We start from the raw sequence: 288,358 nt of genomic DNA on the forward strand, positions 1-288,358 counted from the left end.
TTATTATAGCAAGCAGAACGTGTTTCAAGCAGCCTATGTTATGTTTTATATCTCTAAATCCTATTTCATCAAATTCCGCTGGCTTTGTTATAGACATACTGTCTACTATGTATTCTAGATCTGATTTTGTCATTTGGGGCAAGTACGCCGAAATAGCTTAATTCCCTAATAGCTTAGCTGTTCCTACAGTGTTGTTTACTTGGTTACGCAAGTCTTGTATCTTTGCGATGAAGGTGTTATTAAACTCATTGCTAAGCTTATCAAAGTCAGTTGCACCGAAAGTTTTTTGTATACATGTATACATATTATCTTTAGGGGGTCTGCCGATTATTTGATTTACGATATTCCATGTTTCTCTTAAGTTCGTTCCGCATTGCTGAAGTTGCGTCATATGAAATCTCTTTTTAGCAAGTCTAATTTTCGCAGTGAGGTTGTTTCGTAGTCGTCTAAATTCTTCTTTTAATTTTATGTCATGCGGATTCTGCTTACATCTATTCCATAATCTGTTTTTTTTTCAACACTCATTTCTAGTATTTCTTTGTCTATCCAATTATTTCCAGGTTTTCTCGGCTTTAGCATTATTGTTCTAGTACAAGCTTTATTGTTCTAGTACAATGTTTGTATATATTTTTAAATGTTTCAACTAACGTATCATAGAGGCACAGGACCGAGTCGGCAGTTCTTCAAATAGTAGATCAGCGCCCTTTGAAATAGAACGCCGTCTTAAAATCCTTTATGATGAATATGCCAGTGAGATAACAGCAGTTAAGGACTTAGTGCGGGCTGTCGGAAATACGACTCAATGCTAATCTGTCTGCATGTACTGAGAATGTTCACGTCAGTGTGTCTCCTTGCTTCTCAATGCATCTCAGTGCTCCCCACCAGCTTCTTTTCATTACATACAGAATTACAGCACATCAAGCCAGACTGCAATTACTGTGATTAGAACATTTGCGAGGTCTTCTCCCGTTTTAAGATGGGTTAAATGAGGAAAACTTGTTTCCTTACCCATTGGGAACTATTTTTTTTCCTATTTGACACTTAGGATTATTCTTTTTACGGCTTTATTTTCCGGTGCCCTTTCTTTCCATGCCGTTTATACCGCAGCCGCTTATTCCGGGGCAATTTTTTTATACTTCAGATGTTTACCACATAAAGTCACAGCAAAAAAAAAAAAAAAAGAAGAACAATTCAGCAGCCATTTACGTTATTCAAAATATTAACTGACATATCTCATTTTACCTCAACGTATCGTAATACCCATTATAGAGTTCCATCGCATTCGTTGTAGCGTGTCACTAAATAGGTTACGCTTAGGGTGGCGTCACTTCATTTCCCCGACTTCCTTGTTAGGCGCCATTTTCGTGCTTAGTGCAGACTGGGCACCGTTGGAAATCGTCATGATTTGAGAACACGACTATCGGAGCTTTAGATACGCAGTCAGCATAGACGTACACGGGGGGGGGGGGGGGGGGGGGCACAGTGGCCATGACTCCCCCTCAATTCCGAGGAAAAGGGCAACATTTTTTTATCTATTTTTTTTAATTGTCAAATACATTTAGTTATGTCGTTTGCAGCAACTGGCTTACATTGTCGGCTGACAGGACTACAGCTGAGCATTCTCAGGTCCGTTGTTGCATATCAAAAGAACACCAACTGGTTTCTGAGACACATCTAAAAGCACTCTGACTGACGTGTCCGAGTAACCTGAAAGGACTCAAAGTCCTTTGACATTGTGAGTCAACTGACCGCTGGAGCGTTTCGAATATCCCACATGCATCGTCTGTGTGCCGAATCAAATAATGGTTGCATTAAAAACGGTCGGTTTTTTTGGGTTTTTTTTTTTTCTTGGTGCACGGCGCTTTTTAGGAAATCGTAGGCGTCCTCTACACGAACTCATTCCGTTATTCAGAAGAGAAAGTGGTTCCCAGAATACCGCCCGTGTCAAGACATACACGTAGCATGCAATTAGACCTTTTTAAAATATAACAAGAGCTGATTGTTTATTTCAGCATTAAAAAAACGTAAATGTATGGAGCTTGAGAAACTTTATGAAACCCACATAAGTTTATTCAAACATGGAGTTGAAGACACTGGCTATGTGGGCTCTGCTGCGATAGGGCAATCTTTCAAATCGGTGAGATGAATAAACCCAAATGCATCCCTTTTAACAATTAAACTGGTCGGGTTGGTGCCGACTGTAAACCACATAATCGGACGTAATTACGAAGAAAAAGTTGTAATTGGTATCCTTGCGTTTAAGTTTGAGACCTCGCAGAGCCATTTTCTCGTTAGTCGTCTACGTCAGAAGGTATGCTTTAAATAGCAAATTAATTTATTATTTCTGCTGTGTTCAAAGCCGCGGTGGAATGGGTGGTAACGAGGAAGCCGACCGAGCTACAAATACCTGCGTAGATAGTGTAAAGTGTGGTTCACACACTTACGTGAGTTCTATCGAGTGGGACTGCAACGGCTCGCGACTTTGATCCTTTTACTGGTTGCTATGGCAACGGGATTTTAAGCCGCTTACAAAATTGCTTAAACCTCCCTTGTCTTAGCAACCCGTAACAAGAATAACATTGCACGCCGTTGCAGTCTCACTCTGTCGGACTCGCGCAAGTGTGTGAACACACCTTGAGAGTCGTCAATGGCATCTCAGTCACAAACTGCAGAGCGTTTCTATAGGAACAGACGAAAAACTCCTGTGAATCGGACTTTGATCCCTGCTATGAGCTCCGCCTCGAATAATTTCTAAAGCTCTTGAAAGCCGAAGCCGTTTTCATTACGCGACCAACGCCTCCTGCCCTCGAGTCACGATCGCAACGCACAATATTATAATCAGGATGTCAAATTTCACCGTCTGTCACTGCAGTATGCAGCCACGTACCCGTTATGGCCTCAAAGTAGGGGTCATGCTGAACTAATACCTGTTCAAAGTTGGTTACCTTAACGCCCAACTACCCAGAGCAGAATTTTCGGCTCGAGATTCAGTTTCGTTCCGCCCGAAAACCGCCAGTAGAAAACTGGCCGGTTTCGGTCGCGCTCACTCTCTTTTCCGTGGTCACGGGCCGTTTTCTAAGGTTTTGACACAACCATCAAATTTAATCAAAGTCATGGGTCATTGAAAGCACACACGCAATATCAAAAAAGAAAAAAAAAATACAAAACCCATTTTTTGTGGCATCTAAAAAGCTGTAAATACGTTGGTTGACAAAAAAAAAAAAAAGGTGCACAGAGAACCGGAAACATCCTGTGCGTTCACTGCGTAATTCTCAACATGGCGTCGTATCACGTATCGTGGGTTTCGCGGGCTGGACGGCCATGGCAGCCGACGACGGACATGGGACCTCTACTTCAGAACTGTCGTTCGCGGTATCGGCAAATCTGTTTTCCTTCGAAAGAGAAATTTTGGACCGATGAAAAGGATTGGGATTCATCCCGTTCGACAAACCCGATTACCAAGCCGATTTGCATGCAGACGTAACCGAGCCGTTGCCCCTTCTCGTGGCAGAAGACATCGCTCATCCAAACGTCAAGCACGAAGGGCGTCCTTCGAGTTGAATATGCACGCGTACGATTTCTTTACTAGGTAAGAATGTGCCAATGCGTGGTGCTACCCGACGTCGAGCCGGGAGTGCCTTTACTGGAGGGAAATCGGCAGCAAGCTTTTCCGACCTACAGCAGACCGGTTGCATTATCCCGAAGAGTTCCCCCAGCCTCTATTTGGAAATGTGTCTTTCGGACTTCTGCAGTGTTTCGGGAGCTCGACTGAACGAAAGTAAATCAACCGGCGTGTGGTTGGGAGCTTGGGACGCTCGCCCTGGAGAGTTTCCTGGGCATCTCATGGAGTTTCGCAGTGACAAACTATTTAGGCATAAGCTTGGCCCCCCGAGTGCCTCAGGACTGGTGACGCAGGTATCGATTTGAAAAGTTTGCATGACAAAGCACAGGACTGGTATGGGAGATATTTCTTTTCTTTAACCGTAGTAGGGTCTGTAATTCTGTATTTTTCCCTACCTTGTGGTACGCGGCTCAAGCGATGCCTTGTAAGATGATTGATGTTCAGAAAGTGAACCGGTTCTGTGCTGCGTACATATGCGACTCTAAGTTCGAGCGCATGCGGCGTAGCAATTTGTTCCTTTGTCGGGAAAAAGGCAGTATCGGTCTAGTGAATTTAAAATTGAAGATTCAAGTGCAAAGATCTATATGATTTCGCGGTCAACGCAAGGAGAACTTGCGGAAAGCAATTCAAAAGCATGGCGGAAAATGCACAGCTCAGTGAATGCCAGTACCTCATGAATGGTCCGAGGGAGTTTGCACGCTCAGATTCTACAAAGAAATTGAGCGAGCATTGAAAACCTTTCACGGGATGTTTTCGGACGAGTGCCTGGCAAAGGTGAAACATCGCAGATTGTACTAGAATGCCCTGGAGCTCCTAACTCCCTTGCCCATGTACCACGCGAACCTTCGCGACACATCGTCCAGTGTTTTCAAAAGGCTTTCGTTCTAGCTCCTTTAGACCGGCATAAAGAACTTTTTCTTTAAGTTCCATACTGAGGCTTTACCCTGAAAACCTGGCTGGACAAGAAGGGACTTTTAGTGCCATGGTCAACGAATTGTGCACTATGCCCCCACGGAGAAGACCTGAGGTATGCGTTTTTTGATTGCACAAATACTCAATTGTTCTGGACCCGGCTAAGACAAAAGTTTCAGGTCCAGCTCTACGCAGAATGGGAAAGCTTTAAATGTTTAGGGTTTGGTGACGGCACAGACAGAAGCTGTCTCGAGACGCTAGCCCTCCTTGGTCTCCATGCTATCTGGCGCTCAAGGACAGTTCACCTACAGGTGGTAGTAGGTGGGAAACCTGCTTGGCGCCATTTTGTTGGTGGCTTCCAGTATGTTTCTTCAGTCCTCAATGCGAGAGAGTGGGCAGGACATGACGACTCTTTTTAAGAGGCTTTCAATCTACCCCGTTCAGACCGGCACAAAGGACTTTTTCTTTAAGTTCCATACTGAGGTTTTACCCGTAAAATCCGGGCTGGACAAGAAGGGCTTCTTTGTGTCATGGTCAACGAATTGTGCACTATGCCCCTACGGGGAAGACCTGAGACATATGTTCTTTGATTGCACGAATGCTCAATTGTTCTGGACGCGGCTAAGAGAAACGTTTCAGGTCCAGCTCTACCCAGAATGGGAAAGCTGTAAATTTTTGGAGTTGGTGACGGCATAGACAGAAGCTGTCTGAAGACGCTAGCCCTCCTTGTTCTCCATGCTATCTCGCGCTCAAGGACAGTTCATCTCCTTGTGGTAGTAGGTGGGAAACCTGCTTGGTGCCATTCTGTTGATGGCTTCCAGCACGTTTCTTCAGTCCTCAGTGCGAGAGAGTGGGCAGGCTATGACGACTTGAAGGCGTCCCAAAAGCGTTTGTCTTGGCTGAGTTTCTGAGACTTTTCATAATGCCCACATGGGCCGCTTCTGTATGTGGATCGATGTAACCGCGTTTCGTGGTCCCGATTCTCTCCGAGGACAGACTGAACCTCAAGTGTGCTCTGCCTCCGCCACATGAGTTGGGGCTTTTAACATGTATATAGCACCAAAACGTTTTAAATAGAAGTTAAAAAAAGCTCAGTGGAACGATGTCCAGTTCACACGCAGCGAGCCTAGGTTCGATTTCTAGTGTGGGCGTACCTTTTTTTTCTTTTCTTTTCAAACATGTTGCGATATTTACATATCTTTCTTTACTATTATTACTAAAAAATGTTGTGCACGATACGTTGCTGAAGTAAATGGTATATTCCCTTTTTGACACCTGCGAACTCAATGTAGTCACTTTCCGCAAAATGCAAGGAGCATATGAATATGGTAGCGTCCGCTTTCCGAGGTGCCCGTAACTGTTCTACAGGAATCGCACCCAGCCATTGGCCCCGATCCCGTTAATTTTTCGAAAACTTCTGCAAACTCTGCCGCACAATGTCACTTTTAGATGCAGGAGTTGTGAGGCAGATTTTCACGCAACATCTTGGGGGTACACTTTTCGTAGCCGATCACGGGAACTCACCACGGTCACTCACTACTCATTTCCAACTTATCAATGTTCAAAACAACTCATCTTGAAGTACACAACAGCGAGCGGAACAAACATAACTGGAAAGGAACTGCACGACAAACGGTTCCCGCAGCGCACTTTGTCTGCTGCGCGTAGAAAAAAAAAGAAAAAAAAAAAAGGAGCGCGGTTGCGTGTAGTCACGTGACTTCCATATCTCTCATCCTCTATATTTCTCCAACCGCCGTGCGGAGGTTCCGGTTTTGTTTTCGAGCAGTTGCGTTTTTTTGGTTTTATTAAAAATATACGTGACTCCGTTGCAAAACAAATTAATTGGGTAGTCTTCCGACACCATAATGAATCGCCTGGCATAAAAATATAAAACATTTTTGGAGGTATTAGTGTCCCTTAATACCAAGATTTCGAGCATCTAAAATAAGTTGTCATCGCGTCATGGTGCAGGCATGTCATTGGATAGCCTTTGTTGAAGAGATACAACGGTTGGCGCCTGACCAGGATTTAGAGTTGATGGCAACACACACACATTCTTGGCATAAACATTAACACCAACTTGTAGCTTATCATGGACGAGGAACGCTTTTAGGCCCCGTGACTTATCACCCGTACCACTGTTCCACGGCATCTTTGTTTGAAGACCGTGGTTTGCGAATAATCATTCATAAGAAATATAATGGATCCTTTTAGCTGTTTTTTTTTGCGTTACGAAGTACGTTATTTTCTTCGATGCAGCCTTGGAAAAAACAATATCACGGGGCGCTTTCATTTATTTTCTCCGAGCCGAAGGATTCTAGCCAGAGATAAGTAAGGGACTCCAAGCTTTACGCGAAATAAATCGTCGATCACTTGTGTTCTTAATTGAACCTCCGTTTCACTAGGTGATTCAGAAATGTCGAAAGCAACCGCATTTGAGCGACGACTTCTATCTTCAAAATCAATTAGTTTGTCACTATCTTTCCATACGACTTCTTGCAGTGAGGCAACTCCCGCTTGAAGGACATCTATCTGGACAGTCTTGGTCTTAAGATCGTCCAAAAGTGAATCAATTTCTGCAAACCTTGTATTTTGTTGTGTTTTCAAATCGATGAGGTCATCTGTAATCGTGTTTTGACCCTCCATTTGTGTTAGGAACATTTCCCCTACAGTTGGGCCAGAATTGGATTAAAAAATCATTGTAGATTAGAAGTTCGCAAACATCAAAACACTAAAGTGCAATATAGCAAAGGGTACGTGGGCACGGTACAATCACAATGAACCGATTACTAATTCAGGAAACATGTCTTATGGGTGCTAACCTGTACAGAAAACGTGTATTTGGTTCGATGCAGGCTCTTGACGATGCCACAGTGCCCACTGAACTAGAACTATTGGGGACGCTCCTTTGTAGGCTTTTCTGTGTGTGACATAACAAAACCACTCCGCGATGGTATGTCGACGTGTGCCACGGCTTCCACAGATAGCAGATGCTGAGCAGGATTCAATACCAGAGCATGGCACAAAGCGAAATTCATTGAAGGTTGATCCGAGCACTTGACCGCCGTCTAGGGGAACTAAGTGGAAGGGCAACCTGTTCCTAAAACCAGTATTTGGTGAGATGCGCAAGTTTTTGATGGTGTCGCCGTGCCATTTGTTTTAGAGTTACTTCAGAAAATTTACGGTTGCAGACGCCAGCATTCTTGTAGCATAATTACGCTCCTTGGTGCTTAAGTAATTTAGCAAAATGTCAATAGACCATTCTAGAAATGCGTTTTTCTGGTCGGTGCCATTTCCAGCGTGCGTGCGTGTGGCGCGAACATTGCTCGCCTTACAAGGTTGCGAACGTGCGCGTGCTGGGCTGTGACTTAACGCATGTAGGCTAATTATCGTAAATATTAAAATGTATATAGGGGAATGAATGGCATTTGTGTACGCCAGATGGCAGGTTACTGTTCATGATGATCGTGCTAAAATGAAAATTAAAAGAACTCCGCAACCACCAAGCCAAATATCAAGGTGCAATGAAAGGCGTATAAAAGACACAAACGCACTACCCATCTTAATCAAAATATTTGTTTGAAAATACAGTAGTCCGTAGTGCACAGAAATGCATCAAAATGTTTATTCAAAATAACTTAACAAAAGTTAAACAAAAACATTTTTTATCCATATTCTTCTTTCTTTTTATTGTTAAAGCAGAATGCAACGCGCCCAAGCACTCATTCACGAATGCCCAAGGGAAGAGGGCTGTTCTATATAAAATTCTTTTAAATTTAAGTTTTCCTTGTGCACGACCTCCATCAGCAGTAAATTTACATTTCTCCCCTCAATGACTTTAATATTTTGTATGGTTTAGAATATTTTTAGCCTATATAACATGTTTCCGCGATATATTAAAATAAAGACGTTTTCTCCACCTTTTCTGAGAGCGAATATTGCACGCCAACCATTTGACAAACCAGTCAGCGGCTCTCGTATAATAAGGGAGATCAACACCTGCTCCCTAAACCCCTGTTATGTCGAAACTAAATTCAGACTTGAACTTTGTTTAGACGTTTCACTTCTCATCTTCAGCAGATTGGCCCCGTGAGTGGAACTCCGTGAGCCGCCAGAGCTACATTCCATGTCCGAGACGGATATAGTGTTTATGTAAAAAACAAAAAAAATCACTGAAGCATTTGTGAACAACAATAGCGACTGCGCCAAATGTGAACTAGGGTGCTATTCCATGGTTCTTATTAGGGCTTATCTATGGACGGATGTCTGCGCTTGCCACTTTTGAAGCTAGGCTGAAGGATACTCAACTCGCAGCAAGCGACTGTAAAGCATTCTGAGCATAACTGAGAATGTTTCACTGGACACTAGTTTTCTCAGAATACGGCTCGCGCAAAAGCACCTTGACGTGGCTCACCCCCACTGCTGCCGGGGAGCGTATTTTCCCCCCGCAAAAACAAAGGGTAAGTAAGAAGTTTTTCCCGGCACCGTTTTTACAGTCCCCCGCGGAGCACAGTTTGTTTGCCCGTTGCGAAAAAACTTTGAACCTTGAAGCTGTGAAAAAAATTATCACGATCACTAACGCCCGAAGAGCTGCTTAAGGAATTCTGTTGTCTGTATGTTTACACAGCCTTAAAGGAGCTGTGCAACAATTTCAGGGCTTTGCTTAAATAATTGTGGAAGTTGATGCCTGACACTTCTGCAGTGAACTACAGAAAACAGATTTTGCCTGGATACCCTAGTTTTTACTTAAAAAAATGAAAAAGATCCAGGTTTTTGCCGCCTCTCAACTCGTGCATCGTCTTCCGGGTCACGTGCACAGTGACGTCACTAGAGTAGGCGCGGAGTTCCGGAAAAGTTCTCTCTTTAGAGCCATCAGCGAGCAGCGAGAACTCATCCGCTGCCGACCGCGTGACCACCCGTCCTTGCCAGTGTGGCGCTGTCCCCCTCCCCCTCCGGCTTCTGGCGGCTGTTCGCGGTTTTGTGGACCTAGGATAGATGGCGCCACTAAAACTCCGTATAATAAAAGTTTTGTCGATGATACCAGGGTGTTGACGCATTTATATATATGTTGGAACGACAAGATTTGTAAAAAGAGTTACCTTTTATCGAGCAGGTATTCGCACAACTTGCTATCTTTCTTACAACGACCCAAGTGACGTCACGCCGCTTGTTTCTCATGGCCGCCGCTCGTGGCTGCAGGTCGGGAAATATTCCAAGTTTTGCCTCGCTATTACGCGGCGGAATCGCAACATTGCGATGAAAAGAGGTGTGTTTTCTGCCATTTGTGACACAGTGAACAATATCAAAAGCAGAAAATGCCAATTCCTTCAACGTTAAAATCGTTGCACAGCTCCTTTAATGCTAGTACGCTTCAACGGGTGACCTGTCTCTTAGCTGAAGAGGATAAATTTAGCCAATGCTGGTACAACCGCAAACTAGTGTTCTTTAACGTGCATCACGCGGTAATGATTGAACGTGTGCCGGTACGAAACTCATCCAGATCGAAACAAGAAGGGATCGGGGATCGAATCCTGGAGGTTCTGCAGCGCAAGCTTTCGCTCCACGCTCCGAGCTGAGACGCGTTAACTCACTGAACCACCGAGTGGACTTTTTTTTTTATTGTTTTGTCACCGAGTAGGCTAACACTTAATATAATCATTGCTGGTTTCAAAATAGAGCATAATGTAATAAATTTTTGAATTTCAGCGTTTTGAGTTGGGCCAAAAAGAATATGTTCATACATGATCACGCAAATACAAAGTTTAAACGCCTTAACTGCAAGGAACACATGCAACCTGCAACCCTACTAGGGTACCCGCAAGGTTATTGCAGCGCATTTATGATTATAGAAGCTTGGCGCCATATGCATCCTGGAGGTGCAAGCAGCGAAATTGAGTGTGTGCACTTTCCTCCATGAGAGGGCACCACATTTTGGGCCACATTGTGGTTTCTGAAGATATAGTCAATTTCCCTAAGCTTTTAGACGCGTGAATAACACACATCTAGTTTGAAAAAAATGTAATAATAGTAAATGAAGTTTGATATGACTTTAAATTTTATTAGAAACTTGAATGAACAATGGTTTGCGGTGTCCCTAGTTTTTTTTCTTTTTTTTTTTTACTTTGTTGCTTTTTGTTTGTTCTATTTTTTGCGAAACTTTATTTATAAACATATATACTGTCTCAATCATATCTTGTCCACCTCACAGTTGACCAAGATGTTTATTTTATGGACACGGAATTTGAAACATATTGCTCGTTATTATCAACATCTCATCCTACGTCTGCGCTACTTCTATTTTTCTTAATTACGAGTGATACGATACTTGCGTGTGTTTTGTGATTTCAGAGTCATCTGAACTTCACGATGGCCAGTTTTTGTTCATGACTCAAGCTTCAGTGAAATGTTATCCTTTCTGTAAAGGGAAAAGTTGTTCAATTTACATTGATGCCTAGTCCACTCAAAGGCTTCCGCGTTCGAATGTGGTTGTTTATGCCGCGTCTATATCATATACAACACGCGTGCATGTTTAATCACGGCATTTCTCTGTTCGATATTTATTGAAGATCGCGCGACTTCAATTTATCATCGCGACACTGGCAATCGTTGTATATACTAATAAAAACAAAATCGAAACTACAAGCCTCCGGCGTTTGGACGGAAAAGAAAAGTTAAGTGTCGGTTTTACTACGTAGCTTTTCCGAGCACTGCACAACTACTTGTCATTGTTTATGATCCTGGGAAGGGAATAACGGTTTGTGTAGAATATCATTGTTTGGAAATAAATAAGACACTTAAAAATACTCTCACTCGTTATGAGTATTCCTTCAAGGAAAAGTTGAGCTCTAAAACGAGGAATTTGGGGAAACTGATTGCTGTCAGATCACAAAGTGTCAGCTTAATGTCGTCCACTTTACTGATTTTCATGAAACTTCGTCTAGGTTCTATGCTTGACGGCGTTATTTGAAATCAGGAAGGATAAAAACGTTCCTGCCCAATCCAAGTACGAGGCAGGGTTCACTGCAGAGCATTCAGTCGTTAGAAAATTGAGCCTGTAGTTTTTACACTATTGTTATACCGCTCTTATGTATTGGAACTGCATTTGCGAATTTCATATCATCAGGCAGACGTTCACTTTATAGCGACTTCATAAATATTATCAATAGGTACGAGGCTATAATATCGGCACAAGAGTTCAATGCAATATTTGGAATTACACCCGGTCCACGTGTTTTTCCCAATTCTATATTGCCTAGTAATTTTCTTTGCCGTTGTGATCGAAGGTAAGATTGTTCACTTTACTGCTATCTTTATGAACAGTCCAAGGTAGTGATGTAGGCGCTAAAGTTTAAAACACAGACTGGAAGTGTCTATGGAAATCGGTTGTCTTAACGTTATCCTCCGTCACAAGATTATAATCGACAAGAAGAGCGGGGACGCCAACCACATCCTTTCGTTGTAGTTCTACATACTTCGAGAGCTCTTTAGGAAAGTCCTTAAGTTCGTTATCAATGAAAAGAACATATTCCGATTCTGCATTTTTGTTTTTGCGAGATCTTTTTGAATATTTTTAAGCTGGTTTAAGTTAAGTGCATCGTGATCTTTTTTTTTTTTGTATCGTGCGAAAACAAGTTTTTTTCTTGCATTCTGGGAACCTGTAGGCCAGGAGCAGAGCGTGCACGGATTTTGCTTCCCACTAATTTCCACAATGCATAACGTGGCATTACGCCGCGATGCGGCATTTCGAGTTTTGGAATAAGTCGATACATAATAAAGCTGTTGTAATTTTTTTTTTTTTACCGCAAAGCGTTTTTTTTTTTTTTGTTAAGAACAATTAAGAACATTTTAGTTGTTTATTTTTAACTTGCCCGTTTTTCTTCTTTTTTTTTAATGATTCTAGCTTGGGAGCTTGTTTTCGACGAGTATCTGTGTGTACCGTAAGCACGGAACCTGAAATATATCGCGTTCTCTGCACATACTCGGTGCAACATGAAACGTGAGAATGCAGGGGGCTATGCTCGACAAATGTTTCATTTCTTCTAAAAAGAAACGGAAGTGACGGAAGGGACGATATCGCGTCTGATTGGTTAGAGGCTCAAATGACGAAAATGAAAACTTTCGCCATTTGAGCCTCTAACCAATCAGATTCAATATCGCCACTTCCGTCACTTCCGTTTCTTTTTAGGAAAAACGAAATATTTGTCGAACATAGCCCCCCAGGTCGTGCGATTTATTTCTCAGAGAGAAAGTCTCGGTGCCGTGTATATTTGCGCTATCGCAATGCTCGTGCTAAGGCGATATCATACACAGACGTAGGATAATATTGGACATTCGGTGAAGCGTATGGCGATGCCTTAAGTATTCGTCTTTTTTTAGGCACATATGCAAATAGGAGTTTTAAGGAGAAGCAACAAAAATTACAGTCATGCAATTACTGCTTCTAAATGAGATTTCCTCGCAAAAATGGTTCTCGCCAACCATTGCGGTAACGCACATACGATCTGATGATACCTTGGCTTGAACTCCACTGTAAGGTGTATCAGGTAACTGTGTTTTGGAGTGACGTATAGTCACACAAATACCAAATATCACCAGGCAGCCGGGCGTTCATTGCTTTTGTTTTGTTTCTTTTCTAGGAGTGCTTGATCGGTGGCTTACATTCGAACGTACACTGACGTCAGGACTCGTTCATGTGGTGCAGATAGGGAGGGGGGGGGGGGGGGGAGCCTATCAAAGCTAACTGCCGTTATTATCTGCCGTTTCGAGAGTACTCTCCCTCTTTCAATCAGACTTAGGTGACACAGCCGCAGACGATAACGGCAGTTCGCGTTGATAGCCCCCCCCCCCCCCCCTATCTGCTCCATATAGACGAGTCTTGACGTCAGCGCTAGTTCGAACGTAAGCCATCAGTCAAATGCTCCTCAGAAAAAAGTTCCTACATTTGCTGAGCTATTTAGCATCTGTATGACTACGTATTAGTGCTTGAGCAAACGGCAAAATAGCAGGAAGATAGTTACTTTATTTAAAATCATTACCGACTAAGTAATTTTTACTTTAGGGCGAACAAAGTATCTGGTGTACTAGTTTTACTTAATGTCATCACAGATTTAGGACAAAATACTCCAAAACTCATATAGCGACATAACGGCGTATTTACAAGGTATTCAGTAGAAACCATTATTTCATTACGTTTGGCCTTGTCCTTAAGTTAACAAGGCGTATCTCATTCACTTTAATTATTGTGGTGTTTTGCTTTCCGAATATTTGCTGACGCCTGTAGGAATCGAAACTCAGATATTGGAGCGTACTGAATATTTTCATGGCTAACAACGTTGCCTCGCAATTCAGCCAATAATTTGATAGCCTAAAGTCTATCTGTATCAAATAAACCCGAAATATAGGTGAAATACTCGAGTCATCGCAATGCTCTTTATAAAATGGCGTTCGCATTTCAGTCACTAACCCGTACGCGAAACTATGACTCAAGAAGGCTGCTATTGTTCCACTGTTTTCGTTTGTTGACGGCTACTATACCCTATTTATTTATCAGCAACGCCAGACGCCCGACGAGTAGCGTGTTATTTATTACACATGTATGGGGGGAAACATTAACACAAAATATAAACTGCTCGCTTTCTCTTTTTTACAACTCTATGCTGGAGGGTGGAGCGTTCCGGAAATTGAACAACCATCCATATACCAAAGTTTAGTTATTATTATTGTTGTTGTTGTCGTATCTTCCAGGTGGGTGGTGGTTGTTGAATGGATGAACCTGGATGTTGCAAATGGCTGCTGGGTGCCCGGCCTCAGAGCTTTTTTTTTTTTTAATATGGTTTCTTAACGCGAAAGAAATGCGAGAATACATCCTCTGACAGGCTTCTCTTTTTTTTTAACTCGATTCCTTTAAATGTGAAGCATAATGTGTATATAACAAATATATCAAAAATGTTGCCTCCCCCTATCTCCACGTAATGTCGTGATACAGAGTAGCTCACTTGCTTCAAATTGATCATTTTGTATTGAATAACATATTGATTGATCATTTATGTTTTTCATCGCGCCGCGACTTTGCCAAGTCCATTTGTGATATTTACTTATTGTGTGTTTTATTGTCTTATTACAAAAAGGCTTGCCTCATTAGATTTATTACCTATGTTCTAAAGCTAATGAGCCCCTAAACATAGAGCAACGCAGTAACTTCAAGCGATATCATTGTTGTGTTGTTGGTTTTCGAGAAGTTCTCTTTGCGTTATGTTTATCACACGTTTAAAGAACACTAGCAGTGACACGACTGACACACTCCTTGATGAAAAGCTAAGTGTAATTAGGTAGAAAAGGCCAAAAAGGGTAAAGTGCTGGTAGCTTGCACATTTTAACAGTACTTAAATTCGCGTTGTGAGGAAAATACCGGCAAATATTTCTTACCTTTCTTGTTTAATATTATGGTTCTCACAAATTTAAAAGATAACTTAAAAACATAAATTTTAGATTTACCTAGAAATATATATATAATAACAGTCTAGGTGTTGAGCATTTCGCAGATAATACTGCAACGTGCAGTATCCGTCATAGATCGAATTTTGGAAAAAAAATGTTCACATGACCAGAACACATGCGTGGCAGGAGGCAACTCAAGCTCATCTTTACAATAAATGGAGTTACGGTAGACACTAGGGACGCTCTATGGCATTGCGCCTAGCAGGAGCACTTTTGTTCAATTTACTTTTATACCTTCAGGGCCCCGGGGCATTATAGAGAGAGTGAACATGCAATATTGGTTCAGTAAAAAATTTAAACAAAAGAGGCAACTTGGTTATAAAAATAGTCCGGCATAAGCTTAGCAAAAGTGAGTTGTCAGTGCTTTTCTAAATAAAGCAATTCTTGGATAGCTACAGATAATGCGGTAAGGTGATTCCATTAATAAGAATTTCTAAGGATGAAAGAGTCGATGTAAGCTGGAATTTTACAATGAGCTGTTCCACCTTTATGACTGTGGTTGATGCGGAGATTAATTGAAAAGGGGCTGATGTTTGGAGAAGCGTAGAATGATATATTTTATGAAAGAGGCATAAACAAGATGTTTTACGGCGCGAGGATAGAAGAGGCAGGAACAGGGTTGTTTTTACAGATGAAACAATTGCCTTGCGATGATTATTTTTAGCTATGAAACGCGCGGTACGATTTTGCAGTGGTTAAATGTTTGTTACAAGCGTTGAGGGACCGGGCTCCCAGTTTGGTTCAGCATATTCCAGCTTTCAACGTACTAAATATGTTTTACTGTCATGCGGATTAAAGAAAACTTTATTTTTAAATATCCAAGTATCGTATTAGTTTTACTGATTATATGATCAGAATGAATTTTTCTCGATAGATTAGAAGTGGTGTCAACACCAAGATGCTTCAGTGAGGTTTCAGATATTAACTGAGATTTTACTAATTAAGTGTGCTGAAGGTGACATGTTACGACAAGACACCCTCATAGCTTTACATTTGGAAGTATCCAGTGTCATTTGCCATAAGTTACACATTCCGAAACCGCGCATAAGCCAGCCCAATGAAGTTTCGCATCGGATTCGTTAGTAATTTTATGATATATTACACAGTCATCTGCGAATATGTGAAATTGGAATGTAACACACATTAGTAAGTCATTATTATAGATTAGTAACACAGGGGTCTCAAAACTGGTGAACATCTGGGGTAACAAAATTGAGGCAAGAATTTTCTTCATTTGTTGTAACAAACTGTGATGGATTAGTAAGAAAACGTTTAATCCAGGACAAAATTTTAAAATCCATATGAAGATTATCTAGCTTCAAAAACTACAGTTTCTGAGATACTCTGTCAAGGGCTTTGCAAATGTCGAGAAAGACGCAATCACCCTGAGATCCACGGTCAAGGATGGAGAAAAGTTCATTCGTGAAAGTGAGAAGTTTAGTTTCGCAGGACGGCAACTTACGAGAACCATGTTGCGAGGGGAAAACAAAATGGAATAAAAAACTAACTAAATTAGAATAAATTATGTGCTTTAAAATTTTACAGAACGTGCTGGTTAAGGACAGTCGATAATTAAGAGGGCTATGTTTGTTCTCTGATTTATGAAGGTGAATCACCTTTTCTATTTTTCAATCCTATGATAAAAGGTCAAGTACAAGTGGTTGTTCAAAAAGTTGAAAAAGAAAAATTAAATGTAACTTTTTGTACTTATAAAAAATTCATAGCTTATGACATCAACAGCACACGACTATGACATTTTTAGACCATCGATTAGTTTAACAATCCCGTCATATTCAAAAACAAGCAGATTCATTGGAAAATTTGCAAACAGGATAAGTGGCGCAATCAGATTCAACATTACTAGAAAACGCCTTCACAAAAATGTAAGTTACTGCTTATGCACCGTGACCGCTCCGAATAACTACACCGTAATCCCCTGTCAGAGAGAGAACAGTATTTTTGGGGCCGCTCACAGCATTCCAACATTTCTTAGTGCTATTAGATAACATAGAACGTAAGGTTACATTAGGCAAATTGTTTTGGCCTCTTTCACATCGGTCTTATAAGTATCTCAAACTTCTTTCTAAGCATCCCCACGAGCAGCGAGGTTAGATGACTTCGCAGCGCGGGAAAAAAAAAACCTTTCTTTTTGCTAGAAGGACGCCTCTCGTTGACTCGTTGACCAGTGTGTGACTGTACAGGTTGCTAATGCCAGCTGTGGCACTTTCGCGTCCCAGTCCTTGTGGCACTCGGTGTAGGCCTTTAACATCAACTTAAGGTTCCGATTTATCCTTTCCGCGATGTTTGCTTGTTGGTGGTGTGGGGAAGTTCCTTTGTGTCTAAATCCCAGCAACACGCATGTGTCCACGAACACCTTACTCGTTAGGTAGGAGGCATTATCGCTTACAAGCAGCGCTGGAAAGTTGAACCTAGCGAATGTTTCAAGCAGGCCTTCCCGTATTTTTTGCGAATCTAGCTTTCGCAAAGGAAATAACTCAACCCACTTCGTGAAGTAGTTGGTTGCCACGAACAAGTACAGATTGCCGCAGGGACTACTTGGGAAGGGGCCCATAACGTCACAGCAACAAATCTGCCAAGGGCTCTGGCTCGCGATTGGTTGCGTGAGACCGGGGCGCGGACCACCACGTGTTACTTCCTTCTGGCACACCGAGCAGCTATGAGCGTATTTGAGTACATCCTGCCTCATGCCTGGCCAGGTAGCGATTTGGGATAACTTTTCGTAAGTTTTGCTCCCACTGCTGGGCCCTGCCAAGGCAGAGTCATGCATGTACCACAACCTATGCCTGACGCGAGAGCAAGCAAGGAACATTGAGAGGAATACGGGGCAGCAGGCAAGGAGCCTTACATGGCGCAAGCTACAGTTGACAGCCTCGATCGTGCATTAGTAGATCCTTCTTAAGGATAAAGTGGACTGACAACGCCCTGGATGCCTCATCGTCCTGAGGGACATCTCAACCAAGGCCCCTCAGGGGTGATGTGAGGTGTTCAGAATGCTGAAAATGTTGAATTCGCTCTATGTTGGTTAAGCTGCCTCTAATTCTTTGCTTCAGTATATGTTCAGGGTGAAAATTACTTATACAACCCAGTGCCAAGTCAGGCTTAAACCGTATGTTTCATGAAAAATAAATTATTTTTCGTACAATTTTGTTTACACCATTATCGCGAACCGAAACTTTGGCAAAGGCGTACAACATCATACCTTCGGCATCCCAAACATGTGCACCCACGTGATATACAAGGGGCCACAGGCTCTGCCGCACTGGACACGTGATGCACCAACATTGTCACGTCGTCTGCACAACACATGTCATTGCTGTATCCGACAGCTTCCGTGAGAAACAGAAACATACAAACAGGTGTTTTCCCAAAAGCCTATTTAGTAGGAATTCATACAAAGTGAAGTGTAGTAAATTGCCTGTAAGTACGCTGCGAAACTGGTATAGTGAGCAGCAAGTTACACAACACCGATAATTTTTGCTTTTGCGCATTTTCCCAGACATCAAACCTAAATATGAACCTAAACACGGGGCTTGGCGCAACGGGACCTTCCCGAGCCCACGGGGTTTAGGCCGAGCGCAAGGCGCCGCGTAAAAACCTTGACGATAGAAGACGTGGCGACGTCCGGATCTTTCGGCTTCTCCGCCTTGCACCGGTCACCACTTATATCAACCCTATTAGAACGATAAAACCTATAACACTTAAAACAATGAAAAATTACACAGTCGAGCACGACAATCGAAAGACATGTTCCAGTTAAAAAAACAACATGAGTAGATGACGCGTCAATAACTGAGGACACCTCAACGCGATACCGGATAACACGTCCCTAGTGATCTTCGGTTGCTAGGTGTTATGTTAGGGCGTCGCCCCCTATAACCAACCAGTCCAGTGCGGCCTTTGTTGCTCTACACCTTTTAATTTTAGTAGTTGCCTCACCGGCGGATAGAGGGCGCTGACGCACTCGGCGCCATTGCTTGCTAAGGCTACAAGCCTTAGCAAGAGGAAGATGAAGGTCATGGATCTTACACGGGAGCTAAAAGCAAGGGGACCTTTAACTGTTGGATCTAAGAGCGAACTGCTAGATCGACTACAAGCCGCTGCGGAAGTACCTTGCGATCTGCTGAGAACTGTACAGTGCGAAGAACCATCACTGGAAAGCGACGGGGAGCTGTGCGCCGATGTGTTGCTGCCGGAGTTGCACCTACGTTCTCTTACCAAAGACAAGGAGGGTGCCGTAAGAGTCAGTGACTTCGAGGGAAGCTTTCTGACACCCTCGTAGTCACTGCCCACCCCTGTTGAGAACCAGGACGGATCGCTTTTGTCTTCAGAACGGCGGACGGCCGCGAGGACCCAGTGCCGACCAGATGAAGAGATCAAGGTGCAGGCTCCACAGCATGTTATAAAATTGATCAACAGTCCAAGTGCTAAGCTGCAAGAACCCCTGACCAGTATCTCCTACAAAGGCTGCGCAATGCTAGAACAGCTGTGCCAGAGCAGCAGAAAACGCTGGAGGAACTAGGGGCGCGGATAAACGGCTTCCCCGAGCGTCTCCAGCAAACGGAAACGAATGGCAGCGCTCTAAACCAACTGCACCGAAGGATAACAACAATAGAAACACAGCTGAGGGAACTTAAGACACGAAATGGGACCTTTCGAGGCATGGCGGCTGATTCACAAGAAGCAATACCTTCCACTAGCAACGAGACACTGCCATCGATGTCGAAGGAGCAGTCGTGCGAATCACGTGTGTGTCTGGATGTCCAAGATGTCCATGGCCAGCTGGACAACAAGATTACATTTAATCGGACATCCCAGGAATATCTTGATATCCATGAAGGTGTCAACGAACCGCAAGCGTTGGATACTTCTTTAAAACCAGTCGCCGAAAGACGAGATGGCAGCAGCGGCATAGGGAATGACAAAGACGCGGATGAACCTCACGACGCAAAAGATCCAGATGGTATCAGAAATAGGGACGCAAGTGGAGGCGTGTCCAAGTGGTTTCGACCAGCAGGATGTTACGAGAATACTAAGGGAACGCCACCACCGAAGAGTCCTTCCCAAAGACCTCCCCAAGGTGTGACACGGGAAGTCCTGGTCGCTGGAGACAGTAATGTGGCGCGGATTGCTGACGCCTTCCACTCTGAGGTAAACAACAGGAGCTGTGTGGAGATACTGCTTCACAGAAAGGCAACACTTGAACGAGTTTATGCAGTGATCGACGAATACGAGGAACAAGCCAGTAGGATACCTCGCATGTACATCTTACATGTGGGGATTAACAATCTGCTTAGGGGAGACAAACCAGAGAATGTGGTTGAATGGCTCCAAAAAAGACGGAGTTCAAGTAAATCGGCACTCGCTATTTGTTCTGTCCCAGAAGTCATGACCAAAGGAAAGGAAGTGGATGCGGTGAAGACGCGACTCAACGCCAAACTCAAAAGTCTATGTACGATGATACGCCCACGATACGTGGATTTAGGACGAAATATAGATGATCAAAACACTATGGACACAGATGGCGTACACCACGGGAGGACGGGAGCCCAACGAGTGACCTAGCAACTAGCCTCAGTCGCAAGTCGTTTTTTAGAAAGAGGAGCCGGAAAAAGCGCTGGCGGAAAAGGAAGACAGAAAAGAAAGCTTTCGGACATGCGCAACAATCATTCGAGAACCGGTCAGAAGTGGAAGAAACCTCCTCCAGGCTTCAGCGATCATCTCTTAGAGGGACACCGGATAAAGGCTTCCCGCCTGATCAAGCCGTCACGCCATTTATATCACAGAGGCTCCGACGAACAGCCGCCCACAAAGAGCAATCCAGCGTTTCTCCCAGTCATGCTGCCTTCCAGGACAAAGGAAACGAATGCTTCATTGTCATATCTGGAACCGGCGCAGCTGGGACAACCGCTGCACTATTCTGTTACAGTGAACCTACCCCCGGTGTGTGGGCTCCCACAGCAATCGCACACCGTTGACCCAGAGATGCAACTGCGTTCGGCGACAGAAGCTCCAGGGGTGCAGCTGTGGCCAAACACACGTGCGTCACCATACGACCATGTATCACCGGAGTGGCCTCCCGAAACGAAGCCACCCCACCAGCACAAGATGCTGCCAAATGGAGGGCCCCCGACCCATTGCTTGCAATCTCCGTCATTCCCGACACCTGCGCGTGTTGCTCAACTGTGCCAGCCTCTTCTGCCTCACCCACAAGACCTGCGCAGTATGGTGGCAGATATTGTAAGGCAACAACTGAGCTACCTGGACCAATGGCACCGCCAGTGAGAAGGCTCACAGACAAGGTGGTGAAGACAAGCGGCGAACGGGGTAAAAAAAGACGGAGGCGACGTAGATGTAGTAGGAAAACCACAAAAGCGGTGGGATTTCTCAATCTCCACGGAGCGCGACGGGAGCAGAAATGGGAAGAACTCTACGGCGAGTTGGAGGGAGAAGACGTGACCCTCTCCGGAGTAGCTGAGACGCATCTTCGTGATCTCGAAGAACCACCGACTTCGGAAAGCTGTTACTGGTCTGGACGCAACCGACTGTAGGGGACGCGTCGAGGTAGAGGACTGGGAGTGGTGTGGGCGTAGCTCATCCGTATGGCACAAGGAGCCAGGAGAGTGCTGGGATCACATCTGGGTAACAGGAGCGATATTTGGTATTCCGGTCACCGTTTGCGTACTGTACCTGTCGGTGGGAGCTGCCCGCCGAGAGGAGAACCAAGTGTTAATAATATGCGTGATAAATGATGCTAGGGCCTTGGCTGATACAAAAGAACTACTCATCATGGGGGACTTCAATGGACATCTGCACGAACTGGATGGCTGGGAAGATGAAAATAGACGGCTTCTGCTGCAGATGAGTGAAGATCTCGCCTTGGAACTAGTTAATCTAAGAAGTGCATGTGAGGGTCAATTTACTTGGAATGCTCGCGCGAGCAAAAAATGTATTGATTACGCAGTAGTGTCACATAAACTTGCTAGCTATCTTGTTTAAGTCCACATAGACGAGGCTGGTGAACACAGCATCGGAAGCGACCATAACCAAATTAAGCTAATATTCTCGAAAGCAACGTGGATAACAACCAGACGAATGCTCCATACGACAAAATGTCTCACGCTATCTTCAAGTGCAGTTCAAAGAGTCGTGGAGGAACTTGAAAACAGCACCATTAGGAAAAGTGCTGCTGACTACATGGAATACGTAGAAGAACTGAAGCAAATCATCCAGCAACACTCCATGAAGGCCCGAAAAGGGCGAAGGCGCAGAAAGCGCTGGTGGGACGCGGAGGTTCAAGCCGCCATCCGAGTACGGAAACAACTGAACAGAGAACACCACATGGCCTCCACATGGGGACCAGAGACGAAGTCGAAGTAAAATGACAGATGTACCAGGCGCAAAAGCAAGCCGCAAAGCAACTCGTCCAGGAAAAAATGTCTCAGGCTGACTTGCACACAATGAGAGACATTAGCTCAAGCGGGAGAGATGCGCCTAGAAAGATTTGATTGATTGATTGATTGATTGATTGATTGAGTTTTATTGGCGCAAAAGCATCTAAGGCTACAGAGCGCCAAAGTCTACTATTTCATAAATGGTTTCTAGAGAGGAAAGGGGGCTCTAGTGGCCAGTGATAGAATAAAAGGATGCGTATGGATGTATATAAATAATGTGGATGAAAAATTTAAAATTTGCAAAGCAAGTTTAAAGTCGACGTAAAAGTCCAGTGCTTTCTAGGAATTTAAAAAACATTTGTATGATTTATAAAGGTTCATCTCCAAGCAAAAGAGCAAGGTGTAAAGGCATCTGTGCTGAATAAAACTGGGCAAAGTAGAATTGGCGGTATTTGTGATATGCGGGGCACTCAAGAAGGATATGAACTACAGTTAATGGTTCTGAGCAGTGTTCGCATGCAGGTGGATCCTCTCGGCGAAGCAGATACCCATGTGTTAGATGTGTGTGGCCAATTCTTAACCGACAAAGGATTACCTCGAAAAAACGGTCCCTATGACGGGCACTCGCCCACTCCTGTAGCATCGGCTTCACAACATGGATTTTGTTGTTGGTTTCGCGGGACCCTTCCTCTTGCCATTTACACTTGATACTTTTCTTTACGGTCGCTTTATAGTCTTGGTAGGGTATTTCGTGAATATCAACCTGCCTTGTAGCAAATGTGGAAGCGGCACGATCAGCAGCTTCATTGCCGGGAATACCCACGTGACTAGGCAACCAGCAAAAGACTGTCTGCAATTTGTTGTCCCTAGCCGCAGCAACCACTTTATGTTGTAGCTGAGTTATTAAAGGGTTTTTCGCTATCTCAAGGGATCTGAGTGCTCTCAGAGCACTTAGTGAATCAGTGTAAACTACAGAGTATGGATGCCTATTTTTGATAACATAGTCTGTGGCCAATAGTAAACCGTATAACTCGGCAGTCAAGGTAGTTGCACTGGAATCAATCCTCCGCACACATTTAAGTGATGGTCCAATCACGGAACAGCCGACACTGGAATCGGGGTTTTTTCGCCGTCAGTATAAAAGCTGGTGTAGTCTTTATATGTATTTTGTAGCTCAAAGAATTCCTGTTTTAAGACTTCTGGTGGGGTATTTTTCTTAGTGTACTCAGTAAGTGGCAAGTCTGTGACGAGCAGACCATGTTCCCATGGTGCCACTGATCCCAAAAGTTAAGCAACAGGTGGGCTTGTCTGAAGGCTAGCCGATACGGCCGCAGTCTTGTTCCGCAATGAAAAGGGAGGCTTAACAGCGGGCTTGCTTTGGACGGTTCGTTCAAAACGTGTTCCTTCGAATAGTTCCCGACACGGATGTTTTACTACCTACCGTATCCTAAGGGAATACATTAGACCTAGGACATCTAGCCTTTTCTCTAGAGACATTCCATTAGATTCAGCATAGAGGCTCAGCACAGGGGATGTACGAAACGCACCAGTGGCAAGTCTGATCCCTGCATGATGGATTGGATCCAACATTTCCAGTGTTGATGCACTCGCTGATCCATACACCAAACATCCATAATCTAGGCGTAACCGAACAATTGACCTATAGATTCTTAGAAGGCACAGTCGATCGGAGCCCCAAGTCACGTGGGAGAGAACTCTCTCAGAATATTAAAGGATTTATGGCATTTTTGTTTTAGAGTTCTGATATGGTGGCTGAAAGTGAGCTTGGAATCGAATATAAGCCCTAGAAACTTATACTCCGTTTTTATCTGAACTGGTGCACTGTATATGGTCAACGAAGGCGTCGGCATCACACCACGTTGTCGTGAAAAACAAACACAAGCAGTCTTCTCCGTGGAGAACTTAAATCCGTTATTGTCAGCACACCTTGTCACGTTATTAGTAGTCAGTTGAACACGCCGTTCACAGATTGCAAGGTTACATGAGGAAACAGCGATCTGGAGGTCATCTACATATAGCGAATAGTGGACTGATGGTGGTATGACACGCACGATAGAATTGATTTTTATAGCAAACAGAGCAACACTTAGGACACCGCCCTGTGGAACACCGTTTTCCTGTACAAACCGCCGTGAGTGTACAGACCCCAGCCTTACTTGGAAGGTGCGTCTACCTAAATAGCTCTCAATGGCATGGAACATGCGGCCCTGGATACAAATGTCCAATCAAGTCCCTCAAAATTCCATACCGCCAGGAAGTATCATATGCTTTCTCAAGATCGAAAAACACAGAGAGGCAGTACTGTCTATTGACAAAGGCCTCTCGAACAGTTGTTTTCAATCGAACCAATTGATCCTGCGTTGAGCAGGACGAGCGGAAACCGTACTGGTATTTATCCAGGATGCAATGTTTTTCCAGGTGCTGCATCAGTCGTCTATTAATCATTTTTTCGAGGGTTTTACACAAGCAGCTCGTCAATGCGATTGGCCTGTAACTAGTAGCAGCATCCGAGTTTTTTCCAGGTTTAAGTAGAGGGATAATTGTAGCCGTTCTCCAAGCTGATGGAAAACGTCCCTCCTCCCATATTCTGTTGAAAAGGTATAAAACCAGATCAAGTGCAAACGGGTGGAGATGATTCAACATGAAGTAGTGGATACCGTCAGGACCAGTTGCCGAGGGGTTGACGCTATGAAGGACGATCTTTAGTTCAATAAGGGTGAAGAATCTATTATACGGCTCCCGTGCACCACCCGGTGCCTTTATGGTCCTGACTTCTTTCTGTTGTTTTAGCCGAAGAAATGATATGATGGTGAATAGTGCGTGGAACTTGAAACAAGCTTGAAATTTTCCCCGAGAATATCAACTTGTTCCTTTAGACTTTCTGGACAGGTTCCGTTGCAGGATAACAGGGGGATGGTGAAAGCACTAAAAGATCCATTGATTTTGTTAATTCGGTCCCAGACCTCTTTCGGGGATGTGTGGCTATTTATTGATGTCGCATACCCTGGGAAACTTGTTCTTTTCGATTGCCGGCGAATGTACCATGCACGGGCCTTCATTTGCTTAAAGTGAAGACGATTGTTTGATGTCGGATTCCGTCGAATTATGCTCCATACCTTGTTTTGTTTTTTTAGTGATTCTGAGCATTCTTCATTCCACCAAGGCTTGGGACGGCGTGGGAGGCGTCCCGAGGTCATGGGGATCGCCATTATGGCTGCCTGAAGGATACAATTCGTTAAGTATTCGTTCACTTCATCAATTGAAAGCTTGTCAAGAGATGTGCATGTGAGCAGTGAGAATTCGCTGAATTGTGACCAGTTTGCCTTCTCAAATTTCCAGCGGGTAGTTCGGCTGGGGAGGGTCACACCTGTGTTATTTCCGCTTAAAACAAACGGCATGTGGTCACTACCTAAAGGATTATCTTTAACCTGCCATGAAAAGAGTGAAAATAAAATAGGTTCACTTATAGAGAGGTCAATTGATGTAAATGAGTTTTTGGGGTCACTAAAATATGTAGGTTTCTTTTCGTTAAACAGACACAAATTTGTAGATAAAATAAACCGTTCGACAATTGCTCCACGAGTATCGCGTCTAGTACTGTCCCATGAAGCATTGTGTGCATTAAAATCGCTAAGATAATGAATGGATGGGGGAATTGAGCAATGAGTGACTCAAGATCTTCACACCTTAAATGAGAGTTTGGAGGAATGTAAAGTGAGCAAAGGGTTATCAGGCGGTCTGACAGAATGCGAACAGCCACTGCTTCCAAGGCGGTCTGCACGGGAACCTCAACACATGCAGCTGATTTTTGCACTACTATGGCCACGCCGCCAGAAGAGTACGACGAGTGATCTCTATCCTTGCGGAAAAAATGAAAGTGCCTAAAGACACTTGACTGACTCCCCTTCAGGTGAGTTCCCTGGAGACACCCTGCCAGTGGACGATATTCCTTCAAAAGGGAGCAAACATCGTCATAATTATGTAGGAGACCTCGGCAGTTCCATTGAATAAGACTCATTGTCGGTTGCAAGTTTGAAACTCAGGACCTCGAATTCGTAGCCTTAGCGCATAAGCAGCTAAAGCTGTAATGCACCACTCACAAACTAGGGTTCTAAGAAAACATCTAAAAACTAATTTAATAAAAAAACGAAAGAGGACATGAATGGGTGTGGATGTCAACAGGAGGGAAGTTCCGACCATACATTCGGGGAAAAACAAATAGACGTAGTGCCCCAGGCGAGGGAGTCGCCAATAGTCCTCTGGCTGATCCTTGTGGAGCTGCCCCCTCTGACCTCCAAGGGAGTCGAGACTTTGGGCCAACGCCACTGGCGAGGGAGTCGCCATTATTCCTCTGTTCCAACTGATCCCTAAGAGTGAGTGAGGTAATGCAGGTGAGCGACAAAGAACAGCGATGCCGTGAAGTGTATGAAGTGTTAATGAAAATTTTTGGGAGTTGAAACAGCATCCACGACTAAGTACTTGCTATGTGCCAGCTTCTGGACCTGTCGCTTTAGTCTTTTTTTTTAAGTCCTCAACTTTCGACGGGATTTTACCACCCTTCGGGGCAGGTGGAGGCTCCGGCCGACTGCTGGTGACATCCATTGCCTCAGCCTCGCGATGCGAGGAACATGAAGTGCGCCCCTCAAGGCACTCTGACTCTGTCGTCACAGTTTTCTCTCGAGGACGTGCGGGCATACGGCGCGGGGCCGTCGCCTTTGAGGATGCGGTTTGAGTTGAATCCCTCTGTTCTTGAGGGATTCCAGGTTAGATTTTGGGGGCTTGAGGTTGGCGCGGGGCAGAAAGGTCTAAAAGGCAGACCTGTGTTTCCACGGAAGCCGTTGTCGGTGCAGCCCCCTTGCTGACCGCAGCAGCGTAGGTGCCTCTCTGTATGAATGAGAGGCGTTTTCGGGCTTCAAAGTAGGTCAGATTTTCTTTGGTTTTCAGTGTTAGTATTTTTTTTTTCCTCTTTAAACTTTGGGCATGAGTGGGGGTATGCAGGGTGAGCACCTGAACAGTTCACGCATTTGAAGAAATCACTTGCACAGTTGTCAGTAGGGTGATAATTGCTTGAACATTTCCCGCAGGTTGTCCGTCCCCTGCAAGTGGCTGCCCTATGTCCGAAACGCTTGCTGCTAAAGCAACGTCTCGGATTGGGGATAAACGGTCGAACCTCGCAGTTGAGATAGCCTGCCTTCACCGCCTGGGTGAGGGTCGTGGAGTTAAATGTAAGCACAAGGTGCTTCGAAGGCTTGTCTTGGTCATTTCGACGAAAGGTAATACGCCTCACTGCAATCACACCCTGATTGCTGAGTCCTTCAAGGATTTCATCCTCAGTACTTTCCAACAGATCATCTTCGGAGATCACGCCCCGAGTGGTATTGAGAGATCGGTGTGGCGTTACTGTGACTTTGTGATCAGCTATACTAGTAAGTCCAAGGGGCGCTTTACTTTGTTGCTTAGTTTCAACCTCGACAAGGAGGTCTCCAGAGTGAAGCTTCCTTGCTTTGTAAGATTTTCCAACACATGATTCTAGGGTTTTTGCCACAAGGAATGGGGAGAGCTTTCCAAGTTGTAGTTAGTATTCGCAGTGCATTACTAGAAACTTTGGGAAGGCTTGAGTGTTATCAGTAGTCTTTAGAGGAACGGTGGCTTCGGTGCGAACTCTTTTCAGAGATCGATCAGAAGAAAGTTTTGCTTTGGAACTCATATAAAAATAGGAGATCTTCGACATCTGCGGTGTGCCGCCCACCATGGAGCCCAACATGGGTCACAGTAACTGCACATAACAAAAATGGCTTTGCTGTGCACGTTACTCCAGTAGCACCTACCCAGATGTTATACCCAAGAATGGGTCTAGACTAGCGTCCTTCTCCACTCAAGGTTGGCCCTTGCCGCCAAGAAGGTGAAAAGGTAATGGAGAGAAAAGAGAGAGGAGAAGTATAAGTAAAGGTGGGAGTGAGGGATCGGAGGGAATAGTAGAAGAAAAGGCGACTAGACTGAATTATCCTGGCCGGGCCTTACCAGGACTCCCGTCTACGAGAAGCAGGGGCCGAAGTGGTGTATTGCCTCACTCGGGGGGGCGGGGGGCCGAAAGGTCCAACCCTACCCCAGGCTCGGCTCAAACACCAGGATGCCCTTTTCGCCGGACGCGGGAAAGCCACGCACAGCCAGACGTGGGCTGTGCGTGGCTTTTTTCGCCCCCGGGAGCAGCATCATCTCAGGACATATTTCCAAGTCAAAATCCGGATGGTACTCCGGTTGATGTCAACGGTGGGGAAATCGGCAGGGTGTCAATTATACGCGCTTTGACTCACCTAAAAAGTAACACCGCCCAAGGACTGGACGAGATTCCGGCAAGCGTCCTCAAAGCACTCGGGAAAGGTTCAAGGGATCAGCTGGCAGGAATTTTTAACAACGTTGCCTCTGGAATAGAAGAAGTTCCTAGAGACTGGAGGACAGGCAAAGCCGTTCTCGTTTCAAAAAAAGGTTGTGACCAGCGTTACCTCTGCAACTACGGATCACTGACTGTGACCATCACGATATATAGAACTTTCGTACATATTCTGAAGGAGCACATGACTGCATAGGCAGAGGAAGAAGGCTTGCTTACGGAACTTCAAGGAGGTTTTCGACGAGGTCGCCGGTTGGAAGATTATCTGTTTACGCTAACACAATTTATTGGGGTGGCCCCGCAAGGAGCAGAGGACCCTAATATGTTGTTTTCGGGACGTCGCCAAGGCCTACGACAGTGTGCCACATGCCCAGTTGATATGTCGACTACAACATCTTGACATGCGACCAGAGTGGGTCACCCTCATCCACCGCCTATAGAGTGGCAACACGGTTAGGACAAAGTTAGGTGAGGCTAAGTCTGAGGAAGTGCTGGTGACAAGAGGCTTACACCAGGGGTGCCCACTCTCTCCACTATTGTACATGCTTTACGTAACCGGGCTCGAAACGCAACTGATCCGATCTGGACTGGGCTTCTCGTTGACTCACTCAGAAGATGGTCTGACCGTCGAATGCGTTCTACCCGGACTACGTACGCAGACGATGTAGTACTTACCGCGGCATCAGTCTGCGACATGCAGAAACTCCAAGATATCTGTTCTGAGGTAGCAACAGAGCTTTGATTGGAATTCAACACTAACAAGTCAGCAGCGGTGCTGTTTGCCGGTCCACACGATCCAACATTTGGCAGTCTTCGACTCGGGGTGGACTGTGTACCTGTAATGAACTCGTACAGGTACTTGGGAATTACTCACGAATACAGAGGACTACTTGCAAGAGCACCACGCCCATCTCCGCCAAGCAGCCATCAGGGGAACCAGCATTCTCCGCTGATGGAATCTCTGGAGTTGCAATAGATTCGTTGTGACCCGGGAGCTGTGGAAGGCGGTGGCGGTACCAGGATTGACTTTTGCTAACGCTGTGGTGTGTCCCTGGAGATATCCGAGCTCACATAGAACGTAGGCAGAGGGAGGTCGGGCGCCAAGCGCTAGGCTGTCATGATACAGTAGCAAATGAGGCTGTCCAGGGTGATTTGGGATGGTCCTCTTTTGAAGCCCGCGAAGCTACCAGCAAAATCACCTACGACGGACGTCTCCGACATATGGACACCTGCCGGTGGGCCAAAAGGCTGTCCAGGTACACTCAACTGACTGGGCTGCAGACCCGCTGGCAGAAACGCCTGTACCAGCTCGAAAAGCAAGTACGGTTTTTTTGCCTACCCTGTCCAAGCGTCGTCGGCCAGAGAATGGGAGAGAGAGTTCCGGAAAAATGTTTGCGACCAGGAAACGCAGCAGTGGCTCAAAGATGTCTCATTGAAGACTACGCTCGATGTGTATGTGGCAAACAAGAGGACCATCGGCTCGGAGGCTAGGCTATACGATAATAGCCTGGGTAGTCGTTTGCTATTTGAGGCACGAGCTTGGGCACTAAGGACTCTGTCTTACAGACGACACTTCGATTCTACCGTGACCACGAGCGTGTACCGGGTGTGCGGGGCCCACGATGAAACAGTAGCACACATTGTACTGGAACGTGCAGGACTCCGGCCATCCCGGTCACGAGACAACGACCGAGACCTTCAAAGCCCTCTGGAGCTTGCCGAAGTATTGGGCTTCACTGTTGCTAGAGATGGACACCAAACCATTGAGGTTAAGCCAGCCGCACCAGCGGACAGGCCTGCCTCGAACGAGACTATGGCCTCCAGTGGCCCACATAGGCCGTCTGTCGAGGCAACAAGGAGACGATTAGAGGACTGGTGGAGAAAGATCTACCTTAGGGGGCAATAACACGCAAATGCCCCCAGGCTTGGGCATAAATATTGTTCGAGCCCGCCCGATCTAAAAGGAACAGCCGCATCATCATCATCATTATCATCACCATTGGGTTGCTTCAATTTGGTTAATTTCGGTTTCAGTGGAATTGAGTTCCTTGGAGGACTACGAGGTGTATTTTAGCCTAAATTGCGGGATTTTGTTTACCAAGACTGATGTACAAGGAAGATTACTATCGTCTACGGTTGTACCCGATAACACTAGTTTCAAGAAAAGCAAACTGATGACGAGACTAACATGGGAATGTAAAGAAGCATATCGGCAGCTTTATTAGCATTGTGCTGATTCGGTCAGAACAGATGAACTCACGAGTTTACTACTCACTGTTTGGTGTTCGAGGGCACCCAACCTTTAGTGAACTTTGCTGACTAAAAATGTATTGTGTAATATCGCAGATAATTAATATAAACAAGTAGTATCGTCTCGGCCTCTTTTTTTTTTAGTAGTCGAGCATGTTTTGACAGGCCGAGTAGTAAATTTCTTAAATTATCAACCCTGCTAAAGTACTCATAAGCAGCATTTGGCGATATTGGCCCAATGAAATACAATATTGTTATATGAGCATTTTCTTACTCAAGATATGATATCAAGATATGATATAATAACAGGCCCGTCAAATTAAATCTGGCATTTGTCTTCCGAAAAATTGGCCAAATAAAATTAAAGTGCGCAGGAGGAGAAATACCTCGGAAAGTTTTGCTGAATTCTAGCGCTAGGCAAAACTTCACAGACCTGTGTGAACAAATATTTATTTGTTTGAACAGATTCGCTTTCCAAATTTCGGCGTCGCTAGCCACCAAAAGTAAACCTATATTCGCCATCGACAATCCTAAACTCAAGTAATTGTTATGCAGACGGCTCTTTTTTTTTTTTTGTCGGCGCCAAATATTGCGGTTTTTAGATACTGGCGAAAAATAAAACAACGTACGCAAAAAAAGGCGTCGTCATTATTGCTTATGCGTCGAACCCAAACCGCGTTTTGAATTTGCGAATAGAAACAAACGACGTTATTTCTTATTGCAATTTTTCTAAAACTCGCTACTGTTAAGTGTCTGCGTCAATTTCTTACGCGGGGGGTCTGAACCTTTGTGTTAAAATAAATTAAGTGGATTGAACTGGTTATTTAAATATAATCAATAAATCACTTAAATTACTGTCGAAATGGGAGCGAGCACGGTATACAATTTCTTAAACTACATAAGTGCAAAAAAAAGATTGAGAGCCTACTACACATGTAGGTGTGATATTATGAACAAATAAATCGCATGATGTTGACGTACCATTACTGCTAGCCTCAGATAAAATACAAGCTGAACACTCCTTGTCTATGTCCTCCGCGAGTTTCCTCACATAATCAAAAGAAACGTTGCAAAGAACGATACTTTCAGGAAATACAGATAGTTCCCTTGCGATGACTATTCTGAACGCCTTCCGATCCTAAATGCGCAATATAAATATACGCGCTTCTTACTGAGAATGTTCCGCCACTATTAGTAAACAAACCTCAGTTGTCATAAGAACATCTGAGCCCCCGAGATGTCTTAGTCGTCAAGTAGACGTATCGAACTACAGTTTCCAAGTTAAGGCAAGAAAGAGCGGTGAAACGCGACAAAAACCACGAATACAAGGCACCCGCCAAGGCGCGGAGGGGAGAGCGGAGCAGATGGCAGCGCCCATGCCGAGGAGGGTGAAAAGGTCTATACGTCCTATCGCATAGCCTCTTAAAATATGCACTTTGCCGCCATCTGTCAGCGCTTGCAGAAAGAGTTCCCCAGCCATTTCCACACCCTGTGGCGACATCTCGGAGCGATGTTGCGAACTTTGATAACTACAACATGGCCTCCAAGGTAGCCAAGGTCCCGAAGAGTGCGCGCGAATGCTTCTCCGGCCGTCCCATTCGTCTCGCTCCCCAGCAGTACGACTGTAACTGCGTAAACTCCGTCGCTCGCCGCGAGGTGGCGATGTCCTCCCAGTCATAACAGAGCGGCGAGCCGTCTGCGTCGCAGGTAGAGATGTGCGCTGGTACGGGCCAGCCCGCGGGCAACGGGCCGGCCCGGCCCGGGAGCCGAGCTCGGACTTCACGGTTACACTCATAAAGGACCCGGGCCGGGTGCGGGCCTTGCATTCAAGTCTCAGGGCGGGTCATACCGGGCCAAGCCAAGCCGGCCATTACGTTTTGTTTTAAACAGTTTTGGGAAGCAGGCTCGGGGGGAGGGGGGGGGGGGGGGAGATGAACCACAGTGGGGGAGAAACAGGTACTAAAGCATGTGTGTGTACATGTATGTTTTTGCACGATTCGGTGTGTGTGCAGCGAATGCTCTTCCAGAAGACTAGCGGTGCGGCGTTCCTTTTCGCTCCCGGCGGCGCTGCTGTCACAAAATAGCCTCTCCCCATCAACACGCACACATACGCGCCAACACAATCCGTACCCTAGCCGGCGTAAACGATCTGCCCGTATGAGTGCATGCATCCCCAATATGGGTAAGGAGCTTCCTCTAATGGGTGTTTTCCCTGATCAGACAGGGTAGCCTATCGAAAGGAACTGTTCGAAGCCACTGCATCGCAAAGTACTTCGCGTCTAATCTCAAAATTCAAGTTTTAAGATGTGTATCTAAATCAGGTTTAAAGTTGGAATAACGAAAATGCAGGTCGGAACAAGGTTAAAATTTATAAATAAACCAGAACTACTTTTTTGAGATCTCATTTTCTATTTGCATAACGAGTTGCATCACAAAGTTCTAGCTACATAACAAAATGTTATTGTTTGTGCTATTTGTGCCCAAAACTAAACGGTTACTAGAATACCCTGCCTGTTGGATTAGTACCTACAAATCTCACAAAGTTTATTAAAAAGCTGCAAAATCATTCCGAGTCCTACCTTACCGCCTTCATATTTGCACTAAACAAGCTTATAGCACAAGCAAACATTATTATGACCTGAATAATTTAGGTAATAAATAATAGCAAAATATGACAAGAATGAAGACACAAGAACTGCATTTTTCTATGTAGTTTCAAACCTTGTGCTCAAGATAAAGAAGTTACGCAAAAAAACGTGGGGAGATTTTAAAAAAAAATACAGCATGGTGCTCATTGTTGGGGAAATATATATATATGGTGTTTCAGAGAACCCAGGCCCAATCGCTCCTGCGAAAACTACTCATCGCATAAAAAAAAGGCTTGTTTCGTTTTGGTCCTGGGCCAGGGGCTGATTTAGGAAAATTATTAAAGTCCGGGATAATTAAATTGTTAATTATTTTCGCGTAATTAACTTTTGAATATTCTGTTTAAGGGCATGGTTTCAACTAGAAAATTGCTGAGCATCATCGAAAAACACCAAATCAACAAATTGCAGAACGATAGAAGGCACGCGAAGCATTTTACGGCTTCCTGAAAAACCATACAAATTCGACTGGTTTTTAAGTTTCGGTTTGCTATCGGAGCGCATCTCGGCTCCGGGGGCACCGCGCCCCGTGGAGAGATAGGGCAACCAACCTCCGCTGCGCCGTCATCGCGCGACGCAGCAGAGGCTGGTTGCCCTATCTCAACACGGGGCGCGGTACCGCCGGAGAAAAAGCGCCCTGCAAAGCTCACTCGACACGGAGAGCAACGCGACCGTTCTTAGGCCTCGACACTTTCATGATTTCACTGTCTGAAACCGGACCAAAGACGACGGCGTATTTGTTGACATCAATGCATCCGATAGGTTAAGAATGTCTGGGACTGGGCAAAGCCTCAACCCAAGCTTTGTCAAGTGCACGCCGCTCGGTTGCACGATTCATCACTGCAATTACGCAATTGCAGCCATTATGAGAGCGGCTTGGCTTACCTTGACTCAGCCTGACCGCTTGACGCCAAGAAAAAATTGGCTAGGGGGCTGGACGCTATTCGAGACTCGAGGAGCCCAAAAATGGAGGTGCTTTCATTACGAGAGGGTAACAAAAAGTCCAAATATTGGTAACCGTTGTGGAGTGTGCGTTCCTCATCGCCCCAACCGCTATACTTCGTTTCAGCTTCGGTCCAGACGCAGCCGATGCTACAAGCGCGAGCATGTGGCCCAGAACAGTGCTTGCACTGCACGAGCGCGCGTGCTTGGCAGGGATGCTGAAAGCCCGGAGCTCGCGCTTGTAGCTTTGGCTGCGTCTGGACCGAAGCTGAAACAAAGAATAGCACGGTTGTTGAGTTGCGTCAAGGTCGGTTGAAACTCCTTGAGTCAGATAAAACTGGCGCTTTTGTTGTCTTGGAGGAGGGCTTCTACGCAGAAAAAAGTTGCAAAGGCCTTATAGAAGAATTTTGATTCGTCCAGAATAGACCTTCAAGTTCCATCCGCTCACAAGCAAAAAACCTGTGCCAGTTCCAGAATTTTCTTGCCCTTGAGAAGATGATTGGGGCTCCAGCCAAGCTGTACCTCAAGGTACTTTTACGGCGAAAACGCAAAAAGAGGGTGTCCCTCTAAGGAGCATCATCTCCGAGAAGGGTTGCCGGCAGAAAGCCCTGGCTAGCAACATTCGGCTCCTGAGTCAAACTCAATGTTTTCTCTAGATATTGAGGAACTTTATTATCGTTTGGATCCTTCCTTCCTTATGGAATCAGTCCCAATTACCATCCATGAGCATGGCACCTGCGACTTTCAAAACTCCTCTGGCCTCTCTGAGAAAGTTCTTTTAGATATATTCTGGCCCTTTACCTCTAATCAACGCTTGTCGAGCAGGAGGGGAAGTTTTCAGGCAAAAGAAAGGCGTTTGCATTAGGTCCTGTCTCTACGTTGATCGTGAGATCAAAGCACGCCTTGAGGAATTTACAATTGATTCCCATGCTTTCCGGTATTTGGGTGACTACCTAATTATCCACCCGAATTCGGTTTCTTCTAGTTGTATTGCCTTCATTTCCCCCTTGTCAGATCTGATATTTACAAGAGAAGACCCCACGCACGAAGGATTGCAGTACATAGATCTTCGTCTACACCTTCTACCTTCCGGTTCAAGCTCGGATTTCGAACAACGCTCTAAAGCCTATACTCCCTTTCTGGAGTTCCTACTGTAAAATGGTCAAGCATGGAATTGTACTGTCCCTCTTTCTCTCTTCCCGTACCGAGTCCTGAGTCCACCTTTATGAGTTCAGCTTATCAATACCGCAAGAACGCCTCCTCAAAGCTGGATACCCGAAAGATCTTCTTTCAGCCACCCTTATTCGTCTAATTTTCGCTTCCGCGGGCACTCGGCCTCCCAGAAGGAGGACTTCTCAGGTAGTTACAATACCCTACGTCCATAACACTTCTCACCGTTTGAAGTCCATACCAGCACGGTATGGTACTTTTGTTGTTTTCTCGTGCAAGACATGCCTAAAACAACTATGCCAAAGGGTCAATGACGACATTGGCCCCAAAGTCTGCTCCGTCCAGCATGTCAACCCGTTTGTCCCCTGCGACGAGAAGGTTGTGTACCGTATTCCCTCTAACTGTGGGGACAGGCACGTTGAACAGACCGGTAGATGCCTCAACACTCGCCTCCGGGAGCACTTCCTCGAAATAAACAATGCGTCTAGTGACTCCCTTCATCCCATTGTGGAGCACAACCGCATTTGTTCAAACTGTGAGCCGGACTTGCAAGTTACGTGAGTCATTGGGAGACACAAGGGTAGACCAGGACGAGAAATTATTGAGTCCTTTAAGGTAGCCAGGGATTACTTGAACAATGCCTCACCCTCCTTAGCTTAACCAAGGCGGAGGTAGATTTGAGAGAGGAGATGAAGCGGTGAGCTCATGTTGGTCCCGGGCTTTCTTTTGGAGGGGTGTCTTCTTCGTCTTTTTCTAGGGGAGAGAGGAATCTTTTTTAATATTTCTTTTAATATTAATTTGAGTATCTTGTTTCTTCTTTTTCCATCGGCGATATCTTTTTTTCTTGTCATAGCGGGGTTCGTTCCTCTTCGTTTTTTTTTTTTTTTTTTTTTTTTTTTTTTGAGGGTTGGGTTATTCGCGACTCTATCGAAACGGACGCAAAGCGGGAAAACCGGGAACCAGCCGGAACAGCTCGCTTGGCGCCCCTCAGGGCGTGTCCGACGGCTTTTACGAACACGTGTTGTCGGCGTGGTGGCGAACAATGTGATTTGACGAAGGTCTGAAAATTTCTTAAGTTGGCTTGAGTGTTCATTAGTGTGGTGAAGCTTCAGTAGATTGTTTCCTTCCATCACGTGTTTGAAAGCCCGTTTACTCCTCAACACACAGTCGCGTGATTTCGATTTCTTGGAAGGGCAGGAATCACGGAAAAATGTTTTGATTTCTTGTCTGTCTCGAATCACATTCAAAGTGACGACTACTTGGTAACTGACAAGTGGTTTCTTTATAAGGATGGTGGAACAGCAGACTGAGGACGACAGACTAGGTGTTTCACTGGAGGGAACACCAATGTTGCTGTCAAGTGAATGAGATGGTTCGATAGCTACTTTTCTTCAGTTTGGTTCTGTTCGATTAGCTTCAAGTTTAAGGCAGCCATGCCGGTCGGTTCGTTGGCTGTTCATCTTGGCTGCTCTTTGCCGAAAATGCCTCTGGACCACACCGGCTGATTTCACAATTACATGATTCCGGAAAACCTGCTCGCCGCGTACGATTAATGAGGGTAATTGCCTGCTTTCAAAAGGTGGGGGACCCGTCTCGCAAAGTTAGAAGCTCTCACGGAATTATGATCTATTGTGCCTCCAATATTTATATTATAACCCCGTTGAAGCCAGCGGCAATATACGTGTACATTGCTCAGGTCGACGGGCCACAAAAAAATACTCATTTTCTCCGTTCAGGATTCGAAGTCAAGTTCAGTTGAAAAGAGTCTTCGATGGAGACTCTTTTCAGTTTGTCCGCATTCGTCTCCGTGCTACCGGCTAGAACCATTTCGCTGAGTATAAGTAGTATCTCTCTGTCTGTCAAATATACTTTTATTCCGCAGTTCTCTTAATAGCTAGTAAACTAAGCTCATATTTCAATCCGAAGCATACACTGATACCGCTTTAGTGGGGCATAGTACGTCGTATAATACGTAACCCGCTCGTCAAAATGACTTGCCAATTGCTATTAAAACCTGAATTGTAATGGGAGTAGCAGCTTCTTAGTGCAGCGCCCGCGGGTTAACATGCTCCTTGGCTCAAGAAGCGCTTCCTTAATTTTCGTGATTTTCCTGCAGCCTGTGCTGTTGACCGAGCACACAACTCGAGCTGTTTTTAAACGCGGATACGTGCAAAAGCTCGATTTCGCGGACAGATACGTCGCATGGCCGAGGCATGCGAGTTAGCTGAAAATTATTCTCGGTGGAATAATTCTGTAGTCATCGCCGCTTTCATTGGCTGATTAAAACTGGTTAGAGCCTATTACCGCCTCTCTGGAGAGCATAGTTTCGGATTTGAACGAAGTCTCCGAAACAAAAGTTCGACATGAAAAGAACAAAAAAACGCCGGGAGAACAAAATTATGCTCTGCAAGTTTATCTGCATCGTCCACACGTAATCGTCGCAGTTCAAATACCTATAAAATTGGGCACTAAACAAGAGAAAATATGTTAAATTAAACGCGCCACCCGTTCAGGCGGCCCGGCCGAGCCGACGCGACCTCGACCCAGCCGCCATGTTTGTTTGGTAGTGGCGCCTCCTATAGGTCGCTGGAGTCGCGAATAGAAGCGCTGACCCACACAGGAGGCATGATAAACGTAGGTTGCTAATTGAAAGAAGTGTCCTGCCTGTGTGTATCCGTCCCTATGTGTTTTATTCTTTCGTGTTTCAAGTCAAGAATTAATCTGGTGAGGCGATTTTGTACGGCTTCAATTGCGTCACTAAGATAGACCTGATGTGGTCTCCAGATAGAAGATGTGGTTCCAGCTTTGATCTTACGAGTAATTTGTAGGCCAGTAGTTTTACACGTTGGGGTCGTACCGTAAGTGACGTCCAAGATATTCCAGTGTTCTGTTGATAGATGCGGAAAGGTAAATTATATGTGTGCGCCATGATAAATCACTACAAAGGGTGACACCAAGGTATGTATGCAATGATAAACTGAGGGGGAGGAGGAGACGAGAGCGAGCGGGAACGTCAGAATGCCGAGACCTGGTTGGAATGATTAGAGGAGCCCTAAATCTTGCTGCCTTTGTCTCACTTGCACTCGTCGAACACTACACAACGTGGAACGCCGGCGCCCGACGTTTGGCATTCATATTCGAACGCGTTCGGCGAGTGCTATGGAGGTAAACGCAACCTTTGTCTCAGTTGCACTGATCGAACGCTTTAGAACGCGAAACGCCGTTGTCCGGCTCGCGCATTACGAAGCTTTGTTTGGTTTAATCGCTTGGTGTCACGTGACTTCATTTGCTCACTTGGATACTTGGCTCAGGTGATCGGTGTGCTGGTGATAAGAAACCGAATTGCATTATGTTTTAGTGTCTTTGTGCACGATACTAAGGTGCGATTAATGCTCAACGAGTCAATCACGCATCATCGTGACTGCAGTGTGCAAGCTTTCGCAGACTTTCGCAGACGCATGGTGTGCGATCATTTTCGATGGATGAAGCATCGCCGCCACTCGAGATTGTGAAAAGTGATTACGAGTCGACGGAACGTGAAGGCGTGTTTTGTGTGAACCTTCAAGATGAAGCTGCTGTATGCGAATGGCTAGAAGCGTACAGCGTCGCGACCAACAAGTCCTGGATTGCCCAAACGTTCAGGACGGACAACGGTAGGATGATCACCGCACGTCAGCATTTGATTATGCTTGTAATATTGTACTTTAGACATTGCGTTACATTTCTCACGTCTGTGTTGGCGTGTCCGTAAGACCTAGGTGAGCTGAGGATGGTGGTGTTATCCCCGTCCAGCTCCCCACCCCCCGAGTGACACCACACCACTCTCGATATGAACATTTATTAACTCACATTGATAAGTCGCCCTGTCTTTGCCGGTCGCACCTCACAACACCAACACGTCCGTCAGGCATCCAGTCTCTCGCACGACTTTCCGTCCCAACGGACCCCGCAAGCATGCCGGTCTCCACTGACACCCCTTGTTAAGGGGTGTCCAAACAGGACACTACAAAACCCGCACATCCGACAAATCGTGAAAATTGAAGCGGACGCTTCTATTTTTACGATGTGTCGGATGTGCGGGTTTTGTAGTGTCCTGTTTGCAGGAGTCGTGAAAATTTTTACGCTCGCGACTGCTCTCCTCGCCTCCTCCACTTTTCTCTGACGTCGGTGCTCGTCAGATTTGACGTCACACGCCACCTGCGTCTGGCTGAGCTCGCCAACACCCTCGCGTACCGCCGTCGCCTCGGCTCGAAGGCCAAGGAGGTCCGGCTTCGGGTGGATTTGGGACATTCCTGCGTCGAAGGGTGCGTTTCGCCCGCCTCGGATCTGCTTTCTTTGTCGAGATTCACTTTCGTCGTGATGGCGTCCGATGCGGTTCCGTATTGTGAGCGGAGGCCTTGAGCGATTGACCGACAGCCAACAGAGCGTGTGAGTGGCTCTCCGGACCCACGTGATGAGCAGAGCAAGGCCGCCGTGGAGGTAGCGAGGGGGAGACTTGACGGAGGGAAGTTTCCCCCCGGGAAGAATTGACGGAGGGAAATTTCCCTCCGACGGCCGGAAGCGGATCGCGGCAGAGCGCGGCACGATTTGTCGGAGTGCGGGTTTTGTAGTGTCCTGTTTGGACACCCCTTTACTCGGCACCAGGCCGACGAGTGCCTTCATCCCGACGTGGGTGCCCTGCCGGTTCCTTATCCACCCCGTCCAGGCCCTCGGGGGTCGGGCTCTTTTGAAGAGGGTGGGAGGCGGACGTCCGCCGCCGCTACCAGCTGGCACGACAAGATCCGATCGGCCACCGAGGGTGCCGACGGCTCGCCCTTGAGCCGCCCTCGGGCGCCGGCGTCTGGTAACAATCAGGCGGCGGCACAGCGGGTCCCCACAGCATTGATTGTTCCAGCAGCAAGCGAACCACAGTCCGAGAGTTACTGTGTCAGTTTTTTGTTTTGTGTTTCGACGCCATTCACCATGTCGCGTTAAGTGGCCATGATCCATTCAGTGATGTTAATATACTGGCCATTCAAAACTCACCGCACCAAAGTGTAACGTTTCATCAAAATGTAAGAAATTTCGCTCGATTATAAATTGTTCGTATGACGCACAGTTTGGACTCGCGAGTTGGCTCCGTTGAGTGCGCTTGTCGGTGGGTCCCGGTACAATGCGGAGATCTGACATTTACGCACTAAGAGGAGAGGCGCACTCTCAAAACAGGACGCTGAAAGCGCGCGCGTCGGTAGTCACCCACAAAAACAAAGTCGTTGGGAATTAGGTTAACATTGACGTGACATCGGTACTTTAGATTAACGGTCTCGAAGAAACAAAAAAACGCAGATAATATGATAGAATATATACATGATGTTACGCAGTTATGTCCTTAGAAACTGGGTGCATTCTTCAATTGCGTTTTCGAATTTCGGATGTAAGGAAGTACTTTTGAATAGTAGGCAAGTTTATAAACTCACCGGATCGGGTTATTTTCTATAGAAACTTCCTATATTACTTATCACATGTAGGAAATGCCTCGTGATGTTCCAGGGACAGTCAATAAATAATGACTACAGTTAAATTAAATTAGCTTTATCGGTTGTAACTTTGCAAATTGACCTGGATTAGTCTAGCTGTATTTTGCATTTAGGAAAGCATATTGTCTCGATGAAAACAATTCGAGGAGTGTAAACTGAAAATGAAGGTATAATCGGCGAACGTTTGTCAGAAATAAAGAAAGAAATGAGCGCCGAAATATCAGCAGCGAACGTCGCGGCGTCAGCGTGACAAATGGTTGTAACGAGATGCTAGGTCGAATGATTCAGCAAGGTCACGTTTGGCTTCTTATCTACTACACTTGGTATCTGGAACATTCGAACCATGCTTCGTTTCAGCTAAGGTCCGAGCGCGGCCGATGTTATGAGCCGAAGGACCAATCAAAAAGCGAAAGAGGCACAACGTCATGGCGTGCTGTCTGCCGTTGATAGGACCCAGCCGGTATTCGCCGTCTTTTTGTGCGTGCTCCACCGCCGGCTTGTGGTATCAAACACAGAAAGCACGCCATGACGTTGCGCTTTTTGCGGTGTTTGATTGACCCTTCTGCTCAAAACATCGGCCACGCTCGGACCTAAGGTGAAACAAAGTATAGAATGTTAGCGGATGAGCTAGGGCGAGACAGACTTGCAAGGTCATGTTGACCTCCTTATCTATTATACTCGAAGTAAGGGTGAACTCGACCCTCTAGTAGTACGGAGAACACTTCCTTCTCGGTCATCTGCGCGTAATTACTCCCCCTTTAAGAGTGTATCGTCCCGATGTAACCTTTAACCAACCGGCAACGGCCAGTCGGAGCCAGTAGAGTAGGAGCCCAAGGTTGTAATACGCTGCCTCGTTGTAACTTGGCGATGGAGTGAACGATAAGCCCCACATTCCGTGCCAGACTGCTTCGATATTCGCTATGTATACGAGCGCAACGCAGGCATTTTGGAGCATGATACAGCGAAAAGCCTGATAATTTTTCGTAGTAAAAGCGCACTCGGGTGGTACGTAACAACGTTCCGATTGGCCCGCCAGGGCAGTAGCTTCCGCCGTACTGACATGTTATGCGATCACGGCTTCCTGATTTACCCAGTATTTCTTGCTTCAGACGCTAGGATAAGCGGCTTCATCAGAATAAAAGCTAACGTTTTAACGATGCACCCGCCACTCCAAGTCATATCGAATGTTTCTTTTTTCAGTCACTATATAGCGCCAAAAGAAACAGCATTGCAGGTTCTTTCCCGAATGCCTAGTTACTGGAGTGGGCGTTGACGACCCTCCACAAACGCCATATGCTGGAGAGAAGGACAAAGTGGAATCGAAAATTGTAAGGACCTGCTCTGCTGTGGTAATGATAAGTGAAGTAAACGTAATAAGCGAAAACAGAAACTGAGGGTCGATTACGGTGGCGCCCATGCACAGCTGCTTCAAAGCGTCTATATAAATTAGCACAAACCTAACCAAGCGACCTTTCAAAGAAAACTACAGGGTAGTCTGCACTATGGAAAGACTTGATCGCGGCGGTAGGTTCGCGTGGCCAGCGATGACCCGGACATCGCCTGACGTCGTTTCGAGATTGTCCGGCGTAAAATAGAGGTTGCCGGAGCGTCTAGTGTTTACTCGTAGGTCGATGACGGCACTGTATTCAGACAGACAGTTCATTCCAAGAATAACGTACCTCGCAGAGTCATTGTGGACAACACATTTTACTGGACACGTCTCACCTTGAACTCGACGAGAGCCGTGCAGATTCCTACTGCGTGATGAGCTGTCCTCCGACAGACCGAATTCATTGACCGTCCCACGGCGTCATCCCTATTCGAAGGCGACGAGAGAGATTCTCATTCAGAACGGAATAGTCTGCTCTGGTGTCGATGAGCGCTGTCGCGTCGTGTCCGTCGAAGACCACTCTGAGGTTATTTGACACCTTCACGGGAGCGTCGTTTCGATGCGTGTCGTTGGTATAAAGTGGGAGCCCTCCGACGTTCGTGGAGAATCGTTGCGTCGCTCATTCACAGCAATACCACTTCGCGGGAGTCTGTTATATTTCGACGACAAGCTTAGCAGACGCGGCATAGCGCAGCACACAGACATATTATTTGGTCGCAGATATTTAATGAAACCGAAACAGCACCAGCAAACGTCGGAGCGTGGGCGTGGCAGCGGCAAAGTCATGTTTGGCTTCTTATATACGAAATTCGGTATCTCTAATAATTTACCTAGAATGTTCGAGAGTTAGCTTGGACGAGACTGACTAGACAAGAACATGTTGGCCACTTTATATTTTACACTCAGAGTAAGCGTAAACTTGAATCTTCGAGAAGTACGGAGAAACGTTCCTTGTCGGTCATGCACGCAGCAATATATATTGTACGCATACTGATTTGGCATTGCTATACGATTCCCTGCTTGCGAATTGCTAAATTTTGTCGGCTGCCGTGGTGGAATAAGTTTAGAATATTGGCCAACAACACCCGGTGTGAGAGCCGATTTTCTCAACTGTTCAGTACAGCCATAAATACTAATTTATCTCTTGCGGTCATTGTTTGATACATTAGTGTCAGGGTGACGCTGAGCATGTTCGCAGAGGATGAAAGGGGTTGGAGTTATAATAAAGTCGCAAGCGGCAGTTTTGTCTGAATGTTTTACAGAGATAGTACTCCGATAGCTGTTAGTGGGACACTTCGCGGTTTCGCGCCATCCAGTGCGCTCCTTCTCGGTGCGGGCGATTTTCGCCACTCCGCCGAAACATTCCACGGGCCGCTGACAACAAGATAACATGCAAGAAAGATAGCATGCATGGTAAGTAAAGCATTTTCTTTTTCAGCTAATGTGGCAGCGACTGAGATAGGTGCCCCTGAGACCCAGATTTAGTAAAAAAAAAACAATTCTCGGGAGATACGCAGATAAAACGGCCTTATAATTTTACGATGTATTCTGTATTAGAAATCAAAGAGAAAGCAAGATGTGGTTGGTGGCACTCTAATACACCTGACTGATGCGGAGTCTTATTTTCTAAACGAATACCAGAACGGTGGTATTAATAGTGTGTGTTTATTTCAATCAACCTTCATTTTAGAGTGCACTTCGTCTTGTCCCTAGCAAAAAAAACCATTTGTATGAGAAATTTCTTGTGTCCAATTAACACATATGAATCACACAAGATATATAAGAACATGCAAGAACATATAAAAACCATATAAGAATTATATGAGAACTATATAAGAATTATATAAGATATATAAGAACCCCATAAGAAACTTATAAGAAAGTTCCCACTAGTTTTTTATATGGTGCTTGTATGTTCTCATATGTCTTATATAGTTTTTATATAGTTTTTATATGGTTATTATACGGTTCTTATATGTTGTTATATGTTCTTATATATCTTGTATGATTCATATCTGTTTATTGGACACAAGAAATTTCTCATACAAATGAGAATTTTCATTAGGGCTCTGCTTCCTTGTCCCTATTTATTCGGCGCATTTGTTTAGCACGTGTGATCATTTGTACAGAAGTGGCGTACAAAAACGCATTCCCCTCTCACGGAGAGAGCTGAAATGCTCTCCACCTAACACACTCACTGCTTCCAAAGCCTTATGGATTTTTTGTCCGATGTGTTACTCGATTTAATACGAAACGCCAATGCGAACTCTCTGGTGCGCGCTCGCAGCCTTAACGTTGATTCAGTCCATCTGCCCCTTCGGCTCCTTCGGCCCCCCCTGTGTACAACACTGTTACAACCAATGACATTTGAGCGGACAGCCAATCAGCGCGCGACACCCCGGGCGCAGCGCATTCCACGCGCGACAGATTGCGAGCTGATTCGCCGATCACACAAATTTCAATCGTTGTAAATGGCATTCGAGTTGCCCGTGTGGCACGGGTACACTCTAAGCCCTGTCCCACTTAGTAAGAGGGACATTTCTTCGATTTTTTCCCACTTAACTTTAAGGGGGGCGACAGACCTCTTAATATTGCATGGAGATTCTCCCTCTTAATTAAGTGAGACACCACCCCTCTTAAAGTAAGCGAGACGGCGTCTCCCTTAAATTTGAGGTCAGAGTCCCTTGCTAAGAGGGACATTTTTTAGATATTTTCTTCCTTAAATTTGGAGGGACGGTGGCCCGCTTAAAATGCAGGGGTATAGTCCCCCTTAAGTCGTGGTCACGCTGCTTATACATCATACAGAACACATTCTGCAGACATGTTCCGGAACGAGTCGCCGCGACATCCGTGCCTCGTACGCCACGAGGCAACCAACTCAAGAGGTTGCTTTGTCACGTGGCATACAAAGCACGGATGTCGCGGTGACTCGGTTTGGAACATGTCTGCAGAATGAATTTTGTATGATGTATAAGCAGCGTGACCCCGACTTTAGGTTATCTCTCTTATTGGATCGTAGAATTTCTGCTCCTTCGTGTTTGGACTGTCGGGTGACATGCTGCACTGCAGTGATGCAGTTCTCGCTCTTTCGCTGATATTGTTTAACCAAAGTTATTCTGTGCTGCGTAACAGAATTGAAATTTGATCTGTATATTATGTTTGAAAAACGGAATCAATGTGTTAAATAAAACAGTAACAATCTTTAAGGGTAAACACGTGTTTTATTTGCCATGACACAAGAAAATATTTTGAAATGTCTTTATCAAAATAGTAATTTTATACCGATGTTCTGGTAGCTTTTACGGATAAAAAAAAGGCGTTAGAACGACGCCAGAAATCGGAGTTTCTTGGAAACTATCACAAAAAAAATTCCGTGCTGCAAAGTGACTCTTTTTGCCTATCATAAACAGCAACCTAATAATCGTGTTGAATTTTTTTTTTTTTTTTTTTAGGGGGTAACGTGAAAAAATAAGTATACATTTTTTCCCCCACAACACTTGGAAAGAAAATCAGCATAACTCTCGGAGGCAGCTCGGCGAATGTAGATGCCGAAACATATGATATTATACAAAAAAGAAAAAAAAAATGAATTGCGACACTAAGCACCACAAGCGTGACGTTTTAAAATTTTTTGGTCTAATCTTATGTTTCGGCATCGTGATTCGCTGAGCTCCCTCCGTGAGTTAAGGTGATTGACTTTCCAAGTGCTGTTCCGGAAAGTAGATTCCTGTGCTTTTTTTAGAGCGTAGTTACCTACTTCATAGCATTAAAAACGGATTATTCGGCGTCTCTTGCCATCAGCAGAAGCTCAGAATTTATGTTGTTTTTGAACGGCCATGAGCAATTGTCTGAGTTTCTCTGACATAAACTGAATCGAAACACTTTATTTTCAACGAGCAGACCCTAGAGGAGTCCAAGGGTTTGTCCATATGCCATAGGGTAAAAGAGTCCCGTTATGTAATACACCCATAAGCACATGACTAGTGCCCCCTCCGTAGTCGTGCTAGCAGAGAGTTTCACTGACCGGTTCCCAGAAACGATCCGTTTCTCCGAACCGAAGAAAATCTTGGGTCCTGGAACTTTTTCGTCAGGGGTAAAATCGTCCTGCAAGCAGCAATTGTTAAAAAAAAGATTGCGTCAGCGTCAAACTTACATTTCTATTTTTGCATTCGCTTTTTCACATACCATCAGTGATGAGAGAACTTCTGGCCAATCGAGACCGGAGAATGGTCTTAACGTTCAAGAATGTTGTCGGGTTGTCTCCGCAAAAGGCCCGTTTTACCTCCTCCAGTTTTCCCAGCATGGTGACGATCGTGTTATGGAACCGAAGCTGTGCATCCACTTTTAGCTGAATGAAAGACCATATTGTTTTGCTTTAGATGCAGAGTGGGAATTAGAATGAAGGTAATGAAGCGCTTTCACCTGTTTTCAAGCAGTCGGTAGGAAACAAATGCGAAAATGAAGTGCAAACAGCTCAAAGATTCGGAACCCAATTTGTATACGATGAAATAGCGAGTGACATTAGCTTATGACGTAACTTCTGCTACTATTGATATTTGGTACGAGAATAGACTGCTGTTTTAAGTAATTTACGAGAATCGTTTTTGTGTTAGCAAGACAAAACGAAAACGGATTTAGTAGTAGATGAACATTAGAAGCCCCGCCCCATGTGCTTTGAAAAGCATGGATTGCATTTGCGGCTCGAAGCTGCAGAAGAGATCTAATGCATGTTTTAGAAAGCAACATAATCGAATAAAAAATTATATTTCTGTAGACATTTCGGCGCTAGCCATTCATTTATTCTTTTTTTCAGAAGCAACGCATATGCCAACAGAACGTGAATAGAGCCTACCTACATACCAGAATACAAAAAGTTCATAATTACCGAGTTCGTTGTGGGCCGTGTGCGGGTGGCCGCAGTAAGCTCACCACTCAGGGTGGTGCGTTCCACCGTGCAGAGGGTCCCGGTAGAGCTCTTTACACGAGCAATCCGAGCAGAACCTCCGTCTGATTCCCTTTATGTCAACATTCGCTGCCATTGCCTCACTCTGAAAACAAGATTTTTAACGGTCAGTCATTTAACGCCCATAGTCAACCTAGCCCTAAAGCGCCTAAGAAAAAAAAAAGAATAGAAAAAGAAGTTCTGTTTATATATTTTTCGCAGATGTACCACACAGAAAAAAAAATATTCAACCAGCTACAGAAAACAAAGAGCATAATAGACATCATGAATAAAACCTCCAAAAACAAAAGCATGGTCAACGCCGAAAAAAAAAACAAAGAAAAAAAAACGATAGGTTTGCCGGCGCGACCGTCAAAATATAACGAACAAAAAAGTACGCCAAGAAAAAAAAAAAAATGTACTCCCGGGCCACCGCTCCACCCTGCCCCTCTTTCCGCAGACGCCGCGACGCCGACGCAACGCGAACGCGCGAAGGAAAAAAACCTTTTTTTCTTCTTTTTTTTTTTGTGGGGTTTGAATTAAAAGCTCGTCCACCTCCCCCCCCCCCCCCCCCTTTCACATACATGCACACACATTATGGGTTTTTGCTCGCCTCCCACTTGAGAAAAAAGTTCATAATCACTGCAACGCTAACGATGTCTACAACATAACGTTGCAGTGTAAATTGCTGTATTGAATTCTGAAGGCGAACAAACGCAAAATCGCCTACATAGTTTCCGTCAATCAAACGCTCTCGAGCGGTCAACCTCAAGCATTTAGAGTGCACACCGAGAAACAAATCGGCGAGCCAAGCTTACAAACACTGACAGCCCCAGCTAGGGTGCCTTTATGTTGGCTATGCCTTAGGGAGGGCGATGCCATCCTTTGTAGTACTCGATGCCGACAGTGTGCGCTCACGGATAAAGTAAAGGGAAATTGCCGGTAATAAAATGCCGGCGTAGCAGTGCCAAAGCTAGCAGCTCGAGCTGGGAGAAGAACGAACGCGCGTTCAAAATTAAAAAGTAGACAAAAGCGTCGGACAGAAAATGGTCTGATATCACCAGCCTAGGACATACGCGTACACATTGGGACACCCTAGCCCGCTAAAAGTGTTTTGTAGGAAAGACAGCCCTGCGGCTCACGGCAGGGCAAACGATTAGCGACGCTTTGTCCTTAGCTGAACGAGCAGATCCAGGAAGCGACCGCGTCCGCGGACTACAGCTGAACACCCTCTCTCTACTTGCAAAGGTCGTGCATCTCACAGCCAGCGTGAAAATATTGATGGCTCGTTATTCCCACCCGCAATGCACCCAAAACAAAAGCGTCATTATGACAGGATTACTCACCCGAAGGAAGTCAAACGAGCAGCGTGACGCTTGCTGCTCTCCGCCAACGACCGTTTCCAGGTCTCCGCGAATTGGCGCGAAGCCTCAGCACCATCCGAACTCTTTGCCGTGGATTAGTGCGCCTGCTTCTCTCCTCCTGACCGAACTACATTGGTCCAGTTAAGAGGGACCAGTCCCCTCTTAATATGAAGGGAGACGTGTGAATCTTTCTGTCGGTCTTTCCTGTTCAGAGGGACCAACGAAACGGTTTCCTTGGTCTCTCTTAATATGTTGGTGTCCCTCTAGATGTTGCTATTTTATTTTTCAATTTCCCTCTTAAAAAGAGCTGTCCCCCTGAAAGCATTGTTGTCCCCTCTAAAATTAGAGGGACAACGTTTCTTATGAGAGACCGGTTTTAGAGTGTATGAAATCTGCAGCCCGTGGAAGCGACTGGCGGCGGAACATCCACCCGCGGCACGTGGCTTGCGCGTTCCCACAATGGTTGGCGATACCTGTAAGAACAACGCCTTTATCAAAAGGCTTTAGGTAGCTACAGTCAGAATCAACCTTAAAGGGCCGATGCAATAATTTTTGACCTGAGATCAAATGCCGCTGAATGAGGCCCTGTCATTAATGACCTTTAAAACACGCATACGTTATTCAACCCCCGCGATAGAGAGCGAAAAAACGAAAAAAAAACAAAAACGAGCAGGCTCATCTTTTTAAATCGCAGACAGAACAAGCAGCCAAGTGATCTAGAGTCGATTATATGCCGCCCATGTTTATCATAGCCATGCGCTGGGATTGGCAAAGCGCAGGAGACAGCTGAGTTACAGACTTTGTAATGGTTCCGCCATTGTCGTCATTTCAGCGATTGGACAGGGGTCACAACTCACAACCCGAATGCTTCTCTAGCTATCGATTATCACGAGCCCAAATCGAGTGCCAACGCAATGCTCGGGTTCAATCTATGAGCTGCCTTCCAGTATTGTCACGGAGGGATACTGTGACCCACAGGCTACGTCATCAAGTTTTGCGAAGAATAGATAGAAAGAAAACGCTTACTTTTGTCCTTGACATTACACCGCAACAAAGAAGTTTCTTGTTCAGAGGCGTTGCGTGCGAGTATACTTGGGTCACACTAGTGCCAGTAAGGTCTTGTAAAGTGAAAAATATTCCAAGCCAGTATCGTTCCACCGTCTCTTTAAGGGGCAACGGAATTATTTTTCAACTTTTTCCTTCTTAGCTTTCCTCCACAACTGAAAAGCCAAATGAGAAATCACACGGTCGAGGCGCGCTAGGGCACCGATACGATTACTCCAAGTTTCTACCGTCCTCACTGAGAAAAAAGAAACTGGGTTGTGTGTATGTTTATACAACCTAGAACTTGGTCTGCCTCGACAGGTGACAAGTCTCCCAACTGTAGATGAGAAATTTAGCTAGTGCTGTAAAACCACCACCCTGGGGTCTTTAACGTGCGTCACGCAGTAGTGAGTGATACACGACCGCACAGCGGTGCGATTTTCATCCAGATCAAAACGGGCGTGGGTAGAGATTGAACTCAGGATCCTGGGTTCTGCAGGGCGAGCTTTCGCTCCATGTGCTCCGAGCTGCTGTGCGCTAGCCCACTCGGCCACCGATCCCCCAGGAAAAAGCGCCATTCACAACTTTGTTTACTGACAGGAAAGAAAGAGAAAAAAAAAAGATAGAATGATCCACCGCGGACACGTGCATCTGCCAGCAGCCCAGTATATGATAGGGGTTCGTTCATATAGGTTTGTAAGCTGCCTTCATTGTCTGTTTGAAGGAAATTTTGCACTGTTTGACAGCGTCACGGGCTCTACACTAACACCATTCCTTTCCTCACAGGTACTGGTGTTCCTGTCCTCACAGGAACAACGATAAATTGACCTCGCCGGTTAATTTATTCTTCATTCCCATGCTGCTTGTCTAGCCGAAAAGTGGTCTGAATGTGCACTCTCTACAATGGATCGGAAGATGTCCGCCCAATGTAGCCTTCAAGGAGTAATCACGCTCACGGAATCAATCATTGAGGCATCTGACCCGTTGGCCTATGTAGGTTTTCCCACAGTAAAGTGGTATCTTATATACGACACTAGAAGCGCATCGAAGGAATTGCTGTGCATGCTTCTTGGTGCACTTGTGATTTGTGGCACCCTTATTAAGCGCATTTATGCTAGGGCAAATTTGAAACATTTTTTGCGGGGCTGAAAAAGCAACTCTCAGTCCATAACGGCTTGCAACGCTTTTTTCTTTTTTTTTTTAATTATGCGACATTCTGTGCAGGTACGATATTACCACTGGCCAAATTTTCTCGACACTGGTCTTGTTGGTCTGGAAGCCTTTCGCTTACTGTTGTTACTTTTTCTACTTTGTGCGCTAAATACCTTAATATGTTAGACTACCAACTAGCCCAAATGTCAACTTTAATACAGTTTATTTCTATTAATGGAAACCATGGAAACTCCTGTGAAAGTCTGAATCTCCCGTTGAGACATCCCTACTTGGGACGTCCCGATTCAACGCAATCGAGATCAGTTTCTAAACCTAACTTCACACTGATACACCATAAGAAAAGGCTCAAACACGTATTATTTTTTTATTCCTGGTGACGACCCACATCTACAAGCGAGTGTAATATTACTCAAATAAAAAGCGGTTAAACTAATGATTCGTCTCGGATGAGCCGGCGAATCAAACTAGTTTGTTCCCTTCACCTGTGATTTTTTTTTTTCGGAGAAGAAACGTCATCATGTATACAGCCCAAGTTCAAGATATAAGTTAAACACGCTACAATAAAAAATGCAATAATCGGAAGGGTTCTATTTTCTCATTTTGTTTTGGAAACGAGCAGTGTAATGCGGAGCACAGCACAAAGGCAGGTTAAAGCATAACAAAGCAATGATTTCGCAGAATATCATCTGAAGAGGTACATTGCTCCACCCCCCCCCCCCCCCTTTCCGCGCACTGCAATGGAACCAACGTCACCTGACGAATCAGTTGCGCGGATTACCGCTAGACTTAGCACCCCTAGGAAACGGCATACCCTAATTAAGGTTGATTCTAACTGTACATACGCTAGGGTTTGCGAATGCAAACCAGATTTCCGGCATGGGCAATTTTCTCTCTGGCGTGCTGTGATTGGCCCATCAGAAATTAACTTCAGCTACAGTGCTTAAGTAATCTCGCTTATTTTTCTTTTGCTCTTTTGCAATTCGCAGAACGGTGTTCCACAAGGTTTGGCGTTGCCAGCACCACAACCAGAACAAGGTGGCCGACCGCCACAACGCCGCATGCATGACCAAGCTCGACGTAAAGATTAAGGAGCTGAGCACAGACAAAAATAAAAACGTCGTCTATTTTCGCATCGATGTGCCCTTGGTTGCTGTGATTCGGTTTGACTCCATACACACACACAGCACGCAGTCAGCGGGTGCCCTTCGCCTCCTTCGCGGCTCCCGCACTACGAGAGATACATTCATGTGCTACTTCAGCGACGAAATGACGGTCGGTGAGGCTCGTAGGCTGCACGAGGGCAAGCTGTGCCAGGAGAGGGCGGCCCTGTGCTGCTAGCCAACGGTCCCCTGAACACTATGGCCAGAACTACACAGCACTGAAACAGCGTGTGTGTGTGTGCGTGTGGGGGGGGGGGGGGGGTGGGGGGGGGGGTGGGGCGTGTGGTTTGGCGGTGGCATCTTCGACCCGCTGTTCAAGCTGGAGGAGACAGCACCTCTCTATGCAGCTCAATGTATGTCACAAGTTACTGCGGTGCCATGGCCCATTCATGAGTCTTTTCACCTTTCCAAAATATATATTTTCTTAATATGTGAGCTTGGAGCCACGACACTAGGCATGCCCTCAAGCCCTACTTGAGCGGCAAGAGGCAACAACCATGCATTGACCAACCTCAAGCACCTGCAGCATACACGTGAAGGTAACTTTGGCAGGCTTTGAATCGACTTGTGCTAATAAACTAAGCACAAGTGATTGCAACTCTGCCAAAGATACTTTCACGTGCTTGAGGGTGGTCGATGTCTGTAGTTTCTGTTTGTCACTCAAGCGTGACTAATTCCCGCTTCAGCGACATTTCGCGTGCACCGAGAAACTGAAAGTCTGCAAAAGGTACAGTGGTGGAAAGAGAAAACGAAGCAAAAGGCTACCTCGTTTCACATATCATTTCACGTGCTGTCTCGTGCTACATGAGCGCGTCACGCTGGCGGCAAGAAGAACCACGCGAGCCGGGCACTCGCCGGATGCGAGATTAGCGGCTATCAACATCAGACTATCCGACCTTGCTTTTTATAGCGCAGACCTATGACGAATGATTTAAAATAGGCGCGCGCCATCAAACATAGCAAGGCCGGACAGCCGGATGATGATGCTGTTAAACATAACAGCATCTCGCGACTGGGAGAAAAGACCTGCGAGGAAAAGGAGGATCTCGTGCCATCAGAGGCCCGGGCACGCACAATTTTTTTTTTCTCTGGACTGATCGTGCAACCGCTAAGACGAGCTGCTCAGATTAAATCGCTTGTGAAACCAGAGGCTGTTGGAGGAAGTTTTTACAGGAACTTGATGGTGCCGAAACCCGGGAAGGCTACTTCAACGCTACAGAAAGCCAACTGAGACCTCAAGGAGCTTCTGAAGACAGCCACATGGAGCGAGTACGGACCAAGCGAACCTCTCGTCGGGCCCAGACCACTCGGCTCATCCACGAGGTCAGGGCAACTCTTGCAAATGAGGGTCACGATCTTAGTTCGCTCACAACACTGCTTCAGAGATTAACGACAAATATCGAAGAGCTGAAAATCTTAGATCGAGAGTTCGAATCCTTCGTAAGCGACGAACACATTGAGCAAGAGTATGAAGCGGTAATGACCTACCAGGACAACTCAACGCAGGCATTTGCAATGCTGAGTCATCGAATTGAGATTCTGAAGAATCAAGAAGCCCGTGTGGTAGAAGTAAACAGAACACCGGCGATTCTTCCGACCACCACCGAGAACGCCAGAACAAGACTTCCGAAATTGGAGATGTTGAAATTTGACGGCAGCACTTCTCAGTGGCAAGCGTTCTGGGATATGTTCCAAAACAGGATTGACCAGCATCCTCAACTGTGTCAGGCTGACAAGTTTCACTACCTCCGGTCCCTTCTCACCGGACCCGCATTTAGAGCCATCGCTGGCCTTCATGGGTCTAACTCCAGCTACACAGACGCGTTGGCTATACTCCGAGCGCGATTTGGAGACAAGAAACTCATCGAGCAAGACCATCTTTCAAAACTCCGAACGCTCCAGAAGGTCCCATCATCAAACGACGTTGGTGCCTTAAGAAGACTTCTCGACGCCGTTCAGCTACACATTCGTGGCTTAAAAGATCTCGGAGTTCACGCTATGTCCTACTCTGCAATGCTGAACGAGATACTAATGAAGGTTCTACCAACCGACGTCGTCATCGAATATCATCGACGAAAATCCTTCAGCGGAGCTACAGAGCCACTGACGTCAGAAGGAGATCTGGAGATGACCTTAAAATTTCTTCAGATTGAAGTGGAATGTCGAGAACGAAGTGGACTGACAACAGGGAGGACAAGTCAAGACAGTCGACCTGACACTAGGAAGTACGATTCCAGAAGAGAAGGTACAAGAAGCTCCGCAGCTGTTCTACACAGTCGGGCGAAAGAGTCAGCAGACTGCCTTTTCTGCTCTTCCAGAAAACACTCGTCGGAAGATTGCAACACGGATGCAACGATAGATGCGAAAAAGAAGAAACTCTCCGACGACATGAGATGTTTTAAATGTACCATGAAGGGGCACAGAGCGCGAGATTGCAGAAGGAGAATCGTCTGCAATACTTGCAAAGGCAGACATGCTACATCGATGTGCGACCCACGCTGGCAACGAACTAAGGAGACGGAACAAAATAGCAAAACGAAGGCACTCCATACTTACGCTCCATCAACAACACAAAAGGAGCCCCATATCCTACTTCAAACGTTTCGGGGCTGGATCGCTGGCAAAAGTGGGTACAGATACATAAGAGGAATGATAGACGGAGGAAGCCAGCGAACTTTCATCCGAGAAGATGTGTCCAAAAGGTACCAACTACGTATTCTCGGCGACATAAATATTTGCATCAACACCTTTGGATCCGAAGCTGCAAAAGAACAAAGACGAAAGCTTGTGGAGGTTAGACTAAAGAGCCAGTACCACCAAGGAGTGTACATCTTCGAAGCGGTAGAAGTCCCGAATATCTGCAGCCAAATGATGGAGCTTCCTTTGGACCACCCTTTCATAGGAGAGCTTCAAAGTCAAGGAAAGGATTTGGCTGACCTTTGCCTTTTCGATGAAACAAAAGGGGCACTCAGAATCAGCCTATTAATCGGTGCTGACCAAGTATGGAAAATTATGAAGGGTGACAACATCCGCAGTGAGAGTCAGCAGCTGACAGCGCTAAGCACTCGACTTGGTTGGACGGTGCAAGGACCAACGGACGAAAATTATTCATTGACAACACAAAACCATGTCATGGCCTGTATTCTTAATGCAGGAGTCACCACCGAAGACGAAACGAACAAATTGCCAGCGTTTTGGGACCTGGAACATCTTGGAATCACAGACAAGGAAGATAGGTCCCAGGAAACGGTGTTACAGACATTTGAAGATTCGATTTGTTGGACTGAAGGCAGGTATGAAGTCTCACTACCCTGGAAGCCCAACAAAAGAACCTAGCTCCAGGACAGCAAGGAGCTGGCGACAGCAAGGTTAAACGGGTTGATGCGAAAACTCCGTAGAGATGAAAACCTGCTGAACACTTACGACAGTGTGATCCGTCAATATTTGAAGGATGAGCATGCAGAGGTGGTTCCAGATGCGAAGAAAAATACAGGACGGCAGTACTACACGCCGCACCATGCGGTAGTACGCGAGGAGGCGCTCACAACGAAGATTAGAATTGTATTTGACGCCTCATCTCACCAGCAAGGAAGTGAGAGTCTCAACGGATTTCTTGAAACGGGACCAAAGGCATCTGACGACCTATTACAGGTTCTCCTGAGGTTCCGGGTCAATAAAATAGCGATGACAGCAGATGTTCAGAAGGCATTTCTGCAAATATCAGTAAAAGAAAGAGACCGAGATGCGCTACGCTTCTTGTGGTTTGAAGAGAGGCCCACAACAACCGGTCAGTTACCACCAATACAGGAGTGGAGGATGACCCGCGTTCCGTTTGGGACGACATCCAGTCCGTTCTTGCTGACAGCTACCCTACAGCATCATTTCCGAACAGTTCAAAACCACCCGGAGACAGCTCAGGTTCTAGCGAAATCGTTCTATGTCGACGATCTCTTGACTGGCGCCCAGAGTGAAGCAGCAGCAGTCAAGCTGTTTAAGGAAACACAAGACATCATGCAACAAGCTGGCATGAATCTTCAAAAATGGGCATCCAACAGCAAGACACTGCAAAGATTGTTCCAAAAAGGAGTCCCCCAACCAGCTGATATGGCGACAGACACCAAGGTGCTTGGAATGCATTGGAATACAGAAGAGGACACTTTGAAGTTGTCGTTGACCTCGACGTTGAACTTCTTGAAAACGAAATTAAGTACAAAGCGATATGTCCTTCAAGCTGCCAATAGAATCTACGACATCGTGGGATTGCTATCACCTTTCACCATCCGAGTCAAGATTATGTTCCAAAAACTGTGGGAATTAAAGATAAGCTGGGACAATAGTCTTCCTGAGAACATACAACAAGAGTGGAACACATGGTGCAACGAGATTCCACAGCTACAAGTCATATCCATATCTCGATTCTTGTTCGAGGAACTCCGACACACTACGCTGTTTTACGAACTACATGTCTTCACTGACGCCAGTCCGAAGGCTTACGGCGCAGTTGTCTACCTAAGAACATCTGACTCTGAGAGCACAGTAGAAATACATCTGCTACTTGCAAAGGCGCGAGTAGCACCTCTTAAAAAGCTGACACTCCCTCGCTTAGAGCTGATGGGAGCTCTCATCGGTTCTAGATTACTGCGCTATGTAGAAAAGACGTCGCTTCAAGACCACGAAGTATACTTGTGGACAGACTCTACCATAACGTGGAAGTGGATACAAGGTCAAAGTCACCGGTGGGAGACATTTGTTGCTAATAGAGTGACGGAAATCCAAAACACTACGCCTACAGCTCGCTGGAGATTCTGCCCGGGTAAAGAAAACCCGGCAGATTGCCTAACAAGAAGACTCTCCGCGTCGAACCTAGAATCAAACAACTTGTGGTGGACTGGCCCTTCTTGCCTCAAGAAACCGTCACCAGAATGGCAACAGGCGCATCCCGAACGAGACGACCTAGGCGACATGGAAGACAAGGACATCAAAACCAATGTACTACAAGTAACAACTGCCGTAGACGACCCTGTTCTTTACTTGCAGCGCTACAGCGAGCTCTCAAGGGTCCTACGCGTCACTGCTTGGATTTACCGTTTCAAAGAAAACACTGGCGCACTGAAGGAATTGTCTAACTACCTTTTAACGGCAGAACTCAAAAGAGCGGAACAATACTGGATAAAGGTCACACAAAAAAATGAATTCTCGGGAGAACTTCAGAGCATACGAAATGGAAGGCCGCTGAGCAAGTCATCGAAACTAAAAGATTTGACACCTTTCCTAGATGACATCGGAGTTTTACGCGTAGGCGGTCGTCTCCAACAACTAAATGCATCAGAAGACCCTAAACACCCCATCATACTCCCCAACGCACATCGCTTCACCGAGTTACTTATATGCAGCGCACATCAGCGGGTGCTTCACGGAGGAGTAGCAGATACTTTAACTGAATTGCGCGAACAGTATTGGATTGTACGCGGAAGACAAGCCGTAAAGAAGTCTCTGCGAAACTGCACCAAGTGTGCAAGGACACACTTGAGGGCCACATCAGCTCCAATGGCACCACTGCCAAAAGAACGCATTGAGGTGACGCACCCATTCAACGTCGTGGGTATTGATTTTGCTGGTCCACTTTAGACGAAGGAACAAAAGAACGAGAAGTCGTATATCGCCATCTTCACATGCGCAGTCATACGAGCAGTTCACCTCGAGCTCACAACGAGCACATCTGCTCAATCCTTCTTGATGGCTTTACGTCGGTTCGTTTCCAGAAGAGGACTGCCAAACATACTTTATTCAGACAACGCTTTGGCGTTTAAGACAATTGCAAGAAATATATCAGCTGTCTGGGAACTGCTCCGACATCAGGATGTACAAGACTATGTCGCCCACCATCACATCACATGGAAATTTAGCGCCGAAAGAGCCGCATGGTGGGGAGGTTTCTGGGAGAGAATGATACGGACAGTGAAGACCTCCCTCAGGAAGGTTCTAGCACGAAGCTATCTTAATTTTGAAGAGTTATCGACGGTGTTACAGGAAGTAGAAGCCGCCGTGAACTCGCGTTCTTTAACATTTCTTTACTCAAATCAACGGGAACCAACAATTTTAACACCTGCACATTTCCTAGTAGGAAAACGACTTCTGTCGTTGCCGACAATGAAGCAAATGAGCTCCAACCCGCAGACATCGCGTGAACTAAGACGGCGATGGAGCTACCGAGAACTAATTTGACAGCAGTTTTGGAAGAGGTGGATGAAGGAGTATCTTTTGCAACTTAGCTCTGCCCACCACATTCCGCCCAAGAACACAACGCCTATTGCTGTCGGGGACGTGGTAATTATTCACGATGCGAGACGACCAAGAGCAACGTGGAAGGTGGGACGAATAACAGAAGTGCACCCTGGACGAGACAATATCATTCGCTCGTGTGAAGTACGACTGCCGGACGGACGAACCTTTAGGAGACCAGTCCAACTTCTTTACCCACTGGAGGTCTGCAACAAGTCCGCGGTGGGAGCCTGTTAAACATAACAGCATCTCGCGACTGGGAGAAAAGACCTGCGAGGAAAAGGAGGATCTCGTGCCATCAGAGGCCCGGGCACGCACAATTTTTTTTTTCTCTGGACTGATCGTGCAACCGCTATGACGAGCTGCTCAGATTAAATCGCTTGTGAAACCAGAGGCTGTTGGAGGAAGTTTTTACAGATGCCTCTTATCTCGCAACCGGACGGCGCCCGGCTCGCGTGCTTCCTTCCCCGCCAGCATGACGCGCGCGCAGTGTTGTGCGGAACGGCGTTCCAAGGAACGGCGTTCCTGGAACGCGTTCCTTTTAGGAGTAACGAAGGAACGCCGCCGTTCCATTTTGCATCGCTGGAACTGAAACGGGAACGCGTTACGTTTTTACTGGAACGGAAAGAGTAACGGCGTTCCTTTTTTTGTCCATTGGGGTAATTTTTATTTTATTTCTAACAGGGAAAGTATAAAAGTACAAAAACAATATCTTTACGAAGTGTAGGATCTCTAACTTTTTGGCTACTAATCTTATGGATTATTTTGTGTGGTCCTCTATTGCTAACAGTTTCAGATGCAGGAGAGCTGGTGGGCATTGATACTTTTTGAGTGCCCGAAACTGCTATACAAAAAGCAAAAATTTTAGTCGTAGGAAAAGACAAAGAAAGAGGGTTGTTTGAAACTCAGCTACTTTGTTTGGTTTTACGAATCCTCATACACACAGAAATCTTATTCCGACTCCAGCCATTTTTGAACTTCAATAACGAGACCTACATTTACCACAAATCACAGATTTCCAGATATCGGACTCACCCTTGTATCCCGAACAATATTCCCTTAAAAGATACACAAAAAAATAACCTTCATTCCTTCTCTTCTCCTCCACCTTCACACTGAACAACAAACCCAACCTTCACAACGAAGTATTAGTGGGTTTCAAGACTGGCTTTCCAAAAGCCCCACCCTCCTGTTAACTTGCTTGTCTTGCGGACAGCAACATCGAGAAGCAACTGTTGTTAAGTTCTAACACGGGACTCTGTTAAATTGAAGCGTGTGAGGTTGTTGTAAAACGTTCGTGCAATCTGGGGTAAAAGTACATTTGGCTCGTCTGAATTGTCCACTACAAACATGGACATCGTTAATAGCTGAGATGTTTAACATGAATATATCAACAAATGAAACCCTGCTTCCGCGTGTTTTCTTCTCCTGGTGCCCTTCCATTACGACATACAAACTCGTATCCTGACTATTATTGGAATACATAAAAAAAACTCTGCTTGATTTTATTAAATATGGTAATTAGCAAAAAATACAAATGTAACGTATATGTAACGATACGTTCCATTTTTTAAACTATAACGGGAACGAGTTCCTTTCTCCCAGATGGAACTTGTAACGGGAACGCGTTCCAAAAATCAGAAGGAACGAGGAACGAGCTTTCGTTCCTTTTTTTGAGGAACGTGTACAACACTGCGCGCGCGTCTGGCTCGAGACCGCGCGCTCCTATGGCTTCGTTGACTCTTTCTACAATTGTACCTTCGCCTGCATGCCGCCCCTGCTTCAGGCTTGTCGTTGTCGGTTGTTTCTCTTTGTCGGTCTCTTGAAGCATGTGAAAATTCGCTGCCTACGTTCGACTTACACCAGTAGCCATGGTAGGTTGTGTTGTGGATAATACGTGCAACCTACCGCCGCTTTGTGTACACTGTTCGCAAGTCCCGTGTACTTGGTGAATATTTAGGGTGAAAAACACGCTATTTACACAAATTGCCATAAATATACACCTTGAGTAACGGATAATTCGTTCAAAAATCATGCGAGGTTGTAAAAATCGTGTTTTGGTTCGGTCATACACGCATGACCGTGTAGCCGACCTCGAAAACACGCATCACCGCTGGCGACGATCGCAGCATTGCCGGCTACCGAAGCACCGGAATGCTTGGAAACACACCTAGAAAGGACCGTCAAGACAAATGCCAAGGAAAGAAACATGTCTCGGAGACAGATATGCACGAAAAGCAATTACGCCATGTTGCGGGACGGGGCGAACAACGCGCTTACCATGGTTGCAGCCTTTGCTGCCGTTGATTCTGGCCGATGGCAATGCGGCTTTCCCCTCGTCGCCCATGTTTGTATTTATTTAGGGGTCTTGATAATAGTTTCTTACAGACCACAAATAAAGTTGTGGGTCTAATTACTTGTTCTAAACAGTTAAAATGGATATAAAAATCGTGTCCTCGATCTGAGCACGCGATATTGCAGTTGGTTTCGTTTTGTCTTCAACCCTTCAACTTCAAGTGAAGGTGCCGCCGCTTCTTATGCACGCTCCTCAGAATTTACGGCGCTCCGTGGTGGCCACTATATTAAAACTCTATACCAGTTGCTGCATCTGTAGGTCATCTTTAAGTTAGAGCTGACAAAGAAAAATGGCCACGGTGCAACGCCGGTGAACACTGGAAGCTAGAGCCGGTTTGCTTTCGTTGCTTTTGTTTCGCCAGAGAAAATCGAGGGACGACGCACGTTTAGCATGGCGCCGGTATTGTTTTGGTTTGTCGGGACGCTAGAGCTCGTAGGTTTGCAAGCACATGTTGCGAAGACGTCACCGGAGAAGTGCCCCTGTGATGTTCCCAGAAGACGGAAAGTATCAATCGAACTCGTCGTGTGTGCTTTGAAAGCGAAGGGAGTCATAGGGTCCACGAGTGCGCAACTACAAGCCAAGGTTCACGACAGCGCTGCGTTGACTTCGGGGGTCTCATTCTGTTTGGTGCAACACGGCGATGCGAAAAAGAGCTGAAACATTCGTAATGTGTGGTGCGGTGCTTGGAGGTAGAAGCCCACACTAACATGGAGCGCAAATTGGTTGTTGTGGAGTGGAGGTTCAACGGGTTGAGTCCCGTCGTTGTCAGCTAATCCGGTCTAGCTGGTCCGGGAGGACGCAGCGAGCGTTTTTAAAAGTAAATCTTCCTTCGTTCCATCTCAATCTGTGGAAGTATCCCGACACATACCGCGAGTAAGAAGCTGCGGGCGTTTTCAACAAATTTACGTCGTTTCATTTGAATAATCGGCTTCGGATTGTTGTCCTAAATCTGCCGTTTTTATGCTTCGTGTTGAACTGCGTTTGCACAGCGACGCACACCGCTCGAGTAGATGATTCGGTCCTGCAAACGACCAGTTATACAGAATTTCAGGGAAACTTAGTCACCACCGATATTTCCCTGTAAATCGCGTGCCAGTTTGTTGTGTTCATCATGCAGCGTGAATTAACTAGGGCGAGATTTCCTACCTGTCCACAGATGCATGTGCTGAGACCATTGTTTTTACGTAGTGAACATAGTGCTTTTTCTTTGTTTTTGGAAGAGGTTTTGGTGCATTTGTTGTGGTACAATCACTTGAGAGTTGAGAAATTAGAGCAAGCAAGCTTTCTCAACTTTTTCTCTGTCTCTCTGGCACTGCCCTGTTTCAGTTTCAATAGGCATATCTACTAGCAGGTACAAACTGCTCTAAAGCAGGTAAAAGACAGGGGAAGCTTAGGACGGTGCGGACTTCGTATTTCTGGCTTTTCGCAAGGTTACGGGGTAAATGCTTTTGCGAGGTATGCGGAATATGCAAGCGATTTTGTTATGCCCGTCGTTATCGTCTCTCCAGCAAAACGAATAAGATGATCTACAAAGGCGCAACCACAAGCCAAGATTCGCGATAGCAGTGCGTTTGCTTCGGTGGTCTGGGTAGTTGTATTTTACACTGCTCTCTACAGCACCGTGTCATGACGAAGAGCTCGAACGGTCACGGTTTGTGCTGGCCTCCCGGTTGACAGAAACACGCATCGCCCGCATCGGCACCGAGTGCGCTTGGGCTGTTGATTTTCAAGCCTTTCATCCGCGGCTTGTCGCCAGATGATCCTGCGGCTGAACGGTGAGGAAGCGGCGAGAGTGACCTTTGAAGTGAATGTAAATCCTCGTTCATTCGTTATCTGGCGTCGAAGTGTGGAAGATGTCCAAAGTATACTGAGGGCGGGAACTGCGAGCGTTTTGCCTTGTTTTTATAACCGAACTCGCCTACTTCAAAATGACGGAAACAATAAGTTTCAACAGGTCGAGTACGTCACCTTGGATGTCGGCGAGACGGTGCACACTGTTTAAACGCTTGCAGTACCCACGAGTGGTATCAAAAAGCGACGTCAAACGAGAAGGAGCTCGCGATTCAGCATAATGCAGTGCTACGGGCCGTGTATCTTCAAAGTTCGGGGTAGTGGCAGTATAAAAAAAGACGCATCAGCGCCCCACACCAGAGTTCAATAACACCGGTCACAAACTCCCAAGCCCCACCGCTCCACTCGACACCGACACGTCATACGACGACAAACTACATGGCAAAACGCCCCTAAAGCGAAGGCGTCTGCTCCCGTACTGCAACTAGCGGAAGAGAAGTGTTGGGTGGATGTCCTTCACAAAACTATATAAGAAATGCTTTGCGCAAGCATCATTTTCATGTAGTATTGTATACGTAATGACAAAATCCCAATAATTTGTTTTCCTATCTGATTCAAGCTAGTCGGACTGCTCATAACACTTGTCAAGCAAGAAAATAACAAAAATGTTAACTTTTTCATGACCGGTATAAGATTTACTGTTAATATATCGTTATGTGTCGCAACGGACTAACATTATAGATTTTGCCTCCAGACTTTTTAAGTGCAAACAGTTCTAACATACTGCTGTCGATAGCGCCGTGTTTTGTTTAGTGTCTTTTCATATAAATCTATAATGGTCAACGACCAAAGAGCTCACCCGCACATGCCAAGCTTATATGCGCCTCGGAGAGAAATGAATTTCGAATAGGAAGTGTCGGGCGTACCTTCGGTTGTTGTGTTTGTGTATATGTCGGTGCTGTGTAGTACGTGGTACTGGTGATGCCTGCCATGTATGTAGGGTTGCTGTCTAGTCTTCGGCGTTCACAGCGTATTAGCAGACTCGTTTATTTTATTTTTATTTTAATAGAGGCTGCTAGAAATCTCGCTAGGTGGCGCAAGTTACCACCCAATTTGAAAGAGTTTGCTCAAGTTATTTATCCATATAAGTTCGGCATTCGTTTTTTTTTTTTTTTTGTCTAGCCGCTCCGTTGAAGCTACCGACGCCGCCGACCGCCGACGACGCACGTGCGTACCTTTACACGTAGCTACGTCCGCCGCTTGGAGACTTTACTCTGTATAAAAGGCATCGAACGAAAACTAACGCGTCCAGTGTGCTTTCATTTCGGCACGCTGGGCTCGTCTCTCACTAGTTCTCGGCTGCTGGCCGCCATGTTTCATAAGGAACACGCTCGAAACGTGTTTTGCGGAAGGCAGACACGGCGTAGCGTGTTAAGTTTACACGGCACCTCGTGTGTAGAGGAATAACAGAGATGGCTGCGTGATAAACGAACACGTTTTGACGTGTCCGCTATGGGACAACGGTTTACACGTCCGGGCGTGTTATTTTTACTAACAGTGTGCTTCTTTTACGGGGGTTGTGGTTACATGAGAACGCCGAGCTCTGATTGGTTCTGAATGAAGAATAATGGGTAGACCTCAAGACAGCTTGCTTCGAGGTCTACCCACTATCCTTCAGTCGGAGCTAATCAGAACTCGGTGTCTTTCTGGCATCACCGCAACTCCTGCGCAAGAAGCAGACGACTTGTTCACCGATTAGGAAAAACAACAGCACCCCTAAACTTTTGACTTTGGTTTATAGTTAACCGAGTTTTTTAATATAATATTAACTGAAGGGGTGACATACTTAGAATGACTTGCCTGAACCCATTTGGCCCACAGCTTAGGCCTGCGAATTTTCACCCGAGTAAAACCTTTCGTCTGTGGCATTAAGAAGAAAAGTGTCCTTCTGTCCGGGTTTTCCGAACAATAGGGAATTGTAGTAGACCGTTTTTCTCCTCCACTACGGTATCCCCGAAAAAAACGCCGTAACTGCGCATGCGCGCCTCAAGCCTTGTCTGCATAGTTCATGGTTTTGTGGCGGATTATGGAGAGCTATCCGGGTGCTTAGCGGGCTGCGCAAACTGTCTACTACAATTCCCCAATGACTGAGCTTTTGTTCGGGTGCGCCGTAGAACGGGTGAACTTCCGCCCAGTGAGCTTTTGTCCGGGGATCCTCTTTCCGGTGAGCTTGTCTGGTGAGCTTCAGTCCGGTTACTATAAAAAAAAAAACATTTTATTGGTCTGCAATATGTCACGTGACACTTTCGCCAGATGAGAGCCGCTATATCACGTGACATTACGTCATTTTCTCTAGAACACCGAAACCAAAGATTTCATTGATTCGAAAAATGTCACGTGACATGACGTCACCTCCGCCAGCTATGCCCCGCTGTGGAAAGGCAAACATGGCACCCGGCGCCTGAATCCTTGAATGCCTTGAAACACTTCAAACGCTTGGGAATCTCTGTCTTTGTGGTACTCCTACTGCATTGCTTAAAACATGATACAGTTTTTGTTACACGTACACGGCCCTTGCGGAAAAAATACAATGGTGCTTTTTTGCTGCTGTCATAAAGGCAATAGATAATCATTGCGCACCACGATGAAAACACATGGCGAAGCTGCGTGTTCGAAGAAGCTCAAACAACTTATATATGTCCGAAATGTCTACGGTTGCCGGTATTGACGTTCTACTCTATAGCATTGGAGTCACACTTTATCTACAGCCGGCTACAGAGAATTTTAAGCTCGCGGGTTTATATATTTGTTGGTATACACTATTCCATAGCTGGCTACGGATAATTCGATGATCGCGCGTCTATGGCTTTCAACACATATATCCATCTATAACTAGTTATATAAAATTGAATGGTTCCCATATTTTCATGTTTAGGTACATACCCTTTCCTATAGCTTGTTAAACACTATTGAGGTGTCGCGCGCCCTATTGAAAATAACGCTTCAGCCCTGATGTGTTAAGGGACCCTTCCAGCGCTTTAAATCCTTTCAAACCACTACAACCCTTCAAACCCCTTCAGTCCTCCAGCCTTTCACACCCCGTCAATCCTTCAAACCTTTAGACTCCCAAATGACTGTGAACCATGAACCAAAAATACATTTTAAACGTATTGAAAACTCATTTCAGACATTGATTTTTGCAAGCATGTTTTAACTCAAAAAGGGGAAAAGAATTACCGTTCTTTTAGCCCAGGCGCAAGCAGCTATAGACAAAGGCCATCAGACCAAATAGGAACAACCGAGCATGTGCACCACATGCACACATACACACACTCCAAAGCACGTTTAGCGAAAACCACGGACGCGCAACCACACTCTTAGAAAAAAGGGTATGGATAGTCCTCCCTTAGGGGAGGAACGGTCTTGTAACCTATGTTCCTTTAGAAAGGGAGAAACGTTCGTCCCTGAAGCAGGGGAGCAACGTTCCTCCGTCGCTTGCATCTCAATATGGCGGCCCCGAATCGAGCAAATCGAGCTCAATAAGGCTTAACCAGGACGCTACGTCTCTTGTACGGGACGAGAGCAGCAGCAAATAAAACTGTAACACGAGCTTTCCGCAAACTGTGTTTATTTCCGAAGCCAGATTCCCCCCACGGGTACAGAAACTTGCGTTTCGAAAGCAGTTACTCAGTCTTCTCGTCGACAGCACTGCGATGTTAAACGGAGACAACCGATACCCAGTTACTTCGCGCACTTTGAGTCTTACCTTTCGTGTTCCTCGAGTCACGATTCCTTCGTCAACCGCACATCACAGAGAAGGGCAAACTCAATCCGCGAAACCAAAAGCCGCTCTCGAAAGAACAAACTCGAAGCCGCTGTTTATCGCGTAGCGTGAAAGGTTAAATCACTAGCCACCAGATGGCGGGGTCAAGCAGAGTAATTGCAAGCAGCTAGGCTAGGTGGCGCTTGGTACCGCCCAATTCATGTTCTACAAAAAATAATTTATTCTTTTTAGGCCACTACCGCTTCAGAGCCGCTCTCCTGCGCTTGGGGATCCTCTACTATACACACACATTACACTTATTACAAGCATTAGGTGAACATACATTGAGCACATACGCGGCACACACACAAACATCAATACAACGAAACACCACATTAACCCGAACACTACACCCGTGCTCTGCGTTTCCGTGTTTTATACTGGTCGTTTTGAACGTACGGAACTTTTCGGTGACCCCCTAAGCAATAAAAAATATTCCCAGCATGTTGATTTTTTCCCAGCAATGTCATACCTCTGAAAGTATTTTAAATGGCTCAAGGGATGAATCTCTTATTAAAAATAAACGCTCGATCAAGCCGTAATTATTTGAAAGCCAATAAATCAGGCCGCCCTAACGCGGTTCGAAGCCATGAGTTTGTTTCCCCACACGGCACGTCGTAGCCTGTATTTCTATTGGTTTTTCTATTTGTGCTGTTCGCGCAAAGCTGCAATTGCCGTCTTGAATTATTCTCTGTAGAGCGGATATTCACTCAGCTGGAAGTGATGCTTCACATGCTGAGAAATCGCTTTTCGATCAACTTGAATGCAGTCAAAGCCGCGACTTGCGGCAGGTGTTCAGTGTACGGAGCTACGCCGTGGCGAGCCCAAAAACGTCTAGCGCTCATCCCAGCGCGCCACTTGGAAGGCAGTTTCTCCAGGAACCGTAGTATATTTAGACAGCAAAATAAAGGGCAGCTTTTTTTTTTTCGATTTTACCTTCTATTCTTTTTTAATGCCGAAATTCCATACTGTAAATATACGTACTTTCCGTCACGATTTCGTACTGTTCAGTCCTTGCCCCAGAGCGCAATCGCTCTCGGGGACGAGACAATTCCGACAGTCATATTGGGCATTGTACGATAGCGATACGAGTTTCTACTGTTCAGACCAGCGTTCCAACATGACTATCCGCACGTTGATCGATTGCACGTAATCCCTCAAGTGGTATTAAACTTTTTAATGTAAAGCGGAATGTCAACCTGCGAAACCCTGCCCCCTCATCACGGCCCGACCAACGGCATCAATGCCCGACAGTTTACGATCTCATCTTGTTGTTACACCACTGATACGCGAACACACGGTCACATCGGCGATAATTCCAGTCTTCTCTTCACAACCCACAACACTGCCATCACGATGTTGCAGCTGTGTTGCTGACACACACAAATACAGAACCACGTTGAACGCCGGTTGCACTCGGCATCCGAAAACAGAACCGAACTCAGCGCGGAAGACACCCAGGCAGCCGGCAGCAAAACCTGCCTGTCTTGGACGCAGTTCCTGCGGTTTCCATAACGTCGAAAACGTCGACACAGTTCCGCGTGGTTTCGCTACTGTAGCGACTGTAGTTCCGTCGGTTCGCCGCGCGCGCGAGTCCCGCAATCCGGAGACGGCCATCTCCCAGTGTACGTGGCACTGCTGGCACTGCTCCGCAACTTCGCTGTTTCTAACGGCTTGGTTTGCTCGTTTGATAAAATTAACGATAAAAGCGTCAATGCAACCGAAATGTTCTGCACGTTTAGACTAGAAGACGGAATTACAGGCGGCCTTCACTGCCGCTGAAGCTCAATCAACTCAACAGCTATTTATTAAACAACGTGCGCGACCTGCTCGAAAAACGAAACCGAAAGAAGATGAGTCGGGAGGGCGAAAGCTTTCTCCCGTCTGCCTGGAGAAGGAGAAAAACGTTTCGTTCCTCCCCTTTTCTCGTGTCCGGTTGGGGGCGCGTCAGTAGACGGGAGGAAGACTTTTTTCTACTTTACTACTTTTTACTATTTTTTTACTACTTTACTACTTTTTTCCTCCATTTTTTCTTAGAGTGCAGCACTCATTGCCGTTGACAAATCCTAAGCACAGTCACGGTGTCGTCACTGGTGCTGCCGCGGATTCGTGTCCTGCGTCATTTTCGGTATCTGGTTGCTTCTGAAGCCGGACAGGCAAAGATGCACCAGAGAGCACTGATAGACCTCCTTCATAATCCGCACACCCTGCTGCTCTAGAAGATAGGTCCCATGCATAGGACGGGAAGCCGACGCTGAGCTTTCGCTCGTTGTGGTGCATTTCGTTGGCGCTCGTTAACGGAGAAAAAATAGAGCGACGAGCTTCTGACAAATGTTGTATTTTGACTTACTGAAAACCGATTATCTTCAAACAAATAGCAAAAAGGTTTCCCTCCCATTTGGTTTTTGTATGCACCGTCTCACCCTCGTGAGCGAGCACTTGGCGTCCTTGCGCGTCCCTAGTGCAGCCCACACTGGATTTGGGATGCATCGGGAAAGCCATCGGCTTTCCCGACATATATATGCCGAAGTGTCACGTGATCTCTCCCACATAACCGTTTAAACGATTTTGATGGGTGCCCTGGTTTGACGAAAATCATTGGAGAGGACACCCCACGCCTCTGAAGAACTATGACGGGTCTGTTACACAATTTAGAACGTCTTGAATGGTACGTCAGGCCCCTTAGAAAACCTCGACGAGCATCGAAAAGCCCTCAAACATTTCTGAAAGTTTCAGAGCGCGACAATGTTAGCGCGAAGAAGCGATCGCCGGTTTTCTTCAGTTTTTTTCTTTAAAACCATCGGATGTCATCCAAGCCATTATTGATACGGAAAGAGCTCATTTAGTTTGTTAATGTAAGCCATAAAATTTCGTACTCGCTAATACTCTTAGAAGTAAAATGTGAAAATGCGCCGATGTCGTGATCGCGCTGACTGTGTCGCGATGTGTACGTCAAGGCGTTTAAGTAAATCTGGTGGGCCCCATACACAGCTTTTTAATAGGGAGTTTGTAGCTTCGTGGACATATGCGTCTCCATAGTCGACTATAGAAAATTAAATGGTTGCATGTCTAAACCTTTAAACAAAAACAGATTTCTGTAGCCGGTTAAAGGAAATGTTATGGTGAGAGGTCTTTAGCCTAATTACAATATAATGTTGTATGGCTGACTATAGCTAGTTCTATAGGTTTCTATGGCCGACTATAGGAAGCATAGACGATAATAGCTATCCATAGGACTGTCTATAGACGCCCATAAGCCCTTTTTGTGTTGCATACCGCTGGGCCTACTCTCTCCTTAGTGGCTGGTTCTTCGGTCGGCACGCGACCAACTTCGAAACAGCGCGTTAGTCGACGATCGTGAATACGGCTGATTTTCTCCATTGTACATATTTGTGTTTAGCAACGTACTGAGTTTTTTTTTTCTTCGTATACTTTTGTTGTGAGCTTTTTGCTTTCAACGCATGGTTTTACCTTCAAATCCTATGAAGGTCGTTAATACGTAATGATGCACAGAGTTAAAAGAAGCACAGACAAGAAACTTACAGCACGTGCAGCAGCTAATATCTATTATGGGGGAACAGGAAATTGGTAAAAGGTATCAGTGATTGAGCGCCTAAACGCTTGAACACTTGAGTCAAAAATGGCAATGTTGTACTGAGCGTGTTATAAAAATGTTGGATGCGGTTCCTGGGACTGGAAAGGTTGATTTTTAAACTGAGAAAGTGAGACTTGCCCTCAAAAGCATTCGCGGTAAAATGTATTAATAGCTAATTTGAGAGTTGAAGAATCAATGGGACCATGAAGCCGTTCATACAAAAGCACTAGATCGCGCTGAAGTCTTCTCGAGCTTAGTGTATTACAGCCGCATCGTCGTAAAACACAGACTCACAATGAACACTGCGACCAACGTAGCGATTATAAAAAAAATACGAAAGAAACGCCTGCACGTTTTCGATTTCTGCTTGGTTTGCACTACTAATACATTTCCAAGCAAGAAAACGAAATTCAGCTTACTACGTACAAATGAAAAATACAAAACGAATATACAAGCTGACAAATGGAATTCCCGTGTCATTCTTGATATAAAACCTAGCGTCCGATTGACAGAATTCGTGATGTTGGAAACATGCTCCTTTGAATGGCATTTGTGAATTAATATATACTCCTAAATATTATGTATATTTAACCCTACGCAGAGGTAGGTTCACAAGATAGTAACAAAAATGTATGATTTCAGATTCCTTAAGAAAGAAACATAACTACAGTTTTTTGTTTGTTTTTTAGAATTCATTGTTAACAATTTGCGGCAACCCCAATGGTGCACAGCATTAACGCCCTTAAGCATCAATTCACAGTCACAGATAGATGACATCTACCTAAACAATTTGGTGTAGTCAGCACATTGCAAAATATGTGAATAGCCGAGACAAGAACCCAGATAATTTATAAAAACATTCAATAAAATCGGCCCTAATATGAGCCCCTGTGGTACACCAGAAAAAGACACGAGAAAAAGAAATGATGTCCTAATATTCGAACGGCGTCTTTTTTTCCATCAAATCGTTAAAAAAACAGCAAAGCTGGTTATTTATTTTATTGGTCCCCAATTTATGCGCAAGAATTGGATGATTTACCAAGTCAAACGCCTTCGACAGATCAAAGTATACGGCATCCACCCTCCCACGCTGAACGGAAATTCGCGAAACGAAGTTTAAAAATTATGCCAGATTAATTTCTACAGACCTGTCAGAGAAGAAAGCATGTTGTAAACTGCTAATCTTACGTATTAAAAACTGTGCAAGCGTTTTAACAAAAATGGATGCAAAGACTTTCGAAAAAAAACACAGTGCAAGGATAGCGGTTTGTAATTCTTTACGTCATCCGTCTTGCCACATTTGTGAGCAGGCACAATTACAAAATGTTTCCAAAGCTCGGTAAACATAAAACTTGATATGGACAAGTAAAACATGCGTTAATATTGACGCAACAATTGGGGAACAACTTTTAACAAGTAAGTAACGGCCGACATTAAAAGCCATCAGATGAATTCATTTTCTCGTGTTGAGAAAAGAGCATCAGTGTCCAATTGGAGAAATGTGGTCGAGGATGCGAAAACATCTTAGGTCGCAACGCGGTAGTAACTACATGGATCCGATGCGACAATAATGTGAAACGGAAGTGCTGCATTATCTCTTGCGAGCATAAGCAGAGATACCGCTGCGTACACCAGCGAGTTCCTTCTCGTCACCGGTGGAATAAGTCTGAGTGTTTGAAATATTCCGCACGTGAGCCGATTCTAAACCCTCGAGCATCAGCCGAAGAAGTACACGCCCAAGATTATCTCCTTTTTTCCAAAAACCCAACATACCAAATAGCCAATATGTTTTCATATAGACGCAGTTCAGAGTACTTAAGTGCATATCCGTGTTTTTGTGTGTTTTTCATAATAATTTTTGCTTTATTTAATTCAATAATTTATTTCAGTAACTATACACGTTAGTTGCGGCTACCCGGTTAATACGAGTGCTAAGCAAATGATCGATTAACCAAAACGTTATGTCATCCAAGCTCGTGCCAGCACGAGCATGGATGACATTACATTGACACCATAAGGAGTTGTAAACGTCATCGAACGTTTGCCTGCAAATTCGGCTTGCGGGGCTTGGCACTGGGACGATATCCAGCTCAGCTTCATGTTTTTCTGCAGATATGCCTTTTCACCGCGGAAGCGTGCTTTTTGCCTTCAGCTTCGGAAGCCATGCCGATATCTTTATCAGCTTCGACTGCGGACCGGGAAAGCAATTTCCCGGATATACATCGACTACGCTATCAGCACCTGGGCATCTGGTGACAAGGGACGACTGACGCAACAAGATGGCTACAAGAGCAACAACTGCCCTCGCATTACTCGGGGCTTGGCCATAGAGAAATATAGTACTACGTAAACAGTGGCTACTCGAGCCGTTTCGCGGCCCAGGAGTTAGGGCCCAGGGCCCGTTTGCTCGAAGCCGGTTAACTTAAAGCGCGGTTAAGCCCTTCCCTACTAGGTACCTACAAGTACCTAGAAAGTTCGACGAGGGCTGGATGAGCGATAGCTCCGTGTTTTATTATGGGGTGGTAGCTGGTGTCACCTACTGGCTGTAGCGAATATACGTGGCTTTCGTGGAAATGTTCCCGAAATAGGGGACGCTGCGCGCTGCCTGGTTTTCGCGACGCAGCGCGGCATACATTTGAGCTTCAGAAACAATTTTTATTGCTCGTGGTACAAATAATCGGCAAGGTAAAACTAAATTAACCCTTGTTTGGAAATTTTCTAAATATTTGACTGCATGAAGTGAAGAAAAGCCTCGTTAAAATTTCCTTGCAAGTTCGAAAGAGGACGACGAAGTTGAGTCCTAGAAACAATGAGAAAGAAGTGAGCAGTGAAAGGCGTGCGGTACACCGGCAGCATGGTTGGCCAGCATGTAGGAACCGTATATAACACCATTATAAATTGAAAAAACCTGTAACTCGGCTCCACTGAAAATTGACCTAGTAGTAAATTACCCGAACATCGAGAAGAACGCTGGAAGTGCAATTCTACGATCCGCGCGCGCTGGCCTTCCACTTATAAAAGATTTGAAGTAAACAATCATAATAAATCTTTGACGAACGCGTGTGCATGGCAAAATTTGTTTTAGGCGTTTTGCTTCAGAACAGTTATTACTGCAGACGCTAGCAGGTGCAGCGCGTGTAACTACACTCGTAGCATGCACCTCGGTGCTTTTTAAATTTAGCAAAAGGTCTATGGGAACGCTCTCTGCTTTTGTGTGCTATCAATACCCGGCCGATTGGGTCAAGGCAATCCACTTTCCAAAGACGTTGCCATGCCGACAACTATCGCGTTCATTTAGGCTTAGGAATGGCCAGAGTCAAAAGTCTATCTAAAAAAATGCGGCGAGGTCATTGCTCATGTTTTGCGTTTTAAGTGAGGTAAAGCAACGCCAAAACCTCCTGCACCATTCATTGGTGACTCACTCGCCCGCTACTGCAGCTACTACGACGTATTAGTTCCAAAGCGAGCGGCGCTCACTCACCGGGGCACCGCCATGTTTCCCCATCGTACTCACTCTGCCGGTCACGTGACCCAAAATTCCCCCTCGTAGGGAAATCCGGTTAACCGCGGTTAGTTAACCAGCTTCGAGCAAACGGGCCCAGGAGTTAGGGACGACCCGTTAGTAGGGGCAACAGGTCACTTATCCTAAACATGTGTCAGATATATAATATTAATAAATAACTTTGTTGTATAGAGTAAACTTTTAAAATTATTATGAACTCTGAAAGCTTTCAAACACGACTTCAACGGCTGTGCCTTGGCTGCGGCGCAACTGTTGGCTTCGGAGTCGTGTACTCGACGGAGGGCGCATACTTCGGCTGCTTCGGCTGCTTGGTCTGTCTCTCTTGCCTCGTTGTGTTTGAGATTGAGTTGGTTCCGCGGCATGTTGTCTCGCGCGGGTTTCTAGTCATTCTTCCGTTGCGGTCATGGTATACACTATATCAGGGGTGGCCAAACTGCGGCTCGCGAGCCGCATGCGGCTCTTTGCTGGTCCAAATGCGGCTCGCGGATCCCTCTTAAAAGACCCCCCCCCCCCCCCCCCCCCTTTCGCCCCTTTCCGCGTCTCCCCAGGAAAAAAAGAAAGAAAAGATTTCAGAAGAAAGCACACTCCAGCTTGCAGTTTGGCAGCCTTGTACTCCCATACGTACAGTGAGACGCAAAACAAAAGTCAGGTTTGCACCCCCCCCCCCCCCCCCACGGAACTTCCAAGAGCCGCGGAGGGGGGCTCCGCGGCTCTTGGAAGTTCTGTGGTTTTGTTTGCGGCTCTTAGGCCAGGCCAGCCTGGCCACCCCTGCAATATATGTAAGAATTATTGCGACCGTAGTTTCTTTGTTGACGGACATTTGCATTCGGTCACTGCATTTAGAAGCCACTGGGCCAGATTAGAGTGCCTACATGTTTCCGCTCCGCTTTAGGGTGGCGCCAACTTCTTTTTACCCTTTCCCAGATCCTCTCCCACCGCCATTTTGACCACTTCTTATTTGGCTAAACGTACACAACGTTGAGTTTTCGTAGTTTCGACACACCGGCAACACTGTGAGGCCACTTCCGTTTCCGTTCATAAGAGGAGTCGGACGAGTCGGAGGCTCAGCGGGACGGCGGTTGTCGTGGCTGTCGCTCTCTTTATTCGGGTGTTTCATACTTTGAAGTTGCGAGCAGGAAGTATGCGTTGCGTTTATCGAGACGCGAGTCCCCTCGACAAAATGGAACGCAACAGACCGGCATCGCACGCCGAAACCTCGCCGTCGGAACGAGAGCGGTGGGCGCTCCCTAGCCCTAACGAGGATTAGCGGAGTAGCGCGAGCGCACGACTGGCGAGTGTGACAAAATGATCGACGAAAACAGCGGAGGTTGCCATGGTAACGAGGTAGGCAACACTGGTTTGTAGGCAACAGGTATCACAAACGTTGTCGCCACCTTAAACAGCGGAGCGGCGGAAACATGTAGGCACCCTAGGCCAGATTGTTCTTCCATTGTTGCTGTATTAGTCACTTGGTCATATGTGCAAGCGCTTCTCATGGAACTTGGACGGTAATTTCTTTAAAATGCCTTCATCATATTGTATTTGTCGTTGTAAGTCTCGCTGTAATCCAGTACTTTTCTTCCAGTGTAGCGCTGTTGACGAGTTATTCATACATTTGTCATATGTATTCTTATTTTTGTAATGTATGATTAACATACATCACTCCTTGTCTTCGGAGTTGATGTTGGTTTTGCTTGTCATTGTTACAAAAATAAATACTTCTGTGTGTTTATCTCTGGTTTCGTCCCATGCCGTCCCTTCAAGGCAGCACAAATGTGAAAATATCCTTTTCGGTGTGCGGTCAGTTTGAATTATATATAGCGCTGGATGACATTTCTTCTGCCGTACAATTAAGGTATACTTATGAGACAGTTATATTTTAAACAAAAACCATGCTGATTACAATAACAATGACTCATTAAACTAGAGGGCGCATGCTACTGCCCATACAAAAATACTGCCCGAATTCGCTTTCAATCCATTCATTCATGTGGCCAGCGGTTACTGCGTGTATCCATCCATCTAACTCTCAACTAGGGAATATACGGGACGCTGCACTCTTAAAAAAAAAAAAAAAAAAAGCCGCTATGACTCTTTTTGGGGGGTATTGGCGCGCCGCAGAATCGACTCCAGTTTGTAGAGTCCCTCGACTCTTTTTAAAGAGAGTCGCCACAACTCCTTTGCGTGCAACAGATTTGACTCCTCAACGACTCCAGTTTGTAGAGTCACTTGACTCTTATTTAAAGAAGAGTCCTGCGACTCTCATCACACTGGAGTCACGGTAGTGTATGGGCGACTCCAGGTGACATAGTCAACTGCGACTCTTTAACGACTCTTATCCAACGGAGAAAAAGTCACACGACTCCTTCCTGGTAATCCCCGTGACTCTGTAACAAGAGTTGGGAGGACCCTCCTTTCATGAAGAGTCCCCCGACTCCTACCGCAAAAGATTCATGGGAGTGTAAGAGCGACTCCCCGGAAGATAGTCAGTGCTGACTCTCACTTTGTCTAGAGTATAGCAGCCCTAGTCAAGTATCAGTTTGTTGAACAAAGGGAGGCATTGTGATCGTTAGGAGACTTCTTGCCGCCCGCGAGGTTCAACTTGAATTTCTTTAAAACAAGGGTAGTAACATCAACTGTGTGAATGTATAAAAGTGGAAATGGAAACTTCGATTCCACCGAAAAGAAGCGGTAACATCAATTGTCTGCAAGTGTAAACGTCCAAATGCAGAACTGATATCTTACAATTTCCCGTAATGAAACATGGAAAAATGAACGATGATGGCCTTAACGATGCTGAACTGAATGCTGCTCTAAAATTTATCATGAAACACAACAGAAGCTTTCAGGACAGCATTGTTTTAACCATTCTGATGTTAGCCTGAGACTGAGGCAGGAAAAGAGGAAGTTTGAATGTAGAAGAAAAAGGAACAGTCGAAGATACGTCTCTAATACCCCAGTCAGACGGCAGCTAAAATGGCATTTACGCCAAATGACATTCAGGTTTTCAAATGACATTCAGGATGGGACCTGCCAGACGACAACTAAAATGACATTTAAGTGATGGCTATTACGATTACGATCACAAATTCCTCTCGTGCACATAGAACACGTTTTCGTCAATAAACAATTTTAACACGGCAAAACACTTGTTTTTGTGTGTTTTGTCTGCTGGGACAAGAAAATATAACAAAAAACTGGGATAGAAAGTTGCGCTCACTAGTTTCTGACGAAAAAATAAAGCGAAGCGTGGGGCGAAATCCATTAGTCAACCTAACGTCGTCATAAGCCGATCCGTAAGCCGGGCCTCCCGCGCTCCGCCACTACAGCTGACAGCTTGCTCGCACAGTTCTTTCGTTAATTTCGGTAGTGCTTGCTTGCTCTGGTTGTCCCTCACGCTCGATCTTCGGCTGCCGTGCTCACTTCTACGTCTGCGAGGGATCCTGGATGCCGTATTGCGCTTCCACCGTTACTATCACGGCGGTATGAATTGATCTTGGTTCGAGCGTCTCCCCTGTTGAGAAGGCCGTCCATCATCTTCGTCGTAGAAGCATTCCGCGAGCTTCGGTTTGAAGACAGGCTACCGTACCTACTAACGTACCACGTCTTCAAGCAGGCGTTTGGCTGATGCCGGCGATGTGAATGTGTGTCTGTGTTACATAGAGTGCTTGGTTGGCCAGGTGACTTGCGTGCACCTAACCACCCCAGTGACAAAGTGAGTCGGCGCTGCAAAGCCATACTCTCCTGCGGAGGACAGAACCATCGCCAACTTGCTCGTCGTGGGGCAAACCACTGCCAAGTGATCGCATCCCTCCGACGCGACTGGCCGAAGATCGTGAGCGCCGCCGCGACCGCTGAACGGTTAAACACACACGGGATAACCGAACTGCCCCAGGACTCCCTCAGGTCATAGAGAATCGCTGTAGGAATGCCACCTGGGACATCAAGTTTCAGCACCAGCGGCTACCAAAGCACAATAAAAATAGTAAGTACCCTTTTTGCAAAAAAATAAATAAATAATAAAATAAAAAAAGTTTGAACTAGTAGAAATAATATCCCTACATGTTTTTTTAGCTCTTAGAAAATGCAGGCTATCTTGTTTCAAACTCACAAAATTAAAACGAAAAAAAAAAATTCACTTGTCTTCCTTTTACTGAATGTCACTCAAAACTAACTGATATGGCTCCTGTCAGCATTCTAAAGTTATTCGTTAATTCGCTTTAATGTGAATAAAACAACTGGATTGATCATCTTCCCAATTGTGCATCCTTGATGAGGTGAAAATGACTGAATAACTGTTTCTAGATACGAGACAAGAGTGCCAGCTTCTAGCACTGTAAATACTGTGTTTAGAAGCTATAGAATGTTTGCCATTCTGTGAAGTTTCAAAGAAATGTTCCAAGCTAGCTGTGTGGTGAAATTTTAACTGCTCTGCATCTGCATTGAATCTCCAATTTTAAGAATAATATGACTAAGGTGTAAGATATTTTATGCCTAGAGGACTGATGCATCTGTTGCAATGTTTCTATCCAACTACAGTGATTCCTCTGGCTCTCCTAGACCACTGCTACCAGTTCCAGTATCTCAATGTTGGGATGCTGAGGCAGTGTCGTGACCATGTTCCAGAGGTTGGCACTGGCGAGCACTCGGGAAGCAGTGGCGCCCCAGGCACATATGACCAAAGCCAATGGGACCGCCGTGTCCCCATGGATCCTGTGTAACCACGTGTTCCTGATACCATCCAACATGCTCGAACCTTGCCCAATCCAGGACATCATCTTGTGCACGTCGATCGGTCAATTCCGTACATGCGACAACCCTCCCAGACTTCTCAGCATCACTCCCAACTTCTTATAGTGATGGATAAATTTCAGCCTACTGCTGACTTGGAGAATTAGAGTGGACACAGGGGCCATGGTTTCATTTACTTCATGCGTGAGTGAAGCTGAAGCTATGAGCATGAGCATGTTGCCCTGAACGATGCTACCACTACATGATCGTGCATGCTTGGTAGCGGCATTGAAAGCCTGGATCTTGCACTTAAAATGAAACGGAATCTTGCGTCGTGAGTGTTGTGTGTGTGCATCTGGCAACATCGGCGAGTCAGCAGAAGTCAAGCCAAGGCGAGTCAAGCTGGTTTTACCGAACCGTTTGTCATTCCGGGGACTCGTCGTAAACCATGTGCCTCTTGTGTAACTCCTCTTTTCTACACGGCCAAGTCGGCTGCCTGAATAAAGATTTGGGCAACGACAAGAATGAAGAAATTCAAACTCCGAGGCACGCAACCACACTTTTTTGAGCAACGACAGCTTCGTGGCAACTTGGCAACGACGAGAGCATATGGCGAAGAAGGATGAGCCTAACGTTGTCATCATGGGGCGGCTGAGACACCTCGACGAGCTCGACCCACAAAGATTGAAGCGTGGCCCCTGTACCAGGAGCGACTAAACTTTTTCTTCATTGTGCACAACATCGTCGAGGAGTCCCCAATATGCGCAGTCCTGTGTAGCGTTTGTGGACCGACAATCTACTCCGTCGTATGCTCGTTGTGTGTGCCAGTGGACTCCCTATGCGGTCATTGTGTTGGAGCTCACCGCCCACTTCACACCGTGCCTGTCAGTGATTGTTCAGTGCTTTGCGTTTCATAAGTGCAGCCAACAGCCTGGAGAAAGCATCGCGAATTTCGTACCCGCCCCGCGCCGCTCCTCCGAACACTGCAACTTTGGTGAGACCTTGTCAGCCATGCTATAGGACCGTCTACTGTGTGGTGTCTTGGACAAAAGGGTGCAGCGTCGTCCCCTGGGCAAACCAGTGTTGGAGTTCAAAAAGGCGTTTGAGGCTGCAGATCCTTTGCCTTTGTAGGATTTGCAGCAATGACATTGATTTCCGTCAACAGGTTAAAGGGATACTGAAGCGAAACTTGAAATAGACCTATTATGGTCAGAAATAGGTTCAATATGATCAATGATATTCATAAGTCATAATCGCGCGTTTGTATTTTGAACAGATGGCTATATTTTTCACCCTAATGGGCCCGATTGGGCGCGCGCTCAAAAATCGGCCATCGGAGAGCGCGATGCGTCTTGGAATATTGGGCGCATTCGTGACGTCACTTGTGCCAGACGGGAAAGGTTACGGCGTGAATGTTGTGGTTACGAGCGTTGCCACTTGGTGGCGCGTCGACGATTGACGACCTGTGACAACGTGGCCGTTTGAGATGTGCAAGGGCTGCACGCACGCTGCACCACAGCAAGTCGGCAACCACGGCAGCACTGACAAAACCAGCTCTGAGGCCGGATTCTCAAAGTGAACTCAGGACGAAAAAAGTGCGTACGACAAATTTGAGAGAAAACCCGTACTCTCAAAACGAAATTGTCGTAACCTTTGCGCAGGTTACGACAGAATCCTACGACAGCTCCGAAGCTGTCTTACGCACTTTTTACGATCAAATCAACAAGGCCGACAGCGTCGCTCAGTTACTTGGTATGGGCCACCAACGGACATTTATTTTTCTACGTGCTCTTCTCGTGCGTCCCGACTTCAACCAGCAAGAAAAAAGGAAGGAGTACTTAAAACAGACCACGACGATCAAGAACGCAGGATCCACAAACGCACGAGAAGAGCTACAACGGCCACGATTCTGCCGACCGAGCGAGCTCGGCAGAATATAGTAGGCCTAGCAGCAACATCGACTCGGCGCACCGTTGCTCCGGCGGTCCTTGGCCAAGACCGTCTGTCCATGACCGGCTGGCCTGCTGAATGGAATATGCCCGCGCGACCCTTGTGGACCCTTACCGGATGAGTAGTTTGATCCCTGAACTAAATTTCGGAGGTCAATATTTTCCCCCTGTCATCTCGATCTCCTTGTTTTCCGAGACAGCGGTGACGAACGCTGTCGTCGAAAAGGGACTCTCATTGATTCTATCTCCTTGTTTTGTGTGATATAGAGCTCAAATAAACGCCATACGGATTACCTTCGCAACTCAGTATGTACACTGTTATTAGTATGCCATTTTTATTCTCACTCGACGCTACGTCACTGTCGAGCTATAGCAGTTCGTGGGAGCTACGCGATGTCGGTCTAACCTTTCTTTGCCGAGTGTCATGTCAGTATCGAGTTGCAATCGTAAAAGATCGGTCCAGAAGCGCTTACCGAAACGCGGTCTAACAGAGCGAATCCAGCACTTCGATCAAACGCGCGTGTCCGCTCCGAGTGTGAACAGGTATTTGCGTGGCTCTTGCTGACACCCTCGTAGTTCAAACATATCCTTTTTAACGTCGGCTCGCAGCTCGCGACTCGCAGCATCTAATACCGGCCGTGCCAGAAGCATGCTCGGGTCGTGTCGTGCAAAGAGCCGCAACGAGAACGAACTCACTGTGGCCAACTACGCTTTGGCTTTCTCCGCCAAGGCTTTGCAAACGCGTTCAGGCCTAGGCTAATTCTGCCGGCACGCCGTTTGGCCGCAGAACGGCGCTGCTATTATGCCACAAGTGATGTCGCCAGAACTTCCCCCCATCCACCAGATGAGAATTTGAAATCGTTTAATTATGTTTAAAATTAGTTCTCCTGTGTTTTACAGCGCAATATTTATATTTCCGAGGTGGTGCCTGTCCCTAGCCCATATTTATGCAACAAGGTCGGCGCTAAAATTTCGTTTCACTACCCCTTTAAAGGGGCACTCAAGTGGATTCTGAGATTGTCTATTTATTGGCATAACTCAATCTATGGGCTTTAAGCATCCTGAAAAACCCAAGATAGCATTCAAGGGCCCAGCCGGTTTTCATATTAAAAATCCAATTAAAGATTGTGGCACGCCACCCTTTCTGTGCCGTAGCGCAGAACACCAGGGGGTGCCACCGGACGGGAAGGCAGCAGGGGAGGGCATGCGACAGACAGTCACGAGTGACGGCTTCGCGGCGGACTGATTTTTCAAAGGCGCACATGTTCGAAAATTTAGTGTGCTGGGAAGCCATTATTCGTAATTGGCTGTCACGTGCCCTCTCCTGCTGCCTTTCCGTCCGATGGCACCCTCTGGCGTTCTGCGCCACGGCACAGAAAGGAGGGCATGCCCCAATTTTTAATAGAATTTTAAATAGCGAGATTGGCCGCCCTTGTATGTAATTTCGGGTTTCTTAGGATGCTTAGAGTTCATAGACTGAGTTATGACAATAAATAGACAATCTCAGAATCCACCTGAGTGCCCCTTTAAGACGATGACCGCCTTCTTTATTGAAAGTAGCTACCCACTCGGCGTTCTGCGCAACGCGAGCAGTCGCGTCTCTAACATTTCGCGGCACGACGCCCTATTTCCCCAACCAAGATCTAAACCACCATGCAGCCCCCTCATCATCACGTTCCATCCCTCCATATCCAGGCTCAGCAAACTAATCATGGAGACCACTTTCCACCTCGTAAACTCTACAGTTATTTCTAAAGCATCCGCCCTAACTTCCTATCGAAACCCAACTTACGATCCCTTCTAGTATGCAGCAACCACTCCGAAACCCCCTCATCTTTACGTTCCATCCCTCCATACCCAGGCTCAGCAAACTAATCATGGAGACCACTTTCCACCTCGTAGACTCTACAGTAGTTTCTAAAGCACCCGCCCTAACTTACCGTCATCAGCCCAACTTACAATCCCTTCTAGTACACAGCAACCACTCCGAAACCCCCTCATCTCTACGTTCTGTCCCTCCATACCCAGGCTCGGCAAACTAATCATGGAGACCACTTCCCACCTCATAGACTCTACAGTAGTTTCTAAAGCACCCGCCCTAACTTACCGTCGTCAGCCCAACTTACAATCCCTTCTAGTACACAGCAACCACTTCGAAACCCCCTCATCTCTACGTTCTGTCCCTCCATACCCAGGCGCGGCAAGCTAATCATGGAAACCACTTCCCACTTCGTAGACTCTACAGTAGTTTCTAAAGCACCCGCCCTAACTTACCGTCGTCAGCCCAACTTACAATCCCTTCTAGTACATAGCAACCACTCCGAAACCCCCTCATCTTTATGTTCCATCCCTCCGTACCCAGGCTCGGCAAACTAATCATGGAGACCACTTCCCACCTCGTAGACTCTAAAGTTATTTTTAAAGCACCCACCCTAACTTACCGTCGTCAGCCCAACTTACAATCCCTTCTAGTACACAGCAACCACTCCGAAACCCCCTCATCTCTACGTTCTGTCCCTCCATACCCAGGCTCGGCAAACTAATCATGGAGACCACTTCCCACCTCGTAGACTCTACAGTAGTTTCTAAAGCACCCGCTCTAACTTACCGTCATCAGCCCAACTTACAATCCCTTCTAGTACACAGCAACCACTCCGAAACCCCCTCATCTCTACGTTCTGTCCCTCCATACCCAGGCTCGGCAAACTAATCATGGAGACCACTTCCCACCTCGTAGACTCTACAGTAGTTTCTAAAGCACCCGCCCTAACTTACCGTCGTCAGCCCAACTTACAATCCCTTCTAGTACACAGCAACCACTCCGAAACCCCCTCATCTCTACGTTCTGTCCCTCCATACCCAGGCTCGGCAAACTAATCATGGAAACCACTTCCCACTTCGTAGACTCTACAGTAGTTTCTAAGGCACCCGCCCTAACTTACCGTCGTCAGCCCAACTTACAATCCCTTCTAGTACATAGCAACCACTCCGAAACCCCCTCATCTTTATGTTCCATCCCTCCGTACCCAGGCTCGGCAAACTAATCATGGAGACCACTTCCCACCTCGTAGACTCTAAAGTTATTTTTAAAGTACCCACCTTAACTTCCTATCGACAGCCCAACTTACGATCCTTTCCAGTACGCAGCAACCAGTCCACAAAGCATCAGACTTTGCTCCCCGGTACCACGCCGTGCGGCACTCCGACATGTCTTGCGTGCAAACACACCGGCCCTCCTCTCAACCTGCCAATGAGAATTTCTCCGGCCCTTAAAAAGTGTCACAAATATTAGATAATGCTGCTCTCCACCTAGTGAAGACAGATCTGAGATATCATAATGACCACTGTGCCCAGTTACGCCAAAAGCTCACCGTCGCTAAAAGGCTCCTCAAGTCCCTTGACTCGTCTTTCCATTCTCACTCACGCAACCTTGTCGACAAAATTATTTAGTCAACTCGTATCTCTATGCCGATGGTCTCGCCTGTAAATCAAGGAAACTAGACACTTTCTTGCCCCGAAATCATGAGGCTGCCGTCCAACGCAATGATGGTGTTGCCATACTTGACGATTTACCCGTCACTGCCCCTGAACACGTTATTTTATCAAAAGGCCTGTCCTTCGTCCCTGCACTTCAAAGCCGATCTGACCCTTTTGATCTGTCGTCTCCCCTTTTAGTATACCTGAAGAAGACCGTTTGGTTGAAACGTCATTCCACTTCTTTCCTTAGGCACTTCTTTTTCCCTTCATACCTCTAATAATATACTAACAGTGCCCGGCAGAACCCCAGATCTTTATATGGAAGAGCTCTTGAACGGCCTTGAAGAAGTGTAGGCTATTTCGGATGACATTCTCATCGGAGGACAAACAGGAGCTGAACACGACGATAGGCTGCCGAGGGTGCTGCAGCGCATCCAGGACAACGGCCTGTGTCTGAACGCTAACAAGTGCGCTTTCCAAGTTGATGAAGTATAGTAGCTGTGGTACCGTACCAACAAGGACGACGTCAGTCCTTCGGCCGAAAAGGTGAAGGCCACCAAGGAAGCTTCAGAATTGACGAACAAGACAGAACTAAAGTCATTCTTGGGAGCTCTGAACCTCTATGGTTGTTTTTTGAAGCGGGCTGCCCATGAGTTGGAACCCTTTATCGCCCTCTGGATAAGGATAAGGTGTGGGCCTGGACGAAGATGGAAGGAGAGGTGTACAAGCGTGCCAAGGGTCTGCTAGAATCCTCAGATGTTCTAACACACTACGATGTGTCACGTCCCATAGTGCTGGCCTGCGATGCCTCTCCGTCCGGGCTGGAAGCTGTACTGAGCCAAGTGGGAAAAGATGGCATTAAAAGGCCTGCTTCGTCGGCCTGTTCTGGAACTTGTAGCATCATCACCGACATTGTCACTGGTATCTTAGGGTCACTACCAGTGGCAGCCCTGATGCTGGCTATTGCACTGTCCTTGTCAGCCCCACAACGTTCTTTCATTGTGGCTTTTCCAATGTTACCTCACACAGGTTGCGCTTTCTGAAGTGCTTTTGCATTGCACGTCTGAAAACAAGTGAGGAGAATGTCACATAAGTGGCCATGGCTGCAAGAAACTGCACTTGTTATTTAGAGGCAGTGATCCCAGGAACCTATAGATTTTTCTGTAATGTAGCCAGATCACTTTGCCTACTTCTATGGTGGCCCCCAGCAGTAGATATTTTCTGGAACATGTAGATATCTTAAGTAGCAACTGTGCAGCAACTGTATTCAATGTATATGTGCAATACCTTATCAAACGATTTTTGGGATGTTTTGGAATAAAAATGTGCACCTATCATGTAAACATACGTAGCTTATTTAGCTTTGAAACAGAATGGGATTCTCCAACATCAAAGAAAGCTAGAAATAGACACAATCAGAGACTGACTTTATGCAGCATTTCTTTTTATTTCATTTTGGAGCACGTCAATGGGAATGTAAAAGCCGGTAAAAGGTCACGGTGGCGAATACCTACACTACGTTTATTAGAACAACAGACCATAATTTACAAGATTTGTACTACTTAAAAAAGAAAAATAACCTCTTTTTGACGTGTTGCATTCTTCCCAGAATCTCTACACGGCGGTAGTACATTTGACAAGGCATGTCAGCCAACCTCGGGAGCTGTTGCTTGCGCAACAAACGCGAAATTTAAAGCTCTGCTAGGCGCAGACAGCTATAATAGTATGAACCACGACCAAGCCGGTCGTGCAATGAACTCGTTCAAGGTACGCAGTGCTGCGACGACCCACACACGCAAAACAAACACTAGGCGGCCGTCCGCTCCGCTAATTGTCTTACGCGTCGTGGTTTTGCGTGCTCACGTTGGTTACGCCCACCGTCAAAGTTATATGTTACCCAAACATGTTCCTCGAGGTTTCGGTGTTGTGATGGACTGCGACATCTGTCTTGAAAACCGAGGGCTTCTAAAAACGCCCGAATGCCGGTGCAGAACCCGCCGTTCCGCTTCTGCTACCAAAGGCATTCGAGGTGCTCGTCTCACGTAGCTGTGCCGACGTCTCGCGGGTGGTATAATTAACAGGTGGCGTTTTCTTGCCGGCAGGCGCTCCTTCCGACATCGTAAAAACGCGCAAATGCTGAGCGTAACTGGAAATGGAACCAACAAACCAACAGCCGACCGAGGCGAGCTCACGACAGTTACAGCGGTTCAGCGCAGGGTTCAGAGCCATTAGGACTACTAGATCGCTGGAGCCGTGAGTAGGTTAAACATTTAGGAACGTAAAGTGTGTGCGAAATATGCGTTGAACTAATTGTTTTCGTAATTAAAACGAAGTAAAAATTGTTTCCGCAATTAATGCCTTCTTTTTAAAAAAAAATCCCGTCACATGTGCCGAGCGCTGCCGACGAGAGTACGCTTTGCGAACTCAGTTTACCTGAAATGGCATTTCGGTTGAATGCCATTCGAGTTGCCGTGCGGCAGTGCCTAAATGACATTTACACTGAATGCCATTTGGCGTAAATGCCATTTTAGCTGCCGTCTGACAGGGGTTTAACACAGCTAAAGACAAGTTTATTCGGTCACCCTCTTATATACACTCCACAATCTTCACCACAGAACCTTCGCGACCTCCAAAGCCAAAAGATAACAAAGAACTCATCTCTTTCCACCACAGTAATCAAACGTCCTTGACAATCCTACAAAGCCCCCTCACCAACACAACCTAGCTCCTCTCTCCCGGAAGACGATCGACCTTCGCGTACATAGCACACCCTCCTCCTCACCTACCCGGCCCACAATCCCGAAACAACCCGGCAACAAAAGATACCAATCCACCTGATCCAAACCGAAGACACAAAGGAGGAAACCACTTACACCCTTTCACAATCAACAACCACTTAACAAAACTCTCAAATCCGCAAGAAGGTTTTTGCACTGCTGCTAAGCTGTAACGATACTTGACTAATGCAGTTGCCCATTGATTTCATTCTTATTGTTTCCTTTACACCCCTTTTGATGTCGTTTACTTCCCTGTGTATTATTTCTGTTTCGGACCAGCATGGTATACAATTATTACATTCTTGAACATGTTTCGCTATTTCCGAATCAGTCGCGTTGTTTTTGACATTTCTTTTGTGTTCAGTCAGTCTATCATTTATACACCTCGACGTTTGACCCACATACTTAAAACCACATTCCAGGGGAATTTCGTATACCACTCCATTATCACACGGAATAGACTTTTCTCGATGCATTTTTGTGCATTCCCTTACACTCTTGTGGAAGGGCGTGAGCTTACTCAACTTATAGTCGGAACTAAAAACCAGATCAACATCGAACTTTTTTGCACAAGCCTTCAAGTTGTGAGAAATTTTGTGATAGTACGGAATTACAGTAGTTCTATGTTTTGGCCTTTGCTTTGGTTCTCCTCTACATTTGTCTGCGAATTTTACGGATAACTGCTTCCCTACGAATTCATCCTGATAACCAGCACTGTTTAGCCTTCTCCACTGCCTTTTCACTGATTCAGCCAAGAAATGAGTACATGATCTGTCCGTTGCATTTGTGATTAAAGACTTGACAATACCTGCTTTGACTGTTTTTGAATGGCAACTGTTTTTTGATAGCAGCGGTTTTGCGTTTCCTTTCCATATTCCCAACATAGCCCTTTTTCATTGTGAATCATAAGCTCTAAAAACTGCAGTTTACCATTCATGGGTCGTTCGACTGTAAACCTCAGTTCCGGGGTGGTTGGTTAATTTCCACCAGCTCGCCTGCGCACTCACTACAATAGCATTGTTTTGTTACATTGGAATTTGCACACAACAAAAAATGCTAAAAGTTTTTTTTTTAATCGGCAGCTTGACTTTCTATTAGTTTGGTTATACTTAATTATTTACAATAGGTTGTATATAGCTTTTTTGTCACATGTCTATACTATTGGCAAGAGCTGGTGTGAACGAGCATGTTCTGTTGCTTTATGCCTGCTTTGAGTGGACAGGTGGGTGGCAATAAATTGCAGGAATCTTCAAATTTAACAATAAAGATAGCTGTTTTCTCTCAGCTCATATCACTGCCATTTGTGCAAATGCAACTTCATGAGTCCTACGATGCAGGCACTGCACAACAAGCCACAAGTATTTAGAACAATTACTTTATTAGAAACTAATGTGATACATATTGGCTCAAAAGCCTGCTTCGGCTTATCAAAGGGGGTTTTATCACAAACACTAAACAAATAACATCATAAGAAATAATACTAATACACAAAACTGGTATAACTATTAGACAAGAACGAAAATAAATTACAATGACAAGTTTTGTGAAGGCTTGCTTTGCCTGCTTGATGTTGAGGATTAAATTAGAATAAAAAAATTACAACAAGTTTCCTAAAAGCTTTGTTTGCCTACTTGCTGTTGTTTCAAAGCTTTGTTTTTCTTTTAGCAGTTTCTTCTTCTATGGTTTGAATCCTCATATCAACAGGTGCACAAAAAAAATCTAACGGAAGTTTAGATACACAATGGAACACACAAACCATTACATTATAGCTGGAATATTCACCAAATAAATATGGAAAACATAAAAACAGTAACCAATATTGGTAATTCTTTTTCCCTGTTCTAGGAATGTGCTCCGAGTGCAGTCACAACTTTCACAGCCCTTACTGAAATCTTTGTATTTTTTTTACCCATGAGGGTGCTCAAGCATAAAAAGTGTGCTTCGTCGATTCCCCCCCACATACTGACCTTTCTATGCTCAGTACATGGCTAATACCCGAGAGATTCTCGCTGAGAAGTCCAGCATGTCGATTCATAGGTCCTAGCAGACAACGCGCATGCTGCCAGATGTCCATGGGTGCTTTCCAGGGGCGGCGGAGAAAAGCTCACCGGAGAAAAGCTCACCGGAGAAAAGCTCACCGGAGATAAGCTCACCGGAGAAAAGCTCACCGTAAAACCGGCAGACGCGGAGAAAAGCTCACCGATATTTTTTTAGCTTAACTTGATTCTGAGTAAAACGTGGCGATTTAACACAATTCGCATTCGTCACTTCATTAAAAATATGTCCTCGTTTTTGTAATATTATTGAGGTTCATTGGGCATATTTACTAATTCCTCAGAAATTAGTAATCACCCATTTTGTAAATTAATGAAGGCGCAAGTATAAAATCAGAACATCGTACACCGGTAAAAAAGGCAACAATTTATTGACAGCTGAGGGTGCGCCGTCGGTAGCTCTGTCAGATAAGGAGGTTTGTTTTTTTGCGAGCTAATATGAATAGCGGTGTGTGAATCGCTTGAGGTCCAAATATTGTGTACTGCCTAATAGGTAAGTAGGTGTTTGTTGTTGTAATCAGTGTCCGCTGCGCTGTTTTTTTACTGTTCATTTCACTAACAAAACTTTAGTTGCGAGAACAGCTTCGTCCTGTCGTGTTTGTCGTCGTCACTCCGTCGTCGTCCTTTGAGCGGTTTTCATCATGTATAACGTTTACCAACTCGCCCAATTCGCTACCTACCTTACAAATAACTAGTTCTTATATAGCTCACGAACAACAACGGAGACAGTGTGCACCTCTGAAGGTCATGGGTGGCGCACCGTAGAAGGACACTATCACACAAAGGGAACGTGTGGAAACACCAGCACGAACGGTCAGAAAGCGTGCGCATGTCCGTGGAAGAAAGATGCCTCGATATCCTATTGACTGTTTTATCCTGTTTTCAAATGTTAACAAAAGCTTCAAAGAGAATTTCAGGCACCGCGGTGTTGCGCGTGCACTTTTGTATTTTCGGCATTTACACCTTTGATTTTTAGGTTTTAGGCAGTCATCATTACGTTTTTTTTACTTTTTCCTGTTCTTCAAGTTCATAAAGATTTTAGTTAGGCTTTCGTTGCCTAGAGAGTAAGCCGCAAAAAACACTGGCCCGCAATTATTAATTTGGGAGCAATATACCCATTAAGCATAACAAATATTACAAAAGAGGACATTTTATTTTTTACAAAGCTGACGAATTTTAATGATAAATTGATATATGTTACCGCACGATCCAACGTTCCTCCATATAAAAGGAAGAAAAAATATCGGTGAGCTTTTCTGCGCAGAACGCTCAATGGCCGGTGAGCTTTTCTCCGCCTTCGCCGGTTTTGCGGTGAGCTTTTCTCCGGTGAGCTTATCTCCGGTGAGCTTTTCTCCGGTAAGCTTTTCTCCGGGATTCGCTTTCCAGTGAAAAGTAACGCCGGGTTCCCGAAAGTCTTTACGGGGTCCTGGGAAAAAAGAAGCCAATGATAAGAAATAAGTTCTGGAAGTCAGACGAAGTTGTAGGTGAGCAAAGTAAAATTGTCGAGGACATGTTAAGTGCCCGCAGAGTCATAGATGGAAAGTCCATGCAGCAGAGTGAAGGCAAGTGAGGCAGACGCCCATTGCTGCCTTTCTATATTTCGCTTTCCCCAATTCTCGCTTGATTGTGAAGCGTTTCGTACGGTGGAACCAGTGCATCAGGGTGTCTACCAAATTACTGATTTCAAATTCCTTGACTTTTCTAGAATTTCCCTTGACTATTTTGATAAAAACTTCCTGACCACCTCTGAGTCAAAGGATCATAATTCGGAAACATTATTCAGCATAGTCGTGCCCATGCGCAACCATCAAGCTTTGTTTCGTATCGGCGTTCCACTTTCAGTGGTCATTTTCCCTGATGAAGCCAACTTTTTGACAATTTCCCTGAGAATTTCAGGTTGGTAGACACCCTGATGATGTATCAGGTTACAGATGGACACCATAAAAATGCAGACTATTGCATTCAAAATTATTTTAGCCATCAGGAGGAACCTAAAATATTCCCATGGAGAGAGATAGACAGTGGAGGGGCGGGGGAGGCTGCTGCTGCTATTGTCTGCTTTTTCTTTTAAAATAATATCAATTTAAGGTTCACATGGGACGTAAATAATGAATCAGTAAGTGCACTGAAAGCACTTGAAGCACAAGGGGCGCGGTCTCTACTGAGGAAAGAGGGGAGGATACCAAGTCTAGCTGAACCTGTTCTGCAGCACCCTGCATAAGCTAGGTGTGAGTGTCTAGTACAGTCAAAAAAAGCATTATAAAATTCTTTGCTGGGCAAGGTGCTTCGTGGCTGCAATGAAAGAAAAGAGTACATTAAGACAGGGACAAGAAAGGAAGGAAAGACTTTTTTTCTGAATAAACTAGCTGGTAGTGAGCGCTTGTTTCTTCCTTTTTCGTCGCCGTCTTATTGAGCTCCCTTTTTAGTTGTAACGAAAGCAAGCCACGATGAAATTTAGAGAGGGCTTAAAGCTTGCTTTAACATCTATGTGCATGTGAGAGAATGCTTCATGTACAAGGCCTACTACAAGGTAGTAATCATTACAATTTCCATCATCACTCATCTACAATAAAAAAAAAAGAGTACATAATGCATCTCTGCACTACAAAGTCTCCTATTACTTTTCGTGTGCTGTACCTATATAGGCATCTTTTGCATGCAGAAATGGCGGGACACTAAAACTAATAGTAATTTGTTTATCATCTTTGCTTCGATAAATGTTTCTGAAGTTTGGCAGGAAAGAACCGCCCTCCAACATGAGCCCGAATCTGGTCTTTGGTTTGTTTTGAAGTCATGGCCAAGTACTCCTAATAAAATATTGAAATAACCAGTTGAGAAGACAGCAGATGATACTTATCTCACTTGGTCTCCAGCTTTAAAAAAAAATATGTTTATAGATTGGCATAGTGAAGACACCCTTTCAAACACATTTCTCTTAAACAGCCATAGTTACATGTGATTTATCTTCAGCATGAGTAGTTACATCGACCAAGCAAACGGCACGGCTTTCCTTTGCTCTTGTCCCTTCCCCCATCTTGTTTTCTTTTGCGAAGGTCGGCATTGATAAGAATAGCGTAGGCCCTGACGACAGCAAACAGAGCTTGTTAGTGGTTGTCCGCACCAATTCAATCATAACAGTCTAACCCTCTTTTTTAAGAATGCAAGCAAAAAGATGCTCTCCCACTGAAAAAAAAAGGAGTAAAGTGGATTAGAGTATGACAATAGCACCTCTATACTCACAAAGCCCGCCAGTTCGACGACGGAGTCATAGAGTGCCTGGTCACAGATTTGGAACGTGAGGATTTGGTAGCACAGAGCATTAAAGAGCCATTTCTCGGGGAACCTGGACGTCAGCACACAGCTTTTGCAGTGGCGAGTACCCAAAACATATTTTTTTCGTGTTTCGCGTCCGCTGCGGCGAGACTCTTCTCCGTTGTATGCCACTCCACCTTTTCCATTTCGGCGACCGCTCCTCGTGGCAATCTGCCAGGTTTTGTCAGTATAAAGCAGGCTATGGTACGACATAAACTGGTGCTCTGTAGCGGGACGCCATCCTGCTGTGTAATCTTTGGGCAGGCCCTTTGTCCACAGAACTCTGAGAATGTAGAGATTATCTATCCTACCTGTGACATTATCTGCAACTCACAAATTTCAGTGCTGCATTGGATTGTTTACAGCAAGGCATGCAAGTGAGTCATGTTTTTTTCTATCCGCAAAATTTTCAAAAGGCCGAATTGTTTACCTCGGCAAAAACTGCACGGTTCGGGGCACAGCCACGCAGGCGGCAAGGCGTTGACACCAAGAGGTCCCGTTCTCTTTCCCTCGCTGGCTCTTGTGGTACCCTTTTCTCCGTCGACTGAAAGGAAAGCCCTTTCAGTGTCGTGCATACTTGAGCCTCCACTGAAGCAAAAATGATTCCATACGAACCTACTTGCCATTAAAGACCAAAGTTCACTTCTTCACTCTTATTTTCTGCCCACCTAATACAATGGTTTGTTAACAGGAACACCACCGTTGACTAGAAAACTCATTCGCAATGCAAGTCCTACGTAGTAAGGAATCACGTTCAAGGTCTAATAAACAACAAGCATCGGCACTAAAGACACCCTCCTACATGGGTGGGTATTAGTGGACCCGATTTGGCTAGAGGCCTAGCTTGACAACATAATAAATGACATTGTTTCTGGTCACATTATCTTTTTTAGATGCCTTGGCATTAGTTCTGACCTTGGACTGGTTTTGAGCGCACCAATATAATGTTTGCAACTTCGTCATGGGAACCACGAAGTTCTTTCAAAACTAAATAGCAAGCTTTAAAATAAAATAACAAAAAATCGTTGTACAGATGCACGAATATAATTACCATTGTCTATGCCAGTACCTGCTGGCACCTGTTTCCAGAAAAATCAACCAATACCAAAGTAATGCACAATTATACATCGTGAAGAGGCCTGCCGCCAGCCTGATGAAATGCCAAGAAGGCATTAACTGTTAAGTTTTCCGTTCACTGCATGGTTCGCTAAAGGCCCGTTCACACCCTTGCGACCTCTTAAAACTGGGTTCCTTAAAACCTCTTACGAGAGGACACACTGGCGCTATCTATTGGGTAGCAGTGTAAACTTGGCGGTCTACCATATTTACTATATCTCTTGCGCATTATCCTTTCTCTCTGGGCTCGAAAAACTTTTGTGAACGTTAGAAACAAGCCTTTCTTACAGGAATTACACACGTTTGACCTTGGAAATTTCGCGAGACCTTCGCTCTTGTAAAATGCAATTCCATGGTCACCGCATGGATGACGCCAGAATGCCAATGTGTACCCTCGTCCTAAGAACTTTTAAGAAGTTTTAACAGATCTCGTCTCTCTCGGTCGTACTCGGTTGCAAGAGTGTGAACGGGCCTTAAAGGGGAACTCCGCCGATTTTTTGGTAGACTTCGATCTGGCTGGAAATTTGCAGACCGCCTCAATAACCCTTTCTCAAATGATAACCAAAATATTTTAAGAAAACAAAAATTTTCCGTGAAGTTATTGAATTTTCAATTTACGCCGGCCGCAAGGGTTCCAGGAGGCGACTCTCTAGTGGCAACAATGAGAAATCCCTACTTTTCCCTACCCGCGTACGTCACGAATGTGCTGCCAGACGAGCGACTCGGGCAGCCGCAGCCCGCGAAGTGGCTTTCCCGACGCCAGCGATCGAGATAATTTTTCCGCAGCTTCAAGGTTGAAAGTTTCTTTGCAATGGGTGGCAATATGTGCTCCGCGGTAGATTGTAGAAACAGTGCCGGGAAAAAGCTTATTTTTTTACCCTTGTTTTCGTGGGAGAAAAAAAAAAAAAGCGTTCCCCGGCAGCAATGGAGGCCAGCCGCGTCAAGGTGCTTTTGCGCGAGCTGTGTGCCGAGAAAACTAGTGTCACGTGAAACATTTTCACTTTTGCTCGGAATACTTTATAGCCACGTGCTGAGAGTTGAGTTTCCCTCAGCAGCTGAAACAGCTTGAAGAGCGACAAGCGCAAACTCAAGCCCGCTGTGACCATTACGACACCCGTCTAAAGAAGGGCGCTAATAATATCGAGAAATATAGTACACGATCTAGCACTATAGTTGACATTTTGCACAGTCATATTTTTTATTCACAACTGGTTCAGTGATTTTTTTATTTTTTTTTTATTTGTTTTTTATAAACACTATATTTGTTTCGGACGTCGAATCTAGCTCGGGCTACTCTCGGAGTTCCACTCACGCGGCCGATATGTTGAAGACGAGGAGTGAAACGTCTAAACAAAGTTCAAGTCTGAATTTAGACATGACTTTCGACATATTGCTATTCCTGTCTGCTATTACAGAGGTTTATAGAGCAGGTGTTGAGCTCCATTAAAATACGATAGAACCTTGCCTGGTTTGTTTAATGGTTGGAGGGCAATATTCTTTGCAGAAAAAGTGGTGAAAACGTCTTTAATTTATTCTATTGCGGAGAAATTTTATATAGGGCTGAAAAGCTTTTTTTAACCATGAAAATATTAATGTTCTTGAAGGAAGGCATGTCAGATTTACAGCTGATGAAAACTGTGCTAAACCAACTTAATTAAAAAACATCTTACATAGAATTACCCATTTCCCAAGTGCTCTCGTGGATGGGTGCTTGAACGCCTTGCATTCAACTCAAAAAGTAAAGAGAAAGAAATACGGGTACATATTTTTAGCAACGTTTTTTAACTTATTTTTCATTAAAAGATTTATGATGTCCTTCTGCACCTCACGCAGTATTGTATCTTCAAGCAAATATTCTTTATTTTGAGATGAACAGTGTATTTGTGTATTTTATACGCATTCCAAACCAGTCTCATGAGCTGTATTCAAACCTTCTACAGTACCCTCGGGGGAGCAGATATTGATGTTTTTAACCCAAATTCCGTAGCTTTCAAGACTGTTGTAACTAACCTGTGAAAATTTTGTTGTGCATCATTACCAAAGTGTCAAGCTGTTCATGAGCACAGAAAATAAACAAAATATTGAATGAATGAATTCCATTGCACCTTGATGTTTGGCTTGGTGGTTGCGAAGTTCTTTTAATCGTCATTTTAACACGATCTTCATGACGTAACCTGCCATCTGATCTACACGAATGCAGTTCATTCTATTTTATACATTTCATTGTTTACGAGAATCTCAGTGTACATGTCTTAGGTCCCAGCCCAGCACGAACGTGTTCATCGCTTTGGAAGGCAAGCAATGTACGCGCCACACGCACGAACGCTGAAAATGGCATCGACCTGAAGCGCTTTTCAGAAATGGTCTACAGATCTTTTGCTAAATTACTTAAGCATCAAGGAGCATATTCATGCCACATGAGTAGTTACATGTGCTGACGCCTGCAACAGCAACTTTTCAAAAGGAGATATAAAACAAATGGCAGGTTCCTTCAGGTCATACGAGCGTGCGGGGCATCTGTACCCACAATCCGAGCATTTTCCGCGGTGCATTGGTAATTCGTCAAAAAATGTATTGCGTGACTCTTCGACCTTTCTTTGCCAGCTATCTTCTAATAAAAGGAGAACGGCTTTACTGGCGATATTACGAAACTAGCGAGCTGCGGCTTGAGCATAGCGAGTTGCAAAAACGGTTTTATGAAAATTCCAATTGCTTCCGTTTTTCCTTTTTTTTTTTACTTTTTATAGTTAGGCACGTAGGCCAAGGCCATACTTTGTGCAAATATAGATAGTTATCAGAGTTATCAGCTTCAAACAGCACGAACGGCCAGGTTCGTTTGCTGTTAGACGCGAAAAAGACGTGCGCCAGCGTACCCGATTGCCGGCCGCGCGTCTCGCTGCACATAAGTGACGTCACGCTTGGGCGGCGGGGAAAACTGGGGAAAAACTAGGGAGAACGATGTTTCGGTTCCGGCAGCAAACAAAATATCACTTTTTTAATTAACTAGAGCGAATCTGGGAGAACGACATAGCATTTCGGAATCAGGAAGCCATCCGCATTCAGATTATGCCTTTGGATTAGGTAGCTCAAAATGTCGGCGGAGTTCCCCTTTAAGACTCAAGTATTTGCCAACTGTGTTCATTTTCTTTAATCTTGGAAAGTGCTTCCAAGATAGCAGTGCCCATGTATCCTCCCGAAGTTGCTAGTGCATGCTTGGCACAGCCTCGGAAGCTTCTGCCGTTGACTTTGGAAACCTACGGACGCACACATACTGCGGTTCCATCCTCCAGCCAAGGCTACCCTCTTGCGCTTGCACAGCTTTTGCAGTTGGTTCATGCTGAGGCGAGATGAGGTATAGTGGCATTTGCACATTCAAGATATCAAAACCCACCACATGTCGCTCCGAGCGGCATGATGATGATACCCAAGAGCTATTTCGCATATGGTCTATAAAACCTACATACTGCACGATGCTGAAACCTGCCAATTTCTAAATAGTTTAGAGCCGGGAAGGCAGATATGCAGCAAGGCACGCACCTGCAATTCCATCCACTTTTACAGGTGTAATAGGCTTCCTTCCCACGGCGCCATACTTTGTCACGCCTGGAAGGTTGGCCCGTCACACTCCTATTGACCAGGCCCTCGCCCTTGTGGAGGCACCAGGACAACAGGATCAGCAGCGCCAGTCGAACTTGGCCTTGCCTATGGCCCAGTCAAATTTTTCTTCTGGTAGGGAAACCCCGCCTCGGAGGTAACGCTGCAAGAGTAAAGATAATCATAAATAAACAGGTGTTCAAGCAAGTTTTAGTATGTGATTGGCGTAAGCCGTTTTGGAGCACATTTTGGCACAGCCAAAACAGTGTTTGGAGCAGGAAAAGTGGCCTTTGGAGCAGGCAATACAGTGTTTTGGAGCAGCAGAAGTGGCTTTGGGAGCAGCCAAAACAGTGCTTCGGAGCTGCAAAAGAGGCTTTTGCAGCAGATATTCTTAGAAAAGTAAAAATATTCGTTTTAGGTGCTGGACGAACGAAGGACACTTCGGTCGCCGCAATAAACAAATTACGGTCAAGTTAGACCACCTGGGAGTCTCTCAACATGAAACTGAAAAGCCAAAGACATGACACATTTTGCAATGCTTCAGTTAAATTGTACATGTATATATACCCGTTATAGGTAAATAAGAACCAAATCGCACATATTAAAATTTATTTGAAAATAACCAGCATAGTAGCAAATATCACAGCATTAGGTTGACTACCGTAGTTATATAATATAATAAATGTAAGCATTCTCCGACTGATGAAAAACGTCACTACTGCAGTGTAATGTGAAATTGTGCACGAGACAAAGGTGCATTAAGACTAGCGAGTGCTCTTCTTTTTGCTTTTCGAAAATTTCTCAAAGGCTGCTGCAAGCCTCGCTTTGCCTTCGGCTATAGTAAGGAACGTCTACGTAAGGAACGTCTACTTTCAATGTCTCCAAAGAGACATTGAGACATCCCACAAGTGTACAGTGCTCTGGGCGTTACCGAGCAATTCCGAAAAACTGCTTGCCACCGTTTTACTGTTTCCCGACGAGCCAGATTTTCGTCAAAAGTAAGCAAACTTAAAACAATGGGTTGCAAGCGCTCCGGCTGGTGGCCTCTGTCGTGCAGTCATGTTGGCATCCAAATGAGGGCGACTTCGGCAGGCTTGCAATTGCACGTGCTTCGTCGGGAGAGTGGAGATGGCTGTTCGATCGAAACAGACACCATGCCAATCCGCTCCGTCTCCAACTGGTTCTCAAAATTGTATGCAAAGTGTAATTGTCCAGCATACGACAAAAAGCAGTCCAGCGGCACGTGCTTGCCAGGTGGGCAGGCGAGGTACAAGCTAAACACACAGAAAAAAAAAAAAGAACCCGAGCGCATCGATTCAAGACATCACGAGCCTGGGTCAAAAAGTACTTGGATCGCTCTGTGCAACGACTGAAGTGTCCACACACGCCCGCGTCTATCGTTGCATTTTTTTTTTTTTTTTACAGACGCGAGACGAGGCACATGCGACGACGAAAGCGTGAAACGAGAGACGGCGAGAGAAACTATGCAAGACCGGATGGAGGATTCATACAGGGTACTTTTTGTCGGGCGCGGCCGCTTGCGCCACCTAGCTCAAGCATGCTCAATTTCGGTACTCACTTTAGTATTGGTTTGCAAGACAAACAAAATTGGTCTTTTGGCGCAGGCTTGGCGCAGATTACCAATACTTTGGCAAAATGTAGCAGGATGTAGCAGGGTTTGCCCCTTGGCGCAGTTTGGCGCAATTGGCGCAGCAATCACATCACTGGTACAGGTATAGTGCCTGGACGTATTCCCCACTGGTGCAATTGCCATCTTATTCCTCCCATGTATTAAGAGTTGTCCCAAGGAAGCAACAATGATGTTACAGGCAAAAGTTTCATGCTGTCGAAAGTCTGCAGTTGGTCTTCAAACCTCTAGTGAATAAGACAAGCAGGCACAAGTGCCGCTGTCATCATGGCGTCCCAACTTGTTACTGTGAAGTGACTGTGGACTGTCGAGGCACCGTAAAGAATGGTGCGGCAAACACACCTGATGGCTAACCCCACCTAAAACCCCTTGAATAGTTTGTGCTAGTTTCGTAAGTGGCATCAAAGCGCCTGAGCAGGAGGCCCGTGCAGGACTTGGAAGCAAATGGCAGTGTAGCCCTGAAATGAGAGACACTTGGAAGTGAGTGGCAGCACGGCACTCACTCGTGGCACGTGTCTCTCGCTTTCAGACAATTAAGGCTGGACCGCACGTAAGCGATTTAATGAGCAATGAGTCGAGCATTGGCAAAAGCGACGGAGATTTCTCACTGTCGCTTGTAACGCTGCTCGGTTCTTGAATTACTAGAAAACGTCGCTCATCACATTGGTCGCTTGCTCCTGTCGCTTTCATGCATTGTGCCTCGTCGTGCGGCTGAGCGATAACAAAAAGGGTCACCCCCCCCCCTCCCCCCCCCCCCCAATCGCTTGTCCCGTCGCTCCCTTCATGGTTGTCAGCGCTTGCAAAAATGCGAAGAGTGAAATTTATGTAGGGCTTTGTCCATGCCGGCTCACAGACTGCTGGCAGAACTTTGGGTTTCAGTGAATTACGACCACATGGTTCCTCACTCTGCTTATGTACTGAGGAGGAAAGCTGACGAGGAAGTAGTTAAAAAATCAGTTCATGATCTCTTCAAGAAAATTGTTCGAAACACTTAGTTTTTTGTTGCACCCGCGCCTACAAGTGCACCCGCGCCTACAAGTGCCGCCCGAAAAAAAAGTCGAACAGCACGCGTACCCCTGCGGAACTCGTTAACCAACCCCCCGCATACATTCATGCCGCCTCGCGGCAACAGTATGCGGCTGCTAATTACAAAACTATTAACCTGCTTGGCCCCAATGAATATGACGCCTCGCAGCGTCCAGCCCCGCTGTCCCCCATGTACCTCCGGAAAGGGACGCCCAAACCATTTTGTTAAGAGGGCGCGGTACCTCTATTTATTCGTCCGTTTCAGCCACCAGATGGCGCGCGGCTCGAAACTTGGTTGAACGCGCAACTTCTAGATGGCGCCAGTATCGAGGTGTGAAAAGGCCCGCGTTATCCGCTGCGTGAAATAGATCCCGAAATGTGCCGTGTTCTCCCGGCGGAAGAAGTTTCTCCCTCCCTCGCGCGCGCTTGGTATGTACGCGCGGTGGCCGAGTCCGGCCTCTGCGCTGTGTGATGCAGTGGGTGGCCCTCGTTTCTGTTCGGAGGTAGGAATAAAAATGCCGGTCCCCTTTTTACGACGCTCGTTTCTATAGCTTGTTTTTCTTCTTTTTTTTTTTTATCTCAAGTGACCTACAGTACCGCCTGTTCGAAATCGTCCTTTGCGGTGAGCGATTGAGAGTCAGGTTAGCATTTTATTTGGGTCAGCACTTCACATTCAATGGAGACCTCGGGCGGCGATGTAAATATGCATTGCTCCCCAAAGTGTGTCCAAGGTGCGCAATGACAATTGGAAAGGGTCTTGAAGGCGCGCGACCGTCGGTTGGTAAAATACGTGCGTTAGATTCACTTATTCAGTCTAATCATTTTTGCCAACGTCTTTTATCTGTTTCGACAAATGACATGGTCGAGTCTATTGATAACCTTAGCTAGATTGGACGTACGGAGCGTCCGGGCTTTAAATAAATTTGCTTCGTTTATGTGAATGAATAACTGTTTTCTCTTTTCCGTGCTCGGTGCTATGCAAAAATCGCTGAGATGTTATGGTAGCTCAGTGTGGCGGCGTTTTGCACGCTGACTCGCTATTGCATTCGCTGTGCACAATATGTGTTCAGATGGAATGTGCCAAATCGTATTTCCGATTGATATGATAGATTTACTTTGCTACAGTGTTAATTATATTTTCCTGATTTAAACTGGTTCGTCCCTGAACTGAGCCTAAGTTCAGATTCGAAGGTGCAGACAGACTTATCGTCGTGACAGCCGTAATGCGCAGAAAGAAATTAGTACCATGAAAGAAAAACAAAAGGATACGAGGTGGCTCAGTGTTATAGAAGTAATGAGTGTGCAAAAGATGCCATCGTACGTGTTCTTTTTTTTTTGTTTTTTTTAACTCTCCGCATCGCTGGGAAACGCTCAAGGTACCAGCAAAGACAGCGAGCTGGCGTGAAATTTCCATCGAGCGGAAAACGAGTGTCATTTTTATTTCATCATGCGCTTTCATTTTGATATGGCTCAAAATGGGCGCGAAATAGTAACAGGTAAGGCAAGAAAATTTAGATGTTAGGTCTGGAGCACCGCCATACTCAGCCGTGTTGGGGGCATCTCTCGCGAGTCAATACGGCAAAGGTATTGCGCGTCGAACTGTACGTGAGAGTTATCCATTTCAGCGAAACCTTGATTTCGCAAAACTATTGTGGCTCGAGTCGTGGCTTCCAGTACTTGGAAGCCACGAGCGAGAAATAAATGACAGTTGATTTTGAAGGACAATCGCGACGTGGAAACCCATAAAAGAGAGTCCCAATAAGACGAGAGCTTCCCCTTCTCTTCAAGTGCGTGGATTACGCTCTCAATCCTGCACCTGTGGTAACACTGCAGGCTCCTAAAATCGCTTTGAAAACGTTCCTGATCGCAACAACTTTTTTTTTTTTTTTGTCGAGGCGCTATTTTATTTTTTTTTTTATTTTTGTCTACCTTGATACCCCATCAGCGAAAAAACTACCATAAAAAAAAAAACAAATAGTGGGCATACAACGACAACGCACCCACTGGGACCCGAGTCAAGGCAAGAACTAACTACTAAAAGGGGGAAAAAATCATGTTCGCATACACAGACAGAACGCCTCCATCGAAATAAATGAATCATGCGCTTGTTCTGCCAGTCTCGTTGTGCGTCTGTCAAAAGCCACAAAGGAGGAGCACAATCAGCGCCTACACCACACCCCTCCCCTCCTTCCCCCAACCCTAAAAAGAAGAAAATAAAAGGTTTCTTGGGCGCGCGCGCGGTCGCCCAAGCGATGACCTTGGAAGGGTATGCGATTGTAGCACGTTTGTCCCCCGGTTGTGCCCCTGTCCCAAATGCCACGGTCCGTTTCTCCCAAGTGCCCGTCTTATCTTCCCGAGTATCAACTCCGCAGTGATTCTGAATCATTCCGATGCTTTCCAACGTTGCAAAGCTGTTAGACGAATATTTGCACAGAAGTATACACTGTTCGCAGAACTATCTACGGCGCTAAAATTCAAAAGCGCCGTGTTGGATTCGGGAACTCGTGTAGGTTTAGCTCATTGTTGGAACATTCTTATTCGCTCGATGAACTCCACAAAACGTGTAAATATTAGAATGAACTTTCCAGAGAACGATAGTTGTTGTCGGGGTTCCAGGCGACCGGATAGGTCGCAATTATTGACTGATTAAAAATTTTATTTCATAATCACAATCGTATCATCAAGGGCACGCCATTTCCTCATCACTTCTTCTACGAAAAGAGTTGCTGTATTCGTAGCACACACAGACGGAAACGGTTGAGACTGTGCCCAAATAATATCTTCTTTTGGCAGGTACTGCGCAGCGATTACACACAATGCCTCTAACATAAACATGCTGCTCCACATGTCTATTCAGAAGATGCAATACATCGTTCTCCCAACTTTGTTGAAATGGGCATGAAAGCGCGTAACCGTCACTTTTTTGAAGTTCTACTTAGAGGTGAAGTGTTTACCGTAAAAAGTCGTTAATTATTTATTTTTTCCGTTCCACTACAAAGCTCGATTCACTTAAATTTTTGTTTTTATATTGTCTCTACAGCACTTTTACGTCGGTACTTTCGTGTTAGAGTACATCACATAATGTGCGAAAAAAAACAAAAAAACGGTAGGATCGATGCTGCATAGTCTTTTTTTTTTTTGTGGACATCAAGAAAAAAAAAAAGATAGTAGTTGTCTTCACTTCGCACTGCATGTTTTAGCACGGAAGTTCCTATTTGGTTATGATGTCTTTATTTTCTTAAAAATTGTATACAGTAATTTAAATTACCGAATTACAAATACGTCGAAATTGTATAATTGCTTTTCGTTGGGACGCCATGACGACAGCGACACTCGTGTTCCCTCGTGGTTTTCGCCAGCATTTCTACGATGAATTGCCAGGATCGCGAGATGCAGCAGCGTGACACTCCGTCTTCTGTGACGTCATCTGTTGCACCTCGGGACCACGTTTGATGTATGGCCAGCATAAGACGCTAAAAACACCAGTCGGAGACGCGCTGCAGGCGCCATAGTACTGCTCCTAAAAGTAGCTGTCACGTGCTTTGCTCCGCGACTGTGATTCCCTCACAGCAGCTCTGACTGAGGGTTGCCAAATTACGGTGAAACGGAATATAGACAAAACAGACCGGAAACGAGCTGCCAGCATACGATAGTCAAACTCCAACAAAAAGGATTAGTTTCTTCCCAAGCTGAACGACATTTACCGGGCATCTTTAGAGTTGCGAAGCTCAAAATCACGCGTACTCATAAGATTTTTTTTTCTCGCGTGTTTGTGATTTTTATGATGTCCTGCAAGCAAGAAAAAAATATATATGGTGAAGTCACTCCGAGGGGGTACCGATAACTGCGAGCCACGAACATGAAGGATTCGCTAACATCCGTCAGGAGTGTGAACGGTAAATCGTCACGCAAACATATTCTCAAAAGCTGCAAATATTTATTTGGCCCAGCAAGTAGAATACTAGTATACTAACTACATGTGATTATTGTACACAAGATACCATTTCTCGGTTCTTCAAAACCATTTCCCTAGTCTGAACGGTCGCGCCACGGGTCGCGGCTAGCCGTGCCCTCGATAGACTACGGAGCTGCGTTGTGTCGTCTGCTACTGTACCGCCAACAGGAGAGCGATAGCTCTGTGTGCTCCACAGATGCGTGTTGCGGTATAACTCTGTACGTCTGTCCTAGAGGAAGACAAAAAGATAGGCTCTGTGACCCCCTCCTAAGCTAACAAAAACAAACAGAAGTATGCTCGTTTGGACTGAAAGGTTTACAAAATAGTGACCAGACATTGGAAAAGCATATGTCACAGAACTTGGTTTATGAAATGGCATCATTGTTTCGAGCAAGAAATCACCTGCTCACCACTGGGACGATGAAATCGTCACTATTTATTGCGTCAGGTATATTTGCGCTCATAAAGAAAAATCTGAACACATCCTTCTCCCAAAGTCCTATGTCGAATAATAAACACTTTTTTAAACATCTATGCACAAATAACTCATTTTTTTCTACACTTGTATATACACATTAATTAAACGAAGTCAAACCGCATTTTTGATTAGATCTTGATGTCTACACCAACTACATTCATATTTTTTAGGGCTTTATTGAACGATAACTTCAACTATAGTTAATGGAACACGATGGCTCGATCTCAACAAAAACCTCAACGTGCGAAGCTTCCACAGACGGTCGCTTGCGAGTATTCTCAATGCGAGACTTCAGAAGCTTTCGCTTGCCATAGGGAGCTTGCTTTCGACTACAGCACTGCACGGGCCCGGAAAGCGCGGAGCGCGCTGCTGTGGGGAGAGGTTGACTTACAAGATGACGTGTTACGTGGTCACGTAAGATGGCGTCATTTCGTGCAGCGTGATCACGTAAGATGACGTCATTTCGTGTAACGAGATCATATAAGATGACGTGTTTGTGTCACGTCATCTTACGACAACGCCAACAACATTAGCGCCGTCCGGAACCATTGACCTTAGAAACGCCCCTCTTCGCTTGAAGAGCTGATATGCGTTGATTGTTATTTGTTTCTTTTGCCTACTACAGACCATTCAAAAACTCGCCTTCTGGGTGCCACCAACTTCGTCTACTGGGCTGTGAAGCGCGTTCGAGCGTGCGCAATACCTCTCTAGGCCGAAAGGTTGTACACTGAGTATGCGTTCACAGCTCAATGACTTAGGCATTTTTCGTCAGGATAGATGCTCCCACGAGAAGAGCGTAATGGATATGTGAATAGAATTGGAAATTTGAAATGTCATTGTCCAATCGCATTTTTCTTTGGTTATCAACGCTTTTTAGCGTGATCACAAGACGTTCAACCCATAAAACACTGGTGATTAAGAAATAAGCACCGAAGAACATGCACCGATTTTCGCTCAAAAATAAACACCGGAAAAAACATACCGTAATCATTACCCATGTCACCTTTTTGGGTGATATGTGAATTTCCAGAAGAACAGCGAGTTATCACCCTCCCCTAGGAATACCCTGACTACAGAGCAGGCGACCCGTTTTTCCCCGCGTTAGATTGCGGTGACCACGAACCGTACGGAGGTCACAGGACGTCCGTGAAAAATAAAAAGGAGGCAAACAACGATCTACTCTGTGCACGCTTCATCCCCGATTTCCACGACCCCAAGGCCGAAGGACGTTTGTGTGAAGGATAACAATAAAATAAAACTTTGCGTAAAAAAAAAAAAGCCCGTTTTTAAAAGAAGAAAAAAAAAGTAGAAACAAGCACAACGCGTTGACGGACCGAGAGGTTGTGGAACACCTCGCGGTCCGCTTGCCACAGGACGGTTGTCTTCGACCCATAGCTCCAAGGTGAATTTGCCACTTGCGAAAACACGGAGACCTACCCAGCGACAACCAGGAAAGCAAGACACGCACACTGACGCCTCGGCGTGCAGAATGAAACAGGATACGGGCGCGGAAGACGGCCGCGGAAGTACACCTCGCACAGTGCCGATCCGGCCGATCTCCGAACGGACGATTTCGCATTTCGTGGACAGCGAGCGCCACCGCACGGGAGAGAGAGGTACCTTAAAAACGACGAAAACAAGCACCGACACCTTGGTTCTTTATATTTGCTGTAGTTATGGAACAAATCGACTTACATGAATAATTTGAATATTATTCGATTCCGTAATAAATTTAGAAGACACCAAGCGCAATACTTCTTATGTTTGAATTTAGATAATTTTGTAAATTCGCTCCGAACGCAAGAGTGCCGAATTAGCCGATTTTGACCATTTTCATGATTTTCTAAAGAATATAACTAAACTTATGATGAAACATTTGTTGCGCTTAGTGTCTCGATAATGACTCAATGTCTTTAAAGCCGAAATTTTCAAGAAGATCCGCGCAGCCGTTAGTTATTATGTGAGAATTTTTTTAATTTGGTGAAAAACCTCATGTATTCTCTATGGGGCTCTGAGGTGCGCCCCCTCTTAAAGGGGCCCTCCAATCATATTTAAGCGCCTACCTTCTTTGCGGTTTCCACGTCTCTTGGGGTTCGGGCAAGCCAGCGGGCACGGAGAGAGTAACTAAATATCAGTGAGTCATATTTTAACCGGAAGACGCGGAAACCTCCTCCACCTACGAGGGCGACCTGCATTGCCGAAAGCGTGCAATATGTGACGTCTTTGGTCCTGGGCTTACCACTGGTCAAAGCCGCTAAAAGCTTTTTTTTTGTCGAAATACAAAATATAAGTGTCGCGAACCGTTTCGATTATGTATGAAAGTGGTTTTTGTTCGGTAATTTAGATCAGAAAAGAAACAAATGCAGTTTATAAAGTACGGAAACATGAAAAAACTCGCCAACAAACCCGCCACCAAGCGGCGGAAAAAACGGCGCATACTAGAAAAGGCTTGTGGGATGAGGCTCCGACGAACAGCGAGCGTAGAAAGGTCCCGGATTTACGCGGCAGCGCTGCAGTCGTATACCGGCTCGAGGATCTGACCGGTTCCGAGCGTTCCGAAGGCTTTCGGCGCGGGCTTGGCTGGTGATTTGGCCATTTGGCGGTGTGGCAGCGCGAAGTGGCTCCCGTTCTGAACTAATCTTTACACCGTGTTTGCTGTAGTTTGTGGCCAATGAAGTGTTATGCCAAATTAGTTCTTAATCGCGCAGCAAATGCAACGCAAGCCGCCCTGGCCACCCGCCTCATACAGCCTATCCAGAATATCCTTTAGTGGCGCCCTCTCAAGCCGTCGACACGGAGTGCGGCAGCCGTGAGCGCTCGATGAGCTCACTACTCCTCTAGTTCACGGCCACTTAAGCCAGGACCTACGACGTCATGCAGGAGGTTATTTTCTGTTTGTTTTTGTAATTCTGAATTGCCTATAACTTTTAAAATAAAGCGAAATTTGAGAAAAGATTAAGTTACTACGCTCAGTGCGCTGAAGTTCGGTGCAAATTAAAAACCAGTCAAAAAGCTGTTGCAGGGCCCCCTTTAAGCAAAGTTTCGTCGACAACATCCTTTTTTTTTTTCCCCAGTGTTAAAGGGGCCCTGCAATGTCTTTTTGACTGGTTTTTAATTTGCACTGAACCTGAGCGTACTGAACGTAGTAACTTAATCCAACTTTTCTTTTCTCAAATTTCGCTTTATTTTAAAAGTTATAGGCAAATTAGAATTACAAAAACAAGCAAAAAATAACCTCCTTCATGACGTTGTAGGTCCTGGCTTGAGTGGCCTTGAACTAGAGGAGGAGTAGTGAGCTGAGTGAGCTCATCGAGCGCACACGGCTGCCGCACTCCGTGTCGACGGCTCGAGAGGGCGCCACTAAAGCACGTGTTGGATACGCTGTATGAAGCGGGCGGCCAGGGCAGCTTGCATTGCATTTGTTGCGCGACTAATCACTAATTCGGCATAACACTTCATTGGCCACAAACGACAGCGAACACGGGGTAAAGATCAGTTCAGAACGGGAGCCACTTCGCGCTGATGCACCGCCAAATGGCCAAATCGCCAGCAGGGCCCGCGCCGAAGGCCTTCGGAACGCTCGGAACCGGTCGGATTCTTGAGCCGGTATACGACCACAGCGCCGCCGCGTACACCCGGGACCTTTCTACGCTCCTCGTTCGACGTAGCCTCATCCCACTAGCCTTTTCTAGTATGCGCCGTTTTTCTCCGCCGCTTGGTGGCGGGTATGTCGACGGGTCATTTCTCGTTTCCGTACTTTCTAAACTGCATTTGTTTCTTTTCTGATCTAAAATAGTGAACAAAAACTACTTTCATACATAATTGAAACGGTTCGCGACACTTTTATTTTGTATCTCGACTAAAAAAAAGCTCTTAGCGGCATTGACCCGTGGCAAGCCCAGGACCAAAGACGTCACATTTTGCGCGCTTTCGGTACCGTGGGTCGCCCTCGTCGGTGGAGGAGGTTTCCGCGTCGTCCGGTTAAAATATGACGCACTGATATTTAGTTACTCTCTCCGTGACCGCTGGCTTGCCCGAACCCCAAGAGACGTGGAAACCGCAAAAAAGATAGATGCTTAAATATGATTGCAGGGCCCCTTTAATGGTAAAAAAGAAATGACGTAAATATCGCCAAATGCCTCGACGAAACAAAATGTTCGAGAAAAAGGTTTTAAAAAGTAAGCCCACACTGTGGATCGAATCCGGCTCCGCTGCCTATGAGGCGTGCTACGCTACACATTCCACTAAGCTACGCTACAACTTCGCAAAACTCGTTTTGACAATTCGCTTTACATAAGACATTCGGACGGCACTCGACACTATATATATATATATATATATATATAATATATATATATATATATATATATATATATATATATATATATATATATATATATGTATATATTTTTTTTGCTGAAATTACTCAATGTGCGTTTTTTCCCACAACCTTCACAATAAACTACAGCCAGAGGGCTAGAAAATAAGTGCAACATATAGAGCATTTTGTATAAAAAGTTCGTGCCCTAGTCAAAAAAGAACTCCTCGCAAGCAACATCATCAATGCAAAGAATCGAACCTGAATTCGAACACCCGCAATGAAAGCAGACGGGTTGCAAATACGAGCACCAGCACCTAATGGATACCTTTAGCAGTCATGGGTTCCGCGAAACACACCGCCTAGTTAGGTGGTACCAAGGCGCCACCCAATTTGTAGAACTCGTCTTGTCCACCGATCCACGAGATAAAGCTCCCGATACATTTACAAAGTCCCGTCCCCCCCCCCCCCCCTCCCCCCCCCCTCTCCGGCTTCGGCGGTACCTTCGCCTCTGTGTGCGTTCCCGCAATCTGACTGCTCGCTCAGTGACAGGTCGGTTGCGGGACTTCCTTGGGAAAAGCTCGAAGGTCATCCCATGCGCAAAGCACGTGTGCGGCAAGGAGCCCCACACGTTCGCCGCGTTCGCCTTCACGCTTCCTGCACACACACACAAGGACACTTCACAAACGCCCCGAAAAGAAAGCACTGAAAAAGTCAAGCGAATAGGCGAGTACTCACCAAGTAGACCCAAACCCACAGCTGGTTCCATGGCCCCATGGGCACGGCGGCACCTGGGACACTTTTTGTTTTTCGGAGAACGTTTTTCGGTGTTTTTTTTTTAAAGCCTAAAGGCCTGAAGCTGAACCCGACCTAAAGTTTGAAGCTTGCTTTGTTTTTGATTTTGGTTACGGTGGCGATGGCGACGCGGCGACGTTCGCTGGTTACGACGAAACTCATTTGACGCAACATGAATGTTTCTGTTTTAGTCGACATACATTAAAACTTTTAAACGTAAAAAAAAATTGTTTTAACATTTGTCTAATTCTTTGTAATGAAGTTTGTTGTTTATGAAGTTGTTTACTAAACTGAACCTTGGCCTGGCTCAGCTTCGTTGTGGACTACACTAGGGGTGTCGCGAACTTTTGTCGAACCAGATTTTTAGGTCGAACCTTCGGGGTTCGACTGGGTCGAACCGGTTCGTCGAACTTTTCACCAGATTCGACCGGTTCGACTTTGTGGACACTGTGGCCAGACCTTGATACAAGCATGTCTAGGTTTGGAGAACTTTTTTTGTATGCAATGGGTTATTTTATTTTATGAACAGTTGCAATTAAAAGAAATCAATTTTTATCACTGAAGAAGTTAATAACTTAATTTTTTTGTACTGAATTAACTGAAAGAACCAATCAGCGCTGCCCTTGATTCATCACTTAGCCATCAACATCCAATCCGAAGCCAACTGGTCAGCCTGTCGCGCATGCGCACACGAGTCAAACCTCAATGCAAGGTTCGCCGAACTTTTCACTAAAAGTTCGAAAAAGTCGAACCTGGTCGAACTCGAACCGCAACCGGTTTGCGACACCCCTATACTACGCTGTAGCTTGGCCTATCTCAGCTTGGTTTTATTTCAACATGGCGGCGACAATCGTTGCGTGCTGTGTCGTGATCAACCTATTTTATGTGCATTGGTGTCCTATTAGCCACCTCCTGCAATCCACATCAGCCGCAAGCTTGCTGTCGGAGCATTGTGTGCCCGCCGGAAAGAATATACAGTCTTCTCGGAAGCAAGGCTGCTACCAGGGCTGCTCGGATCGTGGCTTGGACGTCGTCGGCTCCCACGAACCGAGTCCGCGAGCTTCACGTCGTTTGCTTGGTTCCTTTACGTTTCCGGCGATGAATCCCCCAGCCTTGGCCTTGGCCTCATCCCTACAGGGCATAGCTGGTAAAAAACAATCTACGACACCACGGCGTCTTTGAAATGCGATTGCTACGATCAGTGGCTCTTAAAAAGCTCTGTGTGTGTGTAGGCGTTGTAAAGAGAGCTCTTCGGTGTGAGCACTCTTACCTTCACAGTGTGCAAGCCCTTCGAATGGTTATTCAACAGGCGGCACTGCGAGACGTGAGCCTTCGGCGTTGCTTCAACTCGCAGTGAGGTGGTGTGGTTCTCAAAATGGGCACTTATAACCATTCTCATACATAGCGTGCCAAGCTGTCAAAGGTACTGAAGTGGTGCGCATGAAAATACAGCACTTACGACCCAAATTTCCAGATCTCAAGATGACCTTGAGAATGAAGTACGAAGAAATAATTCGCTCTTTTTTGGCTTCGCCGATAAGCCAACAGAAACGTGGCATGAGTCCGAGCTTGCGGTACTGAAGCTCATTTCTGAGTCACTGCAAGTGCCATTAGAGCCGAGTTTGATCGACAGGGAGCACCGTTTAGGTAAATTCCAAAATGGGAAGCAAAGGCCGATTATAGTGTGCTTCAACCAGTTCAAAGTAAAAGAGGCGATTCTTTTAAGTGCTTCAAAAATAAAAAAAAAACAGTTTCTATCAGTGAGAACTACTTCCCAAAAGTGGTCTACGCTCGAAAGCGCCTGATTGAGTATGCAAAAAAATACGAATGACACGTTCAGTCTGGGCTTCGATAAGATGTTTGTTGGGAACAAGTGTTTCATTTATAATGATGTCAGCAACAGTGTAATAGAGTATACGCGATGACAGACCAAACCTGCATCTCATCCATCTCGGCCTCCTGACTGTCATCGAAATGAAACGATATATCTTAATTCTACCTCTAACTTTTCGTTTTTCTATGTAATTTTCGTAGTATCTTGTCTAAACAAGATGACGTTTGTTCAATCATTGACACGTGTAGTCCGCATATAATCCTCGGAACCGAAACTTGGTTATCAGAGGACATAGATAAAAAAGAACTTGCTTTTTCTGGTGAATACAATATCTTCCGTAAAGACAGAATTCATTCGAGAGGCGGCGGGGACATGATCGCAGTAAAAAATGTCCTTTCATCTGACATCCTTAAAATCGCATTTGAACTTGTGATGATTTGGGTTCGTGTAAAATTAGTATGCACCTACATTATCATTGGAGTTTGTTACCGACCACCATCAATCTCTGGGCAGTTCAGTGATAAACTTAACGAGTACATAAACTACGTAGTCAGTATTTATCTCAGATGCCCAGTAGTGTTGGCCGGAGACTTTAACTATTCATGAGTCAACTGGAGTGACTGTTCGCTTCGCGCAGGCTGCCGTGATTCATCTGAGTGCCGAGAGTTTTTCGCAGTCACTCAGTCGTATAACCTTTATCAAATTGTTTTAAATACTACGCGAGGTGATTCTGTTCTTGATTTGCTTTTTTCATCACACCCTGAATGCATTTCTGCTTGCCACATATAAGAAACAATTAGTGACCATAACGCTGTTCCTATCAACTCTACAATCTCTCCGGCTAAGCGAAATATAATTAGAAAAACATTCCTAAACTTTTCCAAGGTGGACGCCAATAAACTGCAATGCTATTTTAACTCCTTCTCAAGCGAGTACCTAGAAGTCTTCGACACTCGTTCTGTATCTGAGAACTGGACGCTACTGAAGGATAAAATAACAGAAATTGTTAAGGAGTGTGTTCCGGTGGTTTTCATTAATAAGAATTTAAAAAATCCTTGGTTTAAGAACCACCATAAAGAACTTTTAAACAGGGAGAAACGATTTTCTTTAGCTAAGTCACGAGGCACTCCTGACTTGTGGTCTAAATCTAACGAAATCGCAAAAAAACTTACAAGTTAAAGATAAAGAAGAGTAGATTCAAATTTTTTAATCGCGAACCTGCTAGCGCGTTACTTACTAATGCAAAAAAGTTCTTGCAAGCGGTCTCGCCTAGGAAGCACAACCCCTCACTCACCCATTCTCCACGACAGTAGTGGAACCATTTTGTCACGTCATGACTGATCAACCATATTTAACACGTTCTTTAGTTCAGTGTGGAGGGACGAGTCATTTCCATTACCGTAGACGCTGAGGCGTGCTCGCACGAGCATGGATGACATAAAATTTACATCATACGGAGTTGTAAACGTCATCAAACGTTTGCGCGCAAATTCGGCTTGCGGGGACGATAACATCACCTCAAATTATCTCAAATCGCCAAAGAAAAAATATCAATTATTTTGTGCCGCCCTTTTTTAAGCTTCACTTGATGTTTTTTTTTTTTTTTTTAATTACCGCTCGAATGGAAAGTTGCAAAAGACATCCCTGTACACAAGCATGGAAACCGCAACGACCCTTCAAATTACAGACCCATCTCTCTGACAAGCATTCCATGTAAAATATTCGAACATGTTATCTACTCTCAGGTCATGGACTATCCTAACATCTTACATCTTTAGCTATCTTCACCCTCACCAACACGGCTTTCGCAAACATTTTTCTTGTGATAGTCAGTTATTTGAATTCGTAACAGATCTCCACAATAACTTTAACGATTTTTATGCTACGGACGGAATTTTAATTGATTTCGCTAAAGCCTTTGGTACTGTCCCTCATCAACGCTTTCTTCTAAAATTTTCTCAATTAAACATAAATGACGAAATAATCAGTTGGATCTCATCATTTCTCACTAATCGTAAGCAGTATGTATGTATAGATGACACGTCCTCGCCCGCCATTACAGTTAAATCCGGAGTCCCACAGGGACTCCGGATTTAACTGTCTTAGGTTCACTTTTGTTTCTCATCTACATAAACGGCTTACCTTCCCTAATCTCGTCATCAGTGAGGCTTTTTTGCTGATCACTGTGTACTTTACCGCCGAATTCCGCATCCTAGCGATTCGGAGCTCCTTCAATGCGACATCGACATCTTGGGTAAATGGTGCTTAACATAGCAAATGAACATCAATGTTACTAAAACCAAGCTCATTTCTTTTAATTCCTCAAAACAGCACACTCCCACGAACAAATTTTTTTTAGATCTATTTTATCCACTCAGTTATGCAAATACCTAATGATCACATTCACAGAAGATCTAACCTGGAATGCCCATATCGAAAACATCGTTAACGTATCGTTAAGAACTCTGGGTATTCTGAGAAGGTATTTATACCTTGCTCAACGGGACGTGAAGCTTACTGCATATAAAACCCTCGTTAGATCAAAACTTGAATTTGCTAGCACCATATGGGCTCCTCATCAACTTTACGTAATTAATATGCTAGAATCAGTCCAGAATAAGGCCGTCCAGTTCATTTATCGAAAATATAGTACGAAAACCAGTGTCTCCCAACAAAAGGTTCTTTCTAATTTAACTCCTCTTGAATCGCGTCGGACCAGTGGCTCGCCTTACTCTTTTTTATAAGTTTTATTACAACATGCCATCATTCATGCTCACCCACTGTAAGCCTGCCTCATACATTTCTTTGCGTCATGATCATTCTTTAAAAAACGCACCTATATTCGGCTGCACGAATACATACAAATACTCTCCTCTTGCTCTGTCCATTAAAAACTGGTATTCTATCCCAAACGGCAGAATCGCTGAAGAAAACGAAATAATATTCCGCGGAAAATAGTCGGCTTTGGTGCTATAATATGTTTTCAGCGCGAAGTCTGCTCGTGTTTGCTATAAATGGCGCACTGTGTCCCCAGTTCTGTTGTGCCCGGTTTTTGTAAACTTTGTTCTGAATTTTGTATAGTTCGTTATAGTTTTTGTTTGTTGTTAATTTTTAACTTTACTTAGTTCTTTGATTGCCATGGTATCATTGCATTTGTTTGTAATTTCTACCCCTCCCCCTCACCTCATGTAATACGTTCGAACGAACGTCTTTGAGGCGAATAAAACTTAAACTTGAACCTACCGATTAATGAACTAATGTTTTAATCGCGATTTGTTTTAAATAGTTAATGGGCATAAGTTTCGCGAACCCCAGTGAATTACAAATTAAAAGCTTTCACTACGTGCATGTGGACGGGCACACATGCAGGAAAGTAAAACGTTACGTGAAATTTTAACCTGAAGTAAACTCTAGGGGCGAGATTTGTAACGCCAGAGAACTGCAGAAGGTTACACGTGTCCTGGCCGCTTCAACGCCGAGCGAGTGCTCGTTTAGCTCTGAAGAGATTATTATTAAGAATAAAAGGAGCACTCTTTCCCGACAATACAAAGGACCCTTTTGCCTCATGCAGCTGAAGTAAGAATCTGAATGTGAATGTTCCTTTTTAAACTTTTTTCAAGTACACACTGAGGTTCTTAATAATTGAAATTGCATATTGCGCCATTTTTCACATATTCAGCAAAGGAAAAAAAGATAATAATTGGCGTTCTAAAAGTATTAAATATGGAAATAAATGAGACCGATTATTAAAATAACTATTCCATTAAAGGGTGGCGATTAGCCGGGTAATATTTTAATCGACGCCCAGCCCTCGTTGACACTATGAACTGTGAGGCCCTGTAACATCACAGCGTCCCTTGCTATTAAGTGAAGATAGTTATGTCTAAAACCACAGTACGCTGCTTAAAAAGAAGAACATATTTCTCGTAACGTCAGTAGTGCATATGGCTTGTCCTTGAATTTTATATAAACGATTACGCGCCCTAATAAAGTGTTTGCTTAATGAAACGTAACTTAGAGCGAAAGAGATTATCATGGCACTCATGTAGTCCAATTAGTACGCAGCGTGTAAAAATTCGTTACAACGACACCAATTCTACGCTCCATTCCTTCATTTAAAGTCGTCGAATGACCTCCAGTGTAATAATAATAAACCATATAATAGAGCCTACTTTCATCACCAGTTCCCCGCTAAACTTACGTTCGTTTTTCACTCCCATAGATAACGGAATAGAGCGGTAAGGGCATGTGTTCGATCAGGAAGTGCTGACATTCACGCACGTATTATAATTAAGCCTGAAGCTTAGTTAATAAACAGAATCGCAAGGCCGCCTTTACTGATCTGCCGATGACTAGCTGAAATGTCGATGCACTGAACCGCCAATGAAGGACCCATACACAAAACACGTTGCTAACGTTAATGCGATCAAAATAAAAGAGGGAAAAGTGAACATCAGTTACGGCTGATCAAAACCGTCTTATATAAAAAATGTATCAGGTAGCCCGGGAGTTTACTCGATGGCATGATCATGGAATTAGCAATATCCACAGCCTAGCTTTGATACCTTCGCAAGATATTGCGCAAGCTTCCACTTCGAGTGAGAGCATGATGACTGTATCAAACTATACCATTTGTCTCCGACGTATTTGAACAAGTCGGCCATTTAAGCAGCGCAACATTGAGAATGAAAAAAAAAAAAAAAAAGAAGTCTTACAGGCAGGATACGTCTTGTTTGCGTTCTAGATTAAATGTCAGTATATTCATTGTAATTTCTGACGAAAGTAGCATTCTCCGTCCATCCGGTGTACCACACGTTTTCCCTTCTTTTGGTGTTGAGTATTGTTGGTAATATTTTTGAAGAGCTCGACTCTCAATGGACGGAAGCTTCACTCGCATCCCGCTATACCTCCGCCCCTGACAAGCTCTAAATTCCGAAAGAGATTGTCGTCGCTGTCGTTTCCTAAAAAAAGCGCCGCGACACTTTCACCCTTGCTCTCTCCCTCCACCTTCTCTCCTCTTTTCAGCTCGCGAGGGGATGGTAGCGCGCACGCCTCTCCCAGTCACGCCAGTGCTCGGAGTGAATGCGGTGGCGGCTCCGCGAACTACGCGGCCCCGGGCACGCATCCTGCCCAGCGCAGGAGCAAGTCAGAAGGGAGCCGCGGAGTCACGCCAGCCGCGCAGGCGCACAGTGTGATATCGACGCTACGGAGCCGAAAGAAAGGACCGACGGGGTCGTCGGCTTTGCGCTCGCTGCCGGCGTGGAAGACGCACATTGCAGGCTGGGGCGCGAGCTGGAAGCCACAGTCGTCGCTTCGGATGCTGGAAGCCGAGGAGCCGATGGGGCCACTTTCTTCTCGGAGGTGTTGCGGTGCTCTTCCAGCCATAGGAGGTGTAGCTGATGTGTGGGAATCGCTTCGGAACTTGCGCGCATACGACGCCTTCGCCGAGACTGAAATTCGCGCCGCGGCTGTAAAGGTGAGCAAAACCTTCGCTTGACTACTATCCGCACTCGGTCGCCGAAATGACCTTTCGGAACGAACGCAATTGATTTCCTCGACCCGTTCTATGCTCTGTTTCATTTCCAAGTGCGAGCGAACTAACAAGCGCGAACACCGGGATTTTAGCGTCCCTGTTGTGCACGCGCACTCTCGTGGTGGGCAAGCATTGTTCGGGGCAACATGCTCGTGTTTTAAGCTTCGGCATCTTGGATGTTATGATTTTAGTGCTCTCGCGTACGGTGCGAGTTTTTCTCGCCTTTCGATGCGATAAAGATGCTGATGCTGAGCTTTACATCAAGCACGTATAGGCTGCAATTTGTTTTATGAACATTAGAATTGCGTATAGTAAGAAGTTATGTCTCTTCGCAGACATGCCAAATACCCCTTGCTTAACCCCTTTTTTCTACGCCAGTGCTTTGTAACCTTGTGAAACATGGTTCTGCGAGACAGGATCGTGCGTGTCGCTATAAAACTCACTGTGTTAGTTTGCCATGCATTATACGCGGCTCGCTCGCCTAATGACACCAGGACATAGTTCTTCACAACACGTCGTTTGTTGCCTTCTCTGTCTTCCCCAACCTTGCCGTCGTTGCGAAGGAGTAAAGCAATCTTACTCCGTCGCTTTGCGGGGTCATAAAAATAAACAGCCCTTTGATAGCAAATCAGATAATTAGAACGATAGACTTGCGGCTTCGCGAGAATGCGACGCTGTTCTAACGAAATTCGAAAAACGTTTCGTTGTAACGTCAAGTTATTCGTGTTCCGCAAATACACGCGAGTGATCGAGGAGTACAGCATGTTTTCAGTAGCTCTTAGATATGAATTTGGCAATAAAGTGCTAGCAGATTGTTACTGCGCCAACGACACAACTTCTTGGGTATACATGTGCCGGAAAGAATAACCATCTATGGCGTCAATGCAAAAGATAATATGGGTAAACTGTCTGAAACGATAACGCATTCCAAAAAGATGATGAAGTTATTTGTTGGATATTTCCGGGCGCAACCCCACAAAATTTTAGGCGATAACGACACTTCAGGGTAAACTGAGACGAACATAGCTATGATAAAACGCTGTCACTGTTCTGCGCTGTTTACACTGATAGGGCCATTTGTTCACGCCGTTTCATATACTTTTCAGTCTTGTGAGAATTACAGGCAGTGCTCGCCTGTTAACGTTATATGAGAAAATATACTTCGTCTTCAGTGTTCCACCGACTACAAACTGGTCTATATAAAATTATACACCTAATTGCAAGCAAATCATACTTTAGTAATAGGTGCTTCGAGCTCGTGACGGAGGTTCGTGCATAGGTCGGCTCGGCGATTCCTAAGAGACCTATGTTGCTCGCAACCTATGGCTGACCGTGTGACATAGTTGTGCTTGAGAGGTGAACTTCGGTCACCAGTGTACACCAAATATAGTAAGCTAGTTTTAAAACAGTACATCATAATACAATGTAGACAAATAGTCACTAGTGAAAAACTCGCTCAAAAGGTTAATGAAGTCGCCGTCTCTGCGTTATGCGTCTACGGCGTTATCAAGCTCGGAATTTTCGCTGAGCGTTATGTTTCAAGGCTATAGTTGAATATGAACTACCGTGGAACAACCATACCGGGTGTATTGTTGCACAATAACTCCAGTGCTGACATTTTAAAAGCGCCTCGAAGTAGGTTTTATTTTATAGTATCTCTTATCAAAAGGGAGTCAAATACTTTCGCGCAAGCCATGTTCACCAAAGTTAATTTCTCTGCTCATCCTGAGTTTATTGTTTTATTAAAGCAGACGAAAAAAATAACATAAGACTCTCGTACTAATTTAATGTAAAATAATTCCGCGTTTTTTTTTTCTTTTATTTATGTGCCGAGATATTTGTATTTATGAAAGGGACAGTGTGGTGTGGAGGGGCTGTCAGACGGCGTTTATGTGGCCTTGGGAGTCGCAAACTTAAAGGGGCCCTGCAATCACATTTAAGCGTCTACCTTTTTAGCGGTTTCTACGTCTCTTGGGGTTGGGGCAAGCCAGCGGGCACGGAGAGAGTAACTAAATATCAGTGCGTCATATTTTAACCGGACGACGCGGAAAACTCCTCCACCGACGAGGGCGACCCGCGGTACCGAAAGCGCGCAAAATGTGACGTCTTTGGTCCTGGGCTTGCCACTGGTCAAAGCCGTTAAGAGCTTTTTTTTAGTCGAGATACAAAATATAAGTGTCGCGAACCGTTTCAATTATGTATGAAAGTAGTTTTTGTTCACTATTTTAGATCAGAAAAGAAACAAATGCAGTTTAGGAAGTACGGAAACGAGAAATGACCCGTCGACATACCCGCCACCAAGCGGCGGAAAAAAACGGCGCATACTAGAAAAGGCTAGTGGGATGACGCTACGACAAACGAGGAGCGTAGAAAGGTCCCGGATGTACTCGGTGGCGCTGTGGTCGTATACCGGCTCGAGAATCCGACCGGTTCCGAGCGTTCCGAAGGCCTTCGGCGCTGGCCCTGTTGGCGATTTGGCCATTTGGCGGTGCGTCAGCGCGAAGTGGCTCCCGTTCTGAACTGATCTTTACCCCGTGTTTGCTGTCGTTTGTGGCCAATGAAATGTTATGCCGAATTAGTGTTTAGTCGCGCTGCAAATGCAATACGAGCTGCCCTGGCCGCCCGCTTCATACAGCCTATCGAACACGTGCTTTAGTGGCGCCCTCTCGAGCCGTCGACACGGAGTGCGGCAGCCGTGTGCGCTCGATGAGCTCACTACTCCTCCTCTAGTTCAAGGCCACTCAAGGCAGGACCTACGACGTCATTAGGAGGTTATTTTTTGCTTGTTTTGTAATTCTAATTTGCCTATAACTTTTAAAATAAAGCGAGATTTGAGAAAAGAAAAGTTGGATTAAGTTACTACGTTCAGTACGCTCAGGTTCAGTGCAAATTAAAAACCAGTCAAAAAATCATTGCAGGGCCCCTTTAAATATGCACACATCTTTTGCCTAAAACAGTTGTCGGGCTCGCAATCGAAGCCATGACTTGCAAGTTTGAAGAACAGTTTTGCGTTATCTGGGCGTACACAAGCGTTGGAACGTGAGTAAGCCGGTACGAGTGATACCATGCATGACTGGCCACTGTCCTGTATATCATTTGTGAGCGAACGTGGCGCTGTACTTTGCCTAAAAAGGATATGCGTAGTCAATGCTTTGTTTACAACTTGTGAGGGGCTGTGCGGCGCAGACTGAGCTGAAGGTGAATGCTGTATTGATATTATAAAGGTATTTTTTTCCTTCTCTTGAATTTATAATGCTCCAATATGTGAGTGCTTGTGCGATCACGGTTGTAGGTTTTTGTTTCCTTTTCATCTCAGAATAGGTTATCTTTATTCATCTAATTCATAAGCTAGGCGCAAATTAGCCTCGCTGTTATACATCGAGCCCGCGCCGGCAACAAAAACTAGTAAGCTGATTCGCAACTTGACATCTGGATTGTCCTATTTACATTTTCAAAGTTTCAGCACGTTATTTTTTGCCCCTCCTTCGTCCATTGCATGATTAAATCACACCCCGATGTTAGATATTGTCAGCGACAGATTATCTACCGGCCCTGGCCGAACAACTACACACGTGAAACTGAAGTCTCGAAAACGTAACCTTGTCCGATATGAAAGGCAGCGTACTAATTTCGATCGGTTGGACGTGGTTCCAACATGGCTGACGCCCGTACTACCCTGCCCAGGCAAGCCTGTGAGTAGGTCGGTAGCACGGTTGAAGAGGAGAGAGGTGTCAGAACAGGGCTAGAAAGAGGTTTGAAATTCCACCGGGGCTTCGCGCATCTCCCGGGCGGGCTCTGTCGGCTTGGGGTTTGGAGCGCAGGAACAGTCGCGCGCCGTGGGGCCTTCGGGCGGGCTCGACCACGCACCTCGCGGGCTTGAAAACGTGTGGGCAAATAGGCACGGTTTTTCCAGCTCCTTTCATGTTTCATGCTGTACCATCTCACGGCGTTTGCCAGAAATGGGAGCAAAGCTTCGACACCCTGGCTACTTTTCGGGGGTGGAATGTGGCCCGGAGGGGCGACGCTATGACGTCTCAAAGTATCGTGACACGTGACATCACTGCTTGTTTTAGTTGTTTTTGCTTCGGGACATGTGTCACGTGACATATGACGTCACTGGTAAGTCGCCCGGCGGCTGAACCAATCAGCGGCGCCGCGAAAGTGACGTGAGGTGCGCCTCGGGTTTGTTTACGTCCGGCAGGCCGAACTTCTGCGGGAGAAGCAACCAACGTTACATGTCCGTTCAACGCTTCGGTTCGCGGTAGCGGCCATGAATACAGAGCCACGGAGGTCTCCGGGGTGGCTCTGGTCAGCGCTATTAAAGAATATCCATTGCTTTATAAACCCAGCACCCCGATTTGAACGAGCGCCCAAAAAAGAACTCACCGTGCCAGCAAATCTGTGCCACCTCTTAAAGGGAAACTTCGCCGTCTTTTCGAGCTACCTAACCCAAACGCATAATCCGAATGCGAATGGCTTTCTGATTCTGAAATGCTATCTCGTTCTCCCAGATTCACTGTAGTTAACCTAAAAAAGTGATATATTTTTCTTTTGTTGCCGAAACCGAAACATTGTTCTCCCTAGTTTTCCCCCAGTTCTCCCCGCCGCCTAAACGTGGCGTCACTGGTGTGCAGCGAGGCGCGCGGCCGGCAATCGGGTACGCTCGCGCCCGCCTTTTCTCGCGTCTAACAGCGAGAAAACCTGGGCGTCCGTGCTGTTTGAAGTTGATAATTATATATAAATTTGCACAAAGTATGGCCTTGACTTACGTACATAACTATAAGAAAGCAAGAAAAAAAAAAAAAACAAACGGGAGCAATTCGAATTTTTATAAAATCGTTTTTGCAACTCGCTACGCTCAAGCCGCGGCTTGCTAGTTTCGTGATGTCGCTAGTAAATCCGTTCCCTTTTTATTAGAAGATGGCTGACAAAGAAAGGTCGAAGATTCACGCAATATATTTTTTTACGAATTGCCAAAGCACCGCGGAAGATGCCCCACACGTTCGTATGACCTGACGAAACGTGCCATTTGTTTTAGATTTTCTTTTGAAAAGTTACTGTTGCAGGCGTCAACACGTGTAACTACTCTTGTGGCATGAATATGCTCCTTGGTGCTTAAGTAATTTAGCAAAAGATCTGTAGACCATTTCTGAAAAGCGCTTCTGGTCAATGCCATTTTCAGCGTTCGTGCGTGTGGCGAGTACATTGCTCGCCTTCCAAAGCGATGAACACGTGCGTGCTGGGCTGGAACCTAAGACATGTAGGCTGTGATTCTCGTAAACAATGAGATGTATAAAATGGAAGTAACTGCATTCGTGCAGATCAGATGGCAGGTTACTGCTCATGAAGTTCGTGTTAAAACGACGATTAAACGAACTTCGAAAGGACCAAGCCAAACATCAAGGTGCAATGGAATGCGTATAAAATACACAAATACACTGTTCATCTCCAAATAAAGAATATTTGCTTGAAGATAAAATAGTGCGTGAGCTATCGAAGACATGATAAATCTTTTAATTCACAATAAGTTAACAAAAGTTAAAAAAAAATGTGTACCCGTATTTTTTCTTATTTCTTGTGGAGTAGAATGCAACGCGTTCAAACACCCATCCACGAGACCACATGGGAAGGGGGTAATTTTATGAGATTCCTTTTTTTCCCTTATAATTAAGTTGGTTTTGCACAGTTTCTACAAGCTGTAAATGTACATGCCTCCCCTCAACGACATTATTATTTTCATGTCTTCAAAAAAAAAAAACTTTTCAGTCCTATATAAAATAATTCCGCAACAGAATAAATTAAAGACGTCTTCATCACTTCTTCTGCAGAGACAAACCAGGCAAAGCTCTATCGTATATTAATGGAGCTTAACGCCTGCTCCATAAACCTCTGTAATAGCAGACAGGAATAGCAATATGTCGAAAGTCATGTCGAAATTCTGAGTTGAACTTTGTTTAGACGTCTCACTTCTCGTCTTCAGCATACCGGCCGCGTGAGTGGAACTTCGAAAGTAGCCCGAGCTAGAATCGACGTCCGAAGCAAATATAGTGTTTATACAAAAATAAAAAAAAAAAAAAATCAATGAAGCAATTGTGAATAACAAATGTGACAGTGCAAAATGTCGGCTATATTGCTAGATTGTGTACTACATTTCTCGATATTATTAGCGCTCTTCTTTGGACGGCTGTCGTAATGGTCAAAACCGGCTTGAGTTTGCGCTTGCCGCTCTTGAAGCAGCTCCAGCAGCTGAAGGATACTCATCTCGCAGCACGCGTCTATAAAGTATTCCGAGCATAAGTGAGTATGTTTCAAGTGACACTAGTTCTGTCGGCACACAGCTCGCGCTAAGGCACCTTGACGTGGCTGGCCTCCATTGCTGCCGGGGAACGCTTGTTTATTTGTTTTTGTTTCTCCCAAAAAAGAAGGGTAAAAAAAAGAAGCCTTTTCCCGGCACTGTTTCTACAATCTATCACGGAGCACAGATTGCTACTCATTGCAAAGGAAGTTTCAACCTTGAAGCTGAGAAAACAATTATCTCGATCTCTGGCTTCCGGAAAACCACTTCGCGGCTGCCCGAGTCGCTCCTCCGCCTGCACTTCCGTCACGTACGCGGGTTGGAGAAAGAAGGGGTTTTTCATTGTTGCTCGTCGAAAGTCGCCTCCTGGAATCCTCGCGGCCAGGCGTAATTTGAAACTTCAATAACTTAAGGGAAAAATTGTATTTTTATAACAATTTTTGGTTATCATTTGAGAAAGGGTTATTGATGCGGTCGCAAATTTCCAGCCAAATCGAAGTCTACCAAAAAATCGGCGGAGTTCCCATTTAACAGGTGTGTGCTGCGACTCGGTAGCTCGAACGAGTGCCCGCCCGTGTATAGTTGTTGTGCTTCTCTGTACGGTTCCGAGGGCCCATGTCAACATAATGATCCTTTTTCGTATAGGAACGACGACGCAAGTGTGATTGTGAGAAGACTAAAATTGTAAAGTCGCATGCAATTGCAAATTGCGTGTGACTTTCTGATGTTATGACTCCGCCCTCCGAGCCCCAATCAGTCGCCGAAAAGGTAGACCCCTCGCTACGTGGAGATTTGACGCCATTCAGACACCTTTCTTCTTCCACCATAGTCTGTAGCATTATGTGTGTGTAATCTTCTCGGAGGCTGCCGGCCTAGCCGGTTCACGGTCGCGTGTGTCATTTTATATTAAAGGACATTCTATAGTCCGCCTGCGTGATGATGCACGTTATTATCAAAAATGCGAAGATTACTTCCAAAAAGTAATGAATTAAATTACATTACTAATTAGTTCCCTCTGTAATATGCAAATGTAATTCAATTAAATTACATATTACTCCAGACTAAAAGTAATTTCTTTGCATGAGTTACTTTTACAAAATAATAAATAACTTCGAAGCCTTTTTTTAAATTCCATCAGGCAGTAATTTGTGCCCGTGATAACGGAAGTGTTGAACATAGTGTAGAGTTTTTTAAGATTTGACTAAAAGAGAGAGCTCACCGGTTTCACTGTTCACTCAACGGTGAAGTTGCTTGGTTAATGGCTGATGTGATTGCGTCCTCTTGATTTTGGAGAACTGGTCCCCCTGGGTTGGTCGGGCCATTGCAGCTCATTTTTACATGATTTCGTAACGACTCTTGTGAGATGTGCTAAACTGCCCTTTATATGGCTTTTGGCGAACAGGATCCATCGTTTCCGATTCGATTCCGGTCAAGGTTGAGGATATTCCTACAACTTCTATTTCTGACTCGGACGCCTTCCCGGACATTCTTCGCGAGGAGTATTGTTCCCACTGGTCTATATTGCAGCTGGCTGGACCGCGGATCTCTCGCCTCATTGAGCTGCACTACTTTTCTCGCCCAGCGGAGTCACTCTTGACCACGAAACATTTATTTATAAGAACTGCGAGAGCCGTCCCTTTTAATGTTTGTACGCAAGCTATTTGACGGGCTTATCGAAAAGCCGCCAAAAACTTTCAGTTCCGACAACAATTTGGAAATGGGGGAAGAGGCATTTTTTCTTGTTTTTTTCCCGAGAGTTCCATGCAATTGTTGATGTCATTCAATGACCGCCGGTGGCGACACTTGGCCCCAGCTGCCGAGGCCACGGTCTGCGATCCAGCCTACTACAATAGAGATCAGTGATTGTTCCATAACTCCAGAAGAGAGTGAATTATCGCGCGTTGTCATGCGAGACTGTCCGATGTTTGCTGGGGAGAAACACCAACAGAGAAGGAAAAGGGTGGCGGGCGCCTCCAGAGATGTCCTTCTCCAACGAACCAGCGGCTATTGGCGAAGAGATGTCTTGGTGGCGCTACTTTGCGGCAGCTCTGTTGTGACGGTTTAGGCGCTATGTAATAGCACGGAGTGGCTATGTTAGATCGCATGTATGTCGATTAAAACAATTTATTTATTAAAAAAAAGAAAACGTTTGTGATGCTTTGTGTGTTACCTTAGAATCAATAGCAGCACCTAGAAGTTGATTTTTTATATTAAAAAGTTTACAATGTGAAGAAAAGAAAGCAGGTCTGGAGCTTCATATTGCAGCTTGCGCGGAGTGCGTCAGAACTGTTCACAGACTCTGATTATTCTTTTTTTTTCCGATCTGCGAAGCCTCTTACAGAGAGAGAGGTTTTGCATTCACCAGAATAAATACGTGCTGTCTTCTTAGTTGTACACGCGCTCACAGTTTTGTTGCAAAGCGCTACACACTTGTTTTAGATACATTGAGCTTGCCAATACCGACCATTCTATCAAAGTGTAACTCCAAAGGTGCTGACGGACGGACAAATGATCGTCAGCAGCTGATGCTTAACTCTTCCCGCATCGAATAGGTGGCTAGAAGAGGAGAAACGTTCACAACTTCTTAAATTGTCGGCCGTGTCCCAGGATATTGAGGAGCTTTATTTGTTTGTTCTATTTTTACTAAGATTTGTTTACAAATTTAAAATCGCTCGGACGCATTATGCGCCATCCTTTGGGTTCGCAAAATTATACATTGAAACAGTAGTGATTTCTACTAGGGGTATACCTTATTTTTGGATACTGAAGTGCCTCCGACTTACAAAATTTGAAAGACCTCCACCGCGGGGCACCTCTCACGTTGCGCGTCGACCGGCTGAATAAGTAAGGATTTAGTTGATACGACTCAGGAAGCAAGCGACTGGCTCTTCCTGCCAGTTAGTTTGAAAAAAATCTTTGTTGAATGAGTTACGAAATTATAAAACAGCAATAAACTTGGAACTAATAGGGATACCAGCAGTCACAGAAAGAACCCTTTGGAACCAACAGGATACACAGAATACTTTTCACTTTTGTGTTTACTACACACGCGAGAGGTCCTCAAATTTCACTTAGCTTTATTCACTTTGATGATACATTTCGACATAAATTTCGTTCTCAGTTTTACTTTGCCCGAATCATAAAAGACTAACACTATTCGCCGTGGTAAATTTTGTATTGGGGTAAAGTGCTGGATACTCATTTTTCATTATCCAACTTTTTGTACGGTCGTAGAGATCTGCAAACCATCATCTGGGCGCTTCGACCCCTCAGCGCCAAAAAAAAAGTTCGTTAGCACGACTACACGTGCCATGTTTTGATGCTTTGGTACAATGTTCTACTGCAAATATCCCTTCACTAAATAATCACAACGTGTAAAACAGGCTTTGCTGCGCGTTACGCAAAGAGCGCATGAAGCGAGCTGACGACCCGAGGGACCCAGGATCTGCGCGGTCTGTCCTGCCCGCGACGTCACAAGCGATGATGATAATAGCTAGAGAAGCGCCCCCTGCACTTCGCGCACGCCGCCAATAGCGTTTGCGTTTCCCCGACTTAACTTCCCAAGGTGAGCCTGCCTTGCCCACTTTTTGCCGTTTCCAACTATATTCCGTTCGCCCCTAAGCTCATAGTGCGATGGTGTCTACGGGCTCGTCGGACCAGTCAACCGCCTTCCTTTCATCACTTCTTTGCGCGTGGGTATTGGGGGAGGGGGGCGTGATCAAGTGGCGAAAGATAGACGCACATCTGCCTCAACGAGCGCGCAGCTTCCACCGCACTGTCAGCTTGTTTTCACTCGAAAGTTTTAGAGCGCAGCTCTTAGGCGCCCGTTTCCGGCTTGAGCGGCGTCGGCGTCGCCGTCGGCGTCGCCGTCACCGTCGGCGTAACCGCGCGTAACCCTCGCAACTCTTGTGAGGGTTACGAGGGTTACTCACACGAGGGTTACTCACACGAGGGTTACTCACACGAGGGTTACTCTCAAGGGGTTACCCTCACGAGGATCACGAGGGTTACTCTCGAAACCCTCAGGAGGGTTGCGAGGGTTAGCTTCCCTCAAAAGGGTTACCCTCGCGAGGGCTACGAGGGTTATGAGAGTTACCCTCACGAGGGTCACAAGGGTTACCATCACGAGGGCCGCGAGGGTTATAAGAGTTACCTTCACGAGGGTCACGAGAGTTACCCTCACGAGGGTTACTAGGGTTACCCTCACGAGGGTCACGAGGGTTACCCTCACGAGGGTTACCCTCACGAGAGTCACGATGGTTACCCTCACGGCGGTCACGAGGGTTACCCTCACGAAGGTCATGAGGTTTACCCCCTGATGTCACTTGACCTCTGATGTCACTTGACGCCCTGGTCACGTGACACCCCTCATTTCATGTGACCTCCCTGATGTCACGTGACTCCTGATGACACGTGACCTCAGGGAGTCGCCTATCCCTCAGTACTCTTCTATCCTCCTCCTCCTCCTCAAGAGCTCCGCTCTAATCCGGCGTTACAGGGAGTTGTGACCGGCTTTTATTTTTTCTTCATCCAGTTTGTCTTTCGACCCCGTCTTTGCGTATATATCTCGCTCTCTACTCCCGCGTCGCGGATCTTATGTTCTCTCATGGGCCTCGAAACAATGTAATTCCGGAAGTATTGAGTAATCTCCTCAAGATTACTTCATGAAAGTAATTCATTACATTACTCAATTACCAGCGTAGAAATGAATTACATTACACATTACAGCAAAAAAGTAATTTAATTACAGTAATATCATTACAGCTAGTAATGTGATTACTGCCATATCTGGCTAGGATGCATTTTTCTTTTATATTATCATCCTTCTAGTGTGTTACGTTTTTTACCCTTTGGATTTGCAAAAACATTTTTTTAAACACGGTGAAGCCTTACTTAAAGGAAATTGAAACCATTTTTCGCTTTATTCTACATAAACTATAAAATTGTTGGCTGCTTCACATTGCCGGCTTTTCCTTCACACATGAGTAATTAGTCATCTTGCTATTTAAATGTGTGTCGGGTTCATATGGTGATTTTTTACAGAAGTATTAGTTATACGTTGAAGGAGAAATCACATATACATTGTGCAGCACAACCAATCCGGCTAAACTCGTATTACATTTGTTGATGTAGATGTGCTACCTAAAAACATATGGCAATCACTTTGAGTACAAGCTAGATACAAGTGAAATGTTCCGCTTGTGGATTAATTCACTTAGTGGGAAATAAACATTTATATATTCAAGTTACTTCGCTCGGAAGTATGCAGATTGTTTTGCAGTACTTCTGAAGTTGGTTTCTTTAGCTTTTCTACGGGAGCTGAACGACTTCAACGACTGTCCCTACATTGTGTGGAAGGAATGAAACACCTCCACATAAAATGAAATTGACCTGATATGTAATCCGGAAATAAGTCAAGAATGGCTCATGTAAGATTTTTATTAGGGCATTTCTGTCGGGCCTCATTTTTTTGTTTGTTTATCACAGTTAGTTTATATAATATTTATTTTCTCATATAGGTAGTCTCCGTTTCTCAGTTGTTAAAAACCAAAAGACGAAATCTGAAACCGACAGTATTTATGTTGCAGCTATCATTTCTGTTCTATGCTCGAGCCTTTTTGTATTCAAAGTTGCTTGTGTTCAGTTTTATTGACGGCTGTTGCTCTCAGTTTTGATCAAGTGTCCTTATGGCGGAAGACAAAAGTAATGATATACCCAAAATGAACTTTTTCGTTTTGTGAAAATGCACCCCGACCTGTATCTGCTGAGGTTAGCCTTGCCCCTCACAGCGCAGCTGCGATGAGCTACACCGTGCTTTGGCCAGAATAGTTTCACACGCATGTCTGAAAACTCTACGTGCTGTGCCAGTAAGTTGAGCTCAAGTTTGTGCCCTATTGTAGTTTCCACGTATGATGTACTCAGGTGCGCTAACGAAGGAATTATTGACGGCGAACAAAACTCGAGTCCACGGAAATTTTTGTCTGCGTAAAACAAAACAAAAAAAAAAGAAATCCCAGCAAATATGAGTTGAGAAAAATGTAAGACAAAGTAGAAGTCGCAATTACTTAAATTAAATTTAAAAGTTAATGGTTGCCGATTGAACAAAGCCAAACAGCTGAGACTTCCCAGCATATTGCTCCTTCTTCGCGTGTGGTGAGTTGCGGCTCAATGTGCCTCAAGAGTTTGTCAAGCCGCTGCTCAGTCGGAAGAAGTAGCATCTTCAGGTACTCACTCCTGTGAGCGTTACGGTAGTTTTCGATTAATTCTCGAAGCATCCAAATGCCTCCTGTGAAAATAGACACAACTGCAGACTTACTTAGGTGAGTGAATGTTTTACTTTTTTTTTCCTTACTGAGAAGGTTACAGCCTAGGTAAGAGAGTTCGCCACTCAGTGCTACACAAGAACGATCTTCATTGTATATACAATTCCAAACATGAAATATATGCCATTGAATTAATTAAGCATGGCAAAAGAATGTAATAGTCAGAATACATATGATAAAGAATCTTCAGGAGACCTTCGTCCGTGATGTTTCTAAGAGTCAAAACGGAAATTACGTCATTTTAGTGACTCCGTCTAAAATTAAGATTATCAACTTGAAACAAACAGTATGTGCCCACGTGGGAATTGCCAATTTCTGCATTCGCTCTTGAATTTGCTTGAGGATGAAATTGCAAAGCAAGACCTGATATCCAATCGCCTTTTACAAAGCTTACCGCCGAAGATCCATCTAGAGGTGTTTCATAAGGGGAAAACGTTCATTCTGATATACATATCTTCTTTTTATGTCAGCCAGCTCATGGAGACTTGACCAAATATGTGAACGTCAGTCATTGTTAAAACTGGACAGAAGTAAGTTTGAGCGTAAAAGGCTGGAGCAGCTAGCGGAGTGAAAGGCTAGCGACAACACCATGTCTACCATTTGTAAAGATCACCTGATTTTAACAACCACCAAGATTGAGTCGGTGCAGGCTTCGGGAGAAAAAGAACATGATAAACTTATGAACACAGACAAATGAGGGATAAAAAAATAGTATATATACTAAGCTGAGATAAACAACAATATGCTCACCGACTAAATTTTCCTGACTTCAATAATAATAACAATAACAATAATCATAATAATAATCATGATAGTAAATAAAAACAATGCGTTGCAAGTAACGTTAGAACAGCGGAAGGGTAGGGACCAACAGTCTTTTCCTGATGGGGGCACGTCCATATAGCCCCCCCCCCCCCCCTTCCACCACCATTTTCAAAATGATTGCAGACCGGGCACACTAGACGAATGGCCCCGACCCAAGGGATCATCAAAACGGGGGAAGGCCATCCTCAATTCATTGGTATATTGCATAAGAAGGTTTGGTACCAATCACGTGATCTACTCAGAACAACCCTGCCAAGGCAAGCCATACTTTGATGTAAATAAATACATGTTTAAGCTCATTCACTTCGTTGCTCCTTCAACTACCAGACACGCTCGACCGCCCTGCCCTCCGTACATTGGGGAGTAGAAACCTTGCAGTAAAGCCAACGTGCGACACTACCCTTTTGTCGATTCGGACGCACGTATGTGTGTTTGAGCTAGTGAGGCAAAAGTAACTTGACTAGCAATATTATTGATAGTGTTTTTTTTAATCAAAACTATCGATAGTGTCGAAAACTAGCAATAGTGGCCAATCGATAGTGCTATCGATAGTTGACTTTATGATACCATCGATAGTACTACTTTTGATAGTTGACTATGAAGAGTACTATCGATAGTGCTATCAATAGTCGGCTTTTGATTGACTGTGAAAACTGAACTCAGAAAAGTACCGTGCTAAGGAAATAAAAGCACGACCCAAAGAAGAGAGGACGTCGGATATGTACGGGCAGAGAGCGGGGTGCTCGGGGCAAAACATGGAATAGAAACGAAACAAAACATAGATCGGCTTTCTAATACAATGAGTTTGGGTATAAAACAAATATAGCGCCTTTCTACTTTTCCTGTGCACACGTTTTGTATATTCCTGAGGTTCAGATATCAGGCTTCGTACATTAATATGCCCACATTTGTGGAAATAAAGAGTACAGTCAGTATTTTTTTATATATATATATATATATATATATATATATATATATATATATATATATATATATATATATATATATTTATTTTGGAGTTGGGAAAACACTTGATAAAGACAGTTCTCATTTTCAAAAGTTTCACGCTTAGGTTTCGCTTGTTATTCAGCTGTTACATATTACTTTCTATAGTTTTGACAACTGACAGGTAAAATGGGCACTCTGCTGGGGATCATACTTTTGTTTTTCTGCTGATGATCATTGGCAGCTAATTTACGGAAATCGTGAATTAGCTGTTGACAGAAACAGTTAAGCTTGTTTGCCGTGATGTGCCGCCACATTTTATTCGGTTTTATTTTTGCAGGTTTTGATAACGGTGATTGATAAATTATTTACCTGTTATAAAATAGAACTTCTAACTGGAGGACCAGTTACATAATGCATAAATAAATACATCGGAGTCTATAGATATGCCAATGTCTGTTATGGACACTTCAAATTGAACATTAACAGACAAAACGTTACACCAAGCCAAGTAAAAGTTTCCACTTTGACTTAATAGTCAAAGTGGAAACAAATCGCGATTTTTAATAAAAATAAATCTGGTTTATTTATATCAGAATTATTTATTTTAAATCGGAATAATTTGATACGTAATCGCTGTAGCTGGAAATAGAGTATTTATAAGTAGATTATTGTTTAAACATGGAAGATTGCTTAGTCATTTCGTCCGATCACCAAAAATAGTACGAAAACAATTACTGTAAATTTGAAGAGCACTCTAATTAGCATTACTCCTGTAAGTCTCGTGATGCTCAAAAAGAACTGTATTTACTTTTTTTTCACTGTGGTTTGCATGCAATAACACATTACGTCGCTAAAAAAACAAAGTAAAAGGTAAAAAAGAAAAACAAAAACGTAACGTACTGATATGCTTAGAAAAGGACCTCCTTTTGATGGTGTTTATCAGATATAAATATGTATTTCTTGATTATGTTTTATTTATATATAAATGAAATTCGCACGGAAAGCTGGAAAATGACACACAAACTGTACGAAAAAAAAAAGTATTTCAAAAATGTTTTCGCGAAGAAGTTTCATTTAAATAATCATAGCCAAATATATGTGATTTAAATCGCGAATCATGTCATTATGTAAATCTTAATTAAAATGATAGGAATCGTGATGCTGGTGTTTGCTCTACACCCCGTTACTAATGCTTTTATTTTCATTTTCATTTTTATAATACATTAATTTAGGGAGCATAACGTTAACTGGGTAAAAATTAGAGATACAAACAAGCTTCACGTGATGCAAGTAAACAAATTATTGTCAGTGCGGCATTATTTCAGTGAAAAACTCGTGTGTATTAGAAAGACAATATTGTATAATTTCTATCACGCAACCAGTTTGGTTGAAAAACTGCACGCTTATCCTCTCGTTCGATTAAAGTCATTAGTCAACGTATTTTCGCTTTCGATTACCATTGACAGTAACATATTCATACAGAGTTTTAGTTTATTTAACCTGTAGATTCATTATCAAAAGCGACACATATATTTTAATTTTTCTGATCGAACTTTCTTCATAAAAATAACGAAGTGCAAACACCCGGAAACATTTTCAAAGCAGTAGAAAATCTTCAAAAGGCCATCAAGAAAAATATCTATATTTCAGTATCGATATATGTTATGCATATCCTTTCGATAGAATAGAATTTCTATTTTTTCGATAGTTGGTTCATTACTTCCAAAATGAATATTCACAGATTTTTGATACACTTCCAATATGTTTTAGATTATTGCTCGATCATTATGCGGAAGTCCCAAATTGCAGTTGAGGTTTTCTCCGAGCTTCACATTTCCCTGGTGGACTCTTGACTTTCTTCATCACCTAATAATGCTATCGTTAGGTTTACGATAGTTCGTTATCGATAGTTTCGCGTTAGTCGGCAATCGATAGTTTTGCAATAGTTGACAATGGATAGTATTCTATCGATAGTTTCTCGATTATCGACTATCGATAGAATACTATTCATAGTTTCACCATTGTCGACTACCGATAGTATATATGTATTCCTCGCAGGGGTTACCTGCGTCAGTAGGTGTTCGGTTAGTGGCTTCAGCACGGACCCCGAGCCATACCGGCACGTTCGTCCACGCCTGACTGTGCGTGGGTTCACCATGTCAGGGGACAAGGGCTTCCTGGTGGTTGAGCCGAGCCCGGGGTAGGTTTGGACCCTTCGGGGCCCCCCGGGTGAGGCAATACACCCCTTTGGCCTTGTTTCTCGTAGACGGGTGTCCTGGTAAGGACTGGCGAGGATGATTCACTCCGTCGCCGCCTCTTCTACTATCCCCTCCCTCCCTTCACTGCTCACCTTTACTTCTAATCTTCCTCTCTCGTTTCTCTCCATTTCCTTTTCACCTTCTTGGCGGCAAGGGCCAACCTTAAGTGGAGACGGAAGCTATTTTCGCCCCACCCCCAGCTTATTACATCTGGCTAGGTGCTACTTAAATTACGTGCACAGCAAAATCATTTTTGTTATGTGCCGTTACCCTTTCCCAGATTCGGCTCCATGTTGGGCGGCACAAAGCAGATTTCGAATATCTCACTTTCGAGCGCAGTTCTTAGGCGCCCGTTTCCGCGTTAAGTGGCGTCGCCGTCGGCATAACCGAGCGCGTTGCATGATGGGACGTCACAAACCTATACACCAATTCGATTCCCCGCTAAATTTAGCGAAAAAACTGAATTGGTATGTGGGTCAGTGACGTCCCGTAATGCCACACTGCGCACTCATTTTCGCCGCTAAAGTTTGCGGCAAACCTGACATCACATGATCTGAGCACCAATTCAGTTTCCCCGCTAAATTTAGCGGGGAAACTGAATTGGTTTCAGGTCATTTGCTATCAGTTTTCCCGCTAAATTTTGCGGGGGAAACGACTTTGTGTATAAGTCACGTGGCATGAAGTCTTGTTACATCATTTTTGCTGCTAAATTTCGAGGAGAAACCGAATTGGTGTTGTAGTCACGTGGCGTCAATTTTTCAGCTAAATTAAGCGGGGAAATTGTAATGTCATGTGACATCAAAGGCCACAGCTTCACGAGATGCGGCTTCACGAAATCCGGAGCAACTAGCCAAAATGTTTGACGTTGAAACAAACACAACACGCATTGCATAATGGGGCTCCCGCCATACCCTCCTCGTCCTCCCTGAACTAACCTCAAACAAAACAAAAAATCAAATATATATATATATATATATGTATATATATATATATAGCTGTATAGATATACAGGGTGTTTTTTTTTTTATTCTTACACATTTGTTTAAAAAAAAACGTGAAAGCTACACTAAGGCGGTTTGTGCAGGTTGGTTATACGGCCATGCGGACAGTATGTGGGCGGCTAATCTGTACGATAAGTCGGCTAATTAATTAAAATTCGGTAATTAACTTTTTAATTACTGAGAATAAACGTGTGGTTTTAATTAGAAACTTGCTGGGCTTACAATAACGCTCTTAAAGGGGCTGTCCAACATTATTAACGTTGAAAGAAATCGCAGCCGGTAATTTAATCCCATTTGCCTTGCCCTGAGTGACAGAAAACACCCAACCTTCCTCGGAAATGTTGCGATTTCACTAAGTAATTGGACATTTTAAAACTGCTTTTTTACACGGCCTGCAGCCGCACAGCGGTGGTCGTCGGAACCACAGGGCGTCACCGGCGAGACGTGGACGTGACGTGAGCGTGGCGTTAAATGGGGAACGTGTAAAGCATTGGCAAGTTGTGCAATTGTCTGCTAAACATAAGGCCTATTATTAGAAATCTGGTCGTATTGACATAAACAAATGCATCGAAAGTATCCTACCATTACGAAATATTATTATTCGTAGTTTTAGTGGCGCCATCTATCAGAGGTCAACAAAACCATTTCTGTTCTGTGCCGTTTAGCTCTCATGTTTTGAGCAGCGCTCCAGGTGAGAAAAATAGAATATTCGGATCGCGTTTCGAACCTGCGTCATTACGCTTCCCAACTACAATTTTTTTTATACTTCGCTTTGTTCTAAATGCCAGCGTAGCTGAGGCTACAAGAGCGAGCTGCGAGCTTTCAGCGTTCCTGCCGGGCCGAGCCAAAGCCGCCAGCGAATCGGGAAACCACGGAAACCTACCTCCCCATTAAACATCACAACCACGTGACAACCACTTTACCGGAAAGACACTGTGAGAGTTGAGAGTGGCCGCGGGGGGGGGCACATATTTCAAACTGTTTTTATTTCGTTCAAAAAAGCTAGGGTACGTATCGAAAAACGGTTTCCTGTTCCATATTGCACGGGTGGTAGGGATTAGTTCCCACACCTATCGACCTGAAGTCCGAGAATTGTTGCACAGCCCCTTTAAGTTCTCCACCGAGAAAACTGCTTGCGTTTGTTTTTCTCGAAAACGTGGTGTGATGTCGATGCTTTCGTTGATCATATACAATGCACCAGGTGAAATAAAAACGGAATATATATTTTAAGGCTTATGTTTTACTCCAAGCTCTCGTTCAGCTAACATGTCAAAACGTTAAAACTAAAATGCCATAAATTACATAATATTCTGAGTGTTCTCTCCGACAAAACTTGGGGTTCTGGTTGTTTGTGCCTGCTAAGAACTTATAGGTCGATTGTATGGTCATGCCTTGATTATGATTGGTTTGTGTATGGATCAGCGAGTGCATCAACACTGGAAATGGTTGATTCAATCCATCACGCAGGGATTTGACTTTCGACTGGTGCGTTTCGTTCATCCCCTGTGCTGAGTCTCTATTCTGGAGCTAATAAAACGTCCCTAGAGAAAAAGCGAGGTGACCTAGGTCTAATGCATTCCCTTAGGATACGGTCTGTATCACACATCCGTGTCGGGAACTAGCCGAGGTAACAATTATTGAAGGAACGTTTTAAGTAAACCCACCGCTAAGCACCCCTTTTGATTCCGGAACGACCGTGACTGTCTCGGCTAGCCTTCAGGCGAACCCACCTGTTGCTCAACTTTTCGGGAACAGTGGCACGTCGGAAGCATAGCCTGTTCATCACAGACTTCTCACTCCCTGAGCACACTAAGGAAAATACCCCACCAGAAGTCTTAGAACATAAATTCTATCAGCTACGAGATACACATAAAGACTATACCAGCTTTTATACTGACGGCACAAAAAAAACCTAATCTGTCTGCTGTTCCGTGATCCGATCATTCCTTAAATGTGTGCCGAGGATTAATTGCAGTGCAACTATCTTGACTGCCGAGTTGCATGGTTCAATATTGACAACATACCATATCAAAAATAGGCATCCTACTTTGTAGTCTACTGATTCACTAAGTACTCTGAGAGCGTTCGGATCCCTTCAGAAAGCGAAAACCCTCTAATCACTCATCTACAACATAGAGTGGTTGCTGCAGTTGTGTAAAACAAATTGCAGATAGTCTTTTGATGGGTGCCTAGTCAGGTGGGTATACTTGGCAATGAAGCTGCTGATCGTGCCGCCTCCACAAGTGCTGCAAGGACTGTTGGAAATCACGACATACTCTGCCAAGACTACAAAGCGATCATAAAGAAAAGCATCAGGTCTAATTAGAAAGAGGGGAATGGGCCTCGAGACCAAAAGCAAACCCCATGTTGTGAAGCCGATGCTAGAGGAGTGGGCGAGTGCCCTTCAGAGTGACCGTCTTTTCGAGGTCGTCGGTTAAGGATTGGCCACAAACATTTGACACATGGGTATCTTATTCACCGAGAGGATCCACTTGCATGCGAACACTGTTCAGGTACATTAGCTATGATGTATATCCTTGAGTGCGCCGCATATTAGAAATTCCACCAATTAAACTCCGCCCAGTTTTCCTCAGCACACATGCCTCTACGCCTTGCACTTCTGCTTTTGATGAGCATTTTATAAATCTTACATGTCTTTTTAAATTCTTAGAAAGAACTGAACATCTACGCAGACTTTGAACTACCTTTACAACTTAACAAAAACACCTACATTATTTATATACAGATTCATGTCCATCATTTTATTCCCCCACTCGCCACTAGAGCCCTCTTTCTTCTCTAAAAACCTTATTTTGAAAGAGTCCCAGAGTTTTGAGCTCTATAGCCTTAACGCTTTTGGGCCAATTAAACTCAATCGATCAATCAATCAGTACCGATAGTATACTATCCATAGTACACTCGATAGTCTTTGCGATACTTGACTAGCGGTAGTACTGGCGATAGTTTTTTTTTCTTCTTTTTTTGCTGTCTACAGTTATATGTGGCTTTCAGTATCGATAGTACTATCAATAGGTTCGTACCACTACATTGAGCACTTCTACAGAAAATAAAACAAAAGAAGGTGGAAATTTGTTCAAGTGCACAGAAAGTTAGGATCATTGGGAACAATAAAAAAAAAGTTTAAAAAAATCACTTTTTTTTAATAACACGGGTTCAAATAGATTCTTTACAAAAGTCCACCAAGCAGGATTGACGGTCGCCATTCCTCGAGCAAAAAGCGCGTGATTGAATCCAAGTCACCGTCGAACGCTGACGATGCCCTCGTGCCCAATAAATGCCCAGAGCACGTGATCAAGCTGTAGTGGAAAGGCAATGGCGCGGACTTTGGAAAAGGGTCTATTATGGCTAAATTTACTTTTTAATAAAATTAAAAAAAATATATATATATATATATAAATCTTTTCGTGATAATAAATTAAACTGAACTTGTTCCAGTCGACAACATGTGTATAGGCCTACATGCATATAACTTTTAATAAGCAAGATGCCTTATGAATTCTAAGATAAAGGCTTCAATTATGTCACCAAAACGTCAAAGATACGATGTTTCCATTTCTTCTTTAATTTCTGGTATAAATTATGCCAACGCAGTTTAGCTTTGAAAAATAGGGGTCGGTATACAGGGTGCTTCGCGAAAGGTGGACAAATTCGATATTTCAAAAAATTACATATCGCTCCCAATAAAGGATTGTGTTTTGATCCTATGTCAGAAACCTCCCTACTGAAAAAAAAAAAAAAAACATTTCGCGCCTTATATGAAAACAAACAGATCCATACAGGTAACAGTTTAACCATACCGGTAACCAGTTTGTCAAAGGGGTGGCCCGTGTGACTCAAAGGGGTCCCCCGTATGAGCCATAACTACACCTATTTGGACAAGCAGGTCACTTCTTTTGCAAACGGGTCGCTCGTCTGGGCAAATGAGTGACTCCTTTGGGCAAAGCTGTCGCACGTTTGCTCAAACCGGTGACCATGTTTCACAGACGGGTGACCGGTGGCCGGCAAATTGTACCGGTTTAATGAAACTGCTCTCCGGAGCCCGTTTGATATTGAAGTACAGATCGGCGGCATGGGCACGCCTGTTGCAGCCGTGGCAGCCAATGTTTCCGGAAGACTGGGAGCGCCGGTTCATCGGTTTCAGATCGTCCGCCTAATGCAAGGAATTATATTTATATTTTAATTGCGCTGATGCTTGCTTATACTGGAACTAAAACTAACTCATCTTTTTTTATGTGAATGCGCGACGTTGGTGAGCCGATATTTTTGACAGAACTGTGAAACTTTGTTCATCTTTGTTGCCTTAATTTGCTTATTCAGCTGAAATCTGTTTCTCAGAAGACGCGACCGTGTGAAAGAATCCACTTCTGGACTCCGTTTCATTTCAGTTCGAGACGCAGCGAAGGTAGCCCGCGAACACTCGGCTGCAAGGACATTGAGCACTGCGAGAGCACGCCCGCCGTTGCAGCAGTCAAACTACGAGCTCGCGCTGAGTACTTTCTTCACTCGGGCGCAAGCCGAGCTTCTGGCCGCCGCCATTTCCAGCGTTCGAGCGTGCTGAAATGCGTGCGCGCGCCTGCTTTCCGAGGCTACAAAAACCCGTCTTACTGCAAAGCTTGGAGAGAAGGTACGGTCTGTCCCGGTGTCCTGCGCCTTCACCGCGCCTCCTCCCTCCTCTCTGGTCACCTCTGTCGCATGACCCGCACCAGCGCGCGAGCTGCAGGCTGATAAGCATCGAGATCCGGAAGGTAGCGCCTGGCAGCCGCCTTCTTCTTTGTCTACTTGTTGTCAGTCGCAGTTCGTACTTCGCTCGTCCTACCTGCTTCGATTTGTCGCCTAAACCTGCGGTCTTGTTGGGATGTCCCTCGACAACGTATTGGATGTGCATTAAAGCTATCAGTGTTCGAGAAGTCCTACACGTATATCGGCAACAAGTGATTCTTCAAAGATGTCGGGAATTATTGCGGTTTGGTTGGGTTTGGCAAGTGACAGCTTGTGCGCCGCATCGTTTTGGAACTTGAAGGAGCCGTTCCCTCTCATTTATGTTTGTGTGGTTCTCCTGCTTTGACCGTATCAACAAATATCACGGATTACATCTTTCAAGTCTACTATTATTTTGGTAAGTGCACTGCAACCTACTTGTTGGCAACGATTGACCGTTCTTCTAAGCGTGCTCTTCCAGATTATCTATAGAATTATGCATCGTGTATTCTGGCGGCAGCCGGGAGAATAACTTCCCCGAAAGTCTACATTTATAGTCTAGAATTACCTCGGTTTTTGTTTGCTTTGCAATCTTCTCAGTTGTATAAAAGCTTAGAGTGCCTCTCAAATTTTACAGATCGCTTGCACGTTTGTACTTGTCTACAGAAGAGTGAATAAACTTCAAGAATTGAAAACAATCTTTTGTATCTGTTTTCCTGTCCATTTGAGAGCACCTACGCGAGGACATTTGTTCTACGTTTTTCCTCCATGTTATAAATAGGTTTACGAGTTTCGAGACGGCCTAAATAAGTTTAAGATAACCAACTTCCCAGACGATACCCATTTAGGGCTAGTGCATAATTTGCCAATTGGAATGGCACGTTCAAACGTGTGGTCACGTGCCGGGTCGAACGGGCACCCGTATCAAAGGGGCACCCGTATCAAAGGGGCACCCGTATCAAAGGGGCACCCGTATCAAAGGGGCACCCGTATCAAAGGGGCACCCGTATCAAAGGGGCACCCGTATCAAAGGGGCACCCGTATCAAAGGGGCACCCGTATCAAAGGGGCACCCGTATCAAAGGGGCACCCGTATCAAAGGGGCACCCGTATCAAAGGGGCACCCGTATCAAAGGGGCACCGTTTCGAACGGGTACCGTTTCAAAATCCCATAATTACGTTTGGTCCAAACGGATCGACAAGTTTGCCACCCGTTTGATTCCAACGGGTCGACTAGTTTTCCACCCGTTTAAATTTCAAATGTTCTTTTAGTAGGGTTATTGAAGACAATTATTAAAGTTCGGGACGATTGAGTTGTTAATTATGTTTGCGTTTTTTTTTTAAATATTGTTTAAGGGCATGGTTTTATTTCGAAACTTTCTGAGCACCCTTGAAAAACACCAAATAAAAAAGTGGAGTGCGATAGAAGGCACGCGCTGCATTTTACATCTTTTTGAAAAACCGCACGACTTCGACGGGTTTTTAAGTTTCGGCTTGCAATCAGGGCGATTTACGGCACCAACGGCACACGCCACATGGAAAAATAGTGCAACCTGTCTCTGCTGCGTTGCGCGAGGGCGGCAAAGCAGATGTTGGTTGCACTATTTCTCCACGGGGCGCGGTACCGTCGATGCCTAGAAGCGCTCCGATTGGTAACCAAAACTAAAAAAACCCATCGAAATTATGCCGTTTTTAACAAAGGTATTAAATGCAGCGCGCGCTTTCTATCGCACTTAAATTGTTTTTGTGTGTTTTTCGAGGATGCTCTTCAAGATTCCAGTTGAAACTATGCCCTTCAGCTCAAAATAAAAAAAGATAATTACGCGGAAATAATTAACTTAAATATCCCAAACTTCAATAATTTTCCTAAATAGGCCACTGGCCTAAGACCTAAACGACACACGCCTTTTTTGGTGCGATGCGTAGTTTTCGCTATATCAAATTTGTCCATCTTTCGTGAAACACCCTGTACATCTGCAAGAAAAATTACCACAAGTTATTTCTTTTTTACCAATATAAAACCGACAGAAAAAAAGGTGCGAAAATTAGGCAGCCAAAACATAGCATTTCCCCTTGCTCCACTTCAAAATATTTGGCAGAGGAAATTTGTTTTTAATGTGGCTGGTATTTGATTTGGAATTACGGCTATAATATATAATTTTGTTAGGCAGATCCAAATGCCCACCTCGACACGCGTGTTCGACTTCAAATGAAACCACTTTATAATAACAGAACTATAACCGTCCACATAAAATTGTTAGCAAGTTAAAATGAAATCTGCTAAGTTCCTGTGCCTGCAATCGAGCTGACGCAAAGAAAAACAAATTATCGATCACTATCCGGAGAGAATGGTCGGTCCTTTATCACGTCGCCGTCGGCTGTTGTAGTAACCCTCTTTGTTCCCGGGCTGTTATCGCTTCAAGCCATATCGCTAGACACAGTGCTTAAGGAGGAAGTCCTCTTGCTTCTTGTATTCGCAATCGTTGACCCCCTAGCTTGCACGTCTTGGATAAAAGAAACTCAAAACGTTTCAAAGAGTTGATAAAAATAACGATTTTCCCGGTTACGCTGTTATAATGGGTGTTGCCTTCGCTTCAATGTATTGGTGGCTAAAGCGCGATCCAAACCAACGCTTCTCTTTGCGCCTGTAGGTCGTGCGGCTGCGGATGTGACGTATTTTCGTGACGTCGCGCCGCTTCTTCGCTCCTTCCGGGCGCGCACAAGAAAGTTGGTTGATTTCAACTTCTTCTCAACGCGCACAAAAACGCGCGGTGACGTATAGGCATACTTGGGTAGTAATTCAATTACAGTAATTAAATTACTGTAATTTAATTACTTTTCCTAGTAATTTGTAATTGTAATAATTACTTTTGGCTAAAAGGAATTGTAATTGTAATTTAATTACTTTCTAGCGTCAGTAATTGCTAAATTTCAGGCACAATTACAATTACTTTTGCAAGATTTTGCGGCGGTGGCGCTTTTCCCCCCTGGCCACGGAGACGAGAGCACAACCGAAGCAATAAAGGAAGAGTCTCCCAACCTGCTCAAAAAAAGGGGAAAAGAGGGATGGGAAAGAGGGGCTGGGATAGAACGGAATGAAGGATTTTGTAGACTGTAAAACGATTTAATGAAGAATTTGAGAAATAATTTGATAAATGAGGGCATCATTCGCGTCCGTTTTCGTTCCTGTCGTAGTTGAATCTGACTCTTCGTTTCGTTCGCTTCCTGTTGCTCCTGTTTCTAGGGGTCTTTCTTACTTCTCATTCCCACACGGGGGCATGGGGGTCAAAGTCGAGCTGGTTGGCTCCGATCACATCATCCGGTCGAGGCGGGGAGGTTCGAGGTTCTCCTTACGCGTCTTCGCCGCTAGCATATTCGCTTACATATTTCAGTCAAGTTTGGGGACTTTTTTGTTCATGAAATTATTCTCTTTTCTTTATGAGTTTTTCACGTCTTTTTCCTCTATCTCGTATGTTGGTACCACTAACAGCGGGTCGTGCTACTCTAACATCGAGGCGAAGAAGCGCAGTGTAGCAACAACAGTTGGAAGTAAGGCAGGGTGAGTCGTGTTAATGAGACCTGCTGCTTCTTTGCTTCTTCGCCTGACATGACGATCCTAAATTTATTATATATCTCAGGAGCTTTTTTTTTGGGTGTTAAGGCCTGTTCACACATACAGCGGAGCGCTAAGTTAGCGCTACGTGAGCGCTCCGAGGAGCGCTCATGTGGCGCTTCCTGGCGCGTGACTTAGTTCTAACACAGCGCGCGATTAACGCTTCTGTAGCGCTTTGTTAGCGCTCCAATAGCGCCTTGTTAGCGCTCCAGTAGCGCCTTGTTAGAGCTCCAGCAGCGCCTTGTTAGCGCTTCAGTAGCGCCGTGTTAGCGCTTTAGTAGCGCTTCTTGTACCGCGGTGCTGCGGATTAGCGCGTGCACTGCGGTTCCGGTTCCTGTGCTTGGGTGTACGTGAATCAGCAGCACAATGGCGGACATGTGGGATGCTGAAATAGAAATGCGACCAATGCTCTTACATACGCGATTAGTGCATATGTGTGTGGACGGCTTAACGCCCAGAAGAGCCTTCTGGGTGCGCTACATCTTTCGCCACCGAGATACCGACAGGTATACCTAGTGAACCTTGTTCCTAGGCTGAGGGACCGAGACACAGAGCTCTTTCGAAGGCGATTATTTTTACCTGCATGTCTTTGAAACCAGGGTCACGCATATCGAATAGAAAGCGATGGGGTCGTACCCAATCAATTAGTCGCTCAAAGTCCGTGACTCTGGGTCGCCTGCCCGACCCTTTGCTTGAGGAGCGGCTGTTTTACTTCCTCTTCTTTCAATGCCAAAGGAAAAACAACAACAAAGGAATTGCCGTGCACGCGCTGTTCCCCAGCAGCAAGCATGTCACAAGGAGCGTGCAGAGCGCTAACAGAGCGCTTCTGTAGCGCTAACAGAGCGCTAACAAAGCGCTTCTGTAGCGCTAACAGAGCGCTAACAAAGCGCTTCTGAAGCGCTAACAGAGCGCTACTGAAGCGCTAAGCGAGCGCTACTGAAGCGCTAACCGAGCGCTACATCACGCGCTAGGAAGCGCCACATGAGCGCTCCTTGGAGCGCTCACGTAGCGCTAACTTAGCGCTCCGCTGCATGTGTGAACCGGCCTTTACCGTGCACTGAATTAACCCAGAATCCCTGGCAAGAGAGTTGCTGCTATTGTGACACTAGTTTTGTGGAAGCGACAGCAGTTCGGTTACCCACATCCGGCATGTTACAAGTCCACAGACAGGGAGAGGCAGCGAATCATCGAGTTTTATGATGCCAGTACTGTCGCATATTTGTTTCCTTGTATTTTTTTTAAGTTTATTTTTTGTTGGTTTGACTTGAATACCATTTGCACAAGCTCTAAGGAGATTCACCTCGCACCTGTGAATTTTGTCGCCATTTATTTTTATTTTTTGAGAATATAAGAAATCAGGAGTTCATTACTCCAAACTATTAAGTTCTATAATCCATTTAACAAATTTCATAAAAGGAAAGTACAATGCGTGACATTTATACAGCGGCCATATAACTCGTTTACAGTTATATGGCCCAAGGTGGGTAACTCTCAGAAATAAGTAATTGTAAAGTAATTGAAAAACTTTTAAAAAGTAATTTTTAATTGCAATGAACTACTTTCGCGTAGTAGTAATTGTAATTGTAGTTAAACTACTTTGGGAGCTAAGTAATTGTAATTAAATTACATTTTGAAAGTAATTTACCCATGTATGCGTATAGGGCGCTCCTGTGTCCCGGCCAATCGGTGGAGGGCAAGCTAGTTCCGGCTCCGCGTTTCTCGCCGTCTGGCTGCCCTCTCCTCCCCCCCCCCCCCCTTTTATTCTCTTCCAACATGACAACGCGATCTCTCTCTCTCTCTCTTTCTCTCGCCGTCTGGCCGGCCAGTCTGTCGCAGTTGCACTTTGCTTGTGCGCTCGTGCCTGCGTGCGCGCGTGCGCGCTCGCCCGAAGTTTCGCTCGTCCAAACCAAAGCGCACGGTTCTGACTCAGAAGGCGCGCCCGGAAACAGCAAAAACGCCACGAAATGCGTCACATCCGCAGCCGCACGACCTACAGGCGCAAAAAGAAGCGTTGGTTTGGATCGCGCTTTAAGTAGCATATCTAACTTCACAACCTCTTGGACGCCCGGTCCCGCAGACAAGCATACCCATGATTTTGCGGGCCGGTCTATGTACTGTGTTGAAAACGAGACAATAAAATATTTATTTATTAAAAAAACAGCTCTTAGCAAACGTCCTGTTCTGCAAAAAGAGCCAACTAATGGCCTTCATATGCCAGTTTTTTTTCAGACTACGATTGTAGATTTTCTTTCGAAAAGAAACACTGCTAAACACAATTACAGCCAATGAGACAATAGAAAAAATCGTGACGGTGCAGGCGAGCTGGTGAATATTAACCATGTTGAATTAACCTGAGACTGGGGTAGAGAAGAAACGCCAAACGTAGAAGGGACAGAAAATGTTCTGTCCCTTCTACGTTTTGGTGTTTCTTCTCTACCCCAGTCTCAGGTTAATTCAACATGGCATAGCCAATGAGAAATTAACTCTTTTTCAACTTTTACTATTCCACGCATTAAAAAATGAAGAATAATCCTGCGTGAATGGAGGCCCCGAAAGAGTGCTTTCTATCAAACCAATTATTTGCGTTTTTTTTAAAAAGGAAAAAATCAAGAACGTTTGTTACAATCGAAGGTCGATTATACCCGCTTGTAACCTGATAGAAGAAGCACTCGAACTGTTACGAATGACTTTCGTGACCTTTCCCATTGGTGCGCCGAGTGATTTCCCAGAACTGCCGTAATCACTCCCACGCAACCACGGATGTATGTCCAAATTTCTCAAGCTATAATCTCAGTGACCGTGCCCGACTGGCGTTGTGGACCGTGGTGTACACTGTTAGCAAGTCCCGTGTATTTGGTGCGTATTTGGGGTGGAAAACACGTTATTTACACAAATTAGTATAAATTTACACATTTTTAATGGATAATTCGTTCAAAAATCATGCGACGTTGTGAAAAACGTGTTTTGATTCGGTCTTACACGTAACCGTGTAGCCAACCCTGGCGACGACCGCAGCATTGCCGGCTATCGAAACAGCGGAGCGCTCGGGGACATACCTAGAAACGACCTTGGAGGCAAATGCAACGGAAAGAAAGATGTCTCGGAGACAGATATGCACCAAAGGCAAATACGCCATGTCGCGGGACGGGGCGAAGCCCGCGCTTCTCGCGCGCTGCCATTGATTATGGTCGATGGCAATGCGCCTTCCCTCATGTCGTCTATATTTGTATTTATTTGAGGGATCTTGATCATAATTTCTTATGCACCACAAATAAAATTATGGGTCTAATTACTCGTTCTAAACAGTTAAAATGGATATAAAAAAACGTGTCCTCGATCTGAACACGTGACATTCTAGTAGTTTCGTTTTGGCTTCAACCATTCAACTGCAAGCGAAACAGCCGTCTCAAATCGTTTGGTCAAACCACGGTTAGCGGCCGCTACCTGGCTTTTTCCTAACCACAGTTAAAACGGCCAGTGCAACTAAGAGATGAGATGAGACGCGGCGTCGATGGCTGGTTACCTCATGCGTATCGGGCTTGGCTCTCAGTACTGTGAGGCTTCTTCTTGCCGCTGTTATGATCGGCCACCCAGATCGCAGCGCAGCCAATGCGCCAGCAGCGACCAGACGATTAGGTTCGGCTCCTGGCATGGCCGAACCTTCGCAGAGGAGCACTCAGTCCGCTGCGCGACGACTCACCCACCGCCAGCCAGCGGCGACCAGACGGCTGGGTTCGGCTCCTGGCATAGCCGAATCGGGTCGACCTTCGCGGGGGTGTGCCCAGCCCACAGCGCGACCACCCGTGGAAACGCTGCCCAGAGAAAAAAGGAACGAAACTTAAGAAGAAAGGAACAGGTTGCGTTTCTGTGTTCGGTTGGCGCAGAGGTAGAACTTCGCACTACTGACGAAGTGCTTGAATGCACAATCCCTAGGAAAAGTAAAACTTTTTTTCTAGTTTTGTTTAATATTTTTTTAAACAAAAATAAATAAATACAGGCCGATGGAAGGAAAATGAAGTTCTTATTATCCACTGACGCCAAGGAATACTATACAAATAACATTACTACGAACTTCCTCAGCACGCTATTCGATAAACAGTTTTGGGCAACCAGGTTAAATTTAAATCTAGGCCGTTTACGCAGGGTCCAAGACGACGAGGTCGGTTCTTCAGCCGTTTCTTTTGCCATAGCATTTTGACATTTATAAAGAAAATAGAGTAAACACATCCGTCATAACCAGCTTAGCTTCGAAACGATACCGACTCTGCTACGTATACACGCGGCTTCGATGGCGTCTGCGATCAGCTCAGCTGTGATAGCGAAGGGCTTTGGGCCTCTGCTGCCTCGCCCACTTCGGCCACATATCGTGCCTCGACTGCCGGGCCCTGACCTTGGTTACGACCACTGCAGTCAACGGTGCAAAGATGTAGTCTTTGCACCGTTGGCTGCAGTGGTCGCAACCAAGGTCACGGCCCGGCAGTGACGCTACTCTGTGACGCTACGAGGACTGCGAACGAGTTCTGGCTCCTTGAGGTTCTTTGTTCTCGCAACCGCTGTGCAGCGACTGTGAAGTGTCTTCTGTGCGTCTTCTGTGAAACGTTCGGCGTTGTCACCCCTTAAACTTTGCCAACCGACCATCACGTTAATTCTGTGTTTCCGGAGCTGCAAATGGTCGTCCTGCTCTTTTGAACGAATACGCGAACGGTGGGCGACGTTCTCTGTGTGCATAGGCACCCGTTCGTTCTTGTTACCCCTTATCGTGTTAAGCGACCATCACATTAATTTTGAGTTTCTGGAGCTGCAGATGGCAGCGCTGCTGTTGTGAACGAAGGCGCGAACGGTCGGCGACATCCCATGCGTGTAAAGGCGCCCGGAGGTGGGGGTGTAAGAAGGGGTGGGAGGAAGTTGCAGCGTTCTTTTTCTGGGAAAGACGCAAGAAAACAAGCGATAAAAAAAAAAAAAAACAATTACAACCAAGGTGGCATGTGCACCATGCAAGCTGTATCAAGACACGCAGCCACACAATGTGTTGCTTACGCCGTTCCTCACGCTTCGTGGAAACAAAATGCCTGAAACGCGATCTGCAATACTTCCTGGGTAAACATTTAAAAGGAAACATTGAAGCAAAAATGTTTGGCAGGCTTCTGCTTGACGGCGTGACTTCCTCCCACTGGCTGCCCGAGGGGATCGTGTAAGAAGGTAGAGAAGTATTTTCCCCTAAACTTTCAAAGTAGGAAGTACTGACATCGCAACACAAACATTTCACACAATTCCAGAAAACTTAGTCGAGCTTCGGTCGTGCAAAATATAATACAAAATAGAAAAATCTCCCTTCTTTACGTATTTACCATTGCGTTCGAAGCATTTGCTGGTGTCAAGCAGTTGCCGCCGGTGGGGTTCCGTTCGACCCCAGCTAAACAAGCCGCGATCGTCGATCCAGGCTACTACAATAGACAGCAATAGTGCGCGTCCCCATCGGGTTGGTCGTCCTTTTTCTGCTCAAGCATATGCTGATGCAAAGGAACGCGAATGACAATAAAGCGCGTGAACAATGCGCCCATGTGGTTGTGCCTTTACGTGGTCTCTGGGAGGGGCTCTGCGAGGTGTGGAACATAAGTTTACAGTAGGGCTGGGCGCAGATTCAAAATTTTAGCCCGATTAATCGCCACCGTTTATCCAATTTCAGATTGGTTTCGTTTATTCCCGTGCCTGCCAGTTTTATAAAAATCAAGTTTACATTTTTTTTTCCATTGCGCTTGCTGAATATGAGATAAAAGGCGCAACGTACAATTTCGAATTTTAAATCAACCCTCGTTTTTAGTCAACACCAGTGAAAAGACACCCACACCCACAAATTATTACTTTCGCCGCAGAGACAAAAAGGTTTGTTAATATTCTCCTTCCATAACAAACTCCTTCGACTGTTTACAATAGTCTCTGCGGCGATGAACAGACGCTCGCACGGAAATGAAGTGACTGAGACACGTAGAACCTTCTTTACTTGTTTGGAGTTACAAATATCGCCTCTTAACAGTTTACTTTATGTCGAAATTTCACCGAAAATTTGCCTTTAAACAGGTGCACTTGTCCACGTCTGCGTGGTGAAAGCGATGCATTTTTGCGTTTTTTTTGTCAAAATCTGCTTTCAAACTTTGCCGACTAAGCGCTTAGAAAAGATGATCGCGATTAAAGCATTATCCGCTTAATCGGTATACGTTAATCGATCAAGTGCCCAGTTCTAGTTTAAAGCGCTGGAGTCTTTGATGACTGCGGTTATCGCAAGGTGGAACGGGGTATAGTTATAACCAGGCACCGATAAAAGATACTAGCTTGATTCGCGAGGCGATGAACACAGTCTTTTCTACGCGCACGTCGATCGACGGCGCCGTATGAAACCATCTCGGAAACACGCTTCTGATTACTGCAATCTGTCTGACCGAGGTATCAGTTTCTCCTTCTCCTACTCATCTTTATCAGTACTTCATATGCAACCCAGCTGTGTGTCAAAGTACCTTATTTTTGAGCGGGAAACGTGGTCAGAATCGCGGAGCACCGTTCTTATTTCAGAACCTCGGTGGCGCAAAATCAACGTGATGTCTAAACGGCAAGTAGTCGTTTTTATGCTTATTGCTTTATCTCTAAAATCGTTTGACTGGATTTTAGTTGGTGGACGCCTAATCCGTTTCCGTTCGTGGGGGCTACTTGACGGGCTGTAAAGATGATATATATTTAACCTACAGAAAAATTACTTTCACGCGTCGGACGCCCTATTTGGTGCAGCTTTACGTAAAGTCCAAATCTTGGGGAATTCGTTCATCCAACCCAGAAGTTGGGACACACCTCATGACGTGGGGTTAGTCAAGGAAATAACTTTGGGGATTGGGAGAAACAGAAAACAGCCGATTTCGGGGCTCCAGTGCGCTTGCGTGTTGAGCAGAGTAAGTGCGCGTCGCGACACTACGACGAGAATGGTGCTAAAATTGCGTTATTTTTGTATTGCTTAGAACCAGTTTTTTGGCTCAGGCGTGGTGCTGGAAACGTCACAAAGAGGGCGTCACGAACGGACCGTCATCCCGGGCATTACGTGACGTTGCGTCCCGCTTAATCTTGAAGACCTAATTATGGTACCACGAGGTGGGGCGTGAGAACTTGATGTCATGCTACGAGTTATTGAGCCCTCCCAAGACGAGTGTTTGTCTAAACGGATTCCACGCTCACGGTTTGGCGGAAGCCTAAACAATTTTCATTATGGCTTGTGACTGCGGGACATGACACGGCGTCTTCATATAGAAACTCCTACGCCGTTTTTTTTTAATTCTGTCAAGAGTTAATAAAAGAAAGGAACTCGCGTCTTGGGTTATTTTAGCTCATGACAAAGTTGGTGGCAATGGCAGCCTTTACAAGAAGAGTGGAAAGAGGTTTCATTAGTTTATTCATTACCTAAAATGGCCATTCACCTTTTATACATTTTCGTTCTGGCTGCACACTATGTTTGGAAAATTGACGCTCCACCTCAGTACGGTTTAGCTATGCTGTGAAACTTAGATTGAAAATAGAAGAGGATAAGGCAACCCAGGTAGCACCGAGTTCTGGGCCAAAACTTGGCTTTTGTCTGGGAGTTTAGGGCGATAAAAAGCCCGAAGAAGCCAAAGTAGAGCCAAACCTCAGCTCCCTTGGCAACAGTCTGGGTATTTTGGCCCTAATTCGCCCAACAAGTGCCAAACTTAGGCTTCACTGCCTGGTAGTTCGGCTGTCATCTGGCATCTTTGGGCCTAGATCGCCTAACAAATGCCAGAGTTAGGCTTACTGTCCGGTAGTTCGGTAGATATTTGGCATTTTTGGGCCAAAATCGCCAAGCTAACGCCGAAGTTAGGCTTCACTTTTTGATAGTTCGGCTGTCATCTGGCACCTTCGGGCCAAAATCGCCACAGATGTGCCAGAGTTAGGCTTACTACCTTGTAGTTCGGTTGACATTGGCATCTTTGGGCCCAAGTCGCCAAACAAGTGCCAAAGTTAGACTTCGCTTCCCGATAGCTCGGCTGTCATCTGGCAGCTACGGGCCAAAGTTGCCAAACAAGTGCGAAAGTTAGGCTTCGCTTCCCGATAGTTTGACTGTCATCTGGCAGCTACGGGCCAAAGTCGCCAAAAAAGTGCCAAAGTTAGGCTTCGCTTCCCGATAGTTCGGCTGTTATTTGGCACCTACGGGCCAAAGTTGCCAAGCAAGTGCCAGAACTAGGCATACTGCCTTGGAGTTCCGCTGATGAGGTATTTGATGTACGCGGGTGGTCTTCATCTTAATTAAATAGAAATCAAGTTTTATTTGGCTGGCCACTTTATCTTATTTTGCTGACCCGACTTTTTGCGATGCGATCTAGTCGCGGAGAGGCTGAGCCAATCAACGGCGTTCGGAGCGAGAGTTTTTGAGAAGCGTCTTGCCAACGAAGACGTTGGACTCGCTCATCGAGCACGCCAGAGTGACCATCTAATTATTATTTTTTTTTTTTTTTTTTGCGATGCGATTTAGTCGCACCGCGCGACTGCTTACATCCCCGGTGAGGATAAGCCTTTACAGAAAGTGCTGCCATTGAGCTAACACTGCGCGAGACTGATGTGCGCACGTCTCCTCAACAGATAATATTATTAGGTGGCACATTGCAAAAGCGAGCGTGGCTCTGTGCCTGTCTTGTATTGTGATTGAGCACTGTCTTAATCCTAGCGATAACAAAGAGTGGAAACGACCGGGGCTCCGTGGCGCCGCTTCCGCATCACACTTGGGGAATTAAAATGAAATTCCGGAACTTGTACTATTTTAGCGTGTTGGTACTTTTTAAAAATTTAGAAAGTGGAGACACACAAGGGACGATAGAGACAGGACAATCTTTCAACTTCGACATTTATTTTCGGCTTCAAGCTCCAAGCCCGCCCGCTCCGTGGGAGAACGGGAAAGTGAATTCTCGGGTAAAGGAGAGGAGGCGGAGGAAGTGTACACGATCCCCCTGTCCTGCGGGAATCCCGGAGAAAAGCTCACCAGAGAAAAGCTCACCGGAGAAAAGCTCACCTGAGAAAAGCTCATCGCAAAACCGGCGGATGCGGAGAAAAGGTCACCGGCCATTGAGCGTATGCGGAGAAAAGCTCACCAATTTTTCTTTTTATTTGTAGGCTGTTGGATTATGCCTGATATATATTCAATTTATTAACATTAAAATTCGTCAACTTTGTCAAAACGAAAATATCCTTTTTTGTAATATTTGTTAAGCTTATTAGGTATATTGCTTCCAAATTAATAAGTACGGGCGAGTGTTTTCTGTGGCCTACTCTGTAGGCAACGAAAGCCCAACTCAATACTTTATAAACTGGAAGAACAGGAAGAAGTTCGAAAACTTAATATAATGTCTGCCTAAAACCTAAAAATCAAAACTGTAAATGCCGAAAATCCGAAAGCGCATGCCCAGCAACACGGTGCCTGAAATTCTCTTCGAAGGTTTTGTTAACCTTTGAGAACAGGATAAAACAGTCCGAGAATATCAAGGTTATTTTTTTTTTCCTTTTTTTCCTTTAGAGAAGCACTTCTAGCCGTTCGTGCTGGTGGTTCCACACGTTCCCTTTGTGTGGTAGTGCCCTTCTACTGCGAGGTACCCGTGACCTTCAGAGCTGCCCACTGGCACCGTTGTTTATCGTGACCTATATAAGAACTAGTCTTCTGTAAGGTAGTGAATCGGGCGATTTGGTAAACGTTGTACATGATGAAAACCGATCAGACGACGACGACGGAGTGAAGACGACAAACACGACACGACGAAGCTGTTCTCGCAACTAAAGTTTTTCTTAGTGAAATTAACAGAAGGAAAACAGCGTAGCCGACACTGATTACATCAACAAACTCCTACTTATCTATTAGGCACTACACAATATTTGGACTGAAACGATTCACACACCGCTATTCATACTAGCTCCCAGAGAACAAACCTCTTTATTGATAGAGCTACAGACGGTACACTGCCAGTTGTCAATAAATTGTTGTCGTTTTTACAGGTGTAAGATGTTCTGACTTTATACCCATGCGAATTCATTAATATACAAAATGGGTGATTACTAATTTCTGATGAGTTAGTGAATATGCCCAATGAGCTTCAAGAATATTACAAAAAACTGGATATATTTTAATGAAGTGGCAAGTGCGAATTCTGTCAAATTCCAACGCTTGACGCAGAATCCGCTAAGTTAAAAAAATCGGTGAGTTTTTCTTCGCATCCGCTCAAAGGCCGGTGAGCTTTTCTCCGCATCTGCCGGTTTTGCGGTGAGCTTATCTTCGGTGAGCTTTTCTCCGGCGAGCTTTTCTCCGGTGAGCTTTTCTCCGCCGCCCGTCCTGCGGGGCCAGGTACATCGGGCAAACGAGGCGATGCCTCAACGACCGACTCCGAGAACATCAAATGGACGCCGAAAGAGCTGCTTCTCAGCACCCGATCGTTATTCACTGGAGAAAATGTCCCGGCTGCGCTCCTAATTTCACCGGCACAAAAGCCATGGGAGGCCACTGCCAGCGAGTCGGGAGAGAAATAATTAAGGCCTGTCGCAAAACATAAGCACCCTTTCCATTTCGGTCTCAAGAAAGGAGATTATATTTCTGAGGCCCACAATGGAAGCCGAACGCTGACAGACTAGGCAAGGCGACAAGGTCACCGGCATAGGTGGGCTTTCCTTTCATTCCGTTGCATTTCAGTCCACAGAAGGGCTGGGATTCCCCCGTCCCTTATTTCCCTACTGTTGAACATGTCGGGATACACTCTCTCCCCTGTAGCTTTAACTGTACAGCAGAGTGTTTTTTTTTTTTACGAGTTGTTTTTTTTTTGTTTTTTTTTTTGTTTTTGTTTACTTTAAAGCGTCGAAAATGCAGAGGGAGCTTAAGGCCCGTTCACACAGTTGCGTTCGGAGCGACCACTACGCTTACGAACGAATGCAACCGGTTGGAACGACAAGTTGCCATAGCAACGAAGCGCCAAACGGTCGTTTCGTTCGTGTTCGTTCGCAACGCAAGGAGTTGAGCCGGGCTGAACTTTTTCGTTACGTTCGGGAACGACGGGAGCGACAGACCAATCACAGGTCGAGGAGAGCTCGGTCGCGCGCGTTGCATGCCGGTCGTGCCAGGATCATTCTATTTGCAAACATGGCGTCGGTGATGATCGTCGACATGGACGGCATGGGGGGCGCTCGTCGTTCCCCGTAAAAGCGCTATCCTTGACTGTGAAGTTTCGTCGTATGTCGTTATGATAACCCAGCACGCACTAGAAGGGAAGACCCACCTACTCGTGCGGCGATCTTGTAGCGGCACTCTCAAGACAGCAGAAACGCCCGTGCCGTCGTGTTTGTTTACTTCGACTACAGTGGTGCTTTCTTAGCATTTGTGTCCTCGAACATCACCCGGATTTCTTTTTTGGCGCATTCCATGCGTGTGCTCAAGTTCAAGACATTACTGGTGCGTACCGTATAAAGGATGCGAATTTTCACGCGTTTTCATCCCCCGAAAAAGGTGATTAGTGTTAGCAATCCTGAACGCTCCCAACGTCTGTCAAATTATATTTTTACGTTGCTAAGACTACATCGTCTTTCATAATCGTAGAAACGGCGTGTGGTGAGATTTGTGCTGTTGGCAAAGTCGTGTATTAAAGTCGTGATCGTGCAAGACGGCGTACTGCATGTTTTTCTTTTTTAATGCACTACCCTGCAAGCGTATCCCGAAAAAAAGAGTAATAAAGCTTGAAGTCATAAAAGACGGTGTCTATTTACTGTTACGCGAGTGAGTAGCAGCGCGTCCCCCTTTTTTTAGAGGCACCGCTGAAACAGCTGACGGCAACGGAGAGGCGGTCGCAGTGCTGCCGACCCGCTGCGCTTGTGGCAGTGGTTGCAGGAGTACGCGCGGCGCAGAGCGGTCGTTCCGGTCACAATGGACGCAGTCGCGGATAACGGGTTCGTTTCTGATGTCTGAACCAGCATTTACAAAGCTATTGGAGGCGCACAGCAGATCTTCGTGACTGTACGCCGTAGCCGAAACCTCGAGCTGCTCGCTGCTCCGGTGAGGACCCCGCGTCGGCCACGAAACCGTCCGCCATGTTTGTAAGCGTAGCTGGGTTGCTTACTATTGGCTAGGAGCAAGAGCTGAAGCTCGCTTCTCATTGGCTGTTGATTCGTGTTGTTGCATGCGGTTGCAAGTGTGTGTACACGTCGCGCACAGTTGTCGTTGAAGTCGCAGCGGTTGCATTCGTTCGTAATCATAGTGGTCGCTCCGAACGCAACTGTGTGAACGGGCCTTTAGTTGCGTTCTTGATGCCCCTTCGACCTCGCCTTCCGCAAATCCTCCCCACCTGCTATTTTGTCTTCGTGTGGCTGTCAGCGAAAGCGACAACCGCTTGAAGCAAATCAAAAGGGTGGAGCGAAACGCGTGATCTCTTTATGTAGGACGCGTAGGACAAAAACGTTTGGAAGAAATGTTGTCCCGTGACTCCCTCTGTCACGCTGATGGGATCTCTGGGGCTGTTGTTTTCGCCGTTTGCCTAGTTATACAAATAGGCGGGTCACGTAGGTCCGGTTTTCGAACTGCGCTCTTCAGTGTTCTGTTGCTTTCGTGCGTTGCAGACGCGGCCGTGTTTTTTCGTCGTAAACGGCCGCAATACGTCCATGCCAAATTTTCGGTAACAGGCAATTTTTTCGCCGGAGTTCGTGGAATTTTAGCGATGTGTTTGTCGGACACGCTTCGACAAAAACTGCTCTTCGCCGACGACAAGACATCAGTTGAATGTGCGCAACCTTCTTTCTTGAGTGTGTTTGTGGGGTGCCTGAGTTGGATTATGCATCCTATCAAGGACTACATAATATCGCTCTTTTATTAGTAAGTACACTGCAAGCATGCTTCTGATAGTAGTCCTGCTTTCCTCTCAATCTCCGCGGTTTTTTTGTGTGATGAGTTTTGCTTGGCATGTGGACAGTGTTAATTCTGTTTTATAATTTGCTTTTCGTTTTACAGGGAAGCGTGACCTCTGTAAATATGTCGAGAATACACTGTGTGTAATGATAGTGGTTTAATAAACTTCTCGGAGCGGTCCAAAAAATTTGTTTGTCCGTATATGTGATTGGATATGCAACAAATGATATGCAACGGACACATACTTGCACGACGTTCGGCCAATACGGAGCAGACGCATCGTAGAATATTTGGACAATATGGCGCGAACGCTAGGCCGGGGTAAAACGGCTGTACGGCAATGTATGTCGGATATCAAAGGGTAGTTCAAAACTGGACGTTTGAGTGATATTGGAATCAAGTTTCGGCCGGTACTGTCACGATACTGCAAAGTATTGCCGTGCTGCTTGGGAACGGAGGTGATGGCATCTGACCATCATGTTTCCAACGCTTATTTAATTTAATTCTCGTCTGGGGCACGTGAAAGAGCACTTCTGTGATACACCGGAAATATTCCAAACTTGGGCAGGCCTCTTGGCTTTCTTTGCCACTTTTGGCACTTATTTGGCACTTCAGTGGGTAGCCAGAGAAGAGCCACACTTCGGCATGCCCCGAATCACCAAATTAAGATTTACTGCGGCAGTTATGGCTCAAGTATGGCACTACTTTGGCACTCCTGTGGCGGGCCAGAGAAAAGCCAATCTTTGGCACGTCCCAAATACCGAAATCAGGCGTTGCTCTGGCAGTTATGGCTGAAGTATGGCACTACTTTGGCACTCCTGTGGCGGACCAGAGAAAACACAAACTTTGGCACGTCCCAAATACCGAAATCAGGCGTTGCTCTGGCAGTTATGGCTGAAGTATGGCACCAACGTTGGCGCTCCTCTGGCGGACCAGAGAAACGCCAAACCTTGACATGCCCCGAATTCCCAGATTAGGATTTACTATGGCAGTTATGGCTCAAGTATGGCACCAACTTTGGCACTCGTCTGGCGTACCAGAGAAGTGCCAAACTGTGGCATGCCCTAGGATCGCCCAACTAAGGTTATAGTTAGGCACCGTACTTCGGCACTGATGAGTGCCATGGTGCATAAACCTTACTGCGCCAAAGTTGGGCCCTTATGTTTGCCAGACCTTTGCCCAAGTTGGGCATTCCTCTGGCGTGCTACCTGGGAAGTTTCCCTTTTTTTTTAATATTTAACCACCGTGTCCTGGATTGACTATATTGTCACGGATGGAAAACGGCTCAATAAATGCAAACTGAAAATAAAGATTTAAAAATTTAATCGTCGAACTTGTGCCAGAAAACAAAATAAAGATCGAGCGTCGAGACAGCAGAAAAGCAGGCGGCAATTTGGCGGCGTAACAGCAAGCGAGAGCGAGACTGACTGGGACATCGTCCCGCGCTGCTCCTCGTCTAGGGTGCGTCATCATCTGAAAAATTTGGCCTCGAAGGTTCGACAAGCAAGAGCGAGATTTCCTCGACAAGGGCCCGCGAAGCTCCGTATCTAGTATGTGACGTTATCTCGAAAATTAGGCCCAGATGGTTCGACCGTCGAGAGTTCGGAGTCACAATAAACGTGTACGGTCGAGAACAAGAAAGTAGGACGAAATGATAAGTGTTAGTCCCGAGTATTAATAAACACGAATATTCTACAAGCCCGTGACCGAGCGTGGCTTGCTCGGCCGTGCGGACGGCAATATCTATTGTGCCATGCCGATTCAATTCGAATTAAAATATAAATGTAGTCTCTTTCGATGATGCCTAACAAAACTGTACCCTTTTAGCCGATGTACCAGCTTGTATCGCGCTCATTTCCGATGTAAAATTAAAATGACATTTCGAGGTCAAGAATGATACTGACTTGATAGTGTTGTGCTCCCCTATAGTGACGTAGTTCGACAAACATAGACTTGGAAGGGAAGCAGAATATAGAAATCATGCCTGGTTGTAATCCAGGTGTGCGTGGCTCATGGATTGAAAGCGAACTCTTCATGGTGCTTGACTTCTGTTTGACCTTAAGGACACGTACGTTTGAGCTCGTTCATATTCGCTGCAGTGACAGAACTTGCGCTGGGCTCAAGTAATGTCTGGGGCAGAACAGGTGCCCTCCGCATTAGCCACCCAAGGGGCTCGAGACTCGTCAAACAAAAAATTGAAAGCCGGAAGTTCGCGGAGAGTGTTGTTTGGACTTGGGCTATAGATTTGCGTGGTCATCATCACGAGGGTCCAATCGGCGTCCTTTGTAAACTTTGGCACCAAGTTTGTGATTGATGCTTCTAGAACCGGCACCAGGTCACGCGGTCTCATTGTTCTATCATTTATTTCGTATTTGCGAGCGCATGAGAAGGAAAACGGCATGATGTTATTCTCTAACAGTGGAAAGAAAAATCTATCATTTTTTTAGCATTTTTAGCGGAACCAAGAAGGTAGTAGTATATTATCTCATTGGTTGGCCGCTGGTTGTCGATGCCCTAGCTTCGAAATGCACGCAAGTATATAGTTGTGAGAAAACGGAAGCGATCCAACAGTCTTCCGGGTTTCTGAAATAATGTAAAGGTTGGGTATCATTAAAACAATCGATCTCGAGGGTTCTTTCTGGCATGGAGTGCATTTCTAACTTAATGGAAAGTGTTCATTTCGAAAATGATGTTTCTGCGACCCATATGAGCCCGAACGTTTGTACGATCAATGCCTTATACCTTCGCTCATTGTTTATGTGCGTGATTGTTCACGGTGACTAGGCTGCACATGAAGGACACGGGCAGAAAGTGCTCGTAGACATATGCGCACGTTAGTATTTTTTTTTCTGCTGATAATGTCGGTTTCTAGTCTCAGGTTTTTAAACTGAAGAGATCGGGCATGGGCGAAAAAGGACAGTTATTGATCTGGTGTAGAAGTGCCTTCTCTTTCAGCAACCTCGAACTATATATATATATGGACAATTCCCCGATAGTTCGTTTGCATGCTCTGTTGATTTCATTTTCGATATGCTTTATGAACCATAAAAAAACACAAAATAGACTTTTACTATACGTATGTCGGAAACCTGGTTTATGTTAAAAGCTATGCGGAGGGCAAGTTCGTCTGCTTCTTGCGCAGGGGGTAGTGGTGACGTCAGAACGCCGAGCACTGATTGGCTGATTGCGACCCCATATCTGAGCGTCGTCTGCTCGTTTGCAACGTCGTCTGCTCGCAACGTCGTCTGCGTCTGTCTTAACTTTCCTGCGACTTTCGGAAGCGCAGAGGTCAGATTCAAGAAACGATCTTACACCAAAAATGTGCGTAAGACAAAACTTAAGAACAAATTCGTATTCACGAAACGAAATTTTCGTAAGTTTTGCGCAGGTTACGACGAAATCCTATGACAGCTCCGAAGCTGTATTACACACTTCTTACGATCAAATCAGCATGTCCGACAGCGTCGCGGTCGCGACGACCCTCGGTCGTTTATTTTTCTACGTGAGCTTCTTAGGCGTCCCGACTTCAAGCAGCAAGAAAAAAGTAAAAAGTACTTGAAACAGACCACGACGAACAAGAACGCTGGATCCACAAACACCTGGGAAAAGCTCCAACGGCCACGATTCCACCGAACGCGACCAGGCGAGCTTCGGCAGTTAGGCCTAGCAGGCACTCCGCTTCTCGGCGGCCGTCTGCCCACGACCGGCTGGCGTGCTGAATGGAATATGCCCGCGCGATCCTTGTGAACCCTTCCCGTATTATATTTCGATCGCTCACCTCACTTTTAGATTAAGAGGTCAATTTCTTCCTCTCGTTATCTCCTTGTTTCCCGAGGCAACGGTGACTCTCGCCGGTGAAAAAGCGGTGAATCTCCGACAGACGCAGGAAAGGTAAAGCAGCCATCGCTTTGACTTGCAGACGTATAGCAGACGACGTTAAAGAATGAGGGGTCTCGCTGCACACGAAAGGAGGGGAAAAGTATTTGGGAGGGAACTTGCGGACACTAACACGCTCACCTCTCGGTTCTTAGCAAACAAACCTCGGCGCCTCAGGACACCTCGCCAGTGACTGCTTTGACTTCCCTCCTTGATACGCGTCTGCTAGTTGTCAGTCAAAAACAACGTACCGCTCGAGTGATTTCGTCTGCCCTCTCTGAAATCCGAAGTCGAGCTCGCTCGTAAAGACTTGCACTTCCGAAAGTCCCAGGAAAGGTAAGACAGACGCAGACGACGTTGCGAGCAGACGACGTTGCAAAGGAGCAGACGACGCTGAGATAGGGGGTCGCGATCAGCCAATCAGGGCTCGGCGTTTTGACGTCACCGCTACTTCCTTTCTCATGCGCAGAAGACGAAAATGAGCCCACTTGCGAGGCGTATATGTAAGCGTAGATATGTGGTTGATATAAAATAAAATTTCACGCGTGGCTAATTCTTCTTAGAAAAGTGGCATTAGATCTGCTTTTCCGAGCTTTCATTTTTTGGAAGTTTTGTTTTATTTTATCAGCTAAATAGTTCAGCAGTTAAAAGCTGGGAAGCATGTGCAGTAAACCATTCGGAGTTCGCAGAAACTTCAGAACACGTGGACATTGTTCAATCCTATTAAAAAAACAAAAACAAAAAACTACGGTATTTCTCATATACCGCAAATGAGTTTTGTTTAAAATATATTTGCGGTCTTTGTAGAATTTTGCGAAAATGAACGCAGAGAAGGTTAATTTCTTAAAAAATGAGGAGGAACTATTTTTGAGCACGAAATTTTGTTTGGCTTTCGACTAGCTTTTGTGCATGTGTTTTCGCCTTCGCTTTTAGTTGTCTGCCTCTGTACTAAAACTCAGAATTTCACATTTAGAGCCTTAGTTAACTGAAGAATAGTATAGTTTGTTAGAGGTTGTGTGTGAACTGCTTCTCGTATGAGCTCATCTTTTGGTAGTATATGTTGGATTCCACCCATAATAATGTAGTCCGTTTACCGGCCCTCACGAATTTGGTCCACAAACTTGTATACCTGATAAGTTGACCGTAAACTTTTCGGTTTTACCCGGAAAATACTCATAAATATTCGTTGGTGCCAAAAATAGAACCAGCTAAACCCGAAAAACACCGACTTCTGGAAATTTGTGTTTCAATCGAAGGTATTATTATTTTATTACATTTTTTTTTAGTGATGAAGGAAAAAAATAAAACACGAAGATGTTGACACCGCAAATTTTGCTAGTCGGCTACTTCGTGAAAAAAAAACGAAATAAAAGAAACGTTAATAAAAAACACAACATTAAAAAAACATTGGATGTTCACATCTTATCAATAAATAAACTCACATTTACACACATATAAACACACGCCAGTTAACATGCCGTCCGGGTTGCACAGGAAATGGTGCCTTGGTCCAGTTGTGTCACATCTTGAGTAGCAGGCCTGTGTCTTCAAGAAAAATTAACAACGAATTTGTTGCTCTCTAACAGTCTTCGAGAGTTTTTTTCATAGGCCAAGAATGTCGTTGATGGTCAACACGGACGCTTCGAGTTTTCGTGTAGAACGCAAGAATGTTTCACGCTCGTGCATATAGGCTGTAGAGACTTGGGAAAGATGGTAGACGCTTTCTGGCTCTTGACAGGCTAGGCACAAGGGAGAGGCTGCCTTGCCAATTAGATGGAGGCGTGGCCCTGTTAAAGTCACGTTCAAGTGCAATCGATGTAAAACTGTTTCAGTTGATCGTAGCAGACTACGAGGTACGCGAAAATTCAGTAGATAATCTATAGGGTGGTTCAAGTCACCAGGCTCGATCTAAAATGAACCGTAAAAATCGACGCCTGCACGTAGCCATCTAAACTTTTCGTCAAAGGTGTATTTCACAGGTCGGCTTTTTCTTGTAAAATTACAAAGCGTAGTTCTCTTTTAGTGAAAAATAGGGGCAAGAAACTTGTCAGGGTCTACGGCGAGGGGCGAACCAGACGACCAAGTCCAGTAGCGGAGTGTGTTTGGCGTTTGTATTGATAGATGGCGTCAGGAGCAGCGTCGGAAGGTGCAGCTGACCAGCGAAAGATAGCAGACGACACGCAGACGAAATCCGCTAGCAGCAAAAGCGCCGCCGTTATGCAGACGCGTTTTTTTTTTGTTTTATTTTTTTTACTTTAAGCTTTGCATTTATTGTTCGCATTTATTTTTTAACCGAAGGTACATTTCAAAAAGGTTATGATCATTTTAATAAACCACGGTGGTCGCGAGCCGTCGCTGATATGGAGGCAGCGCCATCTATCAATACGAACTTTCAGCAGACCCCGCTACTGGACCCCGTCGTCTGCGTTGCTGCCCACCGTAGACCGTGGCAAGTTTCTGGGCCTTGTTTTTTAAAGAAACAGAGCTACGCTTTGTAATTTTACAAGAAGAAACAGACCTGTGAATTACACCTTTGACGAAAAATTTAGATGGCCACATGGAGGCGCCGATTTTTACGGTCCATTTTAGATCGAGCCTGGTGACTTCAACCACCCTATATATCATGAAGGTACCTATAATTATATCCTGTATTTCCCCAGAGTGATGTTGTAATTTCTCGGCCGACATTTCTGACTAAGCGCGCTCCGTCAGCCCTTGAAAATCATATCACGAGGTTTTTCAAATGGGGCTATGTGTTTCTTGCAAGAGCATCGGCATGCAAGAGCATGTTCTTTTATTATTTGTTTTTGCTCCTGACGCATTCTGCTCGAGTGTTCGGAGCGCGTAGCGTATATGATGTGGCTGCCGCGCCGGCGGGTTTGTGTTCTTTTATTATTTGTTTTTGCTCCCGACGCCTTCGGCCCGAGTGTTCGGAGCGCCTGTGTTCCACGATCCGGGCAGTCGGCGATCAGGCGCCAGCGAGGCGACGAACAATGGACGGGCCGATTGGACAAGGAATTCGGTTCTGGCGGTTGGAGAACTGACGGGGAATTATATTTACTGTCGGACGTTTATGGGACAGGTGTATACCACGTGATCTTCTTCTGTTTTAAAATTATTGGTCGGACCTGGCCAGAGGGAGAGAAGGACCTTTCCTACAAAGGCCCGTGTCGGGCGAGAGAAGGACGATTTTCGGCTTATGAGCTGGGCGCGCACGCAGACTTGGAGGCGCGCAGCAATGATGCCGGGTCCCTGACTTTTTGTAACGAACGTACCGAGTCAGTAATTATTCGGACTAATAAACACCTTGGAAAACGTCAACCATCTAACGGCTCCTGGACTTGGCGGCACCAACAGAAGACGCCGAGGACCATCATCATCGGAGAAGCACGAAGAACTAAAAAAGAAACTTCTACTCAGCCATTGGAGAATTACGCTATGTTCCTGAATAATTGCCTTTTGATGTATAGTGACTGTCTTTTGAATCGGTAAATATAGTCCATGTTTTTAATCTTTGTAACCTAAAAGTTGTAATGTGCTTCATGGCCTGTCGAGTTAACGCCAGCTCAGCAGCCGTTGCTGACGTTGCATGACTGATCGAACCGTGCATCTCGTAATCGATGTCTGGAATCCACAGTCCAAAGGATGATGAGTTTGGCATGCACGAACCATCTGTGCAAATATACGTACCCGAAGAGTGATGATCCTTAATGCAGGCTAGGGTCAATTGTTTTAGGATATGGGATGGCGTGTTAGATATTTTTTTTTTTTAATTCCTCAATTATACAAAACGGTTGGTATCCTAGAATTGAGCCATGGCGGGGACAAGCTGATTCCGAGAGGATCAAAGTTCTTTGGCGTATATTGATCGAGTAAGTTAAAAACCTGTGAATATCCTGCGGATGGTCGTGTGCTTCCAATTTAGAAAGGTGGTGTGCCTTGTGCCTTGTTAAGTGTCGCAGGTGAACACGAATGGTCTCTTGAGTTCCTATTACCACTGCAGATAAAGCTCAGCTTCTGCTATAGTACCAACATTCGAGATTTTGCTGCGCAATCCAAGACAAACTCACAAAGCTTGTGCTTGCACGCGCTCAAGGTCGACCATATTTGAACGTGAGATCCCATGTACTACAGGCATGCTATAGCGCAATAGGCCAACGAAGAGGGCATTATAGAGATGTTAGCAAAGATGATGCTGAAGTGCCCCATTTAGAGCTAGAGATATATTCGACGATATCTACGAAGACATATAACTTTTTTTTTTCAGCTGTCTGATGTGCGGCGTCCACGTTAAAGATCGTTTGAGTGTCATTCCCAGGAAAATATGCTGTTTTACATAAGGAATAGTAACCCCTTGTACACATATAGAATATTTCTGGACTTTGCTCTTTGTAAAAGCCAATACTGCTGATTTTTCTAGAGAAATAGTTGGGAATCATTTTACTAGCTATTTCGTGATTAACTCGGTACCCTTGTTGAGTCTGGTGGAAACGTAGCTTAGTGAAACTGACGATGTCCATATACAAATGTCATCAGCATAAAGCGAGATATTCACAGTTTTTGAAAGCAATCTTGAAAGGCCTATGAGTGTGATGTTAAAGACTCTAGGGCTTAGGACTCCTCGTTGGGGAACTCCTCTTTGGGGAACTCCTCTACTGATTGTGACTGGTTCGGTATTACCTCCAGATGTAGAAATGTAGATGCATCTGCCTTGAAAGTAACTCTCGATCCACCCTCGAGAGGCACCCACAAATTCCAATATCTGAGAGATTGGAGGAGCCGGGCTTGGGTAACAGTCTATTCAATTCCCATTTCCTGAAACGTTATCAGGCGCGTATCCTAACTTAGAATCAAGCATGTTGCCAGTCTGAAATTAGTGGAATAATTAACCATAAAGGAAAGTATGACAAAGCGAGGTCAGTCAGTCGGTCAACGAGAATGGTCACAATGTCTTTGATCTATTCCAGTCACAGCCGGATGAGTGTGTTCGAAACTGCACTGGCTGTCGTTATCGGTTGAACCTTCCCAAGAAGCGGGAACAACTGGGTTTTTTCGTGGTATAAACATTTTGTTTTTAAACGATTCAATTATTTTTTCTTATCCCACAGAGCAGAAGGGCTGCAGGATACACAAATACGAAAATTTCCGCATGAATGCCGGACATAAGCGGGTAAACTAGATTGGCCTCTAGGTCATGCGACGTAAATTGATGTCACGTGACCTGATCGTCACATGATATATGCTTATATTAGATTTCAAAGCTTAATTTGGCGGGAAAATTTATCACGTGTCCTACATCTTTGCACGGGGCCGGGCCTGAGCCGGTTAGCACGTAATGTTTCCGGGCCCGGACCGGGCCCGGGCCGGGTAACACGGAATGTTTCTGGGCCCGTGGCGGGCTCCGGCAATTGTGTAGCGCACTTTCTAAAAAGATAAGAGAAATGCTAACCCAAGGATTGTTTAGATTTGGAAGAAACAAAAAAGCCGATGCGTAAACTCGCTACGACACCACTAAACAATTTCAAAAGTAAAGAAAGCTGTCGAGCTCCAGAAAGCTAATGCGAGTTACAGCTCGAAGATTTTTCAAGGTAGCAACATCATTGTGCCCACAGTTTCGAAAGCTTCAAATGCTTCCTAAAGTGAGCGGAAATCGGTTTACGGCATAGTTAGAGAGAGGCTGGCAAGTCGGGCACTGAAGCTACCATCGATAAACGAAGACACAGATGTCCGAGACGAGGGATCGGCTCCAGCCAAGCACAGGAGTGTCGACGAGTTTCAAAAATGGTGCGGGGTAGAAGTTCTGCCAGAACGAAATGACGATGTAGAAAAACAGCTGAGGTGAGTACAACTAGCTGTGAAGGTGTAATTAATGACTCGATGTCATGGTGCAACTCTCACCAATGCATGTTCATGCAACTTGCGGTAATTGGGATAAAAAGTGTTATGCATCCCAGCCAGACGCGCCAGTAGTGAAAGAAGTTTCAGCGCAGCTGGATATGTCAAGAATGTACATAACACCTGCCTGAAGCAAGAGTCCCTGTACAATCTCTTGTTCATACATGAGAACACGATAATATTGAAAATTTTTAAGTAATCGTGACTTCAGTTCATACTAGGTGGACTGCGTAGAATTTGTGACTTGTATATATATATTCTACAATGTCTCGAAACTTTCCTTCCCCTTTTGAACGAGTGATATTAAAATCTGCATGTTGACATTCAAATTTTTATGCCAACACATATACCGTCTTAAGAGAATCTTTCATATCAAATCAGGCCAAATGAATCATATGCGCTAACAGCTTCCTCATCAGCTTCGAATTTGATAGATAAGGCACCCCAATTGGCCTTTCACCAGGCCTGGCATGCATCCCATCATGCCGGGTCCGGGTCGGGTAAAACTAAGAATCAGTGGGCTCGCGCCAGGCCGGGCCTCAAAAAGTACGCCCATGCAGTGCTCTACCGCGACCTATACACGAATTCAGCATCCATGCTAAATTTACCAGAGAAATTGATATCACAGGACCTGACATCGCGTGCCTTATACACCGATTTGGGATCCCCCCTAAATTTAGCGGGGAAAAAATATCGTGACCTGACGTCACGTGGCATATATACAAATTATTAAAATATGACAACCAATCAATTGCTAAATCAGGGGCCCAATGTTTCGAAACCGGTTCGGCTTCTTCTTCAGGGGCGACTATGGAGGAAAGGAGCCGGAACCTTCTTTTTCCTCTATGACGGGGGCAAATGTGCACGACCCCATCTTCTTCCTCTTTGATCGTTTCTTATACACAGGTGGCAGTGCGCCAAGAGACCTATTAAAGGAGCTGTGTAACGATATTCAGTTGGAATGTTTTTCACTATACACGAGCTTACTGGCACTAGTGGGACTCAAGGATACTCGCACGCAACGCACTGGCCAAGAAACTCCTTTGTTGCGGTGTAATTTCAAGGACAAAAGCGATCATTTCCATTCAATCTCTCCTTTGCAAAATTTGATGACGTAACGTGGGGATCGCAGTACACCCAAGTGACGATATTTGAATGCGGTTCATAGATTGGACCAGAGCCCTGCGTGGGCACTCGATTTGGGCTCGTGATAATTACTAGCTCGAGAAGCATGCGGGTAGTCGCCCGCGTCCAATCGCTGCAACGACGACAATAGCCGAGCCATAACAATGTCTGGAACTCAGCGCGTATCCTGTGCTTTGCCAACCCCAGCGCGTGGCTATGATCAACATTGGCGGCATTCAGTCGGCTCCAGATCGCGTGGCCGCTAGTTCTGGCTGCGAGTTGAGGGGGTGAACGCTGCTCGTTTTTCTATAATTTTTTTCTGGGACTTCTATTGCGTGAAGTGAAAAACGACCGCGTGTTTCATAGGTCATTAACGTCAGGGATCTGTCCTAAGCGGTATTTGCGCAAAGTACAAAAATTGTTGCATCGCCCCTTTAAGTTATTTGGCTGTGTATGTGAACGGGCTCCACCCTGTGTCTTCAAAAAACGATCGAAGAGGAAGAAGATAAGATCTTGCAGATTCGCCCCCGTCATAGGGGAAAAAGAAGATTGCGGCTCCATCCTCCATAGTCGCCCCTGAAGAAGAAGCCGAACCGGTTTCGAAACGTTGGGCCTCTGATTTAGTGATTGGATGATCGTCATATTTTAATAAGTATTTCCCCAGCCAGACAGACTCCTGTCTAATGCTTCCTTTTAAATTTATACTAATTCATGTTCCCCGCTATGTTCAGCACGGAAATTGCTGTCTCGTCAAATTTAAACTAAATCACTTTACGTTCCAAATTTAGTAGGAAATTTGTCGCATGATCTGACGTCACGAGACCTGTACAGAAATTTTCTTTCCCCGCTCAATGTAAAGGGGAATGGGAAAAAATACAGGTTAGGTCCCCCCCCCCCCCCTAAAAAAATGGTTTACTGTCTTCTAAACAATTTTAAATGATCGTACGTTAAATACCGAACTTTATGCATTATATGACTTTGGCAACAAAGGTTGCTGCCAGGTTTTTTTTTATTTGTAGAGACATGCAGATGCTAAATTTCTCCTCGTGAGTGAGCGGTTTTTTCTAAGGAGCGCTTGACTCGCGGCTTACGCTCGAACTAGCGCTGATTTCAGGATTCGTCCATGTCGAGCATATAGGAGGAGCCCATCAACGCGAACTGCTGTTATCATCTGCGCCTGTTTCACCGTGGTCTCATTGAAAGGGGGAGAAGACTCTAAACACCAGATGATAATGGCGGTTTGGGTTGATTCTCTCCCCCTATCTGCTTTATATGGAAGAGACCTGACGTCAACTCTAGTTCAAACGTAAGTCACCAGACAATCGCTCCTCGGAAAAAAACGCCTGCTCGCGTGGAGCTATTTAGTATTTGCATGACTGTACAAAGTAATTTGTTTGACAGCTCTGTGGCGTTGGGACTGCACCGGGTATCGTTCGATTTATTGTTCCCGTGCTGGGGTGCCTGCTGCGGAGTGGTCATGCATGCATGCATAAATACATCTCCGGAAGAACGCGTGTGATTCTCATCTACTGAAGGGTAGTTGTCTTCTCAAAGTCAGCATCTTCATCACGATGGCCTTGCTGGATCTAAGTCGAATATAGCTAGCTTCATGTACCAGCGTGTTATTCTTGGTGAAAGCGTGCGCCGAGAACACCAAGAAGCGTGTTATTTTTTGTTTTCTTTTCTTTGACCGGTATGGTCACTTTATGTCTAGTAATGCTTTCATAAAAATGAGTAACGGCATAAAATTCACAATCCTATTATTGGACTGTGGGTGAGTGCCTCTTTAAAGAATCGGTTCCAGGAGGTCTTATGTCGTCTTTGCTAGGCCATTCCTGTACCACCCAAAATACCACCCCTGTGGGGAAGATCCGCCACGCTGTACACAACCTTGACAGCGGCAGCGAACGGACGCTTCATAACGAGGCATTTCTGCATTTTACAGCCGGCCAATGATGATCTTTGGGCGTTTTCGAAGAGGACAAACTTCTTTGCACTGCCGCGTTTTCTGGATTTAAGATTTGTGGACCGTGCATCTTTTATCGTACGTCGAACCGGCTCCGCCAGGATCGCCATCCGTTCGAGTTGGCGGTAATCTTCAAACTTGTTATTGCTTGATTCGAGTCGGCGTGTCTGCGGTGCTTCGGTCACTCAGGCAGCGACGGTGGTTGCGAACGAACGCTTCATAACGAGGCTTTCTGCATTTTACAGTCGGCCGCTGATGATGTTCGCGCGTTTTCAAGGAGGACAAGCTGCGTTCCATAGCCACGTTTTCTGGATTCAAGATTCATGAACCCTGCATCTTTGATCGTACGTCCAACCGGCTGTGCCAGGATCGCGATCTGTTTTGAGTTGGCCATAATCTTCGAAATTGTTATCGTTTGATTCGGGTGGTTGTGCCTGCAGTGCTTTGGTTACTTTGGCAGCGGCGGGGCAGCGAACGAACACTTCATAACGAGGAATGTCTTAATTTTACAGGTTGGTGGCATATTTCGTTCCTAATTATTTCAAAATATGTACTCACGCACTGCTGCCACTGTTGCTGCCACAACAGTTAGTTGGAAGCGTTTTCATGTGCGGTTGCTATATCGTTGCCCGATAAAACGTTTCTGAAGTGTTCCTCTTTATCCGGAGTGACTTTGTCAAAGCTATCGGAGAGAAGCAACCAAATAGCATCAAGGAAATGGTAAACATTCTAACTTTAATGATAATTAAACTCGATACATGCTCTACAGATGTAAAAAATGTCAGAAAGGTATCAAGTTCGAACTAGGTAATTCATGCCGAGCTTATTTGCATACGGAACTACATGTCCAACACGGATGTTGAACAATTCAAGATGGAACTTCAGGGTTTAGGTCGAGAGATGTCCAACGTGAAACAACAAAGCTCACATCATTTCAAAGAGGATTAAACAGCTCGATAAAGAAAAAAAAATAAGCAGAACTTAACCAGTTGAGCAGAAATATGAACAATGGTATTAAACGGCTTACGGTTGTTGCTAATGAAGGCTTGAGGAAGGTTGTCGATGCAATAGCAATCCCTCGGCACAAAGGTTTCCGAGAGGGAAATATATGAAGTACATCGGGTGCAATCCAAAGGCAAGGGGAAGCCAAATATAGTGGCAAAATTTGCTAATATTTTTGCGCGAAACAAGATGCGCGTCGCGGCAAAGAGGACTAAATAAATACCCGTCTTCTAGTTTTTCAAAATAGCGAACCACCTAACGAAACTAAATATTACTGTTTTGAGAACAAGATACTATTCTGCAAAACTCGTCAGCTGAGATGAGCGAACAAATTCGAAAATTGTCTGGGTAGCGCAAGGCAAGCTCTTAATGCGAAAGTCTGAAAACTCGCATGTCCTACATGTCAAGTGCGAATGTCGCTTAATGAGAGTTGCATAGTTGGTGTAACAAGCACTCAGCATTGTGATCTCACGGTCATCATGCCTTACAATTATTATTAGTTAATTGATTAACACATAACGGTGATACTGTTTTAAAACTTCATAGCAACGTGCGTAGTTAGCAGAAAAAACTTAGTTTTAGTTGTGTATCTTTCATGGCATGAGTTTGATTTCGATCTGATAGCCGTAAGTAAAACATGACTGCAAAACAACTAAGTGACATTTATACACGGGTATCTGTCTTCGCTTCCGCACAGTTCGTGGAACCAAGTAGGAGGTGTAGCGCTTTTCGTAAAAGTGAACATAAATTAGCATGTTGAAGCCCTTTTTATAAGGCTTGATTGTATAACCATGTAACCTTCTGAATAAGTTACAAAATTATGGCTTTCGTAGAAAAGTATCCGAAATGTTCAACGGTTATTATTTCGATCGAATATAATCTGTGATAATTAATTAATTGAATAATTAATTTCTACCTCGCAAACTGTGTTATTAGTATGCCGCAGGGCATTGTTCTTGGGCCCATGTTTTTTTTTGTTGTTGTTTTCTTCCGTCAATAGCTTTAAGCTGTTATTAAAATACTCGGGCGTATTAATGTAGGCGGAGGACACCGCGCTGGTTTTTGTAGGAAATTCGGTAGTCGAACTACAATGTAAACCACACAAGGAGCTTTCCATAGTCCTAACATTGTTCACGAGTAATCAACTTAACCTTCATGTAAAAAAGCTTTGTGCACAGTGTTTCAATCAAGGAAAAGGATAGAAACCACGACGCTTTTTTTTTATCCGCTTAAATGATATTGTACTGAGTCATGTTTCTTCCGACATATATTAAGGATTCCTATTCGGATCGAATATGAATTGGAAAGTCAAATTAAAAACATGTGTTCAAATCTAGCATACGGATGTTACATACTATTGAAGGCTCGTTCAATTTACGAATACATTATTTTTCACTTGTGCACAGTCATCTAAGATATTGCCACGAGCGTCTGCAAGCACGCGAGTCCGTGGCCGAATGGTTATCGTCCTTGGCTCCTACGTAAAGGCCTCGAAGTTCGATGCCTGGGATCCGACGCGTGTTTTTGTTATTTCTGTGAATGTCGCGTTCTGGTGAATTCGAAAAAAAATTTTTGTTTACTCTAGGACCGAATGTTTTACGCGTCGAACCTTCTCCGCCGATAATTCCAGAAAATCTCCCATGTACATAAGGGGCTTCGCGTGGCGAGCCAAAGTCAGTCTCGCCCCAGCATTCAATCCTGCTGTTTCGACGCCATCGACGCCTGCGACGTTAGCCTTTCTCTATTTTGTTTTGGGCACAAGTTCGCCCCATGAAACGTTTCAGTTTCCTCAGTTATTCCTTGTTCCGTCAACTCGTCATTCGTGACAATATTGCATCGATTCTTGGGGCAATACGCATCCTACCTACCTAGATCCGGCTATTTGTCGGCTGAAAAGGGGGCGCTCCAAATAATCATAAGCTCAAAACCCACTGAGCCAAGTAGACCTTTATAGCAGTTAATCCGAGTCTTACCTGTATATTCCTTGTAGAAATTAACGCTCGCTCAAAGTATTTATCAAATTATAGCATCAAATGAATCATTCTCATCAAGTTTGCTTAACTTTCCGAGGAGGCAAACGAGGGCTGTTAACAATCCTGACTTCACTTTGCCTCCATGCCTAAATATATAACTTATAGAATATGGCGACGCAATGACTTGGAATGCAATAACCACCGATGTGAAACGAAAATCCCAAGTATTATTATGAAAAAAAAAATTATGTTTTATTTCGAATAAGATTTGCGCGAACTTTTTCAATGATATTGTAGTGAGTGCGCAGGCGAGCTGGTGTAAATTAACCATTCTGATATTAGCCTGAGACTGAGGCTAACATCAGAATGGTTAACTTTTTCAACACTTTATTAGGCAGGTAATGTTTGTTTGATTATTTGTTTGCTTGTTTTATGTGCTTGGGTGTTGCACCGTGAAATTTATTTTTATTTGGGCCCCGCACTAGACTGAAGGCTATTCGCGACTCCTGCAAAACGGACGGCACCCAGCGGGAAAACCGGGAACCAGCCGGAGCAGGTCGCATTCCGCTTCTCCGCGTCTCTGGCGGCTTTCGCGGACATCTGTTGTCGGCGCGGTGGCGAACAATGTGATTTGACGAAGGTCCGAATATTTCTGAAGGTTGCCTGAGTGTTCATTAGTGTGCTGAAGCCTCAGTAGATTGTTTCCTTCCATCACGTGTTCGAAAGCCCGTTCACACCCCAACACACGGTCGCGTGCTTTCGATTTCTTGAAAGGGGAGGAATCACGGAATAGCGTTTTGATTTCCTTTCTGTCTCGAATCACATTCAAACTGACGACTACTTGGTAACATATAAGTGGTTTCTTTATTAGGATGTAGAGCAGTAGACCGAGGACAACAGACGAGGTGTTTCATTGGAGGGAACACCACAGTTGCAACTAAGTGGATGGGAAAGTTCGATAGCTGCTTTTCTTGAGTTTGGTTGTGTTCGGTTAGCTTTAAGATGGAGCCACCCACGCCGGTCGGTTCGTTGGCTATTCATCTTGGTTGCTTTTCGCCAAAAAAAAAAAAAGCCTCTGGATCACACCGAAGGAGTTGGGTTGATATCGCAATTACTTCATCCTGGAAAACTTGCTCGCTGCATATGATTAACGGTGGAAATGGTCTGCTTTCAAAAGGTGGGAGACGCGTCTCGCAAAGTAAGAAGCTGTCACGACATTACGATCCATCGTGCCTTCAATATTTATAATACACCCCCGTCGAAGTCAGCAGCAATATACGTCTACATTGCTCAGGTTTTCCGGCCACAAGACAGACATAATTTCTTTTTTCAGGATTCGAAGTAAAGTTCAATGCAGAGGGGCTCTGCGTAAATCTCCGTTGAAGGCTCTCTTCAGTTTTTCCGCATCATCTCCGTGCTGAAGGCCAGAACCATTTGGCTGAGTTGAAGTAGTATCTCTTTGTCTGTCAAATATACTTTTATTCAGCAGTTCACCTAATAGCTAGTCAACTAAGCTCATATCTCGACACGAAGAATATACTCATATCGGTTTAGTGGCACATAGTACGTAATCTAATACATAACCCGCATATTCGACAAAACGACTTCTCGATTGCTACTAAAACCTGAATTAAAATACGAGTAAGGGGCGCCAGCGGATTAACATGCTCCTTGGCTCAAGAAGCCGCTTGCTTAATTTTCGTAATCTTCCTGCAGCCTGTGCTGTTGAAAGAGCAGACGACTGGAGCGGTTTCTTAAACGCGTATACTGACAAAAGCTCGGTTTCGCGGACAGATAAGTCACAATATAGAGGCATGCGAGTTAGCTGAAGATCACTCTCGGTGGAACTATTCTGTAGTCATCGCGCTTTTCTTAGCTGATCAAAACTGATTAGAGTCTATTTACGTCTCTCCGGAGCCCACAGTTCTGGTTGTGGACAAAATCTCCGAAACAAAAGTTTGTCAAGAAAAGAACAAAACGCACCAGGAAAACAAAACTAAGCTCAGCAAGTTTATGTGCACCGGCTACACTTAACCGTCGCAGTTCAAATACCTATAAAATAGGGCACTAAACAAAAAAATCTGTTAAATTGAATGCGTCAATTGTTTAGGTGACCCGGCCGAGCCGACCCGACTGTTCCCAGCCGCCATGTTTATTTGATGGTGGCACCCCCTATAGGTCGCTGGAATCGCGAATATGTCCAATAAATGTTTGTGTATCTGTTAAAACAATTGAAAATAAAGAAAGTCCTTTGTTTTGAAATGTTTTATCCGTCCTACACATACTACCGGTTTGCTTTGGTCTTGAATAAAATAGACTACATCATTTCCTTTAGGTTTTTAGATATCAAACACAGTTTTACCCTCTTCGTTTAGTGCCTATCTTATTTTATCGCGTGTTCAGTTTTATTTTAGGGCTGGCCTTTACACCAGTTTTAAAACCACATAGATCTGTCAGGTTTCATATCCTATCAATCGAATGTGATGCATGGCGTAGTTTGACGCACGTTCGTCCATGTAACACTTTGCGCCATAAATTCCTTAATATTAGTATTGTTATTAGCTGCATAGACAATCGCCTATCGTTTCTTATTGGACTGTTAGGCGTTTTTCTCATAGGTGCACAGTGAGTTTTGACGCTAACACATATGGCGCCTTTTGATTTTCTTCCTTTTCATAGCGCTGACACAGACGGAGGTGTTGTGTTTCGTTTCGCGGTTCGCAGTTGTTTCAATTCGCGCTTCTGGAGCAGCGACCTATTGAACAACGACAAACTACATTTTTGCAGAGTGACAGATACTCCTCACATGACGTTCACGTAGGCAAAACTTTGACGTCCTGTCCAGAATCGGACGCACTGGAGCACTTCATCTATTTATTTGCAATATCAAAACTAATAAGCATGTTATCTCACCATTGTCAGTCCCAGGACTGACTAAAAACTATAAATGGGTTATTATCGCTAAGTAATAAATTATGCAGATCTAACATGTTTCGTATATTGCTACGCAATACATCAGCATCAGCCAGCATGTCCTGCATACACGTAGCATCAGGGGCAGTCACCTTTGCTGGCGGCTACGGAAGCCGGAATAAGCTCATAAATCGACTGCATAGCATTTTTATACATATATTGTCAGATAACGGGACTGTATATGCATGCATGCTGCCTCACAACAAAGTAGTTGGAAATAATAGAATGTACACATTGTGCAACAGAACGCCATAACCATGGCCCAACCCAATTCACCAACAGTGCAGGTTTCGGGCGCGTCTTTTGCGGGAGGGCATCCGCTTAGCCGTCATTATGTTCTATTTCCACGTCGAGGTCCGCCGGTAATTGAATGGTCGTTGGAATGATTTACGCCCCCGTCATCCCCATCCGACGGCGCCAAGTACAGGCAGCCGTAAACGTAATCGACGAGCGAGTGTCCCCGCAATCATCATCCGTTGACGGAGTTCCCCCGGGGCGTAATCAGCGAGATGTATCTCAGACAGATGACAAACGGCTGGGCAGTTTATCATCCCCGTGCACCACGCCACAAGCGTGTGCTCCGCGAACTGCGTGTTGTTCTCCGCGCAGGAATCTCTTTCGACAGCGCAACGCTAAGAAGGGACACTTTGGAAGACAAGGAGAGAGAAGGACGGGGTTCGTTCGCGATTAATTCTGTATATCCCGCATTTGTTCGCTTGTAGCGGCACTTAAATGGTTTGGTTATCGAAAATAGCAGCCCAATTGTCCAAGGTTACACTCGGTGTCGGACTGTAACCCTCGCAACCTCGTCCGCTTAGTACGGTGCATGTTCCACATAACTAAAATTTTGAGGTGGTTTAGGAACAAGGTAATCCCTAGTCTAGTCATATTCTAGGGTGTCCTCGTAGCGCCTAAGTCCTACTTTCTTTCTATCGTCGCCTTCGGTGCGTTTGCACAGTGAAGATGTTAGCGTAGGTCATTCGATTCAACAGAGAAAAATGTACTGCCGAAGTTCATTGGAGCTTGACGCTCAATATACCGCTCTACTGCCCAGTTGGGTTTCGCCGAACTTGTCTTCACTGTCAAATACAATTTAGGGAGTTTAGAGTGAAACAAACATTTTTAAGCGTGTGCAGAATTTGAGACTTCCAAACGTGAAAAACGGCAAGCTCTCGTTGTTTGTTACTGGATCTGTATTTCACAAGTTCGTAGACAAACAGAACAAAGTGGAAAGGCTCATGGTATTGCCATAATTTTACGAATTCTCTTCGACGGTGTTGAAATAAAGCACTCATTGCTAGAACCAAGTATATGCTTAGTTTCTCGAGTAATTAAAGAAACGTTTGAGAAGGATGGTATTATCTTAAAACGTAAGTTTCTTCTTAGTAAAGTAAAAATTAACTTGCGCAAAATGTTTCGTAGTGACTAAGAGCTATGTAAATAACATATTCATGTTCATAAAGTACATAAAGTGAGCACCGCTTATTAAAGCAAATACTAGCGTTCGAAAAAAAAATACAATTTAACTTATCGCGCAAACGAACTATCCCATGCTTGCGACGTCTTGAGTGCTATAGATTTGAGTCGTGTTCTGATGATGATTGAGTCGAGTTCGCTGGAGGGGGAAGGCGAGACACTGCAAGGGTTCATACAGCTTCAAAAGCAAACAAATGAGAGAGAGAGAAAAAAAAACACGCCGTCAATAATTGCGTAAGGCACAGAGAGCATGGCTAGAAATTCAAATGAACGCCCTGCTCGGATACCAGTTTGGCCACCCGACCGGCAACAGTGGACTTTGTGTCCTCCGTATCCTCAATGTTTTTAAATAGTTGCATTAGCATCCCATCTGCGGCCGCCTACTTTTTACCCGCATCCGAACTGCATCAGCGAAATTCGGAACCGAAATCGACCCGCAGTCCGCGCATTCATATAGCAACCTAAAATCAAACGGGAACGAAAAAAAAAAGAAAAAAGCTTTTGAATGGTGTTTTAGGAGTTGTTTACTTATATTTGCACAAGTAAGTCCGAATACAGTGAAAACTATTTTATTGTCTTTGGATTTATCTATATATGTACGTATATTATATGTAGAGTTATGTGTGTTAGGATAAATCCGAAAAAAACTCGGCCAGCAACTTTTCCGTCACCCGGATTTTTGCTCAAAATTCCGAATTGCGATGTCACAACGAAGGGATGAAAGGCAAGAACGACGTCCTTCTTTAAGTTTCTAAGAGCACAGGGTCAGTGGTCCTGGGGAAATGCCACTTCAGTTTTCACTCAAATCTCGAATTACTGACGAAAATGGTTTGCATTTTAGCTTATCAAGGTTCCTTCGGGACAACAGGATATGTACCCAGACTTGATTTTTTTTTTTGTCTTTTAATGAACTCCAATATAACCAGAATTTTCAGCGTAAAATAAACTTCGTAAAAAACTTTCCGAATATCACGAGAAAAAAAGTCCGAAATCACGGAATCCTAGTTATAAGCAATCATCATTTCAGAGACACCTCGCGTCGCTGGATAGATGATCGCACTTATATGATTGTGATAGGAGTCTGCGACACGCTAGCCAAAAAGTGCAGTAAAAAAAAATGTTATCCATTTTTTGTGTCTAGTTTCTTTTTGTAGCACTCGAACTGAAGCAGGCGCGTATTGTTTTAAACATGAAAATGAATAAATTACATACTAATAACATTGTGATTTTATACAGGTAAAACAAGGAGAAAAAGCGGGCAACTCAGCGCTGCGAAACGCTCGTATTTCGTAATCGGCGTGTTCACCACTAGGAAAATATCAATATTGAATAATGACAACACATCCTATTGGTTACAATTTTAAGCATGAACCCACAACTGTGTGCACCGGACCACATATTCGTAGGAACTTGACAACTGTCAAAAAAAGAAAAACGCACACACGCTACTTTTTTTTTGTCGAGGAAGTTTTTTCTACTTTCTTGTGACTTTGTACGTTTTGGATTTTCCTTGCTCGAAGAACGTTTTCCGTTATTTACCTGCTACACAAAAACACGTCTTCTTGGGACTATTCATGCCACTGCATTATTTACTTTTTCACGGCATTTTTGGCGAGATAGAACGCTCTAAAGGATCTTCGTTGAGAAACAGGTATTTCTTGGAGTAAAGAACAACTATATTCCCGATTGGCACCTCCTTTTCTGAGAGTAATTTGCTACCGCGAAACATTTGATGATGCATTTTATAGTGTCACTCACCGACCCCTGGCATCCACATCCGATCCCCAATCCGCCAAATCTGGATCAATTTTCTGCACATTCGCCAGTCGTCTGCGAATATCCGCGAATACTCCGCGGATGTTCAGGGCTCTAGTTGCAAGGATATCCTTTTGACGTACTTATTCCGAAAAAAATTCTGTTATGGTTTGACACTACCGGCTTCCGTTTTATTACTCATGAACAAAAATTACTATTTAGTGCTACTGTTTTTCTTTATATTTATAAGTAAGATTTTTCCTCAATCTTAGCGGCCCTACCATTCTATAGCAAACATAAACAATTGTATAAGCCGGGGAATTGTCAAGACGGAGGTACATAAAGTACAAAAGCTATACTTCGTTTTTCGCACAGACGCTTAATGATTACGATACTTTTCTAGGTGATGCGAACCACTTCTTTTGTGCATTTTCTTTTTAAAAAAAGCCTATCGCGGAAGTTTGATTGTGCCAATCATTGTCGAAAAAGCTGCGAATTGTGGGTAACAGCCTTTGAAATCCTGGAAAATGGGCTTCGGTTGTTTTTGGAGAACCTCACAAACTATTTTCTATAGCCTTTTGTTTCTCTTGAATTCGGGTGAAATATCAAACCCGTTATTTTAAAACTTGAATGAAGTTTACCCTAAAACAGTTAAATTTAAGAAAAATTTAAATGGGGTTATGTGTTCTTAATTTATTAGCGCAAATATTCGCTATATCTCTGACGAGTGCTCATATAGACTCATTCTGTATTTGTCCTCTCCTGTCCCATCAGAGAACCAATACTTTCGAGGTAATCATGAACATGCAATTCCTCACGAAACACTATGACGTCTGTATAGGCGATTTCGAAGCTATGACCATTACCGGCTGCAACATCTTTGAATTATTGAAAAGAAGAGAGCCTGAATAAGCACTGCCCAATCCTGTGTATCTCCAAACTCGCCTTTAATTACGCAGTGGATAAAAATAGGAGCGATATTTTGTTGTTGGTGGTTCCGAACATGGCTACTTTCGTATATTTTTAGAGGGCTAAAGACACTTAGTCATTGCGTGTAGTGAATGAACTGAACGAGACCTATTTTCTGTGCACCAAAGAATCAATAGCTTGCTTGTTTTGGCATCACGAAATCAATACGTCCTCTAGCTGGGTTCTATATTTGACGAAGGATGCCACAGTGACATTCGGAGCGTGCGCTACCATTTATTACGAACGTTCCCCAGCAGAACGCCACGAAGTGACATATTATCTTTGGTGTATGCACCTGTTTTGGAAGCGGCGATAGGGTGATAAGACCGCTTTGTTTTGTACGTTCTGCAAATGAATGCTTATTTCGGGGCGCAATCAATTTCACATTAATGCGCACTCGATATATACAGAACCTACAAGATTGTTCTTGTTATTGTTATTTTTTTTATTTTCATGTGTAAAACTTTTTGGGTGGTCAATGATGTTTTATTATAATTATTATTGATGTCTCTGCTTCGGGTTTAAGATCGAAGCGACGCCTGTGTTGCTCGGGCAAGAGTCACCAAGTAATCTACGCTTCGTAGCAAGCACACTTTAGCCATTTTGGCGCTTTGCATCGTTATGGTCTGTTAGTTGAAGCTTGATGTGAAATCGCAAGAAATTGTTTTTCGTTCTTCAGGAATGTTACACGAGACAGTGAAAAAGCAATACGTTATTGCCTGTGCGTTTGGTCATTATACATGGTGTTCTTTTTTAAGCTTTACAGGTTTGTTTCAAAATAAACTGTGAAAGATACACTTATACGGTTTCTTCAGGTAAATTATACGGCCAGGGCGAAATAGGATATGGCGCTAATTGAAATGATTAGTCAGCTAATAAAGTAGAATATATTTACTTTTCTATTGGTGTAAATAATCATATGGTTCCAATTATAAACTTGTTCATCGATGTACAAAACCCCTAAATCTGTATTTGTTAGAAATACTGAGCTCGTCAGAAGCGCGGTAATGCACTAAAGTTATCACTCGTAGAGCAGGTACGAGGCTGGGGCTCTTATAAGAGATGGAAAAATCTCACGGGCGCCTTACCGCAACCGCTAGCCTTGTGCCTGCTCCACGAGTGGTAACTTTAGTGCACTACTACGCTACTCATCCTCTCAGTCTTTCTGAAAATTACTGATTTAGTGGTTTTTGATGACGCTCAGGAAGTTTCTAATTCGAGCCACATGTCTATTCAGTTTTTCAAAGTTAATTAACAATTTTTTCTTAATTAGCCAACTGATCATTACGATTAGCCATCTATTCTATGTCCTTCTGACGGTATAATTCCCCTGCATAAACCACATGAGTTTAGCTTTCAATTTTTTTTTTCAACAAATCTCTAAAGCTAAAAAAACACCCTGTATACTTATAGCCGAGGAAGATTTTGTATTGCAAATTATCGCGAACTGCACCAACTCCGCCATAAGCACCGAAGTCGCCGGATTCGCAAGAAAATATTAATCTTAACTTCTTAATTTGTCACAGGTGTGCCACATGAACTGTCTTAGGGAGCTTATTTTTTTCTTATATTGCACCTAAATGTTATCACCAAAACTATGCAGTTTCATATTAAACTATTGGCCAATGACTGCGTATTATCCGGAGAGATAAGACTCGTAAGAAGGCCTTGCCATACTGCAAACCGACATAACCATTTTATGTACCTTTTGTAGTCAGCTGGAAGATGTGCTTAAATCTGAGGATATGTAACAATAAACGCCGTCTCGAGAAACAGCCACCTAGTCTGCTATAGCTATCTAATCAACGGTACCGCCATAAGTACTGTATCTGAGTATGTTTACTTAAGAGTGCTATATACATAATCACTAAAATGGAACAGTCATATAGAACGAACAATGGGAAAAGCTAGTAGAATGTTTTATTTTATCCGTCAAAGTGTTAGATGCACGTAACGCAACGTGAAAGAAACAATCTACTTTTCTTTAACATTAACGATACTATATATTACGTCCGCGACCGTGTGGGACACATCTATATCACGACTTTGTTATAAACAAACCTGAGGAAATTCAGAATCAGCCTGTACGCTTTGTACTTAACAACTATGGTGCTAATGCAAGTGCTACAGAAACCAAAGCTCTGCTAAGATAGGAAACGCGCGAATATAAAAACAGATCATTTTTTTATTGTGTATTTTTAACAAAAAAGTGATTGATAAAACCGCTTTTTTAGAGTCAACCTACATCTCCCCGTTCAGATCGTATAAAAAAAAAACATTGCTGTACTCAGTTTGAGAACTGACGGTTTAGCCAGTTCGTTCATTGCAAAGCCGCGATTAGGCGGAACGACCGGTTTGAACTTATTGTGTCAATTGACGATAACGACTTATTTTTTTCGCATTTATCATAGTGTATTCATAGAAGAAAACTGCAATAATGCCTACAGGGCCATGTCGGTACTTTCTAAATAAATAAAAAAAAATAAGAGGGAACTTTTTTAAAACATGCCAGGAATGAAGACTGTGCCAGTGGTCAAAAAGTAGTAGGGTGCAGGTTAACGGTTTGTTATTTGGGATGCGCCCTATCCGCCTTTTTTTTTTTTTTTTCTGGGGCTCCGCAAATTACAGACGTATAGTGCCAGAATATGTTTTTTTAAATAATCATTTCTAATTATTATTTTATTATGGAATTTGGTAGTGGTAGAAGTTTTGTGCCACCGAAAGGGTGGATTTTTTTGTATATAATGCATTTCGTTTTTTTTTCTTTGCAATAGTGTTTAGAAGGCGCTGTGTTTTTTTTTTTTTTTGTTCAATAATTAATAAACGTGAAAACTTTTGTTTTTCGTAAGTTCTGAAATTTACGCTGAAGTGTGTAGCTAGAACTTTACTCCATCACGGTTGCATAATGTTTTCGTCTCACCGGGGTGGAAAATCAAAATCAAGATGATCTTAATCGTGATTTAAATCTGACTGGTTTTACAATCATTTAGATCAAAAGATTTTCTTTCAAAAATATCCATCCGTAAAGATAAATTGCCGTTTATCTATCATTTTATGTTTTCCACGTTCATTTGATTTGCAATAAAATCATATAATCATAAACCAAGAAGAATTTACACATGCTGAGCGTTAGCAAAAAACGCTGCTCTTTCGAGCAAATCAAAGCATTGAGCTCTTTTTCTACCTCCCACTTTGTTCGTCAGTCACGTGATGTCCTACTGCAAGCAGATCAAAACGCAAAAAAAAAAGTAAATGAAAAAATTTGATGTATTATTGCAAATGAATCAAGCCGTAAAAAAAAACAAGAAAAAAAAAACGTTATTTGTCATTAACTAAGAATCGGGCCGTTTTCGTTTTGGTACGGCTTCGTTTACACCAATAAAAAGTAGTTACCAAAGCGTTTATGATAATGCAATTAATGCAAAGGTGCAAGCGAGCTGGACAAGAATAGCAAAATAATCCCTGAAGAATGGGAACAAGGTGGACAAAAGACAAACACGAATCTTCAAACACGTCAAAACGTGTTTGTAGATTTGTTTTTGTTCTTTGTTCCCCTTCTTTCCGTTCTCCAGGAAATATTTTCGTCGGAATTAAACGGTACTCTATATTTACAGTATTCTTTCTTCCAGATTGTTATTCTTCATTGGAAGGTTTAATTAATCAATTTGCTACGTTTAAAAAAGCATGTAGTGATAGAAGGTGAATATATATCTACAGTGATTTAAATCAAAGATAATTTATATTTAAATAGAGAAACCAAATTCTTCTTTATTGCGATTTTCTTGTCATTTTTTTTTCTAGATTCTCCACTCTTCGACCAGAATAAGTACTTAACTTTTACGAAATCATCACGGCAAAATCAACTATTATTCTTTCAGTTCACTGGTAAAATTCTACGCGCAGCTGCCCGCAAGAATTGAGGGCGCTATTGAAGCACTTTCAATAGGTAAAACAAAGGCACATTTATAAAAAAAAGGCTACATACAAAGAAAAATTTTATTAAAGTAAGAAAACAATTGCCTCGAGGCTCTTGTTTACCCATGGTTCTCTATGAGGCGGGTGATGATTCTTTCTGCCCACAATGCGGGTGGAGAGAGTCGTATATGTAGCGAGTTTTGTCATTAATTCGTAAGCATAGGGCGAAAATGAAGGCATTTCATTGGCCGGAATGGTTTCAGTGAACTTGGGCGCGACGATTGACAGCTCTTGTGACCAACCACCAGCCACAAATATTTCCCTAGCGGAAGCAATGAGCTTAACAAATACCCTTCATTCACAATTTCTGTGTAAGGATGCATTAAAGTATTTTATTTCAGCACGCTAAAGTTAAAATTTACGTCTGTTCCTGAATGAAAGGGCAACGCACGTTACGTTGTCGTCACTGCAACATTCAGAACGCACTCAATCTTTCTTTTGACTGCAGTTGCGGCCGCTGCCGCGAGTGCAATTCGCCCACTTCCATCGGGGCAGCTGCCGTGGCCCGGACGATGAAAGGGGACGAAATAAATGCGGATTCAGCTCCGTAAATGATTTGACCCAAACCATGAACGCGCATCTTACATTCGCAGTTGCGCCTCATGTTTCAGAAATTTATTCTGGTTAATGCCGCCTTTTCTGGCTCAGTAAACGTACTCAGCAACCTTGAAGCTCCCTTTTTCCACCAATCTCCTCCATTTATACATTCATGTACTTTCAGCCTCATCTAGAAACAAAAAAATACCTGCACCGCTCTACGGGAATCCTTCAAGGTTATCCCAGCTCGTTTCTTCGGAATTTAATCACGGGGTGAATATGAAGCGCTGGCAGGCGGCGAGTCTTTCGCTGCTCAACCCCGGCTTAAGCCGACTCCTCCAATTGACCAAATTATCTCAATATAGGCCTCCGAGTGGAGATAAAGCATTATCACTAACGGCACAGAGCACGTGCAAGGGTACAGAGCACGAGCTCGTAGCAGTTGGTTCCTGCTCACGAGCGCTACAATATCGCCTCCAATGTCTCCTCCCACTTTGTTCCAAATGAGCTTAAAACAAAGTATAGACGCTTTCAGCGCGCGCCAAATTTAGCCGCCATAGCCGACCTTCTCTTGTCTTTGCGAGATGCCGAGCCAGTGAAGCGGGCGTTGATGGGTCTTCACAAAGGCCTATGCTGGAGAGGAGGACACAGTAACACCTAAAATGGCAATGACCTGTCCTGCTGTGGTGATGATGAAGTGAAGCGAACGGAATAAGAGGGAATAAAAACTGAAGGTCAGTTATGGCGGCGCCCATGCACAGCGGCCTGAAAGCGTCTATAGTTCTGCTTTTCGGTCGAACCTCAAGCCGAATATCTGCAACCAAATTTTGAAAGGAAATCCGACGTTTTGAAATTAGCTTGGTTTCTTCTTGGGAAAATAAGCGCCGAAGGAACACCGACCACGAGTAGAATAACTGGCCCATCTAAGCGCTTTTTTTTTAAAGGGTGACTGAAAGCAAGCGGAGAAGCAGCAGCTCCTTAATTTTCGTCTTAAAAAAATATATATATATATACCGGGTGTTTTTTTTTTTTTTTTTTTTTTTTTTAAGCTTAACAATTTTTTTTAAAGAAGCCGTGAAAGTTACACCTATGCCGCTTCTGGAGGTGAGTTATACGGCCAGGGGGACATATTATAGGGGCCTAGTCGTAACGATCAGTCGTCTAATTAATTAATGTTCGTTAATTAACTTTTTAATTAATGAAAATAAACATATGGTTCCAATGAGAAGCTTGCTCAGCGTCATCGAAAACCACTAAGGGCCGGTTGCACCAACGCCGCTTATCTTAATCCAAAGCGGCGCTTTCCTAAGCCGGCTTAGCGCCCTAAACCGAGCTTAGGTAAGCACGGGTTTAAATTCCGGTTGCACCAACGTTAAGCCGGCTTTACAGACGCGCCCCTAGCTAAACGCCGGATTTGCGTAGGGAATGTAGGGACAAACAGAGCTAACTAGGGAACGCTCAGAGCGACGAATACGATTGGCGGAGAGGAATCACGTGATGTAAACAAAAAAAAAAAAAAAGAAAGAAAAACTGCCGTAGTAGTCGTCGTCGGCGTCTGCTTTTCGCTGTATTTCTTCGGTGAGTGACAAATTAAAGGTCTCCAAATTCAATCATTTTTTCGTTTAACTTTCAATAACAGAAGTCAAAGCTTCAAATAAACACGAATGCTTTTTACATCTGTGATTGTGTGTTTAATATCGGTTGATAACAGGATATTTTGACAGTGTTAGTAGTTTTCGTGCTCACATTTTGAAGCGAAGGAGCCATCGGTGGCCCCAAATCTCACCGAACGCGAGAAGGACACTCTACTCACTACATCGCTGAAGACAAAACATCATGTATATAAGTGGGCAGGTAAGATGACTACTAAAATCAAGTCAAACCTGAGACCGATGAAGTTCAAGACAGTGACGAACTCGCCACGGCAGCTGCGAAAATGCCCGGAAATCGTCGAATAGAAGTCGTCGAGAGGTCCGGTCACGAGACCTTGCATTGACGGTACTCGTTTCCATCAGCAAGGTGTCAGAACTGCACTGTACCGTCGTTGAACATCCGCTGCAGCCTCAAACGGACTTCAGCTTCACACTGTCGAGTTCAGAAAAAAAAAAAAAATAATAAAAAAACTCCCACTAGTACACCACATCATGCCGATAAGAACAGTCGTCTCTTCGCATCGCCTGCCCCAGCCTGCCCCGATACAGCAATGAACGAATCTAGCATAGTAGTCGTTACGATTTGTCGTCGCCATGAATGAAAGAGATAAAGCAAAATATTCCTAAAAAATCGCGATCATCAAAAAAGTTACGGTTATGGAACGATACAGTTTTCTGAAGCCAAGATTCTACTCGCGAGGTTAGGAAAATTCACTGACGATTGTCTCAAAACTCAGAAAACGAAAGAAATTGAATATTCGTTGTTTTATTACTTAAAAGCGCCGCAATCTAATGCGAACGGCAGAGGTGTCGACAATCAGATGATCGCCGAGATCACGTCTCAACGCGCTGATCAAATTGAAGGATACGCGCTGCAAGTGTAAATAAACAAGGTGGTAAATAACAATACGTTACGGTTATGCGAAAATTAGTAAGTACATACGAATAAGCTCGTTGACAGAAGAACCAACGGGAAGACAGACGTGAGCCCCGTGAGCCCCACAGACACAGCTCCGTACGTATCTCGGTTAGGGCTAACACGCCCTGAGAGTGGAGAGCCAACTTGAAAACAGGGGTCGATAAACACTTCACGCGACAATATTTTGCATCCTTGTCACAATCGAAGGTTATTTTGTCGAGACTTTCACGCTGATGTAGCCTAAAACACTTTGCACAACCAATTTCGTCCACCGCGTCGACCGCGACAAACCAGCCGCCATGTTTTTAATCCAGGATTAAGAAACAACAATAAACAAAGCGCCCAATGTTGAGCGCTTAAGTTAAGCGTAGTTTAGTGCTAGGTTTAGCGATAAGCGAGTTTGGTGCAACCGAACGAAACCGAAACTAAGCTTAGGTTCCCGGCTAAGCTCCGCTTTGCGCTAAGCGGCGTTGGTGCAACCGGCCCTAAATCAGTCATTTTCAGAAAGACTTTCGGCGCGTGAGAAGCGTAGTATTGTACTAAAATTACCACTCGTGGAGCAGGCACAAGGCTGGGGCTAGATAAGAGACGGAAAAATCGCGCGGGCGCCTTATCGCAACCGCTATACTTCGTTTCACCTAATGTGCGAGCGAAGGCAAAGCTGCAAGCGTGAGCGCGAAAGCTCCGTGCGTTAAGGCTTTGCTCGAGCGCGCGAGCTGGGGAGAAACGCAAAAAGCGCTGGTCTCGCGCTTCTAGCTTTGGCTTCGCTCGCAGATAAGGTGAAACGAAGTATAGCCTTGTGAAAGGTCTACAAGTGGTAACTTTAGTGCACTACTACGCTTCTCACGCGCTCAAAGTCTTTCTGAAAATGACTGATTTAGTGGTTTTTGATGACGCTAAGCAAGTTTATAATTGGAACCATTTTTCTATTTTCATTATTTAAAAAGTTAATTAACGAATTTTAGTTAATTAATCTACTGATTGTTACGATTAGCCCCCTATAATATGTCCCCCTAGCCGTATACCTCATCTCCACAAGCGGCGTAAGTGTAACTTTCACGGATTTTTTTAAACAAATCTGCTAAGCTTAAAAAACAAAAACCCGGTATATACACACATATATATATATATATATATATATATATAGACCGACACGCGGAGCGGCTCTGTTTACCAACACGGCCAGAAGGCCGCGCATGCGCGGTAGCTATGTGGGCAAAAGCATCCCGGCTCTCCGTGTTTTCGCCATTGCGCTCTATGGCGTGCGCTCGTTGTTGACGTTGTAGGGACGCTTGTATCTTTATTTGTGCGTCGTATTTCTTCATAACGTATGTCGTATGCTATGCCCGACTATTTGAGCTCGTTGCCCGAGCCTGAACGGTAGTGGTATCGAAACAAACTGTGCGTGGACGGCGTTGCCTACGAGGATCCGTACGCCGTAAACAGTGCTGGACTTCCGACGTAAAGTTGCTGCCATGGAAGTCGACGGCTCAGGTCGTCGTTTATTTAGTTTTCGCCAAGTCAGTTCACGGCCGACACGGTGCAGGCCTACAAGTCTCTCGAGGCCTACGATTAGATCGAGTCGGTTTCCGCACTGCCGGCGGGATCAGCAGACTGTGGGTCTGCGGAAGTCTGTGTATTCATTAATTGATTAAATACACAGAGCGTCTTCAAGTCAAGGTATGATATTTTTCATACCCTCGTGACCACAAGGCATTACAACCAGTAAAGGTTTGTCCGTTCTGCAGTCTTGGCGGTAACAGGTTACAAGTAACGGCGTTACCAGGAACACGTTACTTTTTTCAGTAACGTAGTAACCTACTCGTTACGTTTTTGACACAGTAACGGGTAACGTACTTACGTTACTATTTCAAGTTAGTTACGTTAGTCGTTACTACTTCCCAAGCCTTAAAGAAATTACACTTCAATTGCTTCCGTGTTTTAGGCGTCAAGCCATGTTTTCTTTGCGTTTTTTCTCGTAAATATTTAGGTGAAACCGTAAAAAGAGATAAAGTATTTATGTTCAGCTTCTGCTTGATATATGACCTGTATCGTCAAAACCGTAAAATGTATTAAATCATAATTTTAAAAAAAGTAACGCAGAAGTAACGTGCCTTACTTTTTATCGGTAGCGGTAAGGCGATCCTTTTATTTTTAGATAACGTAGCTCAGTAACGCGTACCTTTTATTCGCAAGTAACGAGTGACGTATGCCGTTACTTTTTTTCGGTAACGCTTACAACTCTGCCGTTCTGTCGCCGATCCCCTTCTGCTCGGTAGCACGTGCGTAGCGAGCCTCCGAAGAGCGCTTGGCCGGTGCGTTGAGCGGGAACACCGTGGGAACAAAATCCGGGTGATCTCGATCAGACAACGGTTTCCCTGCACATAAGCAAGCCTCGGAACGGAGATTGAAATGGAAGCCGCACTTGCCTTCAAGAAAGTGTTTGCCGCACAAACGGTCGTTCGCGCGAGGCGACCATTCTTTTCGATCCACGGATATTATCCACCTTCTATGCCTTTCACAGTCCGCCGGGAACTTGTGGAAACTCACTCCGCTGCTTTTCTTGTACATTTCGGTGCAATTAACGGCAACACAGCTTCGCGACATGCTGAAATGCTATGACGCCCATGCGAAACGTGCGCGCTTCTGCCCACACCCCCCGGCTCCGGCGCGATCGCAGCGCCGCCGCAGCTCCGTGACGTCAAGCCCGCGTGTCGGTGTGTATATATATATATATATATATATATGTGTGTGTGTGTGTATATACCGGGGGTTTTTGCGAAGACTTTCAAAACACCTAAAAGTAAGGGTGTTTGAAAAAGAAAAAAAAACAGTCTTTGGGAACAAACTACAAGCCACCGTGGACGTCAGGAAGTGCCACAAACATGCTAATTAGCCAGATAATTAACTAAAATTTGTAAATTAACTTTTTAATTAGTGGAAATAGACATATGGCTCCAATTAGGAAGTTACTGAGCGTTATCGAAATCCACTAAATCGGCCGTTTTTAGAACGGCTTTGAGTGCATAAGAAGAGTAGTTGCGCACTGAAGTTACCACTCGTAGAGCAGGTATATGAGGCAAGGCGTTTAAGAACTCGTCATTTAGCTTTTCTGGAGTGTGTTAAATTTCGCATGACTCCACGAAAAGCATTATTTTGACTTTTGGGTCTATGACACTCACGTGCGTGCTCGCGAGGTCGACGCGGTATCGCACTGCTTTGCGATAACGCTGCGCTTACTGTCGAACTTCCGCATGTGGTTTCTGGGTCGGTGGATTCGCTCTGGAAAGTTCTTCGTCTCGCCAGTGTTTACCTTGCGGGCCACTCTGCGCATGGAATCGTGAAAACCATGCGCTGTGCTCTTTCTTTCGGTAGACGATCTTTGGGACTTGGCAAGAACCTTCGCAGTGTGGGCAGAGGCGTGTGGGCTACCAGAATTTCTTCTTTCCCCAGAACTCGCACCAGCGCTTCACTGGTCAACTTCACGTAGGGGATGATGGTGTACACGACTCGATGGGGCTGAGTACCTTCTAGTGGCTTCTGATTTTGTCTTTCTATACCTTGGTGTCTGGTTCAATGAATCAACTAGAGTAGTCATTTTTCTTAAGGCCTGCAATGATGATCTTCTCCTTCTCTTGTCGGTTCCAGACGAGCAGATACTCGTTACCTTACGCAGGAGTGTCAAAACCACTGACGTTTTATGACTCGTTGGGTGCTCGGAGTCAAAATCAAGTTAGCGTCCGGTGTGTGTTGGTTTTCTGTACACCGTAAACTTTATATCTCTCCCCCGCCTGTCCAGCTGCATATCGGAGACGGCCCGTCTTACATTACACGGTAGAATGAATGGCCGGCTCGACGGAGTTGAGGTGTGCCACAAAGTGATTGACATCCGATTTCTTGAGAATGCGGAAACAGTGATCCATTTAGCGCATTAATACTTTGGGGTTGGTGGGGACAAACCACAGCGTTTTCTGTGTGATTGCTTAATAGTGAGGTTCGCCGTCGTGACTGAGATGACCGCACCCATTGCTGTGCCACTCACCTGCCTGAAAACCTCCCCTTTTAATGTCAAGTATGTGCTGCCGACGGAACTCGAGCAGACGGCAGAGCTCATCAACACTGAGGCTGGTGCTTGCGTTTAAGTTGCTATCTTTTCAAGAGCTTCGCGGGCTGCAGCGACTGCAAAGGTAACCGGGACACTTGTGAAGAGTGACGCCAGGTCGAAAGACACCACGGTGGCATCGTCCCTAAGTTGAATTAGCAAGGAACGCTGCTTGGAAGTGACCTGAATTTTATAGATGGGTTGACGTGCTTCCAACGAGAGGTGTTAAAATCCTATGAAGTTAACTGGATAGCACCCGAAGCAGCGAGGCTATGAAGTCCGCAATAGGTTGTAGTGGGACCTTAGGTTTGTGGATCTTTGAAAATCCATAAAATCCTGCAGCGGAGCCATTCCTCCAGATGACCCGCATGTACAGGCTCTTTGACTCGGGTTAGTTTTTCAAAATCTCAGCCAGCACCTTCTGAAAGTTCTTCTGAACCTGCGGCTTTGCATGACTACCAAGAAGATCCCGTACCTTTTCCTTATACACCTCCCTGTCAAAGACGACGGTCGCTTTCTCTTTCTCTGCAAGCAGAAGCACAATGTCTGTATCTTAGCAAAGTTTGCGAAGCACTGCAATTTCGTCCGCTGACAAGTTGTGCCGCTGCTGCTGTGGGAGCTTCGAAAGAATGCCGACTGTTTTAAGGCGCCCTCCTTCCCGAACGCTAGGATCTAGACGCGCAATGCCGTCCTCCACAGCCACCACCCCTTTTGGCAGAGGCGGCCGTCTCGTGGTTCTTTTAAAACCGTGGCCTTTTGCCAAGACCGTAATGTCGCATGGGGAGAGTTCTCTGGAGAGAAGTTCGTCACAAATCTGGTGTCATCTATGTCTTAAATTGTCAGTATTAAAGTAGACCTAAATCGCCGACACCGCTGGTTCAGACGAACTGGAACAAGATGCTGGCAAATATCTTCAAAAACTACACGAGTAAAAGAGCCTTTACTTGCAGCTCATCTGCAGGAATGGCTCCGCAACAGGATTTAATGCCCTTTCAAACATCCGTAAACCTAACGTCCCTCTGTGACCAACTATGGACTTCACAATTCCTCGCCCTTTCGGGTGCGATCCAGTTACCTTCTCCAAACCTCGGCCCGCCCCGTTGACAACATGTCGACCCATCTGGAAAATGCCGATCGATTCATGGAGCGCGCCTCGTCAATTCAACTCAGCGACGATGACACCATGTTGTCTTAAGACTTGGTATTCCACTTCACAAGCTTCCCGATTCCCCTTGTGGTTGCTGTAGCCCGTGAAGTCCTCGAAGAAACATGAACTTCAGCACAATAACCGGCCTCAGTGAGAATGAGCTGTGCCGTCTGCTTGAGCTCTGCCTCGACAGCACATACTTCACCCTAAATGGGAGCTTTTTAGGCATGTTAATGGAACTGCAATGGGTGCAGCGTTTCCTTACCCGACGACAAAGCTCACTATAGAAAGAATCGAACAGAATGCGGTGCAGTCGTTACTCAACAGCCCCAAATTAGTCATGCGCTATCTGTCTGATTGTCTCTACTTTCTCGAAAAATCGGACGTCAATAGTTTTCTGTTACAACTCAACTCTATCGAGCCGCACATTCAGTTCACCGTGAAATACGAGACGGACGGCACCTTGCCGTTCCTCGGTGTGCGTGCTGGTTAACATACGAGGGGAAGATATCAAGTTCACGGTGTGCAGAAAACCGACACACACCGAATGCTAACTATATTTTGATTTCAACTATCCAACGAGTCACAAGGAGTTAGTGGCTTCGACTCTTCTACGTAGGGCAACGAGTACCTGCTCGTCGGAAAGCGACAAAGGGAAGAAGGAGGGAATCGTGCAGACCTTAAGAAAAATGGCTAATTTAGTAGCTTTATCGAACGCATCGCCTGACGCCAAGGTCTCCGCAGACAAAACCAAAAGTCACTAAAAGAAACGAAGGACCATCGAGTCGCGTGCATCAGCGTCCCCTATGTGAAGAGAACCCGCGAAACGCTGGCGCGAATACTGGGGAAACAAGGAATTCTGAAGGACCACATGCCCGTGTTCACACTGATAAGGTTCATGACAAGACGCAAAGATTGTCTACCAAAAGAAATGGCACAGGGCGTGGTGCACGCGATTCCACGCAACCCCGCAACCTACATCGGCCAGACGAAAAACTTTATGTGGCGAATCCGCCGTGCGGAAGTTCGAGGGAGAGCGCCGCGCCATAGCCGAACACGGTGATTCCCCAGACCAGGGTTCTCCAAACCCCGGCCGTGGGCAGATCCGGCTCGCGGAAGTCTTCCGAGCGGCCCGTAGCTGGCCGCACTCCCTCCAACGAAGCCGGCCCGCGACCATACCTCGGCATTCTCACTCATGAGTGCGATCACTCACGATCACTCACGCTCACCGTCAGATTTGAGGTGATCGTGAGTGAGGCCGCGAGTCTCGAAAAATTGTGAGCGTGAGTGTGAGTGGGATCGTGAGTTATATGAATTCATGAGTGTGAGTGTGAGTGTGATCGTAAGTTATGTGAACTCATGAGTGTGAGTGTGAGTCCTGAGAGCTCATGTGCGTGAGTGTGATTGTGAGTGAAATCGTGAGTACTGAGAACTCATGAGTGTGAGTGTGAGTGCGAGTCCTGCGAACACATGAGCGTGAGTTTGATTGTGAGTGTGATCGTGAGTTCCGAAAACCATTGAGTGTGAGTTTGAGTCCAGAGAACTCATGAGTTTGAGTGTGAGTTCCGAAAACTGATGAGCGTGAGTTCTGAGGACTCATGAGTGTGAGTGTGAGCTTGAGTTCTAAGTGAAGTACTCATGAGCGTGAGTTTTGCGATCTCTTGAGTGTGATTGTGAGTTTCAAGGCTCATGAGCATAAGCCTGGATCAAGACGTGAGTCTTACCGCTCATTCACACTGGAAGCGGATCCGCATTCGCAAAGCGGTTGCGAACGCGGTTGTAGTATAAAGATCCAGTACAATGGCACGCGCACTTGATGTCATCGAGTGCGCGTGCAGTTGTACTGGATCTTTATACAACCGCGTTCGCAACCGCTTTGCTAACGCATATCCGCTTCCAGTGTGAATGAGCGGTTAGGGCAGATATGAGTCCGGTGGTTGCATTAGTCTGCCTGATCATCTTAGTGCGCGAGGAGACTCCCACTTCGCAACTACTGTGTGGGGCTCAGGGTTCGTTTGGGTGTCGCTCGCCTGCTCCTCCGCCATGTAAACGCGCTGGGTCCTGTGGAGGGTAGAGGAGGAAAGGGGGGGGGGGGGGGGGGTGCTTGCTCTTGCAGGCTCCTCCTTGCCAGCGCCCTCTGCAATGTCTCAGCCCGCTGTGGAGGCATACATGGGTAAATTACTTTCAAAATGTAATTTAATTACAATTACAATTACTTAGCCCCCAAAGTAGTTTAACTACAATTACAATTACTACTACGCGAAAGTAGTTCATTGCAATTACAAATTACTTTTTAAAAGTAATGCAATTACTTTACAATTACTTATTTCTGAGAGTTACCCACCTTGGGCCATATAACTGTAAACGAGTTATATGGCCGCTGTATAAATGTCACGCATTGTACTTTTCTTTTATGAAATTTGTTAAATGGATTATAGAACTTAATAGTTTGGAGTAATGAACTTCTGATTTCTTATATTCTCAAAAAATAAAAATAAATGGCGACAAAATTCACAGGTGCGAGGTGAATCTCTTTAGAGCTTGTGCAAATGGTATCCAAGTCAAACCAACAAAAAATAAACTTAAAAATAATACAAGGAAACAAATATGCGACAGTACTGGTATCATAAAACTCGGTGATTCGCTGCCTCTCCCTGTCTGTGGACTTGTAACATGTCGGATGTGGGTAACCGTAGCACGCGAACTGCGGTCGCTTCCACAAAACTAGTGTCACAATAGCAGCAACTCTCTTGCCAGGGATTCTGGGTTAATTCAGTGCATGGTAACACCAAAAAAAAAAAGCTCCTGAGATATATAATAAATTTAGGATCGTCATGTCAGGCGAAGAAGCAAAGAAGCAGCAGGTCTAATTAACACGACTCACCCTGCCTTACTTCCAACTGTTGTTGCTAAACTGCGATTCTTCGCCTCGATATTAGAGTAGCACGACCCTCTGTTAGTGGTACCAACATACGAGATAGAGGAGAAAGACGTGAAAACTCATAAAGAAAAGAGAATAATTACATGAACAAAAAAGTCCCCAAACTTGACTGAAATATGTAAGCGAATATGCTAGCGGCGAAGACGCGTAAGGAAAACTTCGAACCTCCCCGCCTCGACCGGATGATGTGATCGGAGCCAACCAGCTCGACTTCGACCCCCATACCCCCGTGTGGGAATGAGAAATAAGAAAGACCCCTAGAAACAGGAGGAACAGGAAGCGAACGAGACGAAGAGTCAGATTCAACTACGACAGGAACGAAAACGGACGCGAATGAAGCCCTCATTTATCAAATTATTTCTGAAATTCTTCATTAAATCGTTTTGCAGTCTACAAAATCCTTCATTCCGTTCTATCCCAGCCTCCCTTTTCCCTTTTTTTGAGCAGGTTGGGAGACTCTCTCTTTTATTGCTTCGGTTGTGCTCTCGTCTCCGTGGCCAGGGGGGAAAAGCGCCACCGCCGCAAAATCTTGCAAAAGTAATTGTAATTGTGCCTGAAATTTAGCAATTACTGATGCTAGAAAGTAATTAAATTACAATTACAATTCCTCTCAGCCAAAAGTAATTATTACAATTACAAATTACTAGGAAAAGTAATTAAATTACAGTAATTTAATTACTGTAATTGAATTACTACCCAAGTATGTGTGGAGGGCAGAGGGAGTATGGGGGAGGGGGGGGGGGGTCGCTTTCGTCTCTCCTCGGCGTTCGCTCTCCGCTTCTTGGCAGACGGCGAGACGCCAACGGACTGACGGCGCCTCGAGGCGGTGCGGTAACGTCGGAGTTGGGGAAGCGCTCCAAACGGATAGCGCTCCTCTCTCTGTGGCATAGAAAGGCTCGTGTGGATTTCGGCTCCTGTTGCCAAGTTGGTGCCGGTGCGCATAGAATTTTATGATTGCGTCAACTATACCGTTCGCACGGCTGCGACAAAAATTAAGTGACTCGCCATGATCCTCATCATCACCCAGTCGAACAAACAATTTGATCTTTCCGCACACCTCACCGTACTTTTCGCATATGAGTTAACACTCAAAAAGTGCAACGAAGGCGGTGTCATGATAGATCAAAGCTTCGAGTGAGATGTTTTACATTGTGCGATATCGTGCTTTTATGTGTCGTTCGGGGCAAGATAGCACAAGCGCATGATATCCAGCCAGCAATGGCCAGGCGGAGCCACGAGAGTGCTGCATTCAGCTCCACAAGCGGAGGTGCCTCTTTTAATGGGGCGGCCAGTCTGCCCGTCAGGCCGTGGCGAGCGGCGGCGACCCTAATTTCAGCAGTTCCTGTGTGCACGTGCGCGCCATGTCCCTGTTTATTTTATGTTTGGAGCATATTCTAGAGTTGTCATTTGAACACCAGTTTGAGTTGTCTTCACCACTTGTGGGGTCGCTCTATAATAATCGCCGCCCGATCGGTCTGAGAAGGCAGCGAGAAGGCAGCGAGAAGGCAGCGAATGGGTTTACTGCACTTCCCGGTTGCCCGTCTTCGAGAGCCGGCAGTCGGACCCGCCGACCATAGTTGTTGCCCGTCGTTCATAGCTCGCAGTCGTAGTCCGTGTCCAGGCCTGCGGATCGTCCTTCCCACGCCAGCACTGCGTTGGCTAGCTGTTCCGGGCTATCACAGTCAGAGTCTCGCTGTAGAACCACTCCTGGACCGTCATGGCCTAGGACGGTATGGCCAGGGCTCGCCATTTCCGCCAGTCCTGATCCGAACCTCGCTGATGGAATGCTCCGGGGATCGACATGGGCCGGACCAGCCAGAACGGCCCTATCGTTCCTGGCCGGCCCCAGCCTCGTGCAGCACGCTCTTCCTCCTTCCTCGCCGGCTGGCCCTCGCTCGCGCCTCGCTCGGCCGTCCTCTTCTTCTACCGACGCACCCATGACACTAGAATAAAATGTGGATAATTAGAACCGAACTCTGCATGCTAGAGAACAGTACACAAGCCTGGTGTAAAAAGGCGACAGGCAACGAAGTGCACGTGAGAAGGATATTTACGCTTCGCATGAGCTTTTTCAAAAGAAAACCTTTTGCGTCCTATTTTTTGCATGCCGTCACATTTGTTACCATACTCAGGATTAAATTTTGTAGCCGAAACAAACAAAACATTTTTTCTAGGACAATCTACTATTTGAAAACTTGCAGGTTTAAAAGGGTTTGGTTACGACCGCGCGTGCCGAACGGCTCGCGCGGTCGCAACCAAATGCACGCTTAGAACTACGAGTACCGGAACGGGGCAACGGGCATCTCGTTTGAAGACCTGATCGCCTGATCCTCGATGACACAGCGAAGCCCAACAATCGGCCCGATTTTTCCCACCGTATTTCTCTATGTGGCTGTCTCAGAGACTCGTAAAACAACTTGTTTAATATGTTATTTTGCCGAGTATTCTGCAAAACGAGTTTGTCAGACCACTTTCCAAACCTGCACATGTATTTTCGTTCAATTCAACAGTTAATGTAAAATTCACTTACTTGATGCGTCGCACTGCAGTAATCCACTACTGTCGCCGTGTCGCTTCCCAAAATCTTGAAGGGAAGCGGTAAAGTTTGACGCTTGAGTCACCTTCGCGACTGTGGCAGTCTTTCACGCAGCAGTAACGACGTTTATTTTTTGGGGAAACTCTACGAGTAGGCGAAATGTCACAGGAACCCGGTGAGGTCATGGAGACGTGAAGTTGAGACTTACTTTTACGAAAAACGGTTCCAAAAAGGCTCACGCCGATCCGAAATGCCACGTTCACACGCGGTTCCTAAACGCGCCCGCCCGCCCGCAGTCCCCGTGCGACCCGGGTCGCCCACCTGTCTCACTCCAATGAATTTACTGGCTCCACGGGATGCGTAGAACTCGCCGTGTGCCGTGTGCCCGCTTACACTGAGAAAGAGAAGACGGCGGCGCGCGGCGCCGCAACGTCGCGGCGACTGCCCCACGGCCACGGCCGGGTTGCCGGCGCTCCGGCTGGGCGCGACTGCAAGGCGCCAATTGCCCGGGCTTCTCGGGCTTCGTGCATGACGTACGCTGTGCTCCCCTTGTCCGTTGTTTACTGATGCTGCGTTTTTACGTTATTATGGTTGAATGTATGGGTACTCAGAGGGTGGTAAGAATTTCTTGTAAAACAAAAATAATATATTTGAGAATCAACTTTTTACAATTAAATTGATTAAATTCTAAAACACTTCTTATCGCTTGAAGGCCTATGACACATATCGCGATGATTCAAGCCCGTAATGAAATTTTACAATGGTGTAGCTCAGGGCAAGATTGATCAGCGGGTCGTTGAAGACTTGAAGTACGCTACTGCGTTGAATGAATACTTGTCAACCGAGCGACAGAAAACATGTCTTGAACCGATGGCTACAGAAACGACGCGGGTTTGACAATTATGTAACATAAATTATAATATTTCTTGTGAATGTGCAACCAAATGACTAGAGAAACCGTTTGTCACAATTTCTGCCAGTTATGAAAAAAAAGAATGCCACTCAACTTCAACTTCCCGAACGTGCTGCTAATTTCCGGGAGCTAAATGCGCGAAATAATGTTAAATATGGTGTTTAAGAACACCGACCAGTTCAATTTTGATTGTGCCCGCGTAAGCTGTTGTGGTCGCAAAGCTGTGACACTTCAAGTCGTGCAAGCACGCACACTTAAAAGGACCATGACGACACGTGCACCTTCGATATTTTATTTTACAATTGGAATAGGCTTCAGGCACTCTTGTCAAAGTCATAACTAGGGGTGCCGCGAACCACCCTAGGTTCGAATTCGAAAAGTTCCCATATTTTCGAACCAAATTGAGGTTCGAAATCGAAATATTTCGATATTTTCAGCAGTACCGAGGTTCGAAATCGAAAAGTTCGCAACTTTCAAACACCGTGGAGTTTCGCAATCAAAAAGTTCGAAGCTTTTACGGGTTCTTAAAATTCGGATTCGATTGTTTTGAATATTTCTTTACTTGTTATTCGAGAAATTCGAAGATTTCCAACTTCCCTAACTTGAAATTCGAGAGATTCGAAAATTTAAAACTTCTTAGGATCTAAAGTTAGAAAACTTCGAACATTTCGAACTTCTTTGAATCTGATTTTCGAAAATTTGAAGATTTCGATTTTCTTTGGATCTGAATTTCGAAAAATTCGAACGTTTCAAATTTTTATAGACACAAAGTTCGATAAATTTGAAGATTTCGAATTTATTTTTGCACAAAGTTCTAAAGTTCGAAAGTTTCAATTTTCTTTGAAGGCTAAACTCGAAACTAACTCGGAAGGTTTCGAACTTCTTTAAAGTCCAAGTGCGCAAAGTTCGAAGTCGAGTTTTCATGTTCCTCCACAGTTTCAGTTTCAAATATTGTTTTCACGCCTCAGTGGTTTTCATGAAATCAGGTTTAGAAAAGTTCGGGTGTGATATTTAGACTGTGCGAAGTTGGTCAGGCAATTAAATGAGACGAAGAGTGTCCCGGATGTACTGGAATATTTGCCAGTGCAGAGCGACGTGTGACCATAGAACAGTGATTGTGACCGCCAACCCGGGGGGGAGGAGGGGGTAATTAACGTGCATCACGCAGTAGTGATCACATGAACGCAATGCTTAACGATACAGTCGATACTGATCCAGTATGAAACGGCCAGGGGAAGGCAGGTGATTGAGGCTCAGTAAAGCTTGAAGCGATCTGGCAAACTGCCTCCCTATCCCCTTGCACGCTGATAGTAATCCGATCGAACGCCGCCCGAGTGACGCTGGCATATAATAATATTAGTTTGTACATGATGCAAAACCATGATAGAATGAACTTTGAAAGAAAAATTGTACGAAGACAGAAAAACGAGAGGAGAACGTCTCAAACTCAGCTAGCTCAGGACAACGTCGAGTTTGAGACGTTGTCCCGTCCCCTTTTTTCTTTCTTCTGACACTTTTTCTTTCAAATTTCATTTTCAGTCTCAGGATTTTGCGTCACGATCAACATACACGAGCTCGCCTGCACCTTGGCAATTTTTTAGTTTGTAATTGCTCTAGATGTTTATTTTCCGGGACGGAAGAAACGCCGAGCAAAACGCGCAGAGGCCGACACAACTCGGGGTCAAGGAGCGTTCTACCATACCAGTGACGTCAGAAAAGTAAAAACTGGGGACAAAAAAAAAAAAAGGGGGGGGGGGGGGGGGATTTTGGACTGTTAAAGAAAACAATACGGGGAAAGACGGTGTGGTCGAGCTTATTTTAATCTGAAATTGTTTATGCATATGTATAGCTACTGTCGTCCTTCACAGCATAAAAGATCGCGTAGATGGTCGTTGTTAGAAACTCGTCACTACTTGTCACATGGTCAGTGGTTCGGAAGTTCAAAGCTATGTCTTTGCAGCCTATATAACTATGCCAATAATAATATTAATAAAAAAATTAAACATAACAATAAATGCCGAAATAAAAAGCTGGCGAGAAAAAAGAAACTATCAAGAATCCGCCGGAAGTGTTGTATTCTTGCAGATTCAGATGCCGAGAACTACGAAACAAGTTTCTCCTACCAAAATGTGTACAGGCTAAAAGAAACACGTTCCAAAAACGTAAAACGACAAAAAAAAAATGATTTTTTTTTTAATGACGTGCTGAACTTGAACAGTATTACAAACCTTTCCCCATGAGTTAATTTATTCCTGAACGTGAAAAAACAATAAATACATCATTTTGTATTCTGCAGATGGCAATAATATGTACTGTCTGTGGTGTTAATTTAAATGCGAGACGAAAACAATTACCGAGTTCAGGGCATAATCGCCCGTAGATACATGTTTGGACATTTCTTCGAAACTCATCTTGAACAGCAATATTCTTACCTAAAGACGACACTTACCTAGGTTATACATAGATAAGTCTTAAAAAGTTTAACATCTGTACCATACAGAGCTTCGGCTCTAACGTGCTTCAAATATGGAACGAACGACAATTGTCAAAAACCCGTCGTCCTTGCTTGCTCCTTCGGGAATTTATTTCTTTAAAACCAAGCATGCCAGATGATTGAAATAAACGGCATTGTCTTTCGCAAGGAATGCGGCACCGCATGTCGAAGTTTGAGAAAAAAAATTACGAATGTACATCGTACGGTTTGAATCCAAATGAAACCGCCCGCCCGTCTTTCGAGGTTCGACGAACTTGAAACTTTTACCCTAAAAGTTCGAAGTTCTTCGAACTTTTGATTTTTCAGGAATCGAAAGTTCGAAAATTCTCGAATTCTTTAGATAAATAAATTTGAAAGTTCTTTGATAGGATGGATGCTTGGGCGTGTTGGTGAACCATACTTGACGGTGACAGCGCAGGGAAAACCAACCTCACACCAGACACTCGGGAAGACAAGCGCGTATGCTTGTCTTCCTGGGTGTCTGGTTTGAGATTGGTTTTCCCTGCGCTGTCACCGTCAAGTTCGAAAGTTCGAAAATGATCGAATTTCTTAGCGTAGGGAGTTCAAAAGTTCGAAAAGCTTCAACCATTTTAGTGGAAGAAATTCGAAAGTTCGATAATCATCGATTTTTTAGTCAATCAAGTTCGAAAGTTTGACAAGCATCCAATTTCGCAGCGTAATAAGTTCGAGAAGGATCGAACTTTTTAGCGTAAAAAGCTTGAAGGTTCGAAAAAAATTGCGTTTCTGAACGTGTAAAGTTCGAAATTTCTAAAAGCGTCGAACTTCTTAGTTTAACAAGTTCGAAAAGTCGATTTCCGTCGAATTTCTCGATATGTAAAGTTCAAAAATTTGAAATATTTCGAACCGCTTGAATCGATCATCGAACCTTCGGTTCGAAAGGAGTTCGCGGCATCCCTAGTCATAACTCATAACCTGTACTGACGCTTGTGTGCCGAACAAATTACTTAAATAGACCCCGTTAGTATTCGTACCCGTGGCGACGCCTCGAAAAGGCGGGAAGACCTATTTTCCGTGACGTTCAAGCGTAACATCAGAGTAGGCTCGTAAAGGCCGGTTCACACATCTGCGTTCCGATATAGAGGAACGACAGAAACGACACGAACGACTTGACACCGGGACCACCGTGACACATGATTGCTTGATAAAGCTGCTCTCTGCCATCTCTGTCACGTTCTGTTATGCGAACAGAATCGTCCCGGTGTGATGTCGTTCGTGTTTTTTCTGTCACTCGGAACGCAGATGTGTGAACCGGGCTTGAGGTAATAGACCGACCGACCGCCAGTTTCGCTACGCCTCCTCCGGCGCAATGCATTGCGGGAAGTGTAGCCTTTCCGCACGAGGGTCAACGCCGCTGTAGGCTTGCGAGTGTCGATCACGAGCCGTCTCGTGCACTACCGCTGCCTCCTGTGAAGTACAACTATATATATGGCTGCGTCACGCACGCTCCAGACGGTTGGTGAGGGGGGAGGGGGTTGTATAAAACGGGAAAAGGGGTTTAATGCCTATGCAGATTGTTATCCTCCAGGAAGGGGGAAAGAAAGATGAGAGAGGGGTTTGTTAAAAATAGTTGGCCGCAAATATGCGGAAAGGTGCCAATCAATCAACGTATGTGAGGGAAAAGTTGGAGAGGAAATGTAGAGCGTTGGGCAGATCAGCTCATGGGAAACAGCGACGCGCGCAATCTAGCTGGTAGTTGTGTCTCTTTCAAGACTCATATGAGTCACACAGGTCTGTCGCGTCGCCGCGAAGCGGCGGCGCGATTAAGTTCGCGTTTCACGGCTACCACAATTCTCATTGTGGTAGCCGTGAGAGTGTGTGAGATCGGACTATTGGTCAAAGCGAACGGCGAGCTCTGGTTTTCATTTTTTGTAGGGAGGTGTTTACAGATATTCCGTTTTCCTGCTTGATAACAAGAACCTATTGATATGTCGGCCTGAAATGTTCACTACAGTACACACGGATGAGCACTGTTGAGCACTATACAAATAGGATTACGCTTCCAGCGAGAGCTCCAGCACGTAGAATCGGTCAGCTGCCCAATGGCAAAGAAGACGACGTAGGCGATAGATCTCCGCCAGCTCCGACTCTACACACTACAGCAATGTAAATACCTTGTTCATCGACTCTTAAAGACTACCGAAACCGACAGGTTAACATCTACGTCTCGCTACCTTTTTCGGAAAACTTGCAAGACGAGAATGCGAAACATCAGTTTTGGTATTTTGCGTGCATTGCTGAGCACAAAATAAGCCTTACATAACTCTACAAAAAAAAAAAAAAAAGAGAATGGTATACGAGGACACCACCGCGTCAAGAAACACTCCTTTAGAAAAAGTTTGGAACGATTATGCATCTCGCGAGCTTCGAGTGTGCACGCAGCCAAGAGCACGACAGAAAGCAACAATTACGTCCGGCCGTCTGGCTGTCAAGTGCCGAGCCTCAGCTTCATAGGGCACGCTCCTTACGTAAAGAAATAGCCGCTAGACAGGCCGATCACGCGCCCGTACAGCCAACCGTATCCAAAAGAACGCCTCGCCGCACGCACCACTCCAGCAACGTAAGCGCACAGCGCACTGCGTACAAAGAGTGAGGAGCATTTGCGCTTGCGCCACCTGCGCCCTGTCCGTAGCGAACATGCGAACAACGCGAGACGCCAAGAAGCCGCGTCGATGAAAGAGAGAGAAAGAGAAATGTCGTCTAGACATTCGAGTAAAAAAAAAAAGACGTGTCGACGAAATGTAGCAAACTCTGTCAAGCATCGAATGTCGAAGAAACGGTCTGCCGATGAAACATCGCAGTGTCAATGAAACGATCTGTCTATAAAAACTTGTTCGATGAACTGCGCGCCAAGAATGGCGCGGCTTGCCACATAAAAAGTGGCGCACCCTACGTGATCGAGTGCGCGACAAAGAGACACACGGAGACGCAAGGAGGTTAGAAGTACTAGGAGGGGGCACGTTGCAATATTGGTGAAGCCTAGTCATAAAAAGTTTAAACGATTTTGTGCCCAGCGTGACCGCAGATCTGCCTGGCGATTGGTGCGCGTGACATGTCACGTGTGAGATGGATGGTGGATTGTAGAAGGACTCCATGCAGGCTTGCGCGCGCTCCGTCCGGTAGGTTTTATCAGATCGAAGGCTAGACTGTGGTGTGTTCTAGTACCCCATAGCAAGACGAAGGCTAGCTACTGTCACGTGATGTGGTCACGTTGGCATGGTAAGTGAGGAGAGTAAGGAGGAAAATGAGAAAGAGGCGAGGCGTCAAGGGAGTATGGCTTGTGGAGGCTACGCGGCTGACGTCATGCCCTCTCCTACCCTTCTATTCTCCATGCGGAGACGACCCCAAACCCCCGATCCACTCTAAACCAAATTAAGCAAAGCCATGCCAAACCAATCCAAGGACCGCTGCACGTATCAAGATAATAAATGCTGACAGTATTTTATAAAGGCCGAGATGACTGAAAAACAATGTCGGCTGATGATTCCTTAAATCGCAGCCTAGTGCGGCAAGCACGGTCGATCAACAAAAACAGAAGTAGCTCGAGTAAGAAGGAAAACTCGGCCTCCAACGGTCTCTGCTCATAGAACAGCATACGACTGACGGACACCACAGAACTGCGGAACCCCTCACCCAACACATCCAACAGGTATTATGGTGAGATTTCAAACCAAACGGACGTCACCCTTCCTAACAATACCGCCCCCCCCCCCCCCCAAAAGAAAAGAGAGAAACAATTTGGTCAGTGCATATGTTTATTATATATATGCTGCAGAAACTTCCGTAGAATTACGTGTGGGTGGCACACGAAAAAAGAAACATGATGAATCGTTCATTTGTGTACAAATGAGCGAGGTATGCACAGCGAGGCGATGCTCTAATCACTGCGACGTTGTCTGTGTAACCTGTCGGAAGGCGCGTTTGTGTTTTTCCGCTGCCCTTATCAGCAGGCAAAAATTCAAAACACCCAATTTCGTCAGCTTGCATTTAGTTATTTTCGTAACTAATCAGGGTGAACGAGATTTGGTAGAAATGTGCGGAGCATAAACATAAACATAGTACATTTCTTTCAAATTGGATAAGCGGTTCAGAAGTTCACTGTTTTGGGGTAGTTTCCCCGTCGCACGACTCACGCGGAGACAGACCAACGGCTTGCGAGGAACAAAAGAAAAACAAAGAAAGCAACCTGTAAGCGTGATGACCTGTGAGTGTGAGGACCTGTGGGTAAGATGATCGTGAAGACCTGTATGAGTGTGAGGACCGTGAGGACCTGTGAGGTGTGAGGACCATGAGGAGCTGTGAGTGTGAGGACCTGTGAGTGCAAGGACCGTTATGACCTGTGAGTGTGAGGACAGTGAAGGCCTGTGCGAGTGCGAGGACCGTGAGGACTTGTGAGTGTGAGGACCGTAGGAGCTGTGAGTGTGAGGACCTGTGAGTGCGAGGACCGTGATGGCCTGTGAGTGTGAGGGCCATGAGGGCCTGTGTGAGTGTGAGAACCGTGAGGACCTGTGAGTGTGAAGACCGTGTAGAGCTGTGAGTGTGAGGACCTGTGAGTGCGAGGACCGTGATGACCTGTGAGTGTGAGGACCGTGAGGACCTGTCAGTGTGATGACCTGTGAGTCTGATGGCCTGTGAGTTTGATGATTTGTGATGACCTGTGAGCGTGATGACCGTGACGATATGTGAGCGTGACGACCGCGATGATGACGGCGAGTGAGTTTTGGTTTTGTGTTGAACCGTGAGGGTGAGTCCGGGTGATGACCCTATTTTGAATAAATCGTGATCGTGAGTGGGCGTGAGTCCTGATTGAGGAAAAAATAGTGATCGTGAGTTTGAGTGAGGACAGCTTAAAATGCCGACCTATGCCCGCGACCCACTTCCAGCAGACCCGCTACTCGGTGCAAAATGAACTGCGCTCTAAATGGCACACGAGGATACAAGAAAAAACGAGAGAAACTGGACTGTAGCGTGGGTCCTCTCGCCATGACATTGCCGCGTCCATGACGGAGAAGAAACATATCTCTGTTCTTTTAGAAGATTCGTGTTGATTCTTACGCTGAGAGTTATATATAAGGAGGCCAGAATGGGGACGCTGTGTAGTCAGTCTCGCCCTAGCTCACACCCGAACTTTCTAGGTCGAATGTTTGACCAAGTGAAGTGGATAAGAAGCCGAGAGCGGTATTGCCGACTCTTCACATTCATCGCTCTCGCTCCAGCCAGCTGTCACGACGACGCTCGCCTTTGCCGCCTTCGACGCTCGCTGCTTTCTCGACGCTTGTTCTTTCTTGGACAGTTATATTACTGCGATACTTGTTAATGGTGACTTCGCAGCTTCGCGCCGTCAACCACGCTCCATACCGACGAGGAACATTTTCGGCACTCCTCCAAAACGTTCCACGGCCACTGATGACGAGATAATAAGCGAGCAAGATAACATGCGTCGTCATACATGGTAGCAAGATGACACTCATCGTCAGTAAGCAGGTGGACCCTTAATATTGCCGAAACCTGAGTCCGAATATAATGAAGCTATGTGACCTTTCAAATTTTCTAAATGTTGAGTCGAAAGAATTTTTTTTTCCTTCTTTCTATTGAGCAACAGAACTTAAGTAGATGCAGGTTTCCCCGCCCTCTTAAGAAATGAAGAAGAAATAGTTGTTTGTATTTATAATAAGAGAGAAAATATCGCGCAGCGCGAGCCTAATCTGCTCATAGCTGGCCGACGAAACTCGCTTGCCGCGCGTAACGCCATCTATCGTTTTCATCGCAATGCTGTGCAGCATCTCGCTCCCGCCCGCCACACTTCCCCTTCTATACACACTATAGTGAGAATACCATATTCTACGCCACGCAGTTAAATGTTTTTCAGCAAGAATTCTGCATCGTGCAAAATACGTTTTATGTATTTGTTTATCGTATAGGGGTTATTTAGGAAGTTGCATAACCTATTGTATAGTTATGTTGAATAATTTGTGAATTATTGACTTTCTTTTAATTAACGGAACTCCGTCTGCGTGCATAAGCTAACAGAAAACGGGAACCTCGGAGATGCTTTGTCAGTTTTCAGGACCCGGACAACACTGCACCCGCCTTAAATACTGAAGACTTTTCATTGATCGGTCGTGAGAGTATTGCGTTTCTGGCGGGAGCTTGTGCAGTTATGTTGAGCAAGGATTCAACTCGGGCCGCCACAGTCTGCAACTTATAGTCTACGAAAAGTCTCTATTCATATAAGTGTCTTCCTTAGCGGCTTCGATGTGCAGTAAATGTTTAGTTGAAACCATACCCCCGTCTTAACTAATAGGAAAGGAGAATATTACAAAATAAATTAAACAAATCTTACTTTTATTCACAAACTCTATGCCCTTAACAGATGTCTTGGCAATAACCGATACGGCTGCAAATTGTTTTCGATTGAACGCCAGTTTTCTAATAAAAAATTTTAACCTGTACTTAATAAAAAAATTTTATCGATCAAAATATGCTGTAGCCGAAAAAAAACAAATTCCAAGTAAATTAGGCACACTTTTTGCAAAAAATTAAAAGAAAAGAGCAGCTCGTTATTATTGTCTTCATTTTCTCTGCCCGTAATCACGCTGGCGCCCTAAAGCGGCGGAGACCCTCGAGCAACGCGTGACAGAAATGCTTCCGCTTGTGGCAGTCTATCGCCCCTCGTTTCACGACCGGCTAATGAGCTCGCGTGGGGGCTGGCACCCTTCCGCTTCTGTACCCACGACTCCTTCCTTCTCTCCGCTGCTCTCGAGTACCTCTTTAATCGTTCACTGATTCCACTTGCTTCTCTTTCTCTCTTGTTCTTACATATCGCTGCTTCTTGCTCTATTTGCATTGTTTCCTGTTTACTCGGTTTGTGTGACGACCAAGACACGTGTCTTGTTTTATGGTGCGATTAAGGGGAAGTCTATCCGATGGACTAGTCGCACGCGCTGCTTTAAGACTAAACGCGGAGACGTTCTCCAAATGAGCTTGTTTGCCAGTCTGATTTTGATGGCAGAGTCTAAGGTGGCCGATATTTCGGACATCCGCACTGGAGTTATTGTGGCCCATGGACAATTTGAATGGGACTGACATCACGTGACAGAAGACGAATATACAAAACGAGAGAGGTTCCTTTGTGATTGGTGTCGTGTTGTTCCTCGCGTGGACAGTTTCTCTGTTTTAAACTGTTAAGGCAGATCGCCTACGCATTTTTTTTTTTAAATTTAGCTCTTGTATCTAAATACAAATGTACAGTGCTCAGCAGACTTATCTGGAACACATGCTAACCCTAATCTTGGCTTGTTCTATTTTTTTTTCTATGTGTGCGTGCATAACTGGTGCTAGCCCTAGGCTATTTCTCTTTGTGTCCCACTATGTCCGTAGCATACCTCCAGTTCACATAAATATGCGCAGTTCTCTCATATTTTATCTTTTTTCTGCATTCAATATTCCACAAATATTCCGTACAAGTTTGACGACGACTGTACAGTATTTGCAATTAAGTAATATATTGAGCTTTATAACTCTATACACTGTCATTTATAGGGCATGAAGCGTGGGCAATTGTGCACTCAAACATTTTTGTGCGCTACCAAAATTGGTGCAAAATTGCAGCGTCGGCGGTTTTTTTTTTTCTTTTTTTTTGTACTTTTATTATTTGGTTTAAAAATGCGTGTGTCTGAAACGTTTACAGCAGCGTCTTCAGGCAGTCATTCGTGCCAGAGTACGCGTCAATGGCCATATTTTCGCGGTCTGTCCGGCCGCAGTCAACTGCTCCGGTCTTGTGTTCAGTGGTTTAAAGCTTACATTAATAAATTATCTGTCCTGTATTTCTGCTCGTTTTTTTTTCTTTTGGCTTTACAATCAGTTTTCGGTATGTTTCAGTTCAATGCAACCAGTCTTGTCTTTTTCTAGATTTTTAAATATATAATTAACCATTCTGCTACTCTTTCAATGTCAGGCGAGGCGCCTTATCAACTTCCTGCGCACTGATCGGTGGGAGTTATATCTCCCGATTTTAATGTATTTTTTTCCCGCTGTTCCCACGTTCTGCTTTTTACGGGCGCGTCACTGGGTCTCTGAAGCGCGTGTTTGTAAAGATGCCTTTTACTCCCAGGGGCATGGCACATACCGTGCCGACCGCTCGTTCCCCTCCGCTAGCACCCCTTTCCCCGTAATTGCCTTCCTGCGCTGCCCCGCGTGCCTCGCCGGGTCCTCGCCGTGGTTGTCATCTCGAGTCGTCGTTCCGTGTCGGCGGCTCTGTTTCCCTCTGCGTTGCTTGGGGAGACCGCGCGTATCGGCCGCCAAGGCTACGCTGCCCGCTGCATAATGGATGTTCGGGGCACGCCCCTCCAGTCAGCCGGGAACCATTGTTGTGCGGGGGACGAGGGACCCATCACTCCCGGAACATTCAATTCCGCCTGCTCGCCTGCGCGCTGGCGAGCGCGCGGTGTCGAGCGGGCGCGGAGACCGGCGAGGCCGAATTACTGCTCCCCGCTAAATTTGGGAGCGGCAATCAAGGGGAGGACCTTTGCACGACTGAGGTTTTCCCCTCGCCCCTATTTCGTTTTATGTCTGCGTATATCTATAGAGCGTGAATGTATGCACGCCGGGGCCTCGGTGTGTGGGGAGCAGGTGTCTATTGTTGATGTTAAGGGTCGATGTGGTCGACCGTACCGGATGACCCCGTGCGCGCGGTTCCTGTCTGCCCTCTAATAATGAGTCCGCAGCTATCGGGAGCGTGATACTGATAGTGAAAACGGCGTGTGTCTGGTCGTAATTAAGTTGTACTCTCGCTCAACGTTTTATCGCCAGCGTACAAGCATGTTTGATCACTGTGATCGTGAGAAAAAAAAAAAAAAGAAGACTCATTGTGATCATCAATTATTCGAGAAAATAGCGCAATTAAAAAATAAACACTGCGAACAACTAATGAGAAAAACCTTCCACATAAAAAATGTTATAAAAATAAATTAGGTGATATTCCCAAGTTTTCTTTTTCTTTCCTCGCATGATTTTAATAACGGCGCTTTAACAGATAGGCGGGTAAACCGATACATTGTGGCACTGATAAACGACATTCGTGTTTCAGTCAACGTTCAGTCCACAGATAGCTCGAAATAATACGTTTGCTTTTAAACCTTGAAGCCTGGGGGTCGCACTGCTCATACATGATACAAAAAAGTGTCAGACTTTAAGCACAAGTCACCGGAATATCCGTGATTCCAATGCCGTGTGTTTCTTTCCTCCTCGCACTCGTTGCCATGCGGCATTCGATTCACGGATCTCGCGGTGACTATCTGTCGAATCTTCATGCAGACTGTCTTTTGGATGATGTGTGAGCAGACTCACCCCGGCTTTAGGCCGCGGACACTCATACATGCAGACTGTTCATACATGACGCAAAAATCAGTGGGCAAGCATTTTCATGTTTAGTTATTGTAGGACCGTCACATTGGTCGTACGAGACTGTCTGAAGACATGATCGAGGCATGAATGAAGCAAACATACTCTACGCAGATAATTTTCTCATCATATCCGCGGAGAAACTCCGCATCTTTTGTGTGATGTTCGAGCATTGTGACTGGGGCTTTAATTAAGGAGTACAATTTGTTCGGTATACAATTCTAAATGAGGACACGATAACGTTGGCGACGGGGTTTTTTGCGGGCGCCTGAAAATTAAATTGAGCCAGCAGACATATTTTCGCGCTATTCGGGTGGGTATAGGTGGCGTAATATACCTATCGCTGGAAAAGCACCGCTTCGAACGTGGCCGTCGATCGGCGACGTCCCATTAGCTGGCATTTGTGTCTGCAGGTACGAAGCGCGCTCACTCTCCGATATTGGTGCTTCCGTTTTATGGCAGCGCCCTCTCGTCTTTCTAGGCACGCGTCTTCCATCCGTCTGGCGTTCCGAAGGCCGATCGCCCGGAGCAGTCGCCCTCGGTGCGCCTGTCAATCGACGAAATGAAGAAGTTCTCTTTCTGCGGACTGCCGTTGTATATTGAGATGGAAATACGGGCCCAGAAGAGCCATCGACGCAATTACCGCCGTCCTTTACGCTTCGAAACCTTTCGTATTAGGGATATTCTTTTTTTATATATATATATACATATATAGGGCTCGTTTTTGTTAGTAAATGCGAAGCTATAGGGGACCAGCCTCGGGGATTTCGCGTCCGTGGCATGTAGCCACGACGACGTGACGGTGTCACGTGACAGGGACGTCACGTTGCCTCGTGAGCCACGTGACTCTCTGACGTCAGGAGACACCATGTCAAGTGCAGACTCGTGCCCGTTTTTGAAAAAAAATGTAACGGATTCCAATTACTCATTACTGAGCCTCAAATGTAATGAGTTACCATTACAAATTTCTCTTCCTGAAAAGTAACGGGTTACTTTATGCTTTACGTTACAGATCAGTTTCACGTTACTTTTTCGTACTCTTGTCAAGGAGCCACTATAAACAATTTTGATATTTTCAAAAATGTTCCGCGCTACTATTAGTCATTTCTCATACGCCCGCATTATGGTAGTCCTTGTGAAAGTAAAATCCTGTATCTAAGAGGAAAAATGTAGGTGCACTCCGTTCACCTGTGAGCTGACGAGGCAGCGAAAGCTGCAACCACACCCTCCATCCCGCTAGTTTACGGTGACCGGAAATAATCCCTGGAATTCCGCAGGCAAAGCTAGCGGTGCGCATCCTCAGTTGCAGCGTCTACGTCCAATGGGAGGGATAGACCGATTCTTTGCCCAGTTGAGTGAAAAAGAAGGGGACGTAAACAGCTGTCGATTCACGAGCGCGGTGGCAGAGGAAGCTCGACGATCCCGAGGATGTCAATACATCGTAAACCCTGTTGATCTTTGTAAACGATGCGGATAAACATGTCTTGCCAAGACTTTGGTTCCTACTTTTGTTGCTACCAATGAGAGGACGTGAAGTCTTGCCTTTATTATGACAGCTATTTTTCTGAAAACATAATTCCCCGAGGAGTACTTCAGTTTTATTTTTCTCAAAGGTACAACAAAAAGGAGCACCTGCGTGGGCAAGGGCAGTAACCGCAGCATATTGTACACGGCAGTAGGAAGTAAATCCAAACTCAGTGCAGAGGTCGTCGTTTTTTTTATTTTTTTTTTTATTTTTTTGAACAGTCAGGACAGCATTCTGCGCTCTGTGTTGTTTATGTGTCTGTCGGGGCTTCTGTCGGTTCCCGGGAAGCGTTTTCGGAGACACCCTGTCGCGCTTCCCAATTTTATATATTACTGTGCAATTAGACATTTTTTTTATATCTTTTAGAAAGTTGGTAAAAGCTGAAACAGAGAGTGGCCGGTAAAAAAAATATTGCGTATTGGGATTTATACGTCAAATTTGTGGATTGCGAGTTGTTAAAAGACCGAGCGTTCTTCGTCCTTCTCAAATTCTTGGCCAACTTTTGCGATTTTGTGGGGTTTTCCTTATGTGAAAGTTTTATATTATAAAAAATAATGTATCCTCAACCCTTAGCAGCATACGAAGGTGATCACCACACGAGAACAGGCAAAATACGTACCGCCTTCCCTGCCGCTCCACTGAAATCCTTCCTCTTTAACGTGTACATTTCCTGGAGGTTCATCGTCCTTTCTCGACCTCATTTGTCGAAGATTGAGCTTGCCTGTTTTCGAGGTTGACGAGAGGGTTCCATGGCGCGGTACAAACTATTAGTACCTCTGTGTGATGAAGAAGCGAAAGCTCTCTGGTTATTAATGATAGTGATGTTATTTTCATCAATGCTTCTAGAGCCTGCTAGTGCAGCTAGTAATATTTACAAATCAACTATTTATTTACGATTTGCGAAAGCTTTCTCTCTCGGAGATTCAAGAGCTTAGTAGTCAAGTGCAGCAGAAGATGCCCCCCGGAGCTGCAGGGGGGCCGAGACATTTCGCCGCACCGGCCTTAAAGCATAAAGTAACTATATTCTTGTTAAGGGATGCATTGTCGTGTTTTTCTTACGAGCCTGTCTCTCACTCGCAGGTTGCTGATATCACGATGGACTTCCCGTGACACCGGAGCTTCACATAACGGACCCGATTGCTAAAGTCTTGCCCACCCTCCAAACAAACTGCGCTGGCGCCGCCTTCGAGTGAGCTCGAACGTGAGATGAAAATCTGGGTCAATACAGGTAAAGTGTGAGTTCAGCGGCCATAATCGTTGGGTCACTTAAATGAAGAGCATTCAACAGCATTTTGGTGATAGCTCCTTTATAATGGTACCTCGAATGTATTCTAATTCGTGATAATGTCATTCTTTAATGTTGCTTCAACCAGAATTGTTCAAGAATAAAATTTTGGATAATAAAGCGTCGCCTTTTTTGATGGCGAATAATGGATAGACGTCTAAATGGTCCAAACATCCAAATACCAACTTTGCGAAACGTTCCGTCTTAATCTAGATATCAAAAATGAAGGAACTGTTATTGATACGACCGACACAATGGCTGTCCATCAAGGATGTTTCAGACATTTGCGTTTCATGTACCAGCTACATGTAGAGTTCTAACCCGTCAACAATTCGGACCTCTACCTGCGGCTGGCGCCGAGCCGGCGGAGTCCGACAATGTTTGTTTCTGACCTTCTGGGGTGCTTATCCGTCACGGTGGCGAGAAGGGAATTAAACGTCGCCAGCTATATGCTGGGACCCCAGGGATCGTCGAGCGGTCAATTTGCAGACATTGGAACTATTCCCCACCCATTATAAGGTTGGGAGTGTGTGGGATAATCGTCGTCTTGTCCTTCCAGACGTTAAAGGGGCCCTGCAATCATATTTAAGCGTCTGCCTTTTTTGCGGTTTCTACATCTCGGAGTTGGGGCAAACCAGCGGGCATGGAGTAACTAAATATTAGTGCGTCATATTTTATCCAGACGACGCGGAAACCTCCTCCGCCTACGGGCGCGTCCCGTGGTGCCCAAACCGCGCGATATGTGAAGTCTTTGGCCCTGGGTTTACTACTGGTCCGTGCCGCGAAAAGGTTCGGAAAAAGTTGAAGTACAGAATATTATAAGGGTCGCGAACCATTTCATTTATATTTAAAAGTAGTTTTTGTTCAGTATTTTAAATCAGAAAAGAAACAAATGCAGTTTATAAAGTACGGAAACAAGAAATGACCCGTCGACATACCCACCACCAAGCGGTGGAAAAGCCGCCCCATACTAGAAAAGTCTAGTGGGATCAAACACCGACGAGCGACGAGTGTAGAAACGTCCCGGATGTACGGGGCGGCGCTGCGGTCGTATACGGGCTCGAGGATTCGTCCGGTTCCGAGCATTCCGAATTCCTTCGGCGAGCAGGTTTGGCTTGCGTTTTGGCCGTTTGGCTGTATGGCAGCGCGAAGTGGCTCCCGTTCTGAACTGATCTTTACCCCGTGTTTGCTGTCGTTTGTGGGCAATGAAGTGTCATGCCGGATTAGTGTTTAATGGCGCAGCAAACACCATGCGAGCCGCTCTGGCTGCCCGCTTTGTACAGCTTTTCAAGAACATTCTTTAGTGGCGCCCTTTCGAGCCTTCGACGCGGAGTGCGGCAGCCGTGGGCGCTCGCTGAACTCACTAACCCTCCTCTAGTTCACAGGCACTCAAGCGACTAAAGACGTCATAAGGAGGTTATGTTTTGCTTGTTTTTTTGGGAATTTAGTTTGCCGATACCTTTTAAAATAAGCGACATTTGAGAAACGTTTTATTAAGTTACTACGTTCAATGCGCTCAGGTTCGGTGCAAATTAAAAACCAGTAAAAAAAGTCCTTGCAGGGCCCCTTTAAGCTCCCCTTGGGACGCTTAAAGGGGCCCCGGAGTTGCACCGCCCAGGGACCATCCCCTCTCCCTCGGAAGTTTACACAAAGACGGTCCGCCTAGGCTTGCTTCAGACGGGGCAATTTCGCCCAGCAACTTGACGTCGCAACACCAGCAACACGGGCCGCCCGCGTTCACATGCAGCAACCGAATCGCTAGGAGTTGCCATCATCATCATTAAATTTGATTTTGTTTGCACTATTTAGACGCACAGCTACGCGCTAAAAACATGTTTTTATATATTTGAATGGCGTTGAGAACACTAACTTATCTCTCTGAACAGATTTATTTCCAAGAACAATCCATTTAAAACCAGAATCAAGTCATTAGCTGTCATCATCACCACCACAGGGGTGGCACGTGAAAATATCGCGTCCCTGATTGGCTGCTGCCGCTTCAAACGTCTTCGAGTTGTTCGAGTTGCTCGCCCGTTTCGAGCCGGACCCGATCTCAGCAATACGTGTCGATCTAGAAAAAGCTAGGGAACAACACGCCAGCAACCTCAAAATTGCTGGGAAAATTGCCCCGTCTGAAGCGGGCCTTACGGGTCCCGGAGGTCGGATATTTTGATATGGCATGAACCTGTTAAGTTTTCTCGATCTGTTTCCCCGACTGACTAGCTCGGACGTCGTTCGTGAGAAAGTTTGGACGCCAGCGAGATGTCAAATGGTTTGTAGCGGTGCCCTGTGTGTTCATCATAACTCTTTTAGAACATTTTGCTGACTCATTCCCAAAAATAGCCCATCTCATGGTTTTCACTATATATCTCTTCACTTTGGTTGGGTGCCCTTACAGGATTTTACGGTAGTTTAATTAATAGAACTATTTGCATTCCCCTTTTTTACGATATAAATATTTATATAATTGAACGTGACGGTTATAGATATCAATGTGTCGTACAAATTGTCTAGATTGTACTAATCCACTTTTTAGTTTAAACAGGGTCCAGATGTGTCTCTGGTCTAACCCCCATAATTTTTAAAATATGTGTTAAGGTTAAATTTCTGGGGGTTATAGGTAACTAGGGTAATTAACTTGATTAGGCGAGGAACCTAACAGGAGACAAGAAAGAGTATTAAACTCACCTCAAAATCTCACTCGCCAACCATTCAAAAAGGTTTCACATTTGCTTTGTTATTGCAAGAGTCATTGTTTAGAGCCTGCACGTACGTCGACGTTGTCACACGAATACGGTGCTGCTGACATGCGCGAGAGGTCGCTGGCGCACTGTCGCATAAAAAAAACGGTGCCTAGAAACCCCAGCACTTCAACATCACCAATTTGCCTTTCAGAAAGTCCCCAGAAAAATATAGGCTTCGTAGAGTTATAAGTTCGCCTAAAAGCTGATTGTCAAGTTTTGCGTTTAAACCACTTTTTCTCCGATGTTTCTAGCGTGTCCTTAACACAAACCATAATTAATAGAACCCTTCACAAGAAAAAAAGTACTAGCATTAAAATTGGGCAAAAGCTCATTACATTTCAAAGGGAAAGGTTTCAGGACTATTTTTAAGTTGACAAGTACTGTACCAATGCATTGGATATTATTTTAACAATGAAGCCCTGGTTTTATTGAGTTAGGTTTAGAAGAAATGTGATTCAAAGAGGAGCATTCACTGATATGAGTTCGGGCATTTATATCCCCCACAATCAAAAACGCGAAAGACTATTGTCAGGTATACAAATAACAAGTATATTGACAGTTTTCTTTCAAACAGGCTTGGCAGAAAGCAGTTATGATAGACTGGAGCCTACGTCAACCCATTAGTGAAAGAAGGCCGTAAGTGGCGACTGACAAGATTGCGTATTTTAATTCTAACCAATAAGTAGACAGGTGTATAAATGTATCTCACTTTTAACATATGCCGTGATGCGAATTATAACCGTGGTCTTCAGTTTAAGCAATTTCAAACATGTTTAAAAGCCATTGATACACTAGAGCAGATTTTAAATATACTGCATTTGAAACAGGCTATTTTTTTATTATTAGCTATTCCTAAACAGCCGAAATATTACATGCCACTTAATCGCTCATTGTTTTCTTGCTTTTCCAGATCCGCTAAATGTGGTCATTCCGAAAACGGCGTGCCGTGCGTCAACTCGCCATCTCCCTGGCTGTTGTGGCGTTCTTTACTGGCGCCACGTACCTGTGCATCCAGGGACGCACTCAGCTCGGAGACATCAACTCTTCACTTTCGTCGCCAGGCCGTGTCCTCCAGTCGCTTCCGTTGAAAGTCTTCCCGAAGCGCCGCATTTACGCGCGCCCTTTCGACTACCTAATCGATTCACGCCACCTGTGCCTTGGCAACGACACCATTCCTCCCCGCGTCGACTATTTATTCATGGTGTTCTCCGCCGTGGGCAACGCGGGGCACCGCAGTGCCATCCGCGAGACCTGGGGCCGAGACGTCAAGTTGCACCCGGACACCAGGATGGTGTTTCTTCTGGGTGCCACCAACGACTCGAGACTTCAGTCTTCCGTTCAAAGCGAGTCTTCGGTGCACTCGGACATCATTCAAGAGTCCTTCGTGGACGCCTATCGCAACGTGACTCTCAAATCTATCATGATGTTGCGGTGGGCATCCGCTTTCTGTCGCCACGCTCGATTTGTTGTGAAGGTGGACGACGACACCTACCTGAACGCTGCAAACTTTTTCGCGACGATGGCTTCGCGCCCTCCAGATGCCATATACGGCCGCCTATTCTCCCGCAGTGAACCAATTCGAGATCCGACCAACAAGTGGTACGTAAGCTTCGAAGAATACTCCGAGTCCGTGTATCCGAGCTACGTTGCGGGCTCCGCCTACGTGGTGGGCAGGCTAGTCGTGGAGACCCTTTACAGGGCTACGGGTCACGTGAAGCCTTTCCCCATCGAGGACGCCTACATCACCGGCTCCTGCGCCGAAAGCGCCGGAGTCCGTCGAGTTGGCCACTCGGGTTTCAACTCGCTCAAGATGGAATCTCTCTGCGAACTGAAGAACGCAGTGTCGTCTCATTACACGTTGCCGAAGGAGATGTATGCCATCAGAGATCAGCTGCGGCGTACGGAACTCGTGTGCTACCGTCTTCTATTTAACTTTGCGTTCTACTGTTACTGCAGGACGTGGCCTTCGACGTGAGATGCTGCCGCCGTACGTGTTTAGCCAGTGATCCCAAGTGGGCCTGGAGGCTTTCTACCGTCCACAATACCGCTCGTGTTCGAAGAAAGATGAGAGCCTTTGCATTGTAGCGCAATACCATATAGAGCGCAAATTTACACAACCACCTCAAAGCGTGTTTTAAGTTTATTATGGAGGACATTTCTTATCATGACATAACAATCTCTACATTCTCAGTCGAAATAGCTGAATAATAGTCATGCTTTCTGGTATAAATAGTAAGCCATGTGCCGAGACGGCATAAATGTGAATAATGTAAACATTTTATGTTCGAATAACTTAACGAGACGTTATTGAAAATACCATATTTGGTATTCCATGTAGGTAATTAAATAGGCATCTTAACAATAAAGTAACCTAGTTAGTTTTTTCTAAGTCTAATTATTATTCGGCTACCAGTTGTTATTAGAAACCTCTTAATTTTCTTGCTGAAACCTAGATTTCGGAATCAAAGTTTTAATAAAAGATGTTCAATGTTTCTAGTAAGAACTCAATTTTGTTGCACATTAGCTCCACTAATTTTTATACACTTTTTTATACTTGGATTACCGTAAGAAGCCAACCAAAATTTTTAAACATTGTCGCTGTTTAAACTTGAGCTTCTACAAGAGCCTCCCGCTAAATTTAGGGTCTTATGAAATGACTCTCTAGCTCCCATTAGCATTAAAAATTAACAAGACATGCAAACATCATCCACGAGAGGGTTGTTAGTAGTTAAAGAAGCCATCTCAGCAGGGCGCTAAACGACGAGAGAGTCCGCATTTAGGGGCACTTCGATATTTCTTTGTCGGTTGATAATACGCCTTCAGTGTTTTGCCTCACAATTTTTTTTATTGCTCCTTTTGTAAAATGCTGTCCCGGCCAATCAGTCTTTCAACATTTTTTTTCTTATAAATGTCTACATGCTAATTCTTGCGAGATAAAATCTCAATTTACACACTGGTGTTGAAGTACGCACATGCGTGACCTATCTTTTTATGTCATTTCTGCTTGTTACTTGGAACTAGATAATCACCCGCTTACCTCGCGCTCGTGAATACCTCAGGGTCTAGTCGCTCTTTAGTCGCCGATTCTTCGCTTAGCTCGCGACTAAAACTCGCTACTGACTTTCAAATAGCGCTAGCAAGTCACGGCTGGTGAATACGGCTTAGTAAGTTCTACGGCCTTTTTTCTAAAGGCCCGTTCACACTCTTGCGACCGACTTCGACCGAGAGAGACCAGACCGGTTTTTAAGCCTTTTGCGACTTCTTAGGATAGAATGCGATGAAGCGGAGCTGGTCCTAAGAAGTCGCAAGAGGCTTAAAAACTGGTCTCGTCTATCTCGGTCTAACTCGGTCGCAAGAGTGTGAACGGGCCTTAAAGGGGGACCAGCAGAAATATTCTTCCGCCTGGCGGAAAGTCCTCCTCGCCCTCTTTCTACCTTTTATTGTAGCACGGCGAGGCGAAGGGAAAGGTCCTTTTTTGCGCCGGCTTCTTCTCAGAGGATAAGCCGAGAAAATCCCCTTTCTGAGCGACGGACGATGGGTGCGGCAGCTGTGACCTCGTGACTTACGGTTAGCTTCAGCTCCTATCATGTAATCTGCCCTATATTTTGGCTCTCGCCAAGCCTAGCCCCTCGGGTGTAGGTTTCACGGAGCTGCAAGGCTGCGCCCTCGCAGTCACCGAATTTGAGCTGTCGAAGTTCTTTAGTTTAGCCCGTGGCAAAATAAACGCATACTTGGGAGCTGCGATGCATCCCCGCACCCATTGAAGGAACGTTTCATAGATATTTTCGGTTGATCAAATAGCTCAAAACACATGCGCGAGGTGTGGTGACCTGAATATGTAAGGATGACTTACATATTCACAAAACATTCCACCTTCAAAAAAACGGCTTATCACGCTCAAACCTGCCTCAAATTGGGATCGAAGGAAAACTATATACCGGGCGCGGGCATCTTGTAGAAGGTCTCTGTTTTCTAGCAGCGAGCACAAATTATTGTGTGCGTAACTTACACTACATGATGGCCAACGAATGTAGATGACATTTATATTTACACATCCCAGTCTCGTGTTATAATTCAACGTTGCTTAAATCGGTGCTATAGCACATGCTGCCCTTTTAAAGAAGTTTTGAAGCATTAAAAATGAAAAAAAAATGTAGCCGATCTTTTTTTGACATGAAACGCCTTTGTAATTTGTCATTGCAAAGACATTTTAGGTATACTGCCACACAGTTAGCACGGACAAACTATCGCCGGTCTTTCTACTTTTGTTTTCTTAAAAGTGAATGATGTTTAGAAAACTGATATGCAACTATCCAGACTAAGTGGCAGAGCTCAGTGCTAGAAAATACCTGTTGCTAGCAGAAATAGTAAAAAGCGCCGATGTCGCGTTCCGGCTAACAGTGCCACGTAATGAACGCGTACCGCTACAAGATTAGCGCAAGCATTTGTTTTAATAGATGAAAGGTTTCAAGAAATCGTCGCAGCGCCTTGATTATCACAGCTGACAACGAGTCACCCTTATTAACGGCTTTGGCTTGCTTTATCAAGTCGTCGAAAGCAGTCAGCTCCGCGGTTTCAGAAAAAGTAAGGTTCAGGCTTGGTTGGAGATTGCTACGGTTACACCCGTATGCTTTTTCAATTCCCCCCCCCCCCCCCTCCCCCCATCTCGCATACGCTTCTTGCTCAAGTAAACAGGGGAATCTGACTTGTCGCTCATCTTGGCCTTTAGCGCGACTGTTAACAAATTCTGAAACAGACAAAGCAAAAGTGATGTAATTAACTCAGAATTATAAGGTGTGCGCCATATTTACAAAGGTCGAGGTTCCCTAGAGTCATCTTTTGTATTCAATTCCGCCTCCCCTCACCACTACTTCCTTTCCTCCAAATAAACAACGTAGATTACTTTATGAACCCAGTAATAAAGCGTACTCACAAAATGTTTATTTGGCGTAAGAAAGGCCTAGTTTAAATGTTCGAGCAATGAACTGGTCTTCTTACTGTGCGTGAAACAGCTAGCACGAACGCAATATTGACATTTCTACGCAAGGGACATGCAGAATTTAGTGTATAAGAACAAATTGATGCCTCGTAAGTTGGTGCCCAATGGAAGCATTCTTTACCGAATTGCTTGTATAAAAATAACAACCATTCAACCATAAAAACGAAACAAAATAACACCACTTTTTTGGGGGGCCACCAAATTTACTGATTCACTCCGTTAGCGTTGATTGTGCAGCGGTATGCGTACATTACGCGACACTGTTAGCGCAAACACGACACCGGCGCTTTTTGCTATTTTCCCCAGCAATGTATTGGCTCGCACTAAAATCTACCGCTTAGGTTGGATACTCACATTAACAGTTTCCTAAACATCATTTACTTCTAAGAAGAAAAAAAAAATGGAAAACACCGGCGATAGTTTGTTTGTGCTAACTGCGTGGCGCAGGGTTTTTTACAATGTTAAATACAAGTTTTTTAAAAGTTTTTTACAATGTTAAATACAATTCTGTGTCACGTCAAAAAAAATTGTCTCCTTTTGCTTTAGTTTCTTTGAGACACCACAAATACTTCGAAGTAGTGGCCCGTGCTATGGTACCAATACAAGCAGCGTTGAACCATAACACGACACGCTAGACTCGCCAAAAAAGGGTTTTAATATTGTCTTTTCCGCTCCATAGCCGCACTCGACGAAGAATGTAAACAGCGAGTCTAGCTTACATTTCGTTGTGGGGTACGGACCGTGCGGTTATCTAAGTGGCTAGACACGACCCACTAAAACTTTCTAAAATTGACATCCACCCTTGATGCCCTCTCACGTCAGGTGGTTGTTGGGAATGTGTAAATATGAATTTCATATATTTTGCTGGCCATCATGTTCTGCGAGTTAGGCACACAACAGGGCATTTTAGTAAATCGTTTTCAAAGGCCCGCTGCCACTTCAGGCGCGCGCTTCAGAGAATAGATCGAAGTGGCAGCGCGAGCTCCTGCTAAATATAGCGTGGCCTGAAAACATAGCCTGCTAAAGTTCTCCAATAATTTGTGCTCGCTGCTAGAAAACAGAGACCTTCTAGAAGGTGCCCGCGCCTGGTACATCGTTTTCTTTTCCATCGATCCTAGTTTGAGGCAGGTTTGAGCGTGATAAGCCGTTTTTTTGAAGATGGAATGTTTTGTGAAGATGTAAGTCATACTTACATATTCAAGTCACCACTTTTCGCGCATGTGTTTTGAGCTCCTTGATCAACCGAAAATATCTATGAAACGTTCCTTCAATGGGTGCGGTTATGGATCGCAGAACTCAAGTATGCGTTTACTTTGCCACGGGCTAAACCAAAAACCTTCGACAGCTGAAATTCGGTGATTGCGCGGGCGCAGCCTTGCAGCCCCGTAAAACCTACACCCGAGGGGCTAGGCTTGGTGAGCGCCGAAAAATGGGGCAGATTACGCGATAGGAGCTGAAGCTACCTGTAAGTCACGAGGTCTCTGCTGCCGCACCCATCGCCCGTCGCTCAGAATGGGGATTTTCTCGGCTTATCCTCTCAGAAGAAGCCGGCGCAAAAGGGGACCTTTCCCCTCGCCTCGCCGTGCTACAATACAAGAAAGAAAGAGGGCGAGGAGTACTTTCCGCCAGGCGGAAGAGTATTTCTGCTGGTCCCCTTTTAAGAGCACAGTTGGGGTTCGCAAACTACCTGTACGTTGATGGAACAGTCGAGGAAAGTGGAACAAACTGGTTAAACAAATTGGCCGCCAGTGGAGTATAAAGCAAAGCAAAAAGTGCAGCAGCGTTCGAGCTTAATGCTTTTCTCGATGGAGTGTTGGTTGATAGTGTGCGTTCACCCACTGCAATGTTCCTCGGGATGGCCGCGGATGCCAGGAGGGTAATATTACGATGCTCTGACGAATGCCTTGGTTTTTGAAACGCGGTAAAATTTCTGTGACTCTGATAAACAATTCACATCACGAAACAAGAAGCATCGGCCGCGGCGGCATATTTTCACTCATTGAGACTAGCGACTCCCACCAGACGTTCGGATAGCCCTCACAAATCTACACGCTCAATTATTATTACGACTGGGCAAGTTTCAGTCAGCAGGCTAATGTTTTGAACGTGATCAAACATGTTAACTGTTTAACCAGTTGAATATTGAGTTGGTAAAAGGTCGGGTACAAAAACAAAGGTAAAAAAAAATGCCACCTTGAAGTTTTCTTACCTCTTCATTAATTATATGGTCCAGGCTTCAACGGTTAAGCACTTCAGAGTTTTTTTTTTTTTTTTGGTAATGTCATCTAGAGTTAGAATAATGTTTTAAAGTGTAGCGTAAACGTATTGCATTTTTCAAATAGTTGTTCATCTTAAATATCTGGGGATATCACCATACCTCGGCAAACCTCCCTCATGAGGGCCCTTACTCACCCTCATCTTCACAGTTGAAATAAGGGTGAGTGAGTTTCTAAACCAGGAAAAGTCATAAGTGTGAGGGTGGTTGAGGGTGAGTGAGGGCGGTGAGTGCGTGAGAAGTGTGAGGACGTGAGAGGTGTGAGGGTGGTGAGTCGCGTGAGGCCATGAGTGCGTGAGGCCATGAGTGCGTGAGGGGTATGAGGGTCCTGGGGGCGGTGAGTGCGTGAGAGGCGTGGGGGCGGTGAGTGGCATGAGTGCGTGAGGGGTGTGGGGGCGGTGAGTGCGTGAGGGGTGTGAGGGCCATGAGTGCGTGAGGGCGGTGAGTGCTTGAGGCCCCCTTCAGACGGAACAACTTTCTCAGCAATTTTGCTGTTTCTGGCAGGTTGTTCCCTAGCTATCCCTAGATCGACACGAATTGCTGAGATCGGGTCCGGCTCGAAACAAGCGAGCAACTCGGAGCAATTCGCAGATGTTTGAAGCGGCTGCATCCAATCAGGGACGCGATATTTTCACGTGACACCTCGTGCCGGTGTTGATGACAGCAAAAGACTTGGTTCTGGTTTGAAATTAGTCGGTTTTTTTTTGGAAATAAGCTGTTTCAGAAAGGTGCATTAGTATTCTCAACAAGATTTAGATGCATAAAAACACGTTCATGGTGCGTAATTGTGTCTTTAAATAGTGCAAGAAAAATAAAATTTTATGATGATGGCGAATTGCAGCAATTGGTTCCTGCGCGTGAACGCGGGCGGCCCGTGTTGCTGGTGTTGCGACGTCAAGTTTCTGGGCGAAATTGCCCCGTCTGAAGCGGGCCTGAGTGGCGTGAGGGCCATGAGGGGCGTGAGGCATGAGTGCGTGAGGGCCGCGAGGGCGGTGAGCGCGGGAGGGCCGCGAGGGCGGTGAGTGCGTGAGGGCCGCGAGGGCGGTGAGTGCGTGAGGGCCGCGAGGGCGGTGAGTGCGTGAGGGCCGTGAGGGCGGTGAGTGCGTGAGGGGCCTGAGGGGTATGAGTGCGTGAAGGCCGCGAGGGCGGTTAGTGAGTGACGGGCGTGAAACCGGTGAGTGGCATGAGGACCATGTGTGCATGAGGGGTATGAGTGCGTGAAAGCGGTGAGGGGAGTGAGGGCCGTGAGTTCGTGAGGACGGTGAGTGCGTGAGGGGCGTGAGCGGTATGAGTGCGTGAGGGCCGTGAGGTTCAGTGAGGTTGAGTGAAAGGTTGAAGATGAGTGCGTCTGTGAGGATGTGGGTGCGTGTAGCTTTGAGGGTGAAAGTGAGTGAGGGGCTTAGGTGAGTGTGGCTGTGAAGGTGAGGTTGAGTGAGAGTGACCTAAAATGTCTACCTCTGCTTAAACGATAAAAAAATGAAAATATTGTGTCATTTATAATGAGGTACTGAAAACATGCGTTTTTTTATCTCTTTTCTTATGCAGGGTGCCCTAGATAACTTGCACCAAACTTTAAAAAAAATGAACGGAGCGCTTGGCGAGAGTTTTACCAACTTTATTTTGTTACGATTTTTTTCAGCCTAAAGGCACAAAGACCCTGCGAGGTGGTGAAACCAATCAAGCAGTGTCACAAGCACAAGTCACTAGGCCTTTTCTGTTTATGATTGGTTCAGCGGTGATAGAACACAACACGTACAAAACCATGGACACCACGATTATGGTCTTTTGACGCTGTTTGATTGGTCTCGTGAGCTTGTAGCGTCGGTTGCGTATGAATATAAAGGTAAAAGTAAATATAGGAATTGTCTTACGAGAGTGCACAGATTTTTCTTGGTGCGCCTAGTTCTTTAAATAATTAACACTAATTAGGTAACCTTTCTAATTATTCATTTAAGGGCTGAGGTGTGAATTGGAATTTGGTAGAGCGCATTGAGAAACGCCCATTTACGATGTTTTTTACATGATACGCTCTGCGCACTTTCTTTGTTTTTAGCCAAAAACGAAAGCCCTTAAATAAATTGGAAAAGGTGACAAGGGGGGATTGGTGGCCGAGTTTGGTGACACATCCCAGCTCGGGAGTACGTGGGGCCAACGCTCGCCCCGCAAAAGCCAGGGATCCTAAGATCAATCTCTACCTCTGCCTGTTTTGATGTGTATAAACATCATACCGGCGTGCGGAGCTGTGCTGCACTGGCAAAATTTCGTATCTACAGTGGGTAAAAATGACGTCATGTTTCTGACAAACTAATGTACCACTCTATAAACTACTAACGGTTGATTACTTTACCAAGTGACAACGCGACTGTGCGTCGCGCTTTCAGCGCTCAAAGACGTGCTTTGAAGGAACGAAGTCCACCTTATCACTGGCACGCTGTCCAAGACGGCTTTGCGGCAGCAGGTGCTCGTGCTTATCTTCGGGGCCTAAACCGAAACGAAGCCCTCTCTCAGACAGTGCGCCAGTGATAAGATAGGCTTCGTTCCTTCGGAGCGTGTCTAAAGGGGTTTGCAAACTGGCGCTGCGGCAGTAGAGAACCGGAGAAAGTTCACGGCAAAACGGGGAAGACTCCAGTCCTCGCCACGACCCGTTCCGGCAAGCTACGGCATCTCGCCCCGTGAAGTGTTACATGACGAAACCGCTGTATGCCAGCAATCGCGTTCACGAGCGGGGTGGAGATGAGGTCAAGGCTACCGAAAGGCGTGGCACGGGAATGAATGCAATGCCGAATGCAGCGAAATCTTCCGAGCACGTGGACAGAGACGATTTCCATCGGTGGGCAGGAGAGCCAGCCACATCGCTTCCCCCTCTCCGACTCACCACGGCCAACACCACCTAGATGGAAAGCCGCAGCGCTTCCCTCTCTCCCTTCAAGGAGCGTCGGCATGAGTACCCTATTGGAAAACCCCAATATGAACAGCGTATTATGGATATTGGTAAACAATCTTTTTATTGTATTGCAATACAATATAGACAGTGTATTGGAAAACATTACATTTATTCTATTGTATTACAATAAGGATTTGTTATGGGATTCCAATATCCAGAATACGCTGAAAATATTGGAATCCAATACCGTATAAACCCTTATTGGATCCCCATGTGTCGTATGGGGATCCAATAAGGGTTTACGATTCCAATATACTCAGCGTATTATGGATATTGGAATCCAATATATTATATCGGCTGCCAATAAAACTATATACGAGTTGGAATATCACGTTCAGCGCAACATTTCTCTGCAACGCAGTCTCTTCTTGTGTGTATTTCTGAGTGATAAATTAAAAAAATGTTGCTGTTGTCGAATTGTGAATAAAGAAGCAACACACTGGTCTTATCCATACCAAATATATTTAACACATTCCTGAACTGGAGGATCTGGCATTTACTGCAAAAGAAAGTTAATTGTTTAGGACTCTCATTCAAAAACTTGATGTTTGAAAACAGAATGTGAAATCCTCACCTTAATGAAAACAGCACCTGCTAGCTGTAGCCATATAGAAACTGCAAAATAAAAATTTGTGATTAGTTTGCGACAAGTAGCAATCCTTCACCAAGCCGGATAGATTCAAAATTATGTCCGCGTTTGATTGTGGAAAAATAAGCTTCAATGCCACTGCCACAGGTCATTCTGAGCTCGGTCAATTAAATAAACGTATCCGCTCGTCTGGCTTCACTATTCCTGCTTCGCACCTAACTAGAGTATATGGAATGCTCACCTTTGAGGAAAAACAAACTGGTGCTTGCTTGCTTGTAGGCCGTGGAAACTGGAAGAGAGATTTGCAGTTAGTTGCGTCCAAGTAGCAGTTACTTTGAATAGCCATGTAAAATACACTAAGTCTGAAAGATTCAAAATTACATGCGCGGGACACAGATATCCTCTTGCGACATGACTGGGCACGGGTCAATGTCGCCCGCTTGTATTACAGAAAAATAAGCTTCAATGCAGGAGCTCCCAGTCGTTCTGAGCTCCGTCAATTAAAAATGCTGTACCGGTCGCATGGCTTTAGTATTCCTGCTTCGGGAATCTGGAATTCTCACCTTTGAAGAAAAGCAAACTGGGACCTGCTGGCTCTTAGGCTGTGGAAACTGTCAGAAAGATTTGCGATTAGCTGCGTCCAAGTATCAATTTCTTTGACCAGCCACCTACAGCCATACCTCGGCAAACCTCACTCATGAGGGCCCTCACTCACCCTCACTCACCCTCATTTTCACAGGTGAGGTGAGGGTGAGTGAGTTTCTGAACCAGGAAAATTCATGAGTGTGAGGGTGAGTGAGGGCTGTGAGGGCTGTGAGGGCTGTGAGGGCTGTGAGGGCTGTGAGGGCTGTGAGGGCTGTGAGGGCTGTGAGGGTGGTGAGGGCTGTGAGGGCCGTGAGGGCCGTGAGGGTGGTGAGGGTGGTGAGGGTGGTGAGGGCCGTGAGGGCCGTGAGGGCGGTGAGGGCGGTGAGGGCGGTGAGGGCGGTGAGGGCGGTGAGGGCGGTGAGGGCGGTGAGGGCGGTGAGGGCGGTGAGGGCCGTGAGGGCCGTGAGGGCCGTGAGGGCCGTGAGGGCCGTGAGGGCGGTGAGGGCGGTGAGGGGTATGAGGGCCATGAGTGCGTGAGGGGCGTGAGGGCGGTGAGTGGCGTGAGGGTCATGAGTGCGTGAGTGGTGTGAGGGTGGTGAGTGAGTGAGGGCCGTGAGGGCTGTGAGTGCATGAGGTGTGTGAGGGCCACGACTGCGTGAGGGCGGTGAGTGCGTGAGGCGCCCTTCAGATCGAGCATCTTTCTCAGCAATTTTGGTGTTAATGGCGGGTTGTTCTCTAGCTTTCTCTAGATCGACACGAATTGCTGAAATCGGGTCCGGCTCGAAATAAACAAGCAACTCGGAGCAATTCGAATACGTTTGCAGCGGCTACATCCAATCAGGGACGCAAAATTTTCACGTGATACCTCGTGCCGGTGATGATGACACCGAAAGACTTGGTTCTGGTTTGAAACCTATCGTTTTTTTTTGGAAATAAACTGTTTCAGGAAGGTGCATTAGTATTCTTAACGAGATTTAAATGCATAAAAACACGTTTATAACGCGTAATTGTGTATAAATAGTGCAAGAAAAATAAAATTTTATGATGACGATGGCAAATTGCAGCAATTGGTTGCTGCGTGTGATCGCGGGCGGCCCGTGTTGCTGGTGTTGCGACGTAAAGTTTCTGGGCGAAATTGCCCCATCTGAAGCTGGCCTGAGTGGCGTGAGGGCCATGAGTGCGTGAGGGGTGTGAGGGCCGCAAGGGCGGTGAGTGGCGTGAGGGCGGTGAGTGGCGTGAGGGCGGTGAGTGGCGTGAGGGCGGTGAGTGGCGTGAGGGCGGTGAGTGGCGTGAGGGCCGTGAGGGCGGTGAGGGCCGTGAGGGCGGTGAGGGCGGTGAGTGGCGTGAGGGGTATGAGTGCGTGAGGGCCGTGAGGGCGGTGAGGGCCGTGAGGGCGGTGAGGGCGGTGAGTGGCGTGAGGGCGGTGAGTGGCGTGAGGGCCGTGAGGGCGGTGAGGGCCGTGAGGGCGGTGAGGGCCGTGAGGGCGGTGAGGGCCGTGAGGGTGGTGAGGGCCGTGAGGGGCGTGAGGGCCGTGAGGGCGGTGAGTGCGTGAGGGCCCGTGAGGTTCAGTGAGGGTGAGTGAAGGGCTGAAGGTGAGTGTGACTGTGAGGGTGAGGATGAGTGAGGGGCTGAAGGTGAGTGTAGCTGTGAGGGTGAGGGTGAGTGAGGGGCTTAGGTGAGTGTGGCTGTGAGGGTGAGGGTGAGTGAGGGCGACCTTAAATGCCGACCTCTGCCTACAGCACACTAAGCCGGATAAATTCAAGATTACATGTGCGTGACATAATATGCCTCTTGTGACAAAACTGGGCACACGTTTTGTCGCCTACAGCAACACTGAAGCTAGACAGACAAGCGGTACGGCACCTTTTATTGACGGAGCTCAGAACGAGTAGGGACGCTTTCACTGAAGCTTGTTTTGCTGCAATACACACGTGTATTGCAACAAAACAAGCTTCAGTGAAAGCGTCCCCAGTCGTTCTGTCAATTAAATATGCCGTACCGCTTGTCTGGCTTCAGTATTGCTGCTTCAGAGCAGTCTAGAAAATCTAGAATCCTCACCTTTGAACGAGAACGAACTGGCGCCGGCTGGCTTGTGGGCCATGGAAACTGCAAGGGAGATTTGCGATTAGTTACGTCCAAGTAACATTTTTTTTGGGTAGCCACCTACAGCACACTCAAAATTACATGCACGGGACACAGATGCCTCATGCGACGGAACTCCCTTCGTCCTTGTTTTCTGTTAACTCTGCTCACCTTCACCACTCGCCTCCGATTTCTGCGCTACTTCTTTAATCTCGATTCCCTGGTTCCCAAAGGCCATGCCATGGCTTGCGCCAGTCACGGATCTGTCAGCTCTGCGACTGGCGCTATTGTGGCAAAGACGCCACAGCACTTGGCGCTTGATGTGCTCTTTCAATATTTTGAGCACGGCTCAAAACAGGTGGATGCGTGTCTGGTATGCCCTTTGCTTATTTGCGGATCGTTCCGAATCAGAGGGTAGGCGCCTCTGCGACCTGGACGCATGCTCGGTATTTTACAATAGTTGAAACCGAACTCTGCAGGAATCTTGAAACATAACAAACATAATGTGCACGCCAAAAGGCATAGCAAATGAAACACCCACCATCTATCTATTCTCGTTTCTTGTCCGCAAGAAGCTGTCGTATATGAAGCCTCCCTTGCTTAAGCCGTTCCTCCCTAGTGTCCCGGTTGGGTCTCGTCCTGATGAATCGTCGGTGGAGACCTGAGGAGCGGTCAACATCAAATTAGACCTTTTTGAGACAGAACCATATACTTGCTGAGAGGAAGTACACCCAAACGAATCTCAGGCATGTCATTTATAGTGCCTTTTAAATTGAGACGCATGATGTAAAATGAGACGTCAATACTGACGCACCCCTTTTGTGAACCCAAAATTTTGAAGGCCTTGTCCCCCTCGCTAGGGGGACAAGGCACATGAATCCCGGCATGTGGATGAAATTTTTACCTTAACATCCCGACTCAATGCCCATCCCTGAATATTCGACCACCACACTTTTAGAAAAAAAAAATATTTTTTTAGAAAGCACCAAGTCATCTACCACCCCTACAAACGCCTGAACCAAGCATACTCGTACCGTGGCTTGTTTGCTCCGTGCCGCCCCCGAGTTAATTCGGGCTGACAATGTTTTTTTTTTTTTTTTTTCAAATGGAACCCACATTCTTAGTTTTTGTTTGTCTTGTAGAAGCAGGTGGATACTTTTATAAAGCTTCCTCCCTATGCGCTTCCGAGTCAACATTTTTGCAATGGCCAACCCCCGGGCTTTGATTTTGCGCTCCTTGATGAATGCTGAAACTCATATAGGCGGGCAATAGCTCGCCTTGAAAATACTTGCTTTTGGTGGCCGAGAACAAACTCGTGTTCCTGATTGGCAACCACTTGCTGACAAGAATTGCTGCACATATCCTAAAGATTAGTCTAACACAGATGCTTTGGCCGGACAGAGACACAAAAGCCTGAAACATGACCACTATACAGACAGGAAATAGAGTGTCTGTGAGGAATAAAACAAACAACTCAGATAGGCATCAATCACTCGCCTTGAAAACACTTGCCATGCGCGGCAAAAAACAAACTTCTGGCCTTGATTGGCTGGTTCTTGCCACCAAGACCTGCATGTATAAGAAAGAACCCGGTCTTAGTCAAACGGGTGTTTTTGCAGAAGAGAGACAACAAAATACTAATGCAAGACCACTACACATAGGTTATGGCATTCAAGAGGAATGAAATACAAAACTCATATAGGCGGGCAATAGCTCACCTTGAATATACTTGCTCTCGGTGGCCGAGAACAAACTCGTGTTCCTGATTGGAAGCCATTTGCTGCGAAGAATACCTGTAGATATCCTAAAGAACCCAGTCTTAGTGTAACACAGATGCTTTGGCCGGACAGAATACAAAAGTCTGATACAAACCACAAAAAGCAGTTGTTGTAGTTGTTAGAACGTTCTTTATTGCCCTGTTATATATAATATATGTATACACATACATATACATATATATATATATATATATATATATACATACATATACAGATATACACACACATATACCATACACACATATAATGCACCATTGTCGTCTGCATCGGTGCGGGCCTAAGGATCTGCCGTTGCCGTCATGGCGGTCTGGGTGGGTGTTGGTCCCAGCGCCTTCGGCTGCTGCAAAGTCGTCCACCGGGGCCGTCGTCGTCGTAGACGAACTCCGCCAGCTTTGTCCACAGCAGGGAGACGATCGTCTTGTCACGACTGGTGGGTAGAATCCAATCGACATACGTCGCCGGACGGATCTCGTCTGGGAGTTTCTCCAGTTTTGTTTTCCGAAGGCTAGCGTGGCGCTCGCACTCCCAGACAACATGGGCAGCCGTCGCGGCACTCCGGCACCGGCGACACGCCCCCTCGTCAGGATCCTCGCCGAAGAACTTATGGCGCAGCGCCGGGGATAGGACAGTGTTGGTCGCGAGGCGGCGGACGAGGGTCTGAGTGCTCCTCGGTAGGTCATTCGGCATCGGAGGAACGGGACGCAACTGCTCGTCCGGGCGTTCCTCCCGCTCCTCACGAAAGTGCCGTAGGATTCTCCGCCTTCGCTGTTTAGCACTCTCCTTGACGACAGACGGGTCGGCCGGGCCGGCCGCCTCGCCGGCTGAGTTGTGGAATGCGTTCGGCGCGGATGCCATCTGGCGAACTGCTGCTCGCGCCTCGCTGTGGGCCCACTCATTGCCGTCAATGCCCGCATGCGCGGGCACCCAGGAAATAGTAGCTTGGATGTTGAGCTTGTTTCGAAGTTCTAGGAACGCGGCGAGCAACTCGCCGACTATTCCCGTGTACATTGAGGGGCTCCCGCTCGCTCGTCTGCAAGTTTCGTACGCGCGAGTCGAGTCGGTGAACAGTAGGAGCCTGTGTGGGATGTCTGTTGGTGCAAAAGTTTGAAGAACCCACTGGGATGCTCGGAGAAGTGCCATGAGTTCCGCTTGCGTAGTGTCGACGTCTTCAGTGGTCGAAAGCGCAGCCGCGTTCGGAATGCTATGGGTGGTGTCGACCCACGCGACCGCCTGGACGTGCTTGGGGGTTCTGTCCTCTCCTTCCCCGTCGTCGCCGGTAGTCAACAGCAAGGTCTCCGCCATGTCAGTGTAGATGATGGTGTGCGTAGGCGGTGATTTGTGCGCGACGCTACGTGTGTGCGCTTTGGCAAAGCGTTTGCGTCGCTCCGAGTTGTTCGTTCCAGGTCCCATGTTTCGTGGGAGGGGTTTTCCGTCGGTAAGCGTGACCCGGGCGGCCCACGGAGGGGGCGAGTGCGCGTCTGCCGGGCGGACGTCCAGACTGGGAGGCACGCCAAGCTCTTCCAATATGGAAAGCCCAGCTGTCGAGCTGCTGAGGCGGTCTCTCTGGGCGAGGAGCGCCTGTTCGGCGAGTTCCGACAGGAGGTTCATGCCGCCGTGTGCGTACAGCTCCCGGAGGGGCGTATACTTAGGCAGTCCGGTAACAATGCGGATGGCTTCGCGATTGAGTTTCTCGAGTTGCTCCGCCTGCCTGGGCGTGAGGACGTGATAGTTATAGCCGTAGAGGATACGGGATTCAAGCAGCGCCGTGACGAGCTGGCGCGTTTCTCTCTCCCGCGTGCCCCACTGGAGGTGTGTGATTCTACGGATGAGGCGGAGGAGGGATCTGCACTGCAAGGCGACTTTCGTCACCCACGTGGTGCCTTTGCCATCTTGATCTATGTAGGCTCCCAGGATCCGAACGGAGGGTTTTCGCTGTATCCTTTGGCCGGCCATGCTGAGGGCGATTTGGTTGCGGACCGCCTCGGTCTTTCTGTGGGGCCCGTTTAAAACCACGACGTATTCGGTCTTCTCGGCCGATGCGGTCATGCCCACCTTCCGAAGAAAGCCCTGTATGACGTCGAGGCCAAGTTGTAGCGTGTGCTCCTGTTCGCCCGCCGATCCCGTCGTTGCCCAGATGGTGACATCATCGGCGTATACGGGGAATTGCAGCGACGGAACCGCTTCAAGGAGTGGGGGAAGTCTTGCCATGACCAGGTTGAAGAGGGTGGGCGAGAGGACCGCGCCCTGCGGTACCCCGGTCCTGTTCGGTTGAGCGGGTCCAATGTAGTCCCCGGCTTTGATCTTGTACGTTCTGTCATTCAGGAAACTCTTAACAAAATTGAGAAGGTGGCCGCACACTCCGGCAAGCTCTGCGCTCTGGATGACCGCCTCGTGAGGGAGGGTGTCGAAGGCCTTGCGAACGTCCACCGCCACCACCGTTCTCGTCTGCACTTTCGAGTAGGCGTCAAGGACCTGGTGGCGCAACATAAGGAGAATGTCTTGCGTGCTCATCCCGTGGCGGAATCCTAGTTGATGTGGGTGGAGAGGGTAGTTCCTCTCGAGATGCCACATGAGTCGCTCGAGGACCATACGTTCAGTGAGTTTACACAGGTTGCTGGTAAGGGAAATGGGCCGGAGGTTAGTGAGCTCATTCGGTGGCTTGCCCGGTTTTGGGATCGGTATCACCAGGGATTCGCGCCAGGAGCTCGGGAAGTTGCCCGTCGTCCAAATTTCGTTGATCGCGTCAAGGAGAAGCTGGAGGTGGAGTTCAGGGAGTTTGCGCAATTCTGAGATGGTTATCAGGTCTGGGCCAGGTGCGCTGCGGGCGTTCGCCCTTGCTAAAGCTGCGTGAAGTTCGCCCATTTGAAACGGTTGGTCCATGCCCACCTGCTCCGGTGTTTGGAGATCCAATGCCTGGAAATCTCCGATCATCTGGGACGGTGTCGCGGAGTCTCGGGAGTATATGGTGGGATCCGGTGAAGCCGCAGGCTGAGGGAAGAACACTGCCCCAGCCTGGAGCGCCAGCTGCTCCTCCGAGATTCGCATGCGTAGAGCCGCTGTCTGCGCCGCGGTGCGTCTCTTGGCTTTGCCCTGCCAATTGCGAAAGATGTGCCATATGCGCGGTCCGCTCATATTACCGTTGAAGCTGGAGCAAAGGTCGCACCATCTGTCTGTAGAGAGTGTATTTGCGTAATCGCGCGCCTCAGTCGTTATAAGGTTCAGACGGCATCGCAGTCCGGGCGTTCGTCCTCTCTCTCTGTACGCACACAGCGCGTCGAGGCGCTGTTTCCATAGGTTAGGAAATAGTGTCTACGAGAGATGAAAAAAGACCCAAGTGAAGAGGCTCGTTCTGTTGCACGTTAGTCAAATAGTGTAGCTCATTTTGCTAAAACGATGCATATTTGCTAAAAAAATATCTATATTTTGCCCATTTAGCAGAGTTTACTGCCAAGGGTACCTGCACACCAGAATAAGTCAGAATTAGTCCGTTTTTTTTTTTCTTCTTTTGATGAGCGACAACAGAATCCTAAACAGGTGATGAAACAAAATATGAACCCAGCAAGACAGGCTAGTTTGCCTTGATGCAAGCACAGTGCCTCGGCCAACCAAATGAGGTTCTATTCTTTATCACTTGTCATATTTGGTGGGAATAGTAAAGTAAATGAAAATAAGGCAATCTCTCTTGCAGCCGACAGCTGCAAACAAAATTCATATACCTCGATGAACGACCTGGAAATAAAATTGGGTGGTGGCCAAGTGGTTTAAGGTGTCAAATTTCAAACTTACAGACTGTAGTTTTGGTTTAAGTCCTCCTGGTGTATATTTTTATCCGTATAACTATATTTACATTGTTTTTTTTTTCTATTTTTGAGGCACAAGTACTTAAATTATACGCTAATTCACCTTTAGAAGCGTTTTAATTACACCCCATGCCTTTCTAGTGCTCGTAATTGATTCTTGGCGAAAGCGGTCTTAAATTTTTCTTTTCTTGCCGTCGCTGCTGCTTGCTTTCTCACCTTTAGAATGCTGACAACTCAACACAAAAGTAATGAAAAATGTGTTTAAAATGTCATGAAGATCAGCATTTCCAAGCTGTACCCCTGCTTCATGCCCCGACCATGCCACCATACGATAGCTGAGTGCAGTGACAAATGGTCCCAGGTTTGTCACCCGACTGTATATGGGCTTACGGTGTGGCGCGACTCATGCAGCACCTATGCTTCGCGATAGAGCCAGTGAGCGAGGTGTGACACACTAGAGCTGTGCAAGCCACAGCTTTACAGCCTGCAAAGCGTGGGAAGATCCCTCTCCCTTCGCAGAGCTGGCATTAGCTCACCGAGAAGCAATTGCAAGCACTAGAAAGCCACAGAGTGTGAATAAAAGCACTTCTGAAGATGAATTAGTGTGTAAATAATGCATCTATATGTTAAAACTTAAAAAAAGTATATATGTATATATATATATCTATTTCAATGCTAAAAAAGGCAAAAAAGAAAAAACATTTTTTCCAGGCGGGCTTGCACCCAGAGCTCCACCGCCCTTGAATTCAGTTCCCTAAAGCCCGCTTCAGACGGAACAATTTCGCCCAGCAACTTCATGTCGCAACACCAGCAACACGGGCCGCCCGCGTTCACATGCAGCAACCAAATTGCTACGACTTGCCATCATCATCATGAAATTTTATTTTTCTTACAGTATTTAGACGCACAGTTATATCCTAAAAACATGTTTTTATATCTTTAAATTGCGCTGAGAATACTAACTCATCTTTTTGAAACAGTTTATTTTCAAAAATGATCCATTTCAAACCAGAACTAAGTCCTCAGTTCTCATCATCACGACCACAGGGGTGCCATGTGAAAATATTGCATTCTTGATTGGCTGCTGCCGCTTCAAACATCTCCGAGTAGTCAGAGTTGCTCGTCCGCTTCGAGCCGGACCCGATCTCAGCAATTCGTGTCAATCTAGGGAAAACTAGGGAACAACCCGCCAGCAGCCCCAAAATTGCTGGAAAGGTTGCCCCGTCTGAAGCGATCCTATACTCTGTTTCATACATAGAGTGCAACGCAGTCAAATCTAGCGCACCGGTTTGCATTGCTGACCGTGCCTACGTTCGCCCCATAAGATAGTGCGTCCCCTGCAAAAAAATTTTAAAAAGTCGGAAAATGTGCTTCCTCGGGGCTAGTAACTGGTAGTGGTGTTATGATTTCAACGGAGCACAAATGTTTTTCAAGAAAAAGGAAAAGATAATGTAAACCACCTTAAATTGTTTTCGTGTTCATCCGTGTGGCAGCCGCTGTGGGTTTTCGGGTTGTGTGGCACTGGCTGGTTTTGAGAAGATGGCGTCTTACGCAGCAAGCTCAAGTACCTCTCCTGCTCGGATGTTTTCGAAGATTCGTTGTGCGAAAATCTTGAAAGAGTGCAAGCAGATGATCGCCAATGTGTACGGGAGTACAAGAACACATTCCCGGAGAATTCGGTCGTGAAGTCCTGGAGACGGCCAGTAACGACACTGGAGTGTGCCCTGTACTGTCGCGAACTGCAAGGCGCAGTGCCTATCTGGCAAAGTGGCGTCCCCGAAGCAAAGACCTCGCATCGTGAAAGTTTCGAGCACGGGGACCGTCAAGCATGACAAGTTCACACAGAACGCCATTCGCCTGAAGGTGCATCGCAGGTGCTCCGTGAGGGAGATTCCTACCCTTGACGGCTATTTCAAAATAAACTGTACAGGCCACAACTATTGTCGATTAACGTCTTATTATAAATTTTGGGACAAGGCCGCTATCAGGGCTATTCCTCATTCCACGCTGCACGAAAGAAAAATATAACTCGGTGCTGGAGGCAAATAACACTTGCAAAGCGGCAGACCAGATGGTAGAAATCTGGCCTCTCGGCGACTTATAAATAAAAATCAAGAAGGAGGAACTGAAATATGCACTTCGTCAATGCGCACAATCTTGCACAAAAAGTATGTCTAAAAAAGAAAAAAAAAAAAAAAAAACTTTGGGCGTAAATTGGGTTTGAACACCGGCCACCGAGACGTCAATATCGCCAGAGCAGCGCCTTCTACCACTCGTCCACGAAACGCGCGGAGTAACACTTTTTCTATTTTTTCATGCGCACCACTTTAGTACCTTTGACAGCGTTGCACGCTAAGTATGAAACAGAGTATAAGACACCCTATTGTCTGGTACAGAGACCATTTATGAACGCTTGGGTGTTTAAACGATGTACTACACATTTTACAAAAAAAAAAACAAAAAAAACATTGCGTGTTTAAACGTTGTACTACCCTTTTTTTAATAGAAATAAGCAACAATAAAAAAAAAATACATTTCAAAAGAAAAAGTTAAGGAAACGGAATGTACCATTATGTTCAGTGAAGTTTGGTGACAAGACTCGGGACTCGAGCAGGAATGCAGTTATCCTTGGTGTGACCCCATGAGACTGTGTTGCTGCCTTTGCTGGGGTTTATCTAACTGAAGTACCTGTACTAAAAGTAGAACACATGTGCATAACACTCATTATTCACAAGAAAATTTATCAATGTCCAAAATGACCCAGGAAGAAATTTATGCGAGGAATTTTCAGGCTGCGTTGGCCGAGTCTCCTCTCGTGGCCAATGTTTCATAGCAACTTTAATTGTAGTGAACAGTTATAGGGTATATTACGAACAAAGTGCAATTTGGTTTTGTAGAAAACTATAACACACAAAACGACACTTGAATACAGTATGTTGAGGTATCTCTAAACAAGCTCCAGGGTTTCATGGTGCCTCCTTCAGATACCTGATGTTGAACATGAAATATGTGCACCAAGGAGTGAGCAAACAGCGACTTCAGATTTGTCTCTAACACCAGCGACATGTCGACAAGGAGTGCAACGTGTAGATGGTCGTCTAGAAGTGTGCCAAGATGAAAAAGCAAGGTGTAACGATATCAGAATAAGATCACACCAACGAGGCACCATCGTGGTGAGACAATCTACGATGTAGAGACAGTAATCGGGAGTCAACCGACGTACGGCCGCGACTTACTTTGCGGCGACTGAAATGAAACATGGCAAAAAAAAAATGTAAAAGTAGAAAACGCGTTTTTTTTTTTTACATTATTCGTTGAGCGCAGCCGGTAGCAGAGCAGTTGGGCGGCGTCACAAAAATCTGGCAGACTCGCTAGCTTTTCTCAACTTCGTACTGCGCCAGTCGGCACCCCAGATGAATGGCCGGCACTCTTTATCTACCAGGGAAGAAAAAAGTACGAGCTCAGAGCCCAGCGTCGATCGCGACTTTCGTAAAGAGAAGCTCCGGTAACACTTCGGCGACTCGTGAGCGTTAAACAACGCCTCTTCGAACGAGCCCACGAATCCAACACGTCGAACGGTTTGCGCCGGTAAGCACGCTGGGAGCCAGGGGCTGGAGGTTGAATATCCGAAAGAGACGAGGCGCTGGTTTCTACGTCTATTTCGCACATGAGATACAAGATAGCGAAGCTAGCCGAGTGTAAACACTGACTGACGTTACATCAGAGTACACGCAGTCGAAATGACGTCTGCAGCAGAGCACAGCCAGACGCTTTCAGCAAGGGACGCATGCGTTCAAATAAGCTGCGATTTCAAAACATCATGTCTCCCTTCTGTCTTTCAGTGTTCACTTTGATCTGTGTATACCAAAGCACTCAATGCTGCAAGTAATAAAGTCGTCTACACGTACCTTTCGAAGCGATTGAAAGTGCGTTGGTTTCACTTGGAACCCACAAGCAAAGTGTGCGACGAACTTGACGAGCTCTCATCCGTCGGTCCCGCCATCGCCGCCGTCTCGCCGGGTTGGCGCGGTCGCGGTCGCTGCGCAATGGCGCAATCGCGCAATCTCGGCGGCTCGGCTAGGCTTGGCTGGATCGGCGGCTCGCTCCGCCGCTCGTCTGGCTCGATGGGCTACTCGCGGCTCGCTCGGCTCGCCTCCGCCTACCTTCGGAGTTCGAACTGCCTCCGAAGCTCGAGCGCTCGAGATTTCGCGCGCGCGGGTTGACGATGGAAACTTTTCTCATAAAACGAGTCTGTAAAGTATCGTTTGATGGCGCAAATGCACGTATTTTTCCCGTCGTTTTTTTACAGTATGTGAATCTTGCGAAACAGGCGACGAAGAGTGGTGGGTGAAATGTGCTCGTGTGTGGTTGTGGATTTTGTGTACGACGTAGGATTACCCAGAAAGGTGGGTCAATATCGATAAATGTGCGGGTAAGAAGCACGTGACCTGTCAAGCCCATTAATCCTCATTATTTTATCGTGCGAACTGACATTGTCACGTATCGCGTTCGATTTGGGTTCCAACATCGGTAACCTAACTTTTGTTGCATTAAAACTGCAATAAACATTTGTTTGAAAACGATCACTCCAATGAGCACGTCGTTATTGGGCTTTCTCATTGAAAGGTAGGTCGCGGGTGTCCCTGCTAGTTATTCTGAATGGTTTGGTGGTTGTCTAGCATTTCAAGCGCTCGAGGCTGAGTGTACTGTGTGCCGTACGTACACTTGCGCTTTCGATCAATGTGAATGTGTTTGCAACGCGGAACGTTTGTGTTCTGTGTGTATCCACCTCCAATATCGTTCTCTCTCGTATTGCCGTATGGTAACTCCTGCTGTTCTACGATATCATTCACGCGATGTCGTATATATACGGGCGTACCGATATCCACATGTTGCTTCACGGGCGATCAATACTGTGTTACGTATCCTCTTAGTCCGCGGTATATGCCGACGTAATTCATGTTGGTAACTTGGAATTTGTTCTGAGATTTATCCACGCGATATTGTATTCTCCTTTGGGCCCGTGATCGACGACCGATATTTATATATCGTGTGGCCGCACAGTATGTCCATGTCGGTCACCAATATGCACGCGGTGTCGTATTCTATTCCAATAACCGTAAGTTCTGTCGGGATATTGTGCTTCGATATCGTGTTGTATACCAATAACCGCAAGTTATATCGGGATATTGTGCTCCAATACCCTGTTGTATACCAATAACCGCATACTATATCGGGATATTGTGCTCCTATATGAATTCCCATCGTGCGTATTGGCTTAATCGGATAACAATAAGATTTTATTGGTTTCCATCAACTTCATTGGAATACAATATTTCCAATAAGCCGAGTTCATATTGGCCTTTTTCAATAGGGTAGGCTGAACTGGTAGTGCGCTTCTCCGCAAGGCTCCCCTTGACAGTTGGCTTCTTTGCAATGCACGTTCTCTTTTACTTTTCCTTTCCCTCTACGCTTGACGGGGTGCAAAAAAAAACAAAAAAACGCCACGGCGTCGCGTTTTTTTTTTTTTTTTGTTTTTCTTTTTTTCTTTCCCAACGGTCGTTTGTCCCGTTCCTTTCTTCGACGGCTTTTTTTACTTACTCCTGCGGGTTGGGTCACGTGACAATAAGGCTGGAGGAATCAACCAAAACAACTCTGGAAGCGAGTAGGTTTTTGGACGCCGAGGGTCACTCTCGAGTGAGATCGAGCACATTTTGGAATGTGCTCTCGCGGCCTCGTGTGTGGACGTGAAAGCTGCATTTCGGCTGTCGGCAGGGGCGGATCCAGACCTCCATTTTAAGGGGGGCGGTTCCTCGGTGTAAAACGGCGGGGGGGGGGGGGGGGGGGAGGGGGGGAGTGTTTATATTTTTTGTGGAGTTATCGTTTTTACTAAACTCTGATAACATAATATAGAAATTGAGAGCTTATGTATCGGTTTACCTGACGGGGATGAGCTCTTTGAATTAAAACCTTTCGGGTGACCACGCTAGAAGTAAGTATCTCAAAAATTGTAGTGACACTATCCTTTCTGAAACTTGGGTTTCAGACCGACACTACGTGAGCAGTCGATTTAGGGCAGCTTAAAGACATTGCCCTGGCAGACATTCTGGTTGGAGCTAGTGCTCAACTGCTGCGGCAACGGGAAGAGCGGCTTAAATCAGCGGAGCGAGTACGTTGCAAACAAGCGACAAAAATGGCCCGGCGGCTTCGACGCTGCTCGCGGCGTCAAAACACTGTTGACGCAGCGAGCGAAACGAACGCTGCCAGGCAAGTTCGTCGGTTGTTCGCCGTATATTTGGAATGTCCAGAGCTCAGCACATGCGGCATTGCCAACCCAAACTCGTGTTTTCACGTGTTCTGGATGCAACTCGAGAGAACGAAAGCGAATAATTGTTGAATATTTTTGAAAGCATGTTGCAGTTCGGCAACTATAACTTTTGAACTTAGACAAGACCTTAAACCAGCAATTGATCCTTCCAAATTATATTCAATTGCACTTCGTCTGGATATTTTCTGTATCAAAGGAACACTTACTTGTTTCTGGGTAGTTAGCTCATTCGTCAGGGTCGAGAGGACAGGTGCAGAGATATGACAGGGCAGAGCGGTTGTAAGGTCGGCGAATCTCAACTGGGCTAAAGGCCGATCACGACTGGAGCATGGATGTTTGGGAGTCGGTGTTCACTCGAACGGGCACAGGCACTGTCTATTTAATTTATGTATAGCCGCATCTTTGAAAGGGTCTCGTTTTCCCCAAGTCCGTTCGACACACACATATTCGCTCCTGCAAAGCCGCGCGAAAGCTCTGCCGTCAATCCACGGAAGCCGCGTTTAACTGGAAAAGACGGCGCCAAGGGGAGACAAGGGGTAGCGGGCGCCTTTCCTAAAATATGTCCCGCCACCCTAAGTTGAAACGGCATTGTATACAAATAAATGCCTACGGCGTCGGCTTGAGGACCCCGTGTAAGCAGCCTCCAGCCTTTAGAGTGCTCGCACCGTTTATCTTTCTTTTATTAGCTTCCCGCCACGAGAAGTCGTACCGCAGGCAGTATGAAGCCCATTAGAGGAAACATCTCCCCCTTCTGGCGCTCGTCGGCTTCTTTCTGTATTCCGCGCTGCGGCGCTGATCCTCAGTGAGGGATGGAGGCGAGGGCGAAAGTGGGCTTATGTTTAAGCCAAGGTCGTGGGGCAGTCCGGAGCGTCTTCAGGAGAAGCTCAGACCCAGACTACACTGAACCCAGAGCATCTACTTCCTCTCTCAGTTGAGAAGAAAAGCAATTGGTCTCCTGGTTGTACAAGCTGCATCCCCCCCCCCCCCCCCCCCCCCCCTGGAATGTCTCCTCCCGGTACGTCCCCTCCGCACTTCCCTTGGCAATGAGCACACCGTGCCAATAAGATACTTTTAGTGAGCCCGTGGGCGACAGCATCTCAAAGCAAGCCAAAAAAGACATGCCAAAAGACAAGCCCAGAACCACGAAGAGACCATCAAACGAAAAGTGATGAAAAGGAGGCCGCTAGAGAGGAAGGATAATCCGCCACCCCTGAGGAAGGCTGCTAGACGTCTGCGTTTGGGAGCTTTCAGGGCACAAATTCTTCGCAGACAACCCCCAAAGAGAGAGAGGGAGACAGAGAGAGAGAGAAAGGGGACTAGATAAGTTGAAGGTATTTTCCCCCCGTGCTCGACGTGCTGGTCTTGTTTGGAAGTGTGCCTGCAGTCGAGGACCCCGATATTTGGTGCGCCTCCCCACTGTCTCTCCACTTCGAAACTCCTGGCGCCGTCCCTGTCGGGAAGACGTACCGTGACCTTGACGGAGATAAACCCCACTTTGGAAGCGCCCAGCAGGCGCGTCCACCCACCGCTGTTTTAATCTTTTGTTTCTCGCGTCGATTGCTTACGGTTTTTCTTCGAGCTGACGAAGAACCCCGGGAGGGGGGGGGGGGGGTTGCCTGGTGAGGCGTTTGGGGGGGAGGGCGATCGCCCCCACCGCCCCCCCCCTTAGATCCGCCACTGGTACTGTCATTCCGTACAGATGTTTTTTATCCGCGCCTTGACGGAAAACTGGATGTGAAAGTGTCCATATTTGAGTTTCTGCAAGGATAACTACGAGAGCGTGGACTATACAGCGAATCGATGGGAAGATCTGGCTCCTTGACGGCATGGCAGGGTGAGAACTTTTTAATTTTTATGATCGGGGTTTCGTTTTTTTGTTTTTACTTTTCGCTGAATGCATGCGTGGAGTGATTTGGTTGTGGCCTGGAAGCAACATATTCAAATGCTGGTGCTACTTGCAGGTGCAGAACTAAATAAATATGACTTTATTTATGAGTTCAGGTTGGAATGTTTTCGCAAGGTACCCAAGTGATAGGTTATCGCGGTTGCAACCAGCACATCAATTAAAAAACAACAACAACAACAGAAGTACATTGTGTCGTTTCTGCGTATCCTCATCGGAGCGCAGAAATGATCCGCTATAGCTAGCTAGTAAGATATATATTTTAGCGGGTCTCTGAGCTGTAGTTTGGAGTGCACGCAAGCAGGAATATGATTCATTGATCAGTTTACTTATGCATACACCAGAGCCATATATTAACGATTTAGCTGGAGCCGCTTCAGGCACCCCAAGGAAATCCACCACACACCAGGAAGCTCTATTAATTATTATTATTTTCTGTACCTGGTTCTATGTGCTCGTGCAATAAGCATTATCATTATTATTATTTTTATTATTATTATATTAATATTATTATTATTATAGCGCATTCGGCACATCAAATTCAAGAATAATTTTGATGTTTGTGATCCAAAATACCAGATCGAAACACTGCCAGTGTTTTCTGTCAAATACGGAACCACTTCAGCTTAAAGAAGAGCATTCTTTCTTCTTTTTTTTATATCCATTTTTGATTTTATTACCTTTCTTTATGTTATTATAATTTCCTCCTTTTTTGTTCTATTTCCTGCAGAAGCGGTCACACATCCCGGATACTGCTTTGACGAACTTTGGCTACTGTACGGCCTCCAAGGGACAAGCTGAACACTGACACCTTGAAAGAGTACTTCGGAATGTATAGGCAACTGGCTTGCTTCTAATATCACGTGTCTACGAGGCACATTTGCGAAGATGAAAACAGAATACTGCTGTGGAGCACAATGTCAACGGTCACTAGAGCTAGCAATGGAAACTAGAAAGATCTTCCCAAGCGAGCGGATACTTGACGCCCTACTGCAACGTGGTATACCTGCAATGTGGCCCTGGGCTGTAAAAAAATAAGGCACAGCCTCCCGGCCTTGGGCTATGTGGCCAGCTGTGCAGTCTACACCACCTTGAAAAACATAAGGGGCGAAAAATGCAAGGCCGCATCGACAGCACGAAACAAGTTGGCTACAGTTTGCTCGCACAGGAAGACAGAGCTGGTGTAAATGCTGTAGCGAAATGAATGTTTGCATTAATGCCAAGAATGCCAAACAGAAGAAATGAAAAGCTGAAACTCAATCAATGACACTCGCTGCCAACTGTCACGGATGTCGAGAAGCGAACTCGGATCAAGGAAGAGTATGTCCGACGCCTGTGATGATGGAGCCATCGTGAGTTCGAGCTGAAGCATGTTTTGGACTGCAGTGAAAACATTCAACTGAGAAACCTTTGTTGCAAGATACGCTAAGAGGGCAAGGCTAAACAAAATAGTTTGTGTCCGGCCAGCAACATGCTTGCGCTTCATCCTCATGCAAAGGCAACTGCTCTCTGAAGTCTGTCGATCTGTGTGTGTGTGTGTGTGTGTGTGTGCAGATAATCGGTGTCCCTGTAGCAGTCTGTTGGGTGTCTTGTGGTGCTACAACGTAAATGCCAACATGCTGCACAGATATTGTGTGTCTCGGTGTCACATAATCTACAGCATCTAAGATGTATGTGTATAAATGTTTTTCAAGACGGATATTTTCAGAACTTATGGATACCAGGAGGCTCGTTTCGCAGTGTTCAAAGGTGACCAATTTCTTCTTTATGACTCTTCTGCATTGTAAATGCAAGCAACCTTGAATATGAAGCTCCCATGCCCACTTCTGTTTGTGTACAAAACTTGTTTTTAGCTGCCCTAACTGTGTCGTTTCACACACTCGGTACTGTCGAAGTACACCTGCATATGGGGCAACGCTCGGGTATTGCGGTACATTTGTTGCAAATATAAAGTTTTCACATTATGACATTGCCAAGAAATAGGTCACAGGTGTTTTTTGATGTAGTAACCAGATAGGTTGCTTGCTGCAAAACAAGTACTATATTTGAGCAGGCAGAGTGCTTTGAATTGCTGAACCTATGCAGGTTGATCACAGGTCTAAGAAAAGTTTTCCAAAATATGTGCAATACATTTTTCAAACCTGCACATCACAATTTTAGAATGTAATTACTTTTATACTTGTCTGGCAATTCGGGTCCCGTTGCTGTTGCATCAGATGTCCGTAAGGGTAGTGTACTCAGGCCTGTATTGTTTCTAATATTTATCAATGACCTACCATTATCAATTAAATCGACGATTAGACTTTTTGCTAATGCTTGAGTTATTTAATGGAAAATTAATACACCTATATTAATCACAATATTGTTCAAGACGATTTAGATACAATATCATCATGGTGTTCTCTATGGCAGATGGACATTAACACATATAAATGCCAAGAAATGTCCATAATTAAGTCCTCCACTAAAACACTAACCCAGTACTCGTTACTTTCCCAACCACTAGAACACTCACTGTCGTACAAGTATTTGGGCGGGTATTTCACAGACTCATTATCATGGATTGAGCAAATAACAAATAGCGCACTAAAAACACTTAATTTGTGAAAAAGCCATTTGTACGAGAAATTTCTTGTGTTCAATAAACGCATGAATCATGCAAGATATATAATAACCATATAAGAACTATATAAGATATATAAGAAACTTCTTACAAATTTCTTATATTATTCCAATCTAGTTCTTATAGGGCTCTTATATGTTCTTATATATCTTGTATGATTTATACGTGTTTATTGGACACAGAAGTTTCTCATAAAAATGTGATTTTTCAGTAGGGATCTAGCTCTTATTAAAGCAAAACTACTCGCATACAAAACATTTATCCTCCCACCATTAGAATATGCGAGCATAATTTGGAATCCACACCTAAGTTACCAATAACTTAGAGGCTCGAATCTTCAGAACAAAGCAGACAGTTTTATATGTTGTGATTATTCATCCGGAGCTAGTGTCTCCGCTTTAAAAGCTAGCATAAATCTTCCTAACCTAGAAAGAAGGCAAAAAATAGTCTGATTGGGTTTTTTTTTTTTTTTCAAGATGTATATTACCCAGATTCCAATTTTCAATCTACTTAGTGCTGGGCTGCCAATTTCATATCATCCATATTAGATAATTCCTTCAAGATTGAACCATTTCAGTGCCATACTTACACTTTCCTCTTCTTTAGTACTTTGCAACACTGACTAGTAACAAACTACCTGACCAAATTGTAACTGAGAGATACCCCATTTCATTGAAAAAGTGCATCAATTTGTGTAACTGAACTTTGATTTGTAAAACTGCATCATAACAAGAACATGCTAATAAGCGGTTTTGTGCGTGTGTGTGGCATTTTCTTTTTGTTGGTGTCTTTTTTATGTTCAATTACTATTTTTCTTTTATTTTTTTTAATTCCCCCTGATGTAATGCGTCTTTGGATGCCTTTGAGGTGAATGAAATTAAATGAAATGAATGCCTCTGCATCATTTACCCAATTGTTACTTTAGTTTGTTTTATCTGGTCCTACTACTTCGATTATTGTCATTTCATAGGGATTCTTTTTTATTACACAAGTCCCATGTCGTTCAGAGATAATTACACCGCCAAGTTTATCGCTTAAAAAAAGTAACACATCTGTCTCAAGATATCACTTTCTTGTATTTCACTACAATAATTGTAGGTTATAAGAATTTTCCTGCGTTCTAAAATTGGTTCTTTATATCACTCGGCGTTCACAGTTCTCACGTTAGCTCATAAAAAAGCCGTTTACAAATCCCTGTAACGCCGAATTGGAGCGCAGCTCTTGAGGAGGAGTAGGGAAGGGTACTAAGGGGGGTCACGTCACCTGCGGGTAGTCACGTGACCCCGGCGGGGTCACGTGATCTCGGGGGAGGGGGGTCACGTGACCTTGGGGGGGTCAGGTGACCTCGGGGGGGGGGGGGTCACGTGACCTCGGGGGTCACGTGACCCCCCCCCCCCCCCCCCGGTTACGCCGACGCCGCTCAGGCTGGAAACGGGCCCCTAAGAGCTGCGCTCTAAAATAAATAGTGCGAAAACCCGCGTTTCTACGACGTAAAAGCTACGCGCGAAGCCTTCAGCTCAGCTCTATGGCGCGGCGCTCGTCAGCCTGCTGCCGTGACGTCACCGGAGGCGTGTGCTGGCCTTCTCCTCTAGGTGGTGTTGCCACGACTCGCTGCGGCTCTCTGTCGTGTTCAAACAGAAAAACAGAATGGGAGTTTTGCTTTTTTGACGGAGTGACGAGCCTTTCACGGACCACGCCGCCAGTCTCAAAGCGCGACGGGCGGGCGCGTTGTCAAGTAATATATATATATATATATTAGTGTTTTTAAGCAAATTAAAAGAAGCGCATAAAGCGTATCATCTAGCCAACACCTTAGTTGGGGGTTTCTACATGCCCCCCCACCCTACTACTTTTCAATTCGCTCGTCGGCCCTCCGAGGATTAATTTTCGAAGTTGATTAATTAGTCTTAATAATTGCTGGGCGAACTAAGAACAGCTCTGCACTTTCCTAAGGCGCTTCTAATAACACACCGTTGTCTTCAATCCTGCGGAACACTGTTTTCTACTAAAGTTTGCTACAAGCCATCTAGGACAACTTTCATATAAATATAGGTGAAGATCATTCAACTAAAGGGATAAATGGACTGATCAGTCGGTAGAAGGACGACGATTAATGGACCCTATTTTCTTAATTGAGAACTAGATATAATTAACATTTATTGCATTCAGAAAGCTATAGTTTTTTTTTTTTTGCGAGATAAAGAAACCTGCGTAGAACTGGCGATTCTACAAAACCCCGCAGGAATAGTATAGAAGTGTTGGACTTGGGTTTTCTCGCTTTGCTTCATTTCTACAGACGTGAAAGCGTAGAACCTTATCAAAAGACAATTTATAAGTGTTCTTCATGGACAGAGGATCCTAGCAGGAACGAGATCCAGACTTCTCAATGTAAAGAGCATCCTAGCAGAAACGAGATCCATGCTTCTCAACGTACTTCCGCTGCAGAAAACGATGCAGTGTCCTGACTTGTGTATGTTTACGATCTCGGCCACCCGGTGGCGACATGGTTTTATCTTGAGCATGGAGGTAGGAAACTTCTGGAGGAGGCATGACGCCACCCAAAGTGAAGCCGGAGGAGACGAGCAGTTTTTAGGAACACGTCCCCAACGACGATCAAAGGCGAAAAGGCCAAAAGACGCCATTGGACGGAAAGGACAACTGATTGGGCGGATACAGCTTTTTTGGTCGCCCTTGGAAGCGTTTTCGCCGACCGTGACTTCTACTTTCGGCATAACTTGCGATTTTCCTTTTTTTCTTTTTTTTTTTTTGTTTGGCTGTCTTCAATGTTGTTTCTTCCTCTTCCTACCTCCATGATTTCGTGGCTGGCAGCCAGCATAACCTGGGCATCATCGAACTCTGCGCGCCGACACGCCTAAAACGTCGGGCTATAAATTAGCCTTAAAGGCCGACGACCAGACTCGAGATTCTGCAAGGCAGAAGACCCTCCTCTCCACGCCTTCGGGCGAGGGAAGCGAAGGATGGAAAGAAGGAACCAAGAGGGGCGGGCGTGTGTGGAAAGGGATGGAGGTAGAGGAGTAAGCGGGCGAAAAGTGGAAAGCGCGAACTGGTCGTCGGTCTTTAAAGGTATACTGAACCGAAATTTGGACTTCGCAAAATGAGGCCGCAGAAGCGTTGAACGCGACGCTACGAACACCAAAACATCACTTGTGCATGAACATCTCAAACGGATGGCCGTAGTTTTGGAAAAGAAGGGCGCGGTCAAGCGAGATCTTTGACGTCATTGTCCTCCGGGAGATTTTGAGAATGAGGGGAAGCGGCCCTCGCTTCTCCCCTCCTAGCTTCGGCTCACTAGCTCGACAGGACGTAGCGAGGAGGAGAGAGAATTGGAATGGGAATCGCGACTTGCATGTCTCGTCGGCCTCGTCGGTCGTGTTCAATTGGGCATTTCTTTTCCGAAATTAGGGCGATCCGTTAAAGGTATCGTTGTATGAAAGATATGTTTGGATTTTGCAGCGTTCCGCCTATACGTCCAGCCTGTTTTGTGAGCTCGACATTTCGGTTAAGTATCCCTTTTACCGTCACTATAACTGCAGTTAATTAACTAACGTATGGTAGCCTTTTTGGTAACATATATGTAAAGTTCCGTTTTTTCGGTGGTTTTTTTTTTTTTTTTTTTTAGATCCGGAGGGTGTTTTTTGAAGTTAACTTTTTGCTACAAATTTGGGGTTTATTGTGTTTACCCTTTATTAGATTCCCTTTCTCTAAAGTTCGGTGTCTAATTTTATTGTTTCATGTTTTTTAATTCAAAAGAAAAATATATAACCTTCTGACAAAAATTAGTTCAACAAACACACCGGTATCATAAAATAATTTTGCGGCGGCATTTGGCATTGACGGTACTAACGTTTCCACGACAAATACTGCAAGCGCTGCTTAAAAAAAAAGAAAATGTCAGCACTTTGAAATAGCCTAACTCATAGACGTTATTCGTTGGGAAACATAAAGGCTTCAGCTGCCCTCCTTCCTCCTATAAAATCTACAGGTTCATACATCGTTTACTTTTATGAAAATGCAATATATCCTCCATCTAAAAAGCACAAGTAGTATGGCCCATACTGGAAACCGGAACAGTGACTTTTGTCGTGACCCAGAGGCAGCCACGTAGCCAGGGTTTTGGTTCAGAGAGGGGGGAGGGAAGAGGGGAAGGGGGTGTAGGGGGGTGTAGGAGGAGGTCTCAGCAAAATTTAAGATTTCGGGGAGGGGGGGGGGGGCGTGCTCTATTGTTCTCCCCCACTCCTTTCCCTGGCTACTTGCCTGCCCAGAGGTACATTGACACATTAACATGAACAAACCTTAAAGGGATGGTGAACCGTAATTTGGATTTTAAAAAAAACAATGCTGGAGATGTAGGCAGGACGCTACAATCCCTACAACACTACTAGTAAGGCGATATCTCAAATGGAGGGCCTTATTTTTGGAAAAAGACGTCGAGATTGAACCAGGCCGACGAGGCGCGTGACCGTCAAAATACCTAGTTTTCTCCTCTCTTCGCTTCGCTCCCTCAAGGCCGCGAGGCGGAGAAGATGCGAGGCCGTTCCCTCTCCTTCTCGGAGAAACACGACGTCAACATTCCTGCCAAATGCGCCTCTTTCTTTTTGAAAAATACGGTCATCCGTTTGAGATATCGCTGTATGAGTGATGTTTTGGTGTTTGTAGCATCCCCGTTGCACACTTTGCCTCGTGTTTTGGAGAATCCAGATTTCGGTTCAGCATCACTTTAACAAAATGAACTACAAGCTCCCTTTTCTCAATCAACTAAGATCTGAAAAAAAAAAACCTGAAGTAATGCTTCTTTAAATAATTTACTTTGTGTTCTAGCAAAACTTTTCCGAAAGATATCAACTTCGTTTGTTTTTTATTTTGCCGTCGTGACGTCGAAATTTTAAGGTTTTTTCGAATAAATCGAAGATAATGAAATGTTTTCCTGTGAGATTTTTGTCTGAGTTTTTCTGATTTATTCGAAAACCCGGAATCCTACATGCATGTTAGAAAGTATTTACGAACCGCCTGCACCCCCCACCCCCTCTTCCGCGCCGCGCAACGTCATTGGTCGGGCACTGCATGACGTCAAAACAAAATCTGTGCTTCCTTGCTAACACACTCTCACATAGCTACCCATGCGAGCAGATTTGCTCAGCACTCATTACACACAAAAATTGCCTGTAATCGATAACTTTTCAGATAATTTTGTAATCGTTTCATTTTCCCACGCGATTCCTAACTTTTGCCCAACTTTTTTCAGCGCTAATTTTAGTCCTATATTTCCTGTCCGAATTGGTTCATTTGGTGTCGACCGCTTAATCCAGAAGCTTAAAATTTCCGCGTGTGCTGGGATTGACGGCCTTAATTCAAAGTTTCTGAAGAGCACCGCCACCAGTTCAGCTTTGATCATTTCCGAAATTTCTTCACAGTCTTTGCATTGCTGCATGATGCCCAACGATTGGAAGTTAGGAAAGGTGGTTTCTTTGCATAAATCAGGTGCTGCTCACTCCCCGTTTAACTACAGGCCCCATATAATTGTCTAGTGTGTCGTGTAAATTACTTGAACATGCCATTTTCTCTCACTTTGTTGCCTTTCTTGAGTCCAACTAATTTTTTACTGATTGTCAACACGGGTTCTGTCCTGCGACCTGCCCTGGGGCCTCTCTTGTTTCCAGTCTACATTAACGACCTCCCATCGCAAATTGTGTCCTCATTAAATTGTTCGCGGATGATTGTGTACTGTATCGCGTAATAACTAATGCCCAAGATTGTGCTATACTACAGTCAGACCTCGACGTAGTTTCTTCCTGGTGCACTTAATGGCTAATGAAGCTTAACGTTACTAAATGCAAAAGCACGCGTGTTTCCCGTCTCTCTAAAAATATTGACCCCTGCTATATACATCCTTAATATTATACCATTCGATGTTGTTGCTTCATGCAAGTATATTGGTATTCATATCACTCATAACCTTTCCAGGAACATGCACGTCAATTATGTTTTTAATAATGCTAATCGTATGCTTGGGTTTCTGCGCCGCCACTTCCGTTCCGGTAATCTTACGTTTAAACTGTAATTCTATATAGCCTTAGTCAGGCCAGAACTCGAATACGCCTGTTCTGGTTGAGGTCGGGGACGTGTAACATTATCACACATTCTCGAATCAGTCCAAAACCAGGCAGCCCGTTTTATCCTTTTTTATTAATCTCGTACTGCTAGTGTTTCATCAATGAAGAGAACTTTGGACTTACCTGGCCTCGCTTTACGCCGGAAATACCTTCGTATTTGTCTTCTCCATAAAATCGACTATACTAACCCAATTCTGAAAGATCAACTACTTTTCCATGTGTCATATGTGTCACCTCGCAATGATCACCAGTGTAAGGTTGGCACGCCGACATGTCATACAAACATCTATTTTGACTCGTTTATTCCAAGAACATCTCAGAATTGGAACCACATCCCTACCTTCATCGTGTCCATCCAGGAGGCCACATACTCCAAGAAGTTTGCCAGCGATTTCATCTGTATCACCTACTCCTCTCTGAAGAGCCTCCGTGCATTGAGAGTGTGAAAATAAATAAATAAATTGCATTTATTAGGAAGTAAATGGGAGAGCAATCTTAACACTTTTGGATGTACTAAGAGTGCATGTTATCGATAGAATTTTTCCCTCCCATTTTTTTGGCGTCCTTTGTTTCTCCGTGTTTCCTTCCAAGGAATCCTCGATGCTCGAACGAGAGGATTTTTCACCAAAAGTTTTCGATTAAGAGGGTAAATGGTTTATGATTCGGTACGGAATTTTCGAACCGTCAGAAAAATTAATCGATCTGAAAGTCTCATGTAATCGTAAAGGTACGGTAACTTTTTCCTTAACTAATCGAATAATATAATTGAATACTTTTCAAGCTGGAGTAATTGTAAACTTAATCGTTTACCTTTTTTTTCTTTCGAGTAGCGCGCGTACAAGGCTCTGTGGAACCAACGCGAAGAAACGAGCTTTCGCCTTAAAATGCTCTGAAAAAACGTTTCTATGTCAAGCTAATCTATAAATGAGCTATTCGTTTCGAATCTGCCGGGACACTTTTATTTGCGTGCTTCCGGAGCTTCTGGGTGAAACATAGCAAAACGCGTATCATGGTGACATTAGAAGTCATAATTGCTCCTGTATCGTTATTTCTGGAGCGTGCAAGAAGATTTCGCTGGAATGAGTCCAGACATATGCTCTCTGACGTCACGCAACTACAGCGGTTCTGCTGTCGATACGGTGCACGTCTAGCGCAAATCTAATCTCAGCGCAGGTGCAAAGCTGGAACCTGGTGTCAGCAAGCGCGGGCTTGTTTGTAAGCAGTGTGGTTGGAGTACACAGCAATTTCAGAAGAACAAGTGCGGCGCAAAGCTAATTGTTGTGTGTATGCCTACACAGCCGAAATTTAGTCTGCCTCAGTGGGCGTCTGGTGTCTCAACTGTGAACGAGCAATCTAGCCAGTGCGCTACAACCGCTAACCTGGGGTCTTTAACGTGCACCACGCAATAGTGATACACGATCGCACGCCGTTACGATGCTCATCCGGATCGAAAGGGGCAGGGGCCGAGATTGAACCCAGGATCCTGGGTTCTGCAGCGCGAGCTTTCGCTCCACATGCTCCGAGCTGGTATGCGCTAAACCACGCGGGCATAGATCCCCCCCCTCCCCCCCGTGCGGCGCAAATGTACTGTTTTCTTGAGATATTTTTTAATAAATCCTCGACAGACCGCTGGAAACTATTTATCTATCAAAGAAGAAAGATTTTTTTTAAATTTTCACTTGGTCAACGGTCAATGTCTACATACTACAAACCATCAGTGTACCTCGTCACATGAAGATTTCAAGAAGGTGCATATAAAAAGATAGATATTTCACCCCCTTTATTGGATTAGGTCGCATATAACTTCGAAGTCTAGTGTGTCGCTTGAAAAATTTGACCTACGTAGCTCTTTCTTTCTTCTTACTGCAATGATTACTCCAGCCCTTCTGCTCGCGCAACCTTTTCTCGCCCCAATATGTTTTTATGCACAATCCTGAGGTATGCCCCACGTCCGAAAGGTAACCTGCACTTATTTTTGGCTTTATTTGCTATTTTCTTTTTAACCCCGAAAGTTAACCCACCCCTGGTAATCGTAGTGTTCGGATCAACGATGACCTTGATGTAAAAGCGTTTAGTTGGCTATGGCGAGATATAAAACCGAACATTGCTGACTGGAAAGTACAGTCATCTTTGCTTGATTGTCCCTCGCCGCGATAGCGAGTTTGACAGTCACGCATGATATAAAAATCAATTTTTTCAACTTTTTTTTTATTGTACACCGAAATTGAGCCTATTCCTTATTTTGACTCAATTTTCTGTCGGTCTTAGGTGGGCTGTTCCTCGAGATTTTCCTGTAGGTTAAATCTAAAAATTCAAGAAATAAGGCATCAGCTACAGTGCGATGATGACAACCCAGATAATACACTAGGCGAGGCATCTTAGATCATGCATCTTAATCTTTGCAAATATTCTTTGTCGTTCTCTTAATTTCTGAACGCTACCGCGACACTTCATGATCGAATATCACTCTTTCTCGATTTGTGTTTAACATGAACAAAAGTAGTCTGATTTACATGCTCAATTTGACATAGATAGGATACACTTTTTTGCCCGTTTTCTTTTTAGGTGCGCAATTATAGCTTTCCTTTCAAGGATAGTTAGCACGGAATTAGGAGGGCACAAAGACAACAAAAAAATAATTACCTTAAAATTTTGTTTTACAGAATAAAGCATTCATCTTTGTTAGTACTCATAATCAAAACCTTTTACTCTTAGAGGCTTAGAGGTGTTAACTTGAAAACTAATCTACGCCCTGCTAATTTTAAGTAGGAAACACACTACAGTCCAGGGGTGGCCGAACCGCGGCTCGCGAGCCGCATGCCACTCTTTGCTGGTCCAAGTGCGGCTCGCGGATTCCTAGTAAGGGGACCCCCCCCCCCCCCCCCCCGCCCCCCTTCGCCCCTTTCTGCGTTTCCCCAGGAAAAAAAAAAGATTTCAGAATAAAGCACATTGCAGCTTGCAGTTTGGCAGCCTTGTACTCCCATACGTACAGTCGTACAGCCTTGTGCCCCCATACGTAGTCAGACTCTGAACAAAAGTCGTTTGCTCCCCCCCTCCCCCCCCCCCCCTTGCGGCTCTTAGAAGTTCCGTGGTTTTGTTTGCGGCTCTTAGGCCAGGCCAGCCTGGCCACCCCTGCACTATACAATGAAAAAAATATTTTCAGTTCTACAATAAAAAGCATCAGCCTGACATGCGGGCAGTTGAACTTAAGCGCGCGTGTGTATAGCTGCTGTAGTTTTGTTTGATTATTTCATATTCAACACGGGCACATGTGAGAGGTTGTCCAGGGCAAGTGAGTAACTTTTTAGTGTTTCCTTTGCCAAACCAACAAAGGAAATTTAACGTGCTCGAGCGAAGGGCTCACGAATACTTCGACCACATGAGGATCTTCCGACATGCCGTCGTCAGACTGCGGGCACCTCGGCCTGAGTATGAACCAGTGTTGGACAAAATACTCGATAGAAGTATTTAAGTTTAAGTTACTAAATACCTGCTTCATAAATTATTCAAAATACTACTCAAGTTACTTTCACTGTAAAGTATTTCGAGTAGTGGACAAATACTTAAAAATGTATTTCAATTACTTTTAAAGATACTTCCGCATTGTGTAATTTTCATCGACGTCAGACCCAGCGACGATTATACAGTTGCGCAAACCTGGTTTACCCGAATGGACACGCAACAAGACAAAACAGGGGAAAAAGTATCGCAGGGTTATTTTATGCAGTCCAACTATAAGGAGCAGGATATTATCACGAATGACAAATGATGAGGTGGCGAATAACTGAATAAACTCAACGTTTAATGGGGCGAATTTATACCCAAAACAAAATAGAGAAAGGGTGGCGTCTATGTTGGCGAAACAGCAAGATCGTGCGCTGGAGCTAAGGACTACTACTCGGAGCACCTTTTGTACCCGCGTGGGTTTCTGGAACTTTCTGCTTAGAATGTTCGGCGCGTAGAAAATTCGTAGCTCGATAAGACGACAAGGTTTTCAAAGTAATGTGAATATCAAGTTTAGAGATTAAATAAAAGAAGAGTCCGGCTCCCTGGAATCAAACCCGGAGCTTCCGCGCGAGAGCCAAGCGCGGTAACCATTCGGCCACGCGCTCGCTCTGCAAACGAGCATGGCACTACCACTGATAGTGTTACAAAAAATTTCTGGGACACCAAGAAGGGGAGTAGATCAGACCGTGGCTCCCCAAGTGGTTAACATTAGGACTATGCGGATGGGGACAAGGAATACAATGACTCAGCGCTCGGCTGATCCATAACCAAACGCGGCGTCAGCGTTCGGCTGGATTCGAAGTTCGAACACGGAGTTCGGCGGATTCGAAGTTCGAACACGGACTTCGTTTATTGTTAGTGTTTTACAATTACACTGTACCCCGCGCTCTATTAAAGAAGATGACATGAACATGCCCACAAGGCCTGTGGGCATGTGCAAAGGCCTTGTGTTAGGTATACACCGAGGTGTGGGGGCAAGAAACCTGTCAGAGCTCCTCGCCAATAGTGACATCACTGAATATCACGTCCTACGGCGCACCTTAGACGGATTGTTTAGCTACAATCATAAGCGAACTTGGGAGACGGAAATGAGTGGTGAATAGATTACAAAGAGAACCCACATAATAGCTACGGCAGTAGTTTCACCTTCTTCCAGTAGGTGTTCAGAAAGGCACTCAATGTTTGGGGACGCTTTGTTGGCATTTTGAGAGGTCATCCAGCTCGTTGTCCGTTTCCTGTCCTCTTCTCTGGTTATCAATGTTCGCTCACAGACAGTGTTCGCGACGCTGTCTGTAACGTTCGAACTTTGGGCTGAAATATTAATCACATTCGGGAAAAAAGCGATGTTTTCACGAGCTTGATCAAAGTCACCGTAACTAATTGGAGCTAGCAACAGGATTTGGTTGCTCGAAAGATTGTTCACGTTTACTCGTGCGACGCCCACGCCACTTCTTACCGAGAAAGTCGGAAAATGGCGGAATGTCAAAAATGCATTTCAGATAATGAGCAAAATATACTCAGAAATGTAATTAAATAGATTATCAAATACTCTAGATCAAAAGTATTTGAAAGATACCAAGATACGCCAAAGAGTATTTTAAACACAGTATCGTCAGTAGAGTATTTCAGATAGGCACAAGTCTAGGCTATGGATCCACTAACTGGGGATCCGCGCGTCGGCGCCTTGACTGGAGGTCCCCAATTAAGGTGGCAGTTCAAGAAAATATGTTTAAAGCAAAAGTACAGCGTATCCCGAAAAATGCTTAGAGTGTTCTTGCTAATCGTTTATTTTTTCGCAACTAAAAAAAAAAAAAAAAATCTACGCAAAATTTCTATTGAGGACGCCTTTCGGCTCCATGTATTCGAGGATTCGTCAGTCGTCTTCATTAGTAAAGATTTTTCGAAAATCGCTCGTAACTTTTGAATCAAGTTAGGGCAAGCTTTGAAGCTTTGGCCTCCGGTCCGGACTGCTAGCTCTACGTTTGGTTGCATAATAAAAGTTTGGGGATAGGTAGTTAATTTTTGGTAAGAATATTTAGGAAAAACTTAAACTCTTTAGCGGATTTTATCATTATGTTGTATCCAAGTGCTGCCGAGAACAAGAACGGCGTGCATGCCCTGAAGCTCAGACCCGAGGAGGCTGCTAACGCGGATGTACCAGCGAGATTGAAACTGAAAGGACTGCAGGAGAGCGAGAGTAAGACAGTCGAACACTAACTGACGAAGGCGCACGAAGTTATAATCCTCGGCATTCCTATTCATGAATACAATGATAAAGTCCACTTATTAATGTTTCAAAGAAAAAGACGGGCAGGTGTCTGTAACGATATTCAATCGGAGCTCTAAGCTTCAGCCCTACTGTTGCCATCTTAATCAAGATGCTAGCTTATCCGCCCAGCGCGCCATCATTATTTCTTCGCCACGAACTACCATCAAACTAACATATTTTAGAAGTCGACCCTGCGCAACTCGATTTTAGAAACTTGAACCATGGGTGAGGTCCCATGTTCATACGTAGGTTTGATGCAATATTCCCAATATAGAACATCACAACTTCTAGCTAGCTGAGTGACGTTTAAAGGGAAACTGAAGCGGTTCTGTATTTGAGAAAAAACACTTCAATGGCCTTCATTCTACCTCCAGGATCAGGAATATTAAGATTATTTTTCAATTTAGTGCACGGAGGCTTCAGGAATTATTTTTTAAAGTACTGCCGAAGCCCCTCCTTCCCGGGGCGTGACGTCACACTAGGAGTTTTCGGAATGTCTGCTCTCGCGCATCTTCAGCGCCTGTCAAAGCTATGCACGTGCACTCTTGCTATTTTCAAGGTCAGAAAGAGACTGCCGTAATTGCGGCAAAATATACCTGACGAGCTTGCCATTGCACGCGCTGCCCACACGAGCGACACGTGCTTGGCGGCCCAAAGATCCTAGTATGACGTCACGACTGGTCGGAGGTTTTCCGCGTTTTCTCGCTTTTAGTTGCATCTTCAGGAAAAACGAATGGGATATTCAGATTCACGGGACAAAAATACGCCAGAATTCACCTCTAACTCGTTTTTTTCAAGAAGTGTTTCAGCTTCCCTTTAAGTTATATCGCATAAACGTCTATTTCAAACGTACGCGCGCCGAGTTTCGTGTCTAATGTTGCATTTGCCGTACACCAGATGGCAGCACGCAAATGGCTTTGTTTCTGCCTTTTCCTGGTGGAAACGGCAAAAGATAACAGCATTAATTCTTATCGCTGGGTTCATATAAACTTTGTGCTTCAAGAATAACTGACGGGCATAGCCGTTCGCTGATATTTGCCTGTCTTAGTTTTTAGTTTCTGTGGACCATTTCTACGTTCGGGTGGCGGCAGCCCTGCTAGGGTCTTTTATTGCCTTGATGCGTTTCCAAGACAACTACGATGTGCTTCTCTGTGGGGACCCTCGTGCGGGGAAAGCACAGTAAGGCCTAACTCTGCTCTTTTATTTGTTGTCTTAAATAGAAATCCAGTGCCCTTGACTCAGCTGATGGCATACGAATGTAATGGGCATTCCGCACATCTTTCGTTCGCCGCACATTTTGCCCACAAATTATCCCGCATGCATGCGCGTTTTGTTTGTAAAAATTTTGTTTATAAACAAAATGTTTTGAACAAGATGTTTATAAACAAAATGTTTATAAACTCCCGCAGCTTCTTAGCCACGGTATGCGTCGGGAATTGTCTATATTTGGAAGCAGAACGAAGGAAGATCTACTTTTAAAGACGCTCGCTGCGTACTGGACCAGCTGGACCGAATCAGCTGACGACGACGGGACTGAACCCGCTGAACCTCAACCCCACAACAACCAATTCGCGCTCGGTGTTAGTGTAGGTTTCTATCTCCAAGGGGGGAGGCACCGCACCACACACCACGAACGTTTCAGCTCTTTGTGGCATCGTCGTGTTGCACCAAACAGAAGGAGATCGCCGAAGTCAACGCAGTGCTGTCGTGAACGTTGGCTTGTGGTTGCGCACTCGTGGACCCTGTGACTCCCTTCGCTTTCAAAGCACACACGACGTTTACGAATAATACTTTAAGTCTTCCGGGAACATCACAGGGGCACTTCTACGGTCACGACTTCGCTACATGTGCTCGCAAACCGCGGAGCTTTTTGCGTCCCGTCAGACCAAACGATACCGGCACCATGTTGAACTGGCGTTGTTGCCAGATTTTCTCCGACTAAACAAAAACAACGAAAGCAAACCAGTCGTTGGTCAAAATAGTTTCGATTTCACTTCTTCCATAGCCGTCACGTGACCAAAACAAAACGGACAGGTAGGTGAAATCGATTATCACAAATCGCAACGCTCATTTTCATCGCATCAATAGCTCGATGACAAGTAAGGCGTTCGTTCCTAGAGCCGGGAACTTTGCGGTTGACGTTGACACAGCACAGTTGATTTTGGAAGTGTCAGAAGATCTCCGAAATCTGTTATGCAATCCAGAATATGTGCACGTGCTTTCCAAAACCTCCTGTACTGTATACGTGTATCATGTTTATAATAAAAAAACATTGTTGATTAAGTTACGGTTGGTTCCAACGAACTTAAAAAACGTTTCCAAGCGTACAAACAAATGGCAGTGAAAGACCTTCGCGAAGCTAAAGCTTTTTGCACAGTACAGATTAAAGAGGTTTGCTTCCTTTCCCCTCACTATCTGTTGCAGTGGCTATGTAACTCATTCCTAACACTCCAGAAATATACTAATTCTATTGGTTACCCTAAGACGTTTATTGCCTGTGCATCAGTTGGGCGCCTTTTACACAGAATGATCCGTTGAAGACCACTGGCTGCGTGTTTACGGAATGGAAATGAAATCATTGATCAGTCAACCGTTATTCGAGCAGAAATATTCCGGAGGCCTACATACTCCACCGAGACTTCTGACACTTGGAAACGCACAAGCTACGCATAAGCACTTCGAGAACGCACCAAGAACGCGCCCAATGGGTCGACGGGCCCGCGCGCAAGCTACAGCATGGGATCGCAGGATCTACCAACATCCCCCACACACCGCGGGCAACCTACTATCTAAAAACAGATCGCATTTTTGTCTGTGTCGAAGTTTAGAGTCTTTAAACACTCACAACGCCCACAAAACCAAAACGAACAACGCCATGTTTACTAGATAGCGCCAAAACTGCTCAACCTTCGAAACAATTGAAATTTCGTCCAAGAAGTTTTAGAACGTTCCGAAACAGGCCAAACCGAACCTCCGGAGTTTTGCCCCATCACTAATATTTGAAACAGGCTTTCTAAGCTCAAACCATAAAAACGAACATTTTTATGCGTGCCCTTTATACGAAAACGGAGTTTCCTTTGTCACCGTCCATTCATAACCGGAGACGCTTGCAGGGTTGGAGTCGGTCCTATCCACGAGAAGCGTACAGTTGATCACAGTTGATGCTTTAATTGTGCTTTCGTTTTGGTCGCACTCGTATCGGTAGAATTTTTTTAAGATCCTTGAAAACGAAACATAAGTTAATAATAAAAATATTTGGGGTTGTGTCGATATCTATACTGCGCGCAGTTCGCCAGCCATTTCAAAGTTCCGTCGAGTCACTCGCTGTAGATGAGCAATTTAGCCAGTGCGGTACAACCGCTAGCCTGGGGTCTTTAACGTGCATCACGCAGTAGTGATACACGACCGCACGCCGGTGCGATGCTCATCCAGATGGAAACAGGCAAAGGTTGCTATTGAGCCCTGGATCATGGGTTCTACAGCGCGAGCTTTCGCTCCACGTGCTTCGAGCTGGTGTGCGCTAGCTCACTCGGCCACAGATTCCCCCAATAAAAGTGAATATATATAGGACTGCGCGAATGAAAGGTTTTTAGCGTTGGGAAGTAAAATGTAATGTCCGTTTTGAAAACTATCAAAATACTCTTCAGCTGTATTTTGAAATGTAAATGAATTATTTTTTCAGGGCTTGGGGAAATGTGAGCTAAAAGCTTTGCCGATCTTTTCAATGATTTCTACTTGACCCTCACCTGACCTGATCGTAAAAGACATGGGCTTACTATGCTAAATTTTATCAAGATGGGGTAAAAATGGGTTACCCGGAACACAACTTTCCCGCCCCTGAATTGAACATCATCACTTAACTTAAGCGATGAGGGTCGAAGACCATACTTTTAGTCGAAATACAGCTAAACTAGATGAACACTGAATTTGTTTACGTTCTATGCATAAAAATTCCTTCCCAAAAACTGCTGTTAACATCCGTTCGTCTCAGTAACACCATCAAGCACACGAATCTTCACTGAGAGCGGGTAGCTGTTTGCGCTCCATGTTCTGCGCTCTCTTGGTATTACATAGATTTTTTTATTGTATTATCGTCATTATTGAAAATACATATTCTGCCTATGCTTGCAGAAATGTCTATCATTGGCAAAAACCTGTTGTGACAGAAATGCCTAGCGCTTATTTTATTCAATAGGGGTTTCTCGCGAAATACCCAAGTTAAAGTAACGTAGTCAAATATGAAATGGACGTATTTTGTAGAATTTTTAAGTTGGGTTATTTGTCTTCTTGGGGTGGCAGGGATATTAAAAAAAAAGAATCAATACGGGACAATCAAGAAAATGATTGTTTCTTTGGTATGCAGGGTTGTAGTCATTTTCTAAAAGACGTGTTCAGATGTTGCACAGCACCAAAGTAACATTGAACAGCAATACCCAAGTGATCATTACACTCATGCCACGCAGAAACGCTTTAGTAAGTCTAGGGCCCAGTACTCGTATCATTACTACTTGTCAAACAGGTCTAGATGCGGTATAAACCAAGCGAAGGTCGCAGAAAGGCAATATTTTGGGTGATATTACGAGTAAGTTTTCTTTATATTTTTTAATCGCAGGATATATTCCGCACCCTAACAGGAAAAGCGTGACAGCAATTTGACCACTTTAGTGTATTTAGGTGAGTTATTTCTTCGCACAGAATATATGTCGAAATTATTTGTTATTATAAATCGTTTTATTCTACAAAAAGGTAATCATGTATGATCCGCTACAGCAATCGGTAGAACCAAAATAAGTCATATCGCATTTGTATCCCCCACAAAAAATAAATGGCAATGAATCATTCACAATATGATGTGTGCGAACTATTTGATTTCTTTCTGAAAAATACTTCGGTATCTCACACAATACAAACCATCTTAAAAGTGCACTTGAAGTAAAAAGTAAGCATCGCTATAATGCGACTTTATGGCGACCCCCAATTAGTGATAATGCATTCTTCAAGGCGCAACAATAAAAAATCGGTGAAACGATTGGTGTTTTATATAAAGCTCACATTTAATTCTCGCGTCAGCTTCTTAACCAAAATATGGGTCGCGTCAGCCCCTATTTATTAATGAAGTGATGAAATTATTTTTATACTCAATACTTCTCTCAAACTAAAAAAAAATATGAGTAGATATAGATTACACAAATTTAAGAGCTCTCAAGATATAAAAGTGCAATATCTAGAAGTGACGTATAAAGTTATTTGAACGAGGAATAATGCAGACTTAAATACTTACAAAAGCAAACTCAAACTTCATGCTTGACTGTCGCGTGCGTGAAACGCTACGTCATCTAACGTAACGTGACGCCAGATCACGTGAAGTTACAGTGACACGTCAGCCACGATGAAGCTGCCTATTTTTAGAAAAAAAAATATTTATCAACATGGTGGCTACTTTAGGCTTTGCTCCTTTTTAAGTTAGAGCCAATTTATAAGTTTTATAGATAATGGATAACATGCTTAAACTACCTTGAAAACAAGACATCATAACATTAGCCACCGAGGTATACACTAAACGCCTCTCCAAGCCTCTCATCATATGTAACTTTGGATAAAGAATGCTACACAAGCGTTATTACGCAGATGGCCATGTTTATTTAAACACCTCCATCCAACAACATCAATAGAGGTCAATGCCCGACGTCGTTTTAAAAAAGACTATTGTAGCCAAAAGAATTGTGAAGTGGCACGTTCAAAATACCAGGAATAAGAGTAACGAAGTCATTAAAACAGCTTGCTGATGTACCTTCACTTCAATGAATCTGTAAAGGATAGCTTTAATGGGGGGTGAGCCGTGCACTGCCGCTTCGCCAGTCTTTATTTGCAACATCTAAATGTGTTTGCCAGATTGCCCACTCAAAATGCACTTTCACCTCTCATGATATTCTGAATTTCTTCTTCTAGCTTTATTGATTTTAGAAGTATCTTTTCCAAAAACTGGGAAACGTAAGCGTTAAAAAATTCTTTTTGTGCGTATTGAGGGGAAAAGAGTTAACGCGCAAACCATACACAGAAAGCTTAATGTGCGAAGGCGAGTAGGAAGTGCGAGGGCAAGTCCTAACTAGCACCTCATGTGTCAGTGACACGTTTTATTGTGTTTCTTTAATACTCCTTTCATTTTTCGGTGTTTGTAGTCTATTAGCTCATCATATTATCTTCAAACAAATATTGTTGAGCGTAACCTTCAAAGCGTAGCACAGTTCTTTAAGCCAAATTTGGATTTTGTGCGGGAATTTCGGGCTTTAAAAACCCAAAGCTGAGGTAGAGGCAAATTCGGCATTTGGCGAGAATCTTGGCCTTAATTCGCAAAACAGGTGCCAAAGTTCGGTTTTACTGCGGGTAATGTGACTGTCATCTGGCATGTTTGGGCTTAAATAGGCTAAAATAAGTAACCAATTTAAGTTTCACTGCTGGTTCTTCGGTTCACATGTTTCATCGCTGGCTTAAGTCGGACACTTAAGAAACCATGTGGCAAGCCAAAAAAAAATCATGGAAACGCAAAAAAAAAAGCTCTGACACTTACTAGCGCAGTGAAGCAAAACCGTATTAAGCCAAAGTTGGGACCCAGAGAAATATTAAGCTTGTGCCAAGTTGTACGTTTCTCTGGCGTGCTACCTAGACTGGAGTGACCGTACTCTCCAAGTTTCGCATTTTAAATATCGTCCTTCTTTTGGACCTCACGGAAGAAGACAAGAATCAATTCATACCACAACCCATGAAAAGAAGCGCTTAGCAAAATTAGTTTTTCTAGAGGGCTTCGATTTTAAGATTGAATTTCCATCACTTGTATTTTCGATGTGGCGTGCTGTCAGATATGAAATAATAAGGATATTCCTACGGCAACAAAACAACACGAAATATTAAAATGGCTCGGGGAACGTTTACAGTGCGCCGTTTACGCCCTTTTTCAATTATCAAATGGGGATGCAGTTGGTATCTTATGCTTCTAATTTATAATTAAGTATTTACTTGCGCGTGTTAGCGACGCCCAGTGCTTCTGTCTTTCCTATGGTTGACTCTTAATTTGGTGGCAGGTAAAAACAAATAAAATCACCAAACTTCCCGAGAATACATGTAGAATCAAGAGGCGGGGAAGAAGTGTAGTAGTTTTTATTAAACTATATTTTATTTAAAAAAAGATCGAATGAAAAAGGTATAAGGTGCATCACGTGTCATGTGTGCATTGAAGGTTTCTAGGCTAGATGTAGAAAATAATCCTGACTAATTTTCGAAATGAAAATGGACAAGAGGAGTACAAGGCATTTTTAAACTGATTCCAGTTTCAAATGTTTGAGATTTCTCGTGTCAGCTCCATGTCGCAAGGGTGTGGACACACTTTCTTTAAGAGTTTCTTGGCGTTCGTGCATTCAAAATCAGTATCGTAAATTTTGTAGACCACAGTTTCGTTCTTGGCGACATCTTCTGCAATATTGAAAACATGTATGCTAGTATAAAATAATCCTTCTGCACTTAATCTTACACAATACCTTACTAGTATTTCCTGGGGTCCTAAATTAAAAAAAGACATACCTTACGAGGGAATATAAAATTAATTATTGTAAAATTGAAAGTGTTCGCACATTTTTCTCTGAGTGAAATAATTCAGTAGAACACATGGCGTTCAATACAAATGAAAACATTCCCGAAATTACTTGTTGCTTACTAGGTAAGAACCGTTTACAGCATGTGAATCGCACGGACTGGACCAAGAGCTTATTAGTACAAGTGAACTGAAAAAACCGGATCGTTCCTTTTAGGTTGTTAGGATTTTAAATACCATAATACAAGTTTCAACATAATCTACCTCATGCGAATGGTTTCTGAAGGTATATGTAGAATAAGTCGTAACATTCAGGTGATGTCATGCCAGAATATAGCTTTCAGCATGGTGTGATACCCGGAACTTAGGGCTCATAAATAAAGTTTAGACGACTTCTTGGATTACCGTCTGAGAAATGGTGTTTCAAATGCATGACATCCTGTTTACATACATTGTTTACATATAGCTGATCAATCGTTCAAAGCCTAAAGCTTGCATATCAGTTTGATGCTCATGAACAAATTGAGAATCAGATTACGAAACTTAGCTAGAAGTTGAGCCTCTCTCTCCCCCTATTGATCAGGGGGAGGATACGCAAAGGCCTGACGGACCTCTGGTTATTTGGCCTGATACGCAGTAAAACCGATCACTATGTGAACAATTTATGTGGAGTACAAACATCGTTTCTTCAAAGGTTTGAATTTTTTCATAGAGTATCAGAGAGGTAATAATACAACTTCTCGGGGGCAAATAGTTTTCTTTATGTAACCTTTAATTTATTTCTCGTGCAAACAAGAGTTCGTCCCAATCTTACCGATTCTAACGTAGAGGGTTTTGCCCACAAATGGTTCCTTAACAGTAAAGAATTCTTCAATAGCTGTAATTAAAGAAAGACGCATGTTAATCAAAAACAACAAATTCAGCTATGTGCCTCTTTGCAATCCAGAAGCTCTTGAGTTTACATAAATGAACTGTTTCATCACTGTGTTATGTTTGTGTATACATTATTTTATACGTAAATTGCTCTGCACCTGAAAATTTATCTCGTACATTAGCTGTAGAAATAAAAACGTTTTTCAATATTTGTTTAAGAAATCTGTGTACTCTCCTCTCTCCAGCTTGTTAGGCATCCAAAAGCGAACGACAGGATGCTTTGGCGAAAATGCAATCGACCACTTTCTAACTTGCAGAAATACTCTGCAAGAATTTATATTTCGACTGCGCGGCGTTTTTAATTTTACATTTCGTGTTTCTAAAAATACCTTAAACTGACGAACAGAAGCCTCCAAACACCGGCCCGCGGGCCAGATCCAGCCCGCTAAGGCGTTCCGGCTGGACCGCCATAGCCGCCGTTTATACAGTGACCCGCAGCGTGCTGCCCGTTGCTACGAGACATGAAGACGTGAGTGAAAGAAGTAACTAAGTACCGTTACTCACTACTCGCTGAAAAAGTAACTGCGTGCGTTACTTGTTGCTGAGATTTAGAAGGAGCGCGTTAATAACTTCAAAGTAAAGTTCTTTTCTCGTTACCCTCGATGTGTCGCTTTTGTGAAGCTGTAGCCGCCCTCCAATACTTTGTGCCGTTAATAATGCCTAGTGTTTTGATGCTTTAATGGGCATCTTTTTTCTTTTTTTTTTGCGTTTCTTATTTTTTTTTTTTGCCGTGAAAGTTACAGTTGCGATCTAGTATGAAAAACAAAAAAAATGTAACATTTGCTCTACACGTTCCTATCCAGAAGTGACTAAATACCGTTACTCCTCAATCCATGAAAAAGCAATGAAAATATGTTAATCGTTCCTTCTCTCGGAAACTAAGCGAGTTGATACTTCGTTGCAGAAAAAAGTAACTGGATAGAAGTAGGGCGCTCGTGTGGCCGCTACCAACGCAAAAGTAAGCGCACGTTGAAAAGAAAACGACGCCGCCAGGCTAGTCAATATGCAAACGAAGATATAAAAATGAATGAGAGAAAACTATATCCAAGCACCGGTTCTCTCCCCGTATTATTTATTTTACATTGTCTTCACCAGCATAACAATTTGTAGTCCACTGTTTTATGTATGTGTAGCTATCTATGTCAAAATATGTGTGCGTGCTTGTTTGTGCCTATCGTGCCTAGTATCCTGTGTCATAACTATTGCATATTGTCATAATCAGATCTACCATTTTCATTAGTGTTTGGCCGTGTTGGAATATGCCAAAGTTTGTATGTAATTCGACTCATATTTAGTGAGGTTCCTGAGTCACAACTGTTTTGTAGTAGCATATATATTTAGGAACATACTGAATTTAAAAATAAATTATAGTATCATCTGCCTTAATTTTTTTAATTGTTTCACTAGTATGAATTTTAGTATTTAAGCGCTCATTAATGTTTATTTATTTGGTATTTCCACATTTATATTGACTCAGACCTCTCCCCTCCCCCTCCCCCTCCCAATTCGTCCACTTAGCCAAAATGTTTGGAGACCACTGGACAAGAACATTATAATTTTTTTTGTAAAATAAGCTCCGCAAAGACACTTTGTGTTTCTATGGATGTGGGAATTCACTAAACGTTCACAGTTTAGTTTAATGCTATCAAGTTTAATGCTATCAAGCGTGATAGCATTAAAAAAAAAAAAAAGAACCTTCGCGTTTGTGCTGAAGATGGCACACGTAACTCACTCCTTTAAAAAATGTGTTAAAACCAGAGGTATGAGACATTAAATGCATTAGGAACTGTGGGTCTTACTAAAGAGGCAGACATGGGCTTAACAGTCTTTTTCTGAAGAAAAGGCGCTTTAATCTATCGTTCAAACGCTCGTGATGCGAACACATCTGCGATATATACACAATTCTGGGCAGCATGAAAACGTCAGTCACGTCGTCACCCAAAATCCGGCGGCCAAATCGGGATGTCCAGTGACACACATCACGTGCTCTGAAATCACGCGACATGGCCACATAATGTAACCTGAATATACACCACAACTCAACACCTAATGCTCTTGGATGCAATTACGTTGTTAACACCTTGAGGTCACGCGACACCTTGACTTCATTCGGTGAGTCACGTGACACTGTGTCGTCTTGTGATCTGGCGTAGCTTGACGCACATCATGTGATGACGTGACTCGTGTTTACCACTAGCCACGGGAGCAGATGATTTACAGGGGCACCAAACACGTGACTCATAGAGGTGTTCCGTTATATTTATCAGTCTGCTGCAAAATCTAACTCTGTGTCAATAACACCAAATTGCATAGAAATAGGGCTTCAAATCTACAGGGACCGGCTGGCTGTAAAATGAGATCGAAAAGATCGGCGTCCGCTCGTACCGAGCTACTTTTTCTTTTTAGTGCATATTTCGGTAGTTCGCAAAATTTAAGAATAATTTGTAATTTTCCACCTAAATATGGTAGTGAAAATATTCGCGGAAGAGTGCTGTCGATTTATATATTCGCTAAATAGTTCATGCGATGCTTTAGCACAGCGACGGGAGACGCATTTGTAAATGTATATATTGTGCAATAAGACTTTGTTACAATATATATATATGGGGTGTGATCACAATCTCAGACATTAATTCTTTTGAGAAATATAATAATAAAGTATAAAGCGAATTAATTCTTGGCCAACCTGACTATTCGATATAAAATGAAGCATTACTAAGAATACCAGTATAATTATATCTAAATCTTAATGGACATCAAGCGGTTCAAAAAAACTGAGATTCAGCCGGGATCGTTTTTCTAAGCAGTTGTTAAGTGCTAGAAATTATTTACATATAAATTACTTACATGATGTAGTGAGCACTGCAAGATCGATAGTTGGATCATAATACGCCTCAAGAGAACCACTGTAAATATAAAAGTAATATCGAGGTAGTGATGTCAAAGTTATTCATTGTGTTTATTGTTTTGCGCCATCGTTATCTGAGCCTTTTTTGCGCAATTATTTTACTGCTGACAAAATTATAGGGCTTGCTATCGCCACCAATAAGCATGACTCACTCAAAACTACTTCTAATTTATTAAGTGTAACCGAGAACAACTCGCGCTTAGTACGCGTATCTTCTAGGCCGTTCTTTGAGTTTGGGGCAAAAGTACTTATAGTTTTTAACCATCATGTAGTACACTGCTATAGACTTCTCCAATAATCGCCTTCTGCGCGATGCCATCTTTTTCTACAGGAATCTGGAGCGCGTTCTGAGCGCGCAGTAGCTCTCGTCCACGAAATGTCAGACGCCTCGGCATGCGTGCACAGCCAAGTAACTCAGCAATTTTCGACTGCGTGATAGTCGCTGGGAAAGTCTACAGCCTACCGAAAAACACAGTATAACTTTTCAGTATCCGGATTATGGAACTGAACTTATACTGTTTTTTTCGGTAGGGTATGGGTACACTTGCGCGATTCGATTATGCGTCCAATCTTTATTTACATTTGCGAGTGTATAAGGTCTTGAGCTTGGCTGCCTTGTGGTCCAAGTTGATTTGTCTATGACCCTGTTTTATTACATGTGGTCTTGGTATACTACCATTGGCTGTGATATGGAGGGCGTGACGTCGTCGCATAAAAGTGTACAAAACCGTCGAGTGTTATGAGAGAAAGTAATACACAAAACAGGGCGAATCAGTAAAGTTTATTCAGCTGCGTTTGAGACCCTTTTTTCGTTGCCGTTCTTGTCGTTGGTTCGTCTCCGGTGACCTCAACCACCTCATTTTATTATTAACTTTGTATTCCATAACGCATATCTTATGAACTTCACTTCCCAGTCTGCCTGGTCTTTAAGAATATTTTCCATTTAGATTACAAACTAGCGCTTTGGGCTGCGTGATTGCTATATAATGTAATTATTTCATTTTGTGTTGCTCGAAGCGTTCCAATATCAGGGTAATGGCACTTCATAGTACAATTCTTAATAATTACTGCTTTGCTTACGTTCAAAGTTATCATTGCTTATAATTAGAGATTCAAACATACGCACGTAACGTAAGAGTTGGGAGTTTCCTTTGTTGCAGACCACGTGGTACAAACAGCCCTTGTTGTGCTAGGGTTGGTGCCATCAAACAGAATTGTAAAGTTAGTAGATGTTGGTGGATCAATTGTGTTTCCGCTGGGATAGCACTGGTACAGCAGGACTGGTCTCTCTTTAATATCTTTAAAAAATCATATGAACCAATTAATTAGAATTTGTTCACACTGCATGCGGTGCATCACTATGTTGTTTACCAGACGGTTGAACGCCGCCCTGGTTAAAGCAAAGAGGACATCAAACATAAAAGTTCTACACTCTAAGAAATGCCTGCGCGTCTACTTACCAGCGAAACACTCAAATAACCAACCATTGCGATTTGGAAAATCATCTCAGCGCTAATGCAGCAAAAGATTCGTTTAGAACTAAAAATGAAGTCTGGACTGTCATTGCACTCTCGTCTTCGACACGCGTGAGGTGATTAGAAAGAATAAAGAAAACTCACTCGAGAAGTCACTGAAGCACGGGAAATGAGAAGATTGGGAGAAAGCTGTATCAGTGCTCCTTCCCTATCTTTTTTCCGATAAAGAATGTTGCTTCTTAGACACACAGTAACAGCGCGTGCCAGTGGCCTAAAGAGCACGTAGCGTCTGTGTCATGTATTTTTTTTTTTTTTTACTTTGGAGCACTTATACTCGATGTTATTACGAATAAACATCCGTTGTACGTCAGCGCCTTGTTCGTCTGCCTTCTTGTTATTGTCAGTGTCCTTGCGTTGTTTTAACTTTTAAATATCAGCAAAGCCAGTATGCGACAATTTTTGTTCGATACCTAACGTAATGCAAAAGTTGTAAGTAATTTTCACACACTTGAGTCCAGGGGAAGCGGCATCTCTGAAAACAAAATATCAGAGCTGGACATTTTGTATGGCGGCTCGAAGATTGCACTAGCTTCCAGTTTTATGCAATGATGTTTCAATGTGCACTGTCGCACGCAATCGACATCTAACATCGTCTGTGCATTCCTGTGATACCGATGAAGGACTGTGGCATTTCATCTAAACATTTAGAAAAACGCGTCTATCCTCTGAATCAGGTAACTTATCGGGCCGAAACAATCACATCCTGCCTTAACGTTTAGTGCCCCTCATATTTAAATGTCAGTGTTCTGCAAAACGTAATCGATATATACGATTCTAAATAATCATTTATGCTTTCTGGGGCGTATCCAGTATAATTTAACCATACGTTTTGGCCCCTCACACTTGGGGGCTAGCTCGAACAGATCTGTTAGCTCTGGTGTTAATTCGCACAGCCTAATAAGTGCAGAATAATCAGTTGCCTAATTTTTATAGAACATTTAGCGCATTATAGTGTAAGAACATACTTTAAAAAATTGTGTTGTCAAAATATCGACGTTGCTGCAGTTTCAAGTGAAGAGAAGCGTTGAGCAAAAACTCATCATCAGCACGATTGACTTCATCGTGTGCATGGTTGTTGTAGTTCTGAAAAATAAAAAAGGCTGTTAAAACACGCTGGAATGGAGTTTTCTAGGAATTTATTTGGGTTAATTGCCTATAAAGTTCTACACTGAATATATAAACGAGCCAAAACGTACCATTATTGGGCATGTGCTATATGTTTCACAATAGAGTTATAAATGGCATTCTTTCAATAAAGATGATATTATCTGTTTTCTGCACGGTTTTTGAGAATATACCCAAAATCTTGCATTGGTGTGCTGTAGAAATAAACGGTTCTAATTCTATTATATATGATTGTTTAATTTAACGTCCACAAAAGAGAGTGATTCCCAGCGGAAGTCAATTTTATAATAAAACTTCGACGTATATCCTATTTTGGAAGGACTTACAATTCACCTCCGGAAGCTTGGCGCATAGAAATAGCGATATTTTGTTACGAAACCTGAAATGCAAAGAATGAAGACTACAAAACTTTTGGTCGCATGCATTCACTATGCCCTGCTAATCATTTTAGTGAGAAGAAAAGAACGCCCGTGACTTGAGATTCATACTTATCCCGTGCTAACTATCCTAAGATAACGGCTAAATCAGGTGACGCCAACGTATTTTGCACATTCTTATCAGTTTGCTGCTGGAATTATCACTATTCCATTTTCTTACCTTTCGTTGCCCATCGAACTTGCGACAAGCTCTGAATGTGCATGCACAAGAATGGAAGGGCTTTAAAACAGTCGGTAATATACGATAACCAGGGCTCGTAAAAAAAGGAACAAAATATTTATATATTTTTATATCTTATAGCAGGGGGTTCTATATATTTTGATTCTCAGGACATGCAATGAAAGAAGCAATTATTTCAAGCAGCCTATGACCCCGCACGTGGAAACATTGTTTAAGGGCAAACGGAAACTTAATTTTGTTTTGCTTTCTTCTGCAAATTTCCGTTCTGCTGCTTTTAATGACAAAATGAACCGTTTTATAAGTCCAGCATGTTTTCCTCCAGCTGTAGAGAGAAAGTCGAAACGAAACCCGTCATTACAAAAAAGAAAAACCAAATTCTGTAGCACGTGAACCTAAACTTACATGTTCTTAGGAAGGGCACTTTGAAGTCTATATAGCTAGATTTTTCCCTCATATTTGCAACTGTCTGATTTCTTCTCCAAGTTCTGTTTACTTGCTAAATTTACATAACTTAAATATTCAATCGAAATTACATAAGGATGATCGCCAAAACATTTTTTTTAATGAATATTCGGATCTGAACTATCATTCCAGGTTCCGAGATTAAAATATCACTACTCAGCCAAACTGCTCATATGCTGAGAGATCACCAAGCAGCTTTACTGCCGAAAACTAACTTCCAGCTCTCTACGCATTTATACAAAAAAATGTATTTTTTTTTACAAGCATGAACTACATGAATGAAAATAAATTTTATCCTTAGCTGGCAGGGGTACTACTTGGGAGAATGCCTAATGAGATGGACTGGATAGTAACTCGAAAACTGCAGGTGTATTTATTTTCTCGCAGGTCAATCGCAGAGTCAATCACTTGGACAGACGCGGAGAGATGTGGCACTAAGCATTTGGTGAGCTCGTCAAATGTCATTTTCAGAAGGGCACATAGAATACTTTATTTTACGTTTAGAAATTTTCCTCACTTTTTCATTCCACGATTTTCATTCGTTAATCGCTGTGACCAATGTTTAGGTCAAGTGTTTCAACCAAAGAACTCATCAGTCCTCATTTTTCACTTTGTTTAACACAAAATCTTACTGATCCTACTGTGCTATCCTTCCCAAAAGTGTCTGCAATGGGTAGCCGACAATTCGTTGCATGTCATCCTGTGTGTCACTTTCTACGATTTACGGAGAGCGTCCATCAAACGTCGGTGCCCAAGCTAAGGTGCCTGGAACGCGCGTCCGGTTGGTGTTTTTCCAGCGTCCAAAAAAATGGTCCCACGATTTCCGCCTAATGACAACATAGAAGGGTTATGCTGTATCATGCTGTCGTCGGCCGTGATCCTGGCGGCGTCACAGAAGCGATGGTGGATGGTGCAGACGACTGTTCTGTTGCAGGTCGCTCTGCAACTTGAGAGTCAACGAAAGATTCAGCAGCCAGGGGATGGGACGCCGTGACAATACGACAGCGACACTCACGTTCGCTCGTGCTTTTCGCCAGCATTTCTACGACCAACCGCCAGGATTGCTGGATTCGGTAGCGCGAAACCCCGGTTTTTGTGACGTCAACTCAGACATGTACAAGTTACTCAAACGAGTAATTAAGTTAAGTTGCTGAGTGTTGACCTCAAAAGTAATTTGAGTAGAGTAGAAATTACTCAAATGGAAAGTAATTGAGGAAATTATGAATTACATACAAAAGGTAGCGAATTACTTTTGAAGTGACTTTTATATGTCGTTTTAATGGTAACAAGAGAGTACATAGGTTTTGATCCGCTAGCGAAATTGTGCTAGCCAAATATGAATCGGCTTGTTTTTTTCACAGAAATGCTTAAATAGCTAGTTCTGCTTCTGCGTGTCTAATTATTCTCTACTTTTACTTGTACCTTGAGGTTTAGCACTGCCTAAGCTTGAATTTTTAGACGGTATTTGCTTGTTTACAGTCTTGCATAAAGTACATATAAAAAGCACTTGGAGTAAAGTACAAAGCAAATGAGAGGTTTTGAAGTTCAAGTTAAGTAGTAAGTACACCGGGTGAAATGTACTTGAAGTAACGTAGTGTAAATACAATATATTTTAAGGTAAAGCACAAGTACTTTTAACCCAGTTTTTCATGATGCCCTTTCATTCCCTATCATCACAGTGTTTTTTTAACTAGTATGCATTGCTTGAGGGGTAATTGGAGGTGCATCAGTTTTCCATGGAAATAGCAGCAAATATTGTATAAAGTCAAGTCACCACACAGTAGTTGTTTTACTCAAACTGACGAACTATTTAACACTATCAATTTATAAGGCACCTATTTGTGTCGGTCTTCTAGCTGCCATTACCTCACTTAGAGAAATGACCAGATGGCGTCTCGAAAGATCGCGTTTTCACACGATGACACGCCATTTTTTGTCTTTAAATTCGAGAAACGCACACTGAAGTCGAGAATTTTACTTTCCTTGGAAAGTACCAGAAAAAAATACTTTACTAAAGTACAAGTACGTGCTCAGAGAATGTGCTTCAAGTAAAGTAAACGTGTTCTAAACAGTAGAACTTTGAGTTCCATGTAGTACTTAAAGTACTTTACCAGCGCTGTTGGTTTATTATTTTTTATATCAAAACGTTGAGGGAATTACTAAAGTTTCTCTAATGATCTTGGAATCTTGGAAGATCTGTATCTTCTGAGTTTTGGGAGGAAAGGCAACGCAATAAGGTCAGCTTTTCTTCGAGATTCTTCGAGTACAGCACAAACTTCGGGAGCACCAGATGAGCTTCAGAGCGGGTCCTACATTTTGTTGCCTCCTTTGAGTGAGGATGCAGTGTGTACACCTATAGTGGGCGAGGGCTTCTACGTTGGGCAGAAGCGGGGACCAGCCCTTTCCTCAAATGGGTCAGGCCTCATTGAGCTTCGGGACACAAATAAACGCTAGTCTTAGGCGCTAATCTCGCAGTTACTCGGCCTCTCTTGCGCCGGGTCTGTTTGCCCTCCGTTCCTCGTGCCAGTCCTGTTGCAGTGGGGGCTCGTGAAAAGTTTGGGGGGTTTCGGACACTGCAAACAACTTTCTTCCACCTCGCCCCCTCCTTCCTACGCCACATGATTTTCCCTCTTTCCAAATATCAGCTGATCTTACAACATCTTAATTCTTTTGTGCAGGAATGTTTATTGATAGGCAAAACAACCACTAAAATTCGGAAGTAATTTGCAATTTGAGTAGAAGTTACCGAGAAAACGTAATTAACGTAAACTACTAATTACCGAAATAAAAATGTAATTAAAAGTTACTTAACTACTCTGAAACGGAGTAAACTACAGTAAGTTGGGTACACACTTAAAATTTTTACACCCTTATTCGTGTAAATGGCTCGTCCTCTGGCTAACGCCTTTATTCGTGTAAGGGTGTTAGCCGCCGGAGGTGGTGAAAATCGTGTTAACTGCTAACACCCTAAAAACAATATGGCGGCCAGTATGCGACAGGCGATACGAGCCTGGCGAGCCGTACGCGGCTTCTCGCCGGAGCAAGAGCATACGGCTCGCACGCTCGTTTGGTGTCATCTGTAGGCGCAAAACACTTTCCAAACATCTCTATGTCCAAGCGCCAACACCGCAAATAATACGAGTAAGGCCGAAACCAAATAATACGAGAGAGACTGAACAGCCGAGACTGTCGCCGAAGTCTCGCTCGGCCTGCTCAATGCCGGTCGCATTTTCATCGCATCAGAAGCGCTTATAAAGAAGGGATAGCTTTACAAAACACTGACGGGCCGGCTTTATTGAACAAAACGCCCACTTGCCGTGGACAAGTTGACAACGAATCGCTCCGACACCCTCTGTCGACAGCGGCTAGGAGGTATCGCACTCGCGCTCCGTGTGGCTCTCGATTAACTATTGCCTGTGCTCACCTCTGTTACGTGCGTTATCCACTCATGAACGTTTGTGCGTAAACAGCGGCATTCAGCACCTAGAACACGCGCTGGGGAAGCCGCCTAACCTCCTTTTGTTGCAATCAGGCAGCATAACACGGCGACACAGCTACCAGCGAAACCGAACAACTCGGAGCGATCAACACGACGGATGGACTAATGGCATCCAGCTCTCTAATAGTTATAGATCACCAACCGCCACGCTTTTCAAATTGGGCGGCGACAACCCCCATCTAGCGACGAAAAAAAAAAGTGATAAACATTTGAAAAAAACAAACTAGTTTTTTTGCTGCCCATCGCGCGGTAACATTCACTCACGACATCGACATACACACAACACTGTACATACACACGGGCATACAGGCACAGATCAATTGCACAACACACAACAAATGGTACACACACTTATACAACTCAACAAGTGCCCCGAGCGGTATATATGCCCTCCTATTTCGCGCATCGGTTAGCCCAGTGACCACGCTAGTCTTAATCAAGATATGAAAAGATTACGCCAATTTTATTTCTCAATAATATTTTTTCTGCATTCGCCTTAGGTAGGTACACATATCCCTTAATAACTTCTTACAGCATAATGTATTATAATGATACGCGCCTAACTTCTAGTAACTCAACGTGAGGGACGAGAAAAAAAAATCGTGTGAATTCTGTCTGGCAACCACACTCGCGGCGCGGTTGCTATGGCGACGCTGTCGGTACGCTCGCCGGCAGCCGTCCAGCTGGTTCGGCCGTTCGGCTGGTTCTTCTACGGCCGAGTGCGCGAGTCCACGGTGAACGCCGCGAACGCAATCGAGAAAACAAAGCGTCGACTACTGAAGCTGTACGTAATCGAGTTTCCGCCCGTTCGCTGCCGAATTCTTCGTAGTCTTCTTCCGCCCGTTCGAAAGGGAACAGCCTACCAGTACGATTACCGCCGTGGCTTCAGTGGCTTCATCTTCGGAGGGAACTGTCAACTAAATTAGTTCCAAAACGCGGGTGCATCAGGCAGCGCAACGTGGCGCGGTCCACGCACAAAGTCGGTAAGTAAACAAAACACTCAATGCCGTTCCATTCTTTTTTTTTATTTACGGGGGCGCGCGGTGTTTCTAGGTGGCTCAAGGTATGGGAAAGCAACCGGAAAAATCGGCGCCATGGGGTGAAAATTTTAAGGCGTATCGTACGCAAACGACAGCGTTTGCCAGCGGAAGACTCGGTCGTCTGTGGCGAACGCATTTTTAGTATTTTTAAGGATGTTCTAGCTGCAAAAGAAAGGAGTGCCTTAAAATTTCACAAGGTAAAATACACTGCTGAGGAAACGACGCCCCTTTGCGTGCAGGCGCCGATTTTTCCGGCAGAGTTTAGCGCGCTGTGAAATGCAGTGTGCATTTAGGGAGAGTTTTGGCATAATATAATGTTGCTCATTAGAAATAAAAAAAAGAAATGCTGGCATCATATGTTTACACACTCTTAGTCCATTTTTTTTCCATTTTTGGAATCTTAAGTACCCTTTTTGTGGCAGGTATTGGACGCCAGCACATTTTACGTAGGAACGAAGAGTGGAATCCGGCCAATTCCCTTCCACATTAACATCAAATGAGTGCTGTGAAAGCAAAGAAGAAAGTGAGGGTGAAACAGTTCCTGCAGTAGTAAGTGCCAGAAACAAGAAAAGTGCCCCGAAGTGGAAAATATACTCCCTTGAAAAGGATTCTAAAGAAATAGAGGTTATCAGGTATACCGCCAAGCGTCACAGACCTGGACACTCCATTTAAGTTTTTTAAATGCCCATGCCCTGATGAGCTGTTTACAGCGATATTTGAGGGGACCATCCTGTATTGAACTCAAAGCCACCATGAACACCATTTTCGGGTTCTGGTCACACCTCCACACAGGATGTCCTGCTTCAGATCAAGGAGGATATCCTTGACAGAATCTCCTGTACGACAACGCGGGCGGTCCTGGCCCTGGATATAAAGGGCGCCTTTGACAACGTCAGTCACACGCTGGTGTTCGAGAACTTGGCCTCAACTGGGTGCGGGCCCCGGATGTATGATTATGTGCGGGACTTCCTGAGCAACTGGATGGCCACCATCGGAATCGAGTCCATCCGCACAAGCACCATCCCGATACCGAGCAAGGGCAACCGGCAAGGCTCGGTCCTGTCACCCATCTTGTTACCTGGCGATGTGCAAGCCGCCTCCTCTACTGGAACGGATTCCCCGGATGAAGCATACACTCTATGCCACTCTATATGGACGACCTGACGATTTGGGCTACGTCGGGATCGGACAGCGGGAGGCAAGACTTCCTCGAAGAAGTCATTGAGACGGTGCAGAACTACCTCGAGGCCGGCAACCTCCAGCGCGCCCCCGATAAGTCTCAGCTGTTGCTCCTCCGCGCGGGCAAGCCACTTCCCGAAGAAGAAGAAGGCGGACATCCGCCTCACATTAAAGGATGGTACCCCCGTGCCGGTGGTGAAGCGGGTTCGGATCCTGGGGCCTTCACCTCCAGCGGGACGGCGGAGCCAAGTACACGGTCGACCGACTCGTCAAGACAACCACGCAAGTCATGCGCATGGTGAGAAGGATAACGAGTCACAGACACGGGCTCGAGGAGTCGGACCTGATCCGGCTGACCCAACCACTCGTCGTGAGCCACATCGCCTGCGCAAATCCGTATCTCAACCTGACCTGCTGTCGAGAGGTAAGGGCAAGATGGACGTGATTATTCGCAAGGGGTACTGGGGGTGCCGCCGTACGCGTCGAACGCCAAGCTCCGGCTGCTAAGTGTAAACACCTTCCAGGAACTCATCAACATGCACCTAGCCAGTCAGTGGGAGCACCTGGCCCTCACACTGAGTGGGCGGCATGCCCCGAGCTCGCTTGGCATCCCCATCCCCGCATCGCAATGCGAGGCTATCCAGCTGCTGCTGGCCCTTTGGGACAAGATCCAGGTGGCACCAATCCCGTGGAAGCTGAACCCATCTTTGCATCCAGGTCGCTGGATGGCTCCCGGTCCCTTGATTCCGCTTGGTCCCGTCGTGTAGCATAGGGCCCCTGGTAGCAATCGGTTGCTAGCCCAGCATTTAAGCATACTCCAGCCTTTTTGTATGTAAAGCAAAACAATTACTGCAACTGAATACTTCTTACCTGACAATAATCATAGTTTGCACTGCTCAATGCCCTTCTGTTTTATCTAAAATACCGCAACTAAGTACTCCGAGTACTGGTCGGAGCACTGCGGTGCAGGTGAAGTTTCTACTTCACCTGTTGCCCTTCTGTTTTATCTAAAGCACCGCAACTAAGTACTCCGAGTACCGGTCGGAGCTCTGCGGTGCCAGGTGAAGTTTCTGCTTATAAAAAAGTGTCTGCCCAAAAGCTTGCTTCGGTACCACGAGCTGCAACAGGAAGCCTGATGCAGAGGCTTTAAGAGCAAGCTCCATGCTTTGAATGTTGCTAAGCATGCGCGCTTGTGCAGTGCAACTGTCGTTCAGGACAATGTGCTCATTCTTGGCATTTCAGTTTCACTTGCACTTAAAGGGATGTTGAACCGAAATCTGGATTCCATAAAACACGGCGGCAAAAGCGTGTAACAAGATGCTACAAACACCAAAACATCACTCATACAGCGATATTTCGAATGGATGACCTTATTTTTAAAAATAGGAGGCGCATTTGACAGATTTGTTTGTCTTGTTTCTCCGAGAAGGAAAGGGAACGACCTCGCGTCTTCTCCGCCTCGCCGCCTTGAGGGGGCGAAGCAGAGAGAGGAGAAAACGAGATATTTTGACATCACGCGCCTCATCGGCCTCGTTCAATCTCAACCTCTTTCTCCAAAAATACGGCCGTCCATTCGAGATATCGCCTTGTGACTACGAGTAGTGTTTTAGGGATTGTAGCGTCCCGCCTACGGCTTCTGCATCATTTTCTGAAATCTAAATTTCGGTTCACCAGCCCTTTAAAGGGAAACGGAGTGTGGCAGCGATGGGATGATTTCTTGTGTCAGCCGGAGTTGCCTACCATTACCACTGTAGGGCAGCAAAGGCTACAGGCATGCAAGAGCGACTTTGAGAAGCGCTTTCGCAGAACAAGAGCTTTTGATAGAGCGTGTACTAGCTTGCACTTGTCGCCTTCGACCGCGCTGTCACCCTGGCAAGCCTTCGGCAACACCTTCAGAATGCCCGCATTCTTCAAGAAAGCCACAATGTTATGAATATACCACAACAATGCCTGGCTTTTATTTTTTTCTAAAAAAGAGCATTTATGAAATTTTGAAAATGCAGCAGTGCACGCTCATTACCAACGGTACTGCTTAGTACGTGCTCACTCACGCTCACCTTATCCAGGCTGAAAAGCTTGTGCTCGGACGGGGCATATTGAACACTGGTGGTGTCTTTTGACTGAAGTAATATACAAAGTATGAACAGGAGTGATAAAGAAACACAACATTTAATGCCGGTCATCTCCACTTTTAAAAAGTATCTCAACGTGAGATTAATTCGACATTTCGTAGTAAGGGTGATGAATTCCAGACAGGGTGACATAAACTGTTTTGATAAAAACTTAAAAACAAAATGTAACTACTCCATACAGGTGCCTAATAGTTTGATGACTAGGAAACAACACGGAGGACTAGAGAAATGTGATGAATATAAACGAATAAAGCTGGTCATGAATTGAAGCATACTTAGGTATGTGAGCCACACAACTTGCAGCTGCCATCTCAAGAAAAACAAACAAAGCCTTTAATGATTTCGAAAATCGGAACAATCCTGGCAGGAGTTTCACAGACTTTGGCGATTGCATTATGTGATCAGCAATCAGGCTACAGGTGTTTTCTTGATTGTATTAATCACCTTGATTGCAACTGGCCGTAGCTGTGAGTAGATTAGAATAAGACAAAGCCTCTCAAGAAGGCAGCTCGTATTGTACGTCTTCTGGCCATGGGCGAAGCCGAAAAGCCAGTAGGTTGCCATGACCACAGTAAAGCCTTTGAAAAGCCAAATGGTTCCCTCCTGCATATAAAAGCAGAATTGATTCAGTCAGAGAATAATAAAGGCCGCACTGATGAGTATGATTTTAAGCATGAAATGCTTTTAGCTCCCGGCCACCAAACTGATGACATATCTTTTCGGGAACTAATGCCAAAAATCACTTCAAAACATCCCACGTTTCGAAGTTGACTTTTGCGTTGGTTTTCTTATTTGAAACCGGCTTTGAAACCTAGTGGGTCTCGAAGTCAGTTTTGGATCAGAAACGTGTGCACTAGCAGGGTTCAAAATTTGCTATTCTAAAATTTTGTTTCCTTGAGACAAGGAAACAAAAAGGAACATACACACCACCGTCTCAAAACCAGCACAGCATACAGCTGTCATTTATTTCCACAAGTCTTCTTCCTTGTCATCCCACACGCTACACATGCTATGGAACCTATTCCTATACACACTATGAGACCTATTAATTCCGAACTACAGCTTTAAGAAAATTATCCAACATTCAAATTACTTTTTTGTATGCCATCTCACTACCGAATTCTAAACCAAGAGCGCATCATTCGTTTAAATCGTTTGAAGCAATCGCCTGACGAGGTGCCCGTTGTCGTCACGCTTTGACAGCGCACTTTAGTTCACCTTTCTGCCGCCGTCTTGGGGGGGGGGTCTCAGGCATCGTCCCCGCGCAAATATTACCACAACTGTTTAATTGATTGGTGCGGCACACAAACTTCTGTTCGGGCTGGAACTTGGTCAACAGTGTCTGAGATGAGCCCGACGCCCATTTGAGACGTCAAATAAAATTTCGAAATTGCTTTTATAATCTCTTTAAGAGTTTGAATGCATGAGTCTGGAATTCGCAAAATTTAGTAGCCGCGATTATGTCCTCTGCGACTGATTTGCAAAAATAAATGGTTTTACAGTAATGATTCAGATTGCGATTTATTGGGAGTTAACCAGTGCTGTTAATAACATGCTCTGTATTGTCCGCCCTGCTGGTGTTTTTTCTGCCGTCATTGCATCCACGCAGCTTGAAAGTGCACTTGCGACAGGTTGCACGCACACACCGTGGCACTCCACTTCATAGCGTGGCATGTGGTGGCAGCAAAAGCCTCTGCCAAAAACATGCTAAGCACAGCATTTGTGGCGGCAGAAAAGATACAAGGCTATTATCTTGTTCCCGAGAGTATAGTATGTTGCAGGTTAAGACGGTACGGTGAGGGGAAGAAGCTCCGTCTACACTTTTTCCACTTTAGCAGAAAGGATGCTATAGAGAAAAGAAGGAAACCGCCAATCGTGGCAAGCAAACCCTTTTTGGACTGGCAGAAGTGATGGGAGACGCCAGGCAGTGTAAAAAAAGGGGAAGGGGGGGGGGGGGTGGACTGCAAACGTGTTTACCAGGAATAAAAAGGGGGAAGAGTGAAAGGAGGTATTCTTCTGTAGATTCCTTTTTCTCCCGGAGCTGTGAATGTGCCATGGCCGGACTGGGCTCAACTCAATGCCCCAAATCATATTTAAAAAAAAAAATTATTGCCGGCAGAGTTTTGCGGACTCCTAAAATGCCTTTACGGAGAGGTTCCACAAACCCTCTTTCCAGAACCGTTGGCCTAGATTGCGGGCATGGGCATCTGCAGTACGTTTTGCAGGAAAAGGAGGGGGAGGGGGGCAAACCTTGTTTTCTTTCAAAGTTATAGGTTTGAAAGCTACACCCCTTCAGCATAATCCCCCCCCCCCTTTTCCGCCACTTTGCTGACGCCCATGATTGTGGGCACCTCATCACTTACAAAATGTTTCCTAGGACCCATGTGTAGAAAGTAGGAGCCACCATTCAAGCCCCTGTCATGACTACAGTGCAGACATATCACAATAGCAGGGAAGAACAATAAATAATAATGGACAGTCTGACCGGAAACAATATTGGTACAGTTGCAGACTTGCCACTCAGCTTGCCAGCTGAGCCAGGCTAGAAAAACGAAATTGGCAAAGTGAATGAGTTGCGAGTATAAAGATGCAACAACAAAACCCTACTGGAGTTCTTAGAAAATGTTGGGGCCTTCTTGTCAATGGAAAAGGCACTCAGTAATTAAATCCAATACTCTTTCGGATAGTGAGATTGATATCGTGGTAAGGTGGGTGCTTGTCCCAAGCTTTTGTTTTAGCACCAGTGGGTGTCAAGTTACACAGCCAGAAAACAAATCAGCATAGCCAAACGAAGCACAGGACAATTGCATCCGTAAAATAGCCGATGTTCCATATTTCAATTAGTATTTTATCTCACTCTGCGCAGCACACAATTCATAGCAGACGATTGTCCCTTTTTGGCTCTGTTCGCAGATGACTTGCCAGTCTGTTCGTCGTTTTGTTTCTGTCAGAGAATGATACCTACCTAGTAGCAAACAAACTCATTATTATTCCCTCATGTTAGCAGACGATGCGTCTGGTAGCGGTATTTTATAGCAAGTTCGTTTCACACGCACTGGCACCATTCGAGTTCTCTCCCAGAATGCATCGCACTCGCAGAGTGTTGCACGGAGAACTGGACTCAAACGAATTCCCCAAATGCACCAAGTGCGGAAGACTGATGCTGCCGCCATCTATGTTGTAGAAAGAATATCGACCTCAAACCGAAACTGGTGCCTTGCTGTTCGGAGTGATGGGTGGGAATGCGAGAGTACAGTCGCTACCAACGTTTATTTACCAACGTTGGTCGCTGCAGCCTGTAGTTTATAGTTGCGATGACTTCAAGCAACTCGGCTGTCATAGGGATAGTTACAGACGGCGTAAATTTCCGCAACCAGCTGTCTACAAAGCAGCTGGTTGCGATCTTTCAATTCTCATAACCGTTTACACTGAAGAAAATGGATGATGCTGTCCGAGCAGAAGCTTGATCCATTTCAGCATGGCATTATGCGTGGACCACTGAAAGGGTACGCCTTAAAACTAGTCTGCTGGAATACCCAGCAAAACTTTTCGATTTCGATCGTCATTACAGGTGGATCAGATATTAGCTTTGGTGAGGGCGTCGAGAACGAGAGCTTTCTCGAAAAAAATATGACGGGGCAAGTTAGCTGAAGTAGGTAAATGTTAAACATGATGATGTTGCCCAAGCCTCAGGTAAAATCACTAAATTTAGCTTTCTCTGATGCTTATTGGGCAGTCAAAGTTTCTGCTGGGACAGTTTTGTCGACAAATGTTCAATTTTTCACCCGCACAAGTTGGTCATAAACATCTCGGGGGCCGCTGATGCATTTGTTCTGAGCATTTCTTTACACACTGGTATATTTCAACGTTTTTATGGCAATAGAGCGACTTAAAACCTCCAAATAAAGCACGGTTTGTCAACTGCTTCCTTCATGAAATGGGAGACGCTCACAGTTCAAGCTCGCGTTTGATTCCGTTGCCCGCGGGACGCAATTTCTATCAGAAAATCTACTTTTTTTCCTTTCAGTTCTGCGACACATCGTAGCAGACAAACTTTCGTCCTCTGCTCCAGCACCTTGCTGGCCTAGCCGGAGCGAGGCACGACGGGATTGCATTTTGGCGCAATCTCGATTTTCTCAGTGCAGCGAGTGCATGCACGCGTGGGGTGTCAGCAATGAAATGAACTCGGAGAGTGCAACCACTTGTGGAGTGCCGGCTGAAACGAACCCGCTCCACGCTGCGACTGCCGTGAAACGAACTCGCTAATACTTCTTCAGTGCAAGCCGGTTGAGACCTCAATGACCAAAATCGGGCTCTCGGTGAGATGGAATGGCAAACTGAGAATGATTTCATGACCAGGGGCCAAACAAATAACAGGTGCATTGTATGGTGAGAGTATTAGCACCGAGAAGTTTGGGAGGCGACCTTTTACAGCGAGCCGGGGTGACGTCCTGCTGAGGACAAAATTTACCCCCTCACTCGCCCTACAAAGGCCGAGACGGCGTTAGCTGTCAGCATATTACTTTCGTTTTTTTTTTTTTTTTTTTTTTTTTGCGCATTTTACGTAGGAAATGCGAATTATTATATGCGGCCTTATTGAGGTATGGTCTGTAGCTGCAGGCGAAACTTCAACCAACATTCCGAGCATGGTTTCAAGGGCAGACAGTGCATGAATCACAGATGGTATATGAAAAGGAAGAAATGCCACCACACTTGCAGGAGCATTGCAGTATATTTACATCTCGCACAATCAACGCTGCTGATGATCTGAATAAATTAAGAGGTTTTTTCCAACTTTGTTTCTAAACAAAAACGTCTCAGCGAAAAAGCTGCACTCTGCTCGAGCAACATGTTAAATATATTCTGGGCCATGGGGAGAAAATTACAAGTGAGACCGCCCAAAGGCCTTTGACTTAAATGCCATTTGTATGCCCGCAAAGCGGGGTCTGATGTTCTCCTAAAGTGCGAGACAAATGGACGGCAAAATCGTCCGATCCGACAGTCCGAACGCCGCTCCGAATTGAGACACACGCACACGCTTCCGACCTTGCAAGCGACACAACAATCCGTTCGGCTCCGCCCAGGAGATCCAACTTCCAAGCACTCCAGCGGAGGTCCGCGTTCATAGATCTCTGGTCCCAGATTGATGGTTTAGCTCACACGAGCGAAGCTAGGAGCTCGTTCTTGTTAGCGCATGCATTCTTTGCCGGGGCCATCTTTCTCGAATGGATCTGCCGGATCTACGCGTCCGGCTTCCCGTCGCCCGTCCCGTTCTCTTATTCGTCCCGACAGACCAAGTATGTCATCATGACGTTCGCGCTAGCTGTGCTGTCATTGGCTGGACGCATCCGACAATCCGTCCGCCGTGCGAAACTATCTGGCGCGTTTGACGCATGTCGGATCGCCGATCTGACGCCTGAAGCGACCAAATTTTTCGGATCAGGCAGTCGTACTGTCGGATCGGACGTCGGATCGGATGGATTTTTCGCGCATGTGTCTCGTGCTTAACTCATGAATCTGCAAAAGAACAGAATTTCAGTGTCTGAAACACTTACACCGCCGCTTCCACAACCCCTTGCACAACCGCCTTATATCGTGTGGAGGGGGCGGGGGGGTTCATCGACGGAGTTGCCTCCACCGATAGCTTTCCATACTTATAACCCAATTATAAGGGTAAACGTGACAAACACGGTTGGAAAAGCTATGAAAATTCTGTCGGCATAAGTCTCACCCAGCGCCTTGTACACTGGGTAAACGAAGCCCCGCTTCTCAACGTGCTTACAGCTCACAACGACCGATGTTGACGGTGCCTTTCCCATCCTTAGTCTGACTGTCCATGCTCTCTTTAATCTCAAAGTTTTCAGGTGGTAGAATATGATACCAGCTTCTTTTTGGAAATTGCATTGCAGCGCTGAACAGTAGGTCAGCATGATCACAAACCTCCGATCGTGAGGAAACGGGCGCAGGGAAGCCAGCTAGATGCCAGCTAGATGCCAGAACGCGAAGCGGAGTCCGTCACCAGACGTCACGGTACACCTCACCCAATCAAGACGTGGCGACCGCAGCGACACTTGTGTTTGCTCTGAAGACTAATGGTACGCCGTGCAAGCAATACCATTGATCTCCACGACAATTTGCTGGATCGCGTGTCTCCGCTTGGTCGTTGCAGCTCAGGTGCGGCCACCGGATGGCCACCTTGGGACAAATATTATCAGTCAACCTTTTGGAGCGTTGCGGAGGCTGGGCGGCAGTAAGCTGAAGACATGTTTTCTGCTCGTTCGTTGTCATTTACCGAAGAAGCTTGTTAAAACCCCGAACGGTGAGAATTGCGTTTGAGAACACATGGAAATTTTTTTGAAAGCTCAGCACCGCAAGAAAAAGGGGCAACTCGTCTAACGCAAGTCTTACTGTTCTGGCGGCATGATCAAAGCTTTCTTGGCATGCCAAAGTGCTGCATCTTTGTCTTCGCATGCTTGAATACCGATCAAAAATTAACGCCGTGTGGATTTGTTTCGTGAGTGCAAAGAGCATGAAGATGAATGTGCCTCTGGAGCAGCATTTTACTTTACTCTTACGACTGTATTTGTAACTTGCGGCACTTGCAGTCCAGAGGCGGGCATGATCCAGTGGCGAAAAAGGAGGGGTAGGAGGCTATGGCGACGGCGACAGATTGCACACAACTATATGGACGGGCCACGTTTGAAAAACTTCAGATATCGCCGCTTCATACTTTTGCCTTCGAAAACCTACCTTCTTCCACAGCATTGCTCTATTTGTGCTGTCATGTGATCCATTTGAGTAGATTTGGAACATAGCCATGGTTAATCCATAATAGCAACCACCGATTTCGTTTCCTATTGATAGCAACTCGCTGGAACAGCTGGGTGATAGAGAAGACGCCTATGTGCGACATACCTTCAAAGCTCTGCCATGGCATCGATTCTTGATAAGTATCCAAGCGTGCAAAGGCACAGAGACGCAGCAGTTTGGCAGGCCAAGGAAGCTTTGATCACGCCGCAAGACCGGCGAGACTCGACGTTCGACAAGTTGTGCCTTTTTCTTGCGGTGCCGCGCTGTTGCAAAAAATGTTATGCGTTTTCAAAGGAAATTCTTATTGTTTACACATTGCGAGCGTTTGGCGCTCCTTTCACTAAACAGAGGGGAGCGCCGCCGGAGACTGACACTCGAGCGTGCTCTTCGTGCTCCGAGCATTTCTTGGAGCACAAGTGACTTCTTTGCGCTCCGTGATGTCACGTCCACAAACAAGATGGCTGTGCTATTGTTGAGATTGTTGAAACAAAAGGCGTAGCCGGACAGCTGCTCCTTTTCAGTCCATTAGTGGTTAATCCAGCAGGTAAAAACAATTTGATTTGAAAGCCAAGACAGCAATTAGCATTCCGGAAAAGGTTTGTTCATGTGCCTTGCCTGAGAACAAAGTGATCTATCGAACGAGCGTGCTGATAGCTCGGCGACAAAAAAGTTGCCGAGAAGACAGTGGGACGGCTGCCCTTTTTAAACTGCTTAGTCCAGCTGCAGCGAATAAAGATACTTAGATTGGAAAGCCGAAGCATCAGTTAGCATTGCGGGAAAGGTTTGTTCGTGCATCTCGTTTGAAAACAGCTTGCACGGTCAAATATAAACAGCTTGCACGGTCAACAAACAGATCAGCCAAGGTGCCTTTCCCCGCACGTGCTCGAAGCGAGTCTCCAAACCTCTCAGAAATACTTAAACGTTCGTAGAAACTTCATAACGTCGCCGTCTCTTTTACTTTGTACCCTGCCGCTCTACACTGGCTTTAATTAATTTACCACCGAAATAATTTTGGCTTCTTCCACCCGTATCCACGGGATGCCAGGTTCGTCATAACCGTGCGGTGGGAAGGAGCTTGTGCGGCTCGTCAATAGATTTGGTGTGTCGCGCTCCTGTACGCCATGCGCCGTTTAGTTGCTGTGCGTGGAGTATGAAACTCCGAGCGTCAGAGTAGGAGTAAAAAAGTGTGGACTTAAAGGGGAGCTGCAATCATACTTAAGCGTCTACCTCTTTTGCGGTTTCCACGTCTCTTTGGGTTCGGGTAAGCCAGCGGGCACGGAGAGAATAACTAAATATCAGTGAGTCATATTTTAACCGGACGACGTGGAAACCTCCTCCACCTACGAGGGCGACCCGCGTTGCCGAAAGCGCGGAATATGTGACGTCTTTGGTCCTGGGCTTACTACTGGTCAGAGCCGCTAAAAGCATTTTTTTTAGTTGATACAAAATATAAGTGTCGCGAACCGTTTCAATTATGTATGAAAGTAGTTTTTGTTCAGTATTTTAGATCAGAAAAGAAACAAATGCAGTTTATAAAGTAGGGAAACAAGAAAAGACCCGTCGACAAACCCGCCACCAAGCGGTGAAAAAAACGGCGCATACAGTACTAGAAAGGCGTAGTGGGATGAGGCTCCGACGAACAATAGGCTTAGAAAGGTCCCGGATGTATGCGGTGGCGCTGCGGTCGTATACCGGCTCGAGGATCCGACCGGTTCCGAGCGTTCCCAAGGCTTTCGGCGCGGGCTTGGCTGGCGATTTGACCCTTTGGCGGTATGGCAGCGCGAAGTGGCTCCCGTTCTGAACTGATCTTTACCCCGTGTTTGCCGTCGTTTGTGGCCAATGAAGTGTTATGCCGAATTAGTCTTTAATCACGCGGCAAATGCAATGCGAGCTGCCCTGGTCGCCCGCTTCATACAGCCTAGTCAACACGTGCTTTAGTGGCACCCTCTCGAGCCGTCGACACTGAGTGCGGCAGCCGTGAGCGCTCGATGAGCTCACTACTTCACGGCCACTCAAACCAGGACCTACGACGTCATGAAGGATGTTATTTTTTGCTTGTTTTTGTAAGTCTAATTTGCCTATAACTTTTAAAATAAAGCGAAATTTGAGAAAAGAAAAGTTTCTTTAAATTACTACGTTCAATGCGCTCAGGTTCAGTCCAAATTAAAAACCAGTCAAAAAGTTATTGCAGGGCCACTTTAACG

At 45.1% G+C, this 288,358-nt stretch overlaps 4 protein-coding genes and 1 pseudogene across 5 annotated transcripts; 3 read left to right on the forward strand and 2 right to left on the reverse strand.

Annotated features, from left to right (window-relative positions):
• Positions 1-53,711: 53,711 nt before the first annotated feature.
• Positions 53,712-55,787, forward strand: LOC115318955. The gene has a single exon (XM_040219867.1). The coding sequence runs from the start codon at positions 53,712-53,714 to the stop codon at positions 55,785-55,787; it is 2,076 nt and encodes a 691-aa protein (XP_040075801.1).
• Positions 55,788-56,462: 675 nt separating this feature from the next.
• LOC120847934 lies at positions 56,463-57,750 on the forward strand. The gene is made up of 2 exons (XM_040219868.1): positions 56,463-57,626; positions 57,727-57,750. The coding sequence occupies exons 1-2, from the start codon at positions 56,463-56,465 to the stop codon at positions 57,748-57,750; spliced, it is 1,188 nt and encodes a 395-aa protein (XP_040075802.1).
• A 58,192-nt stretch (positions 57,751-115,942) lies between these two features.
• Positions 115,943-217,015, forward strand: LOC8027491 (beta-1,3-galactosyltransferase 1). Of its 2 annotated transcripts, none has more exons than XM_029968787.3 (3): positions 115,943-116,361; positions 211,567-211,714; positions 215,426-217,015. In XM_029968787.3, the coding sequence occupies exon 3, from the start codon at positions 215,435-215,437 to the stop codon at positions 216,488-216,490; it is 1,056 nt and encodes a 351-aa protein (XP_029824647.2). In that variant the 5' UTR covers positions 115,943-116,361; positions 211,567-211,714; positions 215,426-215,434; the 3' UTR covers positions 216,491-217,015. The 2 variants fall into 2 exon arrangements, with proteins under 2 accessions (XP_029824647.2, XP_040075809.1); XM_040219875.3 differs by lacking the exon at positions 115,943-116,361 and adding an exon at positions 168,360-168,689.
• A 12,976-nt stretch (positions 217,016-229,991) lies between these two features.
• On the reverse strand, positions 229,992-231,813 carry LOC115310426. The gene has a single exon (XM_029968814.2). The coding sequence runs from the start codon at positions 231,811-231,813 to the stop codon at positions 230,065-230,067; it is 1,749 nt and encodes a 582-aa protein (XP_029824674.2). The 3' UTR covers positions 229,992-230,064.
• Positions 231,814-263,655: 31,842 nt separating this feature from the next.
• LOC8053868 lies at positions 263,656-270,359 on the reverse strand (annotated as a pseudogene).
• Positions 270,360-288,358: the final 17,999 nt, after the last annotated feature.

This window comes from Ixodes scapularis, unplaced genomic scaffold (assembly GCF_016920785.2).
Source record: "Ixodes scapularis isolate PalLabHiFi unplaced genomic scaffold, ASM1692078v2 PGA_scaffold0__279_contigs__length_252992795, whole genome shotgun sequence".
NCBI lineage: Eukaryota > Metazoa > Arthropoda > Arachnida > Ixodida > Ixodidae > Ixodes > Ixodes scapularis.

Coding starts and splice junctions, on each gene's coding strand:
- LOC8027491 (XM_029968787.3), top strand. CDS start 215,435: ATGTGGTCATTCCGAAAACGGCGTGCCGTGCGTCAACTCGCCATCTCC.
- LOC115318955 (XM_040219867.1), top strand. CDS start 53,712: ATGGAGCGAGTACGGACCAAGCGAACCTCTCGTCGGGCCCAGACCACT.
- LOC115310426 (XM_029968814.2), bottom strand. CDS start 231,813: ATGACCGCATCGGCCGAGAAGACCGAATACGTCGTGGTTTTAAACGGG.
- LOC120847934 (XM_040219868.1), top strand. CDS start 56,463: ATGCAACAAGCTGGCATGAATCTTCAAAAATGGGCATCCAACAGCAAG. Junction 57,627..57,726: donor CGGAACAATACTGGATAAAG/GTCACACAAAAA, acceptor CACCTTTCCTAG/ATGACATCGGAGTTTTACGC.